The following is a 239,477-nucleotide window of genomic DNA, read 5'->3' as shown; positions in this document are numbered from 1 at the left end:
CACTATGTTAACTTCCCCTTAGAGTTATTCTGTGTTCACTATGTTAACTTCCCCTTAGAGTTATTCTGTGTTCACTATGTTAACTTCCCCTTATAGTTATTCTGTGTTCACTATGTTAACTTCCCCTTAGAGTTATTCTGTGTTAACTTCCCCCTTAGAGTTATTCTGTGTTCACTATGTTAACTTCCCCTTAGAGTTATTCTGTGTTCACTATGTTAACTTCCCCTTAGAGTTATTCTGTGTTCACTATCTTAACTTCCCCTTATAGTTATTCTGTGTTCACTATCTTAACTTCCCCTTAGAGTTATTCTGTGTTCACTATGTTCACTTCCCCTTAGAGTTATTCTGTGTTAACTTCCCCATTAGAGTTATTCTGTGTTCACTATGTTAACTTCCCCTTAGAGTTATTCTGTGTTCACTATGTTAACTTCCCCTTAGAGTTATTCTGTGTTCACTATGTTCACTTCCCCTTAGAGTTATTCTGTGTTAACTATCTTAACTTCCCCTTAGAGTTATTCTGTGTTCACTATCTTAACTTCCCCTTAGAGTTATTCTGTGTTCACTATGTTCACTTCCCCTTAGAGTTATTCTGTGTTAACTTCCCCCTTAGAGTTATTCTGTGTCTGGTTGATGATTGACACAAGAAATAACTAGATGTGATGAAGTGAAAGTCTGAAGCCCCACCCAACCCTAACCCACTAATATAGAACATGTGCTATAGACAGGATGTTTTTGTTGCCTTCTTAAGACATCTTTCTGCTTGTAATGTCCAACATTTCGGTAGGCTATTTGCTAGTCAGCTTGTCTATAAGTAGATAAATGTAACTTCTCTTCTGTCATTATATGTTGCCCTAGAAGACTATATAAACCCTTGATCAACAGAATGATGTAATAGAGCGATATAATTAATTATTTAATCTAGTTGGCATCAGTAAAGTTTTCTGTGTCATCTTTTGTGGAGCAAAGAAGTTTAGGGACCGGGGAGAAAATACAATAAAGACGTTTAGGGACCGGGGAGAAAATACAATAACGCAACAAAAAAGGGAAAGATTTTCTGTGCAAAATGTCCAAATTACATCAGTTTGACTGGTTGAAAGGAAAACGAAAGCTATGAAAATGACCCAAAATATTTCTGATAAGATTTCAGTTCATCTTCGATGCATATTTTATGGTTGAATCACTATCAGCTTTTATGAAAAAAGACTGCACCTCTACACATGGCACCTAACTGAGCACTGCATTCTCTCAAGATACTGAAAGAAAGACACATTTCTCCACTCCTGTTCCCAAGTCCAAATGTATCATTTTACTGCCAGCAATGCTTAATGTAACGTTGGTTATGTATTTATTGTTAAGACTAGAGCCCTATTCACATGGGACCAGTATTACTAGAGAACATTGGTTATGTATTTATTGTTAAGACTAGAGCCCTATTCACATGGGACCAGTATTACTAGAGAACATTGGTTATGTATTTATTGTTAAGACTAGAGCCCTATTCACATGGGACCAGTATTACTAGAGAACGTTGGTTATGTATTTATTGTTAAGACTAGAGCCCTATTCACATGGGACCAGTATTACTAGAGAACATTGGTTATGTATTTATTGTTAATACTAGAGCCCTATTCACATGGGACCAGTATTACTAGAGAACGTTGGTTATGTATTTATTGTTAAGACTAGAGCCCTATTCACATGGGACCAGTATTACTAGAGAACATTGGTTATGTATTTATTGTTAAGACTAGAGCCCTATTCACATGGGACCAGTATTACTAGAGAACATTGGTTATGTATTTATTGTTAAGACTAGAGCCCTATTCACATGGGACCAGTATTACTAGAGAACATTGGTTATGTATTTATTGTTAAGACTAGAGCCCTATTCACATGGGACCAGTATTACTAGAGAACATTGGTTATGTATTTATTGTTAAGACTAGAGCCCTATTCACATGGGACCAGTATTACTAGAGAACATTGGTTATGTATTTATTGTTAAGACTAGAGCCCTATTCACATGGGACCAGTATTACTAGAGAACGTTGGTTATGTATTTATTGTTAAGACTAGAGCCCTATTCACATGGGACCAGTATTACTAGAGAACATTCTTTCACTTTTTTTCAATAAGTTTTTTTATAAGCGTGAAGATATTTCAACAAGTCCTGGCAGTAACAGACAACACTGGTAACTCCAGCTTGGCTCCTCAGTTTCTAAACCAAACCATCGTTGGTATAATGACGCCATAATATTTGAATTGAGGAAGTGTGATCATAATCATTAGGATATTTTAGCGGTCCGCAGTAGAAGGCGTCCTAAATACCCCCAGCCTTCAGATGGGAGTAAACAGTACTTCCTAAATACCCCCCAGCCTTCAGATGGGAGTAAACAGTACTTCCTAAATGCCCCCCCAGCCTTCAGATGGGAGTAAACAGTACTTCCTAAATACCCCCCAGCCTTCAGATGGGAGTAAACAGTACTTCCTAAATACCCCCCAGCCTTCAGATGGGAGTAAACAGTACTTCCTAAATACCCCCCAGCCTTCAGATGGGAGTAAACAGTACTTCCTAAATGCCCCCAGCCTTCAGATGGGAGTAAACAGTACTTCCTAAATACCCCCCAGCCTTCAGATGGGAGTAAACAGTACTTCCTAAATACCCCCCAGCCTTCAGATGGGAGTAAACAGTACTTCCTAAATACCCCCCAGCCTTCAGATGGGAGTAAACAGTACTTCCTAAATGCCCCCAGCCTTCAGATGGGAGTAAACAGTACTTCCTAAATACCCCCCAGCCTTCAGATGGGAGTAAACAGTACTTCCTAAATACCCCCCAGCCTTCAGATGGGAGTAAACAGTACTTCCTAAATACCCCCCAGCCTTCAGATGGGAGTAAACAGTACTTCCTAAATGCCCCCAGCCTTCAGATGGGAGTAAACAGTACTTCCTAAATACCCCCCAGCCTTCAGATGGGAGTAAACAGTACTTCCTAAATACCCCCCCAGCCTTCAGATGGGAGTAAACAGTACTTCCTAAATACCCCCCAGCCTTCAGATGGGAGTAAACAGTACTTCCTAAATACCCCCAGCCTTCAGATGGGAGTAAACAGTACTTCCTAAATACCCTTCAGATGGGAGTAAACAGTACTTCCTAAATACCCCCCAGCCTTCAGATGGGAGTAAACAGTACTTCCTAAATACCCCCAGCCTTCAGATGGGAGTAAACAGTACTTCCTAAATACCCCCCAGCCTGCAGATGGGAGTAAACAGTACTTCCTAAATACCCCCAGCCTTCAGATGGGAGTAAACAGTACTTCCTAAATACCCTTCAGATGGGAGTAAACAGTACTTCCTAAATACCCTTCAGATGGGAGTAAACAGTACTTCCTAAATACCCCCCCAGCCTTCAGATGGGAGTAAACAGTACTTCCTAAATACCCCCCCAGCCTTCAGATGGGAGTAAACAGTACTTCCTAAATACCCCCAGCCTTCAGATGGGAGTAAACAGTACTTCCTAAATACCCTTCAGATGGGAGTAAACAGTACTTCCTAAATACCCCCAGCCTTCAGATGGGAGTAAACAGTACTTCCTAAATACCCTTCAGATGGGAGTAAACAGTACTTCCTAAATACCCCCAGCCTTCAGATGGGAGTAAACAGTACTTCCTAAATACCCCCCAGCCTTCAGATGGGAGTAAACAGTACTTCCTAAATGCCCCCAGCCTTCAGATGGGAGTAAACAGTACTTCCTAAATGCCCCCCAGCCTTCAGATGGGAGTAAACAGTACTTCCTAAATGCCCCCCAGCCTTCAGATGGGAGTAAACAGTACTTCCTAAATGCCCCCCAGCCTTCAGATGGGAGTAAACAGTACTTCCTAAATACCCCCCAGCCTTCAGATGGGAGTAAACAGTACTTCCTAAATACCCCCCCAGCCTTCAGATGGGAGTAAACAGTACTTCCTAAATACCCCCAGCCTTCAGATGGGAGTAAACAGTACTTCCTAAATACCCTTCAGATGGGAGCTAAACTGCTAACCTGCAGTTGATCTGTGTTTCTGGGCTCTGGATGAGAAGGGAACTTGTTCCAAGCGGTTAGGTCAGCTGTATGAGGCTTTCCCTTCTATTAACAGGGTTGCATTAAATAGGCACAATATTGTTTAGTGATGCGTTTGGCGATGTTCAATTCATTCACACACAATGTATAAATAAAAGCCTTCACTGTGAAAGTTGATACATGTAGTTCATATATAGGCTACGAGCAGCACTACATTCAATTCATCATATCAGTTATTGAATTCTTGCTCGAACCACAAGCAATACCTGTCAAACTCAGATATTTCTCTCAAAACACAGGGATGTAGATTCACACGTACTACAAAGCCAGCACTACAATCACCCTCTATTACTACCTCACCACATAACACTGCTATCCTCCATCACTACATAACATAGCCAGCACTGCTATCATCCATCACCACATAACATAGCCATCACTGCTATCATCCATCACCACATAACATAGCCAGCCCTGCTATCATCCATCACCACATAACATAGCTAGCACTGCTATCATCCTCTATTACTACCTCACCACATAACACTGCTATCATCCTCTATTACTACCTCACCACATAACACTGCTATCACCCTCTATTACTACCTCACCACATAGCACTGCTATCATCCTCTATTACTACCTCACCACATAACACTGCTATCATCCATCACCACATAACATAGCTAGCACTGCTATCATCCTCTATTACTACCTCACCACATAACACTGCTATCCTCCATCACTACATAACATAGCCAGCACTGCTATCCTCCATCACTACATAACATAGCCAGCACTGCTATCATCCATCACCACATAACATAGCTAGCACTGCTATCATCCTCTTATACTACCTCACCACATAACACTGCTATCACCCTCTATTACTACCTCACCACATAACACTGCTATCATCCTCTATTACTACCTCACCACATAACACTGCTATCATCCTCTATTACTACCTCACCACATAACACTGCTATCATCCTCTATTACTACCTCACCACATAACACTGCTATCATCCTCTATTACTACCTCACCACATAACACTGCTATCACCCTCTATTACTACCTCACCACATAACACTGCTATCATCCTCTATTACTACCTCACCACATAACACTGCTATCATCCTCTATTACTACCTCACCACATAACACTGCTATCATCCTCTATTACTACCTCACCACATAACACTGCTATCACCCTCTATTACTACCTCACCACATAACACTGCTATCATCCATCACTACATAACACTGCTATCCTCCATCACTACATAACATAGCTAGCACTGCTATCATCCTCTATTACTACCTCACCACATAACACTGCTATCACCCATCACTACATAACACTGCTATCATCCATCACTACATAACACTGCTATCATCCATCACTACATAACATAGCCAGCCCTGCTATCATCCATCACCACATAACATAGCCAGCACTGCCATCATCCATCACCACATAACATAGCTAGCACTGCCATCATCCATCACTACATAACGTAGCCAGCACTGCTATCACCCTCTATTACTACCTCACCACATTTGTATTTGTATTTATTATCGATCCCCATTAGTTCCTGTCAAGGCAGCAGCTACTCTTCCTGGGGTTTATTATGGATCCCCATTAGTTCCTGCCAAGGCAGCAGCTACTCTTCCTGGGGTTTATTATGGATCCCCATTAGTTCCTGCCAAGGCAGCAGCTACTCTTCCTGGGGTTTATTATGGATCCCCATTTAGTTCCTGCCAAGGCTGCAGCTACTCTTCCTGGGGTTTATTATGGATCCCCATTAGTTCCTGTCAAGGCAGCAGCTACTCTTCCTGGGGTTTATTATGGATCCCCATTAGTTCCTGTCAAGGCAGCAGCTACTCTTCCTGGGGTTTATTATGGATCCCCATTAGTTCCTGTCAAGGCAGCAGCTACTCTTCCTGGGGTTTATTATGGATCCCCATTAGTTCCTGCCAAGGCAGTAGCTACTCTTCCTGGGGTTTATTATGGATCCCCGTTAGTTCCTGCCAAGGCAGCAGCTACTCTTCCTGGGGTTTATTATGGATCCCCATTAGTTCCTGCCAAGGCAGCAGCTACTCTTCCTGGGGTTTATTATGGATCCCCATTAGTTCCTGCCAAGGCTGCAGCTACTCTTCCTGGGGTTTATTATGGATCCCCATTAGTTCCTGTCAAGGCAGCAGCTACTCTTCCTGGGGTTTATTATGGATCCCCATTAGTTCCTGTCAAGGCAGCAGCTACTCTTCCTGGGGTTTATTATGGATCCCCATTAGTTCCTGTCAAGGCAGCAGCTACTCTTCCTGGGGTTTATTATGGATCCCCATTAGTTCCTGCCAAGGCAGCAGATACTCTTCCTGGGGTCCAGCAAAATTAAGGCAGTTTACACCATTTTAAAACATTACAATACATTCACAGATTTCACAACACACTGTGTGCCCTCAGGCCCCTACTCCACCACTACCACATATCTACAGTACTAAATCCATGTGTATGTATAGTGTGTGTGTGTGTGTGTGTGTGTGTGTGTATGTGTAGTGTGTGTATGTGCGTGTGTGTGTGTGTGTGTGTGTGTGTGTGTGTGTGTGTGTGTGTGTGTGTGTGTGTGTGTATGCATGTGTCTGTGTCTATGTTTCTGTTGCTTCCCAGTCCCTGCTGTTCCATAAGGTGTATTTTTATCTGTTTTTTAAATCTGATTCTACTGCTGCATCAGTTACCTGATGTGGAATAGAGATCCATGTAGTCATGGCTCTATGTAGTACTGTGCTCCTCCCATAGTCTGTTCTGGACTTGGGGACTGTGAAGAGACCTCTGGTGGCATGTCTTGTGGGGTATGGATGGGTGTCCGAGCTGTGTGCCAGTAGTTTAAACAGACCTCTGGTGGCATGTCTTGTGGGGTATGTATGGGTGTCTGAGCTGTGTGCCAGTCAGTTTAAACAGACCTCTGGTGGCATGTCTTGTGGGGTATGTATGGGTGTCTGAGCTGTGTGCCAGTCAGTTTAAACAGACCTCTGGTGGCATGTCTTGTGGGGTATGTATGGGTATCTGAGCTGTGTGCCAGTCAGTTTAAACAGACCTCTGGTGGCATGTCTTGTGGGGTATGTATGGGTGTCTGAGCTGTGTGCCAGTAGTTTAAACAGACCTCTGGTGGCATGTCTTGTGGGGTATGTATGGGTGTCTGAGCTATGTGCCAGTAGTTCAAAGTGTATTTATCCCTGTGTTTCCTGTCTCTCTGTGTATTTATCCCTGTGTTTCCTGTCTCTCTGTGTATTTATCCCTGTGTTTCCTGTCTCTCTGTGTATTTATCCCTGTGTTTCCTGTCTCTCTGTGTATTTATCCCTGTGTTTCCTGTCTCTCTGTGTATTTATCCCTGTGTTTCCTGTCTCTCTGTGTATTTATCCCTGTGTTTCCTGTCTCTCTGTGTCAGTTCGTCTTGTTTGTCAAGTCAACCAGCGTTTTTGTGTCTCAGCTCCTGCTTTTCCCAGTCTCTCTTTTCTCGCCCTCCTGGTTTTGACCCTTGCCTGTCCTGACTCTGAGCCCTCCTGCCTGACCACTCTGCCTGCCCCTGACCCTGACTCTGAGCCCTCCTGCCTGACCACTCTGCCTGCCCTTGACCTCGAGCCTGCCTGCCGCTCTCTACCGTTTGGACTCTGGCCTGGTTACTGAACCCCTGCCTGTCCTGACCTCGAGTGTGCCTATCGCCTGGTACCGTTTGGACTCTGGCCTGGTTACTGAACCCCTGCCTGTCCTGACCTCGAGTGTGCCTATCGCCTGGTACCGTTTGGACTCTGGCCTGGTTACTGAACCCCTGCCTGTCCTGACCTCGAGTGTGCCTATCGCCTGGTACCGTTTGGACTCTGACCTGGTTTATGAATGTGTAAACCCTCCTCACAGCTGCCCGTGTCCCTTAAAGGTGATGATGTGGTTGTTACTGACAAGAAGCACATGGCTGAGCTTTTTAATCACCACTTCATTAAGTCAGGATTCCTATTTGACTCAGCCATGCCTCCAACATTTCCTCATCTCCCACCCCTTCTAATGTGACGACCTTCGATGCTCTGACCTTCAGAGATGTAGCGGTTGTATTTGGCGCATGTGACAAATACAATTTGATTTGGTTTGTGCTGCTACCATCTTGTGCTGCTGCCATTTTGTTCTGCTACCATGTTGTTGTCATGTTGTGTTGCTACCATGTTGTTGTCATGTTGTGTTGCTACCATGCTGTGTTTTCATGTGTTTTTGCCATGCTATGTTGTTGTCTTAGGTCTCTCTTTATGTAGCGTTGTGGTGTCGCTCTTGTCGTGATGTGCGTTTTGTCCTATATTTTTTATTTTTAATCCCAGCCCCCTGTCCCCGCAGGAGTACCTTTTGGTAGGCCATCATTGTAAATAAGAATTTGTTCTTAACTGACTTGCCTAGTCAAATAAAGGCAAAAATAATACATACATTGCACAAGAATGAGGCTCCTGTAGGCTTAAATTGAAAAGATGGCAAAAAATAGGAGTGGCATTACCGTCGCCTATCGTCTCTTATCGTCGCCTATCATCCCCTATCTCCTCTATCGTCCTCTATCATCCCCTATCGTCCCCTGCCACCCACTATCGTCCCCTGCCACCCTCTGCCACCCTCTATCGTCCCCTGCCACCCTCTATCGTCCCCTATCACCCTCTATCGTCCCCTATCGTCCCCTATCACCCTCTATCGTCCCCTATCCCCCTCTAGCATCCTATTTCATCCCCTATCGTCCCTTACCACCCTCTATCGTCCCCTATCGTCCCCCATCACCCTCTATCGTCCCCTATCCCCCTCTATCGTCCCTCATCACCCTCTATCGTCCCCCATCACCCTCTATCGTCCCCCATCACCCTCTATCGTCCCCTATCCCCCTCTAGCATCCTATTTCATCCCCTATCCCCGTCTAGCATCCTATTTCATCCCCTATCGTCCCCCATCACCCTCTATCGTCCCCCATCACCCTCTATCGTCCCCTATCCCCCTCTAGCATCCTATTTCATCCCCTATCGTCCCCTACCACCCTCTATCGTCCCCTATCGTCCCCCATCACCCTCTATCATCCCCTATCCCCCTCTATCGTCCCCCATCACCCTCTATCGTCCCCTATCCCCCTCTATCGTCCCCTATCCCCCTCTAGCATCCTATTTCATCCCCTATCCCCCTCTAGCATCCTATTTCATCCCCTATCGTCCCCCATCACCCTCTATCGTCCCCCATCACCCTCTATCGTCCCCCGCCACCCTCTATCATCCCCCATCACCCTCTATCGTCCCCCATCACCCTCTATTGTCCCCCATCACCCTCTATCATCCCCCGCCACCCCCTATCGTCCCCCATCACCCTCTATCGTCCCCCATCACCCTCTATCGTCCCCCATCACCCTCTATCGTCCCCCATCACCCTCTATCGTCCCCCATCACCCTCTATCGTCCCCTATCCCCCTCTATCGTCCCCCATCACCCTCTATCGTCCCCCGCCACCCTCTATCATCCCCCATCACCCTCTATCGTCCCCCATCACCCTCTATCGTCCCCTATCGTCCCCTGCCACCCTCTGCCACCCTCTATCGTCCCCTATCACCCTCTATCGTCCCCTATCACCCTCTATCGTCCCCTATCACCCTCTATCGTCCCCCATCACCCTCTATCGTCCCCTATCCCCCTCTAGCATCCTATTTCATCCCCTATCGTCCCCTACCACCCTCTATCGTCCCCTATCGTCCCCCATCACCCTCTATCGTCCCCTATCCCCCTCTATCGTCCCCCATCACCCTCTATCGTCCCCTATCCCCCTCTATCGTCCCCTATACCCCTCTAGCATCCTATTTCATCCCCTATCCCCCTCTAGCATCCTATTTCATCCCCTATCGTCCCCCATCACCCTCTATCGTCCCCCATCACCCTCTATCGTCCCCTATCCCCCTCTAGCATCCTATTTCATCCCCTATCGTCCCCTACCACCCTCTATCGTCCCCTATCGTCCCCCATCACCCTCTATCGTCCCCTATCCCCCTCTATCGTCCCCCATCACCCTCTATCGTCCCCTATCCCCCTCTGTCGTCCCCTATCCCCCTCTAGCATCCTATTTCATCCCCTATCCCCCTCTAGCATCCTATTTCATCCCCTATCGTCCCCCATCACCCTCTATCGTCAACCATCACCCTCTATCGTCCCCCATCACCCTCTATCGTCCCCCGCCACCCTCTATCGTCCCCCATCACCCTCTATTGTCCCCCATCACCCTCTATCGTCCCCCGCCACCCCCTATCGTCCCCCATCACCCTCTATCGTCCCCCATCACCCTCTATCGTCCCCTATCATCCTCTAGCATCCTATTTCATCCCCTATTGTCCCCTATCGTCCCCCATCACCCTCTATCATCCCCCATCACCCTCTATCGCCCCCCATCACCCTCTATCGTCCCCCATCACCCTCTATCGTCCCCATCACCCTCTATCGTCCCCTATCACCCCCTATCGTCCCCTATCACCCCCTATCGTCCCCTATCACCCTCTATCGTCCCCTATCACCCTCTATCGTCCCCTATCACCCTCTAGCATCCTATATCACCCCCTATTGTCCCCTATCATCCCCTATCACCCTCTAGCATCCTATATCACCCTCTATCGTCCCCTATCACCCCCTATTGTCCCCTATCGTCCCCTATCGTCCCCTATCACCCTCTAGCATCCTATATCACCCCCTATCGTCCCCTATCACCCCCTATTGTCCCCTATCGTCCCCTATCATCCTCAGTAAATTTCCATCCAAGTTGTCAGTCTCAGGTGGCTTGTCATTGTTTATAGACAGCTACCTTTTCTTCTCTTCACACTCACTTTACAGAATTCAAAATTAAAATGCTTGTCTTTCATAATTTGGTCAAATATACTTCGATGTGTAGGTTCAGCGATGTTGCTGGCATGTCATGCTTAAGTTTGCTATTCTGGCCAATGAAAAGTAATTAAAGTAGTTGGTAATATCAGTGGGTTTAGTGATGAATGAGCATCTGATTCGATGAATGATTAAGCTGAGTTCGCCTTTTTCCCAAAATGTAATTGAAGATGCTCCAAAGCTTTTTACTATCATTCTTCATGTCATTTATCTTTGTTTCATAGTGTAGTTTCTTCTTCTTTTTATTCAGTTTAATCACATTATTTCTCAATTTGCAGTACGTTTCCCAATCGGTTGTGCTGCCAGACGTATTTGCCATTTCTTTTGCCTCATCCCTCTCAACCATACAATTTTTCAATTCTTCATCAATCCACAGGGATTTAACGGTTTTTACAGTCATTTTCTTGCCCACTGCCCTCGCCACTGCCCTCTCCACTGCCCTCGCCACTGCCCTCGCCACTGCCCTCTCCACTGCCCTCGCCACTGCCCTCTCCACTGCCCTCGCCACTGCCCTCGCCACTGCCCTCGCCACTGCCCTCGCCACTGCCAGCTATTACACTCATAATTCCGGTTGTGAAAATAGCTAGAATATTTCTGACATACCCCTTGACCTCTTCCCCTTCCAAAGAGATCTTGGTAAACTCATTCAAGACCACAGGAATGCAATACAAGTGCTGCACTCTTCCTTCAACAAGAAAATGCCTCTGAAATCACTACTGTTCTGTTTCCTCTTCTGTCCCCATACTGTCCCATCAACATCATCCCTGCCCTTATAGCAGAGCTTCCCAAACTCTGTCCTCGGGACCCCAAGGAAGGGGTGCACGTTTTGGTTTTCGCCCTAGCACTACACAGCCGATTCAAATAATAATTCCAATAATGGGGCCCTCAGTATCAAGTTTGGGAAACGCTGCCTTATAGCATGCCCAGCCATCTCCAGCCGTACTCTAACCCAGCCCTACTCTAACCCAGCCGTGATCTAACCCAGCCCTACTCTAACCCATCTCCAGCCCTACTCTAACCCAGCCCTGATCTAACCCAGCCCTACTCTAACCCATCTCCAGCCCTACTCTAACCCATCTCCAGCCCTGCTCTAACCCAGCCCTGCTCTAACCCAGCCCTGCTCTAACCCAGCTCCAGCCCTGCTCTAAGCCAGCCGTGATCTAACCCAGCCCTACTCTAACCCATCTCCAGCCCTGATCTAACCCAGCCCTACTCTAACCCATCTCCAGCCCTACTCTAACCCATCTCCAGCCCTGCTCTAACCCAGCCCTGCTCTAACCCAGCCCTGCTCTAACCCAGCCCTGATCTAACCCAGCCCTACTCTAACCCATCTCCAGCCCTACTCTAACCCATCTCCAGCCCTGCTCTAACCCAGCCCTGCTCTAACCCAGCCCTGCTCTAACCCAGCTCCAGCCCTGCTCTAAGCCAGCCGTGATCTAACCCAGCCCTGCTCTAACCCAGCCCTGCTCTAACCCAGCTCCAGCCCTGCTCTAAGCCAGCCGTGATCTAACCCAGCCCTACTCTAACCCATCTCCAGCCCTACTTTAACCCAGCCGTGATCTAACCCAGCCCTACTCTAACCCATCTCCAGCCCTACTCTAACCCAGCCCTGATCTAACCCAGCCCTACTCTAACCCATCTCCAGCCCTACTCTAACCCATCTCCAGCCCTGCTCTAACCCAGCCCTGCTCTAACCCATCTCCAGACCTGCTCTAACCCATCTCCAACCCTACTCTAACCCATCTCCAGCCCTGCTCTAACCCAGCCCTGCTCTAACCCATCTCCAGCCCTACTCTAACCCATCTCCAGCCCTGCTCTAACCCAGCCCTGCTCTAACCCATCTCCAACCCTGCTCTAACCCATCTCCAACCCTGCTCTAACACATCTCCAACCCTGCTCTAACCCAACCCTGCTCTAACCCATCTCCAACCCTGCTCTAACCCATCTCCAACCCTGCTCTAACCCATCTCCAACCCTGCTCTAACCCATCTCCAACCCTACTCTAACCCATCTCCAGCCCTGCTCTAACCCATCTCCAACCCTGCTCTAACCCATCTCCAACCCTGCTCTAACCCAACCCCAACCCTGCTCTAACCCATCTCCAACCCTGCTCTAACCCATCTCCAACCCTGCTCTAACCCATCTCCAGCCCTGCTCTAACCCACCTCCAACCCTGCTCTAACCCACCTCCAACCCTGCTCTAACCCATCTCCAACCCTGCTCTAACCCATCTCCAACCCTGCTCTAACCCATCTCCAACCCTACTCTAACCCATCTCCAGCCCTGCTCTAACCCATCTCCAGGCCTACTCTAACCCATCTCCAGGCCTGCTCTAACCCATCTCCAGGCCTGCTCTAACCCATCTCCAGGCCTGCTCTAACCCATCTCCAACCCTGCTCTAACCCAACCCCAACCCTGCTCTAACCCATCTCCAACCCTGCTCTAACCCATCTCCAACCCTGCTCTAACCCATCTCCAACCCTGCTCTAACCCATCTCCAACCCTACTCTAACCCATCTCCAACCCTGCTCTAACCCATCTCCAACCCATCTCCAACCCATCTCCAACCCTGCTCTAACCCATCTCCAACCCTACTCTAACCCATCTCCAGCCCTGCTCTAACCCATCTCCAGGCCTACTCTAACCCATCTCCAACCCTACTCTAACCCATCTCCAGGCCTACTCTAACCCATCTCCAGGCCTACTCTAACCCAACCCTACTCTAACCCATCTCCAACCCTGCTCTAACCCATCTCCAGCCCTGCTCTAACCCAGCCCTGCTCTAACCCATCTCCAACCCTGCTCTAACCCATCTCCAACCCTACTCTAACCCATCTCCAACCCTGCTCTAACCCATCTCCAGGCCTACTCTAACCCATCTCCAACCCTGCTCTAACCCATCTCCAACCCTGCTCTAACCCATCTCCAACCCTACTCTAACCCATCTCCAACCCTGCTCTAACCCATCTCCAACCCTGCTCTAACCCAGCCCTACTCTAACCCAGCCCTGCTCTAACCCATCTCCAACCCATCTCCAGCCCTGCTCCAACCCACCTCCAACCCTACTCTAACCCATCTCCAACCCTGCTCTAACCCATCTCCAGGCCTACTCTAACCCATCTCCAACCCTACTCTAACCCATCTCCAACCCATCTCCAGACCTGCTATAGCATGCCTACCCACAGGAAACAATAGCCTTGCCAGGTCATTCACATGATCACTCCCCTCTGAGCCTCTGCACAGTCTGGGTGTGTGTGGCCACTGGTATGGTCCGGGCTCCAGTGTTTGCTCAGGGAGAGGCCAGAGGTTATCAGGCTCAGCAGGAGCAGCCTTCTCTGGGATGGGTGGAGTGGATGGAGGGGCCAGCTGGATTCTGGGCTTGAGCAGATAAACATGAACAGTCCTCTGCCTGGAGATGTCTCAGAGGAAGCCAAGGGTGGACTGGAAAGACACACCAGCACACACGCACACATACAAACACACACACACACACACACACACACCGGCCTGGACAGTGGAGAGGGAAGTAGTGTGGGAACAATCAGGATTCACCACTTGTTATTTCCTCCTTGTCTTCGGCCAACTAGCTAAACAAGCTATCTATCTAGAACACGATCTGTTAATGGTAACTAGCTAAAAAAGCTAACTATCTAGAACACAATCTGTTAGTGGTAACTAGCTAAACAAGCTAACTATCTAGAACACGATCTGTTAATGGTAACTAGCTAAACAAGCTAACTATCTAGAACACGATCTGTTAATGGTAACTAGCTAAACAAGCTAACTATCTAGAACACGATCTGTTAATGGTAACTAGCTAAACAAGCTAACTATCTAGCACACGATCTGTTAGTGGTAACTAGCTAAACAAGCTAACTATTCAGCAGACGTCATCAGAGCGCGCAACAGGACATTGTACTGTCTACACTCAGTTTGTTGTTTACATTAAAACATTTTCATTAAATCGATTTTAATCCAAGCTTAAGTTTTGTTAGCCTTTACGGCTGGGACTGCAAGTTTGTGTTCCTTTTTTTGCGAGGATTCCACGAGTGCTAGCTGGCTGTACTACAGACACCTGTCGTTGTCGTGGGAAAGACTCATTGTTATCTTTCGTAAAACAACTGGTTGCAGTAAAGAGCCAATCTGGATACTAAGGAGATCCTGAGGGAAATCGATGAGTACTAACAGCTTTACGCTATGGAGGAACAACATACTCCATCATGGAAAGATCCGACCAAGTCACAAAATAACTTTAACCCGACAAAAAAAAGAAAAACAGATTAATCTACAGAAACGGACAATTTACTTACCGTTGAGGTAGAGGCTAGTGCTCTGGCTGGAATCCATGCAACACTGGAAAATGTGTGTGAGGAGGTAGCAGGGCTGAGGGGGAGTTTGGAGTTCAACCAGAGTGAAATTCTCACGCTCCAAAGAGAAAACAAGATACTCACAGCCAAAGTAAAAATCCACGATTCCAACATGGATTGTCTACTCAGGGGAAACAGGGTGATGAAGGATTCGCTACTAGACATACAAAGTCGTAGCACGCGTGAAAATCAGAAAACAATTTCTGGGATTCCTGAGGACGCATCCAATAATCCAGAGGGCGCGATCAGAGAATTCATGCAATCCACCTTGAAACTTCCTACAGAGACTGTAAACAAGGTGGCTTTCCACCGAGAACACAGACATGGAGCTCGGAGCGACAAGACCAAGGGTCCCCGACCGATCATCCCAACATTTGAACACTACCAACAAAAGGAGCTGATCAAAAGCAGAGGAAGGAGCTTAAAGGGACCAAATTCGGTCTTAATGACCAATTTCCAAGGGAGATGAACGAACGTCGTAAGAGACTGTATCCGGTACAAAGACAACAAAGGAAGGATGGTAGGCGTGCCTTTCTCATTGTGGACAAACTCTTTATAGATGGACAGCTATTCCGAGACAGCTCCATAACACCGTGGCTGTACTAAATTCTACAGGGAATTCAGGTTACGGAAAAAAGAAGGTATGGGAACTGTAAAAATATCTGAACATTATGAAGTGGATATGAACACACACATACTCAATTACATGCTTGCTTACACATGTAACCGATGTGAAATGGCTAGTGAGTTAGCGGTGGTGCCCGCTAATAGCATTTCAATCAGTGATGTCACTCGCTCTGAGACTTGAAGTAGGGTTTCCCCTTGCGTTGCAAGGGCCGTGGCTTTTGTGGCGCGATGGGTAACGATGCTTCGTGGGGTGTCAGTTGTTGATGTGTGCAAGGGTCCCGGGTTCGAGCCCGGGTTGGGGCGAAGAGACACTGTTACACACATACGGATTCATACATACACACACCTGATCTCGCTCTCTTCTCTCACTCTCTCTTTCTCTCTTTTCTCTTCTCTTCTCTCCCTCTCTCTCTATTGTCGAGAACTGTTTTATAAATTAATGTGTTTATTGTTTGTCTATCTTTTTTATGTATTTGTCTATAAGTTTATATATGTTTACAACAAGCAAGGGGAAGATATCAGAATAGGGGCATTGGGGAATAATAACATATTGTACGGAATGCATTTGTACTGTAGTGAAGCCGTCTCTAGAGTAATGCAAGGTCTCTTTCATGATCATCAAATCAAATCAAATGTATTTATAAAGCCCTTCGTACATCAGCTGATATCTCAAAGTGCTGTACAGAAACCCAGCCTAAAACCCCAAACGGCAAGCAATGCATGTGAAAGAAGCACGGTGGCTAGGAAAAACTCCCTAGGAAAAACTCCCTAGAAAGGCCAAAAACCTAGGAAGAAACCTAGAGAGGAACCAGGCTATGAGGGGTGGCCAGACCTCTTCTGGCTGTGCCGGGTGGATATTATAACAGCACATGGTCAAGATGTTAAAATGTTCATAAATGACCAGCATGGTCAAATAATAATAATCATAGTAGTTGTCGAGGGTGCAACAAGCACGTCCGGTGAACAGGTCAGGGTCAATTGCTATGGAAATGCTGGGATGTGTTTTTCAATTATGTTAAAGGTAATTATGATGCAACTATGACGGTGATACGATATGGATTACAATTATCATCATGAATATTAAGGCTATACGCATTACATGTTACACTCAACCATGAAAAATGGCAGAGTTATTATTTATTTGGACATCACACATTATAGTCTTACTCTTATACAGACATCGTACACACTCTCATTAAATCACATCTAATATCATACACATCAACCTACTCAGATTTGTTACACATAATATCTTGTCTCAATTTTCTAACATCTGTGGCATTGGCTCACAGGCAAACAGGCAAGGGAATATAACAAATATTGCTAGAACCTATTTCTTGAATTTTAAATATCAGACATTTGAAAGCTCTAGTTTTGACCTTCATAATACCTCTGATGGCAATAACAAGCACTAATTATGGTCAATTTAGACTGAGAATAGTATCTAGTTATGGTAAGGGGTGAAATAAGTATAGCTAGTTATAATTGTAATGGTTTAGCAGATTATAAAAAAAGAGGATCAGTCTTTACATGGCTAAAAGAAAAGGAATATAACACATACTGTTTACAGGAAACTCACTCTACATCCTGAGATGAAGTTGCGTGGGAAAAGGAACGGGGTGGTGAAATCATTTTCTGTCATGGACAACGGAACTCGAAAGGTGTGATGATATTAATTAACAAAAATTTCGATCTGAATGTGCAAATTGTCAAGAATGATTCACAAGGAAGGTGGATCCTTTTGAATATGAAATTGGACGAAAAAGATATTTGGCTCATTAATCTATATGGTCCAAATCAGGATGATCCACACTTCTTCGAAAATATTTATACCAATTTATTGAACTTACAGGCAACAAATGATCTAATCATTATGGTAGGAGACTATAACACAGTGTTAAGTACCTCAATGGACCGTAAAGGTAATCACTCTACAAACTATCATCACCGTGCCCTTAAGGAAATCACAAATATTATGAACACATTAGAAATAGTGGATATTTGGAGACTAAAATACCCCGACCTAGTGAGATATACATGGAGGAGACTTAATCAAGCTGGTCGTCTTGACTACTTTCTTGTCTCTTTCTCTCTTGCATCAAAGGTTCAAAAAGTTTTAATAGGAGACAGAATGCGATCGGATCATCATCTAATTGGCATTCACATAACTCTTATAGATTTTCCAAGTGGACGGGGATATTGGAAATTTAATCAAGGTTTACTGGAGGACAACTTATTTTTAACTAAGACAAAAAAAAAATTATAACAGAATTTTTCCAGTCTAATATAGGTTCAGCAAATCCCCCTATTGTTTGGGATACCTTTAAATATACCTTCAGGGTTCATTCAATTCAATATTCATCAATAATAAAAAAGCAGTTTCTGGCTAAAGAGACAAGACTAACAAGGGAAATCCATGAACTAATAGTACAGGTAGATGGCAATAAAAACGATACTACAGAGATACAAAATAAGTTAGAGGAAAAACAAAAAGAACTTGAGGAGCTTATTCCAGAACGATCTAATGTAATCTATTACAAAAATAAAGCCAACTGGATGGAATATGATACAAAAAAAATGCACAAAATTCTTCCTGAATCTCCAATACAGGAACGCTAACAAAAAGCATTTGCAGAAACTCGTTACTGAAGACGGAGTCATATATGATTCTCTGAATTATATTTTAAAAGAGGAAGCTAATTATTTTAGGCAGATGTTCTCTTTTCTGTATCATCCTTTCTCACTGAATGAAGATTACGGTAAGGAATTCTTCCCAAATAATATAAATAATGGAAAATTAACAAATGTACAGAAAGATCAGTGTGAAGGTCAAATTACAGAAGAAGAACTTCTTGAGGCTATTAAATCCTTCCAGTCTGGAAAAACCCCAGGGCTTGATGGCATAGCGTTCGAGGTATATCAAGCCTTTTTTGATATACAAAAATCTCCATTGTTAGCTTGTTTTAACTACCCCTATAGAAATGGTGGTCTGTCAGGTACTCAGCAGGAAGGTCTGATTTCTCTATTATTTAAACAAGACCCAGATGGCAAATATAAAGACTCAGCCTATCTAAAAAACTGGAGGCCCCTTACACTTCAATGTTGTGATGCAAAAATACTAGCACTCATAGCACTCAGATTTGAAAGGGTTTTACCAGGTATTGTTCATCCTGATCAGACAGATTTTTACATGGACGATACATTGGAGATAATATACAACAACTACTAGAAATAATAGAAAATCATGAAACATATAAGAAGCCAGGAATGGTATTTATAGTGGATTTTGAAAAGGCATTTGATAAAGTAAGACTGGATTTTATTTATAAATGCCTGTATTTTTTCAATTTCGGTAATTCTCTTATAAAATGGGTAAAAATAATGTATAGCAAGGTGTAGAATAGTAAATAAAGGCTACTTCTCAGAGAGTTTTGAATCGTCAAGAGGAGTTAAACAAGGGTGTCCGCTGTCACCATATCTATTCGTTTTGGCCATCGAAATGCTAGCTATTAAAATCAGATCCAATAACAACATTAGAGGATTATAAATCCAAGGCTTAAATACAAAGGTGTCCATGTATGCCGATGACTCAAGTTTTATATTAAGTCCACGAGCTACATCCCTGAAATGTCTCATTGAAGATCTAGATAACGTTTCTGTACTCTGGACTAAAACCTAATTATGATAAGTGTACAATATTACGTATTGGATCCTTAAAATACAACTTTTACATTACCCTGCAGCTTACCTATAAAATGGGCTTATGGTGAAGTAGACATACTCGGTATTCATAATACAAAATATATAAATAAGCTCTCCACAATGAATTTCAATACAAAACTTGTAAAAATAAACAAGATCCTGCAACCATGGAGAGGTAAATACCTGTCTATTTATATGGAAAAATTGCTCTGATTAACTCCTTAGTCATATCTCAGTTTATTCACTTACTTATGGCGCTGCCAACTCCTGATGATTTGTTTTTCAAATCATATGAGCAAAAAATATTTTGCTTTGTCTGGGACGCTAAACCAGATAAAATAAAACATGCCCATCTATATAATGAATATGAATTGGGTGGGTTGAGATTAATAAATATAAAAGCACTAAACCTCTCTCTAAAAGCTTCACTCATTCAAAAGTTGTATTTGAACCCTAAATGGTTCTCATGTAGATTACTAAGAAAAGCTCATCCATTGTTTAAAAATGGCCTTTTTGCCTTTGTGCAGATTGCCATGTCTCATTTTCAATTAATTGAAAATTATACTTTTTTCCAAGTATCTCTCTTTTTCAAACAAGCACTGCAGAGCTGGCTACAATTTCAATTTCATCCCCCTGAAAAGATAGAACAAATATTACAACAAATATTATGGCTGAACTCAAATGTGCTGGTTAATAAAATACCTGTATTTATGGGAAAGATGTTTGAAAAGGGTATTTTGTTCTTAAATGATATTGTAAATTGGAATGGTAGAGTTATGTCCTTCATGGAGGTCTGCTCAATCCAAGAGTACAACCAATTGATTACAGCATTGCCCCAAAAATGGAGGAGGTTGTCACGTCCTGACCATAGAGAGCTCTTATTTTCTATGGTAGAGTAGGTCAGAGCGTGACTGGGGGGGTTTATTCTAGTTTTATTTTTCTATGTGTGGTTCTAGTTTCTGTTTTTCTATGTTGGGGTTTTTCGGATGATCCCCAATTAGAGGTCATCGTTGTCTCTAATTGGGGATCATATTTAAGTAGTTGTTTTTCCCACCTGTGTTTCTGGGAGATTATTTTGAGTTAGTGCATGTTGCACCTTTGTCGCCACGGTTTGTTGTTTTGTTTATTGTATGTCTTGCATAGTTTCGCATTATAATAAAATATGTGGAACGATATTCACGCTGCGCCTTGGTCCAATCGTGGCAGAGGAGGAGGTAGGGAACTGGTCTGTCGTGACAGAGGAGGAGGTAGGGAACTGGTCTGTCGTGACAGAGGTGTCTGGCAGCGGGAGGAGGTAGGGAACTGGTCTGTCGTGACAGAGGAGGAGGTAGGGAACTGGTCTGTCGTGACAGAGGTGTCTGGCAGCGGGAGGAGGTAGGGAACTGGTCTGTCGTGACAGAGGAGGAGGTAGGGAACTGGTCTGTCGTGACAGAGGAGGAGGTAGGGAACTGGTCTGTCGTGACAGAGGTGTCTGGCAGCGGGAGGAGGTAGGGAACTGGTCTGTCTGCCCAATATAAAGGATCAAAACTGGCAGAGGAGGAGGAGGGAACTGGTCTGTCGTGACAGAGGTGTCTGGCAGCGGGAGGAGGTAGGGAACTGGTCTGTCTGCCCAATATAAAGGATCAAAACTGGCAGAGGAATAAAAATAGCATAAATAGAAAAGTATACCATTATACCAACAAAATGTATACAAACAAAATGTTGAATGTTTGGGGCATAAAATCATCGAAGCTTTGCAGATTTTGTTGTGAGGATACAGAATCAATAGACCATTTATTTTGGTATTGCCTTCAGGTAGCCTGTTTCTGGAAAATGAATAGCATTGATCTAAAATTGACCCTAGAAATAGTACTGTTAGGAGATCTGGAGAGACCGGGTCAGTCAATTACTAATATACTAATACTCTTCAACTCGCAATCTGTGGGTTATATTCGATTAGATAGATTGAAAATGTACTTTAAACATCACAGCACAGTTGAAAGATATGTGTTGCGTAGAAACCTGAAGTGGGTGGCCAGCAGAGATAGATGGGATGGGCTGAGGGAAGCTGAGGGTTGGGATGGGTTGAAACCTGAAGTGGGTGGCCAGCAGAGATAGGTGGGATGGGCTGAGGGAAGGGTTGGGATGTGGAATTGGAGACAAATGAGAGTAGAGTTGCTGTGCGGGAGATAGAATGATGGTCAAAGATAAAAGTTTTTTTTTAAAGTCTAAATAAATCATAATAAAAAGTATGTTTGAATGACGCTAAGTGGCAGTGTTTTTACAACTAGTGGTATCCAGGGATGTTACCCCCAGCCTGACCAGTAGTGGTATCCAGGGATGTAACCCCCAGCCTGACCAGTAGTGGTATCCAGGGATGTAACCCCCAGCCTGACCAGTAGTGGTATCCAGGGATGTAACCCCCAGCCTGACCAGTAGTGGTATCTAGGGATGTAACCCCCAGCCTGACCAGTAGTGGTATCCAGGGATGTAACCCCCAGCCTGACCAGTAGTGGTATCCAGGGATGTAACCCCCAGCCTGACCAGTAGTGGTATCCAGGGATGTAACCCCCAGCCTGACCAGTAGTGGTATCTAGGGATGTAACCCCCAGCCTGACCAGTAGTGGTATCCAGGGATGTAACCCCCAGCCTGACCAGTAGTGGTATCCAGGGATGTAACCCCCAGCCTGACCAGTAGTGGTATCCAGGGATGTAACCCCCAGCCTGACCAGTAGTGGTATCCAGGGATGTTACCCCCAGCCTGATCAGTAGTGGTATCTAGGGATGTAACCCCCAGCCTGACCAGTAGTGGTATCCAGGGATGTAACCCCCAGCCTGACCAGTAGTGGTATCCAGGGATGTAACCCCCAGCCTGACCAGTAGTGGTATCCAGGGATGTAACCCCCAGCCTGACCAGTAGTGGTATCCAGGGATGTAACCCCCAGCCTGACCAGTAGTGGTATCCAGGGATGTAACCCCCAGTCTGACCAGTAGTGGTATCCAGGGATGTAACCCCCAGTCTGACCAGTAGTGGTATCCAGGGATGTAACCCCCAGCCTGACCAGTAGTGGTATCCAGGGATGTAACCCCCAGCCTGACCAGTAGTGGTATCCAGGGATGTAACCCCCAGCCTGACCAGTAGTGGTATCCAGGGATTTGTTGTTTCATAACAGAATGGAGGTACATTTGTTTGAGGCCTATCAATGGGCTACCTTTATATCAGTTGTAGATGTAGATGAATGGTACAGTAACAGTGCAGTACTCACAGGTCTCTTTTCTCTTGAATATCCTGTATGACTCATGCCATATGGTCGTGTAGTCATCATGCAGCTTGTACATTCGGTTCTTTTTCCAAGAGGAAGACTTTACTTTCAGCAGCTTTCCCCCCTCCAGCAGGAACTGGAGGTCCACATCGCCCTCTAAACCTAGTGGGGTCACACAGAGGTTAGAGGTCAGGCAGACATTAACCGTCACATAAAAGAGCTGCATCATTTGGCTCCCAAACGGCTCTTCATTCAAAATGCTTGAAAATCAACCAAGAACCAAAAAGTAGGCTACCATTATGTCAGATCGTGATATGCTTGTTCAAATACATTTTTATCTGGACAAATTATAAGATCACAAGTATTAGATCACATGGACTAGAATGACTTGCTCTCCCCACTATTTATTGTTTCTGCAGTGAGGATTCACCATCTTCAGAGAATGATTTTGTAACTTATTTGCAGACAATCATTGTTTAAAGAGTAAAACACACTAGTACCCGTATGTAAATCAGTAAGCCAAATTATTGTCTCTTTCATCAATGCTATTTGGTTCCCAACGTTCACCAAAAAGAGCCATTCAAAAAGAGCCGTTAGTTAGTGAACGACTTGCTACTCACTACTTGCTACCACTCAGGGGTTGAAATTGCGACCGAAGCACTCCCATTTGCCACACTTTGTCACATCATGACCATAGTCATTTGTTATTTTCTATGGTAGAGTAGGTCAGGGTGTGACAGGGGTGTTTTCTAGTTTAGTTTTTCTATGTTGTTATGTTCTAGTTTTGAATTTCTATTTTGGGTTGTTCTAGTTTTGTATTTCTATGTTGGGCTGTGTTTGGGATGATCTCCAATTAGAGGCAGCTGGTCCTCGTTGTCTCTAATTGGGGATCATATTTAAGTTGGTGTTTGTCCCACCTGGGTTTGTGGGAGATTATCTTTGAGTCAGTGTATGTTTCACCTCTGCGTCACGGTTTGTTGTTTTTGTTATTCAGTTATTTATATGTATTGCCTAGTTTCACAGTGTAAATAAAATGTGGAACGACACACACTTTGGTCCGCTTCTCCTTCCTTCGACAACCGTGACAGAATCTCCCACCACCGAAGGACCAAGCAGTGTGATCAGCAGGACAAATGGACTTGGGAGGAGATATTGGATGGGAAAGGACCCTGGAGGCAGGCTGGGGAGTATCGCCGTCCTAAAGAGGAAATCGAGGCAGCAAGAGCGGAGCAGCGATACTACGAGGCACTATACCAACCACGAGGCAAGTGCGAGAGGCAGACCCCAAAAAATGTTTGGGGGGGGCACACGGGGAGATTGGCAGAGTCAGGTTGGAGACCTGAGCCAACTCCCCGTGCTTACCGTGGGGAGCGAGTGAAGAAGCAAGCACCGTGTTATGCGGTGATGCGCACTGTGTCGCCAGTGCGCATTCACAGTCCGGTGCGATCTGTGCCGGCGCCCCGCATTTGCCGTGCTGGGTTGAGCTTTCAGCCAGGAAGAGTGGTGCCAGCTCAGCGTTCCTGGTCTCCAGTTCGCCTTCTCGGTCCAGGATATCATGCGCCGGCGCTGCGCACTGTGTCACCAGTGCGTATTCACAGCCCAGTGCGTCCTGTGCCAGCTCCCCGCGTTTGCCGGGCGAAAGTAAGCATCCAGCCAGCACGGGTTGTGCCAGCTATATGCTCGAGACCTCCGGTGCGCCTCCACGGCCCAGTATATCCTGTGCCTGCCCCACGTACCCGGCCTCCAGTGAGTCTATCCAGCCTGGTACGCCCTGTGCCTGCTCCTCGCACTTGCCCTGAGGTGGGTGTTACCAGTCTGGCGCCACCTGTGCCAGCCCTACGCATCAGGCCTCCAGTGCGCCTGCCCAGTCGGGGGGTCCTGTTCCTGCTCCCCACACTCGCCCTGAGGTGTGTGTTACTAGTCTGGCGCCACCTATGCCAGATCCACGCATTAGGCCTCTGGCGACAGTTCCCAGTCCAGAGCTTCCGTCGACAGTTCCCAGTCCAGAGCTTCCGTCGACAGTTCCCAGTCCAGAACTTCCGGCGACGTTCTACAGTCCGGAACCTCCTGAGATGGCCCGCAGTCCGGAACCTCCTGAGATGGCCCGCAGTCCGGAACCTCCTGAGACGGCCCGCAGTCCGGAACCTCCTGAGACGGCCCGCAGTCCGGAACCTCCTGAGACGGCCCGCAGTCCGGAACCTCCTGAGACGGCCCGCAGTCCGGAACCTCCTGAGACGGCCCGCAGTCCGGAACCTCCTGAGACGGCCCGCAGTCCGGAACCTCCTGAGACGGCCCGCAGTCCGGAACCTCCTGAGACGGCCCGCAGTCCGGAACCTCCTGAGACGGCCCGTAGTCCGGAACCTCCTGAGACGGCCCGCAGTCCGGAAACTCCTGAGATGGCCCGCAGTCCGGAGTCTTCAGCACGGTCCGCAGTCCGGAGTCTTCAGCGGCGGTCCGCAGCCCGGAGTCTTCAGCGGTGGTCTGCAGCCCGGAGTCTTCAGCGGCGGCCTTCAGCCCGGAACCTCCGGTGGCAGCCTTCAGCCCAGAGCCTCCGGCGGCGGCCTGCAGCACAGAGCCTCCGGCGATGATCTACGGTCCGGTTCCTCCTCCGACAATCCACGGTCCGGTGGCACAAAAGCGGAGGGATCAGTGTGCGGAGCGGGGGCTACGCCCCGAACCGGAGCCGCCACCATGGGTAGATGCCCATCCGGACCCTCCCCTATAGGTTCGGGTTTGCGGCCGGGAGTCCGCACCTTTGGGGGGGGGGGGGTACTGTCACGCCCTGACCTGAGAGAGACGGTTAATTTCTCTATTTTGTTAGGTCAGGGTGTGGGGTGGGCAGTCTGTGTTGTTTTTCTTTGATTGGCCTAGTATGGTTTCCAATCAGAGGCAGCTGTCTATCGTTGTCTCTGATTGGGAATCATACTTAGGCAGCCCTTCTTCCCTCCTTCAGTGTGGGATCTTGTTTTTGTACAGCTCAGTAAAGCCTGCAGAACGTGACGTTCATTTTCCGTTGTTTGTTATTTTGATTTAGTGTTCTGAGTTAAAATACATTTTGAACATGAGCACTCACCACGCTGCACCTTGGTTTCCTCACTACGACGTTCGTCACAGTAAGGTACAAAATCAGTAACACCCTTTTGAGAATTTTCCCCTCCAAACAATCAGTGCAAATATGATATTGTCAAGTTAAAATGTAATTATTTGTGTATGGAGAGTAGGTCATTATAGGCTGTAGACTACCTGCTATGGAGGGTAGGTCATTATAGGCTGTAGGCTACCTGCTATGGAAGGTAGGTCATTATTGGCTGTAGGATACCTGCTATGGAGGGTAGGTCATTATAGGCTGTAGACTACCTGCTATGGAGGGTAGGTCATTATAGGCTGTAGGATACCTGCTATGGAGGGTAGGTCATGAGACAGCCTAAAGGGAGGAGGTCAGAGACCTGGCAGTGTGGTGCCAGAACAACAAACTCTCCCTCAATGTGATCAAGACAAAAGAGATGATCGTGGACTACAGGAAAAGAATGGCCGAGCACGCCCTAACCACTACCATTATAAACACAATCCTAACCACTACCATTATAAACACAATCCTAACCACTACCATTATAAACACAATCCTAACCACTACCATTATAAACACAATCCTAACCACTACCATTGTAAACACAATCCTAACCACTACCATTGTAAACACAATCCTAACCACTACCATTATAAACACAATCCTAACCACTACCATTGTAAACACAATCCTAACCACTACCATTGTAAACACAATCCTAACCACTACCATTGTAAACACAATCCTAACCACTACCATTATAAACACAATCCTAACCACTACCATTGTAAACACAATCCTAACCACTACCATTGTAAACACAATCCTAACCACTACCATTATAAACACAATCCTAACCACTACCATTATAAACACAATCCTAACCACTACCATTATAAACACAATCCTAACCACTACCATTATAAACACAATCCTAACCACTACCATTGTAAACACAATCCTAACCACTACCATTATAAACACAATCCTAACCACTACCATTGTAAACACAATCCTAACCACTACCATTGTAAACACAATCCTAACCACTACCATTGTAAACACAATCCTAACCACTACCATTATAAACACAATCCTAACCACTACCATTGTAAACACAATCCTAACCACTACCATTATAAACACAATCCTAACCACTACCATTGTAAACACAATCCTAACCACTACCATTGTAAACACAATCCTAACCACTACCATTGTAAACACAATCCTAACCACTACCATTGTAAACACAATCCTAACCACTACCATTATAAACACAATCCTAACCACTACCATTATAAACACAATCCTAACCACTACCATTATAAACACAATCCTAACCACTACCATTATAAACACAATCCTAACCACTACCATTGTAAACACAATCCTAACCACTACCATTGTAAACACAATCCTAACCACTACCATTATAAACACAATCCTAACCACTACCATTATAAACACAATCCTAACCACTACCATTATAAACACAATCCTAACCACTACCATTGTAAACACAATCCTAACCACTACCATTGTAAACACAATCCTAACCACTACCATTATAAACACAATCCTAACCACTACCATTATAAACACAATCCTAACCACTACCATTATAAACACAATCCTAACCACTACCATTGTAAACACAATCCTAACCACTACCATTGTAAAGATGACCTGATCAGTGTATATGGGACAGATTTCCAATTGTTTTTCCTTTACTTTTAGCAGTGGATAGTTTCTGTTCCTGTCTTTAAGCTGACTACTCCATTTCCAGTGAGACATGGAAACTCAGAGAGACATGCCCTTTAAAAACGGACTCTTTATCCATCCACTATACAAACCTCTAACCAATATGAACACCAACTAATAACAGTCAGTCAGTCAGTCAGCCAGACGGTCGGTCGGTCGGCCAGTCAATCAGCCAGCCAGTCAGTCAATCGGTCAGTCATCCAGTCAGTCAGCCAATCGGTCAGCCAGTCAGTCAGTCAGCCAATCGGTCAGCCAGTCAGTCAATCGGTCAGTCAGCCAATCGGTCAGCCAGTCAGTCAGTCAGCCAATCGGTCAGTCAGCCAATCGGTCAGTCAGCCAATCGGTCAGTCAGCCAATCGGTCAGTCAGTCAATCGGTCAGCCAGTCAGTCAGCCAATCGGTCGGTCGGCCAGTCAGTCAGCCAATCAGTCAGTCAGCCAGCCAGTCGGTCAGTCAATCGGTCAGTCGGCCAGTCAGTCAGCCAATCGGTCAGTCAGCCAGCCAGTCGGTCAGTCAGTCAGTCAGCCAATCGGTCAGTCGCTTAGTCGGTCAGTCAGCCAGTCAGTCAGTCAGTCAGTCAGTCAGTCAGTCAATCGGTCAGTCAGCCAGTCAGCCAGTCGTTTAGTCGGTCAGCCAGTCAGTCAGTCAGCCAGTCAGCCAGTCAGTCAGTCAGCCAGTCAGCCAGTCAGCCAGTCAGTCAGTCAGCCAGTCAGTCAGTCAGTCAGCCAGCCAGCCAGCCAGTCGGTCAGCCAGTCGGTCAGTCAGTCGGTCAGTCAGTCAGCCAGTCAGCCAGTCAGTCAGTCAGCCAGTCAGCCAGTCAGCCAGTCAGCCAGTCAGTCAGTCAGTCAGTCAGTCAGCCAGTCAGCCAGTCAGCCAGTCAGTCAGTCAGCCAGTCGGTCAGTCAGCCAGTCGGTCAGTCAGCCAGTCGGTCAGTCAGCCAGTCAGCCAGTCAGTCAGCCAGTCAGTCAGTCAGTCAGCCAGTCGGTCAGTTAGCCAGTCAGTCGGTCAGTCAGTCGGTCAGTCAGTCAGCCAGTCAGCCAGCCAGTCAGTCAGCCAGTCAGTCATGTTTGGGTGTAATGAAACATTCCAGTATTTTTAATTAAAACAGTATTTCCATCTGCAGTAGTAACGGTTGGGCTAGTCTGGAGCTGAACAGCCCTTGTTTAAAGGGGCAATCTACAATTTTACATCCATTCTAGGCCTATAAATAAAAAACATGTACCAATTGATTCCTGAAAAATATAACTTATAAATGCCTCATGAGCTTAGTTCAACTGTCACACTCCATGAAAACCCAAAATATAAGCTTGTTTTACTCCAATGTTTGTAAAACAAAGTACATGTAAACAAACACTGTTCAGCCTCAAAACATGTTTAAAAAGATCATGTTAATATCATGGATGGTCAATCCTTGCATCCATAGCTTTGTCTATGAATTTGAGAGTGATTACATTTCTCCAGCCCCGTCCCTCAGCTTTTTACACGCTTTGTTATTGTTTCAATTGCTGATTGCCGCTTTATTGTAAATAATGTAAACAAGGCACCCTTTACACACAGCCCAACCTGAACACAGCCCAACCTGAACACAGCCCAACCTGAACACAGCCCAACCTGAACACAGCCCATCATGAACACATCTTAACCTGAACATATCCAAACATGAATACAGCCCAACCTGAACACAGCCCATCATGAACACATCTTAACCTGAACATATCCAAACATGAATACAGCCCAACCTGAACACAGCCCAACCTGAACACAGCCCATCATGAACACATCTTAACCTGAACATATCCAAACATGAATACAGCCCAACCTGAACACAGCCCATCATGAACACAGCCCATCATGAACACATCTTAACCTGAACATATCCAAACATGAATACAGCCCAACCTGAACACAGCCCAACCTGAACACAGCCCATCATGAACACATCTTAACCTGAACATATCCAAACATGAATACAGCCCAACCTGAACACAGCCCAACCTGAACACAGCCCATCATGAACACATCTTAACATGAATACAGCCCAACCTGAACACAGCCCAACCTGAACACAGCCCAACGTGAACACAGCCCAACCTGAACACAGCCCAACCTGAACACAGCCCAACCTGAACACAGCCCAACCTGAACACAGCCCAACCTGAACATATCCTAACATGAATACAGCCCAACCTGAACACAGCCCAACGTGAACACAGCCCAACCTGAACACAGCCCAACCTGAACACAGCCCAACCTGAACACAGCCCAACCTGAACACAGCCCAACGTGAACACAGCCCAACCTGAACACAGCCCAACGTGAACACAGCCCAACGTGAACACAGCCCAACCTGAACACAGCCCAACCTGAACACAGCCCAACCTGAACACAGCTCAACATGAACATATCCTAACATGAATACAGCCCAACCTGAACACAGCCCAACGTGAACACAGCCCAACCTGAACACAGCCCAACCTGAACACAGCCCAACCTGAACACAGCCCAACGTGAACACAGCCCAACCTGAACACAGCCCAACCTGAACACAGCCCAACCTGAACACAGCCCAACCTGAACACAGCCCAACGTGAACACAGCCCAACCAGAACACAGCCCAACCTGAACACAGCCCAACGTGAACACAGCCCAACGTGAACACAGCCCAACCTGAACACAGCCCAACCTGAACACAGCCCAACCTGAACACAGCTCAACATGAACACAGCCCAACCTGAACACAGCCCAACCTGAACACAGCCCAACCTGAACACAGCCCAACCTGAACACAGCCCAACCTGAACACAGCCCAACCTGAACACAGCCCAACCTGAACACAGCCCAACCTGAACACAGCTCAACATGAACACAAAAAATAAAAAAGAGAAATTCAGAAAATATAGAAAAACCTGTCAGTAACAGCAACATGAAGAACCCTTAGATGTAAACCAGTGTTGTTCTCAGAGTTGATCTGTTGGCTGTTTCTATATGAACCACAGGCTGAGCAGCAGCAGCACTGCAGAGACGTGTTTTCCTGACTAGTGTTGGAGGGAAAGTAAAGCATACCACATTCTAACCCAAACGCCAAACCAGATGTAGATGTTACTGTGAAACGGTGTTTTACGTCCTAGTGCTTTGTGCCAGACAGAGTTTGCAAAGTGCTCCCTTGATGATTAAACAGCTCCATAACAATCACATATTGCATTCTGGGAGCTCAACAGCCACACCACAGTCGTCTCAACATTGTTTACAACAGTTACAGTATAAAGACACCCTATAGGCATATTGTAACTGGGACTGAGAGGACATTCGACCTTTATTAAAGATTTAGATAAGCAGGGCTCCCATGCAAAAGACACATGGTCTCAATGGGACTTCCTGTGTAAATAAAGACACATGGTCTCAATGGGACTTCCTGTGTAAATAAAGACACATGGTCTCAATGGGACTTCCTGTGTAAATAAAGACACATGGTCTCAATGGGACTTCCTGTGTAAATAAAGACACATGGTCTCAATGGGACTTCCTGTGTAAATAAAGACACATGGTCTCAATGGGACTTCCTGTGTAAATAAAGGCACATGGTCTCAATGGGACTTCCTGTGTAAATAAAGGCACATGGTCTCAATGGGACTTCATGTGTGGCTCAGTTGGTAGAGCATGGTGCTTGCAACATCATGGTTATGGGTTCAATTCCCACAGGGGACTGGTAAGAGAATGTGTGCACTCACTACTGTAGTGACTCTGGATAAGTGTGTCTGCTAAATGACTCACTACTGTAGTGGATCTGAATAAGAACATCTGCTAAATGACTCACCACTGTAAGTGGATCTGCTACATGACTCACCACTGTAGTCTGCTAATTGACTCACTATTGTAAGTGTTTCTGGATCAGAGTCTGCTAAATGACTCACTACTGTAGTGGATCTGAATAAGAACATCTGCTAAATGACTCACCACTGTAAGTGGATCTGCTACATGACTCACCACTGTAGTCTGCTAATTGACTCACTATTGTAAGTGTTTCTGGATCAGAGTCTGCTAAATGACTCACTACTGTAGTGGATCTGAATAAGAACATCTGCTAAATGACTCACCACTGTAAGTGGATCTGCTACATGACTCACCACTGTAGTCTGCTAATTGACTCACTATTGTAAGTGTTTCTGGATCAGAGTCTGCTAAATGACTCAAATGTAAATAAACCCCTACTGTTTGTTTGTTTATTCTATGTACTGTATGTTTATGTCATCCACATGACTGATCCATCCAACCTGACAGAGCTGGAGAGGATCTGCAGAGAAGAATGGGAGAAACTCCCCATCCAACCTGACAGAGCTTGAGAGGATCTGCAGAGAAGAATGGGAGAAACTCCCCAAATACAGGTGTGCCAAGCTTGTAGCGTCAAACCCAAGAAGACTTGAGGCTGTAATCGCTGCCAAAGGTGCTTCAACAAAGTACTGAGTAAAGGGGCTACCTCTCTCTACCTGCTCCCTGGTTGGCTGCCTCTCTCTACCTGCTCCCTGGTTGGCTACCTCTCTCTACCTGCTCCCTGGTTGGCCGCCTCTCTCTACCTACTCCCTGGTTGGCTGCCTCTCTCTACCTTCTCCCTGGTTGGCTACCTCTTTCTACCTGCTCCCTGGTTGGCTACCTCTTTCTACCTGCTCCCTGGTTGGCTGCCTCTCTCTACCTGCTCCCTGGTTGGCTGCCTCTCTCTACCTGCTCCCTGGTTGGCTACCTCTCTCTACCTGCTCCCTGGTTGGCTACCTCTCTCTACCTTCTCCCTGGTTGGCTACCTCTCTCTACCTGCTCCCTGGTTGGCTGCCTCTCTCTACGTGCTCCCTGGTTGGCTGCCTCTCTCTACCTGCTCCCTGGTTGGCTGCCTCTCTCTACCTGCTCCCTGGTTGGCTGCCTCTCTCTACCTGCTCCCTGGTTGGCTACCTCTCTCTACCTGCTCCCTGGTTGGCTGCCTCTCTCTACCTGCTCCCTGGTTGGCTGCCTCTCTCTACCTGCTCCCTGGTTGGCTGCCTCTCTCTACCTGCTCCCTGGTTGGCCGCCTCTCTCTTTCGCTCCCTGGTTGGCTGCCTCTCTCTACCTGCTCCCTGATTGGCTGCCTCTCTCTGCCTGCCTCCACACATAATAACATCTGATCTGGCTGCACACAAACATGTTGTTGCTCATCAATAAACCACATTGTTAATTCCAAAGGTAAAGCATTTATTCTACGTATTCTTCCTAGGTCAATAACGACCATGACTTTGTCCTTGGTTTAACATCTGCCCTATACAAGATAGGACAACAATCTCAGTCAGTCAGCCCTGTATAGAACGCAGGACAACAATCTCAGTCAGTCAGCCCTATACAAGACTCAGGACAACAATCTCAGTCAGTCAGCCCTGTATAGAACGCAGGACAACAATCTCAGTCAGTCAGCCCTGTATAGGACGCAGGACAACAATCTCAGTCAGTCAGCCCTGTATAGGACGCAGGACAACAATCTCAGTCAGTCAGCCCTGTACAAGACGAACGCAGGACAACAATCTCAGTCAGTCAGCCCTGTATAGGACGCAGGACAACAATCTCAGTCAGTCAGCCCTGTATAGAACGCAGGACAACAATCTCAGTCAGTCAGCCCTGTATAGGACGCAGGACAACAATCCCAGTCAGTCAGCCCTGTATAGGACGCAGGACAACAATCTCAGACAAACAAATCACATTCCACTCAAGCATAACTGGTCACAACGCCCTTTAAGGAATGGAATCAACCGGATGTTACAGTGGTTCGGGTAACATAGCATAAAAAAGAAGGTTCTCTAAATATGAACAGATATCACACAATAGTCCATATATCTGCAGCTCAACCTACCATGTTTTCCCGCTTTGCCGTTTGATTCCATTCGGATTCGATAAGATCAGTCCCAAATTGCCGGCGCGTAAAATCACTCCACAGGTCAGAAATGACGCGCACGTACAAATCCAAGGGTCTCTATGGATAAATGCGAATAGCAAAGCGGCGATAGAAAGCGTTGGGCACTTTAGGCTGCCGATTAGATCCAGACAGACAGTGCGCAAAGTAGCTGGTAGCCTACAGCATAACGAGTACGAAGTATGCGCCCTGCCCTTCAGCCCAACCAGCCCACACCCTCCGCACCGCCACACCGGTCGGACTGGTGATCGTATTGCAGCCTGGGTTAGCCTACACCTCTACATGGAATTCCTGACGCAGGGGAAATTCTGATTTGTTTTCCAATACATATTTCTACTGCTGTGTGTCTTTGTGTTTCCTTGCACTGGAACAAGACACAAGGCTAAATGAATCACAGTTATGCCATGGAGACAAAGGACTGTCCTTACTCAAGGGACAGTCCTATCCGGGATCCTTGGGACGTCCTTACTCTAATCCCTAACCATAACTTTTATTTTACCATAATCTTAATCTTTACTTTAACAATTTTAAATGTCAGCTTCAATTGCATGGGGACATCCCAAGGACCCAGAATAGCAAGGACCCTTCATTACCCACCGTCTCTGACTTTACCTGAAGCCAGTAGCTACCTTGACTCTGCTGGACCAATCCTTGAGTGGAAAGTGAAATGGAAGCACTACAAATAAATGTCATGTCAATTCGTAGTAAAGCTAATAATAATAATAAATAAATAAATCACCAAAAATCATACTTTTGCTATCATTTATGTAACGAATGACCTCTACTGGTGTAATTTGGAACTGAAGACTCAATTGTGTTGTGTGTCTTCACAATAATGCCAGGGAGGAATCAAGTCCCAGGTGTCCTTTGTCAGTTCATGGTCATAGTGCTTTACAATGAGTTGGTCTTCAAATCAAATCAAAGTTTATTTGTCACGTGTGCTGAATACAACAGGTGTAGACCTTACAGTGAAATGCTGAATAAAACAGGTGTAGACCTTACAGTGAAATGCTGAATAAAACAGGTGTAGTAGACCTTACAGTGAAATGCTGAATACAACAGGTGTAGTAGACCTCACAGTGAAATGCTGAATACAACAGGTGTAGACCTTACAGTGAAATGCTGAATAAAACAGGTGTAGACCTTACAGTGAAATGCTGAATAAAACAGGTGTAGTAGACCTTACAGTGAAATGCTGAATACAACAGGTGTAGTAGACCTCACAGTGAAATGCTGAATACAGGCTCTAACCAATAGTGCAAAAAAGGTATTAGGTGAACAATAGGTAGGTAAAGAAATAAAAACAACAGTAAAAAGACAGGCTGTATACAGTAGAGGCTATATACAGTAGAGGCTATATACAGTAGAGAGGCTATATACAGTAGAGAGGCTATATACAGTAGAGAGGCTATAAAAGTAGTGAGGCTATATACAGTAGAGAGGCTATATACAGTAGAGAGGCTATATACAGTAGAGAGGCTATATACAGTAGAGAGGCTATATACAGTAGAGAGGCTATATACAGTAGAGAGGCTATATACAGTAGAGAGGCTATATACAGTAGAGAGGTTATATACAGTAGAGAGGCTATATACAGTAGAGAGGCTATATACAGTAGAGAGGCTATATACAGTAGAGAGGCTATATACAGTAGAGAGGCTATATACAGTAGAGAGGCTATATACAGTAGAGGGGCTACATACAGTAGAGAGGCTATATACAGTAGAGAGGCTATATAAAGTAGAGAGGCTATATACAGTAGAGAGGCTATATACAGTAGAGAGGCTATATACAGTAGAGGGGCTACATACAGTAGAGAGGCTACATACAGTAGAGAGGCTATATACAGTAGAGAGGCTATATACAGTAGAGAGGCTATATACAGTAGAGGGGCTATATACAGTAGAGAGGCTATATACAGTAGAGGCTATATACAGTAGAGAGGCTATATACAGTAGAGAGGTTACATACAGTAGAGAGGATATATACAGTAGAGAGGCTATATACAGTAGAGAGGCTATATACAGTAGAGAGGCTATAAAAGTAGTGAGGCTATATACAGTAGAGAGGCTATATACAGTAGAGAGGCTATATACAGTAGAGAGGCTATATACAGTAGAGAGGCTATATAAAGTAGAGAGGCTATATACAGTAGTGAGGCTATATACAGTAGAGAGGTTATATACAGTAGAGAGGTTATATACAGTAGAGAGGCTATATACAGTAGAGAGGCTATATAAAGTAGAGAGGCTATATACAGTAGAGAGGCTATATACAGTAGAGGGGCTACATACAGTAGAGAGGCTATATACAGTAGAGAGGCTATATAAAGTAGAGAGGCTATATACAGTAGAGAGGCTATATACAGTAGAGAGGCTATATACAGTAGAGGGGCTATATACAGTAGAGAGGCTATATACAGTAGAGGGCTATATACAGTAGAGAGGCTATATACAGTAGAGAGGTTACATACAGTAGAGAGGATATATACAGTAGAGAGGCTATATACAGTAGAGAGGCTATATACAGTAGAGAGGCTATAACAGTAGTGAGGCTATATACAGTAGAGAGGCTATATACAGTAGAGAGGCTATATACAGTAGAGAGGCTATATACAGTAGAGAGGCTATATAAAGTAGAGAGGCTATATACAGTAGAGAGGCTATATACAGTAGAGAGGCTATATACAGTAGAGAGGCTATATACAGTAGAGAGGCTATATACAGTAGAGAGGCTATATACAGTAGAGAGGCTATATACAGTAGAGAGGCTATATAAAGTAGAGAGGCTATATACAGTAGAGGGGCTATATACAGTAGAGAGGCTACATACAGTAGAGGGGCTACATACAGTAGAGAGGCTATATACAGTAGAGAGGCTATATACAGTAGAGTAGAGAGGCTATATACAGTAGAGAGGCTATATACAGTAGAGGGCTATATACAGTAGAGAGGCTACATACAGACACCGGTTAGTCAGGCTGATTGAGGTAGTATGTACATGTAGATGTGGTTAAAGTGACTATGCATATATGATGAACAGAGAGTAGCAGCAGCGTAAAAAGAGGGGTTGGGGGGGCACACAATGCAAATAGTGGAGGTAGCCAGGGAGTAATGCCAGGGAGGAATGCCAGGGAGTAATGCCAGGGAGGAATGCCAGGGAGTAATGCCAGGGAGGAATGCCAGGGAGGAATGCCAGGGAGGAATGCCAGGGAGGAATGCCAGGGAGGAATGCCAGGGAGTAATGCCAGGGAGTAATGCCAGGGAGTAATGCCAGGGAGTAATGCCAGGGAGGAATGCCAGGGAGGAATGCCAGGGAGAAATGCCAGGGAGAAATGCCAGGGAGTAATGCCAGGGAGGAATGCCAGGGAGGAATGCCAGGGAGAAATGCCAGGGAGGAATGCCAGGGAGGAATGCCAGGGAGAAATGCCAGGGAGTAATGCCAGGGAGGAATGCCAGGGAGGAATGCCAGGGAGGAATGCCAGGGAGGAATGCCAGGGAGGAATGCCAGGGAGGAATGCCAGGGAGGAATGCCAGGGAGGAATGCCAGGGAGTAATGCCAGGGAGTAATGCCAGGGAGGAATGCCAGGGAGGAATGCCAGGGAGGAATGCCAGGGAGGAATGCCAGGGAGGAATGCCAGGGAGTAATGCCAGGGAGGAATGCCAGGGAGGAATGCCAGGGAGTAATGCCAGGGAGGAATGCCAGGGAGGAATGCCAGGGAGGAATGCCAGGGAGGAATGCCAGGGAGGAATGCCAGGGAGTATTGCCAGGGAGGAATGCCAGGGAGGAATGCCAGGGAGGAATGCCAGGGAGAAATGCCAGGGAGAAATGCCAGGGAGGAATGCCAGGGAGGAATCAAGTCCCAGGTGTCTTTCGCCAGTTCATGGTCATAATGCTTTATTAGGTTGATGACACAGAAATGAACAGTGAAACAGATTTTATTTCAAGGTATGAGAGGAAGAGACGCCACAGGCTATCCAATAAAAACCTATTCATTCTCCCCCATGGCAGGTCTCAGACCCACAGGCTATCCAATAAAAACCTATTCATTCTCCCCCATGGCAGGTCTCAGACCCACAGGCTATCCAATAAAAACCTATTCATTCTCCCCCATGGCAGGTCTCAGACCCACAGGCTATCCAATAAAAACCTATTCATTCTCCCCCATGGCAGGTCTCAGACCCACAGGCTATCCAATAAAAACCTATTCATTCTCCCCCATGGCAGGTCTCAGACCCACAGGCTATCCAATAAAAACCTATTCATTCTCCCCCATGGCAGGTCTCAGACCCACAGGCTATCCAATAAAAACCTATTCATTCTCCCCCATGGCAGGTCTCAGACCCACAGGCTATCCAATAAAAACCTATTCATTCTCCCCCATGGCAGGTCTCAGACCCACAGGCTATCCAATAAAAACCTATTCATTCTCCCCCATGGCAGGTCTCAGACCCACAGGCTATCCAATAAAAACCTATTCATTCTCCCCCATGGCAGGTCTCAGACCCACAGGCTATCCAATAAAAACCTATTCATTCTCCCCCATGGCAGGTCTCAGACCCACAGGCTATCCAATAAAAACCTATTCATTCTCCCCCATGGCAGGTCTCAGACCCACAGGCTATCCAATAAAAACCTATTCATTCTCCCCCATGGCAGGTCTCAGACCCACAGGCTATCCAATAAAAACCTATTCATTCTCCCCCATGGCAGGTCTCAGACCCACAGGCTATCCAATAAAAACCTATTCATTCTCCCCCATGGCAGGTCTCAGACCCACAGGCTATCCAATAAAAACCTATTCATTCTCCCCCATGGCAGGTCTCAGACCCACAGGCTATCCAATAAAAACCTATTCATTCTCCCCCATGGCAGGTCTCAGACCCACAGGCTATCCAATAAAAACCTATTCATTCTCCCCCATGGCAGGTCTCAGACCCACAGGCTATCCAATAAAAACCTATTCATTCTCCCCCATGGCAGGTCTCAGACCCACAGGCTATCCAATAAAAACCTATTCATTCTCCCCCATGGCAGGTCTCAGACCCACAGGCTATCCAATAAAAACCTATTCATTCTCCCCCATGGCAGGTCTCAGACCCACAGGCTATCCAATAAAAACCTATTCATTCTCCCCCATGGCAGGTCTCAGACCCACAGGCTATCCAATAAAAACCTATTCATTCTCCCCCATGGCAGGTCTCAGACCCACAGGCTATCCAATAAAAACCTATTCATTCTCCCCCATGGCAGGTCTCAGACCCACAGGCTATCCAATAAAAACCTATTCATTCTCCCCCATGGCAGGTCTCAGACCCACAGGCTATCCAATAAAAACCTATTCATTCTCCCCCATGGCAGGTCTCAGACCCACAGGCTATCCAATAAAAACCTATTCATTCTCCCCCATGGCAGGTCTCAGACCCACAGGCTATCCAATAAAAACCTATTCATTCTCCCCCATGGCAGGTCTCAGACCCACAGGCTATCCAATAAAAACCTATTCATTCTCCCCCATGGCAGGTCTCAGACCCACAGGCTATCCAATAAAAACCTATTCATTCTCCCCCATGGCAGGTCTCAGACCCACAGGCTATCCAATAAAAACCTATTCATTCTCCCCCATGGCAGGTCTCAGACCCACAGGCTATCCAATAAAAACCTATTCATTCTCCCCCATGGCAGGTCTCAGACCCACAGGCTATCCAATAAAAACCTATTCATTCTCCCCCATGGCAGGTCTCAGACCCACAGGCTATCCAATAAAAACCTATTCATTCTCCCCCATGGCAGGTCTCAGACCCACAGGCTATCCAATAAAAACCTATTCATTCTCCCCCATGGCAGGTCTCAGACCCACAGGCTATCCAATAAAAACCTATTCATTCTCCCCCATGGCAGGTCTCAGACCCACAGGCTATCCAATAAAAACCTATTCATTCTCCCCCATGGCAGGTCTCAGACCCACAGGCTATCCAATAAAAACCTATTCATTCTCCCCCATGGCAGGTCTCAGACCCACAGGCTATCCAATAAAAACCTATTCATTCTCCCCCATGGCAGGTCTCAGACCCACAGGCTATCCAATAAAAACCTATTCATTCTCCCCCATGGCAGGTCTCAGACCCACAGGCTATCCAATAAAAACCTATTCATTCTCAGACCAAAAGCAATAATACCAATGAAAAGTCCAACCTACATAAACACTATCTCTGATAGGCTATCCGAAATGGAGATGTAAATTCTACCATGTTAAAGCAGGTTTTAGTGACACTTAAAAAAGCTAATCAAATTAGTAGATAAATTAACCACAATCGGGTTGTATTGATAGTTAAAGCTTTATTTTTATTTTTTATTTAACCTTTATTTTACATCTTAAGGATCCAAACCTTTTTTTCCATTTTCGCAAGGCAAGTCAGTCTTTGAATGAATAGATTGAGAAACTGTCCAGTTTGAGTGTTTGCTGCAGCTCGTTCCAGTCGCTAGCTGCAGCAAACTGAAAAGACGAGCGACCCAGGGATGTGTTCGCTTTGGGGACCTTTTGTCACACCCTGATCTGTTTCACCTGTCTTTGTGCTTGTCTCCACCCTCCTCCAGGTGTCGCCCATCTTCCCCATTATCCCCAGTGTATTTATACCTGTGTTCTCCGTTTGTCTGATGCCAGTTCGTTTGTTCGTGAAACCTACCAGCATTTGTTCCCCAGCTCCTGCCTTTTTCTTGCGCCTGTTTTCTAGTCCTTCCCGGTTTTGACAATTCTGCCTGCCCTGACCCTGAGACTGCCTGCTGTTCTATACCTTGCCCCACCTCTCTGGATTACTGACCTCTGCCTGCCTTTGACCTGTCGTTTGCCTCCCCCTGTTTTAGAAATAAACTTTTGTTTCTTAGACACTGTCTGCATCTGAGTCATACCTGAAATGTGATACCTTTAACAGAATGTGACTGTCAGAACGGATGTTGTACGTGGAGGATGAGGGCTGCAGTAGATATCTCAGATAGGGGGGAGTGAGGCCTAAGAGGGTTTTATAAATAAGCATCAACTAGTGGGTCTTGCGACGGGTAAACAGAGATGACCAGTTTACAGAGGAGTATAGAGTGCAGTGATGTGTCCTATAAGGAGCATTGGTGGCAAATCTGATGGCCGAATGGTAAAGAACATCTAGCCGCTCGAGATCACCCTTACCTGCCGATCTATAAATGTATATCTCCATAATCTAGCATGGGTAGGATGGTGATCTGAATCAGGGTTAGTTTGGCTGCTGGGGTGAAAGAGGAGTGATTTACGATAGAGGAAACCAAGTCTAGATTTAACTTTAGCCTGCAGCTTTGAAATGTGCTGAGAGGACAGTGTACCATCTAGCCATAATCCCAAATACTTGTATGAGGTGACTACCTCAAGCTCTAAACCCTCAGAGGTAGTAATCACACCAGTGGGGAGAGGGGCATTCTTGTTATCAAACCACATGACCTTTTTTTGGAGGTGTTAAGAACAAGGTTAAGGGCAGAGAAAGCTTGTTGGACACTAAGAAAGCTTTGTGGTAGAGCGTTTAACACAAAATCCGGGGAGGGGCCAGCTGAGTATAAGACTGTATCATCTGCATATAAATGGATGAGAGAGCTTCCTACTGCCTGAACTATGTTGTTGATGTAAATTGAGAAGCGTGTGGGGCCTAGGATCGAGCCTTGGGGTACTCCCTTGGTGACAGGCAGTGGCTGAGACAGCAGATGTTCTGATTTTATACACTGCACTCTTTGAGAGAGGTAGTTAGCGAACCAGGCCAAAGACTCATCAATAAGAATATAATGATCTACCGTATCAAAAGCTTTGGCCAAGTCAATAAAAATAGCAGCACAACATTGCTTAGAATCAAGGGCAATGGTGACGTCATTGAGGACCTTTAAGGTTGCACTGACACATCCATAACCTGAGTGGACCAGATTGCATACCAGAGAGAATACTATAGACATCAAGAAAGCCAGTCAGTTGATTATTGACACGTTTTTCCAACACTTTTGATAAACGGGGTAAAATAGAAATAGGCCTATAACAGTTAGGATCAGCTTGATCTCCCCCTTTAAATAAAGGATGAACCGTGGCTGCCTTCCAAGCAATGGGAACCTCCCCAGAAAGGAGAGACAGGCTTGGCGATTATAGGGGCAGCAACCTTAAAGAAGGAACGGTCTAAACCCTTTGACCCAGATGTTTTTTGGGATCAAGTTTAATGAGCTCCTTTAGCACTTCAGACTCAGTGACCGCCTGCAGGGAGAAGCTGTGTAGCGGGGCAGGGGAGAAAGATGGAGAAGCATTGGGGCTAGTTGCATTAGAAGGGGTGGGAGATGAGGAAATGTTGGACGGACAAGGAGGCGTGGCTGAGTCAAATAGGAATCCTGACTTAATGAAGTGGTGATTAAAGAGCTCAGCCATGTGCTTCTTGTCAGTAACAACCACATCATCAACATTAAGGGACATGGGCAGCTGTGAGGAGGGTTTATTCTCCAAGTCTTTAACCATTTTCCAGAACATCTTGGGGTTAGACCCACAGAGAGAGAACTGCTCCTTAAAGTAACTAACTTTGGCCTTCCGGATAGCCTGAGTGAACTTATTACTCATTTGCCTGAACGAGAGCCAGTCAGCCTGAGTATGCGTGTACCGAGCCTTTCACCAAATGGGATTCTTGAGGTGGAGTAACACTGCCAGATCATGGTTGAACCTGTGTTTAATTCACATTTTCTTTATGGGGGCATGTTTGTTAACAATGTTGTTAGCTAGCCATCTGAAGTTCAAATGGCTAACATTGAACCTATTTGGTTCACTTTGACACTGATATAGTTATTTATATTGTTCTTGTACATACTGTATATTATTTTATTTACATTGACACATCTATTTCTGATATTGCAACAATGCAAGTAACCATTTGGCTGTACCGTTTACACCTTCTGTTGAGACCCATCCACTTAGCAAAACTTAGCTAAATATTGATATATAAAATTAATATTGACATGTGTGGTCGTAACAGGATTTTGTGACATACCACAACAATATCATGTGACCTGTATCAAGTGTCCACCACATAAATATATGGTGCATGCATCTGTTTATGTACTGGACATGTGCACCTCACTGACACGCTGACTACACCGCTCACGTCGCGTGCGTGAGCATTGCAAAATAAACTTAGAAATCTATATTATTCAATTATTGCACCCACACTGCTCGCACGTGTAAATGAGCATCTGCGTTGCCAAGGGCTAAAATAGAAGTCAGTTCTATTTGTGATGCAGATCGCGCTGCAAGTCCTGCCTCCCCCGTCTCCTCATTGGTTTATAGAAGCAGATACCCACGTGCCATCTCCTCATTGGTTTATAGAAGCAGATACCCACGTGCCATCTCCTCATTGGTTAATAGAAGCAGATACCCACGTGCCATCTCCTCATTGGTTTATAGAAGCAGATACCCACGTGCCATCTCCTCATTGGTTAATAGAAGCAGGTACCCACATGCCATCTCCTCATTGGTTTATAGAAGCAGGTACCCACGTGCCATCTCCTCATTGGTTTATAGAAGCAGATTCCCACGTGCCATCTCCTCATTGGTTATACCCACGTGGGTGATTGAAAGACGAACTGTGTTGTCAGTCATCGTGGCAATACTATGAAAGTTCAGATGCCAATCACCATATAAGTTCAAAGACGAGAAAGCCTGGAAGGAGGAGAGATGACTAGAAACTATTCGGTTGACCGTTTTATGTGGATTAATTGTCGAAGTAGAGGACCTTGTGCATTTCAGGTAAAATAACAACTCAATGTTTATATCCCAGGACAAATTAGCTAGCAACAGCAAGCTAGCTGAATTGGACAAATTAGTTAGTGTAACAGTGTGTTTAATGCTTTTCGACCTGTCCCCAAATTAATGTAATCGGTTCAGTTTGTTTTGATATTTTAACCTGCGTGTCGTGATCGCGTTTGGTGTGGGGGGACAAAATACATTTATACAAGATGGCACACGCACGCAGCCAGTTTGGATTCCGTGTCAGGTTCCAACTCTGGTTGCATGGCCTTAAGTTACATATGGAATACTATGTGATAAGCGCATGTATCAGTATATAAAGTATGCTAATGTACTGGTGTGAAGGCATTTGGGTAGTGGTCAAAAGTACTTAAGTCCTACTTAAGTATTTTTTGGGGGGTATCTGTACATTACATTACTATTTATATTTTTGGCAACTTTTACTTCACTACATTCTGAAAGAAAATAATGTACTTTTTACTCCATACATTTTCCCTGACACACAAAAGTACTTGTTACATTTTGACAGGAAAATTGTCCAATTCACACACTTATCAAGAGAACATCCCTGGTCATCCCTACTGCCTCTGATCTGGAGGACTCACTAAACAGAGAACATCCCTGGTCATCCCTACTGCCTCTGATCTGGAGGACTCACTAAACAGAGAACATCTCTGGTCATCCCTACTGCCTCTGATCTGACGGATTCACTAAACAGAGAACATCCCTGGTCATCCCTACTGCCTCTGATCTGGAGGACTCACTAAACACAAATGCTTTGTTTGTAAATGATGTCTGAGTGTTGGAGTGTTCCCCAGGCTATCCATCAATAAAAACATTTTTTACAAAAATTATGCAGTCTGGTTTAATATAAGGAAATTCAAATGATTTATACTTTTACTCAAGTATGACACTTTTGTACTTTTTTCACCACTGGATGTGGCTGTGAGTTACAGCATTTCTCTCACATGACCCATCAATTTAGACCAGTGTTTCTGGATAAGCGTCATCTAATATTTATCAAATATTTTTGTCTACACACTTTCAGTTTACCTGGAATTGTTCCTTATTGTAGGCTACTACTACTTTTAGTCTTCATCTTTACTACACTACTCACTGTTTAGCACATGACCTTACATGTGAATCCTTAGAGATGGGTGGTGCCGGCTTAAGAGCGTGTGAACAATCCTGAATGGGTGGGGCTAAGAAGGGCTCTCCAGTAGGTACCAAAACATTCAAAGGCCCTTTTCTCAAAAGTGAGTTTACAAGTTTATCAACTTTCAAAGTAGAATTACCTTCCCATTGATCCTCAAATGCAGTGTATGATATACCATTTAGTAGCTCTGAGTCTCTACTTTTATTCAATGTAAAAACAATTTAAATGTTTTCTACTTCAGAACAATTTGAGCCGGTCAATCACATACCGTAGTATGATGTGATTCGTATGGTAGTTAGATGTGATTTGTATATGGCAGTTAGATGTGATTTGTATATGGCAGTTAGATGTGATTTGTATGGTAGTATGATGTGATTTGTATATGGTAGTCAGATGTGATTTGTATATGGTAGTCAGATGTGATTTGTATATGGTAGTCAGATGTGATTTGTATATGGTAGTCAGATGTGATTTGTATATGGTAGTCAGATGTGATTTGTATATGGTAGTCAGATGTGATTTGTATATGGTAGTCAGATGTGATTTGTATATGGTAGTCAGATGTGATTTGTATATGGTAGTTCGATGTGATTTGTATATGGTAGTTCGATGTGATTTGTATATGGTAGTTCGATGTGATTTGTATGGTAGTTCGATGTGATTTGTATGGTAGTTAGATGTGATTTGTATATGGTAGTCAGATGTGATGTGGGGGTGAATGTATTTTCCAGAGGGGAGCGAGAACCAGCTAAAAAATCCTTATCGACTTGAAAATATTATATACATGTGTATCTCATGAGACCTCATGTACCAGCCATTTTGAATGACATGGGAATAAGTATTGGGTCTTCAATATATCATTAAGTGGACACGCACCCAAAGGATGCAATGGTCTCCTTTCCCAGGATCAGCTCCCACACACCGAGGAAGAACAATCTTGCCGTTTATCTGAACATCCTGTTTTGGTTTAGAGTTTATAAGGATTCAAGTACTTTCGCAATTAAATGAATGCATATGAACCAAGAGAGCAGTCATTTAATTTTTTTATTTTATTATTTAAGTTCAGTCAGTCTGCACTTCTGCATAGGCTCCCGAGTGGCGAGGTGGTCTAAGGCACTTCTGCATCTCAGTGCAAGAGGCCTCACTACAGTCCCTGGTTCAAATCCACTGTATCACATCCGGCCGTGATTAGGAGTCCCATAGGGTGGCACACGTTTGGCCGGGATAGGCTGTCATTGAAAATAATAATTTGTTCTTAACTGACTTGCCTAGTTAAAATAAATATTTAAAAAACCATACCGTCAGGTAACAAGACAGGACACGTTCATGGACATGTCTGCTGTTAGTCTAGGATATGACACACGACAAGAGCTTTCACCTATTGAGAGAAATAAAGTCACACTGTTAATACAATGTGTACGAGGGGAGATGTTTCCGTTACAGACATAACATTAATTACTACATTTGTATACTTACATCATTGGTCTCCATTTCTGCTATTAGCTGGGCTAACCTGGTGTCTGCTACTAGCTGGCCCGGGCTGACAGCGGGCTCCGGCGTCTGCTACTAGCTGGGCTAACCTGGCGTCTGCTACTAGCTGGGCTAACCTGGCGTCTGCTACTAGCTGGGCTAACCTGGCGTCTGCTATCTAGCTGGGCTAACCTGGCGTCTGCTACTAGCTGGGCTAACCTGGCGTCTGCTACTAGCTGGGCTAACCTGGCGTCTGCTACTAGCTGGGCTAACCTGGCGTCTGCTACTAGCTGGGCTAACCTGGCGTCTGCTACTAGCTGGGCTAACCTGGCGTCTGCTACTAGCTGGGCTAACCTGGCGTCTGCTACTAGCTGGGCTAACCTGGCGTCTGCTACTAGATGGGCTAACCTGGCGTCTGCTACTAGCTGGGCTAACCTGGCGTCTGCTACTAGCTGGGCTAACCTGGCGTCTGCTATTAGCTGGGCTAACCTGGCGTCTGCTACTAGCTGGGCTAACCTGGCGTCTGCTACTAGCTGGGCTAACCTGGCGTCTGCTATTAGTTGGGCTAACCTGGCGTCTTCTATTAGCTGGGCTAACCTGGCGTCTGCTATTAGCTGGGCTAACCTGGTGTCTGTTACTAGCTGGGCTAACCTGGCATCTGCTATTAGCTGGGCTAACCTGGCGTCTGCTACTAGCTGGGCTAACCTGGTGTATAGACTGTAGATAATTAGAAGACAGTGAGCATCAAATTGTGAAATCAACACAGTAATACTAGTGTTACCAGTTACTGTAAGTTACTGCCACATGTTGAGCAAGACATCACATGTATTAGAATTGTACTCACACCCTCAGACACCAAAGGGATAGTCTCTTGAAGTCCTCCAGAGTGGTAAGAGCATTTACGATTCTGAGGATTGTTCTCTGCTCGTTGGTTTCCTCTTTATAGATCCTGTAAAGGACACGCTGGAGATAAAAAAATACAAAAAAAAACAGCAAAAAACATTATGAAAGGCTCTGACAGGAAAGAGGTTTCATGCTTTAAACGTGCACCGTTTTACTGCTTTACCTTGTCGGTAGTTGAAACGGGAAACTCCTCTGTGGAGAATCTGGTCGGTTCTGTTGTCATTATTTCAAAGTTGATTAGTGTTCCATCAACATTAAACAATTTCACTATTGAATACATCATTCAAAAAAAGCACTCGCACATCTGAGATAACTTGTTGCAGGTGCTAGTATCACTTTAATAAAAAGAAGTGATATCAGTGTGCATTGAATACATGAAATGATAAGGCGTATCATACCTTTGTCCGTTGTGCTGCTTCCCTCAACTACAACATGATCTGGAGTCTGATCTGTCTCTGCTTCACTCTGACTGTTAGCACCGTAGCCAAGGTCGTCTGAAACATGCAGTATATTCTCCCTTTTGTACTGTAAAGGATCGACCCTAAACTGTATCTAATGCTTGAAAAAATGATCTAAAGAAAACATGAATAATAACTTGTATATCTACTTACAGGGCAGAAGCCTTCGGGACAGCAGGTACTCTTCGTCTGTATCGCTGCAGGTCACCAACAACTAACTTTAACTTCCTTCATACTGGACACAAACATCACCGACATTTGTAGTCTGTGGATTGGGTGGGCTATTTACAGATGGACTATGTACAGCTGCAGCGATCGGTTAGCTGCTCAGATAGCTGATGTTTAAAGTTAGTGAGGGAAATATAAGTCTCCAGCTTCAGCAATTTTTGCAATTCGTTCCAGGCACTGGCAGCAGAGAACTGGAAGGAAAGGCGGCGTTGGCTTTGGGGATGACCAGTGAGATATACCTGCTGGAGCGCGTGCTAGAGGTGGGTTGATGTAATCATTGCACGCTAGAAATATGGGACCAAATACTAAACTTTCGACAACTTTAATACACATATATGGGGGACTATGTACAAAAAGTGCTGTAATTTCTGAACGGTTCACCTGATATGGATGAAAAATCGCCTAAAATTAAAGCTGACAGTTTGCATTTAAAGCTCATATTTATTGTATCATTTAAAGCTGGAGTACAGAGCCAGTTCAACAAAAAAGGTGCCACTGTACATTTGGAGCTCACTGTACGTCAGAATTCTGTTGAGAAACAGACAATTGGGCAATAGTGTGTATCAACATCAACAGAGCACAAGGCTCCTGCTTAGCAATAGATGGAACAGAGACAGAGGCCTTAGTGTGTTGTTCTATTGTACCCAGCAGAAGGCAGCTTTGTCCCAGGCACTGACTGTGCTGCTCGGGGTGCTGATGTGAAAATACAGTCTGTTTGGCCAAGCCCACAGGGAACTACAAAGTGTTTTATCGATCACCTCTTTGGGTGTCCCACACCACATGATAAGAGTGCAGGCCAATCTACTGAGAGTAGACTGATTGGTTGAGTATAAACAGGACCAGTCAGTCTCACTGTAATGTGATTGGTTGTGTATAAACAGGACCAGTCAGTCTCACTGTAATGTGATTGGTTGTGTATAAACAGGACCAGTCCAGTCTCACTGTAATGTGATTGGTTGTGTATAAACAGGACCAGTCAGTCTCACTGTAATGTGATTGGTTGTGTATAAACAGGACCAGTCAGTCTCACTGTAATGTGATTGGTTGTGTATAAACAGGACCAGTCAGTCTCACTGTAATGTGATTGGTTGTGTATAAACAGGACCAGTCAGTCTCACTGTAATGTGATTGGTTATGTATAAACAGGACCAGTCAGTCTCATTGTGCTGAGCTGTAATTTTCACTGACATCCTCCACCTCACCCTCCACTCTGTACAGGACAGTCTGTTTCACAACAGTAACAACAGAACGGTTTCTGATTGTCTGTGACAGGTGGCCGACACACCCTGTTTTAGACACACCAGTCCGCCCACGGGGAAAAAGTCTGAATGTGCTTCAGGTGTGCACTGCATACACAATACTTCTTAGCCTCCAGAGCTTTTACTGTCATTAAAATCTTTTACTGCTGTCACGCCCTGATCTGTTTCACCTGTCCACCCACCTCCAGGTGTCGCCCATCTTCCCAATTATCCCCTGTGTATTTATACCTGTGTTCTCTGTCTGTTTGTTGACAGTTCGTCTTGTTCGTTCAAGTTTACCAGCGTTTTCCCTGTCAGCTCCTATCATTTCCCAGCCTCTCTTTTCTTGTCCTCCTGGTTTTTGACCTTTGCCTGCCTTGATCCTGTACCCGCCCGCCTGACCTCTCTGCCTGCCCCTGACCCTGAGCCTTCCTGCCGTCCTGTACCTTTGCCTTACCCTGGATTATCGACCCCTGCCTGCCTTGACCTGTCTTTGCCTGCCCCTGTTGCTACAGTAAAAATTGTTACTTCAACAGTCTGCGTCTGTGTCTTACCTTGATTCCTGATAACTGCAGGGTTAAATCAGGGTCACCCTGAGTGATATTATATTATAAATTATATATATTACACTCTATATACATCACAGAAGACTTAAATATAATACAATTGTTTGACTTACTGTAGAAATACCAGACTGATACAGGGTTTTTAAACCCAGAGGTGCAACATAGACTTCCAGGAATGATTACGATACAGACCAAACAGACCAGGCTGGGATTTGGGAAGTGAAAAAATATTGCTTAGTTGTTAATTCTCTCTCAATCTAAAAGCACAACCTAGATTAGAGCCAATGTCTTCAGTAGTGGAACAGGTTATTACTCCACTAGATTAGAGCCAATGTCTTCAGTAGTGGAACAGGTTATTACTCCACTAGATTAGAGCCAATGTCTTCAGTAGTGGAACATGTTATTACTCCACTAGATTAGAGCCAATGTCTTCAGTAGTGGAACAGGTTATTACACTTTGTACTTCTGAACACTCCAGGTAGGTTGCAGTTCTGGAATACGGTGGCGCTGTGGGATAATGGGTTCCTGGTAGTTTGACGTTTAATTCTTCTCTTGTCTTTTTCAGTTAATTTGCGCCTTTTCTTCCCCATGCGTTTTTTTCACCCCAGTTCACTATTCGCAACAAAACGTTTGAATGTCCGGTGGTCACACCTCAATAGTTCAGCTATTTAAAGAGTGTCGCATCCGTCTGAAAGGCATTTTACATTTTTGGCTTTTCAGTGTCAGTTAAATCTCTTATTTGGCCCATTTTACCTGAGGTAATGAGGCTGCCTAACAAATACGCACACCTTGATATAAGGTGTAATTCACTTTCGCCACACCCTCCCTCATTACACAAATGCATATCACCTGAAAATGATTAAATCCAATAAGCATTCAAGTTTATATGGTTTGGAGTTCGAACATGTGAATAGAAATAATGATAAGATCAGAATACTCACTTGCCTAATAATTGTGCACGCAGTGTAGTCCAAGTTAGAAGCATACACATATTAACCCATCATTTAGAAGCTCAATACTGCAGTGAATATATCATGTCAATTTAGACAGTGAAATAAAACATATCGCATAAAGAAATCATAGATAGCCTACACTAAGTGCGCTCTCTCCGATTTCCCAGCTCCCGGGTATGCAGCTGGAAAAGCTACCCTAATGTTTCAGTTTTTTAGGGACAATAGATGTATCCTACCTCGGCCACAATAACACAATGTCATGAAGAACGTTATTATTGTTTTCAAGTGAGTCCAAAAGTCTAGTCTAGGCTGTGAACTGCAGTGAATAACCACTCACAAGCCTGGCGTTTTGAATGCATATTCATTTCGACATAAATAAGTATAGCAGACATGCTGGATCCTGGCAGAGCGGGTGCAGTATAGCAGACGTGCTGGATCCTGGCAGAGCGGGTGCAGTATAGCAGACGTGCTGGATCCTGGCAGAGCGGGTGCAGTATAGCAGACGTGCTGGATCCTGGCAGAGCGGGTGCAGTATAGCAGACGTGCTGGATCCTGGCAGAGCGGGTGCAGTATAGCAGACATGCTGGATCCTGGCAGAGCGGGTGCAGTATAGCAGACGTGCTGGATCCTGGCAGAGCGGGTGCAGTATAGCAGACGTGCTGGATCCTGGCAGAGCGGGTGCAGTATAGCAGACATGCTGGATCCTGGCAGAACGGGTGCAGTATAGCAGACATGCTGGATCCTGGCAGAGCGGGTGCAGTATAGCAGACATGCTGGATCCTGGCAGAGCGGGTGCAGTATAGCAGACATGCTGGATCCTGGCAGAGCGGGTGCAGTATAGCAGACGTGCTGGATCCTGGCAGAGCGGGTGCAGTATAGCAGACGTGCTGGATCCTGGCAGAGCGGGTGCAGTATAGCAGACATGCTGGATCCTGGCAGAGCGGGTGCAGTATAGCAGACGTGCTGGATCCTGGCAGAGCGGGTGCAGTATAGCAGACGTGCTGGATCCTGGCAGAGCGGGTGCAGTATAGCAGACATGCTGGATCCTGGCAGAACGGGTGCAGTATAGCAGACATGCTGGATCCTGGCAGAGCGGGTGCAGTATAGCAGACATGCTGGATCCTGGCAGAGCGGGTGCAGTATAGCAGACATGCTGGATCCTGTTGGAAACCACAACAGCAGCAGATGGCATGAGATCAAGTGATTCTGTAATAGTTGATTCCTGCTGAATTCTTGCACTTTTAATCAAGCAAATAGTAGCACTGGACTGATTAGGTTGGCAAAACAATTTTCATTTTTTTCTATGGTTACTACTTGAAAATATGACAGCAATAGTATTTGATAGAGTAAAGATTTTAGTGCACATTTCTAAATGTTATTGTTGACTTCCGTGTAGCTAACCAATGAAGGAGTTTTGGGTAAAACGCTCTGGCCCTTTAAGAAACACGGACCGTTTCTATGGTTACTGCTTGTACACAAAGAGCTAGCGGCTGAAACGGGAGAGATGTGCTACTTTCACACTTTACCAGGTTTGTGAACCACATAATAAAGGATTTACGCATGAATTATAGATGAATCATGTGTGTTTTGTCGTTGACTTAATTAGCCTCACAACTGTTTGGCCCAACAGACTGCAACCATGCTTGAGGAATCTGAGCTAAGACCCCAAACAGGGTTAGACCCGTCCATGAACCGTCATCGACCTGCATCAGAAAATACACAGGTTAGCACTAACTAACGATTTTATCATGCCCGTTTGATTCTTACAGTAGATTGGCTTTTTTTACCCTTATTTTATCAGGTCAATTGACTGAGAACACGTTTTCATTTACAGCAACAAACTGGGAAATAGTTACAGGGGAGAGGAATTAGTCCGTTGGACGCTGGGGATGATTAGGTGGCCATGATGGTATGATGTCCAGATTGGGAATTTAGCCAGGACACCAGGGTTATACACCCCTACTATTACGATAAGTAGCATGGGATTTTTAAAGACCACAGAGAGTCAAGACACCTGTTTAACGTCCAATCCAAAAGACTGCACCCTACACAGTGATTAGGGCAATGTCCCCAATCACTACCCTGGGGCATTGGGATATTTTTTGGGGACCAGAGGGCCTCTAACACCACTTCCAGCAGCATCTGGTCTCCTGTACAGCGACCGACCAGGACCAACCCTGCTTAGCTTCAGAGGCAAGCCAGCAGTGGGATGCAGGGTGGTCTGCTGCTGGATAATTAGTAGGCTGAACTATGTGGGAATGTCAGTGTGTTTCATTCAAGATCAGTTATTGACTATTGTTATACTCCTAAGTCTAATGCTACGCTATATTTTCCAATAGGACATTTCACATTTATTGGCAAGCATCTTCAAGGATCTCTACACAACAGAGATTATTGGGAAAGACACAGTTGCCATTCTCACCAAGACAAGAAGGGGAGACAACAACTACCATGACAAATATGTGGAGGATCTTCAACAGGTAGCTAAGCTGCCCATTCAACAACTAACCCTAACCCATTCAACAACTAACCCTAACCCATTCAACAACTAACCCTAACCCTATCCCATTCAACAACTAACCCTAACCCTAACCCATTCAACAACTAACCCTAACCCTAACCCATTCAACAACTAACCCTAACCCTAACCCATTCAACAACTAACCCTAACCCTAACCCATTCAACAACTAACCCTAACCCATTCAACAACTAACCCTAACCCATTCAACAACTAACCCTAACCCATTCAACAACTAACCCTAACCCATTCAACAACTAACCCTAACCCTAACCCATTCAACAACTAACCCTAACCCTAACCCATTCAACAACTAACCCTAACCCATTCAACAACTAACCCTAACCCATTCAACAACTAACCCTAACCCATTCAACAACTAACCCTAACCAATTCAACAACTAACCCTAACCCATTCAACAACTAACCCTAACCCATTCAACAACTAACCCTAACCAATTCAACAACTAACCCTAACCCATTCAACAACTACAAAACACAGCTAGCTAGATATGTGCCCTCACTGCCCTGTGCAAACTGTGTGTGTGTGTGTGTGTGTGTGTGTGTGTGTGTGTGTGTGTGTGTGTGTGTGTGTGTGTGTGTGTGTGTGTGTGTGTGTGTGTGTGTGTGTGTGTGTTGACCTTCATCAGTTTCATTTAGAGATAGAAAATGGAGGCTTTTATATCAAAGATAATTTAAATAAAAGATGTGTTTATATGCTTCAAGATCGCCTTTTTTGGTCAGGTTTTTGCAACTCATTTACCAATCACAGCATGTTTTGTGTCTTATCCAATTGTGATAGGTCACTGAACTGATAGGAGTTCATTATGAAATATATACAAAAGCCTCCTTCAGTTTGTTCTCTAGAAAACACAGATGGCTATGTGTCAATTTATTATAAAGAAGCACTGTCGTCAAAGAGGTGCAGAATTTTCTCTTCAGTTTGCTCATCAATTCATGCACCTTGGTTGGAGAGTGAGGTAGACTGCAGACTGTTCACGTCCCTTTGCACCAAACCTGTGAGGATCATGAGCATATAAGCACAGCGAAGTCTGATTCAGCTCTGTTGCTGTCTTTGGAACTAACAGTTCCAATGGTAGGACTCTATGCCGGAGCTAGGCCGACATTATTATGTTTTACTGCGAATTTGCGGGTCAAATTGAATCATTTCATGAACCATATTATTTGTTTAATAACAACCAGCCTTGTTAGCCATGTTACCTGGATGGACAACAACCTGGTAACTTGCCCAGTATGGTGGCACTGGGAAACTTATTGGATACCTATTCCAGGTGATGTGAAAGGTAGGATTCATAGGCCTCTTAATTTAATGTTAGGGTTAGACATCAGGGTTAGACATTAGGGTTAGGGTTAGACATTAGGGTTAGACATCAGGGTTAGACATTAGGGTTAGACATTAGGGTTAGGGTTAGACATTAGGGTTAGACATTAGGGTTAGACATTAGGGTTAGACATTAGGGTTAGGGTTAGACATTAGGGGTTAGGGTTAGACATTAGGGTTAGACATTAGGGTTAGACATTAGGGTTAGACATTAGGGTTAACTGTGTGGTTAATTAGACTATATGACTTTGTGGCTAGTGACCACTCTGCAGAGCTGCCTCCAGAACAAGATTCATGACAAGAAACGCTAACCTGCATTTGGCGCATCAGTGCAACCAATGAACATGTTAATTAAGGGGAAGGAAAGGGGGATACCTAGAGTAGTTATATAGGATGGTGTGATATATAGACAGTAGTTATATAGGATGGTGTGATATATAGACAGTAGTTATATAGGATGGTGTGATATATAGACAGTAGTTATATAGGATGGTGTGATATATAGACAGTAGTTATATAGGATGGTGTGATATATAGACAGTAGTTATATAGGATGGTGTGATATATAGACAGTAGTTATATAGGATGGTGTGATATATAGACAGTAGTTATATAGGATGGTGTGATATATAGACAGTAGTTATATAGGATGGTGTGATATATAGACAGTAGTTATATAGGATGGTGTGATATATAGACAGTAGTTATATAGGATGGTGTGATATATAGACAGTAGTTATATAGGATGGTGTGATATATAGACAGTAGTTATATAGGATGGTGTGATATATAGACAGTAGTTATATAGGATGGTGTGATATATAGACAGTAGTTATATAGGATGGTGTGATATATAGACAGTAGTTATATAGGATGGTGTGATATATAGACAGTAGTTATATAGGATGGTGTGATATATAGACAGTAGTTATATAGGATGGTGTGATATATAGACAGTAGTTATATAGGATGGTGTGATATATAGACAGTAGTTATATAGGATGGTGTGATATATAGACAGTAGTTATATAGGATGGTGTGATATATAGACAGTAGTTATATAGGATGGTGTGATATATAGACAGTAGTTATATAGGATGGTGTGATATATAGACAGTAGTTATATAGGATGGTGTGATATATAGACAGTAGTTATATAGGATGGTGTGATATGTAGACAGTAGTTATATAGGATGGTGTGATATATAGACAGTAGTTATATAGGATGGTGTGATATATAGACAGTAGTTATATAGGATGGTGTGATATATAGACAGTAGTTATATAGGATGGTGTGATATATAGACAGTAGTTATATAGGATGGTGTGATATATAGACAGTAGTTATATAGGATGGTGTGATATATAGACAGTAGTTATATAGGATGGTGTGATATATAGACAGTAGTTATATAGGATGGTGTGATATATAGACAGTAGTTATATAGGATGGTGTGATATATAGACAGTAGTTATATAGGATGGTGTGATATATAGACAGTAGTTATATAGGATGGTGTGTATAGACAGTATAGACAGTAGTTATATAGGATGGTGTGATATATAGACAGTAGTTATATAGGATGGTGTGATATATAGACAGTAGTTATATAGGATGGTGTGATATATAGACAGTAGTTATATAGGATGGTGTGATATATAGACAGTAGTTATATAGGATGGTGTGATATATAGACAGTAGTTATATAGGATGGTGTGATATATAGACAGTAGTTATATAGGATGGTGTGATATATAGACAGTAGTTATATAGGATGGTGTGATATATAGACAGTAGTTATATAGGATGGTGTGATATATAGACAGTAGTTATATAGGATGGTGTGATGTATAGACAGTAGTTATATAGGATGGTGTGATATATAGACAGTAGTTATATAGGATGGTGTGATATATAGACAGTAGTTATATAGGATGGTGTGATATATAGACAGTAGTTATATAGGATGGTGTGATATATAGACAGTAGTTATATAGGATGGTGTGATATATAGACAGTAGTTATATAGGATGGTGTGATATATAGACAGTAGTTATATAGGATGGTGTGATATATAGACAGTAGTTATATAGGATGGTGTGATATATAGACAGTAGTTATATAGGATGGTGTGATATATAGACAGTAGTTATATAGGATGGTGTGATATATAGACAGTAGTTATATAGGATGGTGTGATATATAGACAGTAGTTATATAGGATGGTGTGATATATAGACAGTAGTTATATTGGGAAAGGGGGGATACCTAGTCAGTTGTCCAACTGAATGTATTCAACTGAAATGTGTCTTCCTCATTTAACTCAACCCCTCTGAATTAAGGTGCCAGTGTTTGTGTTTTTCTACATAACTTCTCACTGCTTGAGCCTCCAGGTCCATTCAGAGTACAGCCGTCGGATGCGTGATGCTGACATGCTGGAGAACCACATCATTCAGGCTCGGGTCCAGGCCACGGCCACAGAGAGCAGGGCCCACACCAAGGTGGTGGAGGAGGTGGGAGAGGCCTACCAGCAGCTGGGTCTGCCCCCAGGTACACTGGTCTGGATCACTCTGTAATGCTGCTGTATCACTAGCCTCTAGGAGCTAGGGTATTACAAACTATACCGTGGGACGCCTTGTGAAGAGATAACTGCAATAAGCCTTGTGCTTTGTGAAGAGATCACTGCAATAAGCCTTGTGTTTTGGGAAGAGATCACTGCAATAAGCCTTGTGTTTTGGGAAGAGATTACTGCAATAAGCCTTGTGTTTTGTGAAGAGATCACTGCAATAAGCCTTGTGTTTTGTGAAGAGATCACTGCAATAAGCCTTGTGTTTTGGGAAGAGATCACTGCAATAAGCCTTGTGCTTTGTGAAGAGATCACTGCAATACGCCTTGTGAAGAGATCACTGTAATAAGCCTTGTGTATTGTGAAGAGATCACTGCAATATGTTTTGTGAAGAGATCACTGCAATACGCCTTGTGCTTTGTGAAGAGATCACTGCAATAAGCCTTGTGTTTTGTGAAGAGATCACTGTAATAAGCATTGTGAAGAGATCACTGCAATAAGCCTTGTGAAGAGATCACTGCAAAAGCCTTGTGAAGAGATCACTGCAAAAGCCTTGTGAAGAGATCACTGCAATAAGCCTTGTGAAGAGATCACTGCAATATGTTTTGTGAAGAGATCACTGCAATACGCCTTGTGCTTTGTGAAGAGATCACTGCAATAAGCCTTGTGTTTTGTGAAGAGATCACTGTAATAAGCATTGTGAAGAGATCACTGCAATAAGCCTTGTGAAGAGATCACTGCAAAAGCCTTGTGAAGAGATCACTGCAATAAGCCTTGCCACCTAAAATAAGTGTGTGTTTCCTCAGTCAGGTGGACCTTCATGTGGTGTGTTGACAACGGCCTTCTGAAGAGTAACAACCTGATCTGTCCTGAAGACTACATCACAGGACTGACCCCGCCCCGCAAAGCCCCCAGAGGTACAGTAGTATGCCCCGCAAAGCCCCCAGAGGTACAGTAGTATGCCCCTCAAAGCCCCCAGAGGTACAGTAGTATGCCCCTCAAAGCCCCCAGTAGTATTCCCCTCAAAGCCCCCAGAGGTACAGTAGTATTCCCCTCAAAGCCCCCAGAGGTACAGTAGTACGCCCCTCAAAGCCCCCAGTAGTATTCCCCTCAAAGCCCCCAGAGGTACAGTAGTATGCTCCTCAAAGCCCCCAGAGGTACAGTAGTACGCCCCTCAAAGCCCCCAGAGGTACAGTAGTACGCCCCTCAAAGCCCCCAGTAGTATGCCCCTCAAAGCCCCCAGAGGTACAGTAGTATTCCCGCCAAACACCCTTTGGAATGCATGTAATTTAAAACAGATCATCCATTTTAAAGTACTCTGAAAACACTTTACCCTTCAGTATAAGTCTCTTTTAACTCTGTCAACTATCTGTCTGTCCTCCCAGCCATGTCCCTCCCAGGCTTTGCCAAGCCGACGGTGTCCTACAACAGACACATATGCGACCTTCCCCAGGATGATGGCTACACAGCGGTCCCTCCCCCAGAGAGGACAACCCAGAGCTTGCTGGAGGAGTCAGAGACATCCCTCACCCTTACCTGTAGCTCAGACACCTGCACCCCCCAAAGCCTACCTAGCCAGGTAGGACACACAGAGGTGGTCTTGTATGAAGGCTTCTTTTGAATACTGTGAAGGGGTGGGTTAAGATTTGGGTATGGACGAGTCTCAGGTCACCACTGATGTGACCTCTCCTCTGCTGGTGTTGACGAGTCTCAGGTCACCACTGATGTGACCTCTCCTCTGCTGGTGTTGACGAGTCTCAGGTCACCACTGATGTGACCTCTCCTCTGCTGGTGTTGACGAGTCTCAGGTCACCACTGATGTGACCTCTCCTCTGCTGGTGTTGACGAGTCTCAGGTCACCACTGATGTGACCTCTCCTCTGCTGGTGTTGACGAGTCTCAGATCACCACTGATGTGACCTCTCCTCTGCTGTATTCCAGAAGGCGTGCCGAGTGAGGAAGCCTAAGTGGATGAATGAGCTGAGTGCTGAGAGCAGAGCAGAGGAGAGAGCTGGCCTTCAGAAACTACAGCAGAGACTCAAGTTCCTGCGGAACCCCAGATTCCTTCCCCCCAACGCACAGCAGGGGGGCAAGTCGCTCATCCTGTTTCGGGAAAAGGGAGACAGGGGAAGGAAGGGACAAGAGGAGGACAGGTAGGACTCTGTTCAGCTTCATGTGTTTGCAGAACTAGGTAGCCTAGGCTATGCTGTGTTGGTTTGGACTTGTAGCATCCCAAATGGCCCCCTATTCCCTATTACATACACTACTTCTGACTAGTGCAAGGTGTTTCACTGGGATCAGGGAATAGGGGGCCGTTTGGAATGGAACCATTTTCTTCTGCGCTACAAGAACCGACACAGGAACAGCAGCTCTGAACAGGAGCAGCTCTGAATGCTACTGCTTCTTCTTCTGCGCTACAAGCGCGAACCGACACAGGAACAGCAGCTCTGAACAGGAGCAGCTCTGAATGCTACTGCTTCTTCTTCTGCGCTACAAGCGCGAACCGACACAGGAACAGCAGCTCTGAACAGGAGCAGCTCTGAATGCTACTGCTTCTTCTTCTGCGCTACAAGCGCGAACCGACACAGGAACAGCAGCTCTGAACAGGAGCAGCTCTGAATGCTACTGCTTCTTCTTCTGCGCTACAAGCGCGAACCGACACAGGAACAGCAGCTCTGAACAGGAGCAGCTCTGAATGCTACTGCTTCTTCTTCTGCGCTACAAGCGCGAACCGACACAGGAACAGCAGCTCTGAACAGGAGCAGCTCTGAATGCTACTGCTTCTTCTTCTGCGCTACAAGCGCGAACCGACACAGGAACAGCAGCTCTGAACAGGAGCAGCTCTGAATGCTACTGCTTGGTTCTAGAAGTAATGACGTGTGTTGACTAACAGGATGAACTCTTGTCCATGATCTGACTCCATTGGTTAGATCATTCATATGCAATTATTATAGGCTGGGCTATGGGGCGGCAGGTAGCCTAGTGGATAGAGTGTTGGGCCGGTAACTGAAAGGTTGCTAGATCGAATCCCGAGCTGACAAGGTAAACATCTGTCCTTCTGCTCCTGAACAAGGCAGTTAACCCACTGTTCCTAGGCCGTCATTGTAAATAAGAATTTGTTCTTAACTGACTTGCCTAGTTAAATAAAGGTATAATTAAATATGGGCAAGATAATCCTTTCTCAATATTAGGTGTAAAGTAGTTCTATGACTTCCTTCCTGTCTGAACATCAGCTACCCTCATACCTGACATGGAAAACTATGATCCCAGGGAAACACCCTGGTTCAGCATGATGTCATGTCTATATGAAACATGACTAACTAAACTCAGCAAAAAAAGAAACGTCCTCTCAATGTCAACTGCGTTTATTTTCAGAAAACGTAACGTGTAAATATTTGTATGAACATAACAAGATTCAACAACTGAGACATAAACTGAACAAGTTCCAAAGACATGTGACTAACAGAAATGGAATAATGTGTCCCTGAACAAAGGGGGGGTCAAAATCAAAAGTAACAGTATCTGGTGTGGCCACCAGCTGCATTAAGTACTGCAGTGCATCTCCTCCTCATGGACTGCATCAGGTTTGCCAGTTCTTGTTGTGAGATGTTACCCCACTCTTCCACCAAGGCACCTGCAAGTTCCCGGACCTTTTAGGGGGGGGCCCTAGCCCTCACCCTCCGATCCAACAGGTCCCAGATGTGCTCAATGGGATTGAGATCCAGGCTCTTCGCTGGCCATGGCAGAAGACTGACATTCCTGTCTTGCAGGAAATCATGTAGAGATCGAGCAGTATGGCTGGTGGCATTGTCATGCTGGAGGGTCATGTCAGGATGAGCCTGCAGGAAGGGTACCACATGAGGGAGGAGGATGTCTTCCCTGTAACGCACAGCGTTGATATTGCCTGCAATGACAACAAGCTCAGTCCGATGATGCTGTGACACACCGCCCCAGACCATGACGGACCCTCCACCTCCAAATCGATCCCGCTCCAGATTACAGGCCTCGGTGTAACGCTCATTCCTTCGACAATAAATACGAATCCGACCATCACCCCTGGTGAGACAAAACCGCCACTCGTCAGTGAAGAGCACTTTTTGCCAGTCCTGTCTGGTCCAGCGACGGTGGATTTGTGCCCATAGGCGACGTTGTTGCCGGTGAGGACCTGCCTTACAACAGGCCTACAAGCCCTCAGTCCAGCCTCTCTCAGCCTATTGCGGACAGTCTGAGCACTGATGGAGGGATTGTGCGTTCTTTGTGTAACTCGGGCAGTAGTTTCCATCCTGTACCTGTCCCTCGGGTGTGATGTTCAGATGTACTGATCCTGTGCAGGTGTTGTTACACGTGGTCTGCCACTGCGAGGATGATCACCTGTCCGTCCTGTCTCCCTGTAGCGCTGTCTTAGGCGTCTCACAGTACGGGCATTGCAATTTATTGCCCTGGCCACATCTGCAGTCCTCATGCCTCCTTGCAGCATGCCTAAGGCACGTTCACGCAGATGAGCAGGGACCCTGGGCATCTTTCTTTTGGTGTTTTTCAGAGTCAGTAGAAAGGCCTCTTTAGTGTCCTAAGTATTCATAATTGTGACCTTAATTGCCCACCGTCTGTAAGCTGTTAGTGCCTTAACGACCGTTCCACAGGTGCATGTTCATTAATTGTTTATGGTTCATTGAACAATCATGGGAAACAGTGTTTAAACCCTTTACAATGAATATCTGTGAAGTTATTTGGATTTCTGAAAGACATGGTCATGAAAAAGGGGACTTCTCTTTTTTTGCTGAGTTTATGATCCCAGTGAAACACCCTGGTTCAGCATGATGTCATGTCTATACGAAACATGATACATCTGTCCCAAATGGTACTCTATTCCCTATGTAGTGCACTTCGGCCCATAGGGGTCTGGTCTAAAGTAGTGAACTATATAGGGAATAAGGTGCCATTTGGGAATGCAGGCAATGAACACCTGTGTGTTTGTTTGAGACATGATGAGAATTAGCACCTGCTGGTTTTCAGAGTCACTCCATCCATAGCCTGCTGGTTTTCAGAGTCACTCCATCCATAGCCTGCTGGTTTTCAGAGTCACTCCATCCATAGCCTGCTGGTTTTCAGAGTCACTCCATCCATAGCCTGCTGGTTTTCAGAGTCACTCCATCCATAACCTGCTGGTTTTCAGAGTCACTCCATCCATAGCCTGCTGGTTTTCAGAGTCACTCCATCCATAGCCTGCTGGTTTTCAGAGTCACTCCATCCATAGCCTGCTGGTTTTCAGAGTCACTCCATCCATAACCTGCTGGTTTTCAGAGTCACTCCATCCATAGCCTGCTGGTGTAGCTGTTGTTTTCAAAGCAGAACGTAGAAGAATATATAAGAAGATAGATTTAACAATGTCAAAACACTGGTGGCAACAGCACCACAGGACCATTCCACCCATCATCTGACTGAGAACATACTGACAGCACCACAGGACCATTACACCCATCATCTGACTGAGAACATACTGACAGCACCACAGGACCATTACACCCATCATCTGACTGAGAACATACTGACAGCACCACAGGACCATTACACCCATCATCTGACTGAGAACATACTGACAGCACCACAGGACCATTACACCCATCATCTGACTGAGAACATACTGACAGCACCACAGGACCATTCCACCCGTCATCTGACTGAGAACATACTGACAGCACCACAGGACCATTCCACCCGTCATCTGACTGAGAACATACTGACAGCACCACAGGACCATTCCACCCGTCATCTGACTGAGAACATACTGACAGCACCACAGGACCATTACACCCATCATCTGACTGAGAACATACTGACAGCACCACAGGACCATTCCACCCATCATCTGACTGAGAACATACTGACAGCACCACAGGACCATTACACCCATCATCTGACTGAGAACATACTGACAGCACCACAGGACCATTACACCCATCATCTGACTGAGAACATACTGACAGCACCACAGGACCATTACACCCATCATCTGACCCTTCGCTATGAGACTAGAAATTGAGCTCAGGTTCATCCTGTTTCCATTGATCATCCTTGAGATGTTTCTACAACTTGATTGGAGCCCACCTGTGGTAAATTCAATTGGTTGGACATGATTTGGAAAGGCACACACCTGTCTATATAAAGTCCCACATTTTACAGTGCATGTCAGAGCAAAAATCAAGCCATGAGGTCAAAGGAATTGTCCGTAGAGCTCCAAGACAGGATTGTGTCGAGGCACAGATCTGGGGAAGGGTACCAAAAAATGTTGTCTGCAGCGTTGAAGGTCCCGAAGAACACAGTGGCCTCCATCATTCTTAAATGGAAGGTTTGGAACAACCAAGACTCTTCCTAGAGCTGGCTGCCCAGCTAAACTGAGTCATCAGAGGAGAAGGGCCTTGGTCAGGGAGGTGACCAAGAACCTGATGCTTACTCTGGAATGTTCTGTTACTCAGTTATATATAGAGCCATGTCATCATGGAATGATCTGTTACTCAGTTATATATAGAGCCATGTCATCATGGAATGATCTGTTACTCAGTTATATATAGAGCCATGTCATCATGGTGACGACTCGATGGCCTGTCTCAGGCTGCCAGTTATATATAGAGCCATGTCATCATGTGAATGATCTGTTACTCAGTTATATATAGAGCCATGTCATCATGGAATGATCTGTTACTCAGTTATATATAGAGCCATGTCATCATGGAATGATCTGTTACTCAGTTATATATAGAGCCATGTCATCATGTAATGATCTGTTACTCAGTTATATATAGAGCCATGTCATCATGGAATGATCTGTTACTCAGTTATATATAGAGCCATGTCATCATGTAATGATCTGTTACTCAGTTATATATAGAGCCATGTCATCATGGAATGATCTGTTACTCAGTTATATATAGAGCCATGTCATCATGTAATGATCTGTTACTCAGTTATATATAGAGCCATGTCATCATGGAATGATCTGTTACTCAGTTATATATAGAGCCATGTCATCATGTAATGATCTGTTACTCAGTTATATATAGAGCCATGTCATCATGTAATGATCTGTTACTCAGTTATATATAGAGCCATGTCATCATGGAATGATCTGTTACTCAGTTATATATAGAGCCATGTCATCATGGAATGATCTGTTACTCAGTTATATATAGAGCCATGTCATCATGGAATGTTCCGTTACTCAGTTATATATAGAGCCATGTCATCATGGAATGTTCCGTTACTCAGTTATATATAGAGCCATGTCATCATGGAATGTTCCGTTACTCAGTTATATATAGAGCCATGTCATCATGTAATGATCTGTTACTCAGTTATATATAGAGCCATGTCATCATGGAATGATCCGTTACTCAGTTATATATAGAGCCATGTCATCATGGAATGATCTGTTACTCAGTTATATATAGAGCCATGTCATCATGGAATGATCTGTTACTCAGTTATATATAGAGCCATGTCATCATGTAATGATCTGTTACTCAGTTATATATAGAGCCATGTCATCATGTAATGATCTGTTACTCAGTTATATATAGAGCCATGTCATCATGGAATGTCCGACCCGGTCCGTTAGGCCAGCACGGTGTCGACTCAGTTATATATAGAGCCATGTCATCATGGAATGATCTGTTACTCAGTTATATATAGAGCCATGTCATCATGGAATGATCTGTTACTCAGTTATATATAGAGCCATGTCATCATGGAATGATCTGTTACTCAGTTATATATAGAGCCATGTCATCATGGAATGATCTGTTACTCAGTTATATATAGAGCCATGTCATCATGGAATGATCTGTTACTCAGTTATATATAGAGCCATGTCATCATGGAATGATCTGTTACTCAGTTATATATAGAGCCATGTCATCATGGAATGATCTGTTACTCAGTTATATATAGAGCCATGTCATCATGGAATGATCTGTTACTCAGTTATATATAGAGCCATGTCATCATGGAATGATCTGTTACTCAGTTATATATAGAGCCATGTCATCATGGAATGATCTGTTACTCAGTTATATATAGAGCCATGTCATCATGGAATGTTCCGTTACCACAGGTTACTCAGTTATATATAGAGCCATGTCATCATGGAATGTTCCGTTACCACAGGTTACTCAGTTATATATAGAGCCATGTCATCATGGAATGTTCCGTTACCACAGGTTACTCAGTTATATATAGAGCCATGTCATCATGGAATGTTCCGTTACCACAGGTTACTCAGTTATATATAGAGCCATGTCATCATGGAATGTTCCGTTACCACAGGTTACTCAGTTATATATAGAGCCATGTCATCATGGAATGTTCCGTTACCACAGGTTACTCAGTTATATATAGAGCCATGTCATCATGGAATGTATCCTGTTACCTACAGGTTATATATAGAGCCATGTCATCATGGAATGTTCCGTTACCACAGGTTATATATAGAGCCATGTCATCATGGAATGTTCCGTTACCACAGGTTACTCAGTTATATATAGAGCCATGTCATCATGGAATGTTCCGTTACCACAGGTTACTCAGTTATATATAGAGCCATGTCATCATGGAATGTTCCGTTACCACAGGTTATATATAGAGCCATGTCATCATGGAATGTTCCGTTACCACAGGTTATATATAGAGCCATGTCATCATGGAATGTTCCGTTACCACAGGTTACTCAGTTATATATAGAGCCATGTCATCATGGAATGTTCCGTTACCACAGGTTACTCAGTTATATATAGAGCCATGTCATCATGGAATGTTCCGTTACCACAGGTTACTCAGTTATATATAGAGCCATGTCATCATGGAATGTTCCGTTACCACAGGTTACTCAGTTATATATAGAGCCATGTCATCAGGAATGTTCCGTTACCACAGGTTACTCAGGTAAAGCAGGTTTAACCTTAAAAAACAGATTTAAAACCATATTGTATCACAGAGCCTCTCCTCTTTCTAAAGCTCTCATTAACTGTTCTGTATATAATTAAATGAATATGTATATACTGTAGGAATGGTGTGTAAATACAGTAGTCATTTGTTTTTGTGTCTTGGTGTCTTTATTGTTATTATATTTAATATTGTCTGATGTTGTTCATGTCTGTAACTGTTATGTTCCCTGATGTATATTTGATGTAAATGTGTTGTTTGGAAGCCAGGAAGAGTAGCTGCTGCATGTCCACAGCTGCTGGGGATCTATTCAACTAAACCATAACACTTCAGGGCTAACAAGCACATTCTCTTCAACACACGTCAGTTTCTAGTTTCATTAGATTTAACTTTTTAAATTCCTAGAAGTCAGCGGCAGCACGGAGACAGCACTGCCGTTTGGAAACTAAATGTTTAAATCCTAATGTGGTTAACTGAATAATTACCTGGAGTAGACATGCATGACAGATATACCGTATGTTCAGGACACACTAACCTGTCTGTTTTCTGTGTGTCTACCTATCACAGCACAGTAAATAAGGCCCCATAACCTGTCTTCATGTTGTTCCCCCCAGATCCCCAGCTGAGCCCATCCCTGTGTTCCTGGCCAATCCACCTGTTGTCTTCTTCACTGACTACAGAGTGGGACAGGTATATGAGGTATGTACTGACTACAGTGGGACAGGTATATGAGGTACGTACTGACTACAGTGGGACAGGTATATGAGGTACGTACTGACTACAGTGGGACAGGTATATGAGGTACATACTGACTACAGTGGGACAGGTATATGAGGTACGTACTGACTACAGTGGGACAGGTATATGAGGTACGTACTGACTACAGTCATAACGTTCCAGGAACGTTGTCTAGTGTTTTATTATCTATTGTAGTCATAACGTTCCAGGAACGTTGTCTAGAGTTTTATTATCTATTGTAGTCATAACGTTCCAAGAACGTTGTCTAGTGTTTTATTATCTATTGTAGTCATAACGTTCCAAGAACGTTGTCTAGTGTTTTATTATCTATTGTAATCATAACGTTCCAGGAACGTTGTCTAGAGTTTTATTATCTATTGTAATCACAACGTTCCAGGAACGTTGTCTAGAGTTTTATTATCTATTGTAGTCATAACGTTCCAGGAACGTTGTCTAGAGTTTTATTATCTATTGTAGTCATAACGTTCCAGGAACGTTGTCTAGAGTTTTATTATCTATTGTAGTCATAACGTTCCAGGAACGTTGTCTAGTGTTTTATTATCTATTGTAGTCATAACGTTCCAGGCTTCTGCTTCCATCTTATTCAGACTATATGTATTTTACAGACACTATTTTCCAAGTGTTATATTTTGTTTGTTTTTAGTCCTGTCCTTCCTCTACTCTTAACCTCTCCCATCTATTTCTGATGTCCATCCAGTTTGATTTTCTATTTGCCATATATTTTTAACTGTGTTGTTTCACAAAAATACATTTTACGGACATATATTTTACATGAGTTGTCTTGTTATTAGTCCCATCCTTCAGCTCCACTCAACCCCTCCCATCTATCTCTTAACACCACCCAGTCCCCATCCTTCAGCTCCGTTCAACCCCTCCCATCTATCTCTTGACACCACCCAGTCCCCATCCTTCAGCTCCGTTCAACCCCTCCCATATATCTCTAAACACCACCCAGTCCCCATCCTTCAGCTTTGTTCAAACCCTCCCATCTATCTCTTAACACCACCCAGTCCCCATCCTTCAGCTCCGTTCAACCCCTCCCATCTATCTCTTAACACCACCCAGTCCCCATCCTTCAGCTCCGTTCAACCCCTCCCATCTATCTCTTGACACCATCTAGGTTTGATTTCTATTTGCCATTTATTTTTCAACTGTGCTGTGATGCTTCACAAACGTTCTGAACCTTTATATTCTCATAGTTTGTACAGATTTTAAATTAAAGATCAACATTTTGCTAAGAGTATTATAATATAATTGATCGATTGACTATGACTTTTTAAATCACCCAGCAGTGCTATCTGCAGCGTTAGTTCAAGGTAATGTTGCAATACTTCATCCATTCCTGGACCTGCGACCAAAAACGAGCTACATATGGACAGTACCAAAACAAACAATCTAATGACTCTGCCTCCTCACAGCAACATCTGCAGAGCTGGGAAGGTTATATCCCCCACACATATATATATATATATATATATATATATATATATATATATATATATATATATATATATATATATATATATATAAACATTTTATTGGTTGCAAGAATTTTGTATAATAATTTAAATTGAAAAATTCTGTTTTTAATCTGGCGACATTTTGCATATCAGTTCATAAACCATGTTCCATGGAATCACTACATCGGAAATCTCTTCCCAACTATTTTGGGAGATTCTGAAAGTATTCAGACCCCTTGACTTTTTCCACATTTTGTTACGTTACAGCCTTATTCTCAAATGTTTTAAATAGTCCCCTCCCCCCATCAACCGACACACAATACCCCATAATGACTAAGCAAATCAGGTTTTGAAATGTTTGCTAATTTATCACATTTACATAAGTATTCAGCCCCTTTACTTAGTACTTTGTTGAAGCACCTTTGGCAGTGATTACAGCCTCGAGTCTTCTTGGGTTTGACGCTACAAGCTTGGCACACCTGTATTTGGGGAGTTTCTCCCATTCTTCTCTGCAGATCCTCTCAAGCTCTGTCAGGTTGGATGGGGAGCGTTGCTGCACAGCTATTTTCAGGTCTCTCCAGAGATGTTCGATGGGGCAAAATCTGGACCCCTACAAATCAGCTGGGCTAGACAATCTGGACCCTGTCTTTCTAAAATTATCAACCCCTATTAATAGCAACCCCTATTACAACCCCTATTACATATCTACTCTATCCTAGACCTATATCCATCCTGCCCTGCCTTTCTAAAGTCTTCGAAAGCCAAGTTAACAAACAGATCACCGACCATTTCGAATCCCACCGTACCTTCTCCGCTATGCAATCTGGTTTCCAAGCTGGTCATGGGTGCACCTCGTCCTAAATGATATCATAACCGCCATATTCGTTGCCAGACCCACTGGCTCCAGGTCATCTATAAGTCTTTGCTAGGTAAAGCCCCGCCTTATCTCAGCTCACTGGTCACCATAGCAACACCCACCCATAGCACGCGCTCCAGCAGTTATTTCTCACTGGTCATCTCCAAAGCCAATTCCTGCTTTGGCCACCTCTCCTTCCAGTTCTCTGCTGCCAATGACTGGAACGAATTGCAAAAATCACTGAAGCTGGAGACATATCTCCTTCACTAACTTTAAGCACTTGCACATCATCATCTGCACATCTATCACTCCAGTGTTAATCTGCTAAATTGTAATTACTTCACTACTATGGCCTATTTATTCCCTTACATCCTTACTGGATTTGCACACACTGTATACAGATTTTCTATTGTGTTATTGACTGTACGTTGTTTATCCCATGTGTAACTCTGTGTTGTTGTTTGTGTCGCACTACTTTGCTTTATCTTGGCCAGGTCGCAGTTGTAAATGAGAACTTGTTTTCAACTGGCCTACCTGGTTAAATAAAGGTGAAATATATATATATTTTTTAAGTCTGGGCTCTGGCTGGGCCACTCAAGGACATTCAGAGACTTGTCCCGAAGCCACTCCTGCGTTGTCTTGGCTGTGTGCTTAGGGTTGTTGTCCTGTTGAAAGGTGAACCTTCGCCCCAGTCTGAGGTCCTGAGCGCTCTGGAGCAGGTTTTCATCAAGGATCTCTCTATACTTTGCTCCGTTCATCTTTCCCTCGATCCTGACTAGTCTCCCAGTCCCTGCTGCTGAAAAAACATCCCCACAGCATGATGCTGCCACCACCATGCTTCACCGTAGGGATGGTGCCGGGTTTCCTCCAGACGTGATGCTTGGCATTCAGGCGAAAGAGTGTAAGTCTTGGTGTCATCAGACCAGAGAATCTTGTTTCTGATGATCTGAGAGTCCTTTAGGTGCCTTTTGGCAAACTGTCATTTTACTGAGGAGTGGCTTCCGTCTGGCCACTCTACCGCAAAGGTCTGATTGGTGGAGTGCTGCAGAGATGGTTGTCCTTCTGGAAGGTTCTCCCATCTCCACAGAGGATCTCTAGAGCTCTGTCAGAGTGACCATCAGATTCTTGGTCACCTTCCTAATCAAGGCCACTCTCCCCCGATTGTTCAGTTTGGCCAGGCGGCCAGCTCTAGGAAGAGTCTTGGTGGTTCCAAACTTCTTCTATTTAAAGAATGATGGAGGCCACTGTGTTCTTGGGGACCTTCAATGCGGCAGAAATGTTTTGGTACCCTTCGCCAGATCTGTGCCTCCTGTCTTGGAGCTCTTTGGACAATTCCTTCGACCTCATGGCTTGGTTTTTGCTCTGACATGCACTGTCAACTGCGGGACCTTATATAGACAGGTGTGTGCCTTTCCAAATAATGTCCAACCAATTGAATTTACCACAGGTGGGCTCCAATCAAGTTGTAGAAACATCCCAAGGGTGATCAATGAAAAGAGGATGTACCAGAGCTCAATTTCAAGTCTCATAGCAAAGTTGCTAAATACTTACGTAAATAAGGTATTTCTGAAAATCTATTTTTTGCTTTATCATTATGTGGTATTGTGTGTAGATTGCTGAGGATTTGTATTTATTTAATACATTTTAGTATAAGGCTGTAACTTAACAAAATGTGGAAAAAGTCCAGGTGTCTGATTAGTTTCTGCAGGCACTGTGTACATATTGTCATAACGTTCCAGGACTGTTGTCTAGTGTTTCTCGTCTCATAAGATCTCTGATATTCCCTGGTTTCGTTGAACTACAACCCTGTGATTCTGGTTCACTAAAGGCTTCAATCATCGCCGATAGTGGAATCCATTATTTGCAACGGTTGACCTCTTCCTCTCCTCTTCCTCCTTCAGACTACAGTGGAGCTGAGGAACGTGACTGCTACCAGCCGACATGTCCGGGTCCTTCCCCCCACCACCCCTCACTTCTCCCTGGGTCTTGGTCAGTACTCTAACCCTCCCCCCACCACCCCTCACTTCTCCCTGGGTCTTGGTCAGTACTCTAACCCTCCCTCCACCACCCCTCACTTCTCCCTGGGTCTCGTTTCAGGAGTGTATCCAGTGGTTTATAGGGGCGTTTCAGGAATGTATCCAGTGGTTTATAGGGGCGTTTCAGGAATGTATCCAGTGGTTTATAGGGGCGTTTCAGGAATGTATCCAGTGGTTTATAGGGGCGTTTCAGGAATGTATCCAGTGGTTTATAGGGGCGTTTCAGGAATGTATCCAGTGGTTTATAGGGGCGTTTCAGGAATGTATCCAGTGGTTTATAGGGGCGTTTCAGGACATAGGAATGGGTATTGAAAACATACATTTAGGAATATAACTACTGTTACCTGAAGGAGGTATCAACGACCAATCATATTCACCTGAAAAAAGTGAAGTCACACCCAACAGGGCAATGAAGACCGAGCCCGCCCTCAGAAGCCCTCCTTCCTGGCTAATACCTGGGCTCGCATTCATTTCCTCAATTCAGTACCGCACTTCAGCGTGCCCAAAGTCCCCTGTTGTCACTGGAGCAAAATATGTTATACCTTTTTCCTCCTTCAGGAAACAGTAGTTATATTTATAACTGTACGTTCCCTTTCAGTCGTCACTCGGTATAACATACTATGTGGACACAGAATCACGCCCCAAGCCGGCAGCCCACTGCAGCCAAAACACACACAGGTTCCACCGGCTCCAAAAAGGGGTTACAGAAGCCACTTTTTTCCCTAATACTTTTTCCCTAGTAGCAATTAGAGAGCACTTCATTCAGAATCATTCACACCCTCTTAAGCTTTAGCTCCACCAATCTCTTTAAGAATTGATCCGAGCGTTCTGTCCTAACAACAGCAGTCAAGCACCCAAACTAACTGGCTAACAGTTGTTGCAGTGATATTCTATTAACATGGACACTTGCATGGTGGAGTCTTTTGTTAAGACATGTAGCTAGCTAGCTAAACAATGAACCATAATCACAACTCATGACATTACTACCCTGTATGAATCTGCAGGTAGCTAACCAACCAGGTTCAATGTTAGCTAGCTAACGTTAGGCTATAGCTAGCAATGCAAATGGCTCTGAGATACGAATAATAAGATCATACACGTAACGTTAGCCAGTGAGCCAGCCAGCTAACGTTAGCTAGCTAGCTAACAGTACACTTTAACTTGAAATGAAAAGACTTTATGTCAAAATTAGAAATGTGTAATATCTGAAAATGTAGCTAGCTAGACTCTCTTACCCGTATAGATCATGGATGCAGGCCTCTCCCTGTCACGGATGCCATGCTTGCCCTTAGTTTAAATATGTTTATTTAAAATATTTTATTTTTTTAACCTTTATTTAACTAAGCAAGTCAGTTAAGAACACATTTTTATTTACAATGACGGCCTCCCTGCAGGGATGGGGGATGGTATTACAAATACAAACAAATTAAATAACAATATAGGACAAAACACACATCACGACAAGAGAGACACCACAACGCTACATAAAGAGAGACACCACAACACTACATAAAGAGAGACACCACAACGCTACATAAAGAGAGACACCACAACACTACATAAAGAGAGACACCACAACGCTACATAAAGAGAGACACCACAACGCTACATAAAGAGAGACACCACAACGCTACATAAAGAGAGACACCACAACGCTACATAAAGAGAGACACCACAACGCTACATAAAGAGAGACACCACAACACTACATAAAGAGAGACAACACAACACTACATAAAGAGAGACAACACTACATAAAGAGAGACACCACAACGCTACATAAAGAGAGACACCACAACGCTACATAAAGAGAGACAACACTACATAAAGAGAGAGACACCACAACGCTACATAAAGAGAGACACCACAACACTACATAAAGAGAGACACCACAACGCTACATAAAGAGAGACAACGCTACATAAAGAGAGACACCACAACGCTACATAAAGAGAGACACCACAACGCTACATAAAGAGAGACACCACAACGCTACATAAAGAGAGACACCACAACGCTACATAGAGACACCACAACACTACATAAAGAGAGACAACGCTACATAAAGAGAGACACCACAACGCTACATAAAGAGAGACACCACAACGCTACATAAAGAGAGACACCACAACGCTACATAAAGAGAGACACCACAACACTACATAAAGAGAGACACCACAACGCTACATAAAGAGAGACACCACAACGCTACATAAAGAGAGACACCACAACGCTACATAAAGAGAGACACCACAACGCTACATAAAGAGAGACACCACAACGCTACATAAAGAGAGACACCACAACGCTACATAAAGAGAGACACCACAACGCTACATAAAGAGAGACACCACAACGCTACATAAAGAGAGACACCACAACGCTACATAAAGAGAGACACCACAACGCTACATAAAGAGAGACACCACAACGCTACATAAAGAGAGACACCACAACGCTACATAAAGAGAGACACCACAACGCTACATAAAGAGAGACACCACAACGCTACATAAAGAGAGACACCACAACGCTACATAAAGAGAGACCTAAGACAACAACATAGCAAGGCAGCAACACATGGCAACATGGCATGGTAGCAACACAACATGACAACAACATGGTAGCAACACAACATGGTAGGAGCACAAAACAGGGTACAAAACATTATTGGCACACACAACAGCACAAAGGGCAAGAAGGTAGAGACATCAATACAATCCTACTACACTGGCTCTGATGCTCGTCGGATGTAGCAGGGCTACAAAGGGAAGCCAAGCCGCAAGCCTTTTACCCAAGTCATCGACTGTTCTCTCTGCTACCGCACGGCAAGCAATATTGGAGCGTCAAGTCTAGGTCCAAAAGGCTCCATAACAGCTTCTACCCCCAAGCCATAAGACTGCTGAGCAATTAATCAAATGACCACCTGGACTATTTACATTGACCCCCCGCCTTTGTTATTACACTGCTGCTACTCGCTGTTTATTATCTATGCAGTCACTTCACCCCTACCTACATGTACATATTACCTAGACTAACCTGTACCCCACACACTGACGCAGTACCCCTGTATAAAGCCTCCACATTGACTCTGTACCGGTACCCCCTGTATATAGCCTCCACATTGACTCTGTACCGGTACCCCCTGTATATAGCCTCCACATTGACTCAGTACCGGTACCCCCTGTATATAGCCTCCACATTGACTCTGTACCGGCACCCCCTGTATATAGTCTCCACATTGACTCTGTACCGGTGCCCCCTGTATATAGCCTCCACATTGACTCTGTACCGGTACCCCCTGTATATAGCCTCCACATTGACTCTGTACCGGTACCCCCTGTATATAGCCTCCACATTGACTCTGTACCGGTACCCCCTGTATATAGCCTCCACATTGACTCTGTACCGTAATACCCTGTATATAGCCTCCACATTGACTCTGTACCGGTACCCCCTGTATATAGCCTCCACATTGACTCTGTACCGGTACCCCCTGTATATAGCCTCCACATTGACTCAGTACCGGTACCCCCTGTATATAGCCTCCACATTGACTCTGTACCGGTACCCCCTGTATATAGCCTCCACATTGACTCTGTACCGGTACCCCCTGTATATAGCCTCCACATTGACTCTGTACCGGTACCCCCTGTATATAGCCTCCACATTGACTCTGTACCGGTACCCCCTGTATATAGCCTCCACATTGACTCTGTACCGGTACCCCCTGTATATAGTCTCCACATTGACTCTGTACCGGTACCCCCTGTATATAGCCTCCACATTGACTCTGTACCGGTACCCCCTGTATATAGCCTCCATATTGACTCTGTACCGGTACCCCCTGTATATAGCCTCCACATTGACTCTGTACCGGTACCCCCTGTATATAGCCTCCACATTGACTCTGTACCGGTACCCCCTGTATATAGCCTCCACATTGACTCTGTACCGTAATACCCTGTATATAGCCTCCACATTGACTCTGTACCGGTACCCCCTGTATATAGCCTCCACATTGACTCTGTACCGTAATACCCTGTATATAGCCTCCACATTGACTCTGTACCGGTACCCCCTGTATATAGCCTCCACATTGACTCTGTACCGTAATACCCTGTATATAGCCACGTTATTGTTATTTTATTGTTACATTTAATTTAATTTTTTACTTTAGTTTATTTAGTAAAAATTTTCTTAAAACTATTTCTTGAACCACATTGTTGGTTAAGGGCTTGTAAGTAAGCATTTCACGTTAAGGTCTACACCTGTTGTATTCGGCACATGTGACAAATACAATTGGATTGGATTTGATTTAGTGTTCCATTATTAAAGTGGCCAGTGATTCCATGTCTATGTACATGGGGCAGCAGCCTCTAAGGTGCAGGGTTGAGTAACTGGGTGGAGGACGGCTAGTGATAGCTGTTTATCAGTCTGATGGCCTGGAGATAGAAGCTGTTTATCAGTCTGATGGCCTGGAGATAGAAGCTGTTTAACAGTCTGATGGCCTGGAGATAGAAGCTGTTTAACAGTCTGATGGCCTTGAGATAGAAGCTGTTTATCAGTCTGATGGCCTGGAGATAGAAGCTGTTTATCAGTCTGATGGTCTGGAGATAGAAGCTGTTTAACAGTCTGATGGCCTGGAGATAGAAGCTGTTTATCAGTCTGATGGTCTGGAGATAGAAGCTGTTTTTCAGTCTCTCGGTTCCAGCTTTGATGCACCTGTACTGACCTCGCCTTCTGGATGATAGCGGGGTGAACAGGCAGTGGCTCGGGTGGCTGATGTCCTTGATGATCTTCTTGACCTTCCTGTGACATCGGGTGGTGTAGGTGTCCTGGAGGGCAGGTAGTTTGCCCGCGGTGATGCGTTGTGCAGACCTCACTACCCTCTGGAGAGCCCTGCGGTTGCGGACGGTGCAGTTGCCCTACCAGGCGGTGATACAGCCCAATAGGATGCTCTCAATGGTGCATCTGTAAAAATTTGTGAGGGTCTTAGGGGACAAGCTGAATTTCTTCAGCCTCCTGAGGTTGAAGGTCTTCACCACACTGTGTGGATGGACCATTTCAGATTGTCAGTGATGTGTACGCTGAGAAACCTGAAGCTTTTTAGCTTCTCCACTACAGTCCCATCGATGTGGATGTGGTCATGCTCCCTCTGCTGTCTCCTGAAGTCCACGATCAGCTCCTTCATTTTGTTGACGTTGAGGGAGAGGATATTTTCCTGGCACCAAACCGCCAGGGTCCTCTCCTCCTCCCTGTGATAATGGATCAGAACCTCATTCCTACTGTTTTTATTAGTGTAACGTTACATTGGCTTACATTTTTGAAGCCATGTTTAAAACAAATCTGAGCTGTAGATCTCAGATAGCTTTATGACTCCTGACAGTGACTACAGCTGTAGAGAGAGTCTATTTACACAAGATGATAAATAGTGAAGTGAAGAACAAACACCATTGTAAATACAACCCATATTTATGTTTATTTATTTTCCCTTTTGTACTTTAATCATTTGCACATCGTTACAACACTGTATGTACAGTTGAAGTCGGAAGTTTACATACACTCAGGTTGGGGTCATTAAAACTCGTTTTTCAACCACTCCACAAATGTCTTGTTAACAAACTATAGTTTTGGCAAGTCGGTTAGGACATCTACCTTGTGCATGACACAAGTAATTTAATATGACATTTGTAATGTCTTTATTCTTTTGGAACTTCTGTGAGTGTAATGTTTACTGTTCATTTTTATTGTTTATTTCACTTTTGTATATTATCTACTTCACTTGCTTTGGCGATGTTAACACATGTTTCCCATGCCAATAAAGCCCCTTGAATTGAATTGAAATACAACTGCGGTCTTAATGATTCTGAGTCAAGAGGAGATAATGTTGAGTTCCAAATATCACCCTATTCCCTATATAGTGCACTAGAGTCCTGGTCAAGAGTAGTGCAGTATAAATGTAATAGGATGCTGTATGGGAGGCAGTCATTGACGGTGTTGTTGTGTCATCAGGCAGGTTCCCAGGCGAGGGGGGTACTGTAGCCCCTGGGATGTCCTGCCACTACACGGTCCTGTTTGCTCCAGACTCCCTGGCTGACTACCAAGACTTCCTGGTGGTAGAGACTCAGGCCCAATACCCACTGCTGGTTCCCATCGAGGCCCGCAGACCGCCACCTATACTGACACGTGAGTGGTCCTGATATCCTCCCATACTGACAGGTGAGTGGTCCTGACCTCCTCCCATACTGACAGGTGAGTGGTCCTGACATCCTCCCATACTGACAGGTGAGTGGTCCTGAACTCCTCCCATACTGACAGGTGAGTGGTCCTGACCTCCTCCCATACTGACAGGTGAGTGGTCCTGACCTCCTCCCATACTGACAGGTGAGTGGTCCTGAACTCCTCCCATACTGACAGATGAGTGGTCCTGATCTCCTCCCATACTGACAGGTGATTGGTCCTGTCCTCCCATACTGACAGGTGAGTGGTCCTGACCTCCTCCCATACTGACAGGTGAGTGGTCCTGACCTCCTCCCATACTGACAGGTGAGTGGTCCTGACCTCCTCCCATACTGACAGGTGATTGGTCCTGACCTCCTCCCATACTGACAGGTGAGTGGTCCTGACCTCCTCCCATACTGACAGGTGAGTGGTCCTGACCTCCTCCCATACTAACAGGTGAGTGGTCCTGACCTCCTCCCATACTGACAGGTGAGTGGTCCTGACCTCCTCCCATACTGACAGGTGAGTGGTCCTGACCTTCTCCCATACTGACAAATGAGTGGTCCTGACCTCCTCCCATACTGACAGGTGAGTGGTCCTGACCTCCTCCCATACTGACAGGTGAGTGATTCATACTACCTAACGAGCAATTATGTTATGATGACTGATTGTTCCATTATAGCGTAGCCTAATGCTGTACACCTCTAACCAAACTGATAGCTCTGTATAGCATAGCCTAATGCTGTACACCTCTAACCAAACTGATAGCTCTGTATAGCGTAGCCTAATGCTGTACACCTCTAACCAAACTGATAGCTCTGTATAGCGTAGCCTAATGCTACTGATAGCTCTGTATAGCGTAGCCTAATGCTACTGATAGCTCTGTATAGCGTAGCCTAATGCTACTGATAGCTCTGTATAGCGTAGCCTAATGCTGTACACCACTAACCAAACTGATAGCTCTGTATAGCGTAGCCTAATGCTGTACACCACTAACCAAACTGATAGCTCTGTATAGCGTAGCCTAATGCTGTACACCTCTAACCAAACTGATAGCTCTGTATAGCGTAGCCTAATGCTGTACACCTCTAACCAAACTGATAGCTCTGTATAGCGTAGCCTAATGCTGTACACCTCTAACCAAACTGATAGCTCTGTATAGCGTAGCCTAATGCTACTGATAGCTCTGTATAGCGTAGCCTAATGCTACTGATAGCTCTGTATAGCGTAGCCTAATGCTGTACACCTCTAATCAAACTGATAGCTCTGTATAGCGTAGCCTAATGCTACTGATAGCTCTGTATAGCGTAGCCTAACGCTGTACACCTCTAACCAAACTGATAGCTCTGTATAGCATAGCCTAATGCTGTACACCTCTAACCAAACTGATAGCTCTGTATAGCGTAGCCTAATGCTACTGATAGCTCTGTATAGCGTAGCCTAATGCTACTGATAGCTCTGTATAGCGTAGCCTAATGCTGTACACCTCTAATCAAACTGATAGCTCTGTATAGCGTAGCCTAATGCTACTGATAGCTCTGTATAGCGTAGCCTAATGCTGTACACCACTAACCAAACTGATAGCTCTGTATAGCGTAGCCTAATGCTGTACACCACTAACCAAACTGATAGCTCTGTATAGCGTAGCCTAATGCTGTACACCTCTAACCAAACTGATAGCTCTGTATAGCGTAGCCTAATGCTGTACACCTCTAACCAAACTGATAGCTCTGTATAGCGTAGCCTAATGCTCTACACCACTAACCAAACTGATAGCTCTGTATAGCGTAGCCTAATGCTGTACACCTCTAACCAAACTGATAGCTCTGTATAGCATAGCCTAATGCTACTGATAGCTCTGTATAGCGTAGCCTAATGCTACTGATAGCTCTGTATAGCGTAGCCTAATGCTACTGATAGCTCTGTATAGCGTAGCCTAATGCTGTACACCTCTAACCAAACTGATAGCTCTGTATAGCGTAGCCTAATGCTGTACACCTCTAACCAAACTGATAGCTCTGTATAGCGTAGCCTAATGCTGTACACCTCTAACCAAACTGATAGCTCTGTATAGCGTAGCCTAATGCTACTGATAGCTCTGTATAGCGTAGCCTAATGCTACTGATAGCTCTGTATAGCGTAGCCTAATGCTACTGATAGCTCTGTATAGCGTAGCCTAATGCTGTACACCACTAACCAAACTGATAGCTCTGTATAGCGTAGCCTAATGCTGTACACCACTAACCAAACTGATAGCTCTGTATAGCGTAGCCTAATGCTGTACACCTCTAACCAAACTGATAGCTCTGTATAGCGTAGCCTAATGCTGTACACCTCTAACCAAACTGATAGCTCTGTATAGCGTAGCCTAATGCTGTACACCTCTAACCAAACTGATAGCTCTGTATAGCGTAGCCTAATGCTACTGATAGCTCTGTATAGCGTAGCCTAATGCTACTGATAGCTCTGTATAGCGTAGCCTAATGCTGTACACCTCTAATCAAACTGATAGCTCTGTATAGCGTAGCCTAATGCTACTGATAGCTCTGTATAGCGTAGCCTAACGCTGTACACCTCTAACCAAACTGATAGCTCTGTATAGCATAGCCTAATGCTGTACACCTCTAACCAAACTGATAGCTCTGTATAGCGTAGCCTAATGCTACTGATAGCTCTGTATAGCGTAGCCTAATGCTACTGATAGCTCTGTATAGCGTAGCCTAATGCTGTACACCTCTAATCAAACTGATAGCTCTGTATAGCGTAGCCTAATGCTACTGATAGCTCTGTATAGCGTAGCCTAATGCTGTACACCACTAACCAAACTGATAGCTCTGTATAGCGTAGCCTAATGCTGTACACCACTAACCAAACTGATAGCTCTGTATAGCGTAGCCTAATGCTGTACACCTCTAACCAAACTGATAGCTCTGTATAGCGTAGCCTAATGCTGTACACCTCTAACCAAACTGATAGCTCTGTATAGCGTAGCCTAATGCTCTACACCACTAACCAAACTGATAGCTCTGTATAGCGTAGCCTAATGATGTACACCTCTAACCAAACTGATAGCTCTGTATAGCGTAGCCTAATGCTGTACACGACTAACCAAACTGATAGCTCTGTATAGCGTAGCCTAATGCTGTACACCTCTAACCAAACTGATAGCTCTGTATAGCGTAGCCTAATGCTGTACACCTCTAACCAAACTGATAGCTCTGTATAGCATAGCCTAATGCTACTGATAGCTCTGTATAGCGTAGCCTAATGCTACTGATAGCTCTGTATAGCGTAGCCTAATGCTACTGATAGCTCTGTATAGCGTAGCCTAATGCTGTACACCTCTAACCAAACTGATAGCTCTGTATAGCGTAGCCTAATGCTGTACACCTCTAACCAAACTGATAGCTCTGTATAGCGTAGCCTAATGCTGTACACCTCTAACCAAACTGATAGCTCTGTATAGCGTAGCCTAATGCTACTGATAGCTCTGTATAGCGTAGCCTAATGCTACTGATAGCTCTGTATAGCGTAGCCTAATGCTGTACACCACTAACCAAACTGATAGCTCTGTATAGCGTAGCCTAATGCTGTACACCACTAACCAAACTGATAGCTCTGTATAGCGTAGCCTAATGCTGTACACCTCTAACCAAACTGATAGCTCTGTATAGCGTAGCCTAATGCTGTACACCTCTAACCAAACTGATAGCTCTGTATAGCGTAGCCTAATGCTGTACACCTCTAACCAAACTGATAGCTCTGTATAGCGTAGCCTAATGCTACTGATAGCTCTGTATAGCGTAGCCTAATGCTCTACACCACTAACCAAACTGATAGCTCTGTATAGCGTAGCCTAATGATGTACACCTCTAACCAAACTGATAGCTCTGTATAGCGTAGCCTAATGCTGTACACGACTAACCAAACTGATAGCTCTGTATAGCGTAGCCTAATGCTGTACACCTCTAACCAAACTGATAGCTCTGTATAGCGTAGCCTAATGCTGTACACCTCTAACCAAACTGATAGCTCTGTATAGCATAGCCTAATGCTACTGATAGCTCTGTATAGCGTAGCCTAATGCTACTGATAGCTCTGTATAGCGTAGCCTAATGCTACTGATAGCTCTGTATAGCGTAGCCTAATGCTGTACACCTCTAACCAAACTGATAGCTCTGTATAGCGTAGCCTAATGCTGTACACCTCTAACCAAACTGATAGCTCTGTATAGCATAGCCTAATGCTGTACACCTCTAACCAAAATGATAGCTCTGTATAGCGTAGCCTAATGCTGTACACCTCTAACCAAACTGATAGCTCTGTATAGCGTAGCCTAATGCTACTGATAGCTCTGTATAGCGTAGCCTAATGCTACTGATAGCTCTGTATAGCGTAGCCTAATGCTACTGATAGCTCTGTATAGCGTAGCCTAATGCTGTACACCACTAACCAAACTGATAGCTCTGTATAGCGTAGCCTAATGCTGTACACCACTAACCAAACTGATAGCTCTGTATAGCGTAGCCTAATGCTGTACACCTCTAACCAAACTGATAGCTCTGTATAGCGTAGCCTAATGCTGTACACCTCTAACCAAACTGATAGCTCTGTATAGCGTAGCCTAATGCTGTACACCTCTAACCAAACTGATAGCTCTGTATAGCGTAGCCTAATGCTACTGATAGCTCTGTATAGCGTAGCCTAATGCTCTACACCACTAACCAAACTGATAGCTCTGTATAGCGTAGCCTAATGATGTACACCTCTAACCAAACTGATAGCTCTGTATAGCGTAGCCTAATGCTGTACACGACTAACCAAACTGATAGCTCTGTATAGCGTAGCCTAATGCTGTACACCTCTAACCAAACTGATAGCTCTGTATAGCGTAGCCTAATGCTGTACACCTCTAACCAAACTGATAGCTCTGTATAGCATAGCCTAATGCTACTGATAGCTCTGTATAGCGTAGCCTAATGCTACTGATAGCTCTGTATAGCGTAGCCTAATGCTACTGATAGCTCTGTATAGCGTAGCCTAATGCTGTACACCTCTAACCAAACTGATAGCTCTGTATAGCGTAGCCTAATGCTGTACACCTCTAACCAAACTGATAGCTCTGTATAGCATAGCCTAATGCTGTACACCTCTAACCAAAATGATAGCTCTGTATAGCGTAGCCTAATGCTGTACACCTCTAACCAAACTGATAGCTCTGTATAGCGTAGCCTAATGCTACTGATAGCTCTGTATAGCGTAGCCTAATGCTACTGATAGCTCTGTATAGCGTAGCCTAATGCTACTGATAGCTCTGTATAGCGTAGCCTAATGCTGTACACCACTAACCAAACTGATAGCTCTGTATAGCGTAGCCTAATGCTGTACACCACTAACCAAACTGATAGCTCTGTATAGCGTAGCCTAATGCTGTACACCTCTAACCAAACTGATAGCTCTGTATAGCGTAGCCTAATGCTGTACACCTCTAACCAAACTGATAGCTCTGTATAGCGTAGCCTAATGCTGTACACCTCTAACCAAACTGATAGCTCTGTATAGCGTAGCCTAATGCTACTGATAGCTCTGTATAGCGTAGCCTAATGCTACTGATAGCTCTGTATAGCGTAGCCTAATGCTGTACACCTCTAATCAAACTGATAGCTCTGTATAGCGTAGCCTAATGCTGTACACCTCTAACCAAACTGATAGCTCTGTATAGCGTAGCCTAATGCTGTACACCTCTAACCAAACTGATAGCTCTGTATAGCGTAGCCTAATGCTGTACACCACTAACCAAAGTGATAGCTCTGTATAGCGTAGCCTAATGCTGTACACCTCTAACCAAACTGATAGCTCTGTATAGCGTAGCCTAATGCTGTACACCTCTAACCAAACTGATAGCTCTGTATAGCGTAGCCTAATGCTACTGATAGCTCTGTATAGCGTAGCCTAATGCTCTACACCACTAACCAAACTGATAGCTCTGTATAGCGTAGCCTAATGCTGTACACCACTAACCAAACTGATAGCTCTGTATAGCGTAGCCTAATGCTGTACACCTCTAACCAAACTGATAGCTCTTTATAGCGTAGCCTAATGCTGTACACCTCTAACCAAACTGATAGCTCTGTATAGCGTAGCCTAATGCTGTACACCTCTAACCAAACTGATAGCTCTGTATAGCGTAGCCTAATGCTACTGATAGCTCTGTATAGCGTAGTCTAATGCTACTGATAGCTCTGTATAGCATAGCCTAATGCTGTACACCACTAACCAAACTGATAGCTCTGTATAGCGTAGCCTAATGCTACTGATAGCTCTGTATAGCGTAGCCTAATGCTGTACACCACTAACCAAACTAATAGCTCTGTATAGCGTAGCCTAATGCTGTACACCTCTAACCAAACTGATAGCTCTGTATAGCGTAGCCTAATGCTACTGATAGCTCTGTATAGCGTAGCCTAATGCTCTACACCTCTAACCAAACTGATAGCTCTGTATAGCGTAGCCTAATGCTACTGATAGCTCTGTATAGCGTAGCCTAATGCTGTACACCACTAACCAAACTGATAGCTCTGTATAGCGTAGCCTAATGCTACTGATAGCTCTGTATAGCGTAGCCTAATGCTGTACACCACTAACCAAACTGATAGCTCTGTATAGCGTAGCCTAATGCTGTACACCTCTAACCAAACTGATAGCTCTGTATAGCGTAGCCTAATGCTACTGATAGCTCTGTATAGCGTAGCCTAATGCTCTACACCTCTAACCAAACTGATAGCTCTGTATAACGTAGCCTAATGCTACTGATAGCTCTGTATAGCGTAGCCTAATGCTGTACACCTCTAACCAAACTGATAGCTCTGTATAGCGTTGCCTAATGCTGTACACCTTTAACCAAACTGATAGCTCTGTATAGCGTAGCCTAATGCTACTGATAGCTCTGTATAGCGTAACCTAATTCTGTACACCTCTAACCAAACTGATAGCTCGGTATAGCGTAGCCTAATGCTACTGATAGCTCTGTATAGCGTAGCCTAATGCTGTACACCTCTAACCAAACTGATAGCTCTGTATAGCGTAGCCTAATGCTACTGATAGCTCTCTATAGCGTAGCTTAATGCTGTACACCTCTAACCAAACTGATAGCTCTTTATAGCGTAGCCTAATGCTACTGATAGCTCTGTATAGCGTAGCCTAATGCTGTACACCTCTAACCCTTGAATGTTACCTAAACAAAATTGAAAACAGAATGAAAAGTGTACTTAGTTAGTGATTGAGCTCATTCTACCACACAGCCTTTTGCGTCCTGACTTGGTTTGTCCCTCTGTCTTGTTTCCGCCCAGTGCCCAGTGTTCTGGACTGTGGCTACTGTCTGGTAGGAGGGGTGAAGTTCGGACAGTTCCTGTGTTGTAACGAGGGCCTCAGTGGTGGAACCTTCTGTATCCTCCCCCGGAGACAGTGGCCCGCCTCCAACATCAGGGTAAATACAATCACCTCTGGGTTGGGGTCTTAGGGTCAAAGGTCAAAGGGTAAATACATTCACCTCTGGGTTAGGGTTAGAGGGTAAATACATTCACCTCTGGGTTAGGGTGTTAGGGTCAAAGGTCAAAGGGTAAATACAATCACCTCTGGGTTAGGGTGTTAGGGTCAAAGGTCAAAGGGTAAATACATTCACCTCTGGGTTAGGGTTAGAGGGTAAATACATTCACCTCTGGGTTAGGGTGTTAGGGTCAAAGGGTAAATACATTCACCTCTGGGTTAGGGTGTTAGGGTCAAAGGGTAAATACATTCACCTCTGGGTTAGGGTGTTAGGGTCAAAGGTCAAAGGGTAAATAAAATCACCTCTGGGTTAGGGTGTTAGGGTCAAAGGGTAAATACATTCACCTCTGGGTTAGGGTGTTAGGGTCAAAGGGTAAATACATTCTCCTCTGGGTTAGGGTGTTAGGGTCAAAGGGTAAATACATTCTCCTCTGGGTTAGGGTCAAAGGGTAAATACATTCACCTCTGGGTTAGGGTCTTAGGGTTGGAGGTCAAAGGTTAGAAGGTGAAAAATTACCTCCATCTGTCTGTAGGACGGGGTTATATTATGGTCTGTAGGACGGGGTTATATTATGGTCTGTAGGACGGGGTTATATTATGGTCTGTAGGACGGGGTTATATTATGGTCTGTAGGACGGGGTTATATTATGGTCTGTAGGACAGGGTTATATTATGGTCTGTAGGACAGGGTTATATTATGGTCTGTAGGACAGGGTTATATTATGGTCTGTAGGACAGGGTTATATTATGGTCTGTAGGACAGGGTTATATTATGGTCTGTAGCACAGGGTTATATTATGGTCTGTAGCACAGGGTTATATTATGGTCTGTAGGACGGGGTTATATTATGGTCTGTAGGACGGGGTTATATTATGGTCTGTAGGACGGGGTTATATTATGGTCTGTAGGACGGGGTTATATTATGGTCTGTAGGACGGGGTTATATTATGGTCTGTAGGACAGGGTTATATTATGGTCTGTAGCACAGGGTTATATTATGGTCTGTAGCACAGGGTTATATTATGGTCTGTAGGACAGGCTTATATTATGGTCTGTAGGACGGGGTTATATTATGGTCTGTAGGACGGGGTTATATTATGGTCTGTAGGACAGGGTTATATTATGGTCTGTAGGACGGGGTTATATTATGGTCTGTAGGACAGGGTTATATTATGGTCTGTAGGACGGGGTTATATTATGGTCTGTAGGACGGGGTTATATTATGGTCTGTAGGACGGGGTTATATTATGGTCTGTAGGACAGGGTTATATTATGGTCTGTAGCACAGGGTTATATTATGGTCTGTAGCACAGGGTTATATTATGGTCTGTAGGACAGGGTTATATTATGGTCTGTAGGACAGGGTTATATTATGGTCTGTAGGACAGGGTTATATTATGGTCTGTAGCACAGGGTTATATTATGGTCTGTAGCACAGGGTTATATTATGGTCTGTAGGACGGGGTTATATTATGGTCTGTAGGACAGGGTTATATTATGGTCTGTAGGACAGGGTTATATTATGGTCTGTAGCACAGGGTTATATTATGGTCTGTAGGACGGGGTTATATTATGGTCTGTAGGACAGGGTTATATGATGGTCTGTAGCACAGGGTTATATTATGGTCTGTAGGACGGGGTTATATTATGGTCTGTAGGACAGGGTTATATTATGGTCTGTAGGACAGGGTTATATTATGGTCTGTAGCACAGGGTTATATTATGGTCTGTAGGACGGGGTTATATTATGGTCTGTAGTGACGGGGTTATATTATGGTCTGTAGCGACAGGGTTATATTATGGTCTGGTAGGCACAGGGTTATATTATGGTCTGTAGGACAGGGTTATATTATGGTCTGTAGGACGGGGTTATATTATGGTCTGTAGGACGGGGTTATATTATGGTCTGTAGGACAGGGTTATATTATGGTCTGTAGGACAGGGTTATATTATGGTCTGTAGGACAGGGTTATATTATGGTCTGTAGGACAGGGTTATATTATGGTCTGTAGGACGGGGTTATATTATGGTCTGTATAACAGAAATTATTAATTTCTCCCTGCTAGTCTGTATTAATTCTTGTTCTCTCCCTGCCAGTCTGTATTAATTATTGTTCTCTCCCTGCCAGTCTGTATTAATTCTTGTTCTCTCCCTGCCAGTCTGTATTAATTCTTGTTCTCTCCCTGCCAGTCTGTATTAATTCTTGTTCTCTCCCTGCCAGTCTGTATTAATTATTGTTCTCTCCCTGCCAGTCTGTATTAATTCTTGTTCTCTCCCTGCCAGTCTGTATTAATTCTTGTTCTCTCCCTGCCAGTCTGTATTAATTCTTGTTCTCTCCCTGCCAGTCTGTAGTGACTGCCAGCTTTGCTGAGGAGCCCCCATTTGCAGTCAGCCCCTCCCTGTTTGAGCTGCAGCCTGGCCAGACTACAGTGGTGGAGGTGAGTCAATCAGCCATTTAGGTCTTATCACAGCCTCTAAAGTCAGGTAGTTCAAGAACTTTGTCTGCACTGATAAGCTGTGTGTGTGTGTGTGTGTGTGTGTGTGTGTGTGTGTGTGTGTGTGTGTGTGTGTGTGTGTGTGTGTGTGTGTGTGTGTGTGTGTGTGTCATGTCCCAGGTGGTGTTCTTCCCAACGTTGGCAGATAGTTGCTCCCAGGTCTTCACCATAGTATGTGACAACTGCCAGGTCAAAGACATCACTGTACAAGGTGTGTATCTGTCTCCAGGTCAGCTGATAGGTGTAGAGCTGGTGTGTATCTGTTTCCAGGTCAGGGTCAGCTGATAGGTGTAGAGCTGGTGTGTATCTGTCTCCAGGTCAGCTGATAGGTGTAGAGCTGGTGTGTATCTGTTTCCAGGTCAGGGCCAGCTGATAGGTGTAGAGCTGGTGTGTATCTGTCTCCAGGTCAGCTGATAGGTGTAGAGCTGGTGTGTATCTGTTTCCAGGTCAGGGTCAGCTGATAGGTGTAGAGCTGGTGTGTATCTGTCTCCAGGTCAGCTGATAGGTGTAGAGCTGGTGTGTATCTGTTTCCAGGTCAGGGTCAGCTGATAGGTGTAGAGCTGGTGTGTATCTGTTTCCAGGTCAGGGCCAGCTGATAGGTGTAGAGCTGGTGTGTATCTGTCTCCAGGTCAGCTGATAGGTGTAGAGCTGGTGTGTATCTGTTTCCAGGTCAGGGTCAGCTGATAGGTGTAGAGCTGGTGTGTATCTGTTTCCAGGTCAGGGCCAGCTGATAGGTGTAGAGCTGGTGTGTATCTGTCTCCAGGTCAGGGCCAGCTGATAGGTATAGAGCTGGTGTGTATCTGTTTCCAGGTCAGGGTCAGCTGATAGGTGTAGAGCTGGTGTGTATCTGTCTCCAGGTCAGCTGATAGGTGTAGAGCTGGTGTGTATCTGTTTCCAGGTCAGGGTCAGCTGATAGGTCTGGAGCTGGTGTGTATCTGTTTCCAGGTCAGGGTCAGCTGATAGGTCTGGAGCTGGTGTGTATCTGTTTCCAGGTCAGGGCCAGCTGATAGGTCTGGAGCTGGTCTGTGTGTCTGGGGAAGAAGAGGTCCCTGCTCTCGGAGAACTCTGTGACGTCACAGCTGAACACTCTGTCCGCTTCCCCCCTGCCAACCCTCACTCCGTCCAACAGAGGACCCTCACCATCAGGAACAACACGTAAGACCAGCTACCTGCCCTAACCCCTAACCCCTAACTCTTATCCTTACCCTAACCCCTAACCTCTAACCCCTAACCCCTAACCTCTAACCCTAACCCCTAACCCTTACCCTAACCCCCTAACCCTTACCCTAACCTCTAACCCCTAACCTAACCTCTAACCCCTAACCCTTACCCTAACCCTAACCTCTAACCCCTAACCCTTACCCTAACCCCTAACCCCTAACCCTTACCCTAACCTCTAACCCCTAACCTAACCTCTAACCCCTAACCTAACCCTAACCCCTAACCCTTACCCTAACCCTAACCCCTAACCCTTACCCCTAACCCCTAACCTAACCCTAACCCCTTACCCTAACCTCTAACCCCTAACCCTAACCCCTTACCCTAACCCCTAACCCTTACCCTAACCTCTAACCCCTAACCCCTTACCCTAACCCCTAACCCTTACTTTAACCCCTTACCCTAACCCCTAACCCTTACCCCTAACCCCTAACCCTTACCCTAAACCCCTAACCCTTACCCTAACCCTTACCCTTACCCTAACCTCTAACCCTAAACCCCTAACCCTTACCCTAACCCCTAAACCTTACCCTAACCCTTACCCTAACCCCTAACCCTTACCCTAACCCCTAACCCCTAACCCTTAACCTAACCCCTAACCCTTACCCTAACCCCTAAACCTTACCCTAACCCTTACCCTAACCCCTAACCCTTACCCTAACCCCTAACCCCTAACCCTTAACCTAACCCCTAACCCTTACCCTAACCCTAACCCCTAACCCTTACCCCTAACCCTTACCCTTACCCTAACCTCTAACCCCTAACCCAACCCTAACCCCTTACCCTAACCCCTAACCTCTAACCCTAACCTCTAACCCCTAACCTAACCCTAACCCCTTACCCTAACCCCTAACCCTTACCCTAACCTCTAACCCCTAACCCCTAACCCTTAACCTAACCCCTAACCCTTACTTTAACCCCTAACCCTTACCCTAACCCCTAACCCTTACCCCTAACCCCTAAACCTTACCCTAACCCTTACCCTAACCCTTACCCTAACCCCTAACCCTTACCCTAACCCTAACCCTTACCCTAAACCCCTTACCCTAACCCCTAACCCTTACCCTTACCCTAACCCTTAACCTCCAACTCCTAACCCTAACCCCTAACCACCCAGTTTATAACGGCATATACCTCACCTCCCTGGGCCTTAATGTTTAAACAGAACATGATGGTGTCACGTCCTGACCAGCAGAGGGTGTAGTTGTGTAGTATTTTGGTCAGGACGTGGCAGAAGATGTTTGTGTATGTTTGTTCTGGGCGTTGTGTTTCTATGTGGGTCTGTGTGGCTCCCGATCAGGGACAGCTGGTTATCGTTGTTCCTGATTGGGAGTCATATATTTAGGAGTATGTTTGTCACTTGGGTTTGTGGGTGGTTGTGTTAACACTGCTATGATTTTGTAAGTAGCCTGTTAGCCTGTCTGGAGTCGTTTGTGTTTATTGTTTTCTGTGTATACTTTGCTCTAAAATATTAAAAAGATGAGTATCCACATTCCGCCTGCGATTTGGTCAATTCAACACAGCAACAGTTATGACAGATGGTGCTGGTTTAGTAAAGTTAGATCAAAGCTGACCCTAACCCCAACCCCTAACCTCAACCCTAACCCCTAACCCTTACCCTAACCCCTAACCCTAACCCCTAACCTTAAACACTTAGAACCCCTTTCCAAATGTAATGTTTCAGATCTGATCCATATGTTTCTGTAGATGTTTGCAGAAATCTCTCTTTCTGTAGAATACTTTTTCTTTAGATGTATTACTCACCTTTTTTCCCCTCTCTGTCTCTCTGTTTCTACTCTCTCTCTCTGTCTGTTTCTACTCTGTCTGTCTGTCTGTCTGTCTGTCTGTCTGTCTGTCTGTCTGTCTGTCTGTCTGTCTGTCTGTTTCTACTCTCTCTCTCTGTCTGTTTCTACTCTGTCTGTCTGTCTGTCTGTCTGTCTGTCTGTCTGTCTGTCTGTCTGTCTGTCTGTCTGTCTGTCTGTCTGTCTGTCTGTCTGTCTGTCTGTCTGTCTGTCTGTCTGTCTGTCTGTCTGTCTGTCTGTATGTCTGTCTGTCTGTCTCTGTCTGTGTGTCAGTCACTTGGAGCTGGCGTTCCATTGGCAGATCATGCAGCCCAACTTGCAGCCCCTCCTCCCTGGGGAGATCCCTGACCCCGCCCACATCCAGTACCACTTGGCCAATGACGACGTGTTCCACGTCAGCCCCGCCTCCGGCCTGCTAACCCCCCTACAGGACCATGAGTTCCTCCTTACATACCAGCCCCAGCAGGTAACCTCTGACCTCTAACCCGACATTACCGTGAGTTCCTCCTTACATACCAGCCCCAGCAGGAAACCTCTGACCTCTAACCCGACAGGACCGTGAGTTCCTCCTTACATACCAGCCCCAGCAGGTAACCTCTGACCTCTAACCCGACAGGACCGTGAGTTCCTCCTTACATACCAGCCCCAGCAGGTAACCTCTGACCTCTAACCCGACAGGACCGTGAGTTCCTCCTTACATACCAGCCCCAGCAGGTAACCTCTGACCTCTAACCCGACAGGACCATGAGTTCCTCCTTACATACCAGCCCCAGCAGGTAACCTCTGACCTCTAACCTGACAGGACCGTGAGTTCCTCCTTACATACCAGCCCCAGCAGGTAACCTCTGACCTCTAACTCGACAGGACCATAAGTAGCTGTAGGGTGTGATTCACTAGGTGCATCAGTGATGTAAAGGTTGATGTGTGTTTTATCCAGTTGATGGACTACCACAGTGTGTGTCACCTGGTCGTGAGGGACGTCCCAGAGCTGCCCAGTGAGGATGAACCCTTGGACACCGCCCCCAAGGTGAACGATGTGATTGTCATGGAGATCGAGGTCAAAGGGTCGACCCAGGCCTACCAGGTCCTGCTGGAGCCTTACTCTATTCATATCCCTGGAGAGGTGTTCATAGGAACCACCGTCCGCAGGAGGTTCAAGGTAATGTACATCACTTATTATACTACATCAACAAGATACTTTATGTTTACCCAGTGGGCAAAATGGCCAAGTGACGCGCTTACATCCAAATTGCAAGCAGTTGGTAAACTGGTGATGTCTTTGCCCACAGGGTAAGTAGAGTAGTCTCTGTTCTCTTCTCCAGACCAGCATGGTACCAGTAGTCTCTGTTCTCTTCTCCAGACCAGCCTGGTACCAGTAGCCTCTGATGGTCTGTTCTCCAGACCAGCATGGTACCAGTAGTCTCTGTTCTCTTCTCCAGACCAGCCTGGTACCAGTAGCCTCTGATGGTCTGTTCTCCAGACCAGCATGGTACCAGTAGTCTCTGTTCTCTTCTCCAGACCAGCATGGTACCAGTAGTCTCTGTTCTCTTCTCCAGACCAGCATGGTACCAGTAGGCTCTGATGGTCTGTTCTCCAGACCAGCATGGTACCAGTAGTCTCTGTTCTCTTCTCCAGACCAGCATGGTACCAGTAGTCTCTGATGGTCTGTTCTCCAGACCAGCATGGTACCAGTAGGCTCTGATGGTCTGTTCTCCAGACCAGCATGGTACCAGTAGTCTCTGTTCTCCAGACCAGCATGGTACCAGTAGTCTCTGTTCTCCAGACCAGCATGGTACCAGTCGTCTCTGATGGTCTGTTGTCCAGACCAGTATGGTACCAGTAGTCTCTGTTCTCTTCTCCAGACCAGTATGGTACCAGTAGTCTCTGTTCTCTTCTCCAGACCAGTATGGTACCAGTAGTCTCTGATGGTCTGTTCTCCAGACCAGCATGGTACCAGTAATCTTTGTCTCTTCAGATGTGGAACAACAGCAGATCCAGAATCTCCTTCCATTGGGAGAGGAGCGGTGACTGTCACATCATGGAGGTGGAGCCACCTGCTGGGGAAATAGGTACACATCATGGTCACACACAGATAAATGGAGGCCAGTTTATAAATAACATATATGTGTATATATATATAGATATTTTTCCTTTATTATTTCCCCCAAACCCTACCATCCCTCCCCTAATGGGAGTAAACTAATGAACAACAACACTTGGGCGTAAACTTCCAGTTTATACATTTTATGGACACAATCTATTTTTTAGTCCCCATCCTTCAGCTCCATTCAACCCCTCCCATCTATCTCTTAACACCACCCAGTCCCCATCCTTCAGCTCCATTCAACACCTCCCATCTATCTCTTAACACCACCCAGTCCCCATCCTTCAGCTCCATTCAACACCTCCCATCTATCTCTTAACACCACCCAGTCCCCATCCTTCAGCTCCGTTCAACCCCTCCCATCTATCTCTTAACACCACCCAGTCCCCATCCTTCAGCTCCACTCAACCCCTCCCATCTATCTCTTAACACCACCCAGTCCCCATCCTTCAGCTCCGTTCAACCCCTCCCATCTATCTCTTAACACCACCCAGTCCCCATCCTTCAGCTCCGTTCAACCCCTCCCATCTATCTCTTAACACCACCCAGTCCCCATCCTTCAGCTCCACTCAACCCCTCCCATCTATCTCTTAACACCACCCAGTCCCCATCCTTCAGCTCCGTTCAACCCCTCCCATCTATCTCTTAACACCACCCAGTCCCCATCCTTCAGCTCCATTCAACACCTCCCATCTATCTCTTAACACCACCCAGTCCCCATCCTTCAGCTCCACTCAACCCCTCCCATCTATCTCTTAACACCACCCAGTCCCCATCCTTCAGCTCCATTCAACCCCTCCCATCTATCTCTTAACACCACCCAGTCCCCATCCTTCAGCTCCACTCAACCCCTCCCATCTATCTCTTAACACCACCCAGTCCCCATCCTTCAGCTCCGTTCAACCCCTCCCATCTATCTCTTAACACCACCCAGTCCCCATCCTTCAGCTCCGCTCAACCCCTCCCATCTATCTCTTGACACCATCTAGGTTTGATTTGTATTTGCCATTTATTTTTCAACTGTGCTGTGATGTTTCACAAAAGGTCTGAACCTTTATATTCTTATAGTTTCTACAGATTGTAAATTAAAGATCAACATTTTGCTAAGAGTATTATTATATAATTGATCGATTGACTATGACTTTTCAAATCACCCAGCAGTGCTATCTGCAGCGTTAGTTCAAGGTAATGTTGCAATACTTCATCCATTCCTGGACCTGCGAACAAAAACGAGCTACATATGGACAGTACCAAAACAAACAATCTAATGACTCTGCCTCCTCACAGCAACATCTGCAGAGCTGGGAAGGTTATATCCCCCACATATATATATATATATATATATATATATATATATATATAAACATTTTATTGGTTGCAAGAATTTTGTATAATAATTTAAATTGAAAAATTCTGTTTTTAATCTGGCGACATTTTGCATATCAGTTCATAAACCATGTTCCATGGAATCACTACATCGGAAATCTCTTCCCAACTATTTTGGGAGATTCTGAAAGTATTCAGACCCCTTGACTTTTTCCACATTTTGTTACGTTACAGCCTAATTCTAAAATGTATGAAATAAATAAAAATCCTTATCAATCTACACACAATACCCCATAATGACAAAGTGAAAACAGTTTTTTAGACATTTGTGCTCATTTATAAAAAAGTAAAACAGAAATATGTTATTTACATAAGTATTCAGACTTGAAATTGAAGTCAGGCGCATCCTGTTTCCATTGATCATCCTTGAGATGTTTCTACAACTTGATTGGAGTCCACCTGTGGTAAAGTCAATTGATTGGACATGATTTGGAAAGGCACACACCTGTCTATATAAGGTCCCACAGCTGACAGTGCATGTCAGAGCAAAAACCAAGCCATGAGGTCGAAGGAATTGTCCATAGAGCTCCGAGACAGGATTGTGTCAAGGCACAGATCTGGGGAAGGGTACCAAAAAATGTCTGCAGCATTGAAGGTCCTCAAGAACACCATCATACTTAAATGGAAGAAGTTTGGATCCACCAAGACTCTTCCTAGAGCTGGCCGCCCAGCGAAACTGAGTAATCGGGGAAGAAGGGCCTTGGTCGATGGTCACTCTGACTGACAGAGCTCCAGAGTTCCTCTGTGGAGATGGGAGAACCTTCTAGAAGGGCAACCATCTCTGCAGCACTCCACCAATCAGGCCTTTATGGTAGATTGGCCAGACGGAAGCCACTCCTCAGTAGAAGGCACGACAGTCCGCTTGGAGTTTGCCAAAAGGCCCCTAAAGGACTCTCAGACCATGAGAAACAAGATTCTCTGGTCTGATTAAACCAAGATTGAATTATTTGGCCTGAACGCCAAGCATCACATCTGGAGGTAACCTGGCACCATCCCTACGGTGAAGCATGGTGGTGGCAGCATCATGCTGTGGGGATGTTTTTCAGCAGCAGGGACTGGGAGACTAGTCAGGACCAAAGGAAAGATGAACGGAGCAAAGTACAGAGAGATCCTTGATGAAAACCTGCTCTAGAGCGCTCAGGACCTCAGACTGGGGCGAAGGTTCACCTTTCAACAGGACAATGACCCTAAGCACACAGCCAAGACAATGCAGGAGTGGCTTCAGGACAAGTCTCTGAATGTCCTTGAGTGGCCCAGCCAGAGCCCGGACTTGAACCCGACCAAATATCTCTAGAGAGACCTGAAAATAGCTGTGCAGCGACGCTCCCCATCCAACCTTGAGAGGATCTTTAGAGAATAATGGGAGAAACTCCCCATATACAGGTGTGCCAAGCTTGTCGCGTCATACCCAAGAAGACTCGATGCTGTAATTGCTGCCTAAGATGCTTCAACAAAGTACTGAGTAAATGGTCTGAATACTTATGTAAATGTGATATTTCACATTTTTAATAAATGTGCAAAAATGTATGGGGTCATTATGGGGTATTGTGATGTCTTTATGGGGTATTGTGATGTCATTAGGGGGTATTGTGTGTAGATTGATGAGGAAAAAACTACTTAATCCATTTTAGAATACGGCTGTAACGTAACAAAATGTGGAAAAAGTCAAGAGGTCTGAATACTTTCTGAATGCTCTGTATAATATTCTATTGGTTGCAAGAAGTTTGTATAATAATTGAAATGTAAAAACTCTTAAGTTTTGAATGAAATGTTGTTTTGTGTTTCAGTTCATAAATCATGTGCCATAGAATCGCTACAGTGGAAATCTCTTCCCAACTGTTCACAATCTATATTGCACAGCTGTAAAAAATGCTGGTCCTTAAATGAAACTGGTATACTTTTTCATTCATCACAATTTTCTTTCGAAAATTGTGGTCGTTAATGCAGACAAGTTCCTCCCCTTTCCACTTGCCTCTTCCATTTTTGCGGTAATGCTGCAATTAGTTGGTTGTAATTTTGGGGAGAGCAGACGTTTCCATATACTTTTGTTAGCTGCATCTATGACATAACTCCACCCTTCCTATTTATGAAGATTATACAAAAAATAAAATTATTCCCCAAATATATATATATATTTTTTTAACCATAGAGGTCTAATGCTTTTATATTTAATAATTTCTGCCCTCCGAATTCATATTCATTATATAAATAGGCCATTATATAAATATAAATATGTTTAATTTTGTCTGACTTGCCGTTCCAAGTAAAATTGAATATTTTTTGCTCATATAATTTTAAAAACAAGTCGCTAGGTGTAGGCAAAACCATAAGCAAATCGGTAAACTGGGATATGACTAAAGAGGTAATCAGGGTAAACTGGGATATGACTAAAGAGTTAATCAGGGTAAACTGGGATATGACTAAAGAGTTAATCAGGGTGAACCGGGATATGACTAAAGAGTTAATCAGGGTAAACTGGGATATGACTAAAGAGTTAATCAGGGTAAACTGGGATATGACTAAAGAGTTAATCAGGTAAACTGGGATATGACTAAAGAGTTAATCAGGTAAACTGGGATATGACTAAAGAGTTAATCAGGGTAAACCGGGATATGACTAAAGAGTTAATCAGGGTAAACTGGGATATGACTAAAGAGTTAATCAGGGTAAACTGGGATATGACTAAAGAGTTAATCAGGGTAAACTGGGATATGACTAAAGAGTTAATCAGGGTAAACTGGGATATGACTAAAGAGTTAATCAGGGTGATTTTTCCACTAATAGACAGGTATTTTCCTTTCCACGGTAACAAGATATGATCTATTTTTGCCAACTTTCTATTAAAATTAATTGTAGTGAGACTATTTATTTATTTTGGGATACCGAGTATATCCACATCACTGTCAGACCATTTTATTGGTAAACTACACGGTAATGTAAAAGTTGTATTTTTTTGTGATCCAATACTGATCATCATTTGATTGTATTCCAGAGAGGTTATATACAAAGTATCTAGATCCTCTATGAGGCTGTGCAGGAATCCACATTGTGGTTTTAAAAGAAAACATGAATCATCAGTGTACAATGATCTTTGTTTTTAAGCCACAGTTTTCCAGGCCCTTGATATTATTGTTGGATCTGATTTTAATAGCAAACATTTCGATGGCCAAAATAAATAGATATGCCGATAGTGGACAACCTTGTTTTACTCCTCTTGACAGTTTAATACTTAACCAAAGTTAACTTATTTCCCTCATTAAAATGCAAATAATTTTATAACATTTTTGACATGCGTTTTTCTGGATATTTTTGTTGTTATTCTGTCTCTCACTGTTCAAATAAACCTACCATTAAAATTATAGACTGATCATGTCTTTGTCAGTGGGCAAACGTACAAAAACAGCAGGGGATCAAATACTTTTTTCCCTCACTGTATATCGACATAACCTGAAAGTCCGCTCAGCAAGGAAGAAGCCACTGCTCCAAAACCACCATAAAAAAGCCAGACTACTGTTTGCAACTGCACATGGGGACAAAGATCGTACTTTTTGGAGAAATGTCCTCTGGTCTGATGAAACAAAAATAGAACTGTTTGGCCATAATGACCATTGTAATGTTTGGAGGGTTAGGGTTAGGGTTAGGGAGGCTTGCAAGCCGAAGAACACCATCCCAACCGTGAAGCACGGGGGTGGCAGCATCATGTTGTGGGGGTGCTTTGCTGTAGGAGGGACTGGTGCACTTCACAAAATAGATGGCATCATGAGGGATGGAAAGATGTGTGTGGACGTGGCATATATTTCAAGACATTAGTCAGGAAGGTAAAGCTTGGTCGCAAATGGGTCTTCCAAATGGACAATGACCCCAAGCATACTTCCATTGTTGTGGCAAAATTGGCTTAAGGACAACAAAGTCAAGGTATTGGAGTGGCCATCACAAAGCCCTATAGAACATTTGTGGGCAGAACTGAAAAAGCGTGTGCGAGCAAGGAGGCCTACAAACCTGACACAGTTACACCAGCTCTGTCAGGAGGAATGGGCCAAAATTCACCCAACTTATTGTGGGAAGCTTATGGAAGGCTACCTGAAATGTTTGACCCAAGTTAAACAATTTAAAGGCAGTGCTACCAAATACTAATTGAGTGTATGTAAACTTCTGACCCACTGGGAATGTGATGGAAGAAATAAAAGCTGAAATAAATCACTCTCTACTATTATTCTGACATTTCACATTCTTAAAATAAAGTGGTTGTAACGGCTGTCGTGGTGAATGGATGACCAAAATGCAGACGGGATGTGAATGCTCATCTTTCTATTTAATTAGAATAAAATGAACACAAAAAACAAAGAAACAATAGACCGACAGGAACAGTTAGCAGGCTAACATAAAGCAGTGCTAAAACAACAACCCACAAACCCCAGGTGAAAAACACACTCCTAATATATGACTCCCAATCAGGAACAACGATATCCAGCTGTTCCTGATCAGGAGTCACAAGACTAACACAGAAACAGAACAACTAGAAACTAATACCAACACACAACTTCTGCCACGTCCTGACCCAATACTAAACAACTACTCCCTCTGCTGGTCAGGACGTGACAGTGGTGATCCTAACTGACCTAAGACAGGACATTGTTACTAGGATTAAATGTCAGGAATTGTGAAAACTGAGTTTAAATGTATTTGGCTAAGGTGTATGTAAACTTCCCACTTCAACTGTAAAAACATTCCAGTGGTACTTCATCAAAAGCCTTTTCAAAGTCAGCTATGAATTCCTGGCCTGGTTTCCCAGATTGTTCATTTAATTCTATTGTTTCCAGTACTTTCTTATATTATCTCCAACGTATCGTCCATGTAAAAAACCTGTCTGATTAGGATGAATAATATCTGACAGTACTTTTTTAATTCTATGTGCTTTGCATTTTGCATCACAACACTGAAGTGTAAAAGGCGTCCAGTTTTTTAAATGGACTGGATTTACCACTAGAGGACTCATCTTTATATCTGTGCCATTATAGCGTCTATGACAGCAGTACCGTTGAGACTACAACCCACAGGAATCCCCACCCAGTCGAATACTTTAAAATGGCAGAAGCATGTTAGACGTCCTCAATGGCGCTGTCCGTGCCAATGGTGCTGTCTGTGCTAAAAAGGCCTTTTGGCCACTAGAGGCCTCTATCATGCTCTATGAGGTCACATCAGAGGTGGAGCCCCCTGCTGGGGGAATAGGTACATGACAGGGTCACATCATAGAGGTGGAGCCCCCTGCTGGGGAAATAGGTACATGACATGGTCACATCATAGAGGTGGAGCCCCCTGCTGGGGAAATAGGTACATGACATGGTCACATCATAGAGGTGGAGCCCCCTGCTGGGGAAATAGGTACATGACATGGTCACATCATAGAGGTGGAGCCCCCTGCTGGGGAAATAGGTACATGACATGGTCACATCATAGAGGTGGAGCCCCCTGCTGGGGAAATAGGTACATGACATGATCACATCATAGAGGTGGAGCCCCCTACTGGGGAAATAGGTACATGACATGATTCAGCCAAACTGTTTTTAAGAGATGAACATGAATTATACATTTCAAGACATTTAGCAGAGGTGCAGCAGAACTCTGTAGCTTTAGTAGACTGACTGATTAATATGTTTAGTAGACTGGTCTGCAGACTGACTGGTTATTAGACTGTTGGCTGACTGGTTGACTGTGTGTTTGTGGTCCAGAGATGAACGAGTGTTTTGACCTGGAGCTGGTTCTGACCGGAGGGCGACCAGGTGCCGTCATATCCAGACTGCTGTGTCATGTTCAGCACCATCACCAACCTGTTGCTCTGGCCATACAGGTCACCTTCAAGGTGAGAGAGACTCATAGCTGTCTAAACGGCATCATCCGCTGAGTTAGTCATTCTCAGAGAGACTCATAGCTGTCTAAACGGCATCATCCGCTGAGTTAGTCATTCTCAGAGAGACTCATATCATAGCTGTCTAAACGGCATCATCCGCTGAGTTAGTCATTCTCAGAGAGACTCATAGCTGTCTAAACGACATCATCCGCTGAGTTAGTCATTCTCAGAGAGACTCATAGCTGTCTAAACGGCATCATCCGCTGAGTTAGTCATTCTCAGAGAGACTCATATCATAGCTGTCTTAACGGCATCATCCGCTGAGTTAGTCATTCTCAGAGAGACTCATATCATAGCTGTCTTAACGGCATCATCCGCTGAGTTAGTCATTCTCAGAGAGACTCATATCATAGCTGTCCAAACGGCATCATCCGCTGAGTTAGTCATTCTCAGAGAGACTCATAGCTGTCTAAACGACATCATCCGCTGAGTTAGTCATTCTCAGAGAGACTCATAGCTGTCCAAACGGCATCATCCGCTGAGTTAGTCATTCTCAACACGAGATTTGATTGGAGAGTATTACCTGATAGTTAAACTTTGTGTAACCTCGCCAACTGTACTTCCTCCGGTGTGTATTGGTGTGTTCCAGGGTCCGCAGGTGTCCGTGAGTGTTCCCAGCCTCGACCTGGGTCTAATGCAGCTAGGGGACCAGACCCAGGCCACCATGGTCCTCACCAACACCACTCATCTAGAGGCCCACTGGAGCCTGGGGCCAGGAGAGGCTGAGAGGACAGACAGTCTGGGGCCAGGGGAGGCTGAGAGGACAGACAGTCTGGGGCCAGGGGAGGCTGAGAGGACAGACAGTCTGGGGCCAGGGGAGGCTGAGAGGACAGACAGCCTGGGGCCAGGGGAGGCTGAGAGGACAGACAGTCTGGGGCCAGGGGAGGCTGAGAGGACAGACAGCCTGGGGCCTGGGGAGGCTGAGAGGACAGACAGCCTGGGGCCAGGGGAGGCTGAGACGACAGACAGGCACCACACACAGGTAAACACACTAACAAGTGAGTTAAAGTTAAAGGTAAGTTAAAGTAAAACACTGAAATATCCCACATACTGTAATATTGAAGTATTGCCTCTGGTCGCCCTGGTAACAGTGTTTTACAACAGTTTGTCCGTTTGTACTGAGACCTGATAGTCCCATTGTTGTCCTCTGTTGGTGTTTGTCTTCTTCTCCTGTGTTGCTAGATCACAGTGCAGCCGTGTAAGGGAGTGCTGCCCCCTCTGGCCTCCTGCAGTGTAGACATCCTCTTCAAACCCCTGGTCTGTCAACACTTTGACACCGTGCTGGAGCTGGCTGTGGAGAATGGCCAAGGATGGTGAGGATTTCACCTATGCCTTCAGTACTAATTGTACCTTTAGGAAATCCATTTATTAGCTAGCAAGATCTATATCTGTGAATCAGCAACCTGTAACTGTACTGGTCCTGTCTCCAGTCACCTGTAACTGTACTGGTCCTGTCTCCAGTCACCTGTAACTGTACTGGTCCTGTCTCCAGTCACCTGTAACTGTACTGGTCCTGTCTCCTGTCACCTGTAACTGTACTGGTCCTGTCTCCTGTCACCTGTAACTGTACTGGTCCTGTCTCCTGTCACCTGTAACTGTACTGGTCCTGTCTCCTGTCACCTGTAACTGTACTGGTCCTGTCTCCTGTCTCCAGTCACCTGTAACTGTACTGGTCCTGTCTCCTGTCTCCTGTAACTGTACTGGTCCTGTCTCCAGTCACCTGTAACTGTACTGGTCCTGTCTCCTGTCACCTGTAACTGTACTGGTCCTGTCTCCTGTTACCTGTAACTGTACTGGTCCTGTCTCCTGTCTCCAGTCACCTGTAACTGTACTGGTCCTGTCTCCAGTCACCTGTAACTGTACTGGTCCTGTCTCCTGTAACTGTACTGGTCCTGTCTCCAGTCACCTGTAACTGTACTGGTCCTGTCTCCTGTCTCCAGTCACCTGTAACTGTACTGGTCCTGTCTCCAGTCACCTGTAACTGTACTGGTCCTGTCTCCTGTAACTGTACTGGTCCTGTCTCCAGTCACCTGTAACTGTACTGGTCCTGTCTCCTGTCTCCAGTCACCTGTAACTGTACTGGTCCTGTCTCCAGTCACCTGTAACTGTACTGGTCCTGTCTCCTGTCACCTGTAACTGTACTGGTCCTGTCTCCTGTCACCTGTAACTGTACTGGTCCTGTCTCCTGTTACCTGTAACTGTACTGGTCCTGTCTCCAGTTACCTGTAACTGTACTGGTCCTGTCTCCAGTCACCTGTAACTGTACTGGTCCTGTCTCCAGTCACCTGTAACTGTACTGGTCCTGTCTCCTGTCACCTGTAACTGTACTGGTCCTGTCTCCTGTCACCTGTAACTGTACTGGTCCTGTCTCCTGTAACTGTACTGGTCCTGTCTCCTGTCACCTGTAACTGTACTGGTCCTGTCTCCTGTCACCTGTAACTGTACTGGTCCTGTCTCCTGTCACCTGTAACTGTACTGGTCCTGTCTCCTGTCACCTGTAACTGTAATGGTCCTGTCTCCTGTTACCTGTAACTGTACTGGTCCTGTCTCCAGTCACCTGTAACTGTACTGGTCCTGTCTCCAGTCTCCAGTCACCTGTAACTGTACTGGTCCTGTCTCCAGTCACCTGTAACTGTACTGGTCCTGTCTCCAGACACCTGTAACTGTACTGGTCCTGTCTCCAGTCACCTGTAACTGTACTGGTCCAGTCACCTGTAACTGTACTGGTCCTGTCTCCAGTCTCCAGTCACCTGTAACTGTACTGGTCCTGTCTCCAGTCACCTGTAACTGTACTGGTCCTGTCTCCAGTCACCTGTAACTGTACTGGTCCTGTCTCCAGTCACCTGTAACTGTACTGGTCCTGTCTCCAGTTACCTGTAACTGTACTGGTCCTGTCTCCAGTCACCTGTAACTGTACTGGTCCTGTCTCCTGTCTCCAGTCACCTGTAACTGTACTGGTCCTGTCTCCTGTCTCCAGTCACCTGTAACTGTACTGGTCCTGTCTCCAGTCACCTGTAACTGTACTGGTCCTGTCTCCTGTCTCCAGACACCTGTAACTGTACTGGTCCTGTCTCCTGTCTCCTGTAACTGTACTGGTCCTGTCTCCTGTCTCCTGTAACTGTACTGGTCCTGTCTGCTGTAACGTACTGGTCCTGTCTCCAGTCACCTGTAACTGTACTGGTCCTGTCTCCAGTCACCTGTAACTGTACTGGTCCTGTCTCCAGTCACCTGTAACTGTACTGGTCCTGTCTCCTGTAACTGTACTGGTCCTGTCTCCAGTCACCTGTAACTGTACTGGTCCTGTCTCCAGTCACCTGTAACTGTACTGGTCCTGTCTCCTGTCTCCAGTCACCTGTAACTGTACTGGTCCTGTCTCCTGTCACCTGTAACTGTACTGGTCCTGTCTCCTGTCTCCAGTCACCTGTAACTGTACTGGTCCTGTCTCCAGTCACCTGTAACTGTACTGGTCCTGTCTCCTGTCTCCAGTCACCTGTAACTGTACTGGTCCTGTCTCCTGTAACTGTACTGGTCCTGTCACCTGTAACTGTACTGGTCCTGTCTCCTGTCACCTGTAACTGTACTGGTCCTGTCTCCAGTCACCTGTAACTGTACTGGTCCTGTCTCCAGTCAATTGTAACTGTACTGGTCCTGTCTCCTGTCACCTGTAACTGTACTGGTCCTGTCTCCTGTCTCCAGTCACCTGTAACTGTACTGGTCCTGTCTCCAGTCACCTGTAACTGTACTGGTCCTGTCTCCAGTCACCTGTAACTGTACTGGTCCTGTCTCCAGTCACCTGTAACTGTACTGGTCCAGTCTCCAGTCACCTGTAACTGTACTGGTCCTGTCTCCAGTCACCTGTAACTGTACTGGTCCTGTCTCCTGTCACCTGTAACTGTACTGGTTCTATCTCCATTCACCTGTAAAAGTAATGTTAGTCCTTCATGTGTACCTGTATATAGTACCTGTCTTACTGCGATCACCTGTAACATTAGTTCTGTACCTGTCTGTCTGCAGTTACATGTGACTGTGTTTTGTACCTGTCTGTCCCCCTCTCCAGTCACCTGTCGGTGCAGGCAGATGTCCAGTCTCCTCAAGTGTGTCTGTTAACCTGTGATCTGGTATTCTCTGAGCTCTATGTCGGAGTTCCTGCCCAGGGATCCATCACCCTGATCAACCAGACCCTGCTGCCTGCTCGCTACACCTGGACCATGGTAGGTCATCTACCTGTTCACTACACCTGGACCATGGTGGGTCATCTACCTGTTCACTACACCTGAACCATGGTGGGTCATCTACCTGTTCACTACACCTGAACCATGGTGGGTCATCTACCTGTTCACTACACCTGAACCATGGTGGGTCATCTACCATCTACCTGTTCACTACACCTGGACCATGGTGGGTCATCTACCTGTTCACTACACCTGAACCATGGTGGGTCAGCTACCATCTACCTGTTCACTACACCTGAACCATGGTGGGTCATCTACCATCTACCTGTTCACTACACCTGAACCATGGTGGGTCATCTACCTGTTCACTACACCTGGACCATGGTGGGTCATCTACCTGTTCACTACACCTGGACCATGGTGGGTCATCTACCTGTTCACTACACCTGAACCATGGTAGGTCATCTACCTGTTCACTACACCTGGACCATGGTGGGTCATCTACCTGTTCACTACACCTGAACCATGGTGGGTCATCTACCTGTTCACTACACCTGAACCATGGTGGGTCATCTACCTGTTCACTACACCTGAACCATGGTGGGTCATCTACCTGTTCACTACACCTGAACCATGGTGGGTCATCTACCTGTTCACTACACCTGAACCATGGTGGGTCATCTACCTGTTCACTACACCTGGACCATGGTAGGTCATCTACCTGTTCACTACACCTGAACCATGGTGGGTCATCTACCTGTTCACTACACCTGAACCATGGTGGGTCATCTACCTGTTCACTACACCTGAACCATGGTGGGACATCTACCATCTACCTGTTCACTACACCTGGACCATGGTAGGTCATCTACCTGTTCACTACACCTGAACCATGGTGGGTCATCTACCTGTTCACTACACCTGAACCATGGTGGGTCATCTACCTGTTCACTACACCTGAACCATGGTGGGTCATCTACCTGTTCACTACACCTGGACCATGGTGGTTCATCTACCTGTTCACTACACCTGGACCATGGTGGGTCATCTACCTGTTCACTACACCTGGACCATGGTGGGTCATCTACCATCTACCTGTTCACTACACCTGAACCATGGTGGGTCATCTACCTGTTCACTACACCTGGACCATGGTGGGTCATCTACCTGTTCACTACACCTGAACCATGGTGGGTCATCTACCTGTTCACTACACCTGAACCATGGTGGGTCATCTACCATCTACCTGTTCACTACACCTGAACCATGGTGGGTCATCTACCTGTTCACTACACCTGAACCATGGTGGGTCATCTACCATCTACCTGTTCACTACACCTGGACCATGGTGGGTCATCTACCTGTTCACTACACCTGGACCATGGTGGGTCATCTACCTGTTCACTACACCTGAACCATGGTGGGTCATCTACCTGTTCACTACACCTGGACCATGGTGGGTCATCTACATGTTCACTACACCTGGACCATGGTGGGTCATCTACCTGTTCACTACACCTGGACCATGGTGGGTCATCTACCTGTTCACTACACCTGAACCATGGTGGGTCATCTACCTGTTCACTACACCTGAACCATGGTGGGTCATCTACCTGTTCACTACACCTGGACCATGGTGGGTCATCTACCTGTTCACTACACCTGAACCATGGTGGGTCATCTACCTGTTCACTACACCTGGACCATGGTGGGTCATCTACCATCTACCTGTTCACTACACCTGAACCATGGTGGGTCATCTACCATCTACCTGTTCACTACACCTGAACCATGGTGGGTCATCTACCTGTTCACTACACCTGAACCATGGTGGGTCATCTACCTGTTCACTACACCTGAACCATGGTGGGTCATCTACCATCTACCTGTTCACTACACCTGAACCATGGTGGGTCATCTACCTGTTCACTACACCTGAACCATGGTGGGTCATCTACCATCTACCTGTTCACTACACCTGAACCATGGTGGGTCATCTACCATCTACCTGTTCACTACACCTGAACCATGGTGGGTCATCTACCTGTTCACTACACCTGGACCATGGTGGGTCATCTACCTGTTCACTACACCTGGACCAGGGTAGGTCATCTACCTGTTCACTACACCTGGACCATGGTGGGTCATCTACCTGTTCACTACACCTGGACCATGGTGGGTCATCTACCTGTTCACTACACCTGAACCATGGTGGGTCATCTACCTGTTCACTACACCTGAACCATGGTGGGTCATCTACCTGTTCACTACACCTGAACCATGGTGGGTCATCTACCATCTACCTGTTCACTACACCTGAACCATGGTGGGTCATCTACCTGTTCACTACACCTGAACCATGGTGGGTCATCTACCATCTACCTGTTCACTACACCTGGACCATGGTGGGTCATCTACCTGTTCACTACACCTGAACCATGGTGGGTCATCTACCTGTTCACTACACCTGAACCATGGTGGGTCATCTACCTGTTCACTACACCTGGACCATGGTGGGTCATCTATCATCTACCTGTTCTCTACACCTGAACCATGGTGGGTCATCTACCTGTTCACTACACCTGAACCATGGTGGGTCATCTACCTGTTCACTACACCTGAACCATGGTGGGTCATCTACTTGTTCACTACACCTGGACCATGGTGGGTCATCTACCATCTACCTTTTCACTACACCTGGACCATGGTGGGTCATCTACCTGTTCACGTACACCTGAACCATGGTGGGTCATCTACCATCTACCTGTTCACTACACCTGGACCATGGTGGGTCATCTACCTGTTCACTACACCTGGACCATGGTGGGTCATCTACCATCTACCTGTTCACTACACCTGAACCATGGTGGGTCATCTACCTGTTCACTACACCTGAACCATGGTGGGTCATCTACCTGTTCACTACACCTGAACCATGGTGGGTCATCTACCTGTTCACTACACCTGAACCATGGTGGGTCATCTACCTGTTCACTACACCTGGACCATGGTGGGTCATCTATCATCTACCTGTTCTCTACACCTGAACCATGGTGGGTCATCTACCTGTTCACTACACCTGAACCATGGTGGGTCATCTACCTGTTCACTACACCTGGACCATGGTGGGTCATCTACCTGTTCACTACACCTGAACCATGGTGGGTCATCTACCTGTTCACTACACCTGGACCATGGTGGGTCATCTACCATCTACCTGTTCACTACACCTGGACCATGGTGGGTCATCTACCTGTTCACTACACCTGAACCATGGTGGGTCATCTACCTGTTCACTACACCTGAACCATGGTGGGTCATCTACCTGTTCACTACACCTGAACCATGGTGGGTCATCTACCTGTTCACTACACCTGGACCATGGTGGGTCATCTACCATCTACCTGTTCACTACACCTGAACCATGGTGGGTCATCTACCATCTACCTGTTCACTACACCTGAACCATGGTGGGTCATCTACCTGTTCACTACACCTGAACCATGGTGGGTCATCTACCTGTTCACTACACCTGAACCATGGTGGGTCATCTACCTGTTCACTACACCTGAACCATGGTGGGTCATCTACCTGTTCACTACACCTGAACCATGGTGGGTCATCTACCTGTTCACTACACCTGGACCATGGTGGGTCATCTACCATCTACCTTTTCACTACACCTGGACCATGGTGGGTCATCTACCTGTTCACTACACCTGAACCATGGTGGGTCATCTACCATCTACCTGTTCACTACACCTGGACCATGGTGGGTCATCTACCTGTTCACTACACCTGGACCATGGTGGGTCATCTACCATCTACCTGTTCACTACACCTGAACCATGGTGGGTCATCTACCTGTTCACTACACCTGAACCATGGTGGGTCATCTACCTGTTCACTACACCTGAACCATGGTGGGTCATCTACCTGTTCACTACACCTGAACCATGGTGGGTCATCTACCTGTTCACTACACCTGGACCATGGTGGGTCATCTATCATCTACCTGTTCACTACACCTGAACCATGGTGGGTCATCTACCTGTTCACTACACCTGAACCATGGTGGGTCATCTACCTGTTCACTACACCTGGACCATGGTGGGTCATCTACCTGTTCACTACACCTGAACCATGGTGGGTCATCTACCTGTTCACTACACCTGAACCATGGTGGGTCATCTACCATCTACCTGTTCACTACACCTGAACCATGGTGGGTCATCTACCTGTTCACTACACCTGAACCATGGTGGGTCATCTACCTGTTCACTACACCTGAACCATGGTGGGTCATCTACCTGTTCACTACACCTGAACCATGGTGGGTCATCTACCTGTTCACTACACCTGGACCATGGTGGGTCATCTACCATCTACCTGTTCACTACACCTGAACCATGGTGGGTCATCTACCATCTACCTGTTCACTACACCTGAACCATGGTGGGTCATCTACCTGTTCACTACACCTGAACCATGGTGGGTCATCTACCTGTTCACTACACCTGAACCATGGTGGGTCATCTACCATCTACCTGTTCACTACACCTGAACCATGGTGGGTCATCTACCTGTTCACTACACCTGGACCATGGTGGGTCATCTACCTGTTCACTACACCTGAACCATGGTGGGTCATCTACCTGTTCACTACACCTGAACCATGGTGGGTCATCTACCATCTACCTGTTCACTACACCTGGACCATGGTGGGTCATCTACCATCTACCTGTTCACTACACCTGGACCATGGTGGGTCATCTACCATCTACCTGTTCACTACACCTGAACCATGGTGGGTCATCTACCTGTTCACTACACCTGAACCATGGTGGGTCATCTACCTGTTCACTACACCTGGACCATGGTGGGTCATCTACCTGTTCACTACACCTGGACCATGGTGGGTCATCTACCTGTTCACTACACCTGAACCATGGTGGGTCATCTACCTGTTCACTACACCTGAACCATGGTGGGTCATCTACCATCTACCTGTTCACTACACCTGGACCATGGTGGGTCATCTACCTGTTCACTACACCTGAACCATGGTGGGTCATCTACCTGTTCACTACACCTGAACCATGGTGGGTCATCTACCATCTACCTGTTCACTACACCTGGACCATGGTGGGTCATCTACCTGTTCACTACACCTGAACCATGGTGGGTCATCTACCTGTTCACTACACCTGGACCATGGTGGGTCATCTACCTGTTCACTACACCTGGACCATGGTGGGTCATCTACCTGTTCACTACACCTGAACCATGGTGGGTCATCTACCTGTTCACTACACCTGAACCATGGTGGGTCATCTACCATCTACCTGTTCACTACACCTGGACCATGGTGGGTCATCTACCTGTTCACTACACCTGAACCATGGTGGGTCATCTACCTGTTCACTACACCTGGACCATGGTGGGTCATCTACCTGTTCACTACACCTGGACCATGGTGGGTCATCTACCTGTTCACTACACCTGAACCATGGTGGGTCATCTACCTGTTCACTACACCTGAACCATGGTGGGTCATCTACCATCTACCTGTTCACTACACCTGGACCATGGTGGGTCATCTACCTGTTCACTACACCTGGACCATGGTGGGTCATCTACCATCTACCTGTTCACTACACCTGAACCATGGTGGGTCATCTACCTGTTCACTACACCTGAACCATGGTGGGTCATCTACCTGTTCACTACACCTGAACCATGGTGGGTCATCTACCTGTTCACTACACCTGAACCATGGTGGGTCATCTACCTGTTCACTACACCTGGACCATGGTGGGTCATCTACCTGTTCACTACACCTGGACCATGGTGGGTCATCTACCATCTACCTGTTCACTACACCTGAACCATGGTGGGACATCTACCATCTACCTGTTCACTACACCTGGACCATGGTGGGTCATCTACCTGTTCACTACACCTGAACCATGGTGGGTCATCTACCTGTTCACTACACCTGAACCATGGTGGGTCATCTACCTGTTCACTACACCTGAACCATGGTGGGTCATCTACCATCTACCTGTTCACTACACCTGAACCATGGTGGGTCATCTACCTGTTCACTACACCTGAACCATGGTGGGTCAGCTACCATCTACCTGTTCACTACACCTGAACCATGGTGGGTCATCTACCATCTACCTGTTCACTACACCTGAACCATGGTGGGTCATCTACCTGTTCACTACACCTGGACCATGGTGGGTCATCTACCTGTTCACTACACCTGGACCATGGTGGGTCATCTACCTGTTCACTACACCTGAACCATGGTGGGTCATCTACCTGTTCACTACACCTGGACCATGGTGGGTCATCTACCTGTTCACTACACCTGAACCATGGTGGGTCATCTACCTGTTCACTACACCTGAACCATGGTGGGTCATCTACCATCTACCTGTTCACTACACCTGGACCATGGTGGGTCATCTACCTGTTCACTACACCTGGACCATGGTGGGTCATCTACCTGTTCACTACACCTGAACCATGGTGGGTCATCTACCTGTTCACTACACCTGGACCATGGTGGGTCATCTACCTGTTCACTACACCTGGACCATGGTGGGTCATCTACCTGTTCACTACACCTGAACCATGGTGGGTCATCTACCTGTTCACTACACCTGGACCATGGTGGGTCATCTACCATCTACCTGTTCACTACACCTGGACCATGGTGGGTCATCTACCATCTACCTGTTCACTACACCTGAACCATGGTGGGTCATCTACCTGTTCACTACACCTGAACCATGGTGGGTCATCTACCTGTTCACTACACCTGAACCATGGTGGGTCATCTACCATCTACCTGTTCACTACACCTGAACCATGGTGGGTCATCTACCTGTTCACTACACCTGAACCATGGTGGGTCATCTACCATCTACCTGTTCACTACACCTGAACCATGGTGGGTCATCTACCATCTACCTGTTCACTACACCTGAACCATGGTGGGTCATCTACCTGTTCACTACACCTGGACCATGGTGGGTCATCTACCTGTTCACTACACCTGGACCATGGTGGGTCATCTACCTGTTCACTACACCTGGACCATGGTGGGTCATCTACCTGTTCACTACACCTGGACCATGGTGGGTCATCTACCTGTTCACTACACCTGAACCATGGTGGGTCATCTACCTGTTCACTACACCTGAACCATGGTGGGTCATCTACCATCTACCTGTTCACTACACCTGAACCATGGTGGGTCATCTACCTGTTCACTACACCTGAACCATGGTGGGTCATCTACCATCTACCTGTTCACTACACCTGGACCATGGTGGGTCATCTACCTGTTCACTACACCTGAACCATGGTGGGTCATCTACCTGTTCACTACACCTGAACCATGGTGGGTCATCTACCTGTTCACTACACCTGGACCATGGTGGGTCATCTATCATCTACCTGTTCTCTACACCTGAACCATGGTGGGTCATCTACCTGTTCACTACACCTGAACCATGGTGGGTCATCTACCTGTTCACTACACCTGAACCATGGTGGGTCATCTACTTGTTCACTACACCTGGACCATGGTGGGTCATCTACCATCTACCTTTTCACTACACCTGGACCATGGTGGGTCATCTACCTGTTCACGACACCTGAACCATGGTGGGTCATCTACCATCTACCTGTTCACTACACCTGAACCATGGTGGGTCATCTACCATCTACCTGTTCACTACACCTGGACCATGGTGGGTCATCTACCTGTTCACTACACCTGGACCATGGTGGGTCATCTACCATCTACCTGTTCACTACACCTGAACCATGGTGGGTCATCTACCTGTTCACTACACCTGAACCATGGTGGGTCATCTACCTGTTCACTACACCTGAACCATGGTGGGTCATCTACCTGTTCACTACACCTGAACCATGGTGGGTCATCTACCTGTTCACTACACCTGGACCATGGTGGGTCATCTATCATCTACCTGTTCTCTACACCTGAACCATGGTGGGTCATCTACCTGTTCACTACACCTGAACCATGGTGGGTCATCTACCTGTTCACTACACCTGGACCATGGTGGGTCATCTACCTGTTCACTACACCTGAACCATGGTGGGTCATCTACCTGTTCACTACACCTGAACCATGGTGGGTCATCTACCATCTACCTGTTCACTACACCTGGACCATGGTGGGTCATCTACCTGTTCACTACACCTGGACCATGGTGGGTCATCTACCATCTACCTGTTCACTACACCTGAACCATGGTGGGTCATCTACCTGTTCACTACACCTGAACCATGGTGGGTCATCTACCTGTTCACTACACCTGAACCATGGTGGGTCATCTACCTGTTCACTACACCTGAACCATGGTGGGTCATCTACCTGTTCACTACACCTGAACCATGGTGGGTCATCTACCATCTACCTGTTCACTACACCTGGACCATGGTGGGTCATCTACCTGTTCACTACACCTGGACCATGGTGGGTCATCTACCATCTACCTGTTCACTACACCTGAACCATGGTGGGTCATCTACCTGTTCACTACACCTGAACCATGGTGGGTCATCTACCTGTTCACTACACCTGAACCATGGTGGGCCATCTACCATCTACCTGTTCACTACACCTGAACCATGGTGGGTCATCTACCTGTTCACTACACCTGAACCATGGTGGGTCATCTACCTGTTCACTACACCTGAACCATGGTGGGTCATCTACCATCTACCTGTTCACTACACCTGAACCATGGTGGGTCATCTACCTGTTCACTACACCTGGACCATGGTGGGTCATCTACCTGTTCACTACACCTGAACCATGGTGGGTCATCTACCTGTTCACTACACCTGGACCATGGTGGGTCATCTACCATCTACCTGTTCACTACACCTGGACCATGGTGGGTCATCTACCATCTACCTGTTCACTACACCTGAACCATGGTGGGTCATCTACCTGTTCACTACACCTGAACCATGGTGGGTCATCTACCTGTTCACTACACCTGAACCATGGTGGGTCATCTACCTGTTCACTACACCTGAACCATGGTGGGTCATCTACCTGTTCACTACACCTGAACCATGGTGGGTCATCTACCATCTACCTGTTCACTACACCTGGACCATGGTGGGTCATCTACCTGTTCACTACACCTGGACCATGGTGGGTCATCTACCTGTTCACTACACCTGAACCATGGTGGGTCATCTACCTGTTCACTACACCTGGACCATGGTGGGTCATCTACCTGTTCACTACACCTGGACCATGGTGGGTCATCTACCATCTACCTGTTCACTACACCTGGACCATGGTGGGTCATCTACCTGTTCACTACTCCTGGACCATAGTGGGTCATCTACCTGTTCACTACACCTGGACCATGGTGGGTCATCTACCTGTTCACTACACCTGGACCATAGTGGGTCATCTACCTGTTCACTACACCTGAACCATGGTGGGTCATCTACCATCTACCTGTTCACTACACCTGAACCATGGTGGGTCATCTACCTGTTCACTACACCTGAACTGTGGTACTGTAAGATGATTGTCTCTACGGTTCTATAGAGAGACTTCTTCTCACTCATTCGTTTTGCTGCCACAGTATCTAATCTATTCCATCTGTGATCCTCTCCTCTCCTTCCTCCCTCCGTCAGCTCCAGGGCCAGCAGGCGTCTCTGTGCTCGGCTAGTTTCACTCCCTCCTCTGGAACTCTGGGACCCAACGCCAAGATGGACGTCACCGTGGCCTTCACAGCTCAGACTGATGTTAGTATCCCACATTAAACACAGTTCAGACTGATGTTAGTATCCCACATTAAACACAGTTCAGACTGATGTTAGTATCCCACATTAAACACAGTTCAGACTGATGTTAGTATCCTACATTAAACACAGTTCAGACTGATGTTAGTATCCTACATTAAACACAGTTCAGACTGATGTTAGTATCCTACATTAAACACAGTTCAGACTGATGTTAGTATCCCACATTAAACACAGTTCAGACTGATGTTAGTATCCTACATTAAACACAGTTCAGACTGATGTTAGTATCCTACATTAAACACAGTTCAGACTGATGTTAGTGTCCCACATTAAACACAGTTCAGACTGATGTTAGTATCCTACATTAAACACAGTTCAGACTGATGTTAGTATCCCACATTAAACACAGTTCAGACTGATGTTAGTATCCTACATTAAACACAGTTCAGACTGATGTTAGTATCCTACATTAAACACAGTTCTTAGTGAGTGATGTCGGTCTCATCTCTCTGTCCCTGTCCTTCCCTGTAGATGGAGTTGAGTGCAGTAGCAGCGTTGTGTGAGGTGACCGGGATGAAAGATCCTCTGGTTTTGCGATTCTTCTCTAAAGCCCAGAGACTCAATGTCTCCTACTCTCTACCTGGAGACTGGTACGTGTCCTACTGTCCTTCTGTCCTACTGTCCTTCTGTCCACCTAGAGACTGGTACGTGTCCTACTGTCCTACTGTCCTACTGTCCTTCTGTCCACCTAGAGACTGGTACGTGTCCTACTGTCCTACTGTCCACATAGAGACTGGTACCAGGTTTACTGTCCTACTGTCCTACTGTCCTACAGTCCTACTGTCCACCGAGAGACTGGTACCAGTCCTACTGTCCTACTGTCCTACAGTCCTACTGTCCACATAGAGACTGGTACCAGTCCTACTGTCCTACTGTCCTACTGTCCTACTGTCCACCTAGACACTGGTACCAGTCCTACTGTCCTACTGTCCACCTAGAGACTGGTACCAGTCCTACTGTCCTACTGTCAAAAGAGTTGTTCCTGGAACCAAAAAGGATTCTCCCATGGGGAGAGCCGAAGAACCTTTTGGAACCCTTTTTCTAAGTGTGTACTCTTAAGGAGCAAGGACATTGTTATTTTCAGAGGTAGACTGGCTTTAGCAGCAAGGACATTGTTATTTTCAGAGGTAGACTGGCTTTAGCAGCAAGGACATTGTTATTTTCAGAGGTAGACTGGCTTTAGCAGCAAGGACATTGTTATTTTCAGAGGTAGACTGGCTTTAGCAGCAAGGACATTGTTATTTTCAGAGGTAGACTGGCTTTAGCAGCAAGGACATTGTTATTTTCAGAGGTAGACTGGCTTTAGCAGCAAGGACATTGTTATTTTCAGAGGTAGACTGGCTTTAGCAGCAAGGACATTGTTATTTTCAGAGGTAGACTGGCTTTAGCAGCAAGGACATTGTTATTTTCAGAGGTAGACTGGCTTTAGCAGCAAGGACATTGTTATTTTCAGAGGTAGACTGGCTTTAGCAGCAAGGACATTGTTATTTTCAGAGGTAGACTGGCTTTAGCAGCAAGGACATTGTTATTTTCAGAGGTAGACTGGCTTTAGCAGCAAGGACATTGTTATTTTCAGAGATAGACTGGCTTTGGCAGCCAAAACAGACAAATGCATCTAAACAGGAATCGATTCTCAATTGCGGTAAGCTTCTAGAAACATAAATCATTCTGCTTTCATATCACATCAAAATAATTTCACAAACGCACATAGGTGTTCAGAGCATGCTAGGTAGCTAATTACCACAGGTGTTCAGAGCATGCTAGGTAGCTAATTACCACAGGTGTTCAGAGCATGCTAGGTAGCTAATTACCACAGGTGTTCAGAGCATGCTAGGTAGCTAATTACCACAGGTGTTCAGAGCATGCTAGGTAGCTAATTACCACAGGTGTTCAGAGCATGCTAGGTAGCTAATTACCACAGGTGTTCAGAGCATGCTAGGTAGTTAATTACCACAGGTGTTCAGAGCATGCTAGGTAGTTAATTACCACAGGTGTTCAGAGCATGCTAGGTAGCTAATTACCACAGGTGTTCAGAGCATGCTAGGTAGCTAATTACCACAGGTGTTCAGAGCATGCTAGGTTGCTAATTACCACAGGTGTTCAGAGCATGCTAGGTAGCTAATTACCACAGGTGTTCAGAGCATGCTAGGTAGATAATTACCACAGGTGTTCAGAACATGCTAGATAGTTAATTACCACAGGTGTTCAGAGCATGCTAGGTAGCTAATTACCACAGGTGTTCAGAGCATGCTAGATAGCTAATTACCACAGGTGTTCAGAGCATGCTAGGTAGCTAACTACCACAGGTGTTCAGAGCATGCTAGGTAGCTAACTACCACAGGTGTTCAGAGCATGCTAGGTAGCTAATTACCACAGGTGTTCAGAGCATGCTAGGTAGCTAATTACCACAGGTGTTCAGAGCATGCTAGGTAGCTAATTACCATAGGTGTTCAGAGCATGCTAGGTAGCTAATTACCACAGGTGTTCAGAGCATGCTAGGTGGCTAATTACCAGAGGTGTTCAGAGCATGCTAGGTAGCTAATTACCACAGGTGTTCAGAGCATGCTAGGTAGCTAATTACCACAGGTGTTCAGAGCATGCTAGGTAGCTAATTACCAGAGGTGTTCAGAGCATGCTAGGTAGCTAATTAGATGATGTGTCTTCTCTCCAGTCCTGGATTAGATGAAGAGGACCCTGCTGCATCGTTGGTTCTGGACTTTGGAGACAACGTCCTGTTGAAGCGACCAATCACCAAGCAGCTGGTTATAACCAATCACACAGCAATCCCAGCCCCCTTCACCCTGGAGGCGGAGTACTTCACTGGACACGCCCCCTCACCACCAGCCGGCCAATCGCAGCAGAGGTACAGTCTGTATTTTCTTAGTTTATGCGGGGTCGCCTGAAATCACTAACATCCGGTTTTCAGGGATACTGTATCTTCAACATAGCTTCAACGTTGCCCCTGAAAACCAGATGTGGGAACTATTTTTACGCCTGCTACGTTAGGTTATTATTCTCTAATGTTAGTGTTTTCCTTGAATTGTTTGCATCGAATAAATACTTTGTTCTCACCTCTGTAATGTTAATCTGTGCATTGACTGTTTGTGTTTCAGGGGCCTGCATGTAAGGAAGCCTTTACACTCTGTCCAAGCTAAGAAAGTAGAGGACAAGGCACAGGAAGGTACACAGTAGGATTAATTTACACAGAAATCATTTCATGTTTTATCCCCTGAATACAGTACATTTGACTGAACTGTGTCTGTGACTGTGTGGTCCTGTATATACTGACAGGGTTTGTGAGTGGACTGTTGGCCCATGGGAAGGGCGCAGCGTTCTTCGTCCAGCCAGACTGTGGCATTCTGGGAGCGTTTGAGACTCAAACCATTGACATCACATCCTTCACCAACATGTGGGGGGAATACAGAGACCAGCTCATCTGTAAGGTACAACACTACTACTAACCCCTAATACTAGCCCCTAACCCCTAATACTAGCCCCTAACCCCTAATACAAGCCCCTAACCCCTAATACTAGCCCCTAACCCCTAATACTAACCCCTAACCACTAATACTAACCCCTAACCCCTAATACTAACCCCTAACCCCTAATACTAGCCCCTAACCCCTAATACTAGCCCCTATCCCCTAATACTAACCCCTAACCCCTAATACTAACCCCTAACCCCTAATACTAGCCCCTAACCCCTAATACTAACCCCTAACCCCTAATACTAGCCCCTAACCCCTAATACTAACCCCTAACCCCTAATACTAGCCTCTAACCCCTAATACTAACCCCTAATACTAGCCCCTAACCCCTAATACTAACCCCTAACCCCTAATACTAGCCCCTAACCCCTAATACTAACCCCTAACCCCTAATACTAGCCCCTAACCCCTAATACTAACCCCTAATACTAACCCCTAATACTAGCCCCTAACCCCTAATACTAACCCCTAATACTAGCCCCTAACCCCTAATACTAACCCCTAACCCCTAATACTAACCCCTAATACTAACCCCTAACCCCTTATACTAGCCCCTAACCCCTAATACTAGCCCCTAACCCCTAATACTAACCCCTAATACTAACCCCTAATACTAACCCCTAACCCCTAATACTAACCCCTAACCCCTAATACTAGCCCCTAACCCCTAATACTAACCCCTAACCCCTAATACTAGCCCCTAACCCCTAATACTAACCCCTAATACTAGCCCCTAACCCCTAATACTAACCCCTAATACTAACCCCTAATACTAGCCCCTAACCCCTAATACTAGCCCCTAACCCCTAATACTAACCCCTAATACTAACCCCTAATACTAGCCCCTAATACCTAACCCCTAACCCCTAATACTAGCCCCTAACCCCCTAATACTAACCCCTAACCCCTAATACTAGCCCCTAACCCCTAACTAACCCCTAACCCCTAATACTAGCCCCTAACCCCTAATACTAACCCCTAATACTAACCCCTAATACTAAACCCTAACCCCTAATACCAGCCCCTAACCCCTAATACTAACCCCTAATACTAACCCCTAATACTAACGCCTAACCCCTAATACTAACCCCTAACCCCTAATACTAGCCCCTAACCCCTAATACTAACCCCCTAACCCCTAATACTAACCCCTAACCCCTAATACTAGCCCCTAACCCCTAATACTAACCCATAATACTAGCCCCTAACCCCTAATACTAACCCCTAACCCCTAATACTAGCCCCTAACCCCTAATACTAGCCCCTAACCCCTAATACTAACCCCTAACCCCTAATACTAGCCCCTAACCCCTAATACTAGCCCCTAACCCCTAATACTAACCCCTAATACTAACCCCTAATACTAGCCCCTAACCACTAATACTAACCCCTAACCCCTAATACTAACCCCTAATACTAACCCCTAATACTAACCCCTAACCCCTAATACTAAACCCTAACCCCTAATACTAGCCCCTAATACTAGCCCCTAACCCCTAATACTAACCCCTAATACTAACCCCTAACCCCTAATACTAGCCCCTAACCCCTAATACTAACCCCTAATACTAGCCCCAACCCCTAATACTAACCCCTAACCCCTAATACTAGCCCCTAACCCCTAATACTAGCCCCTAACCCCTAATACTAACCCCTAACCCCTAATACTAACCCCTAATACTAACCCCTAACCCCTAATACTAACCCCTAACACTAACCCCTAATACTAGCCCCTAACACTAACCCCTAATACTAACCCCTAACCCCTAATACTAACCCCTAACCCCTAATACTAACCCCAAACCCCTAATACTAAACCCTAACCCCTAATACTAGCCCCTAATACTAGCCCCTAACCCCTAATACTAACCCCTAATACTAGCCCCTAACCCCTAATACTAACCCCTAACCCCTAATACTAACCCCTAACCCCTAATACTAACCCCTAACCCCTAATACTAACCCCTAATACTAACCCCTAACCCCTAATACTAGCCCCTAACCCCTAATACTAGCCCCTAACCCCTAATACTAGCCCCTAACCCCTAATACTAACCCCTAATACTAGCCCCTAACCCCTAATACTAACCCCTAATACTAATCCCTAACCCCTAATACTAACCCCTAATACTAACCCCTAACCCCTAATACTAACCCCTAACCCCTAATACTAACCCCTAACCCATAATACTAACCCCTAATACTAACCCCTAACCCCTAATACTAACCCCTAACCCCTAATACTAGCCCCTAACCCCTAATACTAACCCATAATACTAACCCCTAACCCCTAATACTAACCCCTAATACTAGCCCCTAACCCCTAATACTAACCCATAATACTAACCCCTAACCCCTAATACTAACCCCTAATACTAGCCCCTAACCCCTAATACTAACCCCTAATACTAACCCCTAACCCCTAATACTAACCCCTAACCCCTAATACTAACCCCTAATACTAACCCCTAACCCATAATACTAACCCCTAATACTAACCCCTAACTCCTATTACTAACTCTAAAACTACTACTAGTAGTAGTAGTAGTAGTAGTAGTAGTAGGTATCTTTACTACTGGTAGTGGTAGTAATAGTATGTATCAGTAGTAGTAGTAGTGGTAGTAGTGGTAGTGGTCGTGGTATTATGTAGTAATAGTGGTAGTAATATTATGTAGTAATAGTGGTAGTGGTATTATGTAGTAATAGTGGTAGTAATATTATGTAGTAGTAGTGGTAGTAATATTATGTAGTAATAGTGGTAGTAATATTATGTAGTTGTAGAAGCAGCAGTAGTAGTAGTGGTGGTAGTAATATTATGTAGTATGTAGTAGTAGTGGTAGTAGCAGTAGTAATAGTGGTAGTAGTAGTAGTAGTGGTAGTAGTAGTAGTAGTAGTATGTAGTATGTAGTGGTAGTGGTAGTGGTAGTAGCAGTAGTAGTGGTAGTGGTAGTGGTAGTAGTAGTAGTGATAGTAATATTATGTAGTAGTAGTAGTAGTGGTAGCTGGTAGTAGTGATAGTAATATTATTATTATTATTATGTAGTAGTGGTGGTAGTGGTAGTAGTGATAGTAATATTATGTAGTAGTAGTATGTAGTAGTAGTAGTGTGTAGTATTATGTAGTATTTAGTAGTGGTAGTAGCAGTAGTAGTAGTATGTAGTAGGTGGTAGTAGTAGTGATTGGTGGTGGTAGTGGTAGTAATAGTAGTAGTATGTAGCAGTGGTAGTAATATTATGTAGTAGTGGTAGTGGTAGTGGTAGTAGTAGTAATAGTAGTAGTGGTAGTAGTAGTGGTTGGTGGTGGTAGTGGTAGTAATAGTAGTAGTATGTAGCAGTGGTAGTAATATTATGTAGTAGTGGTAGTAGCTATCTGTACCCGTCTTCTGTCTCTGTGGTAGGTGGGTGACCTCCAGCCCAAGCTGATCCCCATTCAGATGACAGTGATGGGCTGTCCTCTTTACTTCCAGATGATTGGTCCACAGCCAGACAGACAGAACCAGGGACCAATCATACGGTGAGCTGGATTCCTGGTACTGTAGCTGAGTGTAACTCTATCTTCTGATACGTTCTTTAACTTCCTCATAAATCTCCCAATGACCAATCTGCATCTTTACCTGCCTACCTGTCTCTTCTCAGGTTTGGTACTCACGTCTCTGGAGGAGACACCGTGTCCCGCTCTCTACGTCTGAACAACACAAGCCCCTACGGTAAGATCTCAGCTCCGGACACCTCAGACATCCTCTCGTCAGATGGACCTGTTTCCTTAAAGGGAAAGTGTTTCCTTAAAGGGAAAAACTTTAGTCAAGTGTGAACAGATTATTGCTGTGTGTTTTATGTCAGATATCCGTATGGACTGGGAGAGCTACAACGTGGACCAGGAGGACAGGAAGCTGCTGGATGTGGTGGTTGCCTACGGAGACGCCTTTCCCCTGAAGGACGCAGACGGCAACGAGGTGGTTGGGGGCGGGGCCATGTCTAATGATACTCCGCCCACTTGGGACCGGAGCCACACACCCAGCACTGAGGGAACAAGCTCCTCCCTCAAGAGCAAGTCTGTGAGTGGATGGAGATACCTGTCCTTCATAGACATGACAACTTATTTCTACCAAAACAAGTATGGGTTCAACATGATCACAACATGTACAATGTGCCACAAGTATGGGTTCAACATGATCACAACATGTACAATGTGCCACAAGTATGGGTTTAACATGATCACAACATGTACAATGTGCCACAAGTATGGGTTTAACATGATCACAACATGTACAATGTGCCACAAGTATGGGTTCAACATCATCACAACATGTACAATGTGCCACAAGTATGGGTTTAACATGATCACAACATGTACAATGTGCCACAAGTATGGGTTTAACATGATCACAACATGTACAATGTGCCACAAGTATGGGTTTAACATGATCACAACATGTACAATGTGCCACAAGTATGGGTTTAACATGATCACAACATGTACAATGTGCCACAAGTATGGGTTTAACATGATCACAACATGTACAATGTGCCACAAGTATGGGTTCAACATGATCACAATATGTACAATGTTGTTATTGTGATAAGCATTCTGTTGTGATGAAGTGGCTGCGGAAACCACCACTACATAAGCGTGTATCAATGGTTGTTCCTTCTCACCTGTAGGACCATGAGGAGGAGGAGAAGGAGGAGGAAGGAGTTGTCCACTCGGCGCCTCCTCAGAAGAGGCTCTTCTCTGTCTTCATCAGGCCGCATGAAGGCAACGCCTCCGACTACCCATACTGCATCACTCCACAGCAGATCGTACGTATAGCATACTACCCATACTGCATCACTCCACAGCAGATAGTACGTATAGCATACTACCCATACTGCATCACTCCACAGCAGATGGAGGGCTTGTTTGACATTGCAGCCAACAGTGCAGGCGATTGCCAACTAACTGATCTGTGTAAATAGTCCGGGTGGCCATTTAATAAATTGTTCAGCAGTCTTATGGCTTGGGGGTAGAAACTGTTAAGGAGCCTTTTGGACCCAGACTTGGCGCTCCGGTACCGCTTGCCGAGTGGTAGTAGAGAAAAAAGTCTATGACTTGGGTGACTGGATTCTTTGACTATTTTTTGTGCCTTCCTCTGACACTGCCTAATATAGAGGTCCTGGATGGCAGGAAGCTTGGCCCCAGTGATGTACTGGGCCGTACTCACTACCCGCCATAGCACCTTACGGTCAGATGCCGAGCAGTTGCCATACCAGGCGGTGATGCAACTGGTCAGGATGCTCTCGATGGTGCAGCTGGAGAACCTATTGAGGATCTGGGGACCCATGACACATATTTTCAGTCTCCTGAGGGGGAAAAAGTGTTGTTGTGCCCTCTTCACGACTGTCATGGTGTGTTTGGACCATGATAGTGTGTTGGTGATGTGGACACCAAGGAACTTCGAAATTCTCGACCCGCTCCACTACAGCCCGTCAATGAGAATGGGGGCCTGTTCGGGCCCGCCTTTTCCTGTAGTCCACAATCATCTCCTTTGTCTTGATCACATTGAGGGAGAGGTTGTTGTCCTGGCACCACACGGCCAGGTCTCTGACCTCCTCCCTATAGGCTGTCTCGTCGTTGTCGACTGTTGTGTCATCGGCAAACTTAATGATGGTGTTGGTGTCGTGCCTGGCTGTGCAGTCATGAGTGAGCCCCGTCGATGTGAAAATTATTATTATAATTTATTTCACCTTTATATAACCAGGTAGGCCAGTTGAGAACAAGTCCTTTATTTAACCTCTTGGGGCTAGGTGGGACGCTAGCGTGCCACCCGTGGTGCACTCCATCAACAGCAGGTGCATTTCAAGAGCGGCAAATTTGAATCCAAATAAATGTCAAAATTCAAATTTTTCAAAAATACAACTATTTTACACCATTTGAAAGATAAACATCTCCTTAATCTAACCACGTTTTACGATTTCAAAAAGGTTTTACGGCGAAAGCATAAATTTAGAGTATGTTAGGACAGTACATTTACAAGAGTTGTGTGTAATGTTTTGTCAAGTCAAAGACAGGGTCACCAAAACCATAAAACCAGCTAAAATGATACACTAACCTTTTACAATCTCCATCAGATGACACTCCTAGGACATTATGTTAGACAATGCATGCATTTTTAGTTCTATCAAGTTGATATTTATATCCAAAAACAGCGTTTTACTATGGCATTGATGTTGAGGAAATCGTTTCCCTCCAATAACCGGCAGTCAAGTCAGCGTCACAAATTAAATAATTAAAATTAGAAAACATTGGTAAAATATTATATTGTCATTTAAAGAATTATAGATTTACATCTTTTGAACGCAATCAACTTGCCAGATTTAAAAATAACCTTACTGGGAAATCACACTTTGCAATAATCTGAGCACTGTGCCCAGAAAAATACGCGTTGCGATACAGACTAGACGTCATGTTGGGGAGATCTAAAATCGAAAATACTATGTAAATAATCCATTACCTTTGATTCTCTTCATCAGATGTCACTTCCAGGTATCACAGGTCCATAACGAATGTAGTTTTGTTCAAAAAAGCTCATCATTTATGTCCAAAAATCTCCGTCTCGTTAGCACATGATGTAAGCCAGCCGGACTTCTCGTCATGAACGAGGGGAAAAAATATATTTCCGTTCGTTCAAACATGTCAAACGTTGTATAGCATAAATCATTAGGGCCTTTTTTAACCAGAACATGAATAATATTCAAGGTGGACGAATGCATAGTCTTTTATAACGTATTGGAACGAGGGTACCCAACATGAAGTAGCGCGCCAGGTGTCTAATGGGACATCACCGTTCCATGGCTCTTGTTCGGTCAGATCTCCCTCCAGAAGACTCAAAACACTTTGTAAAGGCTGGTGACATCTAGTGGAAGCAATAGGAAGTGCCAAAATATTCCTAAACCCCTGTGTTTTTCAATGGGATAGGTTTAAAGTCAATACAACACATCAGGTATCCACTTCCTGTCAGAAAATGTCTCAGGGTTTTGCCTGCCAAATGAGTTCTGTTATACTCACAGACACCATTCAAACAGTTTTGGAAACTTTAGAGTGTTTTCTATCCATATATAATAAGTATATGCATATTCTAGTTACTGGGTAGGATTAGTAACCAGATTAAATCGGGTACATTTTTTTTATCCAGACGTGCAAATGCTGCCCCCTAGACCCAACAGGTTAACCAGATAGGCCAGTTGAGAACAAATTCTCATTTACAACTGCGACCTGGCCAAGATAAAGCAAAGCAGTGCGACACAAACAACACAGAGTTACACATGGAATAAACAAACATGCAGTCAATAATACAATAGAAAAGTCTATATACAGGGTGTGCAAATGTATAAGAGTAGGGAGGTAAGGCAATAAATAGGCCATAGAGGTGAAATAATTACAATTTAGTATTAACATTGGAGTGATAGATGTGCAGATGATGATGTGCAAGTAGAGATACTGGGGTGCAAAAGAGCAAAAATATATAACAATATGGGGATGAGGTAGTTGGGTGGGCTATTTACAGATGGGCTATGTACAGGTGCAATGATCGGTAAGCTGCTCTTACAGCTGATGCTTAAAGTTAGTGAGTGAGATATAAGTCTCCAGCTTCAGTGATTTTTGCAATTCGTTCCAGTCATTGGCAGCAGAGAACTGGAAGGAAAGGCGGCCAAAGGAGGAGTTGGCTTTGGGGATGACCAGTGTGATATACCTGCTGGAGCACGTGCTACGGGTGGGTGCTGCTATGGTGACCAGTGAACTGAGATAAGGCGGGGCTTTACCTAGCAAAGACTTATAGATGACCTGGAGCCAGTGGGTTTGGCGACGAATATGAAGCGAGGGCCAGCCAACGAGAGTATACAGGTCGCAGTGGTGGGTAGTATATGGGGTTTTGGTGACAAAACGGATGGCACTGTGATAGACTGCATCCAATTTGCTGAGTAGAGTGTTGGAGGCTATTTTATAAATGATATCGCCGAAGTCGAGGATCGGTAGGATGGTCAGTTTTACGAGGGTATGTTTGGCAGCATGAGTGAAGGAGGCTTTGTTGCGATATAGGAAGCCGATTCTAGATTTACATTTTGGATTGGAGATGCTTAATGTGAGTCTGGAAGGAGAGTTTACAGTCTAACCAGACACCTAGGTATTTATAGTTGTCCACATATTCTAAGTCAGAACCGTCCAGAGTAGTGATGCTGGGCGGGTGGGTGCGGGCAGCGATCGGTTGAAGAGCATGGATTTAGTATTACTTGCATTTAAGAGCAGTTGGAGGCCACGGAAGGAGTGTTGTATAGCATTGAAGCTCGTCTGGAGGTTTGTTAACACAGTGTCCAAAGAAGGGCCAGATGTATACAGAATGGTGTCGTCTGCGTAGAGGTGGATCAGAGAATCACCAGCAGCAGGAGCAACATCATTCATATATACAGAGAAAAGAGTCGGCCCGAGAATTGAAATAGAGACTGCCAAAGGTCCAAACAACAGGGCCTCCATTTTGACACACTGAACTCTATCTGAGAAGTCAAATCAAATGTTATTGGTCACATACACATGGTTAACAGATGTTAATGCGAGTGTAGCGAAATGCTTGTGCTTCTAGTTCCGACCGTGCAGTAATATCTTAACAAGTAATCTATCAATTTCACAACAACTACCTTATACACAAGTGTAAAGGAATGAATAAGAATTTGTACATATAAATATATGGATGAGCGATGGCCGTGCGGCATAGGCAAGATGCAGTAGATGGTATAGAGTACAGTATATACATATGAGATGAGTAATGTAGGGTATGTGAACATTATATAAAGTGGCATTGTTTAAAGTGACTAGTGATACATTTATTATGTCCAATTGTTTGTTATTAAAGTGGCTATAGTTTTGAGTCAGTATGTTGGCAGCAGCCTCTCCGGATAGCCTCAAACAACAACATTGATGTATACGCTGATTCGGTGAGCGAGTTGGTGAACCAGGCGAGGCAGTCATTATAGAAACTAAGGCTGTTAAGTCTGCAGATAAGAATGTGGTGATTGACAGAGTCGAAAGTCTTAGCCGGGTCGATGAATACAGCTGCACAGTACTGTCTTTTATCGATGGCGGTTATGATATCGTTTAGTACCTTGGGCGTGGCTGAGGTGCACCCATGACCAGCTCGGAAACCAGATTGCATAGTGGAGAAGGTACGGTGGGATTTTAAAGAGTCGGTGATCTGTTTGTTAACTTGGCTTTCGAAGATTTTAGAAAGGCAGGGCAGGATGGATATAGGTCTGTAACAGTTTGGGTCTAGAGTGTCTACCCCTTTGAAGAGGGGGATGACCGCGGCAGCTTTCCAATCTTTGGGGATCTCAGACAATACGAAAGAGAGGTTGAACAGGCTAGTAATAGGGGTTGCAACAATTTCGGCAGATAATTTTAGAAAGAGAGGGTCCAGATTGTCTAGCCCCGCTGATTTGTAGGGGTCCAGATTTTGCAGCTCTTTCAGAACATCAGCTATCTGGATTTGGGTGAAGGAGAAGCGGGGGGGGGGGGGGGGGGGGTTGTGCAAGTTGCTGGGGGTGCTGAGATGTTGGCCAGGGTAGGGGAAGCCAGGTGGAAAGCATGAAGAGAAAAATGCTTACTGAAATTCTCAATTATTGTAGATTTATCGGTGGTGACAGTGTTTCCTAGCCTCAGTGCAGTGCAGTGAATGGGGGCGTGTTTGGCCCTCTTTCCTATAGGCTGTCTCATCATTGTCGGTGATCAGGCCTACCACTGTTGTGTCGTCAGCAAGCTTAATGATGGTGTTGGAGTCATGCTTGGCCACGCAGTCGTGGGAAACAGGGTCAAGGGGACTAAGCACTCACCCCTGGGGGGTCCCGGTGTTGAGGATCATCGTGAAAGATGTGTTGTTGCCTACCCTTACCACCTGGGGGGCGGCCCGTCAGGGAGTCCAGGAAGTACAGGATCCAGTTTCAAAAGGAGGTGTTTAGTCCGAGGGTCCTTAGCTTAGTGATGAGCTTTGAGGGCACTATGGTGTTGAACGCTGAGCTGTAGTCAATGAACAGCATTCTCACATAGGTGTTCCTTTTGTCCAGGTGTGAAAGGGCAGTGTGGAGTGCGATTGAGATTGCGTCATCTGTGGATCTGTTGGGGCGGTATGCGACTTGGAGTGGGTCTAGGGTTTTCGGGATGATGATGTTGTGAGCCATAACCAACCTTTCAAAGCACTTCATGGCTACTGAGGTGAGTTTTTCGGGACGGTAGTCATTTAGGCAGGTTACCTTCACTTTCTTGGGCACAGGGATTATTTTGGTGGTCTGCTTATTTTGGTGGTCTTGCTCATTTTGGCAATGGATCGCACAGTCGAGCCTTTAGCGCGGTGCGGATGTTGCCTGTAATCCATGGCTTCTTGTTGGGATAATGTACGTACAGTCACTGTAGGGCCGATGTCATCGATGCAGTTATTGATGAAGCCGGTGACTGAGGTGGTGTACTCCTCAAAGCCATTGGATGAATCCCGGAACATAGTCCAGTCTGAGCTAGCAAAACAGTCCTGTAGCGTAGCATCCGCGTCATCTGACCATTTCCGTATTGAGCGAGTCATTGGTACTTCCTGCTTTAGTTTTTGCTTGTAAGCAGGAATCAAGAGGATATAATTATGGTCAGATTTGCTTTTGTGTTGTGCCATATCTCCCTATGGGGGGGGGGGGGGGGCACGGGGCCCCCTGCCCCCGGCATGACTGTCAACCAGGTTGGATTGTCCTCGACCACGTTGCGTTGCGAGGGCGGGGATCGGCTCACGTAAACAGGCGCCAGGGGTCAGCGGCAATGTCGGCAACCCACCCGACCCTTCTTGAAACATGGACCAAGGAGTCTAACGCACGCTCAAGTCAGAGGGTTTTCTCCGAACACACCCTGTGTCGCAATGAAAGTGAGGGCCGGCATGCGCCGGCTGAGGTGGGGCTTGCGCACCACCGGCCCGTCTCGCTCGCTCTGTCAGGGAGGTGGAGCGCGTGCGATAGGACCCGAAAGATGGTGAACTATGCCTGGGCAAGGCGAAGCAAGAGGAAACTCTGGTGGAGGTCCGTAGCGATCCTGACATGCAAATTGGTGGTCCGACCTGGGTATAGGGGCGAAAGACTAATCAAGCCATCTAATAGCTGGTTCCCTCCGAAGTTTCCCCCAGGTTAGCTGACGCTCGAAGTCTCACAGTTTTATCTGGTAAAGCGAATGATTAGAGGTCTTGGGGCCGAAATGATCTCAACCTATTCTCAAACTTTAAATGGGTAAGAAGCCTGGCTCGCTGGCTTGGAGCCGGGCGTGGAATGCGAGCTGCCTAGTGGGCCACTTTTGGGAAGCAGAACTGATGCTGTGGGATGAACCAAACGCCGGGTTAAGGCGCCCAATACCGACGCTCATCAGACCCCAGAAAAGGTGTTGGTCGATATAGACAGCAGGATGGTGGCCATGGAAGTCGGAATCCGCAAAGGAGTGTGTAGCAAATTCACCTGCCGAATCAACAAGCCCTGAAAATTGATGGCGCTGGAGCGTCGGGCCCATACCCGGCCGTCGCTGGCAACGGGAGCCTCAAGGGCTATGCCGCGACGAGTAGGAAGGCCGCCGCAGTGAGCACGGAAGCCTAGGGCGTGGGCCCGGGTGGAGCCGCCGTGGGGTCAGATCTTGGTGGTAGTAGCAAATATTCAAACGAGAACTTTGAATGGCGAAGTGGAGAAGGGTTCGATGTGAACAACAGTTGAGCATGTGTCAGTCGGTCCTAAGAGATGGGTGAACGCCGTTCGGAAGGGAGTTGGTAGAAAGGGAGTCAGGAGTAGCAGAGACGGGCGCCGCGAGGAGAAGGAGAAGCTGGCAGGAGCTCCGGGAAGTGTTCTCTTTTCTTTGTGAATGGCAGGGCGCCCTGGAATGGGTTCACCCTGAGAGAGGGGCCCAAGCCCTGGAAAGCGCTGCGGTTCCGGAGGCGTCCGGTGAGCTCTCGCTGGCCCTTGAAAATCTAGGGGGGAGGGTGTAAATTTCACTCCGGGCTGTGCCCATATCCGCAGAGGTCTCCAAGTTGAACAGCCTCTGGCATGTTAGAACAATGTATGTAAGGGAAGTCGGCAAATTGCCAAGTCAGATACGCTCTAAGGGCAAGGGTCGGTCGGGCTTGGTTGCGAAGCGGGGCTTGAGCCTCGGCTGGGGGAGCAGTTGCTTCGTCGCCCTCCTCTCGCCACTGTTGGAAGTTCATTGTGCGTGGTCTCGCAAGGGACTGCGTGCGGGGGTTCATCGAGGTGATGTTTGCCGGTGGGAGGAACCCACGGGTTCATCGAGGTGGTGTTTGCCGGTGGGCCGAAGGCGGATCGGTTGAGGGTTGGATCCGATGGTTGGCGGCGGCAACTCGACGCATCGGGCCCTTCTCGCGGATCTCCTCAGCTACGAAGGCCCCGTTCGCTGGCCCCGTTCGCGCCTAGTAGCTGACTTAGAACTGGTGCAGACCAGGGGAATCCGACTGTTTAATTAAATCAAAGCATCGCAAAGACCCGAGGTGGGTGTTGACGCGATGTGATTTCTGCCCAGTGCTCTTCAAGTAAAAGTGAAGAAATTCAATGAAGCCTCTCGTAAGGTAGCCAAGTGCCTTGTTATCTAATTAGTGACGCGCATGAATGGATGAACGAGATTCCCACTGTCCCGACCTACTATCTAGTGAAACCACAGCCAAGGGAACGGGCTTGGCGGAATCAGCGGGGAAAGAATGGCCAGTTTTTGGAATGCGTAAACAATTGTCTGATTGCGGGGATGCAGGGCTGTGTTCAAAACCACTACAAGTGTGCTTGATCTATTTCCTCATCGGCACAGCTTGGAGAGCTCTAAAAAGCACCTTCTAGTGCCTTCTTTGAGTCAGAAAATAGCATTGAAATGACTTAGGAACTGCACACTTTGGAGAGGTCAGGCCACCTGTCACTCTAACCCACAGTCTGGAGAGGTGAGGCCACTTGGAGATACCAGTTAGTCCTCTAACTCCAACCCACACTTTGGAGTGGTGTGGTCATTTTGAGATACCAATTAGTCCTCTCACTCTGCACCTACCCCACATCTTCCAGGAATATTCTTTCCATGTTACTGAATGTATCCAGAATATTTTCAAATGTTGTTATCAAAATGCACATAAAATCAACAGTGTAATGTTTGGTTTCAGTCTTGTGTCAGGTGAACTGTTGTGTCCTCACATTTGGTCTAATAATTTTCCCATAAACTCCAAACTGTTCCCTTTTAATTGCTACCATGCGTATGCATATGCATTTCATATTTCTTCTGAAACAAACATTTCAATGTTTCCCATTCCATAGTGTAAAGGGTTAAGGAGTGGCTCTCCCATAAGCACCAAACAGGTAGCAGCTGGGTCTGGTCTGCTTAGTTCATTGACTCTATATGTCTCTCTTCCTCTTCCATCTCTGGATAGTACATACAGCAGACTACCCATACTACCCATACTGCATCCCTCTACAACAGAATACCCATACTGCATCCCTCTACAACAGACTACCCATACTGCATCACTCTACAACAGATAGTACACACAGCAGACTACCCATACTGCATCACTCTACAACAGATAGTACACACAGCAGACTACCCATACTGCATCACCCCACAACAGATAGTATGTCCATCTTTAAGAGACCATCACGTTAACTGTGCTGTATACAGTAGAAGGGTAAGCAGATATGTTGACCAGTCTTTTAACCTTGTTGTTATTCCAGGATGTCCCAGCAGGGGGCAGCAGCACCATCCACGTCTCCTTCACTCCCCTGACCCTGTCAGAACTGACCTCTAACGCTGCCTGTGTATCCTTCGGTCTGGGCTTCATGAGCCTTGACTCCAAGGTATTATGGTTCCTTCCAAATTTGATGTGCCATGATTCTGTCACCATGTTATGTTTGGTCTCACGTGTGTCTTTGCAGGTGTCCTCCTGTATCCCGGGTAAGGTTCACAGGGCTCAGGGTCAGGATCTGGAACCTCTCCGATTGGACCTCCAGGCCTCCGTCAGACCTGCCGTGTAAGAAACCACTATTGACCATTATGCTTAATTGGGTGGTTTCCAAGACTAAAACGTGCCGCGCCTTGCAAAAGTATTCATCCCCCGATGCGTTTTTCCTATTTTGTTGCATTACAACCTGTAATTTAAATGGATTTTGGGGGGATTTAATGTAATGGACATACACAAAAAAGTCAAAATTTAAAAAATAACCTGAAAATGTAAAATAAAATTAAAACAGAAAAGTGGTGCGTGTATATGTATTCACCCCCTTTGCTATGAAGCCCCTAAATAAGATCTGGTGCAACCAATTACCTTCAGAAGTCACATAATTAGTTAAATAAAGTCCACCTGTGTGCAATCTAAGTGTCACATGATCTCAGTATATATACACCTGTTCTGAAAGGTCCCAGAGTCTGCAACACCACTAAGCAAGGGGCACCACCAAGCAAGCGGCACCATGAAGACCAAAGAGCTCTCCAAACAGGTCAGGGACAAAGTTGTGGAGAAGTACAGATCAGGGTTGGGTTATAAAAAATATCAGAAACGTTGAACATCCCACGGAGCACCATTAAATCCAGTTATTAAAAAATGGAAAGAATATGGCACCACAACAAACCTGCCAAGAGAGGGCCGCCCACCAAAACTCATGGACCAGGCAAGAAGGGCATTAATCAGAGAGGCAACAAAGAGACCAAAGATAACCCTGAAGGAGCTGCAAAGTTCCAAGCCGGAGATTGGAGTATCTGTCCATAGGACCACTTTAAGCCGTACACTCTACAGAGCTGGGCTTTACGGAAGAGTGGCCAGAAAAAGCCATTGCTTCAAGAGAAAAATAAGCAAACATGTTTGGTGTTCGCCAAAAGGCATGTGGGAGACTCCCCAAACATATAGAAGAGGTATTCTGGTCAGATGAGACAAAAATGTAGCTTTTTGGCCATCAAGGAAAACGCTATGTCTGGAGCAAACCCAACACCTCTCATCACCCCGTGAACACCATCCATGAAAAACATCCCCACAGCATGATACTGCCACCACCATGCTTCACTGTGGGGATGTTTTTCATCGGCAGGGACTGGGAAACTGGTTAGAGTTGAAGGAATGATGGATAGAGCTAAATACAGGGAAATTCTTGAGGGAAACCTGTTTCAGTCTTCCAGAGACTTGAGACTGGGATGGAGGTTCACCTTCCAGCAGGACAATGAACGTAAGCATACTGCTAAAGCAACACTCGAGTGGTTTAAGGGGACACATTTAAATGTCATGGAATGGCCTAGTCAAAGCCCAGACCTCAATCCAATTGAGAATCTGTGGTATGATTTAAATATTGCTGTACACCAGCAGAGCCCATCCAACCAAGGAGCTGGAGCAGTTTTGCCATGAAATGTGCCAAACTTATAGAGACATACCCCAAGAGACTTGCAGCTGTATTTGCTGCAAAAGGTGGCTCTACAATGTATTGACTTTGGGGGGGTGAATAGTTATGCACGCTCAAGTTTTCAATTTTTTTGTCTTATTTCTTGTTTGTTTCTGTCACGGTTGTCGTCGGTGAAGGAGGACCAATACGCAGCAGGTACGTGTATGCTCATCTTGATTTTTATTAACTACAAAAATGAACATACAAAATAACAAAACGAAACGAACGAACAACTACAAACAGTCTGGTAAAGCATACGGCTTACACACAGAACAATCACCCACAAATAACACATACAAACACACCCTAATATATGGGACTCTCAATCAAAGGCAGATAGACAACACCTGCCTTCAACTGAGAGTCCCAACCCCAATTAACCAAACATAGAAACACACACACCAGACTAACCATAGAATTAACTAAACATAAACCAAAACCCGGAAATACTAAATCAAACACCCTTTACACAAACACACCACCCCGAACCACATAAAACAAATACCCCCTGACCAAACTACAAAACAATTAACCTTATATACTGGCCAGGACGTGACAGTACCCCCCCCTTAAAGGTGCTACCCCAGAAGCACCTTAACAAAAAATAACCCCAAGCAACACCAACAAAAAGTCCCCTTTTCTAAAGGGAGGGAAGGGAGGGTGGCTGCCGTCAACGACGGCACTGTGCAACACCCCCCCTCCCCAACCCACCTATTTCTGGAGGTGGCTCTGGTTCCGGCCGTTCCAGGCTGTCGGGCCACTCTGGCATCGCCGGGGGGCAGTCTGGCAGTTCGGGACAGTCTGGCAGTTCGGGACAGTCTGGGCAGTCTGGCAATTCGGGACAGTCTGGGCAGTCTGGCAATTCGGGACAGTCTGGGCAGTCTGGCCACTCGGGACAGTCTGGGCAGTCTGGCCACTCGGGCCACTCCGGCAGTTCAGGGCAGTCTGGCCACTCCGGCAGTTCAGGGCAGTCTGGCCACTCCGGCAGTTCAGCGCAGTCTGGCCACTCCGGCAGTTCAGCGCAGTCTGGCCACTCCGGCAGTTCAGCGCAGTCTGGCCACTCCGGCAGTTCAGGGCAGTCTGGCCACTCCGGCAGTTCAGGGCAGTCTGGCCACCCCGGCAGTTCAGCGCAGTCTGACCTCTCTGGCGACTGTTGACTGGCGGGCAGCTCTGGCGACTGTTGACTGGCGGGCAGCTCAGACGACTGTTGACTGGCGGGCAGCTCTGACGACTGTTGACTGGCGGGCAGCTCTGACGACTGTTGACTGGTGGGCAGCTCTGATGATGACTGTTGACTGGTGGGCAGCTCTGATGATGACTGTTGACTGGCGGGCAGCTCTGATGATGACTGTTGACTGGCGGGCAGCTCTGATGATGACTGTTGACTGGCGGGCAGCTCTGATGATGATTGTTGACTGGCGGGCAGCTCTGATGATGACTGTTGACTGGCGGGCAGCTCTGATGATGACTGTTGACTGGCGGGCAGCTCTGATGATGACTGTTGACTGGCGGGCAGCTCTGATGATGACTGTTGACTGGCGGGCAGCTCTGATGATGACTGTTGACTGGCGGGCAGCTCTGATGATGACTGTTGACTGGCGGGCTGACGCACTATAATCCTGGTGCGTGGTGCTGGTACCGGATATACCAGCTTATGAACACGCACCTCCAGGCTAGTGCGGGGAGCGGGAACAGGACGAGTCGGACTGGGTTGACGCACTTCCGGGTCCGCACGAGAGACAGGAGCTGGAAACCCAGGGCTATGGAGGCGCACAGTCGGTCTAGATCTTACCTCCTGCACAACCCGCCTTGGCTGGATGGAACTAGTAACCCTGTACGAGCGGGGTGCTCGTACAGGGCAGACTGGGCTGTGCAGGGGCCTGATGGTAGCCGTGCGTAGAGCGGGAGTTGGGTAGCCTGGTCCTCGGAGGCGTACCGGCGACCAGATGCGCTGCGCAGGCATTTCTCCCGCCAGTCCAACTCGAACTCCGTCTGCTCCTTCCTCTGCTGCTTGGTCCTTTGGTGGTGGGTGATTCTGTCACAGTTGTTGTCGGTGAAGGAGGACCAATACGCAGCAGGTACGTGAATGCTCATCTTGATTTTTATTAACTACAAAACTGAACATACAAAATAACAAAACGAAACGAACGAACAACTACAAACAGTCTGGTAAAGCATACGGCTTACACACAGAACAATCACCCACAAATAACACATACAAACACACCCTAATATATGGGACTCTCAATCAAAGGCAGATAGACAACACCTGCCTTCAACTGAGAGTCCCAACCCCAATCAACCAAACATAGAAACACACACACTAGACTAACCATAGAATTAACTAAACATAAACCAAAACCCGGAAATACTAAATCAAACACCCTTTACACAAACACACCACCCCGAACCACATAAAACAAATACCCCCTGCCACGCCCTGACCAAACTACAAAACAATTAACCTTATATACTGGCCAGGACGTGACAGTTTCACAATAAAAAGTATTTTGCATCTTCAAAGTGGTAAGCATGTTGTGTAAATCAAATGATACAAACCCCCAAAAAATCTATTTTAATTCCAGGTTGTAAGGCAACAAAATAGGTAAAATTCCAAGGGGGGTGAATATTGTCGCAAGCCACTGTACAGTCGTGGCCAAAATGTTTGAGAATGACACAAATATTAATTTTCACAAAGTCTGCTGCCTCAGTTTGTATGATGGCAATTTGCATATACTCCAGAATGTTATGAAGAGTGATCAGATGAATTGCAATTAATTGCAAAGTCCCTCTTTGCCATGCAAATGAACTGAATTCCCCCAAAAAACATTTCAACTGCATTTCAGCCCTGCCACAAAAGGACCAGCTGACATCATGTCAGTGATTCTCTCGTTAACACATGTGTGAGTGTTGATGAGGACAAGGCTGGAGATCACTCTGTCATGTTGATTGAGTTCGAATAACAGACTGGAAGCTTCAAAAGGAGGGTGGTACTTGGAATCATTGTTCTTCCTCTGTCAACCATGGTTACCTGCAAGGAAACACGTGCCGTCATCATTGCTTTGCACAAAAAGGGCTTCACAGGCAAGGCTGTGCTGCCAGTAAGATTGCACCTAAATTAACCATTTATTGGATCATCAAGAACTTCAAGGAGAGCGGTTCAATTGTTGTGAAGAAGGCTTCAGGGCGCCCAAGAAAGTCCAGCAAGCGCCAGGACCGTCTCCTAAAGTTGATTCAGCTGCGGGATCGGGGCACCACCAGTACAGAGCTTGCTCAGGAATGGCAGCAGGCAGGTGTGAGTGCATCTGCACGCACAGTGAGGCAAATACTTTTGGAGGATGGCCTGGTGTCAAGAAGGGCAGCAAAGAAGCCACTTCTCTCCAGGAAAAACATCAGGGACAGACTGATATTCTGTAAAAGGTACAGGGATTGGCCTGCTGAGGACTGGGGTAAAGTCATTTTCTCTGAATCCCCTTTCCGATTGTTTGGGGCATCCGGAAAAAAGCTTGTCCGGAGAAGACAAGGTGAGCACTACCATCAGTCCTGTGTCATGCCAACAGTAAAGCATCCTGAGACCATTCATGTGTGGGGTTGCATCTCAGCCAAGGGAGTGGGCTCACTCACAATTTTGCCTAAGAACACAGCCATGAATAAAGAATGGTACCAACACATCCTCCGAGAGCAACTTCTCCCAACCATCCAGGAACAGTTTGGTGACGAATAATGCCTTTTCCAGCATGATGGAGCACCTTGGCATAAGGCAAAAGTGATAACTAAGTTGCTCGGGGAACAAAACATCGATATTTTGGGTCCATGGCCAGGAAACTCCACAGACCTTAATCCTATTGAGAACTTGTGGTCAATCCTCAAGAGGCGGGTGGACAAACAAAACCCCACAAATTCTGACAAACTCCAAGCATTGATTATGCAAGAATGGGCTGCCATCAGTCAGGATGTGGCCCAGAAGTTAATTGACAGCATGCCAGGGCGGATTGCAGAGGTCTTGAAAAAGAAGGGTCAACACTGCAAATATTGACTCTTTGCATCAACTTGATGTAAGTGTCAATAAAAGCCTTTGACACTTGATGAAATGCTTGTAATTATACTTCAGTATTCCATAGTAACATCTGACAAAAATATCTAAAGACACTGAAGTAGCAAACTTTGTGAAAATTAATATTTGTGTCATTCTCAAAACTTTTGGCCACGACTGTTCTTTCCATGGAGATTCTCCATTGAGCTTGGTTTTTATTCCAGGACTTGGCTTAACTTCTATGGGCTAGGTGGGACGCCCCCTAGCCCCAACAGCTTAATCGGCGTCCGGGAAAACTTCCCCAATGTTTAGCAGAACAGCTAGGTTCTGCTTGGTAGCAGATAGAACAGCTAGGTTCTGCTTGGTAGCAGATAGAACAGCTAGGTTCTGCTTGGTAGCAGATAGAACAGCTAGGTTCCGCTTGGTAGCAGATAGAACAGCTAGGTTCTGCTTGCCATATGGTAGCAGATAGAACAGCTAGGTTCCGCTTGCCATATGGTAGCAGTTAGAACAGCTAGGTTCTGCTTGGTAGCAGATAGAACAGCTAGGTTCCGCTTGGTAGCAGATAGAACAGCTAGGTTCTGCTTGCCATGTGGTAGCAGATAGAACAGCTAGGTTCCGCTTGGTAGCAGATAGAACAGCTAGGTTCTGCTTGCCATGTGGTAGCAGATAGAACAGCTAGGTTCCGCTTGGTAGCAGATAGAACAGCCAGGTTCTGCTTGCCATGTGGTAGCAGATAGAACAGTCTATGACTAGGGTGGTTGGAGTCTTTGACAATTTTTAGGGCCTTCCTCTGACACCGCCTGGAATAGAGGTCCTGGATGGCAGGAAGCTTGGCCCCAGTGATGTACTGGGCCGTACGCACTACCCTCTGTAGTGCCTTGTGGTCCGAGGCCGAGCAGTTGCCATACCAGGCAGTGATACAACCGGTCAGGATGCTCTCGATGGTACAGCTGTAGAAACTTTTGAGGATCTGAGGACCCATGCCAAATCTTTTCAGTCTCCTGAGGGAGAATAGGTTTTGTCGTGCCCTCTTCACGACTGTCTTGGTGTGCTTGGACCATGTTAGTTTGTTAGTGATGTGGACACTAAGGAACTTGAAGCTCTCAACCTGCTCCACTGCAGCCCCGTCGATGAGAATGGGGGCGTGCTCGATCCTTCTTTTCCTGTAGTCCACAATTATCTCCTTTGTCTTGATCGCGTTGAGGGAGAGGTTGATGTCCTGGCACCACACGGCCAGGTTTCTGACCTCCTCCCTATAGGCTGTCTCGTTGTTGTCGGTGATCAGGCCTACCACTTTTGTGTCATCTGCAAACTTAATGATGGTGTTGGAGTCGTGCCTGGCCGTGCAGTCATGAGTGAACAGGGAGTACAGGAGGGGGCTGAGCACGCACCCCTGAGGAGCTCCTGTGTTGAGGAGCAGCGTGGCAGATGTGTTGTTGCCTACCCTTACCACCTGGGGGCGGACCGTCAGGAAGTACAGGATCCAGTAGCAGAGGGAGGTGTTTAGTCCCAGGGTCCTTAGCTTATTGATGAGCTTTGAGGGCAGTATGGTGTTGAACGCTGAGCTGTAGTCAATGAATAGCATTCTCACATAGGTGTTCCATTTGTCCAGGTGGGAAAGGGCAGTGTGGAGTGCAATAGAGATTTGGATCATCTGTGGATCCGTTGTTGCAGTTTGCAAATTGGAGTGGGTCTAGGGTTTCTGGGATAATGGTGTTGATGTGAGCCATTACCAACCCTTCAAAGCACTTCATGGCTACAGACGTGAGTGCTACGGGTCTGTATTACAGACTCGGACAGGGAGAGGTTGAAAATGTAGGTGAAGACACTGTCAGAGACTTACTGTCTGTGTTCATGTCTTTAGCCTGTCAGTGATTTACTGTCTGTGTTCATGTCTTTAGCCTGTCAGCAACTTGCTGTGTGTTCCTCTGACTCCCTCATAGCCTGTCAGTGATTTACTGTCTGTGTTCATTAATTTAGCCTGTCAGCAACTTGCTGTGTGTTCCTCTGACTCCCTCATAGCCTGTCAGTGACTTGCTGTGTTGTTCTCTTTATGCTGTCAGTGACTTGCTGTGTTGTTCTCTTTAGCCTGTCAGTGCAGATGGAGGAGGAAGAGGAGTGTCTGGAGTTCTGTGCTGTGGCCAGTGATTTAATACAGGGCGAGCCACACAATGAGGTGGGTCTGAGACACCGGCCAAACCACCTACATATTTAAATATGTCCTCCAGGGGGTTTTGAACTTTTACTGTTGGAAAGTGATATCCCAAGTATAAATCCAGTAAAGGACACACACTAAAGGGTAAAAAATAAATAAATTGGGGTGTAAAATAGTGTTTTTTTGTACTTTACTGTGTTTGTACTTGATGTTGCTTTTCAACAGTAAAATATTTTTTTTAATCACTGGACATTTTTCTGTCTGCAATGCTGTATTTCTTCCATTTATCGGCACATATTTTGTCATTGGGTAACTTCTCTGCCGTGTTGTGTTTTCTCAGATGGTACAGAGGAAGTGTTCCATCACACGAACGTTCCAGTTGAAGAACAGCACAGAGATGCCTCTGAGTTTCAGGCTGAGCACCCAGCCTCCCTTTTCTGTGCTGCAGCCACAGCCTGGAGGTGGTGCCGGGACAGCCGGCTGCTCTTCCCACAGCCTCCCACCTGGGGAGAACCAGCTACTGCTGCTGCAGCCACGACACAACAAGCAGGTAGGTTAGTACATAGGAACCTAACAATACACCAGAACACATCAGTAGATAGATACCTAACAATACACCAGAACACATCAGTAGATAGATACCTAACAATACACCAGAACACATCAGTAGATAGATACCTAACAATACACCAGAACACATCAGTAGATAGATACTTAACAATACACCAGAACACATCAGTAGATAGATACCTAACAATACACCAGAACACATCAGTAGATACTTAACAATACACCAGAACACATCAGTAGATAGATACCTAACAATACAACAGAACACATCAGTAGATGGATACCTAACAATACAACAGAACACATCAGTAGATACCTAACAATACACCAGAACACATCAGTAGATACCTAACAATACACCAGAACACATCAGTAGATACCTAACAATACACCAGAACACATCAGTAGATACCTAACAATACACCAGAACACATCAGTAGATACCTAACAATGCACCAGAACACATCAGTAGATACCTAACAATACACCAGAACACATCAGTAGATAGATACCTAACAATACACCAGAACACATCAGTAGATAGATACCTAACAATACACCAGAACACATCAGTAGATAGATACCTAACAATACACCAGAACACATCAGTAGATACCTAACAATACACCAGAACACATCAGTAGATAGATACCTAACAATACACCAGAACACATCAGTAGATAGATACCTAACAATACACCAGAACACATCAGTAGATACCTAACAATACACCAGAACACATCAGTAGATAGATACCTAACAATACACCAGAACACATCAGTAGATAGATACCTAACAATACACCAGAACACATCAGTAGATAGATACCTAACAATACACCAGAACACATCAGTAGATAGATACCTAACAATACACCAGAACACATCAGTAGATACCTAACAATACACCAGAACACATCAGTAGATACCTAACAATACACCAGAACACATCAGTAGATACCTAACAATACACCAGAACACATCAGTAGATAGATACCTAACAATACACCAGAACACATCAGTAGATAGATACCTAACAATACACCAGAACACATCAGTAGATAGATACCTAACAATACACCAGAACACATCAGTAGATAGATACCTAACAATACACCAGAACACATCAGTAGATAGATACCTAACAATACACCAGAACACATCAGTAGATAGATACCTAACAATACACCAGAACACATCAGTAGATAGATACCTAACAATACACCAGAACACATCAGTAGATAGATACCTAACAATACACCAGAACACATCAGTAGATAGATACCTAACAATACACCAGAACACATCAGTAGATAGATACCTAACAATACACCAGAACACATCAGTAGATACCTAACAATACACCAGAACACATCAGTAGATAGATACCTAACAATACACCAGAACACATCAGTAGATAGATACCTAACAATACACCAGAACACATCAGTAGATAGATACCTAACAATACACCAGAACACATCAGTAGATAGATACCTAACAATACACCAGAACACATCAGTAGATACCTAACAATACACCAGAACACATCAGCAGATACCTAACAATACACCAGAACACATCAGTAGATACCTAACAATACACCAGAACACATCAGTAGATACCTAACAATACACCAGAACACATCAGTAGATAGATACCTAACAATACACCAGAACACATCAGTAGATACCTAACAATACACCAGAACACATCAGTAGATACCTAACAATACACCAGAACACATCAGTAGATAGATACCTAACAATACAACAGAACACATCAGTAGATAGATACCTAACAATACACCAGAACACATCAGTAGATACCTAACAATACACCAGAACACATCAGTAGATAGATACCTAACAATACACCAGAACACATCAGTAGATAGATACCTAACAATACACCAGAACACATCAGTAGATAGATACCTAACAATACACCAGAACACATCAGTAGATAGATACCTAACAATACACCAGAACACATCAGTAGATAGATACCTAACAATACACCAGAACACATCAGTAGATAGATACCTAACAATACAACAGAACACATCAGTAGATAGATACCTAACAATACACCAGAACACATCAGTAGATAGATACCTAACAATACACCAGAACACATCAGTAGATACCTAACAATACACCAGAACACATCAGTAGATAGATACCTAACAATACACCAGAACACATCAGTAGATAGATACCTAACAATACACCAGAACACATCAGTAGATAGATACCTAACAATACACCAGAACACATCAGTAGATAGATACCTAACAATACACCAGAACACATCAGTAGATAGATACCTAACAATACACCAGAACACATCAGTAGATAGATACCTAACAATACACCAGAACACATCAGTAGATAGATACCTAACAATACACCAGAACACATCAGTAGATAGATACCTAACAATACACCAGAACACATCAGTAGATACCTAACAATACACCAGAACACATCAGTAGATAGATACCTAACAATACACCAGAACACATCAGTAGATACCTAACAATACACCAGAACACATCAGTAGATAGATACCTAACAATACACCAGAACACATCAGTAGATACCTAACAATACACCAGAACACATCAGTAGTAGATACCTAACAATACACCAGAACACATCAGTAGATACCTAACAATACACCAGAACACATCAGTAGATAGATACCTAACAATACACCAGAACACATCAGTAGATAGATACCTAACAATACACCAGAACACATCAGTAGATAGATACCTAACAATACACCAGAACACATCAGTAGATAGATACCTAACAATACACCAGAACACATCAGTAGATAGATACCTAACAATACACCAGAACACATCAGTAGATAGATACCTAACAATACACCAGAACACATCAGTAGATAGATACCTAACAATACACCAGAACACATCAGTAGATAGATACCTAACAATACACCAGAACACATCAGTAGATAGATACCTAACAATACACCAGAACACATCAGTAGATAGATACCTAACAATACACCAGAACACATCAGTAGATAGATACCTAACAATACAACAGAACACATCAGTAGATACCTAACAATACACCAGAACACATCAGTAGATAGATACCTAACAATAGGTGCTGTGCAGAATAACAGTTCCATTTTTGACTTAATCAAGGTGCTGTGCAGTATAAACTGTATCAGTGTGAACTGTATCAGTGTAAACTATATCAATATAAACTATATCAATATAAACTATATCAGTGTAAACTGTATCAGTGTAAACTATATCAGTATAAACTGTATCAGTGTAAACTATATCAGTGTAAATTGTATCAGTGTAAACTGTATCAGTTTAAACTATATCATTGTAAACTATATCAGTGTAAACTATATCAGCGTAAACTATATCATTGTAAACTATATCATTGTAAACTATACCAGCGTAAACTATATCAGTATAAACTATATCAGTATAAACTATATCATTGTAAACTATATCAGTGTAAACTATATCAGTGTAAACTATATCAGTATAAACTGTATCAGTGTAAACTATATCAGCATAAACTCTGTGGACATATTGCATGTACATATAGAGATTCTACATTGGGACTTCCAATATCCGTTCCTCCTGGGGTTGGCAGGTGAAGGTGGCGTTCCACAGCTCTCTATCCATGCTGGCCTATCTGAGGCAGTCTGCAGAGGAAGTCCCGCCCAGCGTGTCTCTGGTTACCAATGAGAGTGGAGAGAGGAAGCTGAGGTTCCGGCAGACCCTGTCAGTGCATTACAACAACAACAGTCTGCAGGTAACAGATCCTTCATAGTGATAGTAAGAGATATTTACAGTCGTTCTGATTTAACAGTAGTCATCCATACATGTTTTGGTTCAGAGTACATGGTGTGCTAACTGTCTGTACTCCTGCCCTGTTCTGTCCTTAAACGTCTCCTGTCCGCAGACCGTGCCACTCTGTGCCCACCTGTCCCTGCCCACTATAAGTCTGTCCTGTGACAGTCTGGACTTCGGTACCTGCTACGTGGGTCAGACCCTGGTCAAGGAGGTCCATCTTTCCAACCGAGGAGGCTCCTCTAGCTACTGGAGAGCTCTCATAGGTAACCATGGTTCTATAGTTACTAGAGCTCTAATAGGTAACCATGGTTCTGTAGTTACTAGAGCTCTCATAGGTAACCATGGTTCTGTAGTTACTAGAGCTCTCATAGGTAACCATGGTTCTGTAGTTACTAGAGCTCTCATAGGTAACCATGGTTCTGTAGTTACTAGAACTCTCATAGGTAACCATGGTTCTGTAGTTACTAGAGCTCTCATAGGTAACCATGGTTCTGTAGTTACTAGAGCTCTCATAGGTAACCATGGTTCTGTAGTTACTAGAACTCTCATAGGTAACCATGGTTCTGTAGTTACTAGAGCACTCATAGGTAACCATGGTTCTGTAGTTACTAGAGCACTCATAGGTAACCATGGTTCTGTAGTTACTAGAGCACTCATAGGTAACCATGGTTCTGTAGGTACTAGAGCTCTCATAGGTAACCATGGTTCTGTAGGTACTAGAGCTCTCATAGGTAACCATGGTTCTGTAGTTACTAGAGCACTCATAGGTAACCATGGTTCTGTAGGTACTAGAGCTCTCATAGGTAACCATGGTTCTGTAGGTACTAGAGCACTCATAGGTAACCATGGTTCTGTAGTTACTAGAGCTCTCATAGGTAACCATGGTTCTGTAGTTACTAGAGCTCTCATAGGTAACCATGGTTCTGTAGTTACTAGAGCTCTCATAGGTAACCATGGTTCTGTAGGTACTAGAGCTCTCATAGGTAACCATGGTTCTGTAGTTACTAGAGCTCTCATAGGTAACCATGGTTCTGTAGTTACTAGAGCTCTCATAGGTAACCATGGTTCTGTAGGTACTAGAGCTCTCATAGGTAACCATGGTTCTGTAGGTACTAGAGCTCTCATAGGTAACCATGGTTCTGTAGTTACTAGAGCTCTCATAGGTAACCATGGTTCTGTAGCTACTGGAGAGCTCTCATAGGTAACCATGGTTCTGTAGTTACTAGAGCTCTCATAGGTAACCATGGTTCTGTAGCTACTAGAGCTCTCATAGGTAACCATGGTTCTGTAGTTACTAGAGCTCTCATAGGTAACCATGGTTCTGTAGTTACTAGAGCTCTCATAGGTAACCATGGTTCTGTAGTTACTAGAGCTCTCATAGGTAACCATGGTTCTGTAGTTACTAGAGCTCTCATAGGTAACCATGGTTCTGTAGTTACTAGAGCTCTCATAGGTAACCATGGTTCTGTAGTTACTAGAGCTTTCATAGGTAAACATGGTTCTGTAGTTACTAGAGCTCTCATAGGTAACCATGGTTCTGTAGTTACTAGAGCTCTCATAGGTAACCATGATTCTGTAGGTACTAGAGCTCTCATAGGTAACCATGGTTCTGTAGGTACTAGAGCTCTCATAGGTAACCATGGTTCTGTAGTTACTAGAGCTCTCATAGGTAACCATGGTTCTGTAGGTACTAGAGCTCTCATAGGTAACCATGGTTCTGTAGTTACTAGAGCTCTCATAGGTAACCATGGTTCTGTAGTTACTAGAGCTCTCATAGGTAACCATGGTTCTGTAGTTACTAGAACTCTCATAGGTAACCATGGTTCTGTAGTTACTAGAGCACTCATAGGTAACCATGGTTCTGTAGTTACTAGAGCTCTCATAGGTAACCATGGTTCTGTAGTTACTAGAACTCTCATAGGTAACCATGGTTCTGTAGTTACTAGAGCTCTCATAGGTAACCATGGTTCTGTAGTTACTAGAGCTCTCATAGGTAACCATGGTTCTGTAGTTACTAGAGCTCTCATAGGTAACCATGGTTCTGTAGGTACTAGAGCTCTCATAGGTAACCATGGTTCTGTAGTTACTAGAGCACTCATAGGTAACCATGGTTCTGTAGTTACTAGAGCTCTCATAGGTAACCATGGTTCTGTAGTTACTAGAGCTCTCATAGGTAACCATGGTTCTGTAGTTACTAGAGCTCTCATAGGTAACCATGGTTCTGTAGTTACTAGAGCTCTCATAGGTAACCATGGTTCTGTAGGTACTAGAGCTCTCATAGGTAACCATGGTTCTGTTGGTACTAGAGCTCTCATAGGTAACCATGGTTCTGTAGGTACTAGAGCTCTCATAGGTAACCATAGTTCTGTAGGTACTAGAGTTCTGCTAGTTAACCAGGGATGATGTATCTGGACTGGTAACAAGCGTTCCATATGCAACCAGGTCTTTTATTTTGGGGGCGTTAACTATTTGTTATTACTTGGTTCAGTCATGTTACCTCATCGCCTAGCTACAGTGCCTTTAGAAAGCTTTCACAAACCTTGAATTGTTTCACATTTTGCTGTGTAACAGCCTGAATTTAAAATGTATTCAATTGAGATTTTGCGTCACTTATCTACACGCTATACCCCATAATATCAAAGAGGAATTGTGTTTGTAGAATGTTTTTGAAATTAATATAAAATTAAAAGTTGAAATGTCTTGGTAAGTTATGACAAACCTAAATAAGTTCAGGAGTAAAAATGTGCTTAACAAAACGTATAATAAGTTGCATGGACTCATTCCGTGATCAATAATAGTGGTTTTTAATAACTACACTCTCTGTACCCCACACACAATTAAAGTATATTCAGGAAGTATTCAGACCCCTTCACTTTTTCCACATTTTGTTACGTTACAGCCTAATTCTAAAATGGATTAAATACTTTTTTACCCCATAATGACAATGCAAAAACAGGTTTAAGATATTTTTGCACATTTATTAAAAACAACAACAGAAATACCTTATTTACATAAGTATTCATTTTGCTATGAGACTCGGAATTGAGCTCAGGTGAATCCTGTTTCCATCGATCATCCTTGAGATGTTTCTACAACTTGATTGGAGTACACTTGTGGTAAATTCAATTGATTGGACATGATTTGGAAAGGCACACACCTGTCTATATAAGGTCCCACAGTTGACAGTACATGTCAGAGCAAAAACCAAGCCATGAGGTCAAAGGAATTGTCCGTAGAGCTCAGAGACAGGATTGTGTCGAGGCACAGATCTGGTAGTGCAGCATGGTAGTGCAGAGAGAGGATGGTAGTGCAGCATGGTAGTGCAGAGGGAGGATGGTAGTGCAGCATGGTAGTGCAGAGGGAGGACGGTAGTGCAGCATGGTAGTGCAGAGGGAGGATGGTAGTGCAGAGGGAGGATGGTAGTGCATAGGGAGGATGTTAGTGCAGAGGAAGGATGGTAGTGCAGCATGGTAGTGCAGAGGGAGGATGGTAGTGCAGCATGGTAGTGCAGAGGGAGGATGGTAGTGCAGAGGAAGGATGGTAGTGCAGCATGGTAGTGCAGAGGGAGGATGGTAGTGCAGCATGGTAGTGCAGAGGGAGGATGGTAGTGCAAAGGGAGGATGGTAGTGCAGCATGGTAGTGCAGAGGGAGGATGCTAGTGCAGCATGGTAGTGCAGAGGGAGGATGGTAGTGCAGCATGGTAGTGCAGTTGGAGGATGGTAGGGCAGCATGGTAGTGCAGAGGGAGGATGGTAGTGCAGAGGGATGATGGTAGTGCAGAGGGAGGATGGTAGTGCAGCATGGTAGTGCGGAGGGAGGATGGTAGTGCAGAGGGAGGATGGTAGTGCAGCATGGTAGTGCAGAGGGATGATGGTAGTGCAGAGGGAGGATGGTAGTGCAGAGGGAGGGTGGTAGTGCAGAGGGAGGATGGTAGTGCAGAATGGTAGTGCAGAGGGAGGATGGTAGTGCAGAGGGAGGATGGTAGTGCAGAGGGAGGATGGTAGTGCAGAGGGAGGATGGTAGTGCAGAGGGATGATGGTAGTGCAGAGGGAGGATGGTAGTGCAGAGGGAGGGTGGTAGTGCAGAGGGAGGATGGTAGTGCAGAATGGTAGTGCAGAGGGAGGATGGTAGTGCAGAGGGAGGATGGTAGTGCAGAGGGAGGATGGTAGTGCAGAGGGAGGATGGTAGTGCAGAGGGAGGATGGTAGTGCAGAGGGAGGATGGCAGTGCAGAGGGATGATGGTAGTGCAGCGGAGGCGAGTTACAGGTGGATTGGGTATTCCGCAAGGCCTTTGGGAAGAAAGGTTTACATTTTGTGCTCTTAAACGTCCAAAGCCTACTACCGAAGATCGATGAGATACACCTGTTGGTTCAAATCAGAGGTGTCTTGTGAATTACTGTGACATGGTTGGATTCATCTGTGTGGGTCTCAGATATGGAGATAGGCAATTACTCTGTTCTCAGGAAGGATCGGAATCGGAAGCGTGGGGGGGTATGTGCCTTTGTAAGATCGAATATTGCTTATAACATCAGATAGGATTTAAGCAATGATCTGGCGATTGTTTGGCTGGATATCTGCCTTCCTAAAACCAAGCCGATTTTGTTGGGGGTGTGTTACAGGCCACCCAATCAGAATGCATTCTATGAAGGTCTTGAAATTGTGTTGTCAAACTGTAATGATTCCCTGTTGAAGGAAATCATTTTGTTAGTGGATTTCAATACTGATGTCTGCAGAAAGGACAGGCCAACCCACAATGCATTTATGCATTTCTGTAGATCACTTTCTCTGACCCAAATGATAAAAGATCCCACCAGGGTATGTGAAACATTGCAAAGTTCGATTGACCTAATACTGGTGTCTGATAAATCCCAAATATCGCAGAGTGGAGTAATAGTCTATGGAATCAGTGATCATTTTATTACATTTAGCATAAGGAGGGTTTTAAAAAATATATGTAAGTTTCACAAAACTGTTAAGAGTCAGAGGACTCAAAAAATACTGTGGTGAAATGTTTAGGGAGCAAGTAGGTAAAATTGAAAGTGCCTGGGAAGCGTTTAAATGTAGATTCCTTGATGTGGTGAATTTTTACATTTAAGTCATTTAGTAGACGCTCTTATCCAGAGCGACTTACAAATTGGTGCATTCACCTTATGATATCCAGTGGAACAACCACTTTACAATAGTGCATCTAAATCTTTTAGGGGGGGGATTAGAAGGATTACTTTATCCTATCCTAGGTATTCCTTAAAGAGGTGGGGTTTCAGGTGTCTCCGGAAGGTGGTGATTGACTCCGCTGTCCTGGCGTCGTGAGGGAGCTTGTTCCACCATAGGGGTGCCAGAGCAGCGAACAGTTTTGACTGGGCTGAGCGGGAACTGTGCTTCCTCAGAGGTAGGGGGGCCAGCAGGCCAGCGGTGGATGAGCGCAGTGCCCTCGTTTGGGTGTAGGGACTGATCAGAGCCTGAAGGTACGGAGGTGCCGTTCCTCTCACGGCTCCGTAGGCAAGCACCATGGTCTTGTAGCGGATGCGAGCTTCAACCTGAAGCCAGTGGAGAGAGCGGAGGAGTGGGGTGACGTGAGAGAACTTGGGAAGGTTGAAAACCAGACGGGCTGCGGCGTTCTGGATGAGTTGTAGGGGTTTAATGGCACAGGCAGGGAGCCCAGCCAACAGCGAGTTGCAGTAATCCAGACGGGAGATGACAAGTGCCTGGATTAGGACCTGCGCCGCTTCCTGTGTGAGGCAGGGTTGTACTCTGCGAATGTTGTAGAGCATGAACCTACAGGATCGGGTCACCGCCTTGATGTTAGTGGAGAACGACAGGGTGTTGTCCAGGGTCATGCCAAGGTTCTTAGCACTCTGGGCGGAGGACACAATGGAGTTGTCAACCGTGATGGCGAGATCATGGAACGGGCAGTCCTTCCCCGGGAGGAAAAGCAGCTCCGTCTTGCCGAGGTTCAGCTTGAGGTGGTGATCCGTCATCCACACTGATATGTCTGCCAGACATGCAGAGATGCGATTCGCCACCTGGTTATCAGAAGGGGGAAAGGAGAAGATTAATTGTGTGTCGTCTGCATAGCAATGATAGGAGAGACCATGTGAGGATATGACAGAGCCAAGTGACTTGGTGTATAGCGAGAATAGGAGAGGGCCTAGAACAGAGCCCTGGGGGACACCAGTGGTGAGAGCACGTGGTGCGGAGACAGATTCTCGCCACGCCACCTGGTAGGAGCGACCTGTCAGGTAGGACGCAATCCAAGCGTGGGCCGCGCCGGAGATGCCCAACTCGGAGAGGGTGGAGAGGAGGATCTGGTGGTTCACAGTATCAAAGGCAGCAGATAGGTCTAGAAGGATGAGAGCAGAGGAGAGAGAGTTAGCTTTAGCAGTGCGGAGAGCCTCCGTGACACAGAGAAGAGCAGTCTTAGTTGAGTGACCAGTCTTGAAACCTGACTGATTTGGATCAAGAAGGACATTCTGAGAGAGATAGCAGGAGAGCTGGCCAAGGACGGCATGCTCAAGAGTTTTGGAGAGAAAAGAAAGAAGGGATACTGGTCTGTAGTTGTTGACTTCGGAGGGATCGAGTGTAGGTTTTTTCAGAAGGGGTGCAACTCTCGCTCTCTTGAAGATGGAAGGGACGTAGCCAGCGGTCAAGGATGAGTTGATGAGCGAGGTGAGGTAAGGGAGAAGGTCTCCGGAAATGGTCTGGAGAAGAGAGGAGGGGATAGGGTCAAGCGGGCAGGTTGTTGGGCGGCCGGCCGTCACAAGACGCGAGATTTCATCTGGAGAGAGAGGGGAGAAAGAGGTCAAAGCACAGGGTAGGGCAGTGTGAGCAGGACCAGCGGTGTCGTTTGACTTGACAAACGAGGATCGGATGTCGTCGACCTTCTTTTCAAAATGGTTGACGAAGTCATCCGCAGAGAGGGAGGAGGGGGGGAGGAGGATTCAGGAGGGAGGAGAAGGTGGCAAAGAGCTTCCTAGGGTTAGAGGCAGATGCTTGGAATTTAGAGTGGTAGAAAGTGGCTTTAGCAGCAGAAACAGAAGAGGAAAATGTAGAGAGGAGGGAGTGAAAGGATGCCAGGTCCGAAGGGAGGCTAGTTTTCCTCCATTTCTGCTTGGCTGCCCGGAGCCCTGTTCTGTGAGCTCTCAATGAGTCGTCGAGCCACGGAGCAGGAGGGGAGGACCGAGCCGGCCTGGAGGATAGGGGACATAGAGAGTCAAAGGATGCAGAAAGGGAGGAGAGGAGGGTTGAGGAGGCAGAATCAGGAGATAGGTTGGAGAAGGTTTGAGCAGAGGGAAGAGATGATAGGATGGAAGAGGAGAGAGTAGCGGGAGAGAGAGAGCGAAGGTTGGGACGGCGCAATACCATCCGAGTAGGGGCAGAGTGAGAAGTGTTGGATGAGAGCGAGAGGGAAAAGGATACAAGGTAGTGGTCGGAGACTTGGAGGGGAGTTGCAATGAGATTAGTGGAAGAACAGCATCTAGTAAAGATGAGGTCAAGCATATTGCCTGCCTTGTGAGTAGGGGGGGAAGGTGAGAGGGTGAGGTCAAAAGAGGAGAGGAGTGGAAAGAAGGAGGCAGAGAGGAATGAGTCAAAGGTAGACGTGGGGAGGTTAAAGTCACCCAGAACTGTGAGAGGTGAGCCATCCTCAGGAAAGGAACTTATCAAGGCGTCAAGCTCATTGATGAACTCTCCAAGGGAACCTGGAGGGCGATAAATGATAAGGATATTAAGCTTGAAAGGGCTGGTAACTGTGACAGCATGGAATTCAAAGGAGGCGATAGACAGATGGGTCAGGGGAGAAAGAGAGAAAGTCCACTTGGGAGAGATGAGGATTCCAGTGCCACCACCCCGCTGGCCAGATGCTCTCGGGGTATGCGAGAACACGTGGGCAGACGAGGAGAGAGCAGTAGGAGTAGCAGTGTTATCTGTGGTAATTCATGTTTCCGTCCAATGTGATGGCTCCCATTGGACGGGTCAGGGTAAAGCACAGATCTAGTCTAGGTTTAATCATGAGATTCTAGAATCTATCCAAGCAAGGAATAAGGCCTTTAAGAAATGTAAGAACTCTCAACAGCAGCCTGATTTTGTTCTATATAGACATCACAGAAATGAAGCACAGAGCAGGATGGATGAAGGACAGAGCAGGATGGATGAAGCACAGAGCAGGATGGATGAAACACAGAGCAGGATGGATGAAGGACAGAGCAGGATGGATGAAGCACAGAGCAGGATGAATGAAGGACAGAGCAGGATGGATGAAGGACAGAGCAGGATGGATGAAGCACAGAGCAGGATGGATGAAGCACAGAGCAGGATAGATGAAGAACAGAGCAGGATGAATGAAGCACAGAGCAGGATGGATGAAGCACAGAGCAGGATGGATGAAGCACAGAGCAGGATGGATGAAGCACAGAGCAGGATGGATGAAGCACAGAGCAGGATGGATGAAGCACAGAGCAGGATGGATGAAGGACAGAGCAGGTTGGATGAAGCACAGAGCAGGATGGATGGAGCAGGATGGATGAAGCACAGAGCAGGATGGATGAAGCACAGAGCAGGATGGCTGAAACACAGAGCAGGATAGATGAAACACAGAGCAGGATGGATGAAGCACAGAGCAGGATAGATGAAGGACAGAGCAGGATGGATGAAGCACAGAGCAGGATGGATGAAGGACAGAGCAGGATGTGTGAAGGACAGAGCAGGATGGATGAAGCACAGAGCAGGATGGATGAAACACAGAGCAGGATGGATGAAGGACAGAGCAGGATGGATGAAGCACAGAGCAGGATGAATGAAGGACAGAGCAGGATGGATGAAGGACAGAGCAGGATGGATGAAGCACAGAGCAGGATGGATGAAGCACAGAGCAGGATGGATGAAGCACAGAGCAGGATGGATGAAGCACAGAGCAGGATGGATGAAGCACAGAGCAGGATGGATGAAGCACAGAGCAGGATGGATGAAGCACAGAGCAGGATGGATGAAGGACAGAGCAGGATGGATGAAGCACAGAGCAGGATGGATGGAGCAGGATGGATGAAGCACAGAGCAGGATGGATGAAGCACAGAGCAGGATGGCTGAAACACAGAGCAGGATAGATGAAACACAGAGCAGGATGGATGAAGCACAGAGCAGGATGGATGAAGGACAGAGCAGGATGGATGAAGCACAGAGCAGGATGGATGAAGGACAGAGCAGGATGAGTGAAAGACAGAGCAGGATGGATGAAGCACAGAGCAGGATGGATGAAGCACAGAGCAGGATGGATGAAGCACAGAGCAGGATGGATGAAGCACAGAGCAGGATGGCTGAAACACAGAGCAGGATAGATGAAACACAGAGCAGGATGGATGAAGCACAGAGCAGGATAGATGAAGGACAGAGCAGGATGGATGAAGCACAGAGCAGGATGGATGAAGGACAGAGCAGGATGTGTGAAGGACAGAGCAGGATGGATGAAGCACAGAGCAGGATGGATGAAACACAGAGCAGGATGGATGAAGGACAGAGCAGGATGGATGAAGCACAGAGCAGGATGAATGAAGGACAGAGCAGGATGGATGAAGGACAGAGCAGGATGGATGAAGCACAGAGCAGGATGGACGAAGCACAGAGCAGGATGGATGAAGCACAGAGCAGGATGGATGAAGCACAGAGCAGGATGGATGAAGCACAGAGCAGGATGGATGAAGCACAGAGCAGGATGGATGAAGCACAGAGCAGGATGGATGGAGCAGGATGGATGAAGCACAGAGCAGGATGGATGAAGCACAGAGCAGGATGGCTGAAACACAGAGCAGGATAGATGAAACACAGAGCAGGATGGATGAAGCACAGAGCAGGATGGATGAAGGACAGAGCAGGATGGATGAAGCACAGAGCAGGATGGATGAAGGACAGAGCAGGATGAGTGAAAGACAGAGCAGGATGGATGAAGCACAGAGCAGGATGGATGAAGCACAGAGCAGGATGGATGAAGCACAGAGCAGGATGGATGAAGGACAGAGCAGGATGGATGAAGCACAGAGCAGGATGGATGAAGGACAGGGCAGGATGGATGAAGCACAGAGCAGGATGGATGGAGCAGGATGGATGAAGCACAGAGCAGGATGGATGAAGCACAGAGCAGGATGGCTGAAACACAGAGCAGGATAGATGAAACACAGAGCAGGATGGATGAAGCACAGAGCAGGATGGATGAAGGACAGAGCAGGATGGATGAAGCACAGAGCAGGATGATTGAAGGACAGAGCAGGATGAGTGAAGGACAGAGCAGGATGGATGAAGAACAGAGCAGGATGGATGAAGCACAGAGCAGGATGGATGAAGCACAGAGCAGGATGGATGAAGAACAGAGCAGGATGGATGAAGCACAGAGCAGGATGGATGAAGCACAGAGCAGGATGGATGAATCACAGAGCAGGATGGAATGAAGCACAGAGCAGGATGGATGAAGCACAGAGCAGGATGGATGAAGCACAGAGCAGGATGGATGAAGCACAGAGCAGGATGGATGAAGAACAGAGCAGGATGGATGAAGCACAGAGCAGGATGGATGAAGCACAGAGCAGGATGGATGAATCACAGAGCAGGATGGATGAAGCACAGAGCAGGATGGATGAAGCACAGAGCAGGATGGATGAAGCACAGAGCAGGATGGATGAAGCACAGAGCAGGATGGATGAAGCACAGAGCAGGATGGATGAAGCTAAGAGCAGGATGGATGAAGCACAGAGCAGGATGGATGAAGCACAGAGCAGGATGGATGAAGCACAGAGCAGGATGGATGAAGCACAGAGCAGGATGGATGGAGCAGGATGGATGAAGGACAGAGCAGGATGGATGAAGCACAGAGCAGGATGATTGAAGCACAGAGCAGGATGGATGAAACACAGAGCAGGATGGATGAAGCACAGAGCAGGATGGATGAAGCACAGAACAGGATGGATGAAGCACAGAGCAGGATGGATGAAACACAGAGCAGGATGGATGAAACACAGAGCAGGATGGATGAAGCACAGAGCAGGATGGATGAAACACAGAGCAGGATGGATGAAGCACAGAGCAGGATGGATGAAGCACAGAACAGGATGGATGAAGCACAGAGCAGGATGGATGAAGCACAGAGCAGGATGGATGAAGCACAGAGCAGGTGGATGAAACACAGAGCAGGATGGATGAAGCACAGAGCAGGATGGATGAAACACAGAGCAGGATGGATGAAGCGCAGAGCAGGATGGATGAAGCTAAGAGGGGTTACTTTGCTGATAAAATCATTGAGAACAAAAATGACCCTAAAAAGCTTTGGAAATCATTTAAGGAACTAGGCTGTAGTAGTACTACCAAAAACAAACTAAACAACATTGGACTGAACATCAGGGGGGAGATGGTAGATGGTATATGAGAAAGGTTGCCAATGAATTCAAGTAACTTACATCATCAGAGTGCGTAGCTGAACACTGTATGCTGGAAACACTCGCTTTGTTATTTTGGACTAAAACATAACCAATTTTCATTAAATATAAATTCCAAACTTGTTTAAATAAATACCAAACTAGCTTTTAACAACTAGGACCGCTATTTCTTGTCCCGGAAACCTGCTGAACTGACAGGTTGAAGTCTGCTGAACTGACAGGTTGAAACCTGCTGAACTGACAGGTTGAAGTCTGCTGAACTGACAGGTTGAAACCTGCTGAACTGACAGGTTGAAACCTGCTGAACTGACAGGTTGAAACCTGCTGAACTGACAGGTTGAAACCTGCTGAACTGACAGGTTGAAGTCTGCTGAACTGACAGGTTGAAGTCTGCTGAACTGACAGGTTGAAACCTGCTGAACTGACAGGTTGAAGTCTGCTGAACTGACAGGTTGAAGTCTGCTGAACTGACAGGTTGAAACCTGCTGAACTGACAGGTTGAAGTCTGCTGAACTGACAGGTTGAAACCTGCTGAACTGACAGGTTGAAACCTGCTGAACTGACAGGTTGAAACCTGCTGAACTGACAGGTTGAATCCTGCTGAACTGACAGGTTGAAGTCTGCTGAACTGACAGGTTGAAACCTGCTGAACTGACAGATTGAAGTCTGCTGAACTGACAGGTTGAAGTCTGCTGAACTGACAGGTTGAAACCTGCTGAACTGACAGGTTGAAACCTGCTGAACTGACAGGTTGAAACCTGCTGAACTGACAGGTTGAAGTCTGCTGAACTGACAGGTTGAAGTCTGCTGAACTGACAGGTTGAAGTCTGCTTGACAGAGCCGCTAAGCTGTTAGCCATTAAGGTAACGAAGTTAGTCCCCGAGGAGTTTTCTCCTCTTTGACTGGAGTAGTACATGAATGGTTCCAGAGCTGTAGGAGCTGTATCTACTACGCTTTATTTCAGGATAAACTGGATCCCTCAGAGGTCCAATGTGGCAATTGTTTGCTTGTCGAGGATTATAGACTTGAGGTGGCTTCCTTGATCACGCAGGTCACCAGTCTACGTAAGAAACTGAGGAAAACACAGAGTGGAACGTATTCTACGCCGGTGGCTGGACGGCGTTTGCGCTTGTTGGATGTATCTCCGCCTTGTCGTTTGTTGTTATCCAACTGGCCGGTGTTTCCCGGAGTTCGTTCACCAGGGGAGCCATATCCTGCCTCTCCTCCCCCATCTGATAGCGGAGTCGAAGGAGCACAGCAAGAGGAGCAAGACAATCAACAATGGTCGCATTTGGAAGCCGCAGACAGCGGCCCGCCATAAAGCAGTCTACACTCCCAACGAGAGGCCCGGAGCGGATACAAACAACAAATAGTTTTGCCGCCCTGGTGCCTGATCTTCCTGCCCCTTCGTCGCTGGGGTTACCTGTGTCTGGAGCCTGATCTTACTGCACCTTCGTCGCTAGGGGTTACCTGTGTCTGGAGCCTGATCTTCCTGCCCCTTCGTCGCTAGGGGTTACCTGTGTCTGGAGCCTGATCTTCCTGCCCCTTCGTCGCTGGGGGCGCCTGTGTCTGCGACCGCTGTGCCTACTCCTACTCCTTCCCCTATGATTTCAAAGTTGATGTTGGCAAACTTCCGTCCCTGAACTCTGGATCGAACTGGGCTTCTCCATCTGTCGTAGGCCTGCACCAGGTGCCACTAGCTGCGGGCTCAAGTTATCCTGCCTCTCGCTCGTCCATAAACAGTTCTCCAAATCCTGTGAAGCGTGAGAGTGGGTGGATTTCCTCATCCTTCTCACCAGCTGTGATTTTGGGCAGTTCCATGGTAAGAAATGTGACTGTTCCTGGAGCAAAAACAATGTCCTATCCCGGAGGTCGAGTAAATGACATTACTAAGCTGGTCCTGACTGTACTACACCAGGACATGGACATTGATTCTATCCTAGTCCATGTGGGTTTTAATGACATTATGAAGGGCAGCTCTGAACAGTTGAAACTGGATTTTAAAGAGCTGATTGACTCTCTGCTAGACATTAATAAAAGACCCATCATATCTGGCCCTGATCCCTCTCTGAATCGTGGCATTGAACGCTTTTGCAGGATTCTTTACTTCACAACTGGCTACGTGATTATTACAGCTCAATGGGTGTAACTTTTGTTGATAATTTTGACACCTTTTGGAAACAGAACAGGTTTTATAAGGAGGATGGGATCCACCCAAATCATTTGGGTTCCTGGATCCTTTCACAGCATTATAAGGATGCGTTGAGACAATGACTTATCAATGACCCAAGCCCAGCTCAGTTAATCCCTACCATTGGGTTGCTGAGTTGTCATAACGCTTCAGCAAATGTACATTATCCCAGGGGTGTTGGTAGACACAATGTAAGTAACCTCATTTATGTCCCTCTTACTGCCCTGAATGCCTCTGCTGATCCTACAGCTACTGTATGCAGTAATCATGTGCCTATTGACCAGATTTATGCTGTTACCACTGAGGCGGTGTGCCCTAGTAGGAAGTCCACTGTGTGCAGCTCACCCTGTGTCATAAAATAAGTCGTACTCGTCACGGAAAATGTCGTACTGGAGAGAAGAGGACCAAGGCGCAGCGAGACTGTGAATACTCATACTTTAATAGACTCAAGTAAGGCATCCACAGGAAAACAATAACACGTGACAGCGGCAACAGTTTGCAGGCTAAAAAACACAGTGCAAAACAACCACCCACAAACCCCAGTGACAAACAACTCCTACATATATGACTCACAATCAGGAACAACGATTCCCAGCTGTTCCTGATCAGGAGTCACAAGACACACACAAGACTGCCACGTCCTGACACCCAAACTACTACACCAGCTCCATCTGCTGGTCAGGACGTGACACCCTGCACTAATATAAATAACATGAAAATATCTACTTCTGCTGAGCTTCCCAGTAAAGCAATAAAAACAAGCAAGCATCTGAGAAACAAGCTCAAAATAGCCTACGTTAATATATGTAGCTTAAGAAACAAGGTTCATGAAGTCAGTAACTTGCTTGTAACAGATGACATTCATATTCTGACTATCTCTGAAACTCACTTAGATAATACCTTCGATGATACAGTGGTAACAATACATGGTTATAACATTTACAGAAAACACAGAAATGCCAATGGTGGAGGTGTTGCCATGTATATTCAGAACCACATTCCTGTAAAGATTAGAGAGGATCTCATGTTAAATACTGTTGAAGTAATATGGCTACAGGTTCATCTGCCTCACCTAAAGCCCATTCTGGTGGGAAGCTGCTATAGACCACCAAGTGCTAACAGTCAGTATCTGGATAATGTTAAATACTGTTGAAGTAATATGGCTGCAGGTTCATCTGCCTCACCTAAAGCCCATTCTGGTGGGAAGCTGCTATAGACCACCAAATGCTAACAGTCAGTATCTGGATAATGTATGAAAAGCTTGATAATGTATGTGATATCAACAGAGAAGTATATTTTCTGGGTGATTTAACCTGTTGGGTCTAGGGGGCAGCATTTGCACGTCTGGATAAAAAAAATGTACCCGATTTAATCTGGTTACTAATCCTACCCAGTAACTAGAATATGCATATACTTATTATATATGGATAGAAAACACTCTAAAGTTTCCAAAACTGTTTGAATGGTGTCTGTGAGTATAACAGAACTCATTTGGCAGGCAAAACCCTGAGACATTTTCTGACAGGAAGTGGATACCTGATGTGTTGTATTGAGTTTAAACCTATCCCATTGAAAAACACAGGGGTTTAGGAATATTTTGGCACTTCCTATTGCTTCCACTAGATGTCACCAGCCTTTACAAAGTGTTTTGAGTCTTCTGGAGGGAGATCTGACCGAACAAGAGCCATGGAACGGTGATGTCCCATTAGACACCTGGCGCGCTACTTCATGTTGGGTACCCTCGTTCCAATACGTTATAAAAGGCTATGCATTCGTCCACCTTGAATATTATTCATGTTCTGGTTAAAAAAGGCCCTAATGATTTATGCTATACAACGTTTGACATGTTTGAACGAACGGAAATATATTTTTTCCCCTCGTTCATGACGAGAAGTCCGGCTGGCTTACATCATGTGCTAACGAGACGGAGATTTTTGGACATAAATGATGAGCTTTTTTGAACAAAACTACATTCGTTATGGACCTGTGATACCTGGAAGTGACATCTGATGAAGAGAATCAAAGGTAATGGATTATTTACATAGTATTTTCGATTTTAGATCTCCCCAACATGACGTCTAGTCTGTATCGCAACGCGTATTTTTCTGGGCACAGTGCTCAGATTATTGCAAAGTGTGATTTCCCAGTAAGGTTATTTTTAAATCTGGCAAGTTGATTGCGTTCAAAAGATGTAAATCTATAATTCTTTAAATGACAATATAATATTTTACCAATGTTTTCTAATTTTAATTATTTAATTTGTGACGCTGACTTGACTGCCGGTTATTGGAGGGAAACGATTTCCTCAACATCAATGCCATAGTAAAACGCTGTTTTTGTATATAAATATGAACTTGATAGAACTAAAAATGCATGCATTGTCTAACATAATGTCCTAGGAGTGTCATCTGATGGAGATTGTAAAAGGTTAGTGTATCATTTTAGCTGGTTTTATGGTTTTGGTGACCCTGTCTTTGACTTGACAAAACATTACACACAACTCTTGTAAATGTACTGTCCTAACATACTCTAAATTTATGCTTTCGCCGTAAAACCTTTTTGAAATCGTAAAACGTGGTTAGATTAAGGAGATGTTTATCTTTCAAATGGTGTAACATAGTTGTATTTTTGAAAAATTTGAATTTTGACATTTATTTGGATTCAAATTTGCCGCTCTTGAAATGCACCTGCTGTTGATGGAGTGCACCACAGGTGGCACGCTAGCGTCCCACCTAGCCCCAAGAGGTTAAATATTGACTGGCTATCATCAAGCTGCCCACTCAAGAGAAAGCTTCAAACTGTAACCAGTGCCTGAAGCCTGGTTCAGGTTATCAGTCAACCTACCAGCGTAGTTACAAACAGCACAGGAATGAAATCCTCAACATGTATTGATCACATCTTTACTAACGCTGCAGATATTTGCTTTAAAGCAGTATCCAGATCCATAGGATGTAGTGATCACAATATAGTAGCCATATCTAGGAAAACCAAAATTCCAAAGGCTGGGCCTAATATACTGTATACAGTGGGGCAAAAAGGTATTTAGTCAGCCACCAATTGTGCAAGTTCTCCCACTTAAAAAGATGAGAGGCCTGTAATTTTCATCATAGGTACACTTCAACTATGACAGACAAAATGAGAAAAAAAAATCCAGAAAATCACATTGTAGGATTTTTTATGAATTTATTTGCAAATTATGGTGGAAAATAAGTATTTGGTCAATAACAAAAGTTTATCTCAATACTTTGTTGTATACCCTATGTTGGCAATGACACAGGTCAAACGTTTTCTGTAAGTCTTCACAAGGTTTTCACACACTGTTGCTGGTATTTTGGCCCATTCCTCCATGCAGATCTCCTCTAGAGCAGTGATGTTTTGGGGCTGTCGCTGGGCAACACGGACTTTCAACTCCCCCCAAAGATTTTCTATGGGGTTGAGATCTGGAGACTGGCTAGGCCACTCCAGGACCTTGAAATGCTTCTTACGAAGCCACTCCTTCGTTGCCCGGGCGGTGTATTTGGGATCATTGTCATGCTGAAAGACCCAGCCACGTTTCATCTTCAATGCCCTTGCTGATGGAAGGAGGTTTTCACTCAAAATCTCACGATACATGGCCCCATTCATTCTTTCCTTTACACGGATCAGTCGTCCTGGTCCCTTTGCAGAAAAACAGCCCCAAAGCATGATGTTTCCACCCACATGCTTCACAGTAGGTATGGTGTTCTTTGGATGCAACTCAGCATTCTTTGTCCTCCAAACACGACAAGTTGAGTTTTTACCAAAAAGTTATATTTTGGTTTCATCTGACCATATGACATTCTCCCAATCCTCTTCTGGATCATCCAAATGCTCTCTAGCAAACTTCAGACGGGCCTGGACATGTACTGGCTTAAGCAGGGGGACACGTCTGGCACTGCAGGATTTGAGTCCCTGGCGGCGTAGTGTGTTACTGATGGTAGGCTTTGTTACTTTGGTCCCAGCTCTCTGCAGGTCATTCACTAGGTCCCCCCGTGTGCTTCTGGGATTTTTGCTCACCATTCTTGTGATCATTTTGACCCCACGGGGTGAGATCTTGCGTGGAGTCCCAGATCGAGGGAGATTATCAGTGGTCTTGTATGTCTTCCATTTCCTAATAATTGCTCCCACAGTTGATTTCTTCAAACCAAGCTGCTTACCTATTGCAGATTCAGTCTTCCCAGCCTGGTGCAGGTCTACAATTTTGTTTCTGGTGTCCTTTGACAGCTCTTTGGTCTTGGCCATAGTGGAGTTTGGAGTGTGACTGTTTGAGGTTGTGGACAGGTGTCTTTTATACTGATAACAAGTTCAAACAGGTGCCATTAATACAGGTAATGAGTGGAGGACAGAGGAGCCTCTTAAAGAAGAAGTTACAGGTCTATGAGAACCAGAAATCTTGCTTGTTTGTAGGTGACCAAATACTTATTTTCCACCATAATTTGCAAATAAATTCATAAAAAATCCTACAATGTGATTTTCTGGAATTTCTTTTCTCATTTTGTCTGTCATAGTTGACGTGTACCTATGATGAAAATTACAGGCCTCTCTCATCTTTTTAAGTGGGAGAACTTGCACAATTGGTGGCTTTTTTGCCCCACTGTAAGAGGTCATACAATACGTTTTGTAGTGATTCCTATGTTGATGATGTAAAGAATATTTGCTGGTCTGTGGTGTGTAATGAGGAGCAACCAGACGCTGCACTGGACACATTTATTAAACTACTTATTCCAGTTACTAATAAGCACCCATTAAGAAAATGACTAAAAACTGGATTTATGAGGAATTGAAAAATGGTATGGTTGAGAGGGATGAGGCAAAAGAAATGGCAAATAAGCCTGGCTGCACAACCGATTGGGAAACGTACTGCAAATTGAGAAATAATGTGATTAAACTGAATAAAAAGAAGAAGAAACTACACTATGAAACAAAGATAAATGACATGAAGAAGGATAGTAAAAAGCTTTGGAGCAAATTCAATTACATTTTGGGAAAAAAGGCAAACTCATCTCCATCATTCATTGAATCAGATGGCTCATTCATCACAAAACCAACTGATATTACCAACTACAATTATTATTCATTTTTTTCTACCCAATTTCCAATTGGTAGTTACAGTCTTGTCTCATCGCTGCAACTCCCGTACGGCCTCAGGAGAGGCGAAGGTCGAGAGCCTTTGTGACGATCGTCGTAAGGAGTAGACCAAGGTGCAGCGTGTTGAGTGCTCATGATAAATATTTATTTTAACTCAGAACACTAAAGCAAAATAACAAACAAACGGAAAACGAACGTCACGTTCTGCAGGCTTTACTGAGCCGTGCAAAAACAAGATCCCACACTGAAGGAGGGAAGAAGGGCTATGTTTTGTATTTCTATGCTCTGTCTATGTTGTGTATTTCTTTGTGTTGGCCTGGTATGGCTCTCAATCAGGAACAGCTGTACATCGTTGTTGCTGATTGGGAGTCATACTTAGGTAGCCCTGTTTTCACCTGTCCTTTGTTGGAAGTTGTTTTTGCACTGCTGTGTTTAGCCTGCAATACTGTGCGTTCGTTCGTTTTTCTTGTTTTGTCATTTAAGTGTTCTAATAAACGATAAAATGAGCACTCAACCCGCTGCGCCTTGGTCCATTACATACGACGACCGTTACACTGCCTAAGTATGATTCCCAATCAGAGACAACGATAGACAGCTGCCTCTGATTAGGATCCATACTCAGCCCAAAACAAAGAAATAGAAAACATAGACTGGCATAGAATGCCCACCCCACATCACACCCTGACCTAACCCCCCAAAAAGGGAAAATAAACAGCAATCTAAGGTCAGGGCGTGACAGCCGTGCATCCTCCGAAACACAACCCTGCCAAGCCGCACTGCTTCTTGACACAATGCCCACTTAACCCTTCGGGAAGCCAGCCGCACCAATGTGTCGGAGGAAACCCCGTACACCTGGCGACCATGTCAGTGTGCACTGCACCCGGCCCACCACAGGAGTTGCTAGTGCTAGTGCACGATGGGACAAGGATATCCCTTCCGGCCAAACCCTCCCCTAACCCGGACGACGCTGGGCCAATTGTGCGCCTGCCCCATGGGTCTCCCGGGTCGCGGCCGGCTGCGACAGAGCCTGGACTCAAACCAGGATCTCTAGTGGCACAGCTAGCACTGCGATGCAGTGGTACCGCTGGTTTGCTAACTTCTGTCTGTAGCATCCCAACAGTTTGGGCTACACACTAATATGACCCATCTTTGTAAAGGTGAGACTCTCCCGAACACAAATATTTTTGTTTGTTTTGCTCTCGGAAGCCCACAAGCCTCACAAGACTTGTCTGAAGGTAGCCCGGGCAAAATGTATGGAAGTATACAGTATATGGAAGTGTACTGAACAAAAATACAAATGGAACATGTAAAGTGTTGGTCCCATGTTTCGTGGGCTGAAATAAGGCTAGGGTTAGGCTGTGTATGGGCTGTAATTCAATGCTTATTTTTCTTTTGTTTAGATTTTATTGTGATATATTTTTTTAACAATACAAAACATCCACAACATCACCCCTAACCAGACCCCCCCCTGTTCACACCCCCATCTCCAGCGCCCGCATCACTCTCTAACTGCAGCATTGTGTTTCTCTCCGTAGCCCACGCACTTTCAAGAAGAATTATGCCGAGTTAGGGGTTCAGCCAAACTCCACCCATCGGATATCTCACTACAGTATTGTGTTTCTCTCCGTAGCGCTTCCAACATTTACATAATAAAACATTTGACCTTTCCAATGTGTTAACGATGGAGGATTGGTTGATTTCCAAAGTATGCGTTTTGCAAGATGATCAAGGAAAAAAGTATCATCCAACCCATCGGAAATCTCACTGCACCCTCCTCATATGCCATGTCCTCACCCTCCTCATATGCCATGTCCTCACCCTCCTCATATGCCATGTCCTCACCCTCCTCATATGCCATGTCCTCACCCTCCTCATATGCCATGTCCTCACCCTCCTCATATGCCATGTCCTCACCCTCCTCATATGCCATGTCCTCACCCTCCTCATATGCCATGTCCTCATATGCCATGTCCTCATATGCCATGTCCTCATATGCCATGTCCTCATATGCCATGTCCTCATATGCCATGTCCTCACACTCCTCATATGCCATGTCTGATTTAAAAGTACATTTACATTGTAATACTTCTGACAGCAAACTTTCTAACTCTGCCCATAACTTTTGGACTTTATAACATTTTCAGAAGGCATGTGTTATTGAGTCATTGTTAGTTTTACAGTTAAGTCATGACCCTGCCGTTGGGCTGTAGAATTTTGTCTCTTGTGTAATACTTTAGAACCGTTTGGCCATAATGACCATCGTTATGTTTGGAGGAAAAAGGGGGAGGCTTCCAAGCCGAAGAACACCATCCCAACCGTGAAGCACGGGGGTGGCAGCATCATGTTGTGGGGGTGCTTCGCTGCAGGAGGGACTGGTGCACTTCACAAAATAGATGGCATCATGAGGACGGAAAATGATTTGAATATATTGAAGCAACATCTCAAGACATCAGTCAGGAAGTTAAAGCTTGGTTGCAAATGAGTTTTCCAAATGGACAAGCATACTTCCAAAGTTGTGGCAAAATGGCTTAAGGACAACAAAGTCAAGGTATTGGAGTGGCCATCACAAAGCCCTGACCTCAATCCTATAGAAAAGTTGTGGACAGAACTGAAAAAGCGTGTGCGAGCAAGGAGGCCTACAAACCTGACTCAGTTACACCAGCTCTGTTAGGAGGAATGGGCCAAAATTCATCCAACTTATTGTGGGAAGCTTGTGGAAGGCTACCAGAAACGTTTAACCCAACTTAAACAATTTAAAGGCAATGCTACCAAATACTAATTGAGTGTATGTAAACTTCTGACCCACTGGGAATGTGATGGAAGAAATAAAAGCTGAAATAAATCATTCTCTCTACTATTATTCTGACATTTCACATTCTTAAAATAAAGTGGTGATCCTAACTGACCTAAAACAGAACATTTTTACTCTGATTAAATGTCAGGAATTGTGAAAAGCGGAGTTTAAATGTATTTGGCTAAGGTGTATGTAAACTTCCGACTTCAACTGTAGCTAGGCTCTCTGCAAGGTTTTGTATAGCTTGCCTATCATATGAACATCATTTTCTGACTCAAATACAGATCGTTCTGATGTCCAAAAGATTTCAAATCAAAATGTCTTGATATCAAAATTTTAAGTAGCATGTATTTAACAAATATCCAAATTTGCTTTTTAATTCAGTCATGGAAATAAATGTATTTTCTGTTACCAAGTAATTTACGGTTTCTATCCCTTTAGTTTTCTAGGTGGACCAATTTATCAGTGAATTCTGAAAAGCTGTCCAAGGATTGTTCCAGAAGGTTGTGTTTTTAGGGAGGGATATTGGTTCTTGTAGAATATGTTTAATTTTCTTGTATAGGAAGGTTAAAACAACCCTCTGACTGTAAAACGTTCCTGTTTATTCTATGATTTGTGGGGTGCTCAAAAAGCATGCGATTGATTTCAAACAAACCAGAAAGGGTGTAAAATGCGCCTGTGATTGGTGATGGTATGTTAACTCTTTGTCTGCAGAGTCTGGTGAGGAGGAGGAAAGGGCAGAGTTCACGGTGACTCCTGACTGTGGGGTCCTGAAGCCGTTGGAGTATCCGGTCTCCTCTTGCACACAGCCCCTACAGATCAGCTTCACTGCTAGGTAACTAACCCTAACTAACACACAGCCCCCTACAAATCAGCTAAACAGCCAGGTAACTAACCCTAACTAACACACAGCCCCTACAGATCAGCTAAACAGCCAGGTAACTAACCCTAACTAACACACAGCCCCTACAGATCAGCTAAACAGCCAGGTAACTAACCCTAACCCTAACTAACACACAGCCCCCTACAGATCAGCTAAACAGCCAGGTAACTAACCCTAACCCTAACTAACACACAGCCCCCTACAGATCAGCTAAACAGCCAGGTAACTAACCCTAACTAACACACAGCCCCTACAGATCAGCTAAACAGCCAGGTAACTAAGCCTAACTAACACACAGCCCCCTACAGATCAGCTAAACAGCCAGGTAACTAACCCTAACTAACACACAGCCCCCTACAGATCAGCTAAACAGCCAGGTAACTAACCCTAACCCTAACTAACACACAGCCCCCTACAGATCAGCTAAACAGCCAGGTAACTAACCCTAACTAACACACAGCCCCCTACAGATCAGCTAAACAGCCAGGTAACTAACCCTAACCCTAACTAACACACAGCCCCCTACAGATCAGCTAAACAGCCAGGTAACTAACCCTAACTAACACACAGCCCCTACAGATCAGCTAAACAGCCAGGTAACTAACCCTAACCCTAACTAACACACAGCCCCCTACAGATCAGCTAAACAGCCAGGTAACTAACCCTAACCCTAACTAACACACAGCCCCTACAGATCAGCTAAACAGCCAGGTAACTAACCCTAACTAACACACAGCCCCCTACAGATCAGCTAAACAGCCAGGTAACTAACCCTAAATAACACACAGCCCCTACAGATCAGCTAAACAGCCAGGTAACTAACCCTAACCCTAACTAACACACAACCCCTACAGATCAGCTAAACAGCCAGGTAACTAACCCTAACCCTAACTAACACACAGCCCCCTACAGATCAGCTAAACAGCCAGGTAACTAACCCTAACCCTAACTAACACACAGCCCCCTACAGATCAGCTAAACAGCCAGGTAACTAACCCTAACTAACACACAGCCCCCTACAGATCAGCTAAACAGCCAGGTAACTAACCCTAACTAACACACAGCCCCCTACAGATCAGCTAAACAGCCAGGTAACTAACCCTAACCCTAACTAACACACAGCCCCCTACAGATCAGCTAAACAGCCAGGTAACTAACCCTAACTAACACACAGCCCCCTACAGATCAGCTAAACAGCCAGGTAACTAACCCTAACCCTAACTAACACACAGCCCCCTACAGATCAGCTAAACAGCCAGGTAACTAACCCTAACTAACACACAGCCCCTACAGATCAGCTAAACAGCCAGGTAACTAACCCTAACCCTAACTAACACACAGCCCCCTACAGATCAGCTAAACAGCCAGGTAACTAACCCTAACTAACACACAGCCCCCTACAGATCAGCTAAACAGCCAGGTAACTAACCCTAACCCTAACTAACACACAGCCCCCTACAGATCAGCTAAACAGCAAGGTAACTAACCCTAACTAACACACAGCCCCCTACAGATCAGCTAAACAGCCAGGTAACTAACCCTAACCCTAACTAACACACAGCCCCTACAGATCAGCTAAACAGCCAGGTAACTAACTCTAACCCTAACTAACACACAGCCCCCTACAGATCAGCTAAACAGCCAGGTAACTAACCCTAACTAACACACAGCCCCTACAGATCAGCTAAACAGCCAGGTAACTAACCCTAACTAACACACAGCCCCCTACAGATCAGCTAAACAGCCAGGTAACTAACCCTAAATAACACACAGCCCCTACAGATCAGCTAAACAGCCAGGTAACTAACCCTAACCCTAACTAACACACAACCCCTACAGATCAGCTAAACAGCCAGGTAACTAACCCTAACTAACACACAGCCCCTACAGATCAGCTAAACAGCCAGGTAACTAACCCTAACCCTAACTAACACACAGCCCCCTACAGATCAGCTAAACAGCCAGGTAACTAACCCTAACCCTAACTAACACACAGCCCCCTACAGATCAGCTAAACAGCCAGGTAACTAACCCTAACCCTAACTAACACACAGCCCCCTACAGATCAGCTAAACAGCCAGGTAACTAACCCTAACTAACACACAGCCCCTACAGATCAGCTAAACAGCCAGGTAACTAACCCTAACTAACACACAGCCCCCTACAGATCAGCTAAACAGCCAGGTAACTAACCCTAACCCTAACTAACACACAGCCCCCTACAGATCAGCTAAACAGCCAGGTAACTAACCCTAACCCTAACTAACACACAGCCCCCTACAGATCAGCTAAACAGCCAGGTAACTAACCCTAACTAACACACAGCCCCTACAGATCAGCTAAACAGCCAGGTAACTAACCCTAACCCTAACTAACACACAGCCCCTACAGATCAGCTAAACAGCCAGGTAACTAACCCTAACTAACACACAGCCCCCTACAGATCAGCTAAACAGCCAGGTAACTAACCCTAACTAACACACAGCCCCCTACAGACCAGCTAAACAGCCAGGTAACTAACCCTAACCCTAACTAACACACAACCCCCTACAGATCAGCTAAACAGCCAGGTAACTAACCCTAACTAACACACAGCCCCTACAGATCAGCTAAACAGCCAGGTAACTAACCCTAACCCTAACTAACACACAGCCCCCTACAGATCAGCTAAACAGCCAGGTAACTAACCCTAACCCTAACTAACACACAACCCCCTACAGATCAGCTAAACAGCCAGGTAACTAACCCTAACTAACACACAGCCCCTACAGATCAGCTAAACAGCCAGGTAACTAACCCTAACTATATATGGTTTGGTTACTGTCCATATTTCTCTATCTGGTTTAGTTATATATTTCCCTATCTGGTTTGGTTATATATTTCCCTATCTGGTTTAGTTATATATTTCCCTATATGGTTTGGTTATATATTTCTGACATTATAACGCCATCATTACTGGTTCTCTACCAAGTCTAATTTGTCTCCTGTAGCAACGAGAGGGAGTTCCAAGCCACCGCCGTAGTAAAGGGGGTCCTGGGGGAGCCTCCTTTATCGCTACACGTCCAGGGAAGCGGCTCCTTCGACCAGAGATTTGTATCTCTACTAGCCGACATTTAGCAGGAGTCTCAGAGGACAGGACTTTAACCTGAGAACACTGTCAACAGTTTTGTGCACTCTTTGCATGTATTCATCACGTATTGTACTTAGTTAATAGCACAGGAGGTTGGTGGCACCTTAATTAGGGAGAATGGGCTGGTGGTAATGACTGGAGCGGCATTAAATACATCAAACACATGGTTTCCATGTGTTTGATGCCGTTCCGTTTGCTCCGTTCCAGCCATTACTTGGAGCTGTCCTCTCCTCAGCAGCCTCCACTGGTGTATGTGATGTTACTGTGTCCGTTGTTGGTTTATGGAAATGAACAATTCAACTATTCACAAGTGTTTCTGTGTTTTTATTGAGCGTTACGCTGGCCTAGAGCTTTCAATGGACTGTTAGAACACAACTCATGACTCACTACCAGTCCATACCATCACCAGTCCAGAGGTCCAAGATGATTTACTGGTTTATAATACTGGTTTTCTGAACAGAAAGACCTGCATCTGATACCACATTCTGTCACATTCATCAAAATATGGAAATACACTTTGGAAAAAGGAAGAAAACGTTGGAAGTCAGGCAAAAAGGACATTGTCGAAGTTTAATTTAGTAAAACAAAAGGTGCGAAAGGAGAGTTGAAAATAAAGACAAGGGAGGAACAGATTTTTTATTTTAGTTTTTTCTTCACCTTTATTTAACCAGGTTGGCTAGTTGAGAACAAGTCCTTTATTTAACCAGGTTGGCTAGTTGAGAAGAAGTCCTTTATTTAACCAGGTTGGCTAGTTGAGAACAAGTTCTTTATTTAACCAGGTTGGCTAGTTGAGAACAAGTCCTTTATTTAACCAGGTTGGCTAGTTGAGAACAAGTCCTTTATTTAACCAGGTAGGCAAGTTGAGAAGAAGTTCTCATTTACAACTGCGACCTGGCCAAGATAAAGCAAAGCAGTGCGACACAAACAACAACACAGAGTTACACATGGAATAAACAAACCTACAGTCAATAATACAGTAGAAGAAAAAGTCTATATACAGTGAGTGCAAATGAGGTCAGATAAGGGAGGAAAGGCAATAAAATAGGCCATAGTGGCAAAATAATTACAATATAGCAATTAAACACTGGAATGGTAGATGTGCAGAAGATGAATGTGCAAGTAGAGATACTGGGGTGTATAGGAGCAAGATAAATAAATAAATACAGTATGGGGATGAGGTAGGTAGATGAATGGGCTGTTTACAGATGGGCTATGTACAGGTGCAGTGATCTGTGAGCTGCTCTGACAGCTGGTGCTTAAAGCTAGTGAGGGAGATATGAGTCTCCAGCTTCAGAGATTTTTGCAGTTCGTTCCAGTCATTGGCAGCAGAGAACTGGAAGGAAAGACGACCAAAGGAGGAATTGGCTTTAGGGGTGACCAGTGAGATATACCTGCTGGAGCGCGTGCTACGGGTGGGTGCTGCTATGGTGACCAGTGAGCAGAGATAAGGCGTGGCTTTACCTAGCAGAGACTTGTAGATGACCTGGAGCCAGTGGGTTTGGCGATGAATGTGCAGCGAGGGCCAGCCAACGAGAGCATTCAGGTCGCAGTGGTGGGTAGTATATGGGGTTTTGGTGACAAAACGGATGGCACTGTGATAGACTGCATCCTGTTTGCTGAGTAGAGTGTTGGAGGCTATTTTATAGATGACATCACCGAAGTCAAGGATCGGTAGGATGGTCAGTTTTACGAGGGTATGTTTGGCAGCAGGAGGGAAGGATGCAAAAGTAATGTTTGGAAATATAGCCTATATATGAACTACATGAATCAACTTTCACAGTGAAGGCTTTTATTTATACATTGTGTGTGAATGAATTGAACATCGCCAAACGCATCACTAAACAATATTGTGCCTATTTAATGCAACCCTGTTAATAGAAGGGAAAGCCTCATACAGCTGACCTAACCGCTTGGAACAAGTTCCCTTCTCATCCAGAGCCCAGAAACACAGATGGACTGCAGGTTAGCAGTTTAGCTCCCATCTGAAGGCTGGGGGGTATTTAGGAAGTACTGTTTACTCCCATCTGAAGGCTGGGGGGTATTTAGGAAGTACTGTTTACTCCCATCTGAAGGCTGGGGGGCATTTAGGAAGTACTGTTTACTCCCATCTGAAGGGTATTTAGGAAGTACTGTTTACTCCCATCTGAAGGGTATTTAGGAAGTACTGTTTACTCCCATCTGAAGGCTGGGGGGTATTTAGGAAGTACTGTTTACTCCCATCTGAAGGCTGGGGGGGTATTTAGGAAGTACTGTTTACTCCCATCTGAAGGCTGGGGGGCATTTAGGAAGTACTGTTTACTCCCATCTGAAGGCTGGGGGGCATTTAGGAAGTACTGTTTACTCCCATCTGAAGGCTGGGGGGGTATTTAGGAAGTACTGTTTACTCCCATCTGAAGGCTGGGGGGTATTTAGGAAGTACTGTTTACTCCCATCTGAAGGCTGGGGGGTATTTAGGAAGTACTGTTTACTCCCATCTGAAGGCTGGGGGGTATTTAGGAAGTACTGTTTACTCCCATCTGAAGGGTATTTAGGAAGTACTGTTTACTCCCATCTGAAGGCTGGGGGCATTTAGGAAGTACTGTTTACTCCCATCTGAAGGGTATTTAGGAAGTACTGTTTACTCCCATCTGAAGGCTGGGGGGGTATTTAGGAAGTACTGTTTACTCCCATCTGAAGGCTGGGGGTATTTAGGAAGTACTGTTTACTCCCATCTGAAGGGTATTTAGGAAGTACTGTTTACTCCCATCTGAAGGCTGGGGGCATTTAGGAAGTACTGTTTACTCCCATCTGAAGGCTGGGGGGTATTTAGGAAGTACTGTTTACTCCCATCTGAAGGCTGGGGGGTATTTAGGAAGTACTGTTTACTCCCATCTGAAGGCTGGGGGGCATTTAGGAAGTACTGTTTACTCCCATCTGAAGGCTGGGGGGGTATTTAGGAAGTACTGTTTACTCCCATCTGAAGGCTGGGGGGGCATTTAGGAAGTACTGTTTACTCCCATCTGAAGGCTGGGGGGTATTTAGGAAGTACTGTTTACTCCCATCTGAAGGCTGGGGGGTATTTAGGAAGTACTGTTTACTCCCATCTGAAGGCTGGGGGGTATTTAGGAAGTACTGTTTACTCCCATCTGAAGGCTGGGGGTATTTAGGAAGTACTGTTTACTCCCATCTGAAGGCTGGGGGGTATTTAGGAAGTACTGTTTACTCCCATCTGAAGGCTGGGGGGTATTTAGGAAGTACTGTTTACTCCCATCTGAAGGCTGGGGGTATTTAGGAAGTACTGTTTACTCCCATCTGAAGGCTGGGGGGTATTTAGGAAGTACTGTTTACTCCCATCTGAAGGCTGGGGGGTATTTAGGAAGTACTGTTTACTCCCATCTGAAGGCTGGGGGGGTATTTAGGAAGTACTGTTTACTCCCATCTGAAGGCTGGGGGGTATTTAGGAAGTACTGTTTACTCCCATCTGAAGGCTGGGGGCATTTAGGAAGTACTGTTTACTCCCATCTGAAGGCTGGGGGGGTATTTAGGAAGTACTGTTTACTCCCATCTGAAGGGTATTTAGGAAGTACTGTTTACTCCCATCTGAAGGCTGGGGGGTATTTAGGAAGTACTGTTTACTCCCATCTGAAGGCTGGGGGTATTTAGGAAGTACTGTTTACTCCCATCTGAAGGCTGGGGGTATTTAGGAAGTACTGTTTACTCCCATCTGAAGGCTGGGGGGTATTTAGGAAGTACTGTTTACTCCCATCTGAAGGCTGGGGGTATTTAGGACGCCTTCTACTGCGGACCGCTAAAATATCCTAATGATTATGATCACACTTCCTCAATTCAAATATTATGGCGTCATTATACCAAAGATGGTTTGGTTTAGAAACTGAGGAGCCAAGCTGGAGTTACCAGTGTTGTCTGTTACTGCCAGGACTTGTTGAAATATCTTCACGCTTATAAAAAAACTCCAGGCTTCTGTCATAACTGTGAATTTATTGAAAAAAAGTAAGAATTACAGGGGTGAATTATGAAAAACATATCCCATCCCAGTCGTCCTCTGGAATAATGGACATTCTAGAGTAATAATTACATAACCAACGTTCTCTAGTAATACTACTGCAAATAGTGCTTAACTAATCTACCCCATGTTATTCCTTATCACCTAACTAATCTACCCCATGTTATTCCACATCACCTTCTAACTAATCTACCCCATGTTATTCCATATCACCTTCTAACTAATCTACCCCATGTTATTCCACATCACCTTCTAACTAATCTACCCCATGTTATTCCACATCACCTTCTAACTAATCTACCCCATGTTATTCCATATCACCTTCTAACTAATCTACCCCATGTTATTCCTTATCACCTTCTAACTAATCTACCCCATGTTATTCCATATCACCTTCTAACTAATCTACCCCATGTTATTCCATATCACCTTCTAACTAATCTACCCCATGTTATTCCATATCACCTTCTAACTAATCTACCCCATGTTATTCCATATCACCTTCTAACTAATATACCCCATGTTATTCCATATCACCTTCTAACTAATCTACCCCATGTTATTCCACATCACCTAACTAATCTACCCCATGTTATTCCATATCACCTAACTAATCTACCCCATGTTATTCCATATCACCTTCTAACTAATCTACCCCATGTTATTCCATATCACCTTCTAACTAATCTACCCCATGTTATTCCACATCACCTAACTAATCTACCCCATGTTATTCCATATCACCTAACTAATCTACCCCATGTTATTCCACATCACCTTCTAACTATTCTACCCCATGTTATTCCATATCACCTTCTAACTAATCTACCCCATTTTATTCCATATCACCTAACTAATCTACCCCATGTTATTCCATATCACCTTCTAACTAATCTACCCCATGTTATTCCACATCACCTTCTAACTAATCTACCCCATGTTATTCCATATCACCTTCTAACTAATCTACCCCATGTTATTCCACATCACCTTCTAACTAATCTACCCCATGTTATTCCACATCACCTTCTAACTAATCTACCCCATGTTATTCCACATCACCTTCTAACTAATCTACCCCATGTTATTCCATATCACCTTCTAACTAATCTACCCCATGTTATTCCATATCACCTTCTAACTAATCTACCCCATGTTATTCCATATCACCTTCTAACTAATATACCCCATGTTATTCCACATCACCTTCTAACTAATCTACCCCATGTTATTCCATATCACCTTCTAACTAATCTACCCCATGTTATTCCATATCACCTAACTAATCTACCCCATGTTATTCCATATCACCTAACTAATCTACCCCATGTTATTCCATATCACCTAACTAATCTACCCCATGTTATTCCATATCACCTTCTAACTAATCTACCCCATGTTATTCCATATCACCTAACTAATCTACCCCATGTTATTCCATATCACCTAACTAATCTACCCCATGTTATTCCATATCACCTAACTAATCTACCCCATGTTATTCCATATCACCTTCTAACTAATCTACCCCATGTTATTCCATATCACCTTCTAACTAATCTACCCCATGTTATTCCATGTCACCTTCTAACTAATCTACCCCATGTTATTCCATATCACCTTCTAACTAATCTACCCCATGTTATTCCATATCACCTTCTAACTAATCTACCCCATGTTATTCCATATCACCTTCTAACTAATCTACCCCATGTTATTCCACATCACCTTCTAACTAATCTACCCCATGTTATTCCATATCACCTTCTAACTAATCTACCCCATGTTATTCCATATCACCTTCTAACTAATCTACCCCATGTTATTCCACATCACCTTCTAACTATTCTACCCCATGTTATTCCACATCACCTAACTAATCTACCCCATGTTATTCCATATCACCTTCTAACTAATCTACCCCATGTTATTCCATATCACCTTCTAACTAATCTACCCCATGTTATTCCACATCACCTAACTAATCTACCCCATGTTATTCCATATCACCTTCTAACTAATCTACCCCATGTTATTCCACATCACCTAACTAATCTACCCCATGTTATTCCATATCACCTTCTAACTAATCTACCCCATGTTATTCCATATCACCTTCTAACTAATCTACCCCATGTTATTCCACATCACCTTCTAACTAATCTACCCCATGTTATTCCATATCACCTTCTAACTAATCTACCCCATGTTATTCCACATCACCTTCTAACTAATCTACCCCATGTTATTCCATATCACCTTCTAACTAATCTACCCCATGTTATTCCACATCACCTTCTAACTAATCTACCCCATGTTATTCCATATCACCTTCTAACTAATCTACCCCATGTTATTCCACATCACCTAACTAATCTACCCCATGTTATTCCATATCACCTTCTAACTAATCTACCCCATGTTATTCCACATCACCTAACTAATCTACCCCATGTTATTCCATATCACCTTCTAACTAATCTACCCCATGTTATTCCATATCACCTTCTAACTAATCTACCCCATGTTATTCCATATCACCTTCTAACTAATCTACCCCATGTTATTCCATATGACCTAACTAATCTACCCCATGTTATTCCACATCACCTTCTAACTAATCTACCCCATGTTATTCCACATCACCTTCTAACTAATCTACCCCATGTTATTCCACATCACCTTCTAACTAATCTACCCCATGTTATTCCACATCACCTTCTAACTAATCTACCCCATGTTATTCCATATCACCTTCTAACTAATCTACCCCATGTTATTCCACATCACCTTCTAACTATTCTACCCCATGTTATTCCACATCACCTAACTAATCTACCCCATGTTATTCCATATCACCTTCTAACTAATCTACCCCATGTTATTCCATATCACCTTCTAACTAATCTACCCCATGTTATTCCACATCACCTAACTAATCTACCCCATGTTATTCCATATCACCTTCTAACTAATCTACCCCATGTTATTCCACATCACCTAACTAATCTACCCCATGTTATTCCATATCACCTTCTAACTAATCTACCCCATGTTATTCCATATCACCTTCTAACTAATCTACCCCATGTTATTCCACATCACCTTCTAACTAATCTACCCCATGTTATTCCATATCACCTTCTAACTAATCTACCCCATGTTATTCCACATCACCTTCTAACTAATCTACCCCATGTTATTCCATATCACCTTCTAACTAATCTACCCCATGTTATTCCACATCACCTTCTAACTAATCTACCCCATGTTATTCCATATCACCTTCTAACTAATCTACCCCATGTTATTCCACATCACCTAACTAATCTACCCCATGTTATTCCATATCACCTTCTAACTAATCTACCCCATGTTATTCCACATCACCTAACTAATCTACCCCATGTTATTCCATATCACCTTCTAACTAATCTACCCCATGTTATTCCATATCACCTTCTAACTAATCTACCCCATGTTATTCCATATCACCTTCTAACTAATCTACCCCATGTTATTCCATATGACCTAACTAATCTACCCCATGTTATTCCATATCACCTTCTAACTAATCTACCCCATGTTATTCCACATCACCTAACTAATCTACCCCATGTTATTCCATATCACCTTCTAACTAATCTACCCCATGTTATTCCACATCACCTAACTAATCTACCCCATGTTATTCCATATCACCTTCTAACTAATCTACCCCATGTTATTCCATATCACCTTCTAACTAATCTACCCCATGTTATTCCATATCACCTTCTAACTAATCTACCCCATGTTATTCCATATGACCTAACTAATCTACCCCATGTTATTCCACATCACCTTCTAACTAATCTACCCCATGTTATTCCACATCACCTTCTAACTAATCTACCCCATGTTATTCCACATCACCTTCTAACTAATCTACCCCATGTTATTCCATATCACCTTCTAACTAATCTACCCCATGTTATTCCATATCACCTAACTAATCTACCCCATGTTATTCCACATCACCTTCTAACTAATCTACCCCATGTTATTCCATATCACTTTTTTAGCCCCTAACATTGAAAATTTCAAGCAAAATCACATATTTACAGATTGATTTGTACAGCGGTATATCAAAGCGCATTGCTTTCCTGAAATGCAAGGCACTTAAAGATTTACCAGACTTTGGCAAGGCATTAACATACAGTAATCTACAGAATGATTAACCAGTCCGTTCTCGTGCCGTCATTTATACGGAATCCAAAAAAACATGCACTCGCTGATGAATCACATGACTGACGACCTGTAGACAGGGCATTAACACCTCAACAGTTAATCAACAGATGATTCTGTCAAAGGTGTACGAAGCATCACAGTGTGAACCCTTAATCAATATCGTTATTGATCAGCTCCCTCTAAGGTCCAGGGTACTCAAATACTGCTGCAGCTCCCATCCCTGTTCCGATACACATGGACACCACGCCATAGGCCCTGGGGAACACAACATGAAACAAGGCTAGGGATGAGAATACTTTCTAGACTATATAGTAGATATAAGAGGAAATACGATTGAGGATTCGATGAGACTAGACATATCTTTACCTCCTGCCCCTGCGTTTGAGTTCGTTGAGCAGGGTGACAACCTGACGGGCCCCGGTGCAGCCCAGAGGGTGACCCAGGGCGATGGCACCTCCGTTCGGGTTCACCTTCTCCATGGCGATCCCCAGCTTCTCCACGCAATACACAGCCTGGGACACGCATAGTAAAAACAGTCAAAAGTTTTGACACACATACTCATTCAAGGATTTATCTTTTTTTCTACATTGTACATTGGCCTGAAGACAGGAACAAGTCCCGCTATGACCTCCGCAGAGTCATCAAACGAGCAAAAGGACAATATGGGAATAAAGTGGAATCATATTACACAGGCTCTGATGCTCACCACGTGGCAGGGGGCTACAGTGCATTATGGATTACAGAGGAAGACCCAGCCGTGATCAGCCCAACGATGCCTCGCTACCTGACCAACTCAATGCATTTTATGGACGTTTTGACAAGAAACATATTGAGCCGGTTGTGAGAGCCCTGGGTGACCTCGCTCTCTGAGGCCGACGTGAGAAGTGTCTTTAATCAGGTCAACACCCTCATAACAGCTGGCATTCATATTCACGGTAATGTCCAATCTCTCCTTGTCCCAGTCTGTAATGTCCAATCTCTCCTTGTCCCAGTCTGTAATGTCCAATCTCTCCTTGTCCCAGTCTGTAATGTCCAATCTCTCCTTGTCCCAGTCTGTAATGTCCAATCTCTCCTTGTCCCAGTCTGTAATCCCCAATCTCTCCTTGTCCCAGTCTGTAATCCCCAATCTCTCCTTATCCCAGTCTGTAATGTCCAATCTCTCCTTGTCCCAGTCTGTAATGTCCAATCTCTCCTTGTCCCAGTCTGTAATCCCCAATCTCTCCTTATCCCAGTCTGTAATCCCCAATCTCTCCTTATCCCAGTCTGTAATCCCCAATCTCTCTGTATCCCAGTCTGTAATCCCCACGTTTTAGGATGACCACAATCATCCCTGTTCCTAAGAACTCTGAGGCTTCACAGCCACAATGACTACCACCCTGTAGCCCTCACAGCCACAAACCACCCCGTAGCCCTCACAGCCACAAACCACCCCGTAGCCCTCACAGCCACAAGACCCACCCTGTAGCCCTCACAGCCACAATGACTACCACCCTGTAGCCCTCACAGCCACAAACCACCCTGTAGCCCTCACAGCCACAATGACTACCACCCTGTAGCCCTCACAGCCACAATGACTACCACCCTGTAGCCCTCACAGCCACAATGACTACCACCCCGTAGCCCTCACAGCCACAAACCACCCCGTAGCCCTCACAGCCACAATGACTACCACCCCGTAGCCCTCACAGCCACAAACCACCCTGTAGCCCTCACAGCCACAAACCACCCTGTAGCCCTCACAGCCACAATGACTACCACCCTGTAGCCCTCACAGCCACAATGACTACCACCCTGTAGCCCTCACAGCCACAAACCACCCCGTAGCCCTCACAGCCACAAACCACCCCGTAGCCCTCACAGCCACAAACCACCCTGTAGCCCTCACAGCCACAATGACTACCACCCTGTAGCCCTCACAGCCACAAACCACCCCGTAGCCCTCACAGCCACAATGACTACCACCCTGTAGCCCTCACAGCCACAATGACTACCACCCTGTAGCCCTCACAGCCACAATGACTACCACCCTGTAGCCCTCACAGCCACAAACTACCCTGTAGCCCTCACAGCCACAAACTACCCTGTAGCCCTCACAGCCACAAACCACCCTGTAGCCCTCACAGCCACAAACCACCCTGTAGCCCTCACAGCCACAATGACTACCACCCATAGCCCTCACAGCCACAATGACTACCACCCATAGCCCTCACAGCCACAAACCACCCTGTAGCCCTCACAGCCACAATGACTACCACCCATAGCCCTCACAGCCACAATGACTACCACCCCGTAGCCCTCACAGCCACAAACCACCCTGTAGCCCTCACAGCCACAATGACACATCAACTCCATCATCTCAGACATCCTAGACCCACTCCAATTTGCATACCGCCCCAACAGATCCATAGATGACGCAATCTCATTTGCTCTCCACACTGCCCTTTCACACCTAGATAAGAGGAACACCTATGTGAGAATGCTATTCATTGACTACAGCTCAGTGTTCAACAGCATTGTCCCCTCCAAACTCGTCACCAAGCTTAAGACTCTGGGTCTGAACACCTCCCTCTGCAACTGGATCCTGGACTTTCTGGAGGCCGACCCCGGTCGGTGAGGGTAGGTAACATCACCACCATGCTGACCCTCAACACAGGGGCCCCACAGGGGTGTGTGTTTAGTCCCCTCCTGTACTTCCTGTTCAACCTTGACTGCATGGCCACGCCCCAATACCATTATGAACTTCGCTGACGTCACGACGGTGGTAGACCTGATCACCGGCGACGATGAGTCAGCCTACAGGGAGGAGGTCAGTGACCTGGTGGTAGACCTGATCACCGGCGATGATGAGTCAGCCTACAGGGAGGAGGTCAGTGACCTGGTGGTAGACCTGATCACCGGCGACGATGAGTCAGCCTACAGGGAGGAGGTCAGTGACCTGGTGGTAAACCTGATCACCGGCGACGATGAGTCAGCCTACAGGGAGGAGGTCAGTGACCTGGTGGTAGACCTGATCACCGGCGACGATGAGTCAGCCTACAGGGAGGAGGTCAGTGACCTGGTGGTAGACCTGATCACCGGCGACGATGAGTCAGCCTACAGGGAGGAGGTCAGTGACCTGGTGGTAGACCTGATCACCGGCGACGATGAGTCAGCCTACAGGGAGGAGGTCAGTGACCTGGTGGTAGACCTGATCACCGGCGACGATGAGTCAGCCTACAGGGAGGAGGTCAGTGACCTGGTGGTAGACCTGATCACCGGCGACGATGAGTCAGCCTACAGGGAGGAGGTCAGTGACCTGGTGGTAGACCTGATCACCGGCGACGATGAGTCAGCCTACAGGGAGGAGGTCAGTGACCTGGCAGTGTGGTGCCGGAGCAACAGCCTCTCCCTTAACGCCAGCAAGACCAAGAACCTGATCGTGGACTACAGGAAACGGAGAGGCGAGCACGCCCCCTTCTACATCAACGGGGCCGCAGTGGAGCAGGAAGACAGCTTCAAGTTCCTCTGTGTCCAAATCACTAAAGACTTAAAATGGTCCAAACACGCACGCAGTCGAGAAGGAGCAACAGGGTCTCTTCCGCTCAGGAGGTGAAAAAGGTTGGCATGGGCCCTCAAATTCTGAAAAGGTTCTCCAGCTGTACTATTGAGAACATATTGTCTGGCTGCATCACTGCTTGGTGTGGCAATAGCACCGGCCTCGATCGCATGACGCTACAGAGGGTTGTGAGGACAGTCCAGTATATTACTGGGGCCGAGCTCCCTGCCATCCAGGACCTTTATATCAGGCGGTGTGAAAAGAAGGCCCGAAAAATCGTCAAAGACCATAACCACCCAAGCCATAGACTATTTTCTCTGCTGCCCACGGCGAGAGGTACCGGTGTAGTCTGACTGCTGCCCACGGCGAGAGGTACCGGTGTAGTCTGACTGGTGCCGCACGGCGAGAGGTACCGGTGTAGTCTGACTGGTGCCCACGGCGAGAGGTACCGGTGTAGTCTGACTGGTGCCCACGGCGAGAGGTACCGGTGTAGTCTGACTGGTGCCGCACGGCGAGAGGTACCGGTGTAGTCTGACTGGTGCCCACGGCGAGAGGTAACGGTGTAGTCTGACTGGTGCCCACGGCGAGAGGTACCGGTGTAGTCTGACTGGTGCCCACGGCGAGAGGTACCGGTGTAGTCTGACTGGTGCCCACGGCGAGAGGTACCGGTGTAGTCTGACTGGTGCCGCACGGCGAGAGGTACCGGTGTAGTCTGACTGGTGCCCACGGCGAGAGGTAACGGTGTAGTCTGACTGGTGCCCACGGCGAGAGGTACCGGTGTAGTCTGACTGGTGCCCACGGCGAGAGGTACCGGTGTAGTCTGACTGGTGCCCACGGCGAGAGGTACCGGTGTAGTCTGACTGGTGCCCACGGCGAGAGGTGCGTTTTTCTGGATTTTGTTGTTGTTATTCTGTCTCTCACTGTTCAAATAAACCATTAAAATTATAGACTGATCATTTCTTTGTCAGTGGGCAAACGTACAAAATCAGCAGGGGATCAAATACTTTTCCCCCTCACTGTATCTACCTCCATCACTCCAGTATCCCTGTCCCCTTCCCCCTATACATATCTACCTCCATCACTCCAGTATCCCTGTCTCCTTCCCCCTATACATATCTACCTCCATCACTCCAGTATCCCTGTCCCCTTCCCCCTATACATATCTACCTCCATCACTCCAGTATCCCTGTACATTGTTAATATGGTACTGGAACTGACTTTTTAAATAATTTCCTATTTATAGTATGCTTACTTATTGTGTATTTCATATTATTTTGTGTTTTTTTCCTAGTAATACATTGTTATTGATTATTGATTGTTGGGTTTTGAGTTTGCAAGAAAGGCATTTCACTTGTGCATGTGACATTAAAACCATCACACTAGGTCTTTGGTTTTCACCAGACATAAATGGGACCCATGTCGTCCAAAAAGTTAGACTTTTGACTCATCTGTCCATAGAACGTTCTTCCAAGAGTCTTGATGATCATCCAGGTGTGTTTTGGTAAACTTGAGTCAACTTTCTGAACGAGATGGGTCCCATTATGTCTGGCGAAAACCAACCACCGCATTCCACATACCAATGGATTAAATAAAAATGTAAAATCCTCCTTACTCCATTTGCACACACTATTCGGCGCCGACAGAGATGGCCGCCTCGCTCACGTTCTCAGGAAACTATGCAGTATTTTGTTTTTTTAATGTATTATCTCTTACATTGTTACCCCAAGAAATCTTAACTTTGATTACATATACAGTCAGGAGGAACTATTGGATATAAGAGCAACGTCAACTTACTAACATTACGACCAGGAATACTACTTTCCCGAAGCAGATCCTCTGTTTGGCCCACCACCCAGGACAATGGATCGGATCCCAGCCGGCGAGCCAAAACAACGGCGCAACAGGAGAGGCAGAAGAAGCGGTCTTCTGGTCAGGCTCCGTAGACGGGCACATTGCGCACCGCTCCCGAGTTTACTACTCACCAACGTCCAGTCTCTTGACGACAAGGTAGACAAAATCCGAGCAAGGGTTGCCTTCCAGAGAGACATCAGAGATTGTAACATTCTTTGTTTCACGGAAACATGGCTCACTCAGGATACACTATCTGAGTCGGTACAGCCACCTGGTTTCTTCACGCATCGCGCTGACAGAAACAAACATCTCTCTGGTTAGAAGAAGGGTGGGGGTGGATGCCTTATGATTAACGAGTCGTGGTGTGATCATAACAACATACAGGAACTCAAGTCCTTTTGTTCACCTGACCTAGAATTCCTCTATCAAATGTCGACCGCATTATCTACCTAGAGAATTCTCTTCGATTATAATCACAGTCATGTATATTCCCCCCAAGCAGACACATCGATGGCCCTGAAAGAATTTCATTGGACTCTGTAAACTGGAAACCACATATCCTGAGGCTGCATTCATCGTAGCGGGGGATTTTAACAAGGCTAATCTGAAAACAAGACTCCCTAAATTTTATCAGTATATCAAATGCGTTACCCGGGTGGAAAAATCCTGGACCATTGTTACTCTAACTTCCGCGACGCCTACAAAGCCCTGCCCCGCCCTCCTATCGGAAAATCTGACCACGACTCCATTTTGTTGCTCCCAGCCTATAGACATAAACTAAAACAGGAAATGCCCATGCTCAGGTCTGTTCAATGCTGGTCCGACCAATTTGATTCCATGCTTCAAGATTGCTTCGATCACGTGGACTGGGATATGTTCCACATAGCGTCGGACAATAACATTGATGAATACGCTGATTCGGTGAGCGAGTTTATTAGCAAGTGCATCGGTGATGGTGTACCCACAGCGTCTATTAAAACCTTCCCCAACCAGAAACCAAGGATTGATTGCAGCATTTGTGCAAAACTGAAAGAGCGAACCACTGCTTTTAATCAGGGCAAGGTGACCGGAAACATGACCGAATACAAACAGTATAGCTATTCCCTCCGCAAGGCAATCAAACAAGCTAAGCGTCAATATAGAGACAAAGTAGAGTCGCAATTCAACGGCTCAGACATGAGAGGTATGTGGCAGGGTCTACAGTCAATCACGGACTACAAAAAGAAAACCAGCCCCGTCGCGGACCACGATGTCCTGCTCCCAGACAAACTAAACAACTTCTTTGCTCGCTTTGAGGTCACTACAGTGCCAACGACACTGTCCGCTACCAAAACCTGCGGGCTCTCCTTCACTGCAGCCAACGTGAGTAAAACATTTAAACGTGTTAACCCTCGCAAGGCTGCAGGCCCAGACGGCATCCCCGGGCGCGTCCTCAGCGCATGAGCAGACCAGCTGGCTTGTGTGTTTACGGACATATTCAATCAATCCTTATCCCAGTCTTCTGTTCCCACATGCTTCAAGTGGGCCACCATTGTTCCAGTTCCCAAGAAAGCTAAGGTAACTGAGCTAAATGACTACCGCCCCGTAGCACTCACCTCCGTCATCATGAAGTGCTTTGAGAGACTAGTCAAGGATCATATCACCTCCACCCTACCTGACACCCTAGACCCACTCCAATTTGCTTACCGCCCCAATAGGTCCACAGACGACGCAATCACACTGCACACTGCCCAAAACCAAAAACAACACCTCACTGATCCTCAACACTGGGGCCCCACAAGGGTGCGTTCTCAGCCCTCTCCTGTACTCCCTGTTCACCCACAACTGCGTGGCCATGCACGCCTACAACTCAATCATCAAGTTTGCAGACGACACAGTGGTAGGCTTGGTTACGAACAACGACGAGACGGCCTACAGGGAGGAGGTGAGGGCCCTCGGAGTGTGGTGTCAGGAAAATAACCTCACACTCAATGTCAACAAAACAAAGAGATGATCGTGGACTTCAGGAAACAGCAGAGGGAGCACCCCCCTATCCACATCGACGGTACAGTAGTGGAGAGTTTTAAGTTCCTCGGCGTACACATCACGTACAAACTGAAATGGTCCACCCACACAGACAGTGTGGTGAAGAAGGCGCAACATCGCCTCTTCAACCTCAGGAGGATGAAGAAATTTGGCTTGTCAACAAAAACTTTTACAGATGCACAATCGAGAGCATCCTGTCGGGCTGTATCACCGCCTGGTACGGCAGCTGCTCCGCCCACAACCGTAAGGCTCTCCGGAGGGTAGTGAGGTCTGCACAACGCATCACCGGGGGCAAACTACCTGCCCTCCAGGACACCTACACCACCCGATGTCACAGGAAGGCCTAAAAGATCATCAAGGACAACAACCACCCGAGCCACTGCCTGTTCACCCCGCTATCATCCAGAAGGCGAGGTCAGTACAGGTGCATCAAAGCTGGGACCGAGAGACTGAAAAACAGCTTCTATCTCCAGGCCATCAGACTGATAAACAGCCATCACTAACAGAGTGGCTGCTGCCTACATGCCGACTCATTTCTAGCCACTTTAATAATTATGAATTTGATGTAATAAATGTATCACTAGTCACATTAAACAATGCCACTTTATATAATGTTTACATACATTACTCATCCCATATGTATATACTGTACTCTATACCATCTACTGCATCTTGCCTATGCCGTTCGGCCATCGCTCATCCATATATATTTTTATGTACATATTCTTATGCATTCCTTTACACTTGTATATAAGGTAGTTGTTGTGGAATTGCTAGATATTACTGCACGGTCAGAACTAGAAGCACAAGCATTTCGCTACACTTGCATTAACACCTGCTAACCATGTGTATGTGACAAATTTGATATATATAGATTTTTGTATTGCGTTATTGACTGTGCTTTTGTTTAACTCTGGGTTGTTGTTTTTGTCACACTGCTTTGCTTTATCTTGGCCAGGTCGCAGTTGTAAATGAGAACTTGTTCTCAACTGGCCTACCTGGTTAAATAAAGGTGAAATAAAACAATTTTAAATAAACCTTTGTTGGCATAATTGATCTCTTTCAGGCAGAGAGTACACCTGGCATACCCCTTTATAGCCATTGTATTGAAGAAGTGAGAAAGAGAAAGTGTGTGGTGTTCCTTTCACCTCTATAGAGGCGTTTAAGCCAGGCCCAGCTACACTGGTTTAACAAGCAACGCCTCATTCTCACCTCATTCTCTCATTCTGAAAATGAACCACATACTGTAGAGGGAAAACATCAGTTCACATGTTGTCACGTCCTGACCAGTAATAACATTATTTGCTATTGTAGTTTGGTCAGGACGTGGCAGAGGGTATTTAGTTTATGTGTGTCAGGGGTGATGGTTTATGTAGTGGGGTGTTTGATTTATGATTTCCGGGTTTTTTGGTCACTTATATATGTTAGTTTATTTCTATGTCCTTTCTAGTTAGTCTGTTTCTATGTGTAGTTAATTGGGGTGTGGACTCTCAATTGAAGGGTTGTCTAGTTGCCTTTGATTGAGAGTCCTATATATTAGGGTGTGTTTGTGATTTGTGGGAGGTTGTTTCTTGTTTTGCCTGACAAGACTGTTGTTGTTGTTCGTGCGTTCTTCGTTTTGTTGTTCTCTTTGGTTTAAAATAAAATATCAAGATGAGCATCCACATTCCCTGCTGCGTTTTGGTCCTCTATTCCCGACGACGACCGTGACACATGTAGTGGTTAGTTCTTTACCTAGTTAACATTTCACACAGATCGCCAGGATCCAGTAAGCAAAACTAATGCATTATAACTTGATCAGATCTACACAAATCACGTAGGTCACCTATTTTGGATTAAAAACACAGAATTTCGCCTAAAAAGGTTACTAGTTTGCATCCCTGATTAATGGATATATCCAAAGAAATGGCAATAGAAACAAAGGTAAAACAAAGTAGTTTGCAGTTATTTCAGCTGCTGGATGTGATTGTGTGTTAGTTTTAGTTGGCTAGCAAAGGATAAGTAACGTTAGTCTTAACCTAGCTATCCTCTATAATTATCTTATTGACTTGACAATCAGCTGGCTTTTGCCTATTTATAAATGATTTAATAAATCATAATTTATTGTTGAAGTTCTTGTCTCTCGGGGTGGCAGGTAGCCTTGTGGTTAGAGCGTTGGGCCAGAAACCGAAAGGTTGCTGGATCAAATCACCGAGCTGACAAGGTAAAGATCTGTCGTTCTGCCCGAGCAAGGCAGTTAACCCACTGTTCCCCGGGTGCCGAAGACGTGGATGTCGATTAAGGCAGCCCCCCCACACCTCTCTGATTCAGAGGTTGGGTTAAATGCATTCAGTTGTACAACTGACCTTTACAAGGTTGTTTTTACAGTTGAAACTTGTTTTAAATGCAAAGAAAACACATTATGATTTTTTTATAGGTCCAAAAAGTTGGTTGAATATACCCTTGCACTTACGAGCTTAGATGGCTCTCGAATTAATCACATCTCTGCATATAAATACTTAGGGATATGGCTGGGTGATAAACTGTCTTTTAAAATGCATGTTGACAAACTTTGTAACCGGTAAAGATCAAGCTAGGCTTCCTCTATAGAAACAGGACACGTTTGTCCTCTACAAATTGAAGACAAATTGTGCAAGCTACTTTTATGTCTGTTATAGATTATGGGGATATTATTTACATGCATGCTACAGCATCAACGCTTAAATTGGCTGGATGCTACTTATCATTGCTCATTTAGGTTTATTATGGGTGCGAGCTACAGAACTCACCACTGTGTTTTATATCAACACGTGGGTTTCGACTTCGCTGTCCGTGAGACGAGAACAACATGTTTGTCTATAAAGCACTTCTGAATAAGCTACCTTCTTATCATCACTTATCAACATTATAATTCATAAAACCAGATCTCAAGCATGGATTACACTTGAGGTCCCTGAGATCTCCAAAGAGTTGGGTATGGCTGCCTTTTCCTGTTCCTGTTCTCCTCAACATGCATCTTGCCTATGGATTAGCCTGTTGACCAAACTTAAACTTCAGACTCTTGTCCCCCATTTGAAACATTTATTGGAGAATTTCTATTTTTGCATTGCTTGTAACCGCTTTGGGTAATGTAAGTTCTTGTCCTGTTAGGTGAATAACCTACAGTTGAAGTCAGTAGTTTACATACACCTTAGCCAAATACATTTAAACTCAGTTTTTCACAATTCCTGACATTTAATCCTAGTAAAAATTCCCTGTCTTAGGTCAGTTAGGATCACCACTTTATTTTAAGAATGTGAAATGTCAGAATAATAGTAGAGAGAATGATTTATTTCAGCTTTTATTTCATCACATTCCCAGTGGGTCAGAAGTGTACATACACTCAATTAGTATTTGGTAGCATTGCCTTTAAATTGTTTAACTTGGGTCAAACATTTTGGGTAGCCTTCCACAAGCTTCCCACAATAAGTTGGGTGAATTTTGGCCCATTCCTCCTGACAGAGCTGGTGTAACTGAGTCAGGTTTGTAGGCCTCTTTGCTCGCACACGCTTTTTCAGTTCTGCCCACACATTTTCTAAAGGATTGAGGTCAGGGCTTTGTGATGGCCACTCCAATACCTTGACTTTGTTGTCCTTAAGCCATTTTGCCACAACTTTGGAAGTATGCTTGGGGTCCTTGTCCATTTGGAAGACCCATTTGCGACCAAGCTTTAACTTCCTGACTGATGTTTTGAGATGTTGCTTCAATATATCCACATAATTTTCCGTCCCTCATGATGCCATCTATTTTGTGAAGTGCACCAGTCCCTCCTGCAGCAAAGCACCCCCACAACATGATGCTGCCACCGCCTGTGCTTCACGGTTGGGATGGTGTTCTTCGGCTTGCAAGCCTCCCCCTTTTTCCTCCAAACATTACAATGGTCATTATTGCCAAACAGTTCTATTTTTGTTTCATCAGACCGGAGGACATTTCTCCAAAAAGTACGATCTTTGTCCCCATGTGCAGTTGCAAACCGTAGTCTGGCTTTTTTATGGCGGTTTTGGAGCAGTGGCTTCTTCCTTGCTGAGCGGCCTTTCAGGTTATGTCGATATAGGACTCGTTTTACTGTGGATATAGATACTTTTGAACCTGTTTCCTCCAGCATCTTCACAAGGTCCTTTCCTGATGTTCTGGGATTGATTTCCACTTTTCACACCAAAGTACGTTCATCTCTAGGAGACAGAATGCATCTCCTTCCTGAGCGGTATGACGGCTGCGTGGTCCCATGGTGTTTATACTTGCGTACTATTGTTTGTACAGATGAACGTGGTACCTTCAGGCGTTTGAAAATTGCTCCCAAGGATGAAGCAGACTTGAGGTCTACAATTTTCTTTCTGAGGTCTTGGCTGATTTCTTTTGATTTTCCCATGATGTCAAGCAAAGAGGCACTGAGTTTTAAGGTAGGCCTTGAAATACATCCACAGGTACACCTCCAAATTAGCCAATCAGAAGCTTCTAAAGCCATGACATCATTTTCTGGAATTTTCCAAGCTGTTTAAAGGCACAGTCAACTTAGTGTATGTAAACTTCTGGCCCACTGGAATTGTGATGCAGTGAATTATAAGTGAAATAATCTGTCGATAAAGAATTGTTGGAAAAATGACTTGTGTCATGCACAAAGTAGATGTCCAAACCGACTTGCCAAAACTATAGTTTGTTAACATGAAATTTGTGGAGTGGTTGAAAAACGAGTTTTAATGAGTACAACCTAAGTGCATGTAAACTTCCGACTTCAACTGCATGTGTAAATGTAACAATATGCTGTTGTATTTTTTTGTGTTATCTGTGATCATTTTGTTTTGTTTGTCTTGTGCAATTTCTTAATCATTGTACCTAAACTGTATGTGTAAACATGTAAACATATGCAGGGCCCAGCTGTAAAAGAGACCTTGGTCTCAGTCTGCGTTCCTTGTTGAAATAAAGGTATAGTTATTTAACGAGGCAAGTCAGTTAAGAACAAATTCTTATTTACAACGACGGACTACCGGGGGAACAGTGAGTTAACTGCCTTGTTCAGGGGCAGAACGACAGAACGATAATTATAACAGGTATCCCCCTTTCCTTTCATCATCATCGAACCTCAGCTAGGTAGCTAAATGCCAATGATTTGTTTAGCATAGCAACGCGGAATGAATAGAACGAACGACTGGATCAAAACATGAGAATAGAATTAGAGATCAGCCTGTTGCTTAGCGACTTCAGAACCAACAACTGGCTTTTGCCCGGACAATATCATCTTGTATAAGGATGAAATCAAAATTATTTACTCATTAAAATGACTTTTTTTTTTTTTTAATAAAAAAAAACATGTAGTTCGTCTTCTTTTAAATAGGTTGAAAACCGTTATTATAAAAGCAATTAAGGCCCTTGAAACTTAGAGAGGAACAAGGCTGTCTGTCTGTGTCCTAAGTACTACAACTCTATACAGAGACTCACCTGGCTGGCGAACGCCTCGTTGATTTCAAACACATCAATATCAGCTACAGTCAGACCTGAGGAGATGACGGATTTCGTTAAAGACCCTTTTAGCAGAACAGATAAATCATAAGGTGTCCGGCGTCCCAGAACCGCTACCCCAGAACCACATGTCATGTGTACGAACATACAGAACACGTCCATGTGGATCCAAACTCTAAAGATCTGGAGTGGTCTGTACTCACCGGCCTGCCTCAGAGCAGCAGGGATGGCATAGGCTGGTCCGATACCCATGACGTCAGGGGGTACTCCCACCACCGCACTGGCCTTCAGCACCCCCAGGACTGGCAGAGACAGGGACTCCACCACGGACCTCCTGCCAACCAGCACCGCTGCTGCACCGTCACTCACCTGGCTGGAGTTACCTGGACCAGGGGAGAGGACCACATCAGCTGGGGCAGAGAGATGGAGTGTGTGTGTGTGTGTGTGTGTGTGTGTGTGTGTGTGTGTGTGTGTGTGTGTGGGGGGGGGGGGATCTCCCCACCTGCGGTGGTGCTGCCGTCAGGTTTGAAAGCCCCTCGGAGTTTGGTCAGCCCAGCCAGCGTGGTACTGGGCCGGATCCCATCGTCCTTGGTTACGGTAACCGTGCGTTCAGAGCCATCCTCGTCAACAAACTTTGTGGTTACTGGGCAAATCTCCTGGTCAAATATCCCCTGCTTCTGAGCCTGGCTGGCCCTGGGAAGAGGCTGACAGTTACAGGCTGTCTGGAAGAACAGGGCACTGAATACATCTCTAGTGCACTACACGGCTCTGGTCAAAAGTAGTGCACTACACGGCTCTGGTCAAAAGTAGTGCACTACAGGGCTCTGGTCAAAAGTTGTGCACTACAGGGGCTCTGGTCAAAAGTAGTGGACTATACGGCCCTGGTCAAAAGTAGTGCACTATAGGGTGCCATTTGGGATGCATGCCATAACTACTGCAGGACAGCGGATAATAGCTCCATGGTAATATAATAACAGAGTGGATAACAGCTCCATGGTAATATAATAACAGAGTGGATAACAGCTCCATGGTAATATAATAACAGAGTGGATAACAGCTCCATGGTAATATAATAACAGAGTGGATAACAGCTCCATGGTAATAACAGAGTGGATAACAGCTCCATGGTAATATAATAACAGAGTGGATAACAGCTCCATGGTAATAACAGAGTGGATAACAGCTCCATGGTAATAACAGAGTGGATAACAGCTCCATGGTAATAACAGAGTGGATAACAGCTCCATGGTAATATAATAACAGAGTGGATAACAGCTCCATGGTAATAACAGAGTGGATAACAGCTCCATGGTAATATAATAACAGAGTGGATAACAGCTCCATGGTAATATAATAACAGAGTGGATAACAGCTCCATGGTAATAACAGAGTGGATAACAGCTCCATGGTAATAACAGAGTGGATAACAGCTCCATGGTAATAACAGAGTGGATAACAGCTCCATGGTAATATAATAACAGAGTGGATAACAGCTCCATGGTAATAACAGAGTGGATAACAGCTCCATGGTAATATAATAACAGAGTGGATAACAGCTCCATGGTAATATAATAACAGAGTGGATAACAGCTCCATGGTAATATAATAACAGAGTGGATAACAGCTCCATGGTAATAACAGAGTGGATAACAGCTCCATGGTAATAACAGAGTGGATAACAGCTCCATGGTAATATAATAACAGAGTGGATAACAGCTCCATGGTAATATAATAACAGAGTGGATAACAGCTCCATGGTAATATAATAACAGAGTGGATAACAGCTCCATGGTAATAACAGAGTGGATAACAGCTCCATGGTAATATAATAACAGAGTGGATAACAGCTCCATGGTAATATAATAACAGAGTGGATAACAGCTCCATGGTAATAACAGAGTGGATAACAGCTCCATGGTAATAACAGAGTGGATAACAGCTCCATGGTAATAACAGAGTGGATAACAGCTCCATGGTAATATAATAACAGAGTGGATAACAGCTCCATGGTAATAACAGAGTGGATAACAGCTCCATGGTAATATAATAACAGAGTGGATAACAGCTCCATGGTAATATAACAGCTCCATGGTAATATAATAACAGAGTGGATAACAGCTCCATGGTAATATAATAACAGAGTGGATAACAGCTCCATGGTAATAACAGAGTGGATAACAGCTCCATGGTAATAACAGAGTGGATAACAGCTCCATGGTAATATAATAACAGAGTGGATAACAGCTCCATGGTAATATAATAACAGAGTGGATAACAGCTCCATGGTAATATAATAACAGAGTGGATAACAGCTCCATGGTAATAACAGAGTGGATAACAGCTCCATGGTAATATAATAACAGAGTGGATAACAGCTCCATGGTAATATAATAACAGAGTGGATAACAGCTCCATGGTAATAACAGAGTGGATAACAGCTCCATGGTAATATAATAACAGAGTGGATAACAGCTCCATGGTAATATAATAACAGAGTGGATAACAGCTCCATGGTAATATAATAACAGAGTGGATAACAGCTCCATGGTAATATAATAACAGAGTGGATAACAGCTCCATGGTAATATAATAACAGAGTGGATAACAGCTCCATGGTAATATAATAACAGAGTGGATAACAGCTCCATGGTAATAACAGAGTGGATAACAGCTCCATGGTAATATAATAACAGAGTGGATAACAGCTCCATGGTAATATAATAACAGAGTGGATAACAGCTCCATGGTAATAACAGAGTGGATAACAGCTCCATGGTAATAACAGAGTGGATAACAGCTCCATGGTAATATAATAACAGAGTGGATAACAGCTCCATGGTAATATAATAACAGAGTGGATAACAGCTCCATGGTAATAACAGAGTGGATAACAGCTCCATGGTAATAACAGAGTGGATAACAGCTCCATGGTAATATAATAACAGAGTGGATAACAGCTCCATGGTAATAACAGAGTGGATAACAGCTCCATGGTAATATAATAACAGAGTGGATAACAGCTCCATGGTAATATAATAACAGAGTGGATAACAGCTCCATGGTAATATAATAACAGAGTGGATAACAGCTCCATGGTAATATAATAACAGAGTGGATAACAGCTCCATGGTAATATAATAACAGAGTGGATAACAGCTCCATGGTAATAACAGAGTGGATAACAGCTCCATGGTAATATAATAACAGAGTGGATAACAGCTCCATGGTAATATAATAACAGAGTGGATAACAGCTCCATGGTAATAACAGAGTGGATAACAGCTCCATGGTAATAACAGAGTGGATAACAGCTCCATGGTAATATAATAACAGAGTGGATAACAGCTCCATGGTAATAACAGAGTGGATAACAGCTCCATGGTAATATAATAACAGAGTGGATAACAGCTCCATGGTAATAACAGAGTGGATAACAGCTCCATGGTAATAACAGAGTGGATAACAGCTCCATGGTAATATAATAACAGAGTGGATAACAGCTCCATGGTAATATAATAACAGAGTGGATAACAGCTCCATGGTAATATAATAACAGAGTGGATAACAGCTCCATGGTAATATAATAACAGAGTGGATAACAGCTCCATGGTAATATAATAACAGAGTGGATAACAGCTCCATGGTAATAACAGAGTGGATAACAGCTCCATGGTAATATAATAACAGAGTGGATAACAGCTCCATGGTAATAACAGAGTGGATAACAGCTCCATGGTAATATAATAACAGAGTGGATAACAGCTCCATGGTAATATAATAACAGAGTGGATAACAGCTCCATGGTAATATAATAACAGAGTGGATAACAGCTCCATGGTAATATAATAACAGAGTGGATAACAGCTCCATGGTAATAACAGAGTGGATAACAGCTCCATGGTAATATAATAACAGAGTGGATAACAGCTCCATGGTAATATAATAACAGAGTGGATAACAGCTCCATGGTAATATAATAACAGAGTGGATAACAGCTCCATGGTAATATAATAACAGAGTGGATAACAGCTCCATGGTAATATAATAACAGAGTGGATAACAGCTCCATGGTAATATAATAACAGAGTGGATAACATCTCCATGGTAATATAATAACAGAGTGGATAACAGCTCCATGGTAATAACAGAGTGGATAACAGCTCCATGGTAATATAATAACAGAGTGGATAATAGCTCCATGGTAATATAATAACAGAGTGGATAACAGCTCCATGGTAATATAATAACAGAGCGGATAACAGCTCCATGGTAATATAATAACAGAGTGGATAACAGCTCCATGGTAATAACAGAGTGGATAACAGCTCCATGGTAATATAATAACAGAGTGGATAACAGCTCCATGGTAATATAATAACAGAGTGGATAACAGCTCCATGGTAATATAATAACAGAGTGGATAACAGCTCCATGGTAATATAATAACAGAGTGGATAACAGCTCCATGGTAATAACAGAGTGGATAACAGCTCCATGGTAATATAATAACAGAGTGGATAACAGCTCCATGGTAATATAATAACAGAGTGGATAACAGCTCCATGGTAATATAATAACAGAGTGGATAACAGCTCCATGGTAATATAATAACAGAGTGGATAACAGCTCCATGGTAATATAATAACAGAGTGGATAACAGCTCCATGGTAATAACAGAGTGGATAACAGCTCCATGGTAATATAATAACAGAGTGGATAACAGCTCCATGGTAATATAATAACAGAGTGGATAACAGCTCCATGGTAATATAATAACAGAGTGGATAACAGCTCCATGGTAATATAATAACAGAGTGGATAACAGCTCCATGGTAATAACAGAGTGGATAACAGCTCCATGGTAATAACAGAGTGGATAACAGCTCCATGGTAATATAATAACAGAGTGGATAACAGCTCCATGGTAATATAATAACAGAGTGGATAACAGCTCCATGGTAATAACAGAGTGGATAACAGCTCCATGGTAATATAATAACAGAGTGGATAACAGCTCCATGGTAATATAATAACAGAGTGGATAACAGCTCCATGGTAATAACAGAGTGGATAACAGCTCCATGGTAATATAATAACAGAGTGGATAACAGCTCCATGGTAATAACAGAGTGGATAACAGCTCCATGGTAATATAATAACAGAGTGGATAACAGCTCCATGGTAATATAATAACAGAATTCTCTTACTTCTGCTGAGAGCTGAAGGCGAATGCATCCTGCTTCTCTCTGGAGACACCGAACCGCTCTGCCACATTCTCTGAGGTGATGCTGCAACACACAGGTTACTATATGGCGACCCCACACCACAGCCCGGGCACATTATCAACACAGACAACAACCCTGCAGTCAGTCCCACAGAGAGACGCTCAATTGATATTCACAGTAGTAGTACAATGTGGTACAGAGAGAGCAGCGACCGATCCCAGGCACTACCCCTGTTACTACGGTTACCACTGTGTTCCACTGTGAGACTAATCGGAGTCAGAATAAATGCTGCATGGGGCAAAGGTCAGAAAAACCTTCTGTATGATTAACTGCTGCTAATGTACTGTGTTCAGGGGAATAACACACCGAGCTAGCATTAAACTGTTCAGAGGAACACTGAGCTAGCATTAAACTGTTCAGAGGAACACTGAGCTAGCATTAAACTGTTCAGAGGAACACTGAGCTAGCATTAAACTTGCAATACCCAACATACATTTCAAATTCTCTGTGAAACTTTCTAATCAGCCTTTGTCAACGACATTGCCGCTAGATTTGTAGATGCAAATCATATAGCCTAGCCATAATTCACATAGCACTATATAGCCTAGCCATAATTCATATAGCATCATATAGCCTAGCCATAATTCACATAGCATCATATAGCCTAGCCCTAATTCACATAGCACCATATAGCCTAGCCATAATTCATATAGCATCATATAGCCTAGCCATAATTCATATAGCATCATATAGCCTAGCCATAATTCATATAGCACTATATAGCCTAGCCATAATTAATATAGCATCATATAGCCTAGCCATAATTCATATAGCATCATATAGCCTAGCCATAATTCATATAGCATCATATAGCCTAGCCATAATTCATATAGCACTATATAGCCTAGCCATAATTCATATAGCACTATATAGCCTAGCCATAATTCACATAGCATCATATAGCCTAGCCATAATTCATATAGCATCATATAGCCTAGCCATAATTCATATAGCATCATATAGCCTAGCCATAATTCATATAGCATCATATAGCCTAGCCATAATTCATATAAATGGTTATGCACAACCTTACCCCATAGGTATGACACAGTCTCTAGCCTTCTCGAAGTCCATAAGTCTAGAGCTCACATCGCCTGGTTCCCCAGCGTCACGCAGCGACATGCTCTCTACTCTGGAGACAAGACAAAATAACAGCAGCCATTTAGGAACCTGGACTGGGTCGGCAGGTTAAAGGTTCAACTTCTATACTGTTCAGGAACCTGGACTGGGTCAGCAGGTTATAGGTTCAACTTCTATACTGTTCAGGAACCTGGACTGGGTCAGCAGGTTAAAGGTTCAACTTCTACACTGTTCAGGAACCTGGACTGGGTCAGCAGGTTAAAGGTTCAACTTCTATACTGTTCAGGAACCTGGACTGGGTCAGCAGGTTAAAGGTTCAACTTCTACACTGTTCAGGAACCTGGACTTTATATTAATAGTGAAACATGATCCATTCTTAAAGGCATACAAGGTTAAAACAGGAGACAATACTAACCCACAGGCCAGACCCATATCATACGACCCACTCCTGATGGCTCCTGGAACATAGAGAGAACACATGTTAACCTAACCAACTCTACCATGGTGGTGTGGCAGTTCCTAAAGGTGGAGCCACACATGAGGGCTAAAGAGTTCATCTAGTTACATAGTACAGTGTTAGTGTGTAGGCCTATGTGGGATTATTACCTGCGATGTTAAACAGAGCCTGTAGACCAGAGGAACACATCCTGTTGACGGTGTAGACAGGGACAGTCTCTGGGAACTCACTAGGAAATAAATACATTCCTGGTTAAAACCATTCAGTGCCATTCTATTTACCTGTTGGTCATATCTAACAGTATGGCAGACTCACCTGAGGAAGTGAGCCACTCTGGCCATGAGAGCACCAGCTCCAGGCTGCAGAACATTACCTAGAGGGCAGAAAAACATTCCTGCTAAAGTATACATTAAACATGACTTACAAACCCTTATCATAGGGGTCTTCTATGGAGGTAGGTAGCCTCTGACTACTCACCCACACAGATGTCTCCTAGTCTCTCAGGTGACAATCCCACATCTACCAGGACCGCTGTCATCACGCAACTCAACAGCTCGTCTGGAGTGGTGTCCTGACAGACAGACAGAACGTTGAGTTACACATGGGTCATCCCACCTCACAAAGGAGAAGAGGATTTGACACCCACCATCTCAGATTGTTCTCAAATAGTTTCTGTAGTTAAAAACAGATACGATTAGCATTTCTGAAACATTATTTTGTTGAAAGATTACACTTTGAGAAATTAAACTAATTGATTGCACCCAAATTGTTTATAGGATTCATATAATATTCAATAACTATATAGTAGCTAAAGTCTGATTTGGACCAAATCCCTTAACAATGATTAAAACACGGTCAGAAGCCACCAATGGACCCTCCAAACCCCACATTAACCCCAACAGCCAGTACAGTGTCAGCTCTCCATGTTTGACCGGTCCATAAAGCTGGGACGTGGAGCATTGTTTGTTCAACATACTGTTTGTATTCTCAGTGAATTTGGTGGTGTGTTTTTTCTTCCTCTTTTCAGATAAATTAGTCATTGAAGTGGTTAGGTTTGTGTCCCATCGCCTTGTGCTGGGGACAATAAAAAGGTCACTCTAAAATGTACCGTTTTGTCACAACACAACGCCACAGATGTCAAGTTGAGGGAGCGTGAAATTGGCATGCTGACCGCAGGTATGTCCACCAGATCTGTTGCCAGAGAATTGCAATGTTCATTTCTCTACCATGAGCCGCATCCAACGTAGTTTTTGAGAATTTGGCAGTACGCCCAACCGGCCTCACAACCACAGTCCACGTGTATGGCGTTGTGTGGGGAGAGCGGTTTACGGATGTCAACAGAGTGCGTCATGGTGGCAGCGGCGTTATGGTATGGGTAGGTATAAACGAACACAATTGCATTTTAACAATGGCAATTTGAATGCACAGAGATACAGTGACGAGATCCTGAGGCCCATTGCCGTTACATTCATCCGCCGCCACCACCTCATGTTTCAGCATGATAATGCACAGCCCCATGTCGCAAGGATCTGTATACAATATCTGGAAGCTGAAAATGTCCAAGTTCTCCAATGGCCTGCATACTCACCAGGCATGCCACCCATTGAGCATGTTTGGGATGCTCTGGATCGACGTGTACGACAGCGTGTTCCAGTTTCCGCAACTTCGCACAGCCATTGAAGAGGAGGGGGACAACATTCCACAGGCCACAATCAACAGCCTGATGGTTACACCAGATACTGACTGGTTTTCTGATCCAAGCCTCTACTTGTTTTTGTATTCCCAGTCATATGAAATCCATAGATTAGTGCCTAACGAATTTACTTCAATTTAAAAATGGTTGAAATTGTTGCATGTTGCGTTTATATTTTTGTTCAGTATAATAAGGCTACAATGTTGTTTGGTTTATTATTTGAACAAATCGCTGAGATTATACAGTGCCTTATTCATATGTCAGACCTGCCAAGTGGATATGTTATCTTGGCAAAGGAGAAATGCCCACTAACAGGGATGTAAACAAATTTGTGCACAACATTTGAGAGAAATAAGCTTTTTGTGCGTCTGGAACATTTCTGGGATCTTTTATTTCAGCTCATGAAACAAACACTTTACATGTTGCGTTTATATTTTGTATTTTTGTTTATGAGTAATAACTACAGATCTACAGATGACGCAATGTCAATCGCACTCCACACTGCCATCTCTCACCTGGACAAGAGGGGAAATAACTACGTGAGAATGATGCTCTACAGCTCAGCGTTCAACAACATTGTCCCCTCCAATCTCATCACCAAGCTTAGGACACTGGGTCTGTACACCACCCTCTGCAACTGGATCCTGTACTTCCTAATGGGCCGACCCCAGGTGGTGAGGGTAGCCAAAAACACCTCTGCCACACTGACCCTCAACACAGGGGCCCCTCAGGGGTGTGTGCTTAGTCCCCTCCTGTACTCCCTGTTCACTGACAACTGCGCGGCCACGCACGACCAATACCGTCATCAAGTTTGCTGACGACACAGCGGTGGTAGGCCTGATCAACAACTCTGATGAGTCAGAGACTTAGCAGTAAGCCCAAGGAGCTGATCGTGGACTACAGGAAAAGGAGGGCCGAACACGCCCCAATCCACATCGACAGTGCTGTAGTGGAGCGGGTCGAGAGCTTCAAGTTCCTTAGCATCCACAACACTAAGGACTTAACGACAGTGCCTCTTCCCCCTCAGAAGGCTGAAAAGATCTGGCATGAGCCCTCGGACCCTCAAAAAAGTTTTACAGTTGCACCAGAAATCATCTTGACTGGCTGATTCACCGTTTGGTATGGCAAAGCGCTACAGAGGGTGGTGCGGACAGCCCAGTACATTACTGGAGCCGAGCTCTCTGCCATCCAAGATCGCTATCAGGCGGTGTCAGAGGAAGGTCCCGAAAAATTGCCAAAGAAAACTGAGGATGGATCAACAACATTGTAGTTACTCCACAATACTAACCTAATTGACAGAGTGAAAAGACAGAATAACAAATATTCCAAAACATGCATCCTGTTTGCAACAAGGCACTAAAGTAATATTGCAAAAAATGGGGCAAAGAAATTAACTTTATGTCCTGAATACGAAGTGTTACGTTTGGGGCAAATTCAACACAACACATCACTGAGTACCACTCTTCATATTTTCAAGCATGGTGGTGGCTGCATCATGTTATGGGTATGCTTGTCATCGGCAAGGACTAGGGAGAAACAGAATGGAGCTAAGCACAGGCAACATCCTAGAATAAAACCTGGATCAGTCTGCTTTCCACCAGACACTGGGACATGAAGCACAGACAACATCCTGGAGGAGAACCTGGTTCTGCTTTCCACCAGACACTGGGACATGAAGCACAGAACAACATCCTAGAGGAGAACCTGGTTCTGCTTTCCACCAGACACTGGGACATGAAGCACAGAACAACATCCTAGAGGAGAACCTGGTTCTGCTTTCCACCAGACACTGGGAGATGAAGCACAGACAACATCCTGGAATAAAACCTGGATCAGTCTACTTTCCACCAGACACTGGGACATGAATTCACCTTTCAGCAGGAGAATAACCTTAAACATAAGGCCAAATCCACACTGGAGTTGCTTCAATCTGATTCTAACATGTATTGACTTAGGGGTTTGAAAACTTATGTAAATGTAATATTTCATTTTCAATACAGATCGCAAAATGTTTTAAAAAACATGTTATCACTGTCATTATAGGGCAGGGATCGCAAACTTTTTTGGCCCACGAACCCATTTTGCTATCTGAAAATTCTGACGAACCCAACCATGTGAAAAAGATTACATAAGTAACAGCCAATGTTTAGTTTATTATTTGGGGCTATGGCAGTCAATTGAAAAACATTCTAACAGTATTTCTGATTGTCTTCTCAACTCACCATCACATATTTTTAAGATGGGGCTATGACAGTCAATTGGGAAAGGGGGGATACCTAGTCAGTTGTACAACTGAATGCCTTCAACTGAAATGCGTCTTCCTCATTTAACCCAACCCCTCTGAATCAGAATAACCAGGGGGGCTGCCTTAATCAACATCCACGTCTTCAGCGCCCAGGGAACAGTGGGTTAACTGCCTTGCTCAGGGGCAGAATGACCGATTTCTACCTTATCAATTGCAAACATAATATATCTTATCTCACCACCACTAATGAGATGGGTGTGGCTTGATGCAGGTCGTCAGAGCTTCTCAAAGTCAGGGGGCGTGGTCGACAGTGAGCACCGCATCTCTGCTGTCACATCCACCCGAGAGCGCCGAATCCACCAGCGACGAGAGCGCCGAATCCACCAGCGACGAGAGCGCCGAATCCACCAGCCGAGAGCGCCGAATCCACCATCGACGAGAGCGCCGAATCCACCAGCGACGAGAGCACCGAATCCACCAGCCGAGAGCACCGAATCCACCAGCCGAGAGCACCGAATCCACCAGCCGAGAGCACCGAATCCACCAGCCGAGAGCACCGAATCCAGCCGACAGCACCGAATCCAGCTAAGAGCACTGAATCCAGATTCACACAGACATGAGCTGGCGAAGGGTAGCCTACCATTCGTTTTATGGTGCTTTTAAGACAACTGGAAACTCTGAAAAATCCAAGGTCAAATCGTTACGTCAGTGATCTTCAGGTCGGAGCTCTAGAAAGAGGCCCAAATTCTCGAGTTGGAATTCCGAGTTGGATGACTGTTCAAAAGATTATTCCCAGTCGGAGCTCGTTTCTTTCCGAGTTCCCAGTTGTTTTGAACTCAGCATTAATGCTCAGAGGTAACGGCAGGGTATTTATTCCCTTTGAGTCAGGAAGCAAAACTCCTTCGTAGTGACCCGTGAATGCGTTGTCTGAAGCATTCGGTCACACGACAGCTCAATCAGCTGTTCAATTTCACTTACCGGCATGTCAACTGGGCCAGGATCACGGTCAAACGGATTGGGAAGAAGTCCCAAAATGCTCTTCCAAGCGTTGGAGATGAGCAGTCATCACTAGTGTGGGACACTGGCTGATGCTCTTTCCTGTTATTTTCTTTACACAGAAAGTCAACCAAGTCTGTTCTTTTTACATCCATTGTGAATAACAACACTCCCCCTCGATACCCACCAAGCCTCGGTGTGAAATACAACCTCGTCGTCCCATATCTCCACAGTTTTGTGAAGAGGTGTAAGCGCAGTGGATGTGGTTTGATGTAGTTTACAATCGAAGTTACATACCGCAGTATATCAGAGTTCTGTGCTCAGCTCTTTTTCCACCAGTTGCTCTCGGTGTATCATACAATGAGTCCATATGGCAGAGGGAGACTCATTCATAACTAGAGTGTAGAGGTCTGCCCACCATCCCGCCATAGATAGAGCCCCTTCTGTGCAAAAGCACACCATTTGATCCCATATGGAATCTGTTTTTCATCAATATAGCCACGGGGCACACTGAACATCCCCTGTGCTGTTTCATGCTGGGGAATCGTGAGACAGAACAATATGTCCTTGTGAATAGCATCCCTCTGACATGTACAGCGAACACAAATCAATGCTTGGGCTTCGACCCTCACAGCTAACGTCCATTAGGAGAGCATCAGCTGGGCAGTTTGAGTCCTTCAGTCAGAGCACTACTTCTTGGTTTATCAGTTTGATGACGGTCAAGTGCAGTCTTTTCCCTTAGATCATGGGAACTCTCTCAGTGAATTTTATCTTTTAGATTAGAATTATTTTTATTTTTAAGGTTAACCACATTACAATTGATTGAGATACAAAGATATATATATATATATATCTTTGTGTTTTTTTTTTTAAGGATTTTGGAAATATTCCTGTGACCACATTTTCATATCTGGCGACCCCACCTCTAGTTTTGGTATTGCTGTTATAGGTGGATGAGATTTATTTATTTTTTTATCCATTTTGAATTGAGGCTTTAACACAACAAACTGTGGAATAAGTCAGCAGTATGAATACTTTCTGAAGGTAATGTAATGTGTAATGTAATGGACCTGAGTCATGGTCAAGGGATAATGCCGCGTTCATATCAACTGGGAACTCGGGAAAATACGAGGTCAAATCATGACTTTCCAGCTCGGAAAGTCGGAGCTCCAGAAAGAGAAACGCGTTTGGATGATCATTCAAATCGATATTTCCCCAGTTGTTTTGAACGCGACGTAAGTCCTCCTTACCTTGAAAGATCCTTTTTTAGCCTTGCCGAAAGCAGTCCTCAGCCCGTGGACTACCACTATATCATCTGGACTGGCTGATAAAGCTCTACATTCTGCCCCTGAAACAATAGGATCACTGTGGGATTTAAACGTGTTCGGTGGCGATAAATGACCAAAAACTACCTTTACTCTGTGCATTGTGGTGATAAAAATAAGTAAGTAAACGGATACTTTGAAGTTGAACTATCCACAGATATGCAACCACAGTCAAGCCCGTGTAATGCACAAACACTGTCTATTCGCGGGCGTCTACGCAGGAATGGTGAAAGTGTTACAACGGGAGCGTTCGTCATTTCAGCCGACTTTTAAAGGCAAGTCGAGGCTGAGTGATCTACAAATCACCTTGCATCATAAATAACGTGTCAATGTAATTTGTAGATCAGTCAGTCATTTCCATTTTTTCCTATGATACATCCCGGTGTTGATGCTCTCGAACACGACCAATCCCTCTAGACGGTGAACTTTGGTTTCCACTAGTTATTACAGACACAAAGTCCAAATTGGCTGTATCGTAAAAAGTCATGAAAACAAAAATGTGCTTTTTGGTCTTAAATTGAGGTTAGGATTGGGCATAAGGTTAGCAGTGTGGTTAAAGTTATGTATAAAGTTAAACATTAAGATGCATTTAAAAAAAATAGGGGGGGTTTAGGACTTTGTGGTTGTGGTAACTAGTGACGACACTGAACTTTGGCATATTTCCTTGTTACGATAAGCTACGGCAAGTATGGAGGGACGAAATAGATGGGTCTGGTACCGTTTGCATTATACTTTTGGGGAAGGACTGGTGTGCTCAGTAAACGTAATAAACAGCGTCAGTCCCAAATGTAAATGCGCATAATTTCTAGCATATCAAATAAATAAGGTGCGGCAGGTAGACTAGTGGTTAGAGCGTTGGGCCAGTAACAGAAAGGTTGCTGGATCGAATCCCCGACCTGTCGTTCTGTCCCCGGTAGGCCGTCATTGTAAATAAGAATTTGTTTTTAACTGACTTGCTTAGTTAAATAAAGGTTAAAAAAAAGCATCTAAACTTCAATTCGAACATTTGTGTGTGATGTCTCTACTCTGAGTGGGATCCCATGCGTCCACAGGGGGGCAGCCAGTTCCTGGAGCCAGTCCTCAAAGTGGAATATTCTTGATGCTCAAGTTCTCGCAGACATCAGACCCAGAGGGGACTCTGTTACCGTTCTGCCAGCAGCAGGATATTATGCTGCCAGCATGAATGATGATTTTTTTTTCTTCTCAAAATAAGAGTAACCCCTGCAAAGACATGCATGCTAAACTTGGGGAATATCGATGTACTGCACTAGTGCTAAAACAACTGTTTTTCAACCTTGTGAAGGCCCAAAAAATGGTTAAAGACTCCTCCAGCCACCCAAGTGGTTAAAGACTCCTCCAGCCACCCAAGTGGTTAAAGACTCCTCCAGCCACCCAAGTGGTTAAAGACTCCTCCAGCCACCCAAGTGGTTAAAGACTCCTCCAGCCACCCAAGTGGTTAAAGACTCCTCCAGCCACCCAAGTGGTTAAAGACTCCTCCAGCCACCCAAGTGGTTAAAGACTCCTCCAGCCACCCAAGTGGTTAAAGACTCCTCCAGCCACCCAAGTGGTTAAAGACTCCTCCAGCCACCCAAGTGGTTAAAGACTCCTCCAGCCACCCAAGTGGTTAAAGACTCCTCCAGCCACCCAAGCTATAGACTGTTCTCTCTGCCCCCAAGACCTAAGACTGATAAATAGCTTTTTCATTTATCCTAACTAGGCAAGTCAACAAATTCTTATTTACAATGACAACCTACCCCAGCCAATTGTGCGCCGCCCTATGGGACTCCCAATCACGACCGGTTGTGATACAGCCTGGAATCAAACCAGGGTCTGTAGTGACACCTCTAGCACTGAGATGCAGTGCCTTAGACCACTCGGGAGCAGCAGGCTAAGCTAACAGAATGGCAACACAGACTGAGTTGATCCTTGTTTTATTGTCTCTATGCACACTCACAGGACTCTACATGCCTAGTTTGATAAAGGTTCAATTAAAAAAGGCAAGTCAGTTAAGAACAAATTCTCATTTACGGCCTACTGGGGAACAGTGGGTTAACTGCCTTGTTCAGAAAGACAGATTTTTACCTTGTCAGCTCAGGGATTCAATCCAGCAACCTTTTGGTTACTGGCCCAACGCTCTAACCACTAGGCTAGCTGCTGCACATGTATACTGACTCTACACACATTTATATATAATCATCATATACACTGCTGCTACTCTGTTTATCATATATCCTGATGCCTAGTCACCTTCCCCCTATACATATCTACCTCCATCACTCCAGTATCCCTGTCTCCTTTCCCCTATACATATCTACCTCCATCCCTCCAGTATCCCTGTCCCCTTCCCCCTATACATATCTACCTCCATCACTCCAGTATCCCTGTCTCCTTCCCCCTATACATATCTACCTCCATCACTCCAGTATCCCTGTCCCCTATACATATCTACCTCCATCACTCCAGTATCCCTGTCCCCTTCCCCCTATACATATCTACCTCCATCACTCCAGCATCCCTGTCCCCTTCCCCCTATACATATCTACCTCCATCACTCCAGTATCCCTGTCCCCTTCCCCCTATACATATCTACCTCCATCACTCCACTATCCCTGTCTCCTATACATATCTACCTCCATCACTCCAGTATCCCTGTCCCCTGTCCCCTTCCCCCTATACATATCTACCTCCATCACTCCAGTATCCCTGTCTCCTATACATATCTACCTCCATCACTCCAGTATCCCTGTCCCCTTCCCCCTATACATATCTACCTCCATCACTCCAGTATCCCTGTCTCCTATACATATCTACCTCCATCACTCCAGTATCCCTGTCCCCTTCCCCCTATACATATCTACCTCCATCCCTCCAGTATCCCTGTCCCCTTCCCCCTATACATATCTACCTCCATCACTCCAGTATCCCTGTCCCCTTCCCCCTATACATATCTACCTCCATCACTCCAGTATCCCTGTCTCCTTCCCCCTATACATATCTACCTCCATCCCTCCAGTATCCCTGTCCCCTTCCCCCTATACATATCTACCTCCATCACTCCAGTATCCCTGTCCCCTATACATATCTACCTCCATCACTCCAGTATCCCTGTCCCCTTCCCCCTATACATATCTACCTCCATCCCTCCAGTATCCCTGTCTCCTATACATATCTACCTCCATCACTCCAGTATCCCTGTCCCCTTCCCCCTATACATATCTACCTCCATCACTCCAGTATCCCTGTCCCCTTCCCCCTATACATATCTACCTCCATCACTCCAGTATCCCTGTCCCCTTCCCCCTATACATATCTACCTCCATCACTCCAGTATCCCTGTCTCCTTCCCCCTATACATATCTACCTCCATCACTCCAGTATCCCTGTCCCCTTCCCCCTATACATATCTACCTCCATCACTCCAGTATCCCTGTCCCCTTCCCCCTATACATATCTACCTCCATCACTCCAGTATCCCTGTCCCCTTCCCCCTATACATATCTACCTCCATCACTCCAGTATCCCTGTCCCCTTCCCCCTATACATATCTACCTCCATCACTCCAGTATCCCTGTCCCCTTCCCCCTATACATATCTAGCTCCATCCCTCCAGTATCCCTGTCCCCTATACATATCTACCTCCATCCCTCTAGTATCCCTGTCCCCTATACATATCTACCTCCATCCCTCCAGTATCCCTGTCCCCTTCCCCCTATACATATCTACCTCCATCACTCCAGTATCCCTGTCCCCTATACATATCTACCTCCATCACTCCAGTATCCCTGTCCCCTTCCCCCTATACATATCTACCTCCATCACTCCAGTATCCCTGTCCCCTTCCCCCTATACATATCTACCTCCATCCCTCCAGTATCCCTGTCCCCTTCCCCCTATACATATCTACCTCCATCACTCCAGTATCCCTGTCCCCTATACATATCTACCTCCATCCCTCCAGTATCCCTGTCCCCTTCCCCCTATACATATCTACCTCCATCACTCCAGTATCCCTGTCCCCTTCCCCCTATACATATCTACCTCCATCACTCCAGTATCCCTGTCTCCTTCCCCCTATACATATCTACCTCCATCACTCCAGTATCCCTGTCCCCTTCCCCCTAAACATATCTACCTCCATCACTCCAGTATCCCTGTCCCCTTCCCCCTATACATATCTACCTCCATCACTCCAGTATCCCTGTCCCCTTCCCCCTATACATATCTACCTCCATCACTCCAGTATCCCTGTCCCCTTCCCCCTATACATATCTACCTCCATCACTCCAGTATCCCTGTCCCCTTCCCCCTATACATATCTACCTCCATCACTCCAGTATCCCTGTCTCCTTCCCCCTATACATATCTACCTCCATCACTCCAGTATCCCTGTCCCCTTCTCCCTATACATATCTACCTCCATCCCTCCAGTATCCCTGTCCCCTTCCCCCTATACATATCTACCTCCATCACTCCAGTATCCCTGTCCCCTTCCCCCTATACATATCTACCTCCATCACTCCAGTATCCCTGTCTCCTTCCCCCTATACATATCTACCTCCATCCCTCCAGTATCCCTGTCCCCTTCCCCCTATACATATCTACCTCCATCCCTCCAGTATCCCTGTCCCCTATACATATCTACCTCCATCCCTCCAGTATCCCTGTCCCCTGTCCCCTATACATATCTACCTCCATTACTCCAGTATCCCTGTCCCCTTCCCCCTATACATATCTACCTCCATCCCTCCAGTATCCCTGTCCCCTATACATATCTACCTCCATCCCTCCAGTATCCCTTCCCCCTATACATATCTACCTCCATCACTCCAGTATCCCTGTCCCCTTCCCCCTATACATATCTACCTCCATCACTCCAGTATCCCTGTCCCCTATACATATCTACCTCCATCCCTCCAGTATCCCTGTCCCCTTCCCCCTATACATATCTACCTCCATCACTCCAGTATCCCTGTCCCCTTCCCCCTATACATATCTACCTCCATCACTCCAGTATCCCTGTCCCCTTCCCCCTATACATATCTACCTCCATCACTCCAGTATCCCTGTCCCCTTCTCCCTATACATATCTACCTCCATCACTCCAGTATCCCTGTCTCCTTCCCCCTATACATATCTACCTCCATCCCTCCAGTATCCCTGTCCCTTCCCCCTATACATATCTACCTCCATCACTCCAGTATCCCTGTCTCCTTCCCCCTATACATATCTACCTCCATCACTCCAGTATCCCTGTCCCCTTCTCCCTATACATATCTACCTCCATCCCTCCAGTATCCCTGTCCCCTGTCCCCTATACATATCTACCTCCATCACTCCAGTATCCCTGTCTCCTTCCCCCTATACATATCTACCTCCATCCCTCCAGTATCCCTGTCCCCTTCCCCCTATACATATCTACCTCCATCACTCCAGTATCCCTGTCTCCTTCCCCCTATACATATCTACCTCCATCACTCCAGTATCCCTGTCTCCTTCCCCTATACATATCTACCTCCATCACTCCAGTATCCCTGTCCCCTTCCCCCTATACATATCTACCTCCATCACTCCAGTATCCCTGTTCCCTTCCCCCTATACATATCTACCGCCATCACTCCAGTATCCCTGTCCCCTTCTCCCTATACATATCTACCTCCATCCCTCCAGTATCCCTGTCCCCTTCCCCCTATACATATCCACCTCCATCCCTCCAGTATCCCTGTCCCCTTCCCCCTATACATATCTACCTCCATCCCTCCAGTATCCCTGTCCCCTATACATATCTACCTCCATCCCTCCAGTATCCCTGTCCCCTGTCCCCTATACATATCTACCTCCATCACTCCAGTATCCCTGTCCCCTTCCCCCTATACATATCTACCTCCATCCCTCCAGTATCCCTGTCCCCTATACATATCTACCTCCATCCCTCCAGTATCCCTTCCCCCTATACATATCTACCTCCATCCCTCCAGTATCCCTGTCCCCTTCCCCCTATACATATCTACCTCCATCACTCCAGTATCCCTGTCCCCTATACATATCTACCTCCATCACTCCAGTATCCCTGTCCCCTGTCCCCTATACATATCTACCTCCATCCCTCCAGTATCCCTTCCCCCTATACATATCTACCTCCATCCCTCCAGTATCCCTGTCCCCTATACATATCTACCTCCATCCCTCCAGTATCCCTGTCCCCTATACATATCTACCTCCATCACTCCAGTATCCCTGTCTCCTTCCCCCTATACATATCTACCTCCATCACTCCAGTATCCCTGTCCCCTTCTCCCTATACATATCTACCTCCATCCCTCCAGTATCCCTGTCCCCTGTCCCCTATACATATCTATCTCCATCACTCCAGTATCCCTGTCTCCTTCCCCCTATACATATCTACCTCCATCCCTCCAGTATCCCTGTCCCCTTCCCCCTATACATATCTACCTCCATCACTCCAGTATCCCTGTCTCCTTCCCCCTATACATATCTACCTCCATCACTCCAGTATCCCTGTCCCCTTCTCCCTATACATATCTACCTCCATCACTCCAGTATCCCTGTCTCCTTCCCCCTATACATATCTACCTCCATCCCTCCAGTATCCCTGTCCCCTTCCCCCTATACATATCTACCTCCATCCCTCCAGTATCCCTGTCCCCTATACATATCTACCTCCATCCCTCCAGTATCCCTGTCCCCTGTCCCCTATACATATCTACCTCCATTACTCCAGTATCCCTGTCCCCTTCCCCCTATACATATCTACCTCCATCCCTCCAGTATCCCTGTCCCCTATACATATCTACCTCCATCCCTCCAGTATCCCTTCCCCCTATACATATCTACCTCCATCACTCCAGTATCCCTGTCCCCTTCCCCCTATACATATCTACCTCCATCACTCCAGTATCCCTGTCCCCTATACATATCTACCTCCATCCCTCCAGTATCCCTGTCCCCTTCCCCCTATACATATCTACCTCCATCACTCCAGTATCCCTGTCCCCTTCCCCCTATACATATCTACCTCCATCACTCCAGTATCCCTGTCCCCTTCCCCCTATACATATCTACCTCCATCACTCCAGTATCCCTGTCCCCTTCTCCCTATACATATCTACCTCCATCACTCCAGTATCCCTGTCTCCTTCCCCCTATACATATCTACCTCCATCCCTCCAGTATCCCTGTCCCTTCCCCCTATACATATCTACCTCCATCACTCCAGTATCCCTGTCTCCTTCCCCCTATACATATCTACCTCCATCACTCCAGTATCCCTGTCCCCTTCTCCCTATACATATCTACCTCCATCCCTCCAGTATCCCTGTCCCCTGTCCCCTATACATATCTACCTCCATCACTCCAGTATCCCTGTCTCCTTCCCCCTATACATATCTACCTCCATCCCTCCAGTATCCCTGTCCCCTTCCCCCTATACATATCTACCTCCATCACTCCAGTATCCCTGTCTCCTTCCCCCTATACATATCTACCTCCATCACTCCAGTATCCCTGTCTCCTTCCCCTATACATATCTACCTCCATCACTCCAGTATCCCTGTCCCCTTCCCCCTATACATATCTACCTCCATCACTCCAGTATCCCTGTTCCCTTCCCCCTATACATATCTACCGCCATCACTCCAGTATCCCTGTCCCCTTCTCCCTATACATATCTACCTCCATCCCTCCAGTATCCCTGTCCCCTTCCCCCTATACATATCCACCTCCATCCCTCCAGTATCCCTGTCCCCTTCCCCCTATACATATCTACCTCCATCCCTCCAGTATCCCTGTCCCCTATACATATCTACCTCCATCCCTCCAGTATCCCTGTCCCCTGTCCCCTATACATATCTACCTCCATCACTCCAGTATCCCTGTCCCCTTCCCCCTATACATATCTACCTCCATCCCTCCAGTATCCCTGTCCCCTATACATATCTACCTCCATCCCTCCAGTATCCCTTCCCCCTATACATATCTACCTCCATCCCTCCAGTATCCCTGTCCCCTTCCCCCTATACATATCTACCTCCATCACTCCAGTATCCCTGTCCCCTATACATATCTACCTCCATCACTCCAGTATCCCTGTCCCCTGTCCCCTATACATATCTACCTCCATCCCTCCAGTATCCCTTCCCCCTATACATATCTACCTCCATCCCTCCAGTATCCCTGTCCCCTATACATATCTACCTCCATCCCTCCAGTATCCCTGTCCCCTATACATATCTACCTCCATCACTCCAGTATCCCTGTCTCCTTCCCCCTATACATATCTACCTCCATCACTCCAGTATCCCTGTCCCCTTCTCCCTATACATATCTACCTCCATCCCTCCAGTATCCCTGTCCCCTGTCCCCTATACATATCTATCTCCATCACTCCAGTATCCCTGTCTCCTTCCCCCTATACATATCTACCTCCATCCCTCCAGTATCCCTGTCCCCTTCCCCCTATACATATCTACCTCCATCACTCCAGTATCCCTGTCTCCTTCCCCCTATACATATCTACCTCCATCACTCCAGTATCCCTGTCCCCTTCCCCCTATACATATCTACCTCCATCACTCCAGTAGCCCTGTCTCCTTCCCCCTATACATATCTACCTCCATCACTCCAGTATCCCTGTCCCCTTCTCCCTATACATATCTACCTCCATCACTCCAGTATCCCTGTCCCCTTCCCCCTATACATATCTACCTCCATCCCTCCAGTATCCCTGTCCCCTATACATATCTACCTCCATCCCTCCAGTATCCCTGTCCCCTGTCCCCTATACATATCTACCTCCATCACTCCAGTATCCCTGTCCTCTTCCCCCTATACATATCTACCTCCATCCCTCCAGTATCCCTGTCCCCTATACATATCTACCTCCATCCCTCCAGTATCCCTTCCCCCTATACATATCTACCTCCATCCCTCCAGTATCCCTGTCCCCTTCCCCCTATACATATCTACCTCCATCACTCCAGTATCCCTGTCCCCTATACATATCTACCTCCATCACTCCAGTATCCCTGTCCCCTGTCCCCTATACATATCTACCTCCATCCCTCCAGTATCCCTTCCCCCTATACATATCTACCTCCATCCCTCCAGTATCCCTGTCCCCTATACATATCTACCTCCATCCCTCCAGTATCCCTGTCCCCTATACATATCTACCTCCATCACTCCAATATCCCTGTCTCCTTCCCCCTATACATATCTACCTCCATCACTCCAGTATCCCTGTCCCCTTCTCCCTATACATATCTACCTCCATCCCTCCAGTATCCCTGTCCCCTGTCCCCTATACATATCTACCTCCATCACTCCAGTATCCCTGTCTCCTTCCCCCTATACATATCTACCTCCATCCCTCCAGTATCCCTGTCCCCTTCCCCCTATACATATCTACCTCCATCACTCCAGTATCCCTGTCTCCTTCCCCCTATACATATCTACCTCCATCACTCCAGTATCCCTGTCTCCTTCCCCTATACATATCTACCTCCATCACTCCAGTATCCCTGTCCCCTTCCCCCTATACATATCTACCTCCATCACTCCAGTATCCCTGTTCCCTTCCCCCTATACATATCTACCGCCATCACTCCAGTATCCCTGTCCCCTTCTCCCTATACATATCTACCTCCATCCCTCCAGTATCCCTGTCCCCTTCCCCCTATACATATCCACCTCCATCCCTCCAGTATCCCTGTCCCCTTCCCCCTATACATATCTACCTCCATCCCTCCAGTATCCCTGTCCCCTATACATATCTACCTCCATCCCTCCAGTATCCCTGTCCCCTATACATATCTACCTCCATCACTCCAGTATCCCTGTCCCCTTCCCCCTATACATATCTACCTCCATCCCTCCAGTATCCCTGTCCCCTATACATATCTACCTCCATCCCTCCAGTATCCCTTCCCCCTATACATATCTACCTCCATCCCTCCAGTATCCCTGTCCCCTTCCCCCTATACATATCTACCTCCATCACTCCAGTATCCCTGTCCCCTATACATATCTACCTCCATCACTCCAGTATCCCTGTCCCCTATACATATCTACCTCCATCCCTCCAGTATCCCTTCCCCCTATACATATCTACCTCCATCCCTCCAGTATCCCTGTCCCCTATACATATCTACCTCCATCCCTCCAGTATCCCTGTCCCCTATACATATCTACCTCCATCACTCCAGTATCCCTGTCTCCTTCCCCCTATACATATCTACCTCCATCACTCCAGTATCCCTGTCCCCTTCTCCCTATACATATCTACCTCCATCCCTCCAGTATCCCTGTCCCCTGTCCCCTATACATATCTATCTCCATCACTCCAGTATCCCTGTCTCCTTCCCCCTATACATATCTACCTCCATCCCTCCAGTATCCCTGTCCCCTTCCCCCTATACATATCTACCTCCATCACTCCAGTATCCCTGTCTCCTTCCCCCTATACATATCTACCTCCATCACTCCAGTATCCCTGTCCCCTTCCCCCTATACATATCTACCTCCATCACTCCAGTAGCCCTGTCTCCTTCCCCCTATACATATCTACCTCCATCACTCCAGTATCCCTGTCCCCTTCTCCCTATACATATCTACCTCCATCACTCCAGTATCCCTGTCCCCTTCCCCCTATACATATCTACCTCCATCCCTCCAGTATCCCTGTCCCCTATACATATCTACCTCCATCCCTCCAGTATCCCTGTCCCCTGTCCCCTATACATATCTACCTCCATCACTCCAGTATCCCTGTCCTCTTCCCCCTATACATATCTACCTCCATCCCTCCAGTATCCCTGTCCCCTATACATATCTACCTCCATCCCTCCAGTATCCCTTCCCCCTATACATATCTACCTTCATCCCTCCAGTATCCCTGTCCCCTTCCCCCTATACATATCTACCTCCATCACTCCAGTATCCCTGTCCCCTATACATATCTACCTCCATCACTCCAGTATCCCTGTCCCCTGTCCCCTATACATATCTACCTCCATCCCTCCAGTATCCCTTCCCCCTATACATATCTACCTCCATCCCTCCAGTATCCCTGTCCCCTATACATATCTACCTCCATCCCTCCAGTATCCCTGTCCCCTATACATATCTACCTCCATCACTCCAATATCCCTGTCTCCTTCCCCCTATACATATCTACCTCCATCACTCCAGTATCCCTGTCCCCTTCTCCCTATACATATCTACCTCCATCCCTCCAGTATCCCTGTCCCCTGTCCCCTATACATATCTACCTCCATCACTCCAGTATCCCTGTCTCCTTCCCCCTATACATATCTACCTCCATCCCTCCAGTATCCCTGTCCCCTTCCCCCTATACATATCTACCTCCATCACTCCAGTATCCCTGTCTCCTTCCCCCTATACATATCTACCTCCATCACTCCAGTATCCCTGTCCCCTATACATATCTACCTCCATCACTCCAGTATCCCTGTCCCCTTCCCCCTATACATATCTACCTCCATCACTCCAGTATCCCTGTCTCCTTCCCCCTATACATATCTACCTCCATCACTCCAGTATCCCTGTCCCCTTCTCCCTATACATATCTACCTCCATCACTCCAGTATCCCTGTCCCCTATACATATCTACCTCCATCCCTCCAGTATCCCTGTCCCCTTCCCCCTATACATATCTACCTCCATCACTCCAGTATCCCTGTCCCCTTCCCCCTATACATATCTACCTCCATCACTCCAGTATCCCTGTCTCCTTCCCCCTATACATATCTACCTCCATCACTCCAGTATCCCTGTCCCCTTCCCCCTAAACATATCTACCTCCATCACTCCAGTATCCCTGTCCCCTTCCCCCTATACATATCTACCTCCATCACTCCAGTATCCCTGTCCCCTTCCCCCTATACATATCTACCTCCATCACTCCAGTATCCCTGTCCCCTTCCCCCTATACATATCTACCTCCATCACTCCAGTATCCCTGTCCCCTTCCCCCTATACATATCTACCTCCATCACTCCAGTATCCCTGTCTCCTTCCCCCTATACATATCTACCTCCATCACTCCAGTATCCCTGTCCCCTTCTCCCTATACATATCTACCTCCATCCCTCCAGTATCCCTGTCCCCTTCCCCCTATACATATCTACCTCCATCACTCCAGTATCCCTGTCCCCTTCCCCCTATACATATCTACCTCCATCACTCCAGTATCCCTGTCTCCTTCCCCCTATACATATCTACCTCCATCCCTCCAGTATCCCTGTCCCCTTCCCCCTATACATATCTACCTCCATCCCTCCAGTATCCCTGTCCCCTATACATATCTACCTCCATCCCTCCAGTATCCCTGTCCCCTGTCCCCTATACATATCTACCTCCATTACTCCAGTATCCCTGTCCCCTTCCCCCTATACATATCTACCTCCATCCCTCCAGTATCCCTGTCCCCTATACATATCTACCTCCATCCCTCCAGTATCCCTTCCCCCTATACATATCTACCTCCATCACTCCAGTATCCCTGTCCCCTTCCCCCTATACATATCTACCTCCATCACTCCAGTATCCCTGTCCCCTATACATATCTACCTCCATCCCTCCAGTATCCCTGTCCCCTTCCCCCTATACATATCTACCTCCATCACTCCAGTATCCCTGTCCCCTTCCCCCTATACATATCTACCTCCATCACTCCAGTATCCCTGTCCCCTTCCCCCTATACATATCTACCTCCATCACTCCAGTATCCCTGTCCCCTTCTCCCTATACATATCTACCTCCATCACTCCAGTATCCCTGTCTCCTTCCCCCTATACATATCTACCTCCATCCCTCCAGTATCCCTGTCCCTTCCCCCTATACATATCTACCTCCATCACTCCAGTATCCCTGTCTCCTTCCCCCTATACATATCTACCTCCATCACTCCAGTATCCCTGTCCCCTTCTCCCTATACATATCTACCTCCATCCCTCCAGTATCCCTGTCCCCTGTCCCCTATACATATCTACCTCCATCACTCCAGTATCCCTGTCTCCTTCCCCCTATACATATCTACCTCCATCCCTCCAGTATCCCTGTCCCCTTCCCCCTATACATATCTACCTCCATCACTCCAGTATCCCTGTCTCCTTCCCCCTATACATATCTACCTCCATCACTCCAGTATCCCTGTCTCCTTCCCCTATACATATCTACCTCCATCACTCCAGTATCCCTGTCCCCTTCCCCCTATACATATCTACCTCCATCACTCCAGTATCCCTGTTCCCTTCCCCCTATACATATCTACCGCCATCACTCCAGTATCCCTGTCCCCTTCTCCCTATACATATCTACCTCCATCCCTCCAGTATCCCTGTCCCCTTCCCCCTATACATATCCACCTCCATCCCTCCAGTATCCCTGTCCCCTTCCCCCTATACATATCTACCTCCATCCCTCCAGTATCCCTGTCCCCTATACATATCTACCTCCATCCCTCCAGTATCCCTGTCCCCTGTCCCCTATACATATCTACCTCCATCACTCCAGTATCCCTGTCCCCTTCCCCCTATACATATCTACCTCCATCCCTCCAGTATCCCTGTCCCCTATACATATCTACCTCCATCCCTCCAGTATCCCTTCCCCCTATACATATCTACCTCCATCCCTCCAGTATCCCTGTCCCCTTCCCCCTATACATATCTACCTCCATCACTCCAGTATCCCTGTCCCCTATACATATCTACCTCCATCACTCCAGTATCCCTGTCCCCTGTCCCCTATACATATCTACCTCCATCCCTCCAGTATCCCTTCCCCCTATACATATCTACCTCCATCCCTCCAGTATCCCTGTCCCCTATACATATCTACCTCCATCCCTCCAGTATCCCTGTCCCCTATACATATCTACCTCCATCACTCCAGTATCCCTGTCTCCTTCCCCCTATACATATCTACCTCCATCCCTCCAGTATCCCTGTCCCCTTCCCCCTATACATATCTACCTCCATCACTCCAGTATCCCTGTCTCCTTCCCCCTATACATATCTACCTCCATCACTCCAGTATCCCTGTCTCCTTCCCCTATACATATCTACCTCCATCACTCCAGTATCCCTGTCCCCTTCCCCCTATACATATCTACCTCCATCACTCCAGTATCCCTGTTCCCTTCCCCCTATACATATCTACCGCCATCACTCCAGTATCCCTGTCCCCTTCTCCCTATACATATCTACCTCCATCCCTCCAGTATCCCTGTCCCCTTCCCCCTATACATATCCACCTCCATCCCTCCAGTATCCCTGTCCCCTTCCCCCTATACATATCTACCTCCATCCCTCCAGTATCCCTGTCCCCTATACATATCTACCTCCATCCCTCCAGTATCCCTGTCCCCTGTCCCCTATACATATCTACCTCCATCACTCCAGTATCCCTGTCCCCTTCCCCCTATACATATCTACCTCCATCCCTCCAGTATCCCTGTCCCCTATACATATCTACCTCCATCCCTCCAGTATCCCTTCCCCCTATACATATCTACCTCCATCCCTCCAGTATCCCTGTCCCCTTCCCCCTATACATATCTACCTCCATCACTCCAGTATCCCTGTCCCCTATACATATCTACCTCCATCACTCCAGTATCCCTGTCCCCTGTCCCCTATACATATCTACCTCCATCCCTCCAGTATCCCTTCCCCCTATACATATCTACCTCCATCCCTCCAGTATCCCTGTCCCCTATACATATCTACCTCCATCCCTCCAGTATCCCTGTCCCCTATACATATCTACCTCCATCACTCCAGTATCCCTGTCTCCTTCCCCCTATACATATCTACCTCCATCACTCCAGTATCCCTGTCCCCTTCTCCCTATACATATCTACCTCCATCCCTCCAGTATCCCTGTCCCCTGTCCCCTATACATATCTATCTCCATCACTCCAGTATCCCTGTCTCCTTCCCCCTATACATATCTACCTCCATCCCTCCAGTATCCCTGTCCCCTTCCCCCTATACATATCTACCTCCATCACTCCAGTATCCCTGTCTCCTTCCCCCTATACATATCTACCTCCATCACTCCAGTATCCCTGTCCCCTTCCCCCTATACATATCTACCTCCATCACTCCAGTATCCCTGTCTCCTTCCCCCTATACATATCTACCTCCATCACTCCAGTATCCCTGTCCCCTTCTCCCTATACATATCTACCTCCATCACTCCAGTATCCCTGTCCCCTTCCCCCTATACATATCTACCTCCATCCCTCCAGTATCCCTGTCCCCTATACATATCTACCTCCATCCCTCCAGTATCCCTGTCCCCTGTCCCCTATACATATCTACCTCCATCACTCCAGTATCCCTGTCCTCTTCCCCCTATACATATCTACCTCCATCCCTCCAGTATCCCTGTCCCCTATACATATCTACCTCCATCCCTCCAGTATCCCTTCCCCCTATACATATCTACCTCCATCCCTCCAGTATCCCTGTCCCCTTCCCCCTATACATATCTACCTCCATCACTCCAGTATCCCTGTCCCCTATACATATCTACCTCCATCACTCCAGTATCCCTGTCCCCTGTCCCCTATACATATCTACCTCCATCCCTCCAGTATCCCTTCCCCCTATACATATCTACCTCCATCCCTCCAGTATCCCTGTCCCCTATACATATCTACCTCCATCCCTCCAGTATCCCTGTCCCCTATACATATCTACCTCCATCACTCCAGTATCCCTGTCTCCTTCCCCCTATACATATCTACCTCCATCACTCCAGTATCCCTGTCCCCTTCTCCCTATACATATCTACCTCCATCCCTCCAGTATCCCTGTCCCCTGTCCCCTATACATATCTACCTCCATCACTCCAGTATCCCTGTCTCCTTCCCCCTATACATATCTACCTCCATCCCTCCAGTATCCCTGTCCCCTTCCCCCTATACATATCTACCTCCATCACTCCAGTATCCCTGTCTCCTTCCCCCTATACATATCTACCTCCATCACTCCAGTATCCCTGTCCCCTATACATATCTACCTCCATCACTCCAGTATCCCTGTCCCCTTCCCCCTATACATATCTACCTCCATCACTCCAGTATCCCTGTCTCCTTCCCCCTATACATATCTACCTCCATCACTCCAGTATCCCTGTCCCCTTCTCCCTATACATATCTACCTCCATCCCTCCAGTATCCCTGTCCCCTTCCCCCTATACATATCTACCTCCATCCCTCCAGTATCCCTGTCCCCTTCCCCCTATACATATCTACCTCCATCACTCCAGTATCCCTGTCTCCTTCCCCCTATACATATCTACCTCCATCCCTCCAGTATCCCTGTCCCCTATACATATCTACCTCCATCCCTCCAGTATCCCTGTTCCCTATACATATCTACCTCCATCACTCCAGTATCCCTGTCCCCTTCCCCCTATACATATCTACCTCCATCCCTCCAGTATCCCTGTCCCCTATACATATCTACCTCCATCACTCCAGTATCCCTGTCTCCTTCCCCCTATACATATCTACCTCCATCCCTCCAGTATCCCTGTCCCCTATACATATCTACCTCCATCCCTCCAGTATCCCTGTCCCCTATACATATCTACCTCCATCCCTCCAGTATCCCTGTCCCCTTCCCCCTATACATATCTACCTCCATCCCTCCAGTATCCCTGTCCCCTATACATATCTACCTCCATCACTCCAGTATCCCTGTCTCCTTCCCCTATACATATCTACCTCCATCACTCCAGTATCCCTGTCCCCTTCCCCCTATACATATCTACCTCCATCACTCCAGTATCCCTGTTCCCTTCCCCCTATACATATCTACCGCCATCACTCCAGTATCCCTGTCCCCTTCTCCCTATACATATCTACCTCCATCCCTCCAGTATCCCTGTCCCCTTCCCCCTATACATATCCACCTCCATCCCTCCAGTATCCCTGTCCCCTTCCCCCTATACATATCTACCTCCATCCCTCCAGTATCCCTGTCCCCTATACATATCTACCTCCATCCCTCCAGTATCCCTGTCCCCTGTCCCCTATACATATCTACCTCCATCACTCCAGTATCCCTGTCCCCTTCCCCCTATACATATCTACCTCCATCCCTCCAGTATCCCTGTCCCCTATACATATCTACCTCCATCCCTCCAGTATCCCTTCCCCCTATACATATCTACCTCCATCCCTCCAGTATCCCTGTCCCCTTCCCCCTATACATATCTACCTCCATCACTCCAGTATCCCTGTCCCCTATACATATCTACCTCCATCACTCCAGTATCCCTGTCCCCTGTCCCCTATACATATCTACCTCCATCCCTCCAGTATCCCTTCCCCCTATACATATCTACCTCCATCCCTCCAGTATCCCTGTCCCCTATACATATCTACCTCCATCCCTCCAGTATCCCTGTCCCCTATACATATCTACCTCCATCACTCCAGTATCCCTGTCTCCTTCCCCCTATACATATCTACCTCCATCACTCCAGTATCCCTGTCCCCTTCTCCCTATACATATCTACCTCCATCCCTCCAGTATCCCTGTCCCCTGTCCCCTATACATATCTATCTCCATCACTCCAGTATCCCTGTCTCCTTCCCCCTATACATATCTACCTCCATCCCTCCAGTATCCCTGTCCCCTTCCCCCTATACATATCTACCTCCATCACTCCAGTATCCCTGTCTCCTTCCCCCTATACATATCTACCTCCATCACTCCAGTATCCCTGTCCCCTTCCCCCTATACATATCTACCTCCATCACTCCAGTATCCCTGTCTCCTTCCCCCTATACATATCTACCTCCATCACTCCAGTATCCCTGTCCCCTTCTCCCTATACATATCTACCTCCATCACTCCAGTATCCCTGTCCCCTTCCCCCTATACATATCTACCTCCATCCCTCCAGTATCCCTGTCCCCTATACATATCTACCTCCATCCCTCCAGTATCCCTGTCCCCTGTCCCCTATACATATCTACCTCCATCACTCCAGTATCCCTGTCCTCTTCCCCCTATACATATCTACCTCCATCCCTCCAGTATCCCTGTCCCCTATACATATCTACCTCCATCCCTCCAGTATCCCTTCCCCCTATACATATCTACCTCCATCCCTCCAGTATCCCTGTCCCCTTCCCCCTATACATATCTACCTCCATCACTCCAGTATCCCTGTCCCCTATACATATCTACCTCCATCACTCCAGTATCCCTGTCCCCTGTCCCCTATACATATCTACCTCCATCCCTCCAGTATCCCTTCCCCCTATACATATCTACCTCCATCCCTCCAGTATCCCTGTCCCCTATACATATCTACCTCCATCCCTCCAGTATCCCTGTCCCCTATACATATCTACCTCCATCACTCCAGTATCCCTGTCTCCTTCCCCCTATACATATCTACCTCCATCACTCCAGTATCCCTGTCCCCTTCTCCCTATACATATCTACCTCCATCCCTCCAGTATCCCTGTCCCCTGTCCCCTATACATATCTACCTCCATCACTCCAGTATCCCTGTCTCCTTCCCCCTATACATATCTACCTCCATCCCTCCAGTATCCCTGTCCCCTTCCCCCTATACATATCTACCTCCATCACTCCAGTATCCCTGTCTCCTTCCCCCTATACATATCTACCTCCATCACTCCAGTATCCCTGTCCCCTATACATATCTACCTCCATCACTCCAGTATCCCTGTCCCCTTCCCCCTATACATATCTACCTCCATCACTCCAGTATCCCTGTCTCCTTCCCCCTATACATATCTACCTCCATCACTCCAGTATCCCTGTCCCCTTCTCCCTATACATATCTACCTCCATCCCTCCAGTATCCCTGTCCCCTTCCCCCTATACATATCTACCTCCATCCCTCCAGTATCCCTGTCCCCTTCCCCCTATACATATCTACCTCCATCACTCCAGTATCCCTGTCTCCTTCCCCCTATACATATCTACCTCCATCCCTCCAGTATCCCTGTCCCCTATACATATCTACCTCCATCCCTCCAGTATCCCTGTCCCCTATACATATCTACCTCCATCACTCCAGTATCCCTGTCCCCTTCCCCCTATACATATCTACCTCCATCCCTCCAGTATCCCTGTCCCCTATACATATCTACCTCCATCACTCCAGTATCCCTGTCTCCTTCCCCCTATACATATCTACCTCCATCCCTCCAGTATCCCTGTCCCCTATACATATCTACCTCCATCCCTCCAGTATCCCTGTCCCCTATACATATCTACCTCCATCCCTCCAGTATCCCTTCCCCCTATACATATCTACCTCCATCCCTCCAGTATCCCTGTCCCCTATACATATCTACCTCCATCCCTCCAGTATCCCTGTCCCCTATACATATCTACCTCCATCACTCCAGTATCCCTGTCTCCTTCCCCCTATACATATCTACCTCCATCACTCCAGTATCCCTGTCCCCTTCTCCCTATACATATCTACCTCCATCCCTCCAGTATCCCTGTCCCCTGTCCCCTATACATATCTACCTCCATCACTCCAGTATCCCTGTCTCCTTCCCCCTATACATATCTACCTCCATCCCTCCAGTATCCCTGTCCCCTTCCCCCTATACATATCTACCTCCATCACTCCAGTATCCCTGTCTCCTTCCCCCTATACATATCTACCTCCATCACTCCAGTATCCCTGTCCCCTATACATATCTACCTCCATCACTCCAGTATCCCTGTCCCCTTCCCCCTATACATATCTACCTCCATCACTCCAGTATCCCTGTCTCCTTCCCCCTATACATATCTACCTCCATCACTCCAGTATCCCTGTCCCCTTCTCCCTATACATATCTACCTCCATCCCTCCAGTATCCCTGTCCCCTTCCCCCTATACATATCTACCTCCATCCCTCCAGTATCCCTGTCCCCTTCCCCCTATACATATCTACCTCCATCACTCCAGTATCCCTGTCTCCTTCCCCCTATACATATCTACCTCCATCCCTCCAGTATCCCTGTCCCCTATACATATCTACCTCCATCCCTCCAGTATCCCTGTCCCCTATACATATCTACCTCCATCACTCCAGTATCCCTGTCCCCTTCCCCCTATACATATCTACCTCCATCCCTCCAGTATCCCTGTCCCCTATACATATCTACCTCCATCACTCCAGTATCCCTGTCTCCTTCCCCCTATACATATCTACCTCCATCCCTCCAGTATCCCTGTCCCCTATACATATCTACCTCCATCCCTCCAGTATCCCTGTCCCCTATACATATCTACCTCCATCCCTCCAGTATCCCTTCCCCCTATACATATCTACCTCCATCCCTCCAGTATCCCTGTCCCCTATACATATCTACCTCCATCCCTCCAGTATCCCTGTCCCCTATACATATCTACCTCCATCACTCCAGTATCCCTGTCTCCTTCCCCCTATACATATCTACCTCCATCACTCCAGTATCCCTGTTCCCTTCTCCCTATACATATCTACCTCCATCCCTCCAGTATCCCTGTCCCCTGTCCCCTATACATATCTACCTCCATCACTCCAGTATCCCTGTCTCCTTCCCCCTATACATATCTACCTCCATCCCTCCAGTATCCCTGTCCCCTTCCCCCTATACATATCTACCTCCATCACTCCAGTATCCCTGTCTCCTTCCCCCTATACATATCTACCTCCATCACTCCAGTATCCCTGTCCCCTATACATATCTACCTCCATCACTCCAGTATCCCTGTCCCCTTCCCCCTATACATATCTACCTCCATCACTCCAGTATCCCTGTCTCCTTCCCCCTATACATATCTACCTCCATCACTCCAGTATCCCTGTCCCCTTCTCCCTATACATATCTACCTCCATCCCTCCAGTATCCCTGTCCCCTTCCCCCTATACATATCTACCTCCATCCCTCCAGTATCCCTGTCCCCTTCCCCCTATACATATCTACCTCCATCACTCCAGTATCCCTGTCTCCTTCCCCCTATACATATCTACCTCCATCCCTCCAGTATCCCTGTCCCCTATACATATCTACCTCCATCCCTCCAGTATCCCTGTCCCCTATACATATCTACCTCCATCACTCCAGTATCCCTGTCCCCTTCCCCCTATACATATCTACCTCCATCCCTCCAGTATCCCTGTCCCCTATACATATCTACCTCCATCACTCCAGTATCCCTGTCTCCTTCCCCCTATACATATCTACCTCCATCCCTCCAGTATCCCTGTCCCCTATACATATCTACCTCCATCCCTCCAGTATCCCTGTCCCCTATACATATCTACCTCCATCCCTCCAGTATCCCTTCCCCCTATACATATCTACCTCCATCCCTCCAGTATCCCTGTCCCCTATACATATCTACCTCCATCCCTCCAGTATCCCTGTCCCCTATACATATCTACCTCCATCACTCCAGTATCCCTGTCTCCTTCCCCCTATACATATCTACCTCCATCACTCCAGTATCCCTGTCCCCTTCTCCCTATACATATCTACCTCCATCCCTCCAGTATCCCTGTCCCCTGTCCCCTATACATATCTACCTCCATCACTCCAGTATCCCTGTCTCCTTCCCCCTATACATATCTACCTCCATCCCTCCAGTATCCCTGTCCCCTTCCCCCTATACATATCTACCTCCATCACTCCAGTATCCCTGTCTCCTTCCCCCTATACATATCTACCTCCATCACTCCAGTATCCCTGTCCCCTATACATATCTACCTCCATCACTCCAGTATCCCTGTCCCCTTCCCCCTATACATATCTACCTCCATCACTCCAGTATCCCTGTCTCCTTCCCCCTATACATATCTACCTCCATCACTCCAGTATCCCTGTCCCCTTCTCCCTATACATATCTACCTCCATCCCTCCAGTATCCCTGTCCCCTTCCCCCTATACATATCTACCTCCATCCCTCCAGTATCCCTGTCCCCTTCCCCCTATACATATCTACCTCCATCACTCCAGTATCCCTGTCTCCTTCCCCCTATACATATCTACCTCCATCCCTCCAGTATCCCTGTCCCCTATACATATCTACCTCCATCCCTCCAGTATCCCTGTCCCCTATACATATCTACCTCCATCACTCCAGTATCCCTGTCCCCTTCCCCCTATACATATCTACCTCCATCCCTCCAGTATCCCTGTCCCCTATACATATCTACCTCCATCACTCCAGTATCCCTGTCTCCTTCCCCCTATACATATCTACCTCCATCCCTCCAGTATCCCTGTCCCCTATACATATCTACCTCCATCCCTCCAGTATCCCTGTCCCCTATACATATCTACCTCCATCCCTCCAGTATCCCTTCCCCCTATACATATCTACCTCCATCCCTCCAGTATCCCTGTCCCCTATACATATCTACCTCCATCCCTCCAGTATCCCTGTCCCCTATACATATCTACCTCCATCACTCCAGTATCCCTGTCTCCTTCCCCCTATACATATCTACCTCCATCACTCCAGTATCCCTGTTCCCTTCTCCCTATACATATCTACCTCCATCCCTCCAGTATCCCTGTCCCCTGTCCCCTATACATATCTACCTCCATCACTCCAGTATCCCTGTCTCCTTCCCCCTATACATATCTACCTCCATCCCTCCAGTATCCCTGTCCCCTTCCCCCTATACATATCTACCTCCATCACTCCAGTATCCCTGTCTCCTTCCCCCTATACATATCTACCTCCATCACTCCAGTATCCCTGTCCCCTATACATATCTACCTCCATCACTCCAGTATCCCTGTCCCCTTCCCCCTATACATATCTACCTCCATCACTCCAGTATCCCTGTCTCCTTCCCCCTATACATATCTACCTCCATCACTCCAGTATCCCTGTCCCCTTCTCCCTATACATATCTACCTCCATCCCTCCAGTATCCCTGTCCCCTTCCCCCTATACATATCTACCTCCATCCCTCCAGTATCCCTGTCCCCTTCCCCCTATACATATCTACCTCCATCACTCCAGTATCCCTGTCTCCTTCCCCCTATACATATCTACCTCCATCCCTCCAGTATCCCTGTCCCCTATACATATCTACCTCCATCCCTCCAGTATCCCTGTCCCCTATACATATCTACCTCCATCACTCCAGTATCCCTGTCCCCTTCCCCCTATACATATCTACCTCCATCCCTCCAGTATCCCTGTCCCCTATACATATCTACCTCCATCACTCCAGTATCCCTGTCTCCTTCCCCCTATACATATCTACCTCCATCCCTCCAGTATCCCTGTCCCCTATACATATCTACCTCCATCCCTCCAGTATCCCTGTCCCCTATACATATCTACCTCCATCCCTCCAGTATCCCTTCCCCCTATACATATCTACCTCCATCCCTCCAGTATCCCTGTCCCCTATACATATCTACCTCCATCCCTCCAGTATCCCTGTCCCCTATACATATCTACCTCCATCACTCCAGTATCCCTGTCTCCTTCCCCCTATACATATCTACCTCCATCACTCCAGTATCCCTGTCCCCTTCTCCCTATACATATCTACCTCCATCCCTCCAGTATCCCTGTCCCCTGTCCCCTATACATATCTACCTCCATCACTCCAGTATCCCTGTCTCCTTCCCCCTATACATATCTACCTCCATCCCTCCAGTATCCCTGTCCCCTTCCCCCTATACATATCTACCTCCATCACTCCAGTATCCCTGTCTCCTTCCCCCTATACATATCTACCTCCATCACTCCAGTATCCCTGTCCCCTATACATATCTACCTCCATCACTCCAGTATCCCTGTCCCCTTCCCCCTATACATATCTACCTCCATCACTCCAGTATCCCTGTCTCCTTCCCCCTATACATATCTACCTCCATCACTCCAGTATCCCTGTCCCCTTCTCCCTATACATATCTACCTCCATCCCTCCAGTATCCCTGTCCCCTTCCCCCTATACATATCTACCTCCATCCCTCCAGTATCCCTGTCCCCTTCCCCCTATACATATCTACCTCCATCACTCCAGTATCCCTGTCTCCTTCCCCCTATACATATCTACCTCCATCCCTCCAGTATCCCTGTCCCCTATACATATCTACCTCCATCCCTCCAGTATCCCTGTCCCCTATACATATCTACCTCCATCACTCCAGTATCCCTGTCCCCTTCCCCCTATACATATCTACCTCCATCCCTCCAGTATCCCTGTCCCCTATACATATCTACCTCCATCACTCCAGTATCCCTGTCCCCTTCCCCCTATACATATCTACCTCCATCCCTCCAGTATCCCTTCCCCCTATACATATCTACCTCCATCCCTCCAGTATCCCTGTCCCCTATACATATCTACCTCCATCCCTCCAGTATCCCTGTCCCCTATACATATCTACCTCCATCCCTCCAGTATCCCTTCCCCCTATACATATCTACCTCCATCACTCCAGTATCCCTGTCTCCTTCCCCCTATACATATCTACCTCCATCACTCCAGTATCCCTGTCCCCTTCCCCCTATACATATCTACCTCCATCCCTCCAGTATCCCTGTCCCCTATACATATCTACCTCCATCCCTCCAGTATCCCTTCCCCCTATACATATCTACCTCCATCACTCCAGTATCCCTGTCTCCTTCCCCCTATACATATCTACCTCCATCACTCCAGTATCCCTGTCTCCTTCCCCCTATACATATCTACCTCCATCCCTCCAGTATCCCTGTCCCCTATACATATCTACCTCCATCACTCCAGTATCCCTGTCTCCTTCCCCCTATACATATCTACCTCCATCCCTCCAGTATCCCTGTCCCCTTCTCCCTATACATATCTACCTCCATCACTCCAGTATCCCTGTCCCCTGTCCCCTATACATATCTACCTCCATCCCTCCAGTATCCCTGTCCCCTTCCCCCTATACATATCTACCTCCATCCCTCCAGTATCCCTGTCCCCTTCCCCCTATACATATCTACCTCCATCCCTCCAGTATCCCTGTCTCCTTCCCCCTATACATATCTACCTCCATCACTCCAGTATCCCTGTCTCCTTCCCCCTATACATATCTACCTCCATCCCTCCAGTATCCCTGTCCCCTATACATATCTACCTCCATCCCTCCAGTATCCCTGTCCCCTTCCCCCTATACATATCTACCTCCATCCCTCCAGTATCCCTGTCCCCTATACATATCTACCTCCATCCCTCCAGTATCCCTGTCCCCTATACATATCTACCTCCATCACTCCAGTATCCCTGTCTCCTTCCCCCTATACATATCTACCTCCATCACTCCAGTATCCCTGTCCCCTTCTCCCTATACATATCTACCTCCATCCCTCCAGTATCCCTGTCCCCTGTCCCCTATACATATCTACCTCCATCACTCCAGTATCCCTGTCTCCTTCCCCCTATACATATCTACCTCCATCCCTCCAGTATCCCTGTCCCCTTCCCCCTATACATATCTACCTCCATCACTCCAGTATCCCTGTCTCCTTCCCCCTATACATATCTACCTCCATCACTCCAGTATCCCTGTCCCCTATACATATCTACCTCCATCACTCCAGTATCCCTGTCCCCTTCCCCCTATACATATCTACCTCCATCACTCCAGTATCCCTGTCTCCTTCCCCCTATACATATCTACCTCCATCACTCCAGTATCCCTGTCCCCTTCTCCCTATACATATCTACCTCCATCCCTCCAGTATCCCTGTCCCCTTCCCCCTATACATATCTACCTCCATCCCTCCAGTATCCCTGTCCCCTTCCCCCTATACATATCTACCTCCATCACTCCAGTATCCCTGTCTCCTTCCCCCTATACATATCTACCTCCATCCCTCCAGTATCCCTGTCCCCTATACATATCTACCTCCATCCCTCCAGTATCCCTGTCCCCTATACATATCTACCTCCATCACTCCAGTATCCCTGTCCCCTTCCCCCTATACATATCTACCTCCATCCCTCCAGTATCCCTGTCCCCTATACATATCTACCTCCATCACTCCAGTATCCCTGTCCCCTTCCCCCTATACATATCTACCTCCATCCCTCCAGTATCCCTTCCCCCTATACATATCTACCTCCATCCCTCCAGTATCCCTGTCCCCTATACATATCTACCTCCATCCCTCCAGTATCCCTGTCCCCTATACATATCTACCTCCATCCCTCCAGTATCCCTTCCCCCTATACATATCTACCTCCATCACTCCAGTATCCCTGTCTCCTTCCCCCTATACATATCTACCTCCATCACTCCAGTATCCCTGTCCCCTTCCCCCTATACATATCTACCTCCATCCCTCCAGTATCCCTGTCCCCTATACATATCTACCTCCATCCCTCCAGTATCCCTTCCCCCTATACATATCTACCTCCATCACTCCAGTATCCCTGTCTCCTTCCCCCTATACATATCTACCTCCATCACTCCAGTATCCCTGTCTCCTTCCCCCTATACATATCTACCTCCATCCCTCCAGTATCCCTGTCCCCTATACATATCTACCTCCATCACTCCAGTATCCCTGTCTCCTTCCCCCTATACATATCTACCTCCATCCCTCCAGTATCCCTGTCCCCTTCTCCCTATACATATCTACCTCCATCACTCCAGTATCCCTGTCCCCTGTCCCCTATACATATCTACCTCCATCCCTCCAGTATCCCTGTCCCCTTCCCCCTATACATATCTACCTCCATCCCTCCAGTATCCCTGTCCCCTTCCCCCTATACATATCTACCTCCATCCCTCCAGTATCCCTGTCTCCTTCCCCCTATACATATCTACCTCCATCACTCCAGTATCCCTGTCTCCTTCCCCCTATACATATCTACCTCCATCCCTCCAGTATCCCTGTCCCCTATACATATCTACCTCCATCCCTCCAGTATCCCTGTCCCCTTCCCCCTATACATATCTACCTCCATCCCTCCAGTATCCCTGTCCCCTATACATATCTACCTCCATCCCTCCAGTATCCCTGTCCATTGTTAATATGGTACTGAACTGACCCTGTATAAACTGTACAGTAGCTTCTTCCTTTCTCATGTTCTTCTTATTCCTCATTCTTATATCTGGTGTGTTTGTTCTACCTTGTTATCTTTAGTGCTACATTGATATTGTTTACTGCATTGTTGGGTTTAGAGCTTCAAGGAAGCCATTTCACTGTACTTATGCGGGTGACATTAAAACGTGCAACTTGCTACCTACCACCTTTGAACAAATAAATGGGTCATTTATTTTTTATGTTGTATTATTAATTCCATCATTTCTTCTGAAGGTTTACACAAATACTGGTATGTTGAAGGCTATTGTGGAGGCTATATTTAAATACAGTGGTGGAAAAAGTACCTCATTGTCATACTTGAGTAAAAGTAAAGATACCTTTAATAGAAAATGTAAAAAGTCACCCAGTAAAATATTACTTGAGTAAAAGTATTTGGTTTTAAATAAAGGTTAAATAAAAATAAATGAACTTAAGTATCAAAATTAAAAGTATAAATCATTTCAAATTCCTTATATTAAGCACACCAGGTGGCACAATTTTCTTGGTTTGTCAATTTAAAGATAGCCAGGAGCACTCTCCAACACTCAGACATAATTTACAAACGAAGCATTTGTGTTTAGTGAGTCCTCCAGATCAGAGGCAGTAGGGACGACCAGGGATGTTCTCTGTTTAGTGAATCCTCCAGATCAGAGGCAGTAGGGACGACCAGGGATGTTCTCTGTTTAGTGAGTCCTCCAGATCAGAGGCAGTAGGGACGACCAGGGATGTTCTCTGTTTAGTGAGTCCTCCAGATCAGAGGCAGTAGGGATGACCAGGGATGTTCTCTGTTTAGTGAGTCCTCCAGATCAGAGGCAGTAGGGACGACCAGGGATGTTCTCTGTTTAGTGAGTCCTCCAGATCAGAGGCAGTAGGGATGACCAGGGATGTTCTCTGTTTAGTGAGTCCTCCAGATCAGAGGCAGTAGGGATGACCAGGGATGTTCTCTGTTTAGTGAGTCCTCCAGATCAGAGGCAGTAGGGACGACCAGGGATGTTGTCTGTTTAGTGAGTCCTCCAGATCAGAGGCAGTAGGGATGACCAGGGATGTTCTCTGTTTAGTGAGTCCTCCAGATCAGAGGCAGTAGTGACGACCAGGGATGTTCTCTGTTTAGTGAGTCCTCCAGATCAGAGGCAGTAGGGATGACCAGGGATGTTCTCTGTTTAGTGAGTCCTCCAGATCAGTGGCTGTAGGGATGACCAGGGATGTTCTCTGTTTAGTGAGTCCTCCAGATCAGAGGCAGTAGGGATGACCAGGGATGTTCTCTGTTTAGTGAGTCCTCCAGATCAGAGGCAGTAGGGATGACCAGGGATGTTCTCTGTTTAGTGAGTCCTCCAGATCAGAGGCAGTAGGGATGACCAGGGATGTTCTCTGTTTAGTGAGTCCTCCAGATCAGAGGCAGTAGGGACGACCAGGGATGTTGTCTGTTTAGTGAGTCCTCCAGATCAGAGGCAGTAGGGATGACCAGGGATGTTCTCTGTTTAGTGAGTCCTCCAGATCAGAGGCAGTAGTGACGACCAGGGATGTTCTCTGTTTAGTGAGTCCTCCAGATCAGAGGCAGTAGGGATGACCAGGGATGTTCTCTGTTTAGTGAGTCCTCCAGATCAGTGGCTGTAGGGATGACCAGGGATGTTCTCTGTTTAGTGAGTCCTCCAGATCAGAGGCAGTAGGGATGACCAGGGATGTTCTCTGTTTAGTGAGTCCTCCAGATCAGAGGCAGTAGGGACGACCAGGGATGTTCTCTGTTTAGTGAGACCTCCAGATCAGAGGCAGTAGGGATGACCAGGGATGTTCTCTTGATAAGTGTGTGAATTGGACCATTTTCCTGTCCTGCTAAACATTCAAAATGTAAATGTACTTTTGGGTGTCAGGGAAAATGTATGGAGTAAAAAGTACATTATTTTCTTTAGGAATGTAGTAAAGTAAACATATCAATAGTAAGGTACAGATACCCCAAAAAATTACTTTAGTACTTTAAAGTATTTTACAAGTACTTTACACCACTGTTTAAATAAATAAAAAATATCTAATTTGAATTACTCAATAGGTTTCCTCATTACCATACAAGGTGACGTTATCATTTGTGCTGCTGGCAGAATACCAGTTGAGATGGAGGGGAGACTCGCTGCTCTGAATGTTGTGGGAAAGAGGAGCCAATCGAAGCAGGGAGCGAGACTGAAACTTCCCTCTCAAATACGGCTGTTCTTTTGCAGCCTTCGAGGGACGCTCAGCGGTCACCAGTGGATTATCTGTATACATGGAAGAGAGGACATTATATGTAATGTTTTACCAGGGCGATAGAAGCTTTTTGTTATACTTGCTCGCCAAATACATGAACTGAGCGCAGCTTCCTGATGTAACTGTTTGTGGGTTGGGTCCTCTTCTCTCGGCTGGATTTCTGCACTGGTTTATTCAATAACTTCCATAACGTTAATCATTACAATGCTTCTCACAGGTCCATGTTGACTACAATGCTTCTCACAGGCCCATGTTGACTACAATGCTTCTCACAGGTCCATGTTGACTACAATGCTTCTCACAGGTCCATGTTGACTACAATGCTTCTCACAGGTCCACGTTGACTACAATGCTTCTCACAGGTCCATGTTGACTACAATGCTTCTCACAGGTCCATGTTGACTACAATGCTTCTCACAGGTCCATGTTGACTACAATGCTTCTCACAGGTCCATGTTGACTACAATGCTTCTCACAGGTCCACGTTGACTACAATGCTTCTCACAGGCCCATGTTGACTACAATGCTTCTCACAGGCCCATGTTGACTACAATGCTTCTCACAGGCCCATGTTGACTACAATGCTTCTCACAGGTCCATGTTGACTACAATGCTTCTCACAGGCCCATGTTGACTACAATGCTTCTCACAGGTCCATGTTGACTACAATGCTTCTCAGTGTCTGTAGTGGAGGACATGTTGGGCTGTATATTCTTAGCAGTATCTCTCCCAGATGCTTGTAAGAGCACAGATGACAGACTGGTAGTATTCCAGTTGAGGTAGTTTAATGCTGCACAGGGCAATACAACCTAACAACATGGCTGTGACTTCACTAATGAACGAATCAAAGGAGTGCAACTACACTACCCAGCAGCACCATCATCCTCACACAACTGCATGAACTTGAATGTATATAGCGACGTCCACAAGACTCATTGCTAACACAAAACCCACATAATCTATACAGTAACCATCCATACAACCACAGCTCATATAAGACTAGACACTGGTGGACATTATACAATACACTGAAATGCTAAATGTCTGAAATGAGATGACAGAAACAACAGGGCTAGCAAGCTTACAGTTGCTAGCTCGCTGTAAAAACACTATGTAGCATAACAAAGACAAGTGTGTCCACAACACATGAAGAGTGAGAAATATGAACTCACATTTCTGAAGGAAGCACACTGGCCTTGGCTAAAACAAAGAATAAAAAAGGTAATCACAGGAGATGGCTGGAATATTACTTTGCTTGTGTACTTTCTGTAGTTACTTCCATCTCCTCAGTTAGAGATCACCCAGCATGCTCTGCTCGACATCCCCGTGGGTGGAGCTACAGCTTTCCTATGATTAACTAATATTTACTCTCAATAGTCTTTCGTTCCACAGGGATGCTGGTCCATGTTGACTCCAATGCTTCCCTCAGTTGTGTCAAGTTGGCTGGATGTCCTTTGGGTGGTGGACCGTTCTTGATACACACAGGAAACTGTTGAGCGTGAAAAACCCCCAGCAGCGTTGCAGTTCTTGACACAAACCGGTGCACCTGGCACCTACTAACATACCCCGTTCAAAGGCACTTAACTATTTTGTCTTGCCCATTCACCCTCTGAATGGCACATATAACCAATCCATGTCTCAATTGTCTCAAAGGTTACAAATGATTCCATAACCCGTCTCCTCCCCTTCATCTACACTGATTGAAGTGGATTTAACAAGTGACATCAATAAGGGATCATAGCCTTCACCCGGATTCACCTGGTCAGTCTGTAATGGAAAGAGCAGCTGTCCTTAATGTTTTCTACACTCAGTATAAACATTCAAAAGGCATCACACCAAAGGACTAAGAAACGGACCTCTTATGGCAGTGAAGGGCAATATTTTGATAAATATTTATATAAAGCTTCCAGTGTGTTCAGGTCATGTGATCCAGCCGTGTCTTCTGTACTTCCTCATTCCCAGAGAACCCCAGCGCAATGGATGAATAATCACAGAATTGTGCTTTTAGGGACAAAATGTAATTAATCATAACTATTTGGTAATATCATGAATAGACTTGGGGACTATTATTTCTTGAAATACATTTCTGTGTAATTACTATGAAGTAAGTAGGTGAAGGGAATTTAATTACGTTTTTCATTCATTTCAATGTTCCACAACCTGGGACAGTCACACCATTGAACAATTGTCACGTTTGAGTCAAAAATTGCAAGAATACAAAATGATACACTGCATGAATCTACTCATTATCCAAGTTCAAAACAAAACTTTTAGTATTATATCACAACTTTAGCTCATTTAAGGTAAATAATATTTGTGTTTGCCATCATGGAGAAGAAACGTCAGGTCAACTACCCAATATACAGTACAGATCATATTGCACTTTTACATGAAAGGACATGTAATTATGCCTGTTAGAGTACTGATCCAGACAGTGGCTCATGGCAAGCAGCAGTATGTATGTACTGCTGGTAATGACTGACTGGGCTTTTGGTTGGAGCTTGTTCAGAATGGAATCCTCCTATAGGATGATGACAAAGCCTCAAAACAGGAGTCCTGTTGATCTTTTGTACCATGTATCTTGTGGTTAGGCCAGATAAATCAAACGTCTAAGACTACGATGTGTCTATCTTTCTTACATGTTTGTATGTTTAGTATTAACAATAAGCCATATTCTTTTTGGCTCCTACAGAAACCTCACTTTTTCAAAACATTTTTTTTTTTTATCATTTGAAAATACATTTAAACATCTAATTAAAATCTACTAGATCTACATTATTAGCAAACAATTACCTAAAAGTGTGTTAGTTAATTACAGTGTTACAAAAGCAATAGTTTTGTAACAGCTTAACTTCAGCATGTGTGTTATAAAACCTGAAACAGACAGCGTCAGCCCAGAGATGTGTGGAGCTAGCCACAATAAGGATATACCGCAATTGTAGAATTTGCGGTTCACCTTCAAAATAAAAGTCTCACATTGAAACTGATCCAAACGGATACAACGAGTGGAATGATGCCATATTTGGACTAGATAATGATAAACAACGTTGGAATGTTATATAACTGTTATATGTTATATAATACAACAATTAATACATTTGACAAAATGTAACAAAACAGTTAAATCCCACTGTGGAAACATTAAGGACACATGCTCTTTCCATGACATAGATAGAGAGACCAGGTGAAAGCTATGATCCCTTATTGATGTCACTTGTTAAATCCACTTCAATCAGCGTTGATGAAGGGGAGGAGACGGGTTAAAGAAGGATTAGTAAGACTTGAGACATGGATTGTGTATATGTGCCATTCAGTGGGTGAATGGGCAAGACAAAATATTTTAGTGCCTTTGAACGGGGTATGTTAGTAGGTGCCAGGTGCACCGGTTTGGGCAAAGAACTGCAACACTGCTGGGTTTTTCACGCTCAACAGTTTCCCGTTTGTATCAAGAATGGTCCACCACCCAAAGGACATCCAGCCAACTAGACACAACTGTTTTTTTTGTATTGTAATTTTTTATTTAACCTTCATTTAACCAGGTAGGCCAGTTGAGAACAAGTTTACAACTGCGACCTGGCCAAGATAAAGCAAAGCAGTGCGACAAAAACAACACAGTTACACATGAACAAATGTACAGTCAATAACACAAAATAAAAGAAAAATGTATGTATAGTGTGCGCAAATGTAGAAGAGTAGAGAGGTAAGGCAATAAATAGGCCCTTGAGGCAAAAATAATTACAATTTAGCATTAATACTGGAGTGATAGATGTGCAGATGATGATGTGCACATAGAGATACTGGGGTGCAAAAGAGCAAGAGGGTAAGTAATAATATGGGGATGAGGTAGTCGGGTGGGCTATTTACAGATGGGCTATGTACAGGTATAGTGATCGGTAAGCTGCTCTGACAGCTGATGCTTAAAGTTAGAGAGGGAGATATAAGACTCTTCAAAGATTTTTGCAATTCGTTCCAGTCATTGGCAGCAGAGAACTGGAAGGAAAGGCGGCCAAATGGGGTGTTGGCTTTGGGGAGGACCAGTGAAATATACCTGCTGGAGAGCGTGCTACGGATGGGTGTTGCTATGGTGACCAGTGAGCTGAGATAAGGCGGGGCTTTACCTAGCAAAGACTTATAGATGACCTGGAGCCAGTGGGTTTGGCGACAGATATGTAGTGAGGGCCAGCCAACAAGAGCGTACAGGTCACAGTGGTGGGTAGTTGTAACGGCCGTCGTCAGAATTAGACCAAGGTGCAGCGGAGGATGTGTTCATCTTTGGTATTTAATGAAAAAGAGAACACTTTACAAAAATAAACAAAAACGACAGCAAAACAGTCCTGTCAGGAAAAACACACTAACAGAAGACAATCACCCACAAAAACCCAAAGGAAAACCAGGCTACTTATGTGTGACTCCCAATCAGCAACAACGAACTACAGCTGTGCCTGATTGGGAGCCACACACACACACACACACACACACACACACACACACACACACACACACACACACACACACACACACACACACACACACGGCCCAAAACAAAGAAATACAAAAACATAGAAAAAAGAACATAGAACGCCCACCCAATGTAACACCCTGGCCTAACCAAAATAAAGAACAAAACCCCCTCTCTATGGCCAGGGCGTTACAGTAATATACGGGGCTTTGGTGACAAAACGGATGGCGCTGTGATAGACTGCATCCAGTTTGCTGAGTAGAGTGTTGGAGGCTATTTTGTAAATGACATCGCCGAAGTCAAGGATCGGTAAGATAGTCAGTTTTACGAGGGTGTGTTTGGCAGCATGAGTGAAGTAGTCTTTGTTGTGAAATAGGAAGCCGAGTCTAGATTTAATTTTGGATTGGAGATGCTTAATGTGAGTCTGGAAGGAGAGTTTACAGTCTAACCAGACACCTAGGTATTTGTAGTTGTCCACATATTCTAAGTCAGAACCGTCCAGAGTAGTGATGCTGGACCGGCGGGCGGATGCGGGCAGCGATCGGTTGAAGAGCATGCATTTAGTTTTACTAGCATTTAAAAGCAGTTAGAGGCCACGGAAGGAGTGTTGTATGGGGTTAAAGCTCATTTGGAGGTTTGTTAGCACAGTGTCCAAAGAAGGGCCAGATGTATACAGAATGGTTTCGTCTGCGTAGAGGTGGATCAGAGAATCACCAGCAGCAAGAGCGACATCGTTGATATATACAGAGAAAAGAGTCGGCCCGAGAATTGAACCCTGTGGTACCCCCATAGAGACTGCCAGAGGTCCGGACAACAGGCCCTCCGATTTGACACACTGAACTCTATCTGAGAAGTAGTTGGTGAACCAGGCGAGGTAATCTTTTGAGAATCGAAGGCTATTGAGTCTGCCGATAACATTACATTTTAGTCATTTAGCAGACGCTCTTCTCCAGAGCGACTTACAGTAGTGAATGCACACATTTCATTTTTTTTTTTTTTCCATACTGGTCCCCCGTGGGAATCGAACCCACAACCCTGGCGTTGCAAACACCATGCTCTACCAACTGAGCCACAATGCAGTGACTGACAGAGTTGAAAGCCTTGTGGGAACTGTGGGAAGCATTGGAGTCAACATGGGCCAGTATCCCTTTGGAACGCTTTTGACACCTTGTAGAGTCCATACCCTGACGAATTGAGGCTGTTCTGAGGCTAAACGCGAGTACAACTCAATATTAGGAAGGTGTTCCTAATGTTAGATATACTCCGTGTATGTACAGCCTTACCAATGGATTGTGCACCCATGAAATGGAGTATCAGCCTTCTCAGTGAGTACGGTTACATGCACACAATAATGTGATTATTGTGGATAGTCAGTGTCACGTCCTGACCAGCTAAGGGGTTATTTGTTATTATAGTTTGGTCAGGACGTGGCAGGGGGTGTTTGTTTCATGTGGTTTGGGCTATGTATTTAGGTAGAGGGGTATTTGTTTTATATGGTTCGGGGTGTGTGTGTATGTAGAAGGGTGTTGGATTTATGTGTTCCGGGGTTTTTGGTTTATGTTCTTGTTTTGTATTCTAGGGTTTCTATGTTGTGTATTTCTGTGTTGGTCATCGCTGCAACTCCCGTACGGCCTCAGGAGAGGCGAAGGTCGAGAGCCTTTGTGACGATCGTCGTAAGGAGTAGACCAAGGTGCTGCGTGTTGAGTGCTCATGATAAATATTTATTTTAACTCAGAACACTAAAGCAAAATAACAAACAAACGGAAAACGAACGTCACGTTCTGCAGGCTTTACTGAGCCGTGCAAAAACAAGATCCCACACTGAAGGAGGGAAGAAGGGCTATGTTTTGTATTTCTATGCTCTGTCTATGTTGTGTATTTCTTTGTGTTGGCCTGGTATGGCTCTCAATCAGGAACAGCTGTACATCGTTGTTGCTGATTGGGAGTCATACTTAGGTAGCCCTGTTTTCACCTGTCCCTTTGTGGGAGATTGTTTTTGCACTGCTGTGTTTAGCCTGCGAAAATGTCATACTGTCGTTCTTGGTTTATAGTTTTTTTGGTGTTCACCTATAAATAAAATAATGATGAGCACGCAACCCGCTGCACCTTGGTCTAATCCCTACGACAGTCAGATTAATATAATAGTTTGTTTTAAAACGTTTATATGTTTTGCAAGAAGAACGTTTTCCTTAATAATCCAGTTTACATGAAATAAGGCAACCTGATGGGACTTTTGATTTAATCCCCAAGAAAATAAACGTTTTACCACAGTGACAATGTTGTTTTTGGGAAGCATATTGATTCTGAGCTGGGATTTATAAAGTTTGTATGTGGAAACTACTTCTACTACGCTACATTTAGTTGTTCTGAACTCACTTCACACTAAAGAGGGAGGCTCTCGGCTGGTGCTACAACATGCACGGATCAAACACTCAGATTAAAGGGTTTACATGTAATCATTTGAAATATTGCTCAGAAAACCAAGTGTTTTAATTGGCGTATGCTTACTTCGATTTTAACCTTAAGCAGAGTAAGATGTTTACATGACTATTGAACAATCTGCCTACTGCTATATTCAGATTAATATCTAAATATCACTACGCATGTAAACGTACACAGTGACACCTACAGGTTACAATTCCAAAGAGTTCACCAAATATTAGTGTGGTAGCTCTTATTGCAGGACTTTGACTGTGGGGAAATTACTTTCCCAGTCAGTCTATTGTGTGTATTGGACATTCATATTGGGCTCTACAGCCTT

The 239,477-nt window shown here is 45.5% G+C and overlaps 4 protein-coding genes, 1 long non-coding RNA gene and 1 pseudogene across 54 annotated transcripts in view; 3 read left to right on the top strand and 3 right to left on the bottom strand.

Moving 5' to 3' along the window:
- The window catches only part of LOC106579767 (1-phosphatidylinositol 4,5-bisphosphate phosphodiesterase delta-1), a 133,087-nt gene extending 99,175 nt beyond the window's left edge, over positions 1-33,912 (bottom strand). Inside the window, exons 1-2 of the mRNA XM_082966031.1 lie at positions 33,613-33,912; positions 22,923-23,081 (exon numbers count right to left, since the gene is read on the bottom strand). Coding sequence (XP_082822157.1) covers positions 22,923-23,081; positions 33,613-33,643 — 190 coding nt within the window. The 5' untranslated portion in view covers positions 33,644-33,912. The remainder of the gene's footprint in view (positions 1-22,922; positions 23,082-33,612) is intronic.
- Positions 33,913-46,180: 12,268 nt separating this feature from the next.
- Positions 46,181-47,910, bottom strand: LOC145862339 (uncharacterized). The gene is made up of 4 exons (XR_014381772.1): positions 47,600-47,910; positions 47,387-47,482; positions 47,152-47,201; positions 46,181-47,048 (listed from the first exon to the last, which is right to left on the bottom strand). It is a non-coding gene; the product is annotated as an uncharacterized LOC145862339 (long non-coding RNA).
- A 3,928-nt stretch (positions 47,911-51,838) lies between these two features.
- dlec1 (DLEC1 cilia and flagella associated protein) lies at positions 51,839-169,015 on the top strand. The gene is made up of 38 exons (XM_082966029.1): positions 51,839-51,960; positions 52,062-52,154; positions 52,771-52,911; positions 56,687-56,843; positions 57,666-57,776; positions 58,245-58,438; positions 58,800-59,011; positions 66,407-66,491; positions 70,769-70,856; positions 76,919-77,092; positions 84,478-84,614; positions 87,019-87,111; positions 87,289-87,379; positions 88,161-88,323; positions 90,462-90,654; positions 91,126-91,347; positions 92,164-92,257; positions 99,408-99,538; positions 100,176-100,568; positions 100,769-100,899; positions 103,644-103,797; positions 113,470-113,580; positions 114,112-114,230; positions 116,312-116,503; positions 116,754-116,821; positions 116,932-117,083; positions 120,526-120,641; positions 120,764-120,834; positions 120,968-121,182; positions 121,790-121,927; positions 130,877-130,999; positions 131,078-131,172; positions 138,693-138,780; positions 139,100-139,309; positions 142,985-143,146; positions 143,297-143,450; positions 165,407-165,527; positions 168,566-169,015. Exons 2-38 carry the CDS (start codon positions 52,071-52,073, stop codon positions 168,690-168,692), a joined length of 5,310 nt encoding a protein of 1,769 aa, XP_082822155.1. The 5' UTR covers positions 51,839-51,960; positions 52,062-52,070; the 3' UTR covers positions 168,693-169,015.
- Positions 127,986-129,206, top strand: LOC145862347 (uncharacterized; annotated as a pseudogene).
- A 3,496-nt stretch (positions 169,016-172,511) lies between the features above and the next one.
- Positions 172,512-176,779, top strand: LOC145862284 (uncharacterized). Its single transcript, XM_082965548.1, has 3 exons — positions 172,512-172,562; positions 172,817-173,347; positions 173,420-176,779. Exons 1-3 carry the CDS (start codon positions 172,512-172,514, stop codon positions 176,777-176,779), a joined length of 3,942 nt encoding a protein of 1,313 aa, XP_082821674.1.
- On the bottom strand, positions 172,664-203,288 carry acaa1 (acetyl-CoA acyltransferase 1). 50 transcript variants are annotated; one of them, XR_014381768.1, is made up of 14 exons: positions 202,831-203,288; positions 197,124-197,217; positions 196,962-197,019; positions 196,796-196,875; positions 196,605-196,647; positions 196,143-196,241; positions 195,032-195,112; positions 190,327-190,517; positions 190,028-190,207; positions 189,804-189,859; positions 177,305-177,450; positions 173,420-177,193; positions 173,315-173,347; positions 172,664-173,065 (listed from the first exon to the last, which is right to left on the bottom strand). XR_014381768.1 is itself a non-coding variant. In XM_082966030.1 (12 exons), exons 1-12 carry the CDS (start codon positions 203,005-203,007, stop codon positions 177,118-177,120), a joined length of 1,281 nt encoding a protein of 426 aa, XP_082822156.1. In that variant the 5' UTR covers positions 203,008-203,288; the 3' UTR covers positions 172,664-177,117. The 50 variants fall into 50 exon arrangements, 1 of the variants encoding a protein (XP_082822156.1); XR_014381771.1 differs by having other exon boundaries at positions 173,315-173,383; positions 173,627-177,193; XR_014381756.1 differs by having other exon boundaries at positions 172,664-176,308; positions 176,342-176,410; positions 176,696-177,193.
- Between the last annotated feature and the right edge of the window lie 36,189 nt (positions 203,289-239,477).

Source organism: Salmo salar, chromosome 19 (genome assembly GCF_965601325.2).
Source record: "Salmo salar chromosome 19, fSalSal1, whole genome shotgun sequence".
Classification (NCBI taxonomy): domain Eukaryota; kingdom Metazoa; phylum Chordata; class Actinopteri; order Salmoniformes; family Salmonidae; genus Salmo; species Salmo salar.
The sequence above is the reverse complement of the archived record's forward strand: the minus strand, read 5'-3'. Positions and strand labels throughout refer to the sequence as shown.

Bases quoted from the DNA above. Each gene is read 5' to 3' on its own strand.
- acaa1 (XM_082966030.1), bottom strand. From the start codon at position 203,007: ATGCACAGAGTAAAGGTAGTTTTTGGTCATTTATCGCCACCGAACACG. The intron at 197,218-202,830 runs GTAAGGAGGACT...TCTGTCTGTCAG, and splicing joins CTAAAAAAGGATCTTTCAAG to GACACCACTCCAGACGAGCT. The intron at 189,860-190,027 runs GTGAGTACAGAC...TCATCTCCTCAG, and splicing joins TGCTGCTCTGAGGCAGGCCG to GTCTGACTGTAGCTGATATT.
- LOC145862284 (XM_082965548.1), top strand. From the start codon at position 172,512: ATGATCACACTTCCTCAATTCAAATATTATGGCGTCATTATACCAAAG. The intron at 172,563-172,816 runs GTTTGGTTTAGA...TACTGCAAATAG, and splicing joins GCGTCATTATACCAAAGATG to TGCTTAACTAATCTACCCCA. The intron at 173,348-173,419 runs CTTCTAACTAAT...ATTCCACATCAC, and splicing joins CCCATGTTATTCCATATCAC to CTAACTAATCTACCCCATGT.
- dlec1 (XM_082966029.1), top strand. From the start codon at position 52,071: ATGCTTGAGGAATCTGAGCTAAGACCCCAAACAGGGTTAGACCCGTCC. The intron at 56,844-57,665 runs GTACACTGGTCT...GTGTTTCCTCAG, and splicing joins GCAGCTGGGTCTGCCCCCAG to TCAGGTGGACCTTCATGTGG. The intron at 84,615-87,018 runs GTAAATACAATC...TCTCCCTGCCAG, and splicing joins GGCCCGCCTCCAACATCAGG to TCTGTAGTGACTGCCAGCTT.